Source organism: Echeneis naucrates, chromosome 14, assembly GCF_900963305.1.
Source record: "Echeneis naucrates chromosome 14, fEcheNa1.1, whole genome shotgun sequence".
Taxonomy (NCBI): domain Eukaryota; kingdom Metazoa; phylum Chordata; class Actinopteri; order Carangiformes; family Echeneidae; genus Echeneis; species Echeneis naucrates.
The window spans coordinates 17047600-17335957 of record NC_042524.1 but is presented as its reverse complement, the minus strand read 5'-3'; the positions used below and the strand labels follow the sequence as shown (position 1 = coordinate 17335957).

Below are 288358 nucleotides of genomic sequence, written 5' to 3'. Positions count from 1 at the left end.
GTAGTATATGTACAGAGAGAGAGAACGAGTGGAAGGACAAAAGCAGTGTCATTATCTGAATATCAGTCCCCGAGCCTGTTTGGACAGGCAGGATTTGCATGTCGGGTTTTCAGCCGGAGCCCCTGGGCAGGGTGGGGTAGAGTGGGGTGGGGCCGGTGGAAATAGTCATCTTCATGGTGTTCTGGGTGTGGCTGCTTTGGGAACAGGACTTCTCTCAACAGGGGTTTCTCAGCACAGGTCACACAACTGATCTCAGGACATAAAATCAAGCTGCCTCCATACACACACACACACTTCACTATTTGATTAGTGATTTTTTGGAAGACAAGCAAAATAATGTAATGAATTCTATTTTTCTTTTTCCAAAGCTACAACCCAAATTTATATCAAACATGTAGCATATTATTTCTTTCCCCATATAAATAGAAAAATGAGACACATTATTCATCACGTTTCACACCATTATGGTTTACTTATACTGGCCCAAAAAAAAAAAAAAAAAAAAAAAAAAAAAAAAAAAAAAAAAAAAACACATTTTAAGATGTAAGGGTGCTGCATTAAAATACAGCTTCAAGTAGCCACAAGAGCACAAGTGTAGATATAATTCACAACTTGCAACAGAGGATTAATGTGGAATTTGAAACGGAGCTGATGTCAGTATGGAGAGAGCAAATCAGTAATGTGATAACCGTTTGGATGTGAAACACTAGACGAAGGAATCATAGTTGCGATGGACTCAGTATCCTCCTTGTCCTTCTTTCTCGGCTGACATGTGAGATTCTTTGGAGGCCTGTGGGTCAACACTGGCCCAGTGTGGGCCAGACTTATCACATAATGAACACAACACCGTTCCTCTTTTTAAGAGACTTTATTTATAGTAAAAGCAGAAAAAACATTACATACATGTTTAAAATACCGCAGTTACAGACACCTATCTATCTAGACAAGAAATGCAGACTCTTATTTAAATGCAGAAATATAAACAGAATTTCTAGACAAACGTGCACACACATTCAGACAGGCATGCCAAAAGGGGGCTCCCTTATGGAACAGGACATCCTGAAACTGCCAAGAAAAACACTCTCAAAGCCAGCGAGCCATTCCACTGTTATCCAGTGATTTTGCTTTTATGACCAGGGAAAAAAAAAAAAAAAGTTTTAGACTTTTGCTCTATTCTAGAAAAAAAAAAAATAAATCTAAAATAAAACTCAGGCTTTGCGGCAAAAGTATCCACTGGTCAAGCAAGGATTTTCAGCTTTGTATAATTACCAATTTGTGGCCCTTAGAAAAACACCCCCTCAAGAGAGTTGTTCCAATAAAATGCAGCCTCCTACAAAATAGTGTGTATTGAGCAACAGAAGAAAGTTCTGACTAGAAAAGAGGGAAGTGTAAAGGGGAAGGGGAGAGCTTCTCGAGCACTGTGTGTACCATACCTAGGACTGGGTGTCACAATGTGATGTGTTGAAATAAGGTGTGTACTGTCTGGATTCTCTGGAAATTCAAGAGGACAGAGCCAACACACACACACACACACACACACACACAGAAGTACACTATTGACATCACTACATCTGCATTTGCAAACATGTGAAAACACAGTTCCCCACATGAAACCACATAAAAACCCTCACAGACGTCAGCATGGAGGAAATTAACAATAGACCCATGTCTCCGACGTTGCACAAGTGGTTGGGATAAAAGGGAAGTGACATCGCAGCACACACCTCTAAATGGGAACTGATGCTAACTGAGACAATGACAGTAACAGAAGGAGGACAAAACAGGATGCTGGTCAGATGAAAGAGCCCGAAATGTCAGACAGCCTACAGACTGTTGTCGCCTTGCAATCTTAACAGCCAACACCAGTCTGATAAGCTATCTGACAGGCCGAGAGAGTGACGGACATGCCTGAGACATATGCATGTACAGAAATGACAATGAAAAAAGAGGGGAAAAAATAAATAAATCCTAAGCCTACTTACCGTGGCAGGAGAAAATAGGAGATGTGAGTGTTCTGACTAGAGCTGGTGCGAAGAGCAGGGTTCAGCTCGCTCAACAGTACCCCTCTGTTTTGAATCTACTCGAGTGATTCGTCTCCTGGCTCCATGACTAGGGCAGTGCAACGAGTTCATTTGAAGGTTCAGCTGAGGTAACGGCACAGACGCTTTTCACTGTGCGCTTGAGGGGTTTTTTTTCCCCCTCCTGCTTGTGCCTGCTCTAGCGCCCACTGCGCTCAGTCCAGCGTAGCACAGCAGCGGTACAGAGAGAGAGAAGAAAATAGCACATTTCACTGGCAATTATGGGAAAAAAAAAAAAAAAAAAAAAAAAAAAAAAAGAGAGGGTACTGCATATATTGAGAGCCAGCTGACTTTATCCAACGAACAAAAAAATTAACACTGATCATGTAAAATGCCCAGTTTTGCTTTAGAGGCTGCCTGTGTAGTGTCAAACACAAGCCTTCTTTCCTCAAAAAAGGATTTAAAAAAAACAAAAAAACAAAAAACAAATCTCAGTGGACAAGGGAAGATAAAGAAAAAGACTTACCCCCAGACAGACTGCTCTAAGTTCAAGTGAGCAGCTACGATCTGCTGCACTAAGACTTTCAGCAAGACTTCTGGTCTATTAGTGGAGAACAATCTACTCTAATCCATAAAAGATAAAAGCGAGAGCAACAAATGTAGCAGCCACGCAAACACAACGTACTATCTACGTCTCGCTCTCCCACCCCCCCACACAGAGTCATAGATCTGATTCAGTATATGGCTGCATCTGGTAAAGTAGCTCTAGCCTGACTCATGTGCTCTCTTCCTGGAAGCAGAACAATAAGGGCAGACAAAGGGACCGGCAGGGTGATTCATGGCCGACTTATCATTTCTCATCCTGAACTACCTAAAGCAGCTTTACGACACACAATGACTTAGTACTCTACGATATGTAAAAATGAGGTGACTCTGAAGAGGACGTGATTAATTACAGTCCATTTACTTGTCCTATCTAAACACAACCCAATACAACTTAAACAGAATTTCTTTTTTCTAAACTTGCAAAAAAAAAAAAAAAAAAAAAAAAAAAAAAGGGTTATTGATCAAATAACCGCTTAATTAAAAGTAACCATCTAGCTTATTCAAATAAAGTGAATTCAAGTGACTCTATGGGGATGTAAGACTTGGAGGCTCTTCTAGAGGGACCCACAGTGTAGCTTAAGGCCTCACTGAAGAGAATTATTGCCAGCAGTTTCTCGTCACATGCTCTGGACCTGCTAAATGCACCAACTGCAATTAAACACCACAACAGCTTACACACACATACTCATATACAACCCAACGAGCACCTACCTTACACAGAATAATCGCGGAAATTACTACCAAATGCAAAGCCTTAAAAATCAAGTAAACTGAAGTCCAAGCTTGATATCAACATCTTGCTACAATAACAGGAAAGAAACCAGATGGGGGCTGATATTTTGCTTCAGATAATGGTGGGGTATCAACCAAAGCTGCAGAGCAGGAATCAAGAAAGGAGTGGTGGGAGCTTCTGAAGTTGATGCTTTGCCGTGCTCACGGGCTGGCCCTCAGTCTGTCTTGTCCTCTGAGTGCTTCTCCTGCTGCTTGCGCTTGGCGTAGCTCTGGGCCATGGAGTTGATAATGGAGCAGACAAAGAAGCATACCATGATGACCACAACCTTCTCAAAGAGCCACGACAGCCAGATCTCCTCCTGCCAGGAACCACAGAGAACAGAGAGAGGAGAAGAGCTTGGTCAGAAAACTGAGGTCCGCCCCCCAACAACCCCCCCTTTCACCCAACACCCTACTCCCCTTCTGCTTCTGATGCTGTAGGCTAGGTGGGGATCCAGCTCCATGTGCTGGACAGATAGAGATCAGGGGTAATAAAACACGCGGCAGCCCCCACCATCCTCCCTCCTAACGCCCCCACTGACCCCAGCCTGCAGTCTGCCTCCACCAAGTTAAATTGGCTTGCTTCTCTCCTGTAACTGCAGGAGTCTCAAGTTACAAGAAAAAAGGAACATTGTTCTAGAAATGCCTTAATCTGTCCTTGTGCAACTCAAAGTCTATCTTTTTTTCCCCCTTCTCCTCCTGGTAAGGGCATAAAAAAGAAACATTGCTTTCAATGAATTGCTTCAAGGAAGGGAGAGAAAGAGGGAGTGAGAAACGGAGACGAGCAAGAAAAGCTTTAAAAGAGAAATAGGCTACAGCTACAACTGGCTCTTTTTGTTCTAGACAGGGGGATTTTGATGGATTGTCACTGGCGGGGGGGGGGGGAGGCCCCCGCCCCGGTCTACAGTCAGTGCTGGGTTCAGGCGGAGCACTGAGTGCAAGTGTGTGTGTGTGAGACACACACAGGGGAGTGACTACATTCACACACACACACACTCCCAATTGGTAAGAAGGAGCATGAGTCAGCACGCCCCGTGCTACAGTAGTACAGTTCAATACAGCGAGCAAAGCCAGACCCCACACTGGCCCCTCTCCTCCTCCTCCCTTCTTTCTCCTCCCTCCTTTCAGCCCGCCCAGAGCAGCACTAACCTACACTGTCACTGGCCCCAAACAAGCCGCTGTAACCTAATGTATCACTACAGGTTATAGTAAAATCTACAACATCAACACTACTCCTGTAAACAGTACATCACATTTTTTAAAAAATAAACAAAACTGATTAAAATTCTGAATAAGAGGAAAAGGGAAAGAAACATGCACATGAGTGAAAATGGTCAGTGGCATAAAAGAAGGCTCAGATAAAAAGAAACAGAAAAAAGTGGAGGGAGAAGGAATGAAAGAAGCAAAAGTGAGGGGGTGGGGGGGGGGCCACATTCTTTACTTGGCGCGCACACGTGAATGAATAGAGGCTGTGAGCTGGGGGCTGAGGCCCCTGTACTTACAGTTGGGATCCCCTCTCCGGCACGATGGTGCAGCTTGGCCTTCTGGGCCTCCAAGTACTCCCTGAAGGGCTTCTGCAGTGCCGCACCCAGCAGTGGAACAGCTCTGTCTCCACCAACACACGCAGAGGGTGGGGTGGGGGGAAGGAGGGAAAGAGGGTGGGAGAGAAGAAGAGAGAAAAAGAAAGGAGGGGGGAGTGGTGGGGGTAGGGGGTTGGGGATGGGGGGGGGGGGTGGGGGGTGGAGGAAGAACGGTAAAGGGAGGGGTGAGGGTGGTGGGGGGCACAAATCACGTCACATCATTGTTACTCACCAGCCCAAGGGCAGCAACAAAGGGAGGCATGCTGTCCTATCTCCTGTACTGTGTCGGTCTCCCCTGCTTCCTCTCTCCAAGAAGAGAGAAAGACGGAGAGAGCAACGAGTGCAATCCCTTCACTGTTCACCCCCACAAACACACACACACACACAAACAGAAAAAAAAGTACAGACTGTACCACAGCCACAGAAAATACTGCTGCTCAAAAAAAAAAAATAAATAAATAAATAAATAAAAAGCCAAAAGAAAAAAAAACATTTAAAAAAATAAAAGAATAAAAACAGAAATAAAGTTGGCTAGTCCTCATACAACAGCCGCTGCATCAGTAGTCACCCACATTCTCCCGCTCTGCTCTGCGCTCCTCTCTCACACACATACTCGGCTTCCTCGGGCTCCCTCTCACACATACACATACACACACGTCGGTGAACTCGTTCAACTCCCCTGCAGTGCCTCCTCTGCCGCTGCAGCGAGGAGAAATGAATGACTTCTCAGAACTCTCACATTTATCACAGGCGGTTCCTGTAAGAACTGGTTTCAGCCAATTAATGAGGAAGTGAGTCGTACCCAAGCTGTGTCATCACTGGCTGAGACCTGGGGGGGAAGGCCCACAGGGGGAGGGTGCTCCTGTAAGACGGCCCATATTAGGAAACCCTTTAAAAGATTTAGCCACCAACTACAAGCGCACTACTGACCCCCCCACCCCCAACACACACACACACACATAAAAAAAAAAAAAAAAACATGCAGGGAGACAGAAGAATACAGAGCCCTAGAATAGCGAATCAGTGGCCCATCCCTGGGCTGGAGTTAGTGATTAATCACTAAACAAATACATACTAAAGACCTTCACTTATTCTCTTTGTGGCTATAGATAGTAATTACTCCACCTGAGCTATTGTTTCATAGCTCTACATGCTCCACTTTTACGTCCTTTGTTCGTGTAGGGGAGGCATCATCAAAGCTCTGAGACACATCAGAGATTTCAGAGCAGGTTTGCGTGGGCAGCCGTGTCAAATATGGTTGAGCTTAGAGTTGATAACTTTCTCTGAAGAAGGAAAGTCATTTCCGTCCCTCCCCACCTCCACACACGCTCACAGATACATGTGCACACACCTATGTTGTGATGAGAAAAAAAAAAAAACTGATTGTGTTAAATGATTAAGTTTACACGGAAGCCTTAACTAATAATTAACTTTCTACCAAGTACTGATATCTTATATGTGAAAAGCTGACAGGAAGTCTGGCGAACGGATCATGCTTCATATTACACAACAGAAAATGGTTAGAGACATACAATCGAAAATCAAGCTAGGATTGGGTTTTTGAGTGTGTTTTTTTTGGAGGGAAACAAAGCCTCTACTTTTCCCATCCCCCACTTCAGATAAATTCCTCATCTCCACACCTCAGAAAACTTACCCGACTCATCTAAAAACAAATAACCTGGATGAAAAAGCCAAATTTGCATATGAGAAGAAATATTAGAAAACTCTTCAGAAAGATGCTAGTGCTGTGAACAAAAGTAAAAAGGCAAGAACAAAGAGAGAGGGAAACTGTTTTCAGAAATGGCGGGCAAATCATCTCCTACACGATGAGCAATACTGAGTCATGAGCCTGGGTAAATCCACCAACAAAGAGGCTCAAGCTAGCAGTCTAAAACACATTTTTAATGTCTCACAGTCAGGACTGGCTCGTGGTCTTTCCATTAAAAAAACTGTTGATTTTGTGCTTTTTGGGATTATATTTTCACTTTCTGCAGAACATGTTGTGACACTGTTGGATTTGAAAATTTCTACTGTAAGTGTGTTTATAATTTCAGTTCCTGTGTTGAACATCTTTCTGTGTGAATGAGAGAAGATTGTATTTCTCAGACTGATATTAAACTCTCTGTTAGCTGGAGTTAAATGAGATATTTGTGAAACTTGTGCATGCGTTATAGATCAGTGATAGATCGTGAAATGTTGTAGAGAAAGCTGAATGTTTTCAGCCAAAGTTTGGAAATTTAAAACAGTATTTTCTGAGTTGAGCTTGTACGGATGCAACAGGTAGAAGGTACAATTTTTAACAACCATAAGATATAATTTGACAAACAAGTCTGAACTATTTACTCAGCAGCTACTGAACAAACTTTAACAACTGGTTTGTTAAAATCCTCTCAGTGAAACTGAAAAAAAAAAAAAAAACCCTCCTTATTGTTTTCTTTTTTTCCATGAGTGAGTCTCTGAATCTCTATGGCCTTGACAAACAGACAAATAAATCGGTTCATTCTTTTCACAAGAGCCTGGATATTCTTGCCAAATTTCTATATAAACTATGAAGTCTTCAGTGAACATGCCTCAATTTATGGACAGCACAATTCAATAAAAAAAATCCCCACAGTAGAGAACAGTAGAGAACAACTAACATGCATTTTAGTTGTAATTCTTCAATTTAATTTCAATGTATGAAATGCAGCTACGGTTCATGATAAAAAAAAAATTGAGTTGGTAGATTCATGTCTAATTTTATTTATTCAGTCAAAACAGCTATAGCAGAAATTTTTCAAAAGTAATGCTCAGCTCATGGTTTACAGTTTTCTCTTAATGTGACAACAAAAGAGAAAAATTACTGAAAGAGCTTTGCATCAATTAAAATCAAGAAGTCTTTGCTTGATAACCTTTTTTTTTATGTGGGTTTTGTCCTAAAATATAAACAAACAGAATATATTTATATTTAAGCATAAAAAGCATTGCAGTTATTCTGAACACATATATAAAACGTGATCCTTATCAATTTTCCTCTTAAGGGAAAAAAAAATTGGGATAGTTAAAAAGGATAATAATAACAATACTGAAAAGTCTTAAAATGGAGGTGGTTTTACAGCCATAAAACCCTGCATGTGTGGATTCTACTTTACAACTTTATAGCAGTTGTTCTCCAATTGATTAAATTACTTCCAGAACTTGAGCAAAAAGTTGAGGGGCTTCACTTACTTGGGTTATAAAAATGATTCCCACTATATATATGTGACTAATTATCCACACTGTAAGTATATTTTATATAACTGCAGGTATTTGTGGGCTTCTAAATATGAAGAGTAAATGCGCTGCTCCATTAGATGATAAGCTGAATCAAGTGAGGTTAAAAAAAATATCTAATGTTACAGAGAAAAAGCAAACTTCTTAAACATTTATTATATGCAACAAAGACTTTTTTATTTCCTAATTTGGGAGCTGTAATTCATAGATTTACATGAAATATTGTAACAAACGTAATAAAAAAATCAATTTGCAGAAATGTCCCACATGACTGACTGTAAGTGAGATGTGTGACGATCAACTCAGTAGCTCAAACAGCTGAGTTTAATTTTATAGTTGAAGCAGGTAAGAACAATAAATGAGTTCAAACTAAACAGAGAGCAGACAGAAAGGTGTATCATCAATATGTTCTTTCTTCAGCACCATATGCCAGAATAAATTTTAAGAATCCAAACAGAGTGTGATCAATATTTTAGAGCATGAGCAGCTCCCATCCAGGGATAGAGGAGAAACCACTGCCCTACAACAACATCATTTTTTCCATCTTTTCAAACAAACCTCAGCCTAGTCCTTCAGTGCATCATAAAAGTATGATCGAAGCAAAAGAGTTTGACAATTTTTATCAGTCAGTTAAGTCAAATTTAACAGTGCTACCTGAAAGAGGACAAAATTAATTTTAGATTTGATGCATCCAACCAAACAGGCACAATTTCATTATGTGCCCACATGTTTTATGGTTTTAAGCCAACTCCACATTTTTATAATATGTAGAAGGCAGTACATTCTGTATTTGCATGCAATTGCATATGAGCTACAGATTACAAGTGCAAATTAGCCTCCCTTTAGATTTGCAGGTTTAAAAAAAAAACAAAACATGTCATATGAAACAACAGAAACAATTGTAGTTTTGGTGGTAAACCTGTGATCATTCCAGATTTGAATGCAAAAAACTATAGTTTTATCAGAATCAGAAATATGTCCTACTACTACCTCCAATTAAATTACAACAACCTGTATTTGATACAGTGGCCTGTCTCTGCCCTGTTAATAAAAAACAAAAAAAAAAAAATCAGATGATCAATAATCAAATGTGGAGGAGATGAGCTGTAACCTAACAATAAGATATGGAGGGAAAATCCCCACATCTCTCAGCTTCCTGCAGCCTGATTACTGCTGTGGAGGGTTAATTTGTGAGCGCCATCATAGCCTCTCATTTTTTAATGAACTATCATTTCCTGCTGCTGTTCGCGCCATGTGGAGCATGTTTAGGCGTCTTGAGTTCGTTTTCATGAAAACTAAATTCCACAGGCCCTGAGTCAGAGGTGACCTTCGACCTGTCTGCCCCTACTCACGGCTGCCACCTTCAATGGCACTTCAAAACACAATCAGTGAATTTTTGTGTGCTCCCAAAGATCTGTCACTTCTTGTTCTTATATTACAATGAAATGTTACATAGGCACAGACACACACACACACCCTGACGTTCCAGGCAGGGGATGATACTGAAAAAGGGCTCACATGACAGCCAAATCCTGGCCAGGTCCAACGGGTTACGACATCACCACAACAACTGGCTTAGGCAATCACTAGCATTACCCAATGCTCCACAGGGCCACAGTTCACACCCAACACAACAGTAAAGACGCTGCAAGACACACACTGTGGTTAGGCAGCCCTCTGGCCTGAGGTCCTGAAACTCTGACCCCGACACTGTCTCTGTGCAAAACACTAACAATCTGACTCCTTTTTTTTTATCCACCACGGGTTTGATAAAATACTACTGATCCATTGATTTAATGAAGTGTTGGAATATTGAGATAATGGAATTATGGGAGGAGGAGTGTGTTTCATGTTACTGTAAGAACAAGTTTGATTCACGTGCAAATGTTGTAAGGTAATCTGTATTTGCCTCTGTGTGTGTGTGTGTGTGTGTGTTTTCCTCCTCCAGTTCATCCGGGCTTTTTCTCAGTGACTTCACCACTAAAGCATGGAGCCCACTCCTCGACGGAGATCCCCCTGCCCAGGGTGTTTATCACATCCCTGCTTCACCGCCGTCTGTGTCAGCCAGTACATACACATACGCACACATGTACACAGGCTTGGGCACATGCTATTCTCTTGGGTGCCTGCAGTGCTGCCAGGAAATCAAGGGGCACCAATTATAGCAGTCTATTATTCCTCTCACTTAGCAGACAGCCACATAAAACAGCCCTCCAACCCTTTTGACCCCCCCAGGTTAAGGTCAGCATGCCCACACAGACCCTTTTGGTCTGGTTGTGGAGGTGTGCGCAGTTGCTGGGTCACTGGGTAACCAGGCCTGGACCCGTCCAATGGTGAGAAAGAGTTGCTCAGTGAGTCAGAGATGAGTGGAAATACACCCAGACTTGAAGAGTGGCAGCGACAGACAGGCTGGAAATAGAAGAGGTGGTAGAGGGAGAGAAGAAACTGGCTAAGTATTGCAGGTTATGCAGACTCGCCAATCTTCCTGTGAAGTCATGTTTAGGGCTGTATTGCATCTTTGTTGACACCATTTCCTGTGGGCCATCTATTAAATTAACACGGTGATAATTCTATATCTTCTATATCTTCAAACTGTATATAAAATGGCAAGTTTTAAGTGTTTCAGAAAACAGAAGCATAAAATAATGGTCAAACAAACAAAGGCAGAAACAAACTAGATGTGTCGGCACATCACATAAGAATTTTGAAACTTGATTGTCCTATAAATATAATGCATGTCATATGTTCAACACAAAAGGTTCAACAATAGGCATGAAAGTAAAGAGGATGTTGAAGGACTGTATGGCATCTATATGGCTCAGCTACACCATGAGAAGTTGTAACCACATGGGTTACAATGTACCCATGAAAAGCCACAGGATGCTGTGTGTGTGTGTGTGTGTGTGTGTTTTCCGTTTCAACTTTGCCATATAAAGATCTACTCTACCTGTTGTATAAGTGACTGTTTAGAAAAAAAAAAAAATAACACACACACACACACACACACCCAGGGGAACTGTAAAGACCGACAGTAAGTTCAGTTAAATCTGTTTTTGGAACAAGCTTTAGAAGCGAAAGAAAGTCATTATACAGCAAAATGGCCAATGGACGGTAGTGTTCTGATTTAATATGTGAACAGTTGTACATATAGACTGTCATCCGTTACATATTGTAGAGTTTGTGGTTGGGATACACTGAAGGCGGACAAGTGAAAGTTTTTGGTGACTGGATGACAATATGCAGTGGATATTGTCTATTGTGGACAAAGTACAGTAGATATAGAAAGTATTCAGACCCCCTTAAAATTTTCTCTCTTACATTGCAGCCTTTTTCTGAAAAAAAATTTATTTGATTTTTGAGTGGAAGTGATTTTTTCCTCATTAATGTACACACAGCACCCCATTTGGACAGAACACAGAAAAGTAGAAATTTTCGCAAATTTATTGAACAAAAAAAACTTAAATATAACATGGCCATAAGCATTCAGACACGTTGCTCAGTATTGAGTAGAAGCAGCCTTTTGAGCTAATACAGCTCTGGATCTTCTCGGAATGATGCACCTGGATTTGAGGACCCCCTGCCATTCCATCTTGCTGATCCTCTCCAGTTCTGTCAGGTTGAATGGTGAACGCTGGTGGACAGCCATTTTCAGGTCTCTCCAGAGATGCTCAGTTGGGTTTAAGTCAGGGCTCTGGCTGTGCTTTCAAGAACAGACATGGAGCTGTTCTGAAGCCGCGTCTTGGTTATTTTAGCTGTGTGCTTAGGGTCATTGTCTTGTTGAAAGGTGAACCTTCGGCCCAGTCTGAGGTCCTGAGCACTCTGGAAAAGGTTTTCGTCCAGGATATCACTGTACTTGGCTGTATTCATCTTTCCTTCAACAGCAAGCAGTGGTCCTGTCCCTGCAGCTGAAAAACACCCCACCACCACCATGCTTCACTGTTGGGATTGTATTGGGCAAGCGATGAGTAACGTCTGCTTATCTCCACAATTACCACTGAGAATTATGGCCAGAAAGTTCAGTCTTGGTCACATCAGACCAGAGAGTCTTGTTTCTCATAATCTGTGAGTCCTTCATGTGCCTTTTGGTGTGTTTTGGTAAACTTTCATGTGGCTTGCACTGAGGAGAGGCTTCCGTCGGGCCACGCTGCCATAAAGCCCCGACTGGTGGAGGGCTGCAGTGATGGACTCGGAGGCTACTGTGCTCTTAGGAACCTCAAGTGCAGCTGGAATTTTTTCGTAACCTTGGCCAGATCTGTGCCTTGCCACAGTTCTTTCTCTGAGCTCTTCAGGCAGTTCCATTATGATTCTCATTTGCTCTGACATGCAATGTGAGCTGGAAGGTGTTTGCCTTTCCTAATCAAGTCCAATCGATTTAATTAAACACAGCCGGACTCTAATGAAGGTGTAGAACCCTCTCAAAGATGATCAGAAAAAATGGACAGCAGCTGAGTTAAATATACGAGTGTCACAGCAAAGTGTCTGAATACTTACAGCCATGTGATATTTCAGTTTTTGTTCTTTAATGACTGAAAAAATGTCTACATTTCAGTGTTCTTCTTTCAAAATGGGGTGCTGTGCTGTGTTTTTCCACATTAATGTACTTAATGAGGAAAAAAGTCTACTTAAGTGATTTTAGCAAATGGCTGCAATGTTACAAAAAATTTAAGGGGGTCTGAATACTTTTCGTACCCACTATACAAAAAGAGAACTAAGTATTACATTATTTCCAAATAAAGCAATGATGGTCTGAATGTGATTTTAAATTCCTGCTGGAAACTCAATGAAGAAATCTTGAATTTTGACAAAATAAATAACAAGCTAATGATTTATGTGTCTCGGATAAAACAAATAAAGCATATCCTCCTCATAATTACAGTGCATGGCTGCTCTTGTCTTCAGGATGAGGTGTGTTTACTGCAGAGATTATCTAAAACAACTCTCTTCACTACCTCCGCCTGCTTTAAAACTTCTGTTGTGAAACAGGCCAGTGATGGACAGTGTGTTTTGACTGAGGTGTTGCGGGGCCAGGGCGGGCAGGGACAGTGGTCCGGATGGCTGCCCGGCTGCCATGTGAGTCAGTGCCTGGCTGGAGATGACTCTTGCAGAACACACATACAGACACACAATCTCATGACAACTGATGGTATTACGCCGCACATTATGATGTTCATGGGGTTTACAAAACAATACACTACAGTGGATGACGATGATTAAGACCTTGAGATCACATTGTGGTCCCCTGATAAATGAGCTGCTCTATAAATGAATCAATGGAGTACTGTTTCCTAAAACAACATGCAACATGCCAGTTGCCAGCCTGATGAATAAATACATTAGTAATTTCATAGCTTTGGACTGAGCGTGTGTAGGAATTACTTGATGAGTGAGCAATATGTGGAGCAGCAGACTGGGGCCGAAAACAAATGAATCAGGGATGAATAAAGCAAGTCCTGGGATACACACTGTGCCTGAGAGGAGCATAATATGACACCGGACCTGGAACACACATCTGACCTCTCCCTCTCTTTGTGTCGTTCTCTATCTCCCACACGCACACAGACACACTTACTCATCAAAGCTACTATTACATTCACATCTTTGTGCAACCCTTCACTGAGGGACTCAGTGTCCCATTAGACACAAAAATAGACCTTTAGCACACAATCTGCACAATAAGTCTTCTTGAGTGACTGAATATTATTGTAAATGGCGGTGGTAAGAGCTTTAGGCTCAGAGTCAAACCTCTTTCTACTGTTACTGCCCCTGTATTTCTGTCAGAGCTTGGGGGCCAAAGTAATCAGAATGGAAGTGAGGGAGATGAGAAAATGGACGCCCCACAGAGCCTCGCATTAAACTTAACGACGTCGTATAAAAAGAGAGCGGGCTGCGACCTGCCTCACCATCCCTCATCACCACTATCTTGCCCTGTTTGCCTGTGGTCCCATCACCCGAAGTAAGGGTGTCTGACTGCATGTGGGCTGGAAGACGGTCAGACAAGTTGTGGAAGGCCTGATCAATGCCATCTTTGTGAGGATGTGTTTCAGGTGACCAGGGCACCCAGTGACTAAAAAAAAATACTCCCTTCCTGAAAATTGGGTTTACGGGAAGATTTTGCTCACACAATCTAAAGAGGACTATTTATAGAAACTGTGCGGGACCATGGCAGAAATAGTTAAAGAAATACATTGACATTTAAAATGTTTTGTCAGTTGACTATTCTTCAATGAGAAGGCAGTCTTCTCATTGAAGAATAGTCAGCAGTTCACTTAATTTGTACCAGCAAATATTTATTGATGAAGAAAATTCTGTTCTTCCCCAAACTGACTTTACTGAGGCGTATGATGTGATGTAGAAGAAAACATCCCCTCTCTGACTGTCTGTAAGAACTCAACAATTACCTTCAGCCCAGACAACCTCACATCTAGAATGAGACAAATCTAGTTTCTGTATGAGCTTTTCTGGGGGGTCTGTTTAAGACAAGTAAAATTCAATGGAAACAAGCTGTAACACTTCCTCCTCCAACTGCAGTCATTTTTAGTTATTTAACACGCACATGAATAACTGTACCAACACCAAGAATAGCTTGATTTGCATCGTCTTACTTGAGTCCTTTAAGAATTTATGTTATTATTTTGGTAACCTTGAGATAAACAAGCAAAAGCAAAATAGATAAATTAAATAACATCTAAAACTGTATGTATATATTTGTGTGTGTAACATGAAAGTGTCACTGTCTTCCTCAGAAAAAGGGCTTTATCTTAAAAACTTTTTTGTTTCTGCTAACTCGCTTTGCACCCAGTATTATTTTGTGGGCATGGACATGCATCTAAAAGCAGGCGAAACAGTATCAACGCAGAGTAATTAGAAAGTCTCTGTTGAATGATTTATGCCCACGTGAAAGACAGCTTCAGTGGGCTAGACTTAGGTAAAACATGAGTCAATTGCCAAACTATTACAGTGCATGTAAATGACGACTGTAATCTGTAAGTTACAGTATCATGCAGTCAGCAACTCATACAACCCCCAGCTGCCGTGTCCTGACCTGTGACTCTCCACCAGCCTCCCTCTGAGCAGGGGCCACCTGCTGTGATCCTCTAATGCAAGCAGCCTTGTGCTGCAGGAACAGCCATCTGCAAGCCCATTGTGCTGGTAATGGACTCCCACCTTGGAGATGGACTCACATGGAAATGGGTGCATTCTCATGAAGATGTGCTGGGGCCATGGGGGGGGGTGCTTTTTTGGTACACCAGTTCCTACTGTATAACCTTTTCAAGTTTTAACTCTTCCTCTGCATCTCAATCGCTTTCCCTACAAGAGCACAACAATGATAAGTCCTCTCTTGACACGCGAGTCTGAGGGATTTGTTAACGTCAATACAAGACATGGAGAGCGGCTGACTCAATCAAGATGATAGATTATTGAACAGTCATTTAAAACTGCTGCAATGTGCTAAATGAAACTGTGATAGTATCGCTCTCTTCTCACTTTCTCTCTTTGCCACATTCTCACAAACACAACATAATCGTAAGCTGCCAAACACTTTGTCCTTTCTCAGACCCCCACAAGAAACTAAACCCAGTCTCAACGGAAACACACCAGGGTCCTAAAGATGGTGAATCACCAAGGCTTAAACACCCAAGTGGCCCACAACTGTTCTTATAATTAGGGAGGACTTCTATTTTTCCCTGTTCACATATCACATACAAATATTTGCTGAATCAAAGTAATTCAGCCTATTTACAGCAACTCACAGCAGATCAAACAAGCAGACAGGAGGCTCAGCCTGCAAGTCAATCACAGGAAGGCTTTTTGCTCCGCTGGCTGATTTGAGGTGTTCCTGCTGTATATCACCACCTCACTGGCCAACAAAGCCCAGCTGAGATAAGACAGAGGAGGACAGGGAGAACTGGGCACAGAGAAAGATGAAGCTGCTGTCCCAGCACTTATATCGAGCGTAGCAGGATTGGTTTGACTATTCTCTGAAGTATTTCCATGGTTGCTAAGCTCATTTGGGCATTAAATTTAAGGGAGATTGAGGGAAGAAAATCTGCATGCAGTGGGAAAAATCAGTACATTAGTAAGAGAATTTTATCTACAAATAAATAGAGCTAAAAACAACTATGGACATTAGAAAGCGCACAACACAGAAAGCTTGTTGGGCCATTTATGTCCTTTACAAAGTCTTAGACAATTAAAATCTGTCAATATAATTACATAGGAACACCACATAGGGATACTGAAAAGTGTCCAGTAAAATGTAGTTCATTCATTCAGTAAAGAAGGTGGCTAAGTGCTTTTTAAATTACTCCACAAATCTGGAAAAATAAGTGCAAGTCATGAGTCGCTAATAAATATCCGAGATCAATTTTTAAATATTTTGTGGGTTGCCCAACATGTACATGGCCATAAATGTTACCAAAATAGAAGCACATTTTCAAAAAATTTAAATTTCTTTTTTAGTTAAATCTAAAAACTCGTTTTTAAACAATGAGAAGTAAGTAGATCTTTTTTGAAGACAAAATTATTATTTTCAAGCAAAATAAGCAGTAACAGAAACGGTATGTGAAAAGTTGCAAAAGTTTTCTCCAGACTTCAATAATGACTGTCCACACACGGTCTTGAAGAGGAGACATCTGTACATTAGTCACAGGATGTTGGAAACTTATCAAGTCTGATCCGACACACAGCTCCATCCGAAATGGTTATCAGTCCTTGTTATCAGCCCAAAAGCCATCTGAAGGGGGCTTTATTGTGACTTTATGGCAGTTCAAAGCAAAACTATCTTTATTATTACTATCCTACCAGTACTGACAGATGGTTACAGATTTAACCTTTAATACTTTGCATGGCAAAAAAAGAAGTCTACAGCAGAATCTGTTTCCAAAATATGTAGGAGAGTAATTCATTAAGTTAGAAACGCCTGATACATCATTCGTTTTTGTCCCAAATGTAAAGTAATTTTTAAGAGTTTGAAAAGTGAAGAGCACCTTACTTGAATGAAATACTGTCAGGCAAACTTGGTTTTCCACTGGACATTTTTTGGGGGTGTTTCAAAGGAAATATCAGATGGTTATAAATGTATGATGGAAATTTTAAATCACTGAAGTTCAAGCTGTGCAGAAATATGATCAACTGCATCTTCCCTACATTTTATTTCCAGCTAATTAAGAAAAGAAACAAAACTCTGCAGTTGCTCATTTTTGCTAACAGAAGTGATGAAAATGGCTGTAGACAGTTTAAAAGCCTCGTGATGGTTGAGCCTCAGATCCAAACCTCTGCTGTGAAAATTAACTTTATTAACACACTGTTTTCCATTTGTCATTCATAGAAAAACTGCTTACCCCATTTAAGCTGTTGGTTACCATTTTAAAACTAATAGAAATCTTCCTCCATGTTTTGAAATACGACAATTGACTTAATTAATAACACATAATACAACATGACAATATCCAGGTGCACTATTTTTAGTGCTGCATGCACATTTTAAAGTGCTGTTTTGCAAAACATACTACTTTTTTGATAAAACTCATTGAGGAATATTAATCAAATGTAGACCCAACTGCTGCACTGCACTGACAGTGGCACTGCAGCATCCTGCTGATACCCCAAGTCTAAGTATTTTAATCTCTGATCTCATCAAAGCAAAGAGGCACCACGCACAAACCCAGAAACAGATACAGACACGGACACACACGTACAGTTTTTATCCCCAAAAGCATGTGTTTTCACTATTATTGAAACTTCAGGTCTGGTCTTTTTTCAGAAAGGTCAAAGTACGTCACGTCAATCAGGGGATTTACAGGTGTTTGTCTTGTCATGAACAAAAAGCATCTTTTTCTGAGGAAGCTGCGATAGACTCTTAGAGGAAAATGTTTTTATATATTTTGTCAGAAAAATTCAATATTATTGACATTTTATAATAATGAACAAATTGTATGAATAAAATTGAAAATGTATTGAAGTATTTGGAGATTTGATTGGCTTCAGTCAAGGTTCAAGTTCCGTGAGGCATTAAACTGTGAGAACTTCTGCATTGTTTGCCTGTGTGTGTGTGTGTATGCCAAACTGCTCACCTGCAGTAAAAAAAAGCAGGAAATGAATTGTGTAGTGTATTATTATGTCATTCCAGGATGAAATCACCAAGGCCAAAGTCCAACGGTTACTTTAGTCACCCACAAAGACAAATACTATGCTCTCATTTACAGAGAATAATCTTGAGACAGGCAGGCAAAACACATTCAGTCTAAATATTAAAATTCCACAACAAACACACAATTTGTATCCTTATTTTATCATCAAGCAGAAACATTTAGTTCAAAACTAACTTTCATCATCGTAGCAAAAACTGCAGAAAATTAGAAAAAGAAGTACGGATGCTATAAAAGGATGAGAGTGAAAAACAAATCAGTCTTTACCATTCAAAAACAATCACCAAACATCTTCTGCAGACATAACTCTAATATTGTTTTAGGAATCTGTTTATGCAGCGACAACAAACAGGAACTTCACTAAAAACTGTTTCAAGTTTTTATAACTTCATTGGAAAAGAAAAGCAAATCAAGTTTTCATTACAATTCCAACAAATATTTCGAGATTTATTGAAAAAATAATTTGTTCGAGGGAAGTCTTTCAATAGTCCTGAAGCAGAGTTCAGTGTGTGTGTGCGCGCATGCGTGCGCGTGCCCACATGCAAGACTTAACATTATGCGTGAGACTTGACTTTTGACGGGTTGAAAATGTGTGCATTTATTTTCCAGCACCTGTGTAGTTGTGTCTGCCTGTGTCTAAAGGGTTAAAAACAAAAGGCTGTTAACCATTCATAAGGTGAACTGTGATTGATAGTGAGAGTCAGTAAGGCACAGAGAATCAAAGGTGAGAAGGTGGAAGGCCTCAGTGAGGAAGGAAGCTGACGGTTGATAAGTTGTAATGAGGGAAACTTCCTTTAGAGAGGAAGTGAGTGGTGAGTCAAACTGAAACCTGTCAATAACCAATGATCTATTGCTTTGACACTCCAGTTCAATGAACAGTGACTGGAAGAGGAGACAGGACCTCTGCTACTTAACACACACACACACACACACACACACACACACACTAACACACAACAAGAGGAAAAATGTAATATAGCTATATATAAAATATATGTTCTATGTATATCTTATACATTTTGTGAAAATGCTTGAGCTGTTTAAGCTTCATTGACTTCAATTGCAACACATTTTAATTTGTGGATATAAGTAGTGGAAGCTATTGTGTATAAAAGTTCAAATGCAGAGAAAAGAGCAAAAGCAGCTTATTTCATCTTTCAATTTTTCAGACTTCATTTTAGAAATTGAGCAAAAGTACAAAAAGACAACAAGGCAAGGAAGGGAGCTGATGCAATCTCATTGCCTGATTTCAGCAAGTGTGTGTCTGTGTTTGCGTATGTGAGAGTGAGACACAATGAGAGTGTATGAGTGTATATGTCTCAATGCACGTGTGTATGTGTGTTATAAATGGCACTAACATGCAGGTGTGTTGAGGGCAGTCCCCCCCCCCCCCCCCCCCCCCTCCACCCCAAGCATCTAGCCTTTATTCTGAGAAGCCTCTCGAATGTATGTATGTTTGTATTCTTGATTAATGAGGCATCTTACTTTAAAAGGTTTTACTAGTTTTAATATTTCCAAATCGGGTCTCTGTCTGTTGGCTTCATAAAAAAACTACACCTGAGTGGCTATAGCTCGACCTCCAAACATAATGACACAAAATAAGTTCGAATCAGCAAGAAGTTAGAATAAGCAAGAATCTCAACCAGAAACTCAACTCATCTCAAACTTGACTTTTCTTCCCTCCCAAGAGGCTCCACACACATAAAACCTAGTATGGGTGAGAGGCCTGACACCTGAAAGGGCCTATTTTATCAAAAAGATAAAAGGTTGCATCACAGAGATCAAACCACAGGAACCTAGAAGCAGCCCTCTCTTTTGGTTTTTGCTCCCTATGAGATCAGGTATGGAGGTAATGACCGACTATGGCCGTTCATCATCAAGAGATAAAACAGAGGAGAGGAGGTTTCTGTGATAGACAAGAGTTCATCCTGTCCTGAGCAGCAGCCAGAACATGTTCATGCCCATCGTCATCCAACAGAAAAATCCAGGCCATTAATCACCATGCCGGCTCTTAAGCAGAGTAAGGAGCCAAAAGGGTAAGAAATGTGACAGACTTTTGTTTTCAGGTCCCCACAAACTATCCCAAACAGAATAAAGAAATCTTCCAAAATCAGCACGCTTAATTCAAATCAGTCCTCCAATTCTGTGTGACCTTCATCACAGTCATCAAGAAGAGGAGGAGGAGGCAGATATCACACAATGGAGCATGAATTATTTGAATATCCTGTGACCACTCAAATGGTCCCTCAACTGTCAAATTCTGTTCCATGTGTGATAGCTACACACCCTGCAAGGTACTTTTTTTACTGAGCAAACACACACACACACACACACACACACACACACACACACGGTGAGCTTTACTCACCCAATGAAGGAGACCATCTGCTCCACAATGTGCCTGCTGAAGGTGACGATCACAAACAGTTTCTGTATGACAAAGAAACACACAGAGAAAGATCGAGTCAGTTTCTGAGCCATGAGGTCAATGCAGGGGTGCAGAACAAGGCAGCGTGTGCATCATAGTTTGATCACCAATTCCCTAACTCCCCTTCACTAACATTCACACACACACACACACACACACACACCCTTCCCATCATGTTTAAAGCCCATAGTTTGCATCACCAGCGTGGTTTGGCCTTAAAGAAACCATGAAGACGCCCTTTTGTCATGGAGAGCGCAAAATAAAAGGCCTGTGTTTTATGACACATGACCAACAAAGTACACCAAGAAAGCAGATCATACTGACTGTCATACGAAGCATGTGTGTATCTCTGAATGTGTTGAGAATGGATGGGTAGACAATGGAGCAATCAAAAGAGATGTGTCACTGATTCATGGGGGGTTCTTGTCTGGTCTGATTCCTGCTTACTCACCAGGCCAGAGAAGACAAGCAGGCGACTGGCAGACATTCGGGCTCATATCAGCCCTGTGTCCTCCAGCACAGGAGCAGGAAGAAGCACCCGCTAGCTGACCTGATATTTCAAGATCCTCCGCTTGCCCTTTGAGTTGTTGTAAGCTACTGTATTCTTATAAACAAACATGTGCTTTGGTCACTAAAAATGTGGTTTCATCCAGTAACATCTAGGTTGCCATTAGAAAGGCGAAACCCAACAGAGCTTTTGGCGGGTCCATCATTACAAACTCATGTTGTGCAGAAAAGGATTGTTCAAACCCACAGAACCTAATTTTAAATTCTAGCCCAGATCCAAAGGTTTCCAAAGATACTAAATATATACTGCCCAATTACAGGGAAAAGTGTATAAAATGATATACAAGATATCTAGAATTTTCCATTTTGTGTGATGAAGGAGCCATAAAAATATCATCTTAGTTTTAAACATTTCACTCATTGCAAATATGTAGCTTCAATTAGGTGCTGAAGGCCCATGCACAACATTTTCATTTTATGTGGACATAAGCTGGACTGCAGGTGGTTAAATGTTTCACATTACACTGTGTTGAAATTATTTTACATTTTACATTACATCCATCCAGTCCAATTATTTATTCTTTATATTACTCAGGCTTTCAAGTTGCAAATTCTGCAAAAGATGCAGACAGAAACTGCACTGACTGTATTTTAGTCACAGGTTTATAAGAAATTTCACTTTGAAACAACTTTCTCATTAAATACAGAAACAATCTGTACACTCAACGTGAAACAATAGTAAACAATTGCAGATAGAATAAATATAACACCAATGCCCGTAACCTCCCTTTTGAATGGTCTACAACAGATAAAACTGCCCCTGGATGCACTAATGTCAATATTAATTTAATTAAAATGTTGACAGGACCCTTTGATCAGTGCTTTGTTACAGAGTTCATTGCAGGGTCATGTAACAGGTCATCAGTGCATTGTTGTTTGGTTGTTTTAATTTGGGTGGGTGTAAATCCTTTGGATGAGACTGGGGTTTAAACCGAATGAATGACGGAGTTGCAGTCAAAATGTCACGGAAATAAATCTCTAAAATAAACTGACATCTGCAACAATAAAAAAAGACTGACATTTGCTATTGCACTATTTTAGCGCCTCATGCAAAATTAATATGAGGCAGTGCAGCAAGTAAATCCCCCCATGGCAACTTTAACATGAGCTTTACAGATAAGTTTGGAGAAATGCACTTAAATAATGTTTTATGCACCCTCATATCCTCAGCAGACACCGATCTGTCATCCCACACAGAGGAGAAGGGACAGTGAGAGGGCCAGCATAGCAACGCTGACTAAGATGCTGGGAAACTAATAGTGACACCATCTTGACTCGCTCATTTCAACTTACTGTTAGTGCCGATAAGAGCTACGCAAATCCCAGTCAGAGGTAAACACAATCACAAAGGAGAAGCATTAGATCAGGTCTCAGTGATTCACAGTGATGGAGCACTTATTACAGTGGTTTATTACGTGACATTCTCGGAGGGATTGAACAGTAAAATGGAAGTGAGACCATCTACCTTTAAATATGGTGTTTTTCACAGCTCTGACCATCCATAAATAAAAGTGTCAAAGGATTAATAACAGTAAAAAATTATCACATTTCACTTGCGATATCAAAGTCCACTTTCTCTACCATGCCTCACAGCTCCCCCGTCCTCAGCAAAAACACCTATCTCAGAGGCCTGAAATGTGCCTTTCCATCCATCATCCTCAGATGACCTGCGGCGTCACAAAGCAGCTGATGTTAAACCATTCAGCAGCACGGATTCAGAGGCAAAGCCCAAAGCGTAAAGGCCGGAAGCAGTGTAGAATAAAACTGGTGAGAACACACCTGACGCACAGGTACAAACCCAGATCAAAAACAAGCTTTGAAGCATTGAGACTGCTCCGAATTTTACGCCCACACACACACAAACCCACGCATCACAAGCCTCAAAATCCCCTTTTGTTCTTCCTTGGCCCATGAGGAAGAACGTCACCTGCTCCCCACTGCACTTTCTTCTCATACTTCTTGTTTGCTACTCATACACTGTAAACTACCAAGTCATTTGCATCAAAAACAAAACCTGATTTTAAGAAAAATTCAACTGAGCAGCTTCAGGAGTGGCTGGGGGCTCCCAGACATGCTGGAGAGTCGGGTGAAATCTTTCTTTCCGTGAGACAAAGAGGGAAACACCACTGTCTGTGGGGGCCCCTGGGAACCTTTAGTGTAATCTAGTCCTGTGTGTGTGATTGTGTCTGCCATGCCTCCCAACACCACCCCCGCTAAACTTCCCTCCAAATATCCCCCATCTCTTCTTCTCCCTTTCTCCATCACCTCCCACAGACCATGTTTATCTGCTTTAGCTCGCACTGACTTGGATAACCTCCACCCCCTTTTTTTTTTTTTTTTTTTTTTTTGAGTGTGCTTCAGGACAATGCATTTAACGTATGATAAAAAGTGAGGCTGAGTGGAAAAAAATGCTTAGCTTTTAACCCTTCCTCTCTGGCAAATTGAGCAAACGCCAACTTTTGCTTAGAAAACAGAAAGTTGAGCCCCTGACGGTAATCACAGACATACTGCAAATTCCTGGACGCAAATTGAGGATTTTCCAGGATTAGAAGAAACGTTTGTGATGCCAGGTCTCTTAACAGCAGTTTCTTATTTAGGGGTTAGGATGAATCTGTTACTTTCCCATATATTCTCACTCTGCTGTCATCTGACCAGTTTACTGTACAATGCACTGGGACTGCTGCAGCTGCAGTCACAAAATGGTTGACTCCCTCTACTATGCTTGCACAAAATGGCCTCCTTGCTACCAGCTGAGTACAGTACAGAGATGTCGTGCATGAGTGTAATTCATAATTTAACACACTTCTCCTTTTGAACAACATTAAAGTTGTATTTAAAATCTCAAACTCAGAGACCAATAAATTTGTCTCTTTCTCTGCAGTATGAAGAAAACATAAAAAGAAAAATTCTACAAAAGCAGTGGGTGTCTACCGCTGTTTTACCAATGTGAGGAGAAACTTTATTTTAAGTCATAATTTAGTAAGTCAAAAGCCTTGGCATTATTTATATGGCTTTATAAAATTGAACTGCAGCTTACCTGAATGTGCATTTTAATAACTGCTTTCCCAATCAGTGTTGCGCCAAAAAATGTCCAGAATGGAACCAGAAAATGTCCACATGTTATTCCTGCCAGGTCAAACAGAGGATTTGGTATCTGTTGAAATCAATATAGGCAATTAGACTTGATATCACGTAAATGCAATTGCAGAAATTGCAACAAATCACAGAGAAAATCTAATTATGTGAAACAAGCCTGTAGAGTATTTTATTCTCTGTATTCATCCTAAACTGTATTTTACCCATCCACATAAACAGGTGTACCAACAGATGGTTACTAATAATGCTGATGAGAATGCAAGATACTTTTGAAATGTGTATTTCATAATTTACAGATTTTATGGTTCATATTTCACAACTAACATTTTAGTTGTTTTTGGGTCTCTAACAACTCCATATAGAGTTTGGTCTCGAAGTGCTCAATGTAAAATGTCTTGATGTAACTTTGTTATGATTTGGCACTATATATATACATGTGATTTGATTTCGTTTTTGTCTTTGAAGTATGTATAACATAAATGTGGACAAATCAAAGTGATTCCAATGTATAAACAGGGCAATAAAATATTTTACAGAAAAAAATAAAATACTGATTGATTTGATTTTACTTACAGAAGCACAGGCTAAAATCCCAAAGAATCCAACCTTCTCAATGAGTTTCTGCACTGCTACTTTTGATCTGGTGGCAAAATCCTGAAATAGGGGAGAGAATGTGTGATTTGAACGTGTTACTGTTTGGAATATGTTGATGGATTCATGTTTCATCATATAAACTGTACATACAATGTGGATAAAGCTTTATTCATACAATAAATTGTGAAATTTGAATACTTTATTTTAATTAATGTTGCTAATTGTAAAGTTTCTCCAAGATTGATAGCATTTTAGTAATATAAATATTGGATTGTGTCTGGCAGTTTAAGTGTTTAAAATAATAATTATTGGTCAGTGGATATGATTAATGAATCACAATAAATGTTTTGTACACTTCACACCAATAAAATAAAAAAGTTATATTGATTGGCTTCAATTATTCATTGAAGGAATGACACATTTTAAAAAGGAAAATTTTGATCAAATATTTGCTTCAGTGTTTTAGGAGGAAGAGGGAAAATCACAGAGATGTGTGAAATAAATGTGTGTAGCAAGCTGCAATGTTGATTTAGAGTGGGTTTTAATAAACACTTTCAAAAGCCACATTGAAACAATTAAAGACTTTTGGAAAGAATCTCGATTTGGCACATCTGAATTAAAAGTTCTGCTTTTAGGTTTTCGCCATCATCTCTGAATGTGAAATGCTTCAGATTATTTGCTGATTTCTACCTGTGCACTGACTTTAAATCTTTCCATTTTATTTCTAAAAACACAGTAGCATTCAAATCAAACGAAAAATGGGGTGACAAACCATTTTTTTTCTGTTCTTCTTTCTAAATGAGTTTAAAGGAGTAACATCTGCAACGGCAGGATCTTTTAACCTCCTGTGCATGTGCCCTTCACAAAAAGTTTCATTCAGCTTCTGAATAAGGCAGCAGATGACAAACCAAAAACTGAGACCCTCAGAAACAAGATGAAGAGGAAAAGCAACATCTTAAAGCTAGAAAAGAAATAGATTTTAATGGATTATGCATCAGAGTAATTCTCCCTAAGTAAACCTTAGAATATGTGTTTCTAAAACTATGCAAGCTTTGCTTCTTGGTTTTTTATGTTAAAAATATGTAAAACTCAATATGAGAGCACAATTATATACATTTTTTGAAGTTTATTAATTTCAATTCATCCACATCTTCAAAATTGAATGTGAAATGTTTGTGTGATGAAGAACACTTGGTGGGGAAAAGAGTGTGACTTTCCCTTTATCACAAGAAAACATAAACTGTGCTGAAAGGACAAACTTCCTGAGTGAAATGCATTTACTTAAATGTGTCAATTAAGGATTTTAATCTAAATCAAGCCAAATTAATAATCATTCTTGCCACATAAAAATTTGTAAGTTCAGACCAGAGAAGCCACATATTCACCTGCCACACATTCAACAAGAAATTCAATATTTCTCTTGAAATATGCAGCTTCATTCTAGTAGAATTATAAACTAGTTTTAACATGTTTGGACTTTTGCTCTAATGTCAGCTAAAGTTAAGTCCATTGTCACTTGGAATGTGAGAACAAGACAACAGACTTTGGTCATTCCAGTGACTCATAAATTCTTACTTTTTCTGCTGGTGTTGCCCTAACCCTCTTGACAGCTCAACAAAAGCCTCTTTTCACTGGAATGACATAGATTTTTCCCCAATATACCTTTTCTGGGAAAAGGAGCTGCAATCTGTTTGGATTTTTACTTCAAATTGTTCTGGGAACAGAGTAGGAATGCAAAGGAAACCCCTGATCCAGGACCTTGCGTATTTTCTGACTCAAGATTTAGGTAAATTGTGAAATGGCTGTTTTCATTTTATACTATACTTATACCTTTGTTGATATTTTCTGCGAAGAAATTCTGTGATTATGGGCTCATATAGATTAAAAGTAATAGCAATAAAATACAAAGAACATTTCATCACTTTTTTTTTTTATTATTTCTAGGCCTCAACATCTTAATAACTTGGTCTTTCCGTAGCAGAGAGTTTCTACATTACAGTCAAAAACTCAATTTATTGTTTATTATTATTTCTACATTTGCCTGTTATGGCACTTTTGTAGTGAAAATAAATAATAATCAAAATAATAAAAATATAATTCTTTCTATGGTAAGATTGCCCATTTTTAGGATCAAAAGTTCTCAATATATATTTAAACTTAAATGTATAAACCATAAACCTTTTTTATCACGTCATACATCATTATCATGCTAACCTTAACCCTACTCTATTAGACAGTTTCTTAATTAATATTTTGTTGAGTTAAGCCTGGAAAGTCTACCTAGAGTATTTTTACACAAAAATAAGACATTTAAGTGCTTTAATTTAATTGCTGTATATATTTTATGAATATTACAGCTTGCAATTTCTAGATGAAATTATACTTATTGATTATCAAAATGTTTATAATTTAAAACTATTCCTTTATATCTTTCAGGATAAACTTCAGACTCACTGCATATCTGCAACCAAATTATTTAAATGAAAAAAGAAAAATGCTTGAAACATTAATAATTGCAACTACTATATTGCAAATAGATGCCGAAAGCATTTTCTCCAAAGTGAGATATTTAAAGAAAATACACACACGTTTCATTGTGAACTGTTCTTAAGTCAATTTATCACACTGCCTATCTGAAATCAATTTAGCAATATCTTGGTGATTTTTATGTGGTAAGATGTTTGCAAAATGGACCAATATCATTTTAGAATGAAATTCTGAAATAGTTAGCAGTCAGTGTATCATCTTTAATTGTTAAACATATATAGTGAATTGTGAAACAAATATTTTAATGAATGCTACACATGAAAGCATCCTAACCCTAACCCTAACCTAAACAAATACAAAATCAACTGCCAAAGACTCTACAGAAAAAGAAATAAACATTAGTTTCATGTGAAAATACAAGAAAAAGGAGTTCTACTTCTAAAAAAAAAGTGAAGGCCTCGGTTTCAAAAACATCACATTAATTTAAAAAAAATGAGGTGCAGCAGGGGGCTGGCAATTCATGATCATACCTAATATGGTCAACAAAACCAGTACAGTGCTGATGACATTCTTTACGGGGTGCAACACAGTGGACAGGAAATTTGAGAGACATGGGAGGTCGCCTAATAAGGTGGTGGTGGGGGGAGCGAAGGGACACAGAATCTGATTGGTTCATGATTTGAATTTCTGCCTCCCCTCATATCCAATCATGAAGGTTTCTTCTTGGCCAAGCCTGTAGATTTAATTCTAGCTTGTCCCAATGCATGCATATGTGTGTGTGTGTGTGTGTGTGTGAGTTGCTCAGCTGGTGGGAGACAGGGAAGGAAGGAATGTGTATGGCTAGTTTACAGCTGAACCGCTGAGGACTGTGTCTGGGCTGGGGACACCTGACAACCACTGGTATTGTAGCACAGAGAGAACCCTGCAGAACCAATCAGCGCCATGGAGACAGCCTGTGAATCCCCGTCATTTTCTGACACCGTGACACATGCATTGTTTACATTAGGTGCTGTAGTTAAGCTTTTGGCTCATGCAGTGAGAGTGAGCATGAAAATATCGCCGCAGTGTGAACAAAGGGTCCCTGAGGAGGTGAGGGGCGGGTGTAAAAGGGTGTGTGTATATGTGTGCGTGTGACCGTGTGTGTATGTGAACTTGTGACACTGTGATTTACTATAGTTGAACTATGTACTTGGACTCTCTCGTCTGCATTTCTGGACTGGGGAAGCGTCTATCTTGGATGGCTGGGGTTCAGACATCCAGACTCTGTTGTTGGCAGCTTATGGAAAATCACCATCTTTGCCAGGCAGCTTGCCAAGGGCTGCCTGCTGCCTCCCCAACCCCCACCCCTCCTCCAACCCCATCACCACTGGCCTGTAGGGCTGGGCTTAGCAGCAATTACATTTGGTAAGATCTTGTCAAGGGTGCAGTGTCATTAAAACCATGGGGTTTTGGTTCCAGGTTTGGCTGTTAGGCACAGATGCTTTGCTCAGCAGTCTGCACACTCACCCCACATGGAGCCAACATTTGATCTGTTACAGATCCGAATTTTTCTCATCTCATATAATTACAATAGCTTATTGAATTCCTCAGTTGAATGAGCAAATCAAAAGTGCTCTTCAGAAACCACATTTTATCAGTTATATCCCTAATCTGTTGGCAGCATGGTGGCAAAACGCTTGTTGCTGCACAACAAGAAGGTTGCGGGTTTGGTTCCAGGCCTGGGGCCTTTCTGTGTGGAGTTTGTGTGTTCTCTCCATGTCTGCGTGGGTTTCCTCCCACCGTCCAAAGACATCATGTTTGGCTTAATTAGTGACTAAACTGTCTGTAGGTCTGAGTGTGAGTGTGAGTGGTTGTTGGTCTCTGTCTGTCTCTGTGTGTTGGCCCTGTGATGGACTGGTGACCTGTCCAGGGTGTACAACGCCCTCAGCCAGAGTGAGCTGGGATTGTTTCCAGCACCCCCTGTGACCCGGAAACGGACAAACGGTAGAAGATGAATGAATGATCTCTAATTTGTACATCATGCTCCCACTTCTCTTTCATCAACTAGTGCTACTTTTTTTTGCCAATATTAATGAACCCGTTAGAAAATTAAGAGTTTTGGAGATAAAATTACACATTAATCAAGGATACAAGGAATGTTTCATATCTGGTTTGAGCCACAGTAGCATGCTTTCGATGAATTTATGCAATAAAAAGGCAACGAATTGAAGAAAAGATGAAATTCTTATTAAGTAAATGGTCAAAGAAGACTCTTACTCTGCAAGTACAAGGACATGTGCTGCATTGAAATTTGTGAGGATTGAGCAGAGGGAGCTCCACATATAACATGATTGTCTGAATAACTGTGGTTACAGTTGCCAGGTGATGAACAGTTATTAGAAAAATCCTCAGGGGAAAAACCTGAGAAGACGGTTTTTTGAACTTGTTACAGCAACCCCAAAACATTAACAGTTTATTTATTTTAAACACCACCATTACTTTATCACAGTTTCTGCTGATACACTCAATATTTCAATTTCAACATGACATTTTTCATAACGTTTTTCTTTGCCAATTTGTTGTCTAAATGTGATATCTATTTCTTTTGGTTTCAATGATTTTTCATTGTTAAAAGATGGCAAAGGAAACACTTTGTCATTGATGGGGCACAGAGTTCAAACAGACAAAAAGTAGGCAGAGACAAGGCACCCTGCTCCATGTGGAAAAAAGTGTCAGACAAGGAAAAATCTATGCATAGCCTATACACAAGTCAACACCCACGCACATTTTTTCTCTCCCTCTCTCTGTTTTCTTTTTTTCTCAATGAAAGTCTTTCACACAGAAGACACACATCTCTGGAGCGGCCTTGAGCCCCCCGACATGAAGACGGCTAAAGTTCATCTCATTAACTCCTGACAAGCCCGCGCCTGCGCCTGCTCTCTCTGACACAAGAAGTGAAGTGATTAAGGACTCCTGACGCAATCAAAGCCACAGTCCCCTTTCAAAAAAGAAAAAAGGAAGAAGAGGAAGAAAAAAAAAAAAAAAAAAGACGAGCTACGCATTCAATCTATCTGGAGACACACAAAAACACACACACATGCACAGACAAAAAAAATGCACCCCTGAGTCCACGTTGACAAATTCTTTAACAAGCTGTGGTTAAAGGGAAGCTGGTTTTACTCTGACTCACCCCCCTCCTTTCAAACAGTTTACTGGAAATAAAGAGGGAGGAGGAGGGAGGGGGCACTTTCAGAGAAGTCACGTGACAAGGCCGGGCAAACCACAGCACAGAGAGCCTTTGAGTGCAGTAGGCCAGGGGGGAAGGCAGGCATACGCCCAGCGCAGATGGCCCTGATTTGAGTTACAGGAGATATGATCCTGGGAGTTGGCAATCAAGAATTCACAGCCTGTTAACCCTTTCCGTTACAAGCGGAAGTTACAAGCAGCCATGGACTTGATCCATGCAGGATGCTTTGAGGCAGTCTGTCGATACTGAGGCTTCCTCTCCAGCACACCAAGTGCTTTCGTACTGAGCTAAAGATTTAAGAGGGGAAAAAAAGCTGATGTTCATGACATCAGCGTCTGGAGCCGTTAGAAAAAGCATGACTTCATTATTCTTGAATAGCTCTGTTGAATGAATGAGAAAAAAAAAAAAAAAAAAAAAAAAAAAAAAAAAAAAACCCAGAGTGCTCTGCTGCTGTGCATCACGTGCACTTGTGGCAGGAAGTTGGCACGTGCAGGCTGAGAGAAATACCACTGGGTTTAAGTCAAACTGGTGGCACCTACAAACCTCTGTGACTTGAGTGAAGAGGTCCTAGTCAGCATCTTAATCCAGCTCCGGTGATACAGGGTGGAGAGAGTGAGTGTGTGTGGGGGTGGGGCAGTTGAATGGAGGGTGTGTGTGTGTGTGTGTGTGGGGGGGGGGGGGGGGTTCACATCCTTGATGACAAAATTTAACCACTTCCTGTCTAAACACAATGATCCCCCGATAGCAGTTTCTCACATCCAATCCCAATGTAGTCTGTTCCCACTTTGAAGAACTACTATTGACTTTCAGCTTTCAATCAAAAACTCAGACACAATTCCAAAGCAGATGACTGCCTCCGTGTCCATCTTAAAAGGTGTAAAAAGGATAAAATGTGGAAGCGTGAAAATCAGAGAAGTGTTGCAGGATCTCCTTGAGTAAAAAAAACGGATCCTGAGAACATCCAAGTGATGGTAAAAGCTCTGACAAGAGAAGAAATGTTTCCATATGTGGCAGGTCCTCTCTGTTGCAAGCAACCTGCCTCCAGATGCTGTCCAATCACACAAGCGCACATTACATACATACACATGGCTGCCAGATATCATCAGAGAGAGTGAGCGAGAGAGCGCAGTGGGAGACAACACAGTGCGTGAGAAAGAATAAGAACATAGAAAGAGAGGGACAGAAAAAGTAACAATGTCAAAGAGAGAGAGACTAAGGCTGCATTCTGAGACAGCAGCACACAGCGTCACTTCGAATCTCCCCTCACACGGATGTGAGACAAACAGACGATGCTCCTCCTGCGTAACATAGTTAATTTGTTTGGGAATAGACACGCAGGACTCCCCAGTGCTGAGACGATTGTTTAAACAAAACCTCCTCATCCCCAGGCTGCCCGCTTGTCTTGCTCTTCAACCGTCTCTGTGCTTTTCTTGCAGTTTCGGGGGGAAGCGCAACTTTATCAGTAAGTGATGTCAGAGTTCCACGCTCAAACATGTGGGCCGAGCGCCAAAGCTACGATTCGTGCCAACCTATCCAGCTGTCCGTAGCATGACCAAGAGCAGACCTTTCACAGGGCGCTTGGTCCCTGTCCTCTGTTAAACAGTAGCACAGAGTTGCCTGCACACTTTCTTGTGACTTCCTTGATTTCATTACAGTTTTGGCGTCTAAAAAGGTTACTTCAGTTTGTGTGCTTGACGCTGAACTATGCTGATCATGAGGTAAAGAGGTTGAGGCAGTAGTTCCCTTTAAAAGATCAGTTCTGAACAACATACCGCCAGGGAAAAATTAATCATTTATGAAATATGTGCTTGAAACAATAATGAAATTACTTAATTAAAGCTAATTTCATTTACATTATGTTTCAGTCACTCTATACTAAAGAGATAGAGAAAAAGCAGGTTGTGTGTGTGTGTGTGTGTGTGTGTGCATGTGTTTTGTGACTCTGTGGCATAACCAAACACAAAACATCCGTTGCATCCAAAAAATACTAGTTGACTGTTTGTTGTAATGAGAAATTTCCCTCACAATGACCTGGGTGCCTCTGAAAACCTTTTTTGCGTTAAATCTCTTACATTTACACACCCCTCTTTGTGTTGTATTAATTTCCAACAATTTGTTAAATGCTAGCCACAGTGAGGGCTTTCAGAAACTTTGTTTTCAGCATTGTAGTGAGATAATACTTACCAACACGGCTTTAGGGTTTGATGTGGACAGAGATTTTTCTAAGACCATAAGAGGAAAACCCCTGTTTTGCTAAATACCTGTTAACATGCAGCACAGGAATTTATTTATGGGCTTAAGTGAGAGAGAAGAGAGGGAAAAAACTAGTGCCTGGTTAATCACTGACTACCCCTGGGAGATAATACCAGTGAAAGTGAAACACGTTTGAGCAACTTTCATGCATTCTTGAAAATTTTAGGTGACCCCGTGTATCCCAAAAGGAATCCCCACAGTGGACCACGGACCCCTGTTTGAGCACCACTGATTTAGTATGACAATCAGTTCAGGTATTTCCAAAGTTCCATAAAACTGACATTTAAACAAACATGAGAAATCCTGCTTGAAAATATTTCCACATGCATTCCTTTAAAATTAGAAGTCTTTATATATTTATCTATTATTTAACATGTTTATCATGAAGCCTGATGTTGTGACAGCACGTGATAAAAAAGTGACCCCACTTAAAATCTTGTGAAACAAATCCATTTAGTAACAACTAGTGCCAGCAACAAAAGAAAATGCTCTTTGTTTTATATTTTACTCATCATGGTTGTTTTTGTTATTAAAAAAAAACAAAAAACAAAAAAACAGAACTGCAGCCTCATTAGATATATAGCTATACAACTATTCTTCCCATTTAATTTCAGGCAGCATGCATACTGTAAACAAAAAGAGACATCCCTTTGAATCACTCTGGAACCATCCCATTATCTGGAATACTTGGATAGAAACATAATTATTTGCTTATCTTCTGATAGTGTCAGATATTGTTTATTTGTAAATACAAGACTAAGTGAGCTTGTCGTAAAGTTGAAATCCATTTATGGATGCAGTTGCTTTACTGCACTTGACCTGTCTGACTGTTTGAACCACACTGTTGGAGAGAAAAAGACATTCCCAAGGATGAAGACTGTGTCAGGTCAGACAGTCCTGATAAAAAGCCTCCACACAACCACACACATATTTCCACTCAATCCCTTCTCCATTCATAATATCAGCAGGATGGAAAAATAAATATTTACAATGAGCTATGAAGTATTGCTGAAACATTTGCAGGGGTATTGGACAGTGAATGTCAATGTGAAGAGCCGGAAATGGCAGAAACATTTTACTCAAGTGCACCATTGCTGCTCTCTTAGTCATTATATTGTGAAAGTACCTGATTCCTGATAAACTGAGGTGGCGCTTGGTGACGCACACGCACCGCACTCTTACACTCACACGCAGATTTAACTTCGGGCATTGCAATGGTTAATTTAGGAGACGGAGGGTTAGGGTCAATGAAGATGATGCAAGGAATAGTGTGTCACCTGTGAGGACTGATTCTGGTCCCGCATATCCTCAAACTTCTGGTAATCTTCGTCATCAGTATCAGTACCAGAGAGCTGTGCAGCCCGGGCCATGAAGTACGGAGGAAGCTCTCCTATAGCAGTGCCTGCACCCTGTCCTCACAGAAACACAGACATACATAGATACATACACACACACACACACACAAGACATTAATTATTGCTGCTCAGCTGCTGGTGTTTGCAGCACTCCCTGATGTGATGTGCTTCTGGAAAACATTTTGACAAAACAGGTCACATTTTTGTACTGTCACAGTAAAAATCTGAACTTTACACAACTTCAGGGCAGAGAGCCTGAGGTTTTTTTTTATTAAGTTGTATTTACATGTTATGGTTGATTGTATGACTTTAAAATGTTTAAAAAAATCTTTTTTTAAAATTAGGCCAATTAATATAATATGCATGTTGTTATGGTGCCTGTGGGGTTAATGCAAAAAAATATCATTATCTACTAGCCAAAGCTTCTTGCACTGCTTGATGTCTGGAATTGTGTGATCAGCATGCTTAATGGGAATAAAACAGAAAGGATTCATAAGAACAAAAATCCCTCTGATTATTAAACTATCACGAACACATAAAACACAGAGCGGAATAAGGTGAAAAACCAGATGTCACATCTAAACAGCATATCAACACGCTGCACTGCTAACTGCTCTGGTCCAATTGTGTTTGAGACATGTGGAATCCAGCGTTTCTGGAATATTTCAGAAGTCCTAACAAGCCCAGGGAGGTCGAAAAGAACCAAGATGTCAATATCTAACAGCTAAAAGGAGCCTGTGCCCATAAAGAACTGGAGCCCGTGTGATTGAGGGGGGCTTAACGGGAAAAAAGCGGAAGTGATTTGAGGGAAATAAATCCTCAGTACTTGGTCGGTTCACCAAGTTCATTCTGCCAAAACATGAGGACGGAGAGGGAGTAGGGAGAGGAGGGGTGAAGCTTACAGACTTAATTAACACAATGAAAACAGCCGCCAAGAAATTCTGTGTTTTTGGAGTTGCTCACAGCTCATTACTTTAATGTTTCCAGGCACAGGGGGAGAGCAGGGGTGCAAGGGGATGAGAGAAGATCCTGAGGATGTAGTTAGTGCAAGTAACAATTACAAATGACATATGAATGATTTCGAGCCCAAACACATCCTACAATGTGCAGACAGCATGAAAAACTTACATACTGAAATTCAGTGGTCTAGGTGGAACACACACCGAATCATAGCTTCAATCTCCCTCTCAGAAGAACGTAACTAACTAATCACAGCCACATTATTTGCATGTAGCTGAATGGTTGAGCCAGAAGATGATTAGTGGGTAGTTAGCAACCATGGCAGCGACAACAAGCCCAAACAATCATTCTCAGGAGGCGGTGCTATCCCAAAACCTGGCAGACTGCATCTTTAATCTGAACACCCTCTTCTCTTGTTAACACTGCTGTCTTTGATGAAATCTGCCAGTTTTTTCTCATAATGGAGACGTGCCTTAATCTCCCTGGCAGCTGCTCCATTCAATAGATCTGCCTCTGTTTGTGAGCCTGCATGTGCCTCTGTGTGTGTGTGTGCGGGTGTGTGTGCGTGTGTCTGAGTGTGTGCATGTGTGCATGTGTGCGTACGCATTTGTGTTGATGGTTGAGGGCAGTGAAATGCGTCCACCTGCACAGTGGTGCTGTTTGAAGTGGAGCACTTTAGGGAGCGGCAGTAGTGGACAAAGAGGTTTCAAGAGGTAACAGAAAGACACAAAGAGTGAGGAGGAGAGAGAAAGGAAAGAGGAGGAGAAGAAGCGTTAGTGGTAGTGTTAGTAAGTGGGAGGGGGATGTCATGTCCCATCACCAGTGGGAGGCTGGTAGAAGGAGGGGGAACACTGGCAGGAGTGCTTTGAAATCATGGACGCAACAGGTGTTTCAAACTGCAGAGCTGCCAAGCCGAGGCCGAGGCCATGCCAGGCTGGGGTTACAGAGGTGTAACGGTGACTGGGTGGTGTGGCGTCCAAGGGGATTAGGTGGCGCACACACCCACCAGTAAACACAGACTCTCATATCACACCTCAGCGCATGGTACTGCTGCTGGTAGGGGTTCAGGGTGTCTCACATAAAATTTGATTCCGGTCAATCAAGCATATGGACCGCATGCCCAAATACACACACATAGACATAAGACAGGGTGTATCTTTATATCAGCATTATTATATTATATTAACATCATTATATAAGGGTTGGAAAGTGAGGATGACACAACCCCGTACTGCAAAGTAATAGTCTTTAGATATGGAATGAATAACCATAATAATTGTTATTTACTGAAGAGTATGTTTAATGTTCAGTGACTGAATGTCCATGACAGGCCCGTAGTCAGTATAGTTGTACACATGTGTGTAATTTATAATCAAATAAATCAAACTTTGAAAGTTTTTATCATGTGTGTAGGTTTCCAGTTTTAAATTTCTGCATGAGCAGAGCAGAGCAGAACGTGTGTAGTGTTAATGTATTACAAACAATAAGGAAGCTTGGAGGCCAATTGCAGCACAGAGTGGAGGTTGAGGAAAGCCTGCCTTGTTCCTGTAAAGTCGCTGGCAATAAAGAAGAAGCTGGGGCTCTGTGCTTCCCCCTCACCTCAGCACCTTCCACATTGCACAGAACAGGGAAACTGATAACAAAGACTGATAAAACGCATATTATGCAGCAGGAACCAAGTTCTCTTTTCTCACTGTTAAGCAGTTCAACCTGTACACATTAAGAGATAATGCAGTTAGAAATAAGTCCATTATCGAGCAGATAGAAAGCTGTGCCACGTCCTTGTATGTCTTGCATTTGTGTGTAAAAGTAGCACAAGCAAATGTCAGTAGTTTCACGGTAACTCTGGGGTGTGTGAGTCAGTCATTTGTAAACCTGCAGATCCCCTGTGTAAGTTTAGCAAGATCTTTTGAAGGGTGTTCTTTGAGGAAGAGTTAAATAGAAATTAAGATATTATGAGGTAAAAAAGGCTGTGATGAACTGGCGACTTGTCCAGGGTGACTCCGCCCTCGCCCAGTGTGAGCTGGGATTGGCTCCAGCAGCCCCCCCGTGACCCGGAAACAGATAAGCAGTTGAAGATAAATGAATGAATAAATGAATGAATTAAGTAAAAAGCACCACACTTGAAAGCAGTCAAAATATTTCTAATCTGATTGTGAAGAAAAGACTGTTGGTCAAAAATATTTCATGTTTCTCAGCAGCCACAAGGCTGGTTAGATGTGTGAAACCACAAACACTAAATTGGGGAAATTCATAGTAAGGAGCTGGGGGTTTCCGAGCACGAGTTATCAATGAATATGTTCCTCACAGTGTGAATGCAAATGGGTAGTTACTTCAACAATAAAGGCTTAAGCTGGAAGTACTGCTTAGAGGTAGAGGTACTTCAAAAAAAAAATACTGAGCGTGGTATTGTCAGGCACCTGTTATCAAATGAGCTGAAAGAACTAGGCTGTTCACATGTCAGAGGCAGATCTAAAAGATTTCATGTCAAATGTTAACAGACAAACAGTCCACAGGTATTTTCAAGTATTCACCTTTTCGCTGTTCTCTTACCAAACCGTAAATTGCATTTTAATGATGAAAAAACGTCTTTAGTCCAGTTTGTGGACCATTTAAAATCCTTGGCATGTACGGTTTGACCCTGCCCTTGGGAAACCAGGTCTCTAAAAGCCTTCAATTTTGGTAATTTTCATGTTTCTACCACCCTCTGTCTAATGACACCTTTCAAAACCCACTGCATAAATTCAAAAATGCATGGTGGTTAATCTGAAAACACGAATGTTTTTCTTAGCTCCTAAGAAACTGGAATTTGGGAGATATGAGGGTTTCACCTGACAGCAACAATATTTCAAAGACTACACTCTGAATACTGGTCAAAGTTGTGGCCAGTCTCCAAGGTCGTGGAAAAATGTGACCAAAAGTGAACCTTATGAAACACTGAGAAATGCTTGAATCCTTTAGTTGCCAGTTCTTCATCTGTTCCAGTCTACAAGAGGCACAACAGCCACTCACCCACATACAAGCTTCCAGGCGGACTTTTGAGATGATGGTCCAGAGAGAGATGCTTCCCTGGAGGGTTGCTGACCCCACCTCTGTGGCCTCCATGCCTACTTGCTCAGCATCTGAGCCTTGTTCTGGCGCTTTGTGCTGGGGACAGACTATTTGGTCTGGATAGGGAGGCTCGGGGAAATCCACCGAGCCACATTCATATGCTGCCAGGGTCACCGATGCTATGTGTGGTCCCTGTGCCACAGAGAGAGAGAAAGAGACAGAGTGGTGCAGAGGGAAAGATAAAAGATAAAAATAAATTTGTGATAATTGGTGTGGGAGTGAGTCTACCTGTGGTTTTGAGTCAGACAAAGAACCCCTCTTTATTAGCATAAGGACAAAGTGAAAGTAGTGAGTCAAACACTGAATGACAACATGAAGATAGTTAAAAATGGGCCAATATATAGACATTGCAATGTGACAGTGTCATACAGTTTTTCACTTCTAGCATAAAGAGTGAAGGTGCCATCTGCTTCCTGCATGAGTTAAATCAGAGAAACAGAGAAACATCAACCTGAGATTAGCCGGCACCTTACACAAAGGGCTTAACATTCTGTTTCAAAACCTACAGGAAAATCCAAGAGTCATCAGATAGAAAAAAAAAAAAAATGTCCCCAGTTGGAAACGATCAAAGACAGAAGCCAAAGCTGGGGCACAATAACCATTTGGTGTACGCATAACCCACACCAAACATGCATGGCCCCACATCTGCTCAGCCAAATACAAATAAACAACAAAAATGGTAAGTTGGTAAGAAGCATGGAGTGTTCCATTAACAAGTCTCCTCATTACTTTCAGGTGACAGAAACACGCATTCAACTATAGCCGCTTTCTTACTGGAGCATGTACGTGTCCACACAAGAGCCACACAATAATAATCAAGAACAGAGCAGCAGAAGAAGGAGAAGTGGGTTCTTAATTCATACTTGCTCAAGATAAAATGTATTCATGTTTGACTGTTCTTCCTGCAAGAATGAGACATTAGCATACTTGAGGACCCAGTTTCTTTGATAGGGTCTGGTTTGGTTTACATATCTGGGATTTGTTTATTTACTCATTTCAATTAAGCTTCCAGTGAGAAAACAGAAAAATCAAAGGACGGAAGAGGTGAGGGTTGGATTTCTGGTCAGCCATCTTTTCACTCTTGACTCTTCAAACCCTTAGAAGTCATCCCAATATCCACAATGCAGCTGCGTAGAGAGACTCAGAGGGCCATACATACTCTAAAGTGAACTCAACTACACAGAAACGCCAAAATGAACCTATCAAGAGTGGAAATCTCCATTTCCACACGCTGCTCACATTTTGAAATAAAAAGCTTTTGTCATAAAAAATTGCCTTTCTCTATAATTGCACCTTTATTACTTTAAACATAAGCACTTGAAGTTTCCACTGCTCTGTGACTTTGGGGTTTATCATTAAATAGCTGAAGTTCATTGAACACACCCCTTTTGTTGGATTATTTCCTATGACACACCTGTTTTGAGGAGTAATATAATTTCCTTTTTAGGTCACTGCAATGAAGGCTGAAATGTGAGTGTTGGATTGCTGACCAGAACAAGGTGCAAAACAGAGAACAATTCATGTGAAAACTTCTACAGGGCACAAGGAGACTACTTGTAAAAATGGCTGTTGGTTGTTTTACCCTGGCTCATTGTGACAGTGAAATTGATAACATCTTCTGAGAACACAGTGCTGGATTGAGCTTTATACTGAACAGGATCCAGTCAGGAAGACAGGGTCACATAACTTTGCATTTCCTCTGGAAGCACATATGCTACATACTGAACAATAATCTAGATGTTTCTGAAATGACAGATATAATTAAACAAGTCAATAACACTTGTGTGACGCCTGTAAATAAAGGCAGGTCCCTGGAGAAGGTTGCTGTGAGCAGGCCGTGTGTACTTTCATGCGTATGTTTGTGTAGGAAGGGTGCTCCCAGTGACGCACGGGGGCAGTTTGGCATTACGCAATGTTCCGCCAAAGCAATCTGGCAAACCTGGGGTGGGGCTGGAACTTCCGGAGCTATATGGGACAAGGCAGGATAGGACAGGATGGGACGTGGGAGGGCAGGACAGTGGCGTGTGAGGCAACAGGAAACAGCCATGCCTTCTCAGTGCACTCCCTTTAGTTGATACACAGTCGTTTCTATTCACAAAGACTCATAAAAGAGGGCGCATTAATACCTCCATTCAGAAAGCACCTACAAGACTGACATCGAAAATGTCTGATGCTCATCCGCTTGTTTTTTTTTTTTACAAAGGTAAAAGACAAAGAGGAAAATCTTTAGTGACCCAAAACAAGAAGTCAAGAAACTTCCAGCATTGACCCAGTCAGACTGGGTTCCTCTGCTTCATATCCTCCCCACTGACTGTCTAGTCACACACACACACACACACACACTTCATGTACGCAGACACACTTCTGAAGCAGAGGGCTTGTATGGCCAAAAAGGACTACATTCTTCTTGCTCACACTTTCCAGCGCTATCTCAGGTAATGTGTGTTTACCAAACACACACAGACGGTGTGCCAACAGAGAGCATTGCGTGACTCCCTGTGCCTGCTCTCTTGCTGTCTAATGCTGTGTCACCGCTTCTCAACTTACACAAAAGCCCAATGCTCTCAGGTTGGCCAGGTGACTCACCATTCATCTGCAGCTCACCCTACCACATCCAGGTAGCTCGATCCACCTCATTCTGTTACTGACTTTGTTTGCAACCCACAGAGAGACATAGACACACAAAAACACATTCATCTCCTTGAATGATAGAGTTGGCAATTAATGACAGAAAAAAAAATACTGGATATGCAGGGAGGAAGCTTTTTTTCTCCTGAAGGAGCCTTGCTCCAGCATATACACTGTTTACTGTAAACATAATAGTGGTGAAATAACTATTCTACCTCCTCTAACTACTCCGAGAACTTCCTAATACTCAAATACATGTCTGTGCTCACACAAAGCTGCTCTCTCTGACCCCATGGGATCTACAATGGAGGCAGCATTGTTGGCATTCCTGTGGCGATCAGCACAAACCAACGCTCGGCCTCCAAAGTGAGTGGGATTCCCTCTCCTGGGTATGAGCACACCCACAAATACTGAGGAGGAACACAGTTTGGATCTGTTAATGAAGTACGTCTGTAGGTGTGCGTCTGTGGCAAAAAAAACTGCTTCCAGCCAGAGTAACATATCAAAATGTGAGATGTTTAAAGGAGTCATCCAGAAAACTTAAGCTGAGTAAAACTCTCATTTGTATCCTTTCGCACAAGACCATCTTCTCAATGGGAGCTGGGCTGGTTTTGACATAACTTGTCCTGATCGGTGAAAGTAATTCCATCCAGACTTTTTATGTTAACTGTCTGGTCCTAGGTCCTTTTATCTTGAAGTAGATTTTTGGCTTTTTCAAGTGATCAGCTGCTTTTCTTTCACTCAAACGTTCTTTATATTTATTCGTTCTGACATCTCTTTTTTTCTAATTTGATACATGTCAATACCAACATACTAAATAGGCCTTTTTACAACCAATACAACCAGAGGAGAAAAAAAAAAATTAACATCAACAGAAGAGCATGGGTTTATCAAACAACCTGTGTTAATGGAAGTCACAGGTTAATCCTGTTATTTGCTTATTTTTATGAGAAACCACATCCTGCAATGATGCGATGGCTAAAATGCTGACCAGAATGATGAGTTACATTATCAAGGACCATTTTTCAAAGTTCCCAGATGATCCCAGATGAGCGGAGTATAACCACCCTCTGGAATATGAGAGAAATATTAGAGAAAGTTTTTTTATGAATGCATCCCCACCTTCCTTGTGTCATGGACAACACAGGAGACATGACGCACTTTCCTACCACTGGTTTCACGTTTTTCTGCCATTCTTTTCTTTCAAGGTTTAGTTTATTTACAATAAAACTCCAAAGGGCACTCAACATACTCCAGTTAACCTCGCAGTCTTAAATGATGAAGGGGAACTGATTTTTGACGTGTAGTAAATTCTTCCTTAACCACTATTGCAGACAACTGGCAGAGACTGGCCACAACCATGGCAGGAGCTAACGCACATGACCAGAAAGCAGTTTCCTCTCAGTACTGTAACAAGAACAAAGTGTGCATCAGCATGCCCACTGAAGGAGGATGTGAAAGCTGCTGCTGCGTGGAGCCAGTGACACACACTGTCCACCACTTTCTCAAGTCCACAGGATACACCCTCATTGCTACAGTGGTCCTCCAATTTTGAACATTCGACATATAAACAATATGTTCTATTGTGTATCTGACTCCCTGTGTCACAGAGACAGATTTGTAATAGTTCAGCGGGTACACACACATTCACAGAATAATGTGACAGTTTAAACCTGATGACTCAAATTGTCATGCAGCTTATAAAAGGAGTGGCCTTTTTACATCTTAGATTATACAATAACTACTGGTTTATTGGCAATGGAGTGACTGCACTCATGGTGAAATTTCATCATGAATCACATGATCACATATCAAAAACCAGTACATCACCATGAGCAACCAGAAGCACGTGAAAGTCATGTGAGTGTGAGTGCGGCAGTCTCTTGGCTATAAATAGTTTTTATGTTATCAATAAATAAAACCGACTGAATTAAATCCCTGAATGCTTTCCAAAATCAAATCTAGCAAACTAAGATACATTTAAAATCTGAAAAAAATCAAAGTGATAGAGATTGAAAAGGGTATCTATACCATCCCTGGTTTATGTTCTTTTTAAATGTGAGACCCTCGCTAATGCAGTCTATAATGATACCAGCCACCAGTTACAGCATGGATGCCTCTTGTTAATTTATGGCAGCAAATATAGTTGCTTCCAAATCCCCAAGCCAGGCATTAATGGGTGACCATAAACTGACCAGTTCTCAGCGGCCACAACCACAGGACGGTACAGTCATTAACAGGTCGCTGCGGTTGTCAAGGGCCATTTAAACACATTAGACACGGTCCGGCTAGCATAACCTGCTAACCACTTCTTACAGTGGGAAACTGTTGGAGGCAAAATAGGACAAACATTGGACGTTACTTCTTGATGAAGAAACCCAGGTCAAGATATCAGAGGGGGGCAAGACAACACTTGATGGGTGCCAGTGATGGCGCACAGACAGAGGCGGGGTTGTGTAGAAGTGGGTGGCACGCATGCACACACACACACACACACACACACACACGAAGACAGTGAGATGGTGGAGGTTAGAGGGGCTGGTCCCAGTGATTTATCCATGTGGTTGCACCATATGACCAAATGTTCAGGAGCCTCTCCCTGACTGGCAGACAGACCCACTCACTTCGACCCCCACCTGAGCAATGGCTCATACACTTGAAAGAAAATGCCTTTATTTCAATCTTAAGTATTTGATGCTATTTTTCTATTAGCTATATTTCTGCAAACCTCAACATAGAAAATACTGCCCCACGGAAAATACCTTTTCAAAATTATGTTTTTGTATCTAAAAACACAACAACATACATGAAAACCAGTTTACTGTGTTTAATCTATAGTAGCATAAAACAATTATTGTGGATAAAACATATCTCATAATATGGATGACCATGAGTATTTAAAAAAAAATAAATCAATTATTTTGCTGTGCGTTATCACAATTTGAGAAGGAACAATTTGATCAAAGTCAATTCATCGAAAGTAATTAATCAACTTTTTTAAATTTTACAAATAATAATAATATATGGGAATCATTTTTGAATGACGTTTTGTGTTTTTCTCAAGAAAAAGTCAAATATTCTCTGGTTACAGCTTTCCTGAACTTGCTGTTATGAAATTAAATAGCTTTGGGTTTAAGTTGGCCTGTCAATATCACATTAAACTTTTTGGCTTTGTGATTTTTTTTTTTTAGAATCTTAGATTAGAATAATTATCTCAGAGGGTAAAAGGAAATTATGGTTTGCTTCTTCTTATTATTATTACTACGCTGCATCTATTTCTGTCCTAATGACTTGTATCAAAATTCACCACATAGACATTCTGACTCTATATACAAAACAGCACCGTGACATCACAGGTGTCAATATGAAGCTCAGTGTCCTAATGTGTCAGATACTGTCTTAATGTAACGATCGTAATAAAAAAGAAATTCCATTTTTTTCCTCCCACATAGGACCTGAACACTTCAGTTCAGACCAAACACCTGTATGTTCTTCTTTCATTTTTATTCCTATTGTGTATTCTGATTCTGTGTATTCCTGAGAGGGGGTTATTCATTCACTTTCTGATTTATAGTTAGTTTTATTTTGAAAGAAAATTATTTTTGATTGCTCTTGACAGTATTTTTTGATTTGTGGTGTGACAAAAGAGTCTAGATCTAGTCAAAATCTATTCTCTTGCATGTCCATGAAATGAAACAGTAATTTTGAACCTCACGGTTCAAATTTCTGTTCTGGAAAGACACGTGAAAAAATTGCGCATACTTAAATTACTATATTTTAATATTTAAAGGTGGCAAAAAATTAAATGCCAGTCATCGAATGAAGAGACATGGCTGGATTTGTGGTTTCATTGATGTCTTGTCGTAAAAGGACTGAGTGGCCTTTATTGAAGAGTTTCATCACAAAGAACACTTCAATAAACCTGAGCACTTGCAGTGTGCCAGCAGTGCTCTGGTTGGGTCTGGTCAGGTTTGGCTTGTTGTGGAAGTGTTGTTGGTGCTGTTCCAGACGGACTGCACACTGGGCTCACATTGGTACAGGATTTGCTTCCTGTAGGCACTCAGTGTGAATGTTTGCATGCGTGGGTGTGTGTGTGTGTGTGTGTGTGTGTCTTTCTGCGCAAATAGTTATTGTTCTTGGTATTAACAGGACTCCAGGGCTTCCAAGACACAGACAGACGCATGCCTTAGATGGCTGAGGTGTGACAGTTAAGATTGAAAAGCCAATAGGAACACTACTCACACACACACACAAAGCTCCCATTTACACAGCTCTCTGGTATTCATCATTGAAGGAGTTTGGTGAAGATGAATAAGTCACAAGACATTTGGGCAGATCTATGTCTCCAGCTGTATGAGGAAGAAAATGAATTACTTAAAGATCTTGAATGAAACCAATTGTGCTACTTGTTCTTTTCACAAAGGAAAGGAAAAGCTTTTTTGTTGCATTACACGTTTAAACACAAAGTTGGCAACTCCCCTCATAGTGAGTGACAGCTCTATAACTTATCACTGTAAAATCCTAAAACAACATATAGACGCTTTATGATGTGTAAGTAATACTGCCTGTTCAGCAGTGGCAGGATCAAATCTGAGTGCTAAAATCCTTACACACTATCTAGATGTAGTTAAAAATGAATGGCTTCAAATTGAATTTAAGAGGTGTTGAAGCTAAAGCAAGAGATCTGTTACTGCCAGCAAGTGGTGAGGCAAGGGTAGCTTTTCAAAGAACCACTGAACTTGATCCTGATGTGTCACTCATGTTCCGGGTAGAATATATGCAAAGTATCAACTCTCACCCGAACAGAGGAACGATTATACTCTGCTGAGTCACATTTGACACAAAGAGCATGCATAGTGAAAAAGAAATTCTGAATCAGTATCGAGGCATCAGATTCAACACTTTGTGAGCCGACCATTAGCTTTGTTAGCTGATGTAAGAAACAAAAACAAAACGAAAGAAAGAAATGCAGAAATGATAGGTGGAAAATTTTGGTCAGGTTATAAAGACCAGCAGGGGTACGTTAGTCACAACTCAAACAAAGCAGCAAGTTTCTGTCTACCTGAACGCAAAGGTATACAATTGTAGCGTCAGGTGAGCGTGGGTTAGAGGTGTGACACACACAACCATTGTCCAATAGCCTGACATGCTTTGGCCAAATTCCCCTCACGCACATGTTCTTGTCAAACTGTGAATGTGTGCGCAGACTGCATTTAACTGTACAACAACATCTAAGTGGCAAAACTTGAAGGAGCTGAGCAGTGGTGTGTTTGAGCTGTGATAGTAACAGCAGTATAGGGACAGTGTATGGAAGCCACACTCTCAGACCTGCTCAGCCCTTACAGCAATAGTTGGTGCTAATTAAAGCTGTGCTCCTGGTAATTGCCAACAGCCAAAATGTAATTTTAGGGGGTTTGCTGAGGAAAATCTGTATATTCTACACAAACCTCTGCTGCAACCTATAATTTGGGAATCCTAAAAGAAACTGAATATAGAAAACTACAGAATGTTCCTTTATTTAGATGAGCCACTGGTTTACTTTTTGAAAAACACGAGAGTGTAAATCATGAGTCATAAACCCACCAGGATCCCATAGGATCGGTATTGTCTTTCCCCCCAGTGCCTGCTGACATTTATGTTCCCAGGAAGACATAACATGTACACCTCTCACTCATAAAACAGCTCAAAGCTAAGAGGGAGATTAAAAAAAAAAAAAAAAAAGACTACCCTAGTTGCTATTATGTAAACAGCAACGTGCGCGGCTTCAATTATAATGACTTTAATTCTTTGTTGCTGTTGATTTAACGTTGAGCACAACAATTTTCATGCTGCCCATAATGACTTAATGGCAACAGCCATTACTGAAAGTAATTTAATGGTGAATGACTCAGATGAGCTCTCTTCTAAAATATTTACAGCATTCCCAAGCTTTCAAAAGTCACATTCATTGCTAAACCCTTCCCGGTTAAGAGAGGACTTACGGAGGGCAGCGACACTAGTTGTCATTAGAAAACAAATGCTTCAAAACTTAAGTGGGGATAAAAGCCAGTCCTGCTTATATTTGTGATCCTCACAATTATTGTGGTGGCAACATGTGCAGGTGCAGGAATCTCAGCATGCTCACGTGTGCACTGATCCTTGCCTCCACAACCTCTGCTGAAATGAGATCTCTCCACTGTTCCTGCGTGATTTTATTGTTTTCATGGCCTGTATTGTAAGCATCCACCCACTACCTCCTCCCTCAGAGCAGCTGGATAAAACACACTTGATGGTGTGCCAAGAAGTGCGCTTTTTTCCTCTCTACGCCTGAGTTGCAGGGTTTTATCTTTCTCCATTCATCAGTCCTGCCCATGTACAATGATCTCCCGCAGGCTCAGCAGGATACAAACATAGAGAGGAGGCTCAGGGCAGCAATTGCCGATGTCAGGGAACAGGAGAGTGGCCACTTCTGCTCTGGTTTCTTTGACTTGGGTGTTGAGCTTGTTACTGGCTCCGCAACACCCTCTCCTGGTGTGTTTGCAGTACTATGGCAATGTTTATTTCTTCCCACCAATATGGGTGGGCGATATGTGCTGTTAATATGTCGTGTGGCTATTTATTTATACCAAAACATCTATTAGCAGTGAACGGTTCTTATGTCAGCTTCACAGAGGTTAACCGGAAACCTTGTATTTAACAGTTTCTAAGTCAACAGTGCTGGCAGAGAAAGTTGCAGCAACACACTCAAAGTAAGTGGATCAATAAAAATTATTTGCTTCAAAGAAAGAGTTAATTCCTTTCAGGACTTCAGAGAAAGGACCGATACACGATGACAGCTGGGAAGGTTGGGGAAGTCACATGACATCACAGTCACATGTTATGTCATGTGAAAATAGCACTGCAGAGGAGCTTTGTGGTTATTAGACCTGCTAGGATTCATGCCTTTCCTCAAGGATGTGGGAACTACCAAAGAACCACTGATGTAATCTATTTGATTTAGTTGTATGATTCACTGTGTGCTACTCTTTAAGAATAACATATCTTGTGGTTTCTGCTTGATTTTTCATCTCTTTACTAACTGTAAAAAGATGCTGAAATATTTTGTGGCGTGTCAAACAACAGTTTTGTAAAGCCATAAAACGTCAAAGCTTTCAGTTTTCCTGTGTTTTCCAGAGCTCCATTTTCAGTTGCAGCTTTTAATATAATGCACATAAAACATGGCATTAACATTCAGCATTATTCCTGGTTCATCAACATCTTGAGACCACTGGTACCATCTACTGACTGTTGATGGATATGACCAGGGTAACCTTCTCACTGACGATTGATTGAATCAGTTACCTTCAAGCTATTTGTTACAGACTGGCTTATTCACTATTCAAAGTACATTTGATTGTAATAGACAATGGCTTAGTGTATTTTAAGCTCCAAGTTTAAATAGTGTATTTGTTATTTATCCATCCATCCATCCATTTTCATCCGTTTATCCGAGGTTGCAGGGATAGCAACTTCAGCAGGGAGCCCCAGACTTTCCTTTCCCCGTCCACATCCACCAGCTCTGACTGAGGTATCCTGAGGCCTTCCCAGGCCAGAACGGAGATATAATCTCTCCACCTGGAGGAGGCATCTTTGCCAGATGCCCAAACCACCTCAACTGGCTCTTCTCAATGCAAAGGAGCAATGGCTCCACTCTGAGCTCCTCTCAGATGACCGAGCTTCTCACCCTATTCCTAAGGGAGAAGCCAGCCACCCTTCTGAGGACGGTAATTTTGGTTGCTTGTGCCCGCAATCTCGTTCTTTCGGTCATGATCCAGTTCTCATTACGAAAAGTTACCCTCATGTGAGGGTAGGAACGAAGATTGACCTGAAGTTTGAGCGGTGCAATACAGCAACTGCAGTATAACTCCAGCTGCTCCGATTCTCCAGCCAATCTCACGCTCCAAAGTGCCCCCACTCGTGAACAAGACCCCGGGGTACTTAAACTCCTTCACTTGGGGCAAAACTCTTTCCCAACCCGGAGTGGACAGTCCATCAGTTTCCTGCTGAGAACCATTGATTTGGAGGTGCTGAGCCTCATCCCAGCCGCTTCGCACTCAGCTGCGAACCTGTCCAGTGAGAGCTGAAGGTCACAGATCGATGGTGCCAACAGCACCACATCGTCTGCAAAAAGCAGCAATATTTTGACATCAGTTATTTATTATTCTTTTCCACAACAATGTATTTGTCTTTGGCTTTGTCCAAATTGCAGTGCAATGGATTTAGGTCATAGAGCTCATATCCTTATATCGGAAAATCTGCAAAATATGTCTAAGTTGTCTAACTGTGTCTATGTCTAAATCTAAACTATAATCACTTGGAGTAACTGAGAAGTGATTTTGGTAAAAATAAATAAATAAATAATAATAAAAATTACTCAAACAAACAAAAAACTAGATAGATAGATTGTAATGATGGGACAACAGAAGCACATTTCAGTCCATGTTCCTCACTGGGAGCAGTTGAAGAACTGAATGACGACTTTTTCAGTCTGTCTGTGGAGGACGACAGTGACAACAGCTTGTCACTGAAGGAGCTCCTCTACCTGGAGAAGGTGCTGTGCGGAGGGTGGTGTCTAGGATGGACCGGACCCTGGTCAGAGTTCTCCGCTCTGCAACAGATGTCTGCGTGTGCAGTTCTGCACCAACTACAGAGCCAGCCTTCTGTACGATAACTATTTCCATTAAACTCTATTGATTGTTTAAGCTTCGCTCTCTGGAAAGTTTGCAAAGGTGAAAATGAAAACTTTAGACTGGATGAGATGCTACACAATTAAAGTTCATTGCAGAATTTCCTTGAGCTGCTGTATCTCTTGTGGTGTTTTTTCCAAATGTTGATGTGGGTGTAAAGGTCTACTTCTGTATTCATTTCTGGCATACCATTAAGTCTTATGGACAGGAAGCAAACCAGTGCCAGAAAGGATAAACTGAACTGGTTACAGTTCTACATTTGTGGGGACATCTTCACAAGTGTTCTGAACTTGTTTGACCCAGTTATAATCACGGACCCAGGCCTAGTTCCTGAAACCAGGACATGTCTGCTGGCCCTCTCTGGACTTCACTTACCACAGAAATTCTAACTTTTTTAATGTCAGAAAACAGAAATATCATGTCAGGATGCAGAGATCTACAAAGCTATGAATCCCGATGGCTTCTTTAAACACTGCTTCTACCGAAAAGATGTGTAATTATAATTTTCTGAGGCTGGTTTTGTGCTTCTAACTTGTGGTTTAGGCTTTCATTTGAAGAGGGGAAACAGATACTAAATTAGTAAGGGTTCTTTACAGAAACGAATATGGTTAGCCTAATAATTTAGGCCAATATCAGGGCGCCCTGGTGGCCTAATGGTTAAGCCGGAAACAAATAACCACAACATCAATAGTTTGACTCCTGGCTGAAGAACTATTGTTCCATGGGCCTTTGCTCTCCTCATCTTCCTTGTCTACTTGTTCTCTGACTATTGGAAAAGGCACAAATGTAAAAAATAAATGCTGAAAGAAGCAAAAAAAAAAAGAAAAAAAAAAGTTTATCTTTTCTCAACCCATTTAAGACACTGATCTTCAAAGTAATGAAAAATCCTCAGTTGCCATAGGCATATTTAAAATAGGTGTCATAGAGAACAAATGAAACTCTGAATCTGTGAATCAACAGGTTCACGTTTGTCAGTCTGTACATTCTTACATTGATGAAATATTTGTGCAACTGTCTTATAGTTTGAGTACATTTCCATCATACAAGACATCCATTTGATGGGAATAACTGTTTGTAATTTGCCACAGGAGAATATATAAAAAACTTTCAAACACACAAATATATAATCTATCAGTGCAAGAAATCCAAAAATATGTCCAGCAGTATCGGCTTTTAAAAACCAATATCAGTCTAATGCAATGAAAAATGCAGGACAGCAGCTCCAGGAAGGAGCACTAAGTTCTGTCATGAACCCAATGACACCGAAGCCTGCAACAGCAGCCACATTCACTAGATGGCGACACCCTACTTCAAACCTTCTGGAAAAGTGAGCTGGGCCACTCAAGGGAGAGTAAAAAGAAACTCTCGAATTACATTTTGGAGCACCGGAGTTTGGCTTTTTAAAAACAGCAGAATGGAGGACATGCACTACTAAGCTTCCAGTTCAGCTCCACCGGGCAAGGGCACACAAGTGCAACGGCAGACTCTCCGATGACAGATGGAGTTGGAGAGAGCAGAGAAGACAAGCAGATGTTTGGAGACCCTGATCTGATCAGCAGTAGAGACCCAACACCTCCTCGCACTCATAACTAAGCAAACACACTGCGAGACACGGAGACTTAAAAACAGACAGACACACACAAACAGAAGGAAAGAGGAGGGGAAACTTAAGGGGCAAGCTAAAGGGGACTGCGAGCAAGGGACAGACATAAAAAGGAGAGTGAGTAAGGGGAGGGAGCGTAAGAGAAAGTGAGAGTGAGCAACACAGTGGGGAGTAGGAGAGCAGGGAGAAAGAAAAGAGAAAGAACTCAGAAAGGGGGAGGGAGAGTGTTTTTATCCTCATGTGCACCCAGTCAGCGGGGTCAGTGAGTGCGATTGTCCCTGGACTGCCTGTCAAAACAGTGTGGCTACCACAGTGTCTATTCATCTCCGCCCCGCTCTGAAATGCAAGCGCACACAAACCCATAGGCTAACAAAATCATGTATGCATGTGCAAACGCACAAGGAGGTTCCCAAAGCTTTTAATAATACTCTTACTAATGCCTTAGCGACAACCCAACAACAGCATCAACACAGCCTTTTCAGACCTGCGTCACTGCACCACCACCATCTTCCACTGCCTTTGAGTTTCACTTCTGTCATAAACAAGCGCAGGCAAGTGAAAAACTGCAGGTGAGAAAGTGGAGGGTAACTTGTTGTAAAGGAAGACAAAATGTTGTCTTACCAGGTAAAGGAGGAAGGTGTGCAGACCGGTGCCAAGACCCACCGAGGAGAGGATGCCCAGGCCAACCCAGTAGGCGCACCACAGCGTCTTCTTCTCCATGTAACGCACATGCTGCAGGGGCCAGAGAGAGGGACGGTCAGCCACATGGTAGAGACACATGCACGGAGTGTGAGGAAAACAAGAAATGCATTTGGGGAGGGGGGGGTGGGGTGGGGGGTGAAGGGCACAGAGAGAAGAGGGGAGGGACAGAGGCACAGTGAGAGAAGGTAAGAGAGTGAAAGTGTGCAATACCGAGGGCACTTTAGAGGGTGGGAGAGGGCAAGTGAGTGGTAGAGAATGAGAGTGAGAGAGAGAGAGACCTTTACAGACAGAGGTTGTTGTTGCGTTTAGAGGACAGAGCCGTAGGGTAGGAGTATTCAGCACACTGTCAGAAGAACAGCACCATTATTCTTTTTGGTAGAAGCCAGCTCTTACACAACTACTTAAGTAAGACAAGCCAAGATCCCTCCATCACCCTCTCTATGTTCCTCTTCCTCCCATCCATCTGCCACTATCACTCCATCTATCACTCCATTTACTCGAGCCATTGCAGGTTGTTTTCAGGAGGAAGCATGGAGTGTGTAGATTACAGGAAGAAGCCAGGAGACTGGTGGGTGGAGGGGACTGACGAGAGGGCGGTGAAGTGGGGGGGGCTCTGAGTGAAAACTCAGAAAACAAATACAGCTCGGACTGCCGCTGTACTTGCTGGCAGAGGGTGGGGAAGTGCATTGCCAGTCACGGCCGATTTGTTACATGCAATTACTCTGGACGGATTACACAACTCCAGAGTCTCTGTGTATAGTATGGCATTGCCGGTTTCAAAATACTACAGTTAATGACAGGAAAAAGTGGAAGATAGCAAGGGAAAGGATTTTCATTGGATCTATAGCACTCACTCGCTGTAGTAGTGTGCTCAATGGACATGATATTGGCCACACTTACAAAAGCACACGCTTGATGCTCAAGCAGTTATCCTCTCAGGGGCACTCTTATGTTCTTGCAATATGAATCTCAATATCTGTGCTGAAGTGGGACAACATATAACTATGCATAAATAAATGGACTACTGCATATATCGACTTCAGAGTAAACACTTGGTTAAGTGTCTTGCTAAGGGACATTTGTTCCCTTTTTTTAAGTTATAGTAGCAAAAAAGTTTTAACAAACCCTATAACCTGTACTCCATGATTAACTCGGACTTTATGACAATTTCTTTTTTACATCAACATCGAATAGTTCAGTGTTCACTGCCTTCTCACAGTTGATGCCAAATTAGGACTGAAGGTACCTGCCACTTATATATTATGATATGCTAGGAAAAATATCCATACTCTAGAATCACCTTTTGGTGTGTTCCGTCAACAAAGTAGGCAATGGAGAGGAGGATAAGCAGGATCAGCAGGCCAAACACAGTCTGTTTTTGCTGCCAGATCCTGGGTAAAGGAGAAATAGAAAATGAAGGTGGAAATGATGGATGCAAGTGTGAGAAGCCAAAGGTGAAGAGGATACACTGAGTCAAAGAGTTATCATTAAAGCATGATAGCGCAAAATATTAGAGAAAGGAACGCATGCAGTTTTTTAGCTCTACTTCCGAGGAGACTGAACTTGATTTTCATTTCTGGTTTAGGGGAGACAGAGACATCTGCTGGAAGTGAATCAAGCACGTTTACACAGTTTATGATTGATGATTAAAAAGCACTTAATCACTGATGATAGAGAGTGTGGTTTATGTACAAGCTTGTATTGAGAGATTATGGATTCTGATTTATGACCAACAGTTTACACACTTCAAGACATTTTAATTATCCTGATGTCCTGTACAGTAAACACAAGCTTTTTTTTTTATTTTCACACTGTTGGTATTCATAATAATTTCAGTTTTATACAGTTTTTACCACAGCATAATTAAAATGAAAGTGTATTTGACTCGTCCGTCCGTTCTTCTACCGGTTTTAACATTTCCCAGTTGCAGGTGGTGCTGGAGCCAATCCCAGCTCACTTTGAGCAAAAGCAGGGTACACCCTGGACAGGCCACCAGTCCATCACAGGGCCAACACACAGAGACAGACAGAGACAAATAACCACTCACGCTCACATTCAGACAGTTTAGTCTTTGGACGGTGGGAGGAAACCGGAGTACCCGGAGGAAACCCACGCACGGGGACATGGGGAGAACTATTTAATTCATATTTATTTGATAAAATTGCTACTTACAAAAAAATTAACTTTAATATAACTATAACATTGTACCTTTTTTCTGCTATACTTGCACTTTTTTCTATGATACTAATAGAAGGCCCCTCTTAAAAGCACAGGTATCCTTTACCAGCAGGGCTTTGTTGCCTGTTGTACCCCTGCCAGTGTTGTCTAACAAAAATAATAATATTAATAATAACAACTGCAGCATATTTTTCATATTTATTGTAAGTTTTGACATAGTAAGAAGTAGTACTTTGCACTTCCTCTCTCATTTGTCAGTCATGCAAGAAAAGGTCAACTACAAAATTATAGCTTTCGACCATAGCGTGGTAAAACTCAGGTAAATACAAAAGGTGATCATTAGAGCTGGAATGTGCTGAGCAGTCAAACTCAGACTATAAGCTGCTGTAATACTTCAAGTGAAGTGTTTCCTCAACACTTGACTGCTCTGTAGCTTGCTGGATTAGTTCAGTAAAGACAGCTGTGTGTGGGCCATGCTGGGGGTGTGGCTGAGGATAGTGACTGCACGGCTGTGACATCACAAAGGCACAGAAATCTTCCCATCACGTTTACAGGCAGATTTGTCGAAAGAATGATGTTGTCTGCCTTTAACTTTATTTAACATTATTCGTAATAAATTAAACATACTCTCTACAAGATGTGACCTTTAACTTTGTTCGTTAGATGTTCTACTTGTTAATGCTAAAGTTAGCTAGAAAAAAAATAAATGTGTAAATGACATGTAGCCGTTAGCGTCCAGCGCAGTTAGCCGCTAGTGAAACCAACGCGTTTTTCTCCCCCCAGTAGCCGACTCACCTGTGTGCTGAGCTGCCTCTGTCTGAAGGGGACCTGATATACAATGACGGAATCAACCGGATGAACTGCCACCATAAAGTCCCAGGACTGTGGCGTGGTCAGCGGCCAGGGTCAGGGTTATAGTTAGCTCCGGTTAAGCCTCATGGCAGAGGACTAGTCGGGGTTAGGGGGAGAGGGAAGTTCAGCCTCAGGTCAGCCGGTGACCACAGCAGGTGCGGCTCCTGGGTGGAGTAACTTTAAAGGCCCTCACACTAAATGATAGCTGTGGCGGAGAGCATGGCCGCCGCACGGAGCTTTGTGTTGCCCTGAGGACTCCCAGTACACATGCAGTGAATTACTAACCACCCCGTCCACATTCAGCTGCACGCTGAGCCGTGGTGTGCTTGTATGTGTCCTTCTGCAGCATTTACTACACCATGTGTTTTGAATGTTGGTGAACAGCAGCTTCCCTCAGTCAGAACACTGCTCATGGTGCTTGCGGCTCACCACATCCTCTTGTAGTTTAGAAAATAAACACGTTGTCCTCACACACTTAACCACAAAGGCCTCCCTGGGAGTACATTCTGACCCTCTTTTGGGCTCTCAGTGTCAACAATGATTACTAGGTGTGTAAAAGACGTGTGCAGTGTGGGGAATTTGGCATTCAGGCAAACCCTGACATGGTCTGGTCTGATGTCTGTTGTTTTGATGGTGAGGTAACATCGGTCTGTGACATGGAAAGACCTTCAGCACCGTAAAGTCAGGTTGCAGAGTTATGAGGAAAAAATGATCCTGTGATCTATCTTTTTTTTTCCCCTGTGCATTCTTGATTTTGAGGCCGCTGACTGAAGACTAAACAATGATAGAGGAAGGCCTCTGGGACGATAGCACAGAGAAGGTCACCTCCTGTCTGGTGTTTTGTGTCTCTGTGTGGTTTAAATTACAATGCTGGCTTTTTTTTTTTTTCCACTGCCATCATGTGTTCTTGTTGCCTGGCACACACCTTTAAAAATTAAAGTAACACCACTAAAGAATGCCCTTTCCACTGTCTGCACTGCAGTGTTCACACATGAATAAAATCATCTTTTATTCGCTGCTTTGTGTAATTTCATTTTATAGGGTTCTCAACTATGAGCACATTGTGCTCAGAGTTGCTTTTCCCCCTAGTATTAATCATTCACAGAATGAACTAAAATCTTCTCCAGTGCAGTTCTGCAGAGTTGAAGCAGTGTTTCTGGGGGAGGACGCCTCCAACCTTGGCCTCACCTCCAAATCCACTGTCGAAGAGTGATGAGCAGCTCCAGAGTGAAGTAGTGGAATGTAAGTAGAGGTTTCTTCCATAACACCAGGGTTTCCCGCTCCTCTCTGTCCCTCTGCTTTCTCTCATCCCCAAAGAGCTCTGGGTCTAGCCACACAGTGTGAATATTACAAGTACACCCATAAATAAGCACACAAGGAGTTGACACTTAAAAGTCAAGTAATTACTGCAGCTTCTTAATCTTTACAGAGAAATGTGCGTGTTTTACCTCTCAGCTCTCCATTTGGCTGCTCCTTGACACCAAGACGCCTCTGAATTAGTTCCCCTTCAGCGCCGTTGTCTGCCATCTTGTTCACCAGCAAGTAGTCCTGCTGAGAAAAGAGAGGGGCCTCCAGTGTGGTATCATATACACCGTATAGTTCCAAATCTAAACCTGATGTGAGCCAACAGCAAACACAAAGTCACATGCAACAATGTACAACTACCCCAGACATTCTCCACACACAGACATGTCTGGATAGACTCCCACACACCTGCTGACCAGCCAGTGTTCTCCTGCTCCTGCAGATTGCTCGTAACCCAATCAGGTCTGTACATGACCCAATGAGCACTTTGATTAGTATTGGTGCTGACACTGGGAACACATTGAGTCCATAATGTTTCTGTTCCGGCACTCAATTTTAAGCCCACCTGCACAAAGTATCAAGACTGACGTGAATAAATTATTTGATAGAGTGTATGACAACATTTAGCTCTTTGTTGCTCCATCACTTTTAACTCAAAGGAGATTCACACATGCTTAAAGCCATAAGAGCACTGAGTGTCTCACTACACAGCTTCAGGTCTCTTAGGAATCTGTCAGTGAGCAGTGAGATGGGGAGTCTGCCACAGAGGTATGCAGCCCACCATCTGGTGGAATTGTCAAAATCTCTCTCACACACACACACATGCACACAAACACAGTCGAGGCTTAATCCATTTATCCTGTGCCCTATGTCTGGGCCTCTGGCTCCTGTTTCCATGCGTTAACACTCCCTATGGCTGTCAGGTTACCAACACTGCAGCACTGATATTACTGTAAGCTACGCTGAACGTTGAACGTTTCCCTAAAAACCCTAAAAAATATAAATTTAACACCCTGAGTTTTGTGAGGAAAACACTTTTTCTGGTCTTTTAATCTTTTTGTATTGTCACAGGCCTGAAAAGATATAAAATCACTGTGCACGTCCAGCAGGTTTAGTTGTCCCGTCCTAACATATATTTGGAGCTGTGAGTACATTGCAGTTTGATTTGTGCAACTGAATGTTCACAGGGAGAAAAATCACACACACACACACACACACACACACACACAAAAAGAAACTTCTCAGGCAATTAGACTGCTAGGAATTTGGAGAGCTCCTCTTTGCCTCAAGGAACCATAAACAAAAGCTTTTCATCAGAGACTTTAAACCATGAGCATACACTAGAGGTTCTTTATCATTTCTTCATGCACAATAGTATTTAATACAACCTATCATTTCTTCTCTTGCACAGAGTAGAACAATGAAGCCCCACAATGAAGGCTTAACAAAGTGTGTCAGTGTGCAATATCCTGTTAGCAACACAAAATATATAAATTCAAGCCAAGCAACTTACCTCAGCAAGCGTCTGCTTTATTCTATAAAACAATTTGTTTTGTTTTGAATTACTTTTCAATGCATTATTCATAAGAAATGCACAGGAAACGGTTTTACAACAACACTGATGCTTGTGTGAGACACAGTAGCACAGCACTGCTCCAGCACTTGATTGCGCAATCATTTCAACCAAAACAACCGCGACCTGTTGAGTAACTCTAGTGCAAGGGACAGTGAGAAACTCAACAAGGAGCACGTACACTTTAGGATGAGAAAGTTAATGAGCTGTAATCTGCTTCCACCTTTTAAACCGAGATAGACACGCTGTACTGCAGGAGGAAAAATGACACGTTCACAATGTAAAAGGCTGTAATGTCAATGTCATTTAATCATTTCAACACTTCAAGCAGAGAGAGCAAACTCACCGTTCAGCTGATGTGGTATCCTCAAAAATGAGCACTGGACTCAAATAAATTCTGTAGCTGAGCCCCAGTGGCAATGTGGGGCAAAAGAACGCTACCCATGAACTGCATCATAACTTGAGTACAGGGTGTGGTGATGGAGGGGGCCAGTGAGGGATGAAGAACTGATACAGGGTTGCCGGGGGAGGGGAGAGAGCAGACTGACGGAAGAGAGACACAGAAAGATAGAAAGAGAGAGCAACTTCATCGTTTGTCTGGTAAAACCTCCAGAGAGCCAGTCTAATTAAAGGTCTATAAATAAATGGATCTCTTTCCTGGAGCGCACTTCTAACACTTCTCAGTTCTCAGAAGGTTTCACAGAGAGTGAATGAGTGGCATTTGGGCAAAGAGAGCCCAGCTATGTCCCAACACCCCGGGACATAACTTTTTTCAGGTCATAACTAGAGACAGAAGACCTAAATGGTATCTCTATGTTTGAGTTTCAGCATCACCTTGTTTACCAGAGAGAAAAGAACTTTGTAGCACTTTGTTCTCCAGGTCAATGTGTTCCCACTCATACAAGTTGTTTCCAGTGGCCATGAACACATCGCCTAGGTTTTTGAGTCACTCTCTCCTGGGGCCTTACAAGGAAGGTACGGTAGGAGTACATTTCAAAAGAAGAAGGTTCTGCAGTCTTATTTACATGGTCATAGCGAGGACAGTGTATATACTCCACATTTAATATCTAAACATGGATGATATTTGTGTCAAGCACAGGCTGTGGCAGCTGCAGAAGCCTTAGCACTGAAGCCAGATCAGTTACTTCCTGCAAGGTCCCGACCTGTAATATTGCTGAGAAGTCACATTGCTGAGGTCTTTTAGTTCATGTAAGTGAAACACAGCCTGGTCTAGAACACAGAAATGTGCATGAAGGCAGGAGAGCGAGAGAAATTCATTCTGACAACACTGCCAAATAGTTTGGGAACAGTCAGAATCAGCATCAGAAATACTTGATTAATCCACAGAGGGAAATTCTAGCAAGTTCAGACAACATCTTTGCTCTGCCCCAGTTATCAGAAATATACATTCATTGAACAATAATGTTGGCCTCTAAAATGACAATATTTTGCGTAAAATGTCCACCATAACCACAGCTCATCAGGCCTTCAGAGCAGAATCTACCTGAAAAATAAGCTTGCATTTAAAGTGGTTTGCTTTCAGCTTGCAACCTTGAAAAAGGTGAGCTAAGAACACAGGCGAATCTCTACATTCCAATTTATACCAACAATGGAGGATGTAATGTGGACGTAATCCCAGCACACACCTCCAGAAAGGTAGAGCAAACAATAAATCGAAATATCCCAGTGTTGAATATTCATGAGAATTATAGAATTCGTTCATATTTTCTGGTAGTAAAACCAAAGTTACATATTCATTGATAAAATTGTAAATTGTCTCTTTACAATAGTATGCTAACATGAAATTACTGTGCATAAGCACAACACTATGACTGTCCCTCGACATAAATCTAGTTGTCAGATTTTATTTTGTGTTTGTGCAAACATGTTATTGTAGCTGCTCAGAATGATTGTATGTACTTAGTATGCAGTGATAGTGTACAGTGGTATGTGTGTGTGTGTTCCTCTGCTCCTTGCTGATCCTGGTGACTGTAATAACACAATGTTGAATCATGTCTCATTATAAAGACAATCAGTGGATTCATGTCAGTGGAAAACATTGTTTTTATTGAAGTAGATATCTGAAATGGATCAAATTGGGTTAAACAGGCATTCAGGGGAAGAAAATAATACCATGCTGGGCTCACACTTCGTAGATGTTCTTTGACATAGATGTTAAAGAGGTAATTGATGGCAGATATCGAGTTTGTATCTCAGCAAGAATTATGGATTATTTACTTCTCAGTCTTGAGAAAGATGTAACAAAGACAGAAAGAAAGATTATGCAAAGATGAATGTATTGTTGTGTATACAGCAAAACAGAGGAGCTCAGGAGGAGACTCTGTCAGGTTAGCACTGGATACGGTCAGGAGAGGGAGCTCCATGACTACATGTTCAAACGCAGACAGACACTTGAAGAGCTCATAAAGGAAACAGCAGTTGAGAATACGTTCCACAGCAGGGAAATGAAAGAGTATGAAACCAAAGCAACTTTATATCAATCCTCCCCTGTCTTTGTCATCAGAGCAAAAAGCAACAGTAAAATTACAAAGTCTGCATTTAATAAGATAGAAATAAATAAATGAGTTACTCACATAAAAAGGTGTATATTCTCAAAATAAAGTTCTGGCAACAGATAGCAGATATAAGAAAAATGTGGGAGGAGGAGGAGGAGGATGTGGAAACTCTGCGCCAGAACTTCTTTCTGAAAAGGAAAACATCGTTAAGTGCCAACTGATTTACATCAGGAAGGTGAGTGACATACCTCCTCTTCTTCCTCCAGATTTATTCAAAACAAATTAAAATATGACAAATGTAATATTATAATATAGCGACATTCTAATCGAATACGTCCCTTTAACTGAATGTAGGCACAAGCTCGGGACTGGTGGCGAACAGCATATGTAGAGCAGAAGTACAACCTTCACCAGCATAGTGAATCACACCAGATTGTAAAATTCCTACCAAACAGTAAACTTTTGCTGAGCTTTTGGTTGCCTTTGTTTTCTGCAGGAGAAAGCAAAGCAGAAGCTGAAGGAGACCTCTGACTCCACCACATGCTAATTATTACCTCCTCTCTAGCTCTCTCTCTCTCTCTCTCTCTCTCGGTTATGGGGTTCTGCTTCCCTGTTTGTGTGAGTGTGTGCGCCTGTGTGTGTGTGTGTAGGTTGAGTCTTGGCTGCTGTTTCCTGATAGGCTTTAAATGGCACGCCTAACCACCAAGATGGCCTCCCCACCCTTCTCACTGTAGCTCAGCCAGCTTCCTTTGTGTCCTGTGTGCTCTTCTGTGAATTTGTTAAGAGCCTATGTCTTTTCTATGTTGTTGTATGTTACAGCAGCAGTAGGGGTGAGAAACCCTTTCATTTTCTAATCTTGTTTTGGCCTGTTTTTCAAATGTGAGGAGGTTTGGTATCTGTATTTTTTTTGTTTGTTTATTTTGTTTCTTTTAGTTGAGGTAAGTCCAGGGCTTGGTTTGTTGTTTGGGTCACACTCACACCCGGGGATAATAAAATCTACTTCTGACAGTTGAGCTTTGTCGTGCTGGCTATGTTGATTCAGACATTGAGAGAGGTGGGCAGCTAGCCCTATGTTACATCTGCGCCCCCCCCTACACCCTGGGGTGTAACACTCTCTCACCATTTTACAGCCAAACTTTGCTCTTTAAAATAATTATGACACATTTATTGGATGACTACATACCAAAGTAGCTGACAGAATCCTTGTGGAAAACACAAATTTCCCAGAATCCTCCTGGAAGAGCTAATTTTCAGCTGGGCAGACTTTCTGTGGAAGACGAACATCAGGAAGAAATTAAAGATCTTAACTCTAACCCTACAGACAGCTGAACAGATATATGAGGTAGAATGCAGTCCTACACATAACATCACACAGTAATGAAATTATACTCCTCTATACAGCGCTCTGTCCAAGCAGCGCATTCATAGGGACAGTAGTTGTTTAGCAGCTGGAGGAGCTTCAATAACGATAAAATGATGGCGACATTAGAGTATTTACTGATAAGTTTATGAAATATTTAACATGAATATCTTGGAAAGTGTCTTTCACTTCTAGCATCACATGAAAATTTGAATCTTTTAATGATTCAGGTGTGTGTGTGTGCTCATCAAACAGCACTGTAGCTTCCTGATGTTTCAACTTGCTTAGACAGGAACAGAGAGGACTTCAGGAGGCACTGAACTGCAAACACAAGGGGCAGACTTCCTAATTATTGTGTGCTAGTTTTTGCTATTCATGATGGTAGACCGGTGCCATCATTATAAAGCAAATGACACTGTGACGCATTGCAGCTGTTAATGTCAGTGTAGTTTCTCAGACCATCAGACCAGCTATAATGAGCACATATTTCCCAGTCTGTCTGATATTTGATTTGACAGAGCTGCACTGAATTTCCAAAACAAGTCCAAGACAACATGAGAACAAAGACAGTCCGAGAACAGTACTAAATACAAAATGTCACATTTTTATTGTTGACACACAAATAGGTACACTTGTTAGCATTCTAGCAGAGAGTTAGAGGACTGATGCCATGTTTGTGTTTGCTAATGAATATAGCTGTATACAAAGACTGCAAACAAAGTTCCTATGAACCACATTTTGTCCTACCATGACAATATCCACAGCTAAAGTTTTTTTCATTTACCTCACTGCTGGAAAGAGTAATTTTCTCAAAATCTCAACAAGAATTCCTTGAAATTGCCTCCCCAGAAAAGGTAGACCCACAATAAGGCTATTTGCTGAGGCTTGTGTTGCTGTTGTAGGGGGAGAAAAAGTACGAATGTGAGAGGTAACTGAAGACTAAAAAGTACGTCTGTTTCATAAGTCACAAAAAAAATTAACAGATAACTTTTGTTCTCCTTGACTATCAAATGTGCGTTTAGCTGGTGTCAGTGTTGTGCCAAGGCCCTGTGGAAAGGAGTACAGGTAGTGGGTGTCATCCCCATCTGTGTGTTAAATGAAACCTATTTGCACTTCTGTGATCTTGTACTTAATTAAATTAAAGTAAGTGAACTCAGCTGATGTTAAAGTCTCTTCACCTTCCGTCTGAAAGGTGAGAGGTGAGGGTGACTGGCGGGGACTCCCAGGGATTTACGGACCTGAAGGCCGAGTGGATCAATGCATCACATGCGACCTCAAGATATCAACACCTCAACCTCACCACACCTGAGCACTTTCTTAAATTGCCTCTTGGGGAAAAACAAAGTTTGTTGAATTTAAAAGGTTAAATTCCTGGGACTCGCCAATAGACTGGGTAACCCTAACCCTTATAACATCATAAAGAAAACTGAAGAGAGTCTAATTACAATGTCAGTGCATCTATCCAAAGACCATTATGAAGGTCCAACGTGAAGGTGGGTGTGGTCCATTAGTACTTTTAATAATGAAGTACTCACTACACAATGAAATGGCAAGTTCTACATTAACTTGTTCTGCTGTTGGGAATTTGGGAAACAAAATTTATTTAGATAGTTATAGTTATTACAACAAATATTTCCGTCAATGTGTTATACAACCGTATTTAAGTTTACATTTAAATGAGTAGTGCTTTATTCCTTTTAAAGTCGCCTTATTGTGACGTCATTGTTGAGAGCCCACTAAAAAGTGGAGTGTAAGACATTCGTGTCGCCGGACCGACGAGGAGACTAGCAGGTAGGAGATGAGACAGCTACTCTTGTCCTTCGTGTTGACACAGAGTGGCCATGAAACTTATCCGCGCAAGCCTATTTGTTGGTGAAGTGTTATTTTCTGGACTGAAGTGGTGTTTTTGGGGAGTCCTGCTTGTAGCCGGGAAGCTAACTTAGCCGCGCCACTTTGACTTTAAAAGTTTTTTAGCTTGTTAGCTTGTGAGTCGTAACTCAGTCAGGTGTATAGAAACGGTCAGACCAAGAGATTTTTGGAGACGCACTCATTTCGGCAAAGTCCGTGCTGTTTGGCTGTGAGGTCCCGGGGACAGAGTGGCTTTTCAGAAGCTTCCATAAATGAAACCTGAAGCCGTTCTGATACGGAAGGGAAGATACAATTTAACGCCTATGTTTCCATGACAACTGGGGGCGCTAGTAGCCGAAAGCTGCTGAACAGTTACTCAATGGACCGTATTTTGTTAGTTCTTACACGCTTTTACTCTCCGCTGTTTAAATATAATCATAGGTGCACTGTGCTTTTTGCAGGGGAAACATGAATTTGCTGTATGGACAGTTGAGCCTGGGTGTGGCAGCAGGACTGGGCTGTGGCCTCCTCCTGGGCTGGCATCTTCGGGGACGCCTCTGCCCGGCATCCAAAGGCCATAAGGAGGCAATAGAGAACAGTACCGGCGAGGCCAGTGTGATGGGAGAAGGAGGAGAATTCAAAATGATTTTAGTGGTCCGTAATGACCTGAAGATGGGGAAAGGAAAGGTCGCTGCCCAGTGCTCCCATGCTGCTGTTGCAGCTTACAAGCAGGTCCAACGCAGGAACCCAGAGCTTCTCAAGCAGTGGGAGTACTGCGGCCAGCCCAAGGTGGTGGTGAAGGCTCCTGATGAGAGCACCCTGATTGATCTGCTGGGCCATGCCAAAGAAATAGGACTTCCTGTTAGCCTGATCCAGGACTCAGGAAGGACTCAAATTGCACCTGGATCTCGTACTGTGCTGGGTATTGGTCCAGGCCCGGCTGATGTGATTGATAGTGTTTCTGGAGACTTGAAGCTCTACTAGAGTTGTAGATGTACTTGCCTACATACATACATATATCTCAGTTAAATCCACCCCTCAACATAAACTAACCCAAGCTACCATGAGTTTCTATTTTTATAGAACGAATGACCCAAGTACATGAAACAACTACTTCTCTTTACTTTAGGAGTTTCAATGCCATTCATTATGAATTAGTGTATAAATCAGATGAAAGGGAACTGATGAAACATGTCTGTGAAACAAACTGTCAAATATAGAGAAATACACTTAATGTCTGTCGTATTCAAAACTAATTACTGCTAAATTATGAGTTATTTTCTACTGAAATCATTTTGTTATATCAAATTAGTGAATCATTTAAGTGTTTAGTTCCTGGGAATAAAGTGGAGGCAGTGACCACTCAGATGTAACATGAGTCTGTCGTGCAAAAATAGAATTGCTTCGATCTGATAAATACTGTGATCTATTTTTTTTTCCCATGAAACTATGAAGTATCTTATTTGTCCTGGTTTCCAATGTAACACAATTGTATTAAATCCGACTGGACTTTTTATTGTTGTGCTTTACTCTAAGCAAACTCTGTGTGCCATCAGGGGGTGCTGCTGCCTCATCATCACTACATTGGTGATAAAGTAATAGAATCTTACACTATAAATCAGAGTACAGCTTCAAAAACCACAGAATCGGCTCTGAGGCTTGATCTGAATGACATGTAATCTGATCCCAACTGTTAATTGAGTGGCTTTCAGGTAGAGCAGAATAAGCAGCATGATTGAAGGATGAGGTCCTTAAAACTTGTGGGAGTGAAACCACAGAAGTGGTTTTCAGATATGGTCAGTCTGATTGCACTCCATCTCCCCTTCACTTTAACTGAAAGCTATACAAAATCCATTATACATTTCCTGTTGTTTGTCTGGCTCTGATAGACTCACCATGGTTACATTGTGTTTGGAAATTGAGAAGTCATTTTGTGGGTGTGACCACACTGCACTGTACAGTTTTACACTGAACTACAAACCTGATTGCTCTGCTCATAATTTATTCACATTTCAGAATAATTTCTGATAATGTGTGGTAAATTCATTAGATGCAAAGCAAAAGACGCACATCTAAGACACAACCACACTTTTCTGACAAACAAGAAGCCTTTATTGTTAAGTGGAAAACACAACTGCTGTTTCATTCATTATGATCCTGATTATGCACAATCAAGTATCTTAAGTGCACAATTTAAATCTAAGGTAATTTAGATAAGAATATAAGTCCAAAGGAGTTAATGATTGATTTCTTGTATACACACTAACCTTTGATAAAAACCTCAAATTACCACAAGTCTGATGCTGTTTCTGAACTGAGTGGAAATGTGAAATGAAAAGGTTAAAGGCAACCCTCAAAAGGACACGAGGAGGATCCAGTGAAAAATCTCTCCTGCACACTCCACTTCAGTAACCTAAAAAGACGACCAGAGGAAACAAACCACAGAATGAAGAGGGTGGGATGTTTGTCAAACACAAGCATGTCTGCAGTCCCTCCTGAGGCAAAATGGTCCCATGTTAGAGCGGTAATTAAAGCACATGGCAATGTCATCTGACTGCAGATTTATTTGGGGAGTCCTGCATAGGCCTTGATGGAAAGAATAATTTTCCTGAAAATCGTATGTAAAATACTCTTGGATATTCTTCAAGAAATAGCCCTGAAGCGTGTGTGAGGACTGGGCAGGTACAACGTAGTGTTTCAGGATTGTGGTCATGGAAGCGGCAGTCTCATGTTCAAATATAGAAGAACATTGTAGCAGTTTGTGTCTGAATATACAATAATTAAATGCATTTTACAGTTGGACAGAAGAAGCTGCTCACACATCAAAAGGAAGAGGTTCTACATTAATTTCTTCTCACTACAGAGTGCAAATCAGATGCTTCACAACAGACCTTTTTTTTTTATATTGAGAAGAGGACTAGCTCTTCCCACAAGCCCCCCATTGTACTTATTCCATTTCCCATTCAAATAAAATAGAAGAAAAATTTATCTAGTCAACACGGAATGTGAGAAAATTAATCTGTGTGATTCAATCTTTTTCTTTGACAACAGAAATAAAACTGAGTCCTTCATGACAGTTTAAAAAAAAAGGGGAAAACTGTAAAAAAAAAAAAAAAGAAAGTTTGTGGGTATTATCCCAAGCTCCTTGTAGAGGGCAGAGACTAAAGGTCTGGTGAAGGACTGTGGGAGATGGATGGATGGTAGCTCCAGCCTACACGTGGAGAGAAGGGCGAGGGACTTTACATGCCGTAGCCAAAGCCTGGCTGAGCTGCTGGCTGACCATATCCTGCAGGTGCCTGGTAGCCGTAGCCATAAGGCTGCTGAGGAGCCACAGGTACACTGGGGCCCGCTGTCAGCATTAGCTGGGGTGTGCCTGCAAGGCAGACACAGAAACTCAGGTCACTGGTGATTTCGACTGGAGCCTGCACTGATGGAAAACACTTGGTGCTTTCTTGTCTCAGCTAAACTTTAACCCATGACCTGTTGATGAAACTCCCTGATATGTGCTACCTTCACTTTCTTTCTCTGAAACATGAATGCTTGGTTGGTGTATGTTTTCCTGCTGCCCCTTTCGGGTCCCCCCCCCCCCCCAAATAGAATATCTTATGAGAAAATGAATAAACCTATCATTCTAAATTGAACTTTCAAACATATGTTCTGTCATAGCAACAACACAGTTAGTATATTTATATACTTACTAGCAGTAATGTATTATCCAGTAACGTCTGTTTTCATATATGTTGTTGCTCAGTGTGTCACTTGCTAGAATTATATTCATTTAAAGGAATCTGATGGTTCTATGATTATAGTTTTTTTTATTACTCAACTAACCAATGTCATGATCCAAACTGAAAATGGACTTCTGCATATAAAATATTATCTGTATCCTGATTATGAATAATGAGTCCATATTATAAAGTTTGGATGGAACAAAAGTAATGTGGCTACTCATGTGATTTGCTCACATTGGTGAGGAAAAGATATGTTCGGTTAAAAAAGTGGAAAATCGGGATATGTATGAGTCAGCAGAGTTTGGGCATGATTGGTGAACATACAAGAACCAGAAACTGATTGCAGGACTTCACTTCATTTAACACTTCATAGATGATACCTAAAAATGCTTTGTTAAACTTTACCACTCATCCATATTTCATGTTACGGAGAAATACTAACAAGTGTTTATGATTTATAACATGAACAAAGAAATGATCCTACTCATAAACCAGGAGAGAACTAGTACATGATAGCTTCTGAGATCTTACAGTAAGTTTCCGCTCATTGTTTTGCTGTCTGGCCCTTAATGGTTCACAGCAGCAAATTTACAATTTCATGAGTCAAATACTTTCCTTTCAAACCAAAAACAAAGTTAAAAGGAAAGGAAAACACTAATATAACTGTGTATTTAAACTATTTATTTTAGTTTGTCAGCAGGATCCCTGGATAACCATAGGGGTCAAGAAGTGTCATGTGTCAGAAGTCTTCTGATATTTGGATTTGATTACAGTTAGAGAAGACACTGATGTGAACAGAGACTTACCATAGACAATAGGTTGCGTTTCTGTTGCTTGTTCCTCCTCTTTCCTTAGGGACTCTGAGGTTTCTAGTTTATCTACCTGCAAGGCAAATACAGAAGACAATTTAGAATGAATCCACAACATAGCAAGTAAAAACAAACCCAAAAAAGAAAATAAATCAATAAATAAAAAAGATTCCAGTACAGTATACAGTACAGTTTACTAGTCTGTGAGAGATAGTAGGCTGCAGATATGAACTGATTTTGCTCAGACACAGATTAAAAGGACTGATTCAGAATCATTTAATGAAACTTTTCAAATGTAGCACACAAATTGCACAGCAATCCCTATTGTACTGAATAGTAGTAATAATGCTCAAATCCTTTCTTGTTCCTATAACAGCTATGATAAATAAAAGGACACAGAAGAAAGAAGGAGGAGATGAACTCTAACGAATGTATTTTGGTAGGACTGCCTGGGTGGCCTGCCAGGAAGTAACAATGGAAGTAGTGAATTCTTTAAAGAATTTTTAGAGTAGATACACATCCAACCCTGAGGAAGAAGCAGCAGCAGCTGGATTCTGATTGTTTAGAGATACATTTAAGAGACATTCAGTAGTGTACTTTCAAATTAAGAGTAGCTATTTCATTTTTAGTCCTCTGCACACAGTTCCAACAAGCTGAAGCATCTTTGTCCCATGCGTAGGTGTTACACTGACCGCAGCACTGAGATGCAGTTTAGGGGGAAGAAAAGGAGGGAGGACGAGGATGGTTGCCGGCGAGTCAGACCAGGTGCACCCTACAGTTCATTGCACACTAGAATAAGCCAGGTACAAAGAACAGGCTGCAGCTACATATCAGCGATACATGTTTAAACACATGCTTGTGCCAGTAACAAGCTAGTAATTCAAAACACATCAACCATGTTGTTCAGTGGCACTAACTGGAAGGAAATGCACTTTTAAGTGAATTAATAAAAAATGTTTTACTTGTTGAAGTGGTCAACAACATCTCATTTTTATTTAGTCAGAATAAAAAAAGAATCGTTATTCGGGTTCATCAGTTAAGTGCATTTTCTTCAACAAACCCAATGGATATAAACAGTATATTATGGAGCTGCTTTGTCAACACGCAAAGTGAGTTGCAAAACAAATAAAAAAATGCTGTGCTTGCTGATGTGATTTTTTTTTTACAGAATTATTGAGTATCATCTTTTTTTGCACTCCTGATGAAGCATTTGTAAAATGTATTACTATCTCATCCTGAGGCCAAATTGACATGCATGTTTTTAAAATAAAGATATTCAGGGGCTCCGAAAGAGGTACCATGTTAGGTCATCTTGCCAAATAATTTACAGCCATTCATAGTTTTTCTGAGTATCTGTTAGTTGAAAAATAATATATAAAGTGTTAAGTAAAAAAATCTCCAGTCCCCGATTATTGCAGCAGATTCTACAGTTCTTTATGGAGACTGTAGTTATCGGGCAACATTGTAGATCTGCAAAGTGTCAGTCTGAGAGATGTCTCAGTGACTGTGTCGAAATGAGAATGTAATGGGTGGTAAAGCTTAAACCATGCACACTCAAGGCTGCAGTCTTCTGAGCTAAATAGTCTGAGATTAAAAACAGAGCTTTTAACTTTCACCTGTTCCTTAACTGCATCAACCTGAAAGAGAAGAAGTGCAGCATAGAAGAAAATAATGTGAAATATTTTTCCATTAATAAAACACTCTAATGGAGGAATACGAAATTAAGTTGGTTAACAGAAAGCAGCAGAAAAGGTTCAGAGTGTGTTGAATTCTAACGGAACTGTGGCTTTAAAGAATGTAGGTGGCCCACCTTGCTAAGGTACTCCCTCATGACCTGAATGAAGTATGGCATAGAAAAGTCCATGATGTTGTGCCTCCAGGCAGTCTCCAGCACCACATCAGGCCGCAACAGGTCATAGCAGGTGAACAGGCAGGCGGCAAAGCACTCTTTCTTGTTTTCCTGTAAGAACCAGGACAGCAGCTCCTCTGCCAGCTCTGTGTCCTTGGACTCTGATGCATACTGCATGGCGTCCTGCAGAGGACAGAGAAAGGTTTAGGAATGAAATCTGTCAAATGAAACGGTTTGTCTGAGACTCAGCCATTAATTTTTGTCCTCTGTGGTGGACATTAGCTTTTGTTTGATTCCTCTAATAATTTCAGACGCACCTCTCTGCATTTTTGAATGTTTTATGTTAGACATCAATGATGTCTCGTTGTCCACTGCAGTGCATGTGTTATAACATTTTAATAAACTTAAGTTTAAAAATATTTTTTCTTTGAAATGTGTTCTCTACCACCTCCACACTTAATTTATCCTCAAAAAGTAAAAATTAAAACACCTTTTTCCCCCATGAGTCTCAGGAAGATACTGACAAAGGAGGTCATGGTGAATGAACCATTCTTTGAAAGTTTGAAAAGCACCTTATAGAGCTTATCTTTCTTGCAGAGCTCCACACTCTGTTTCCAGCGGTTGTTGCCCTTGAAGAGGTAGGCAGCAATCCTCCTAAACTCAATCAGCTCATGCTTCTCCAAGCGCTGGGCCAGTGAGATGTTGTCGAAGTTGTCGTAGGCATCTATTGATGTCCTCAGTGCCTAACACGAGGGTCATATAAATGATATAAAATAAGGATATTTCTGACACAAACGATTCAACAAAATACAACATTGCTATTAAAGTGCCTCACCTGGTAGTCTTCCTCCGTGATGAAGAGGTTGTTAAGTGCTTCATTGACTGATTTGTTGTTGTGGTTCTGTACTGAACGCAGGTAGGGTTTTACAAGAGGCAGCTGTTTAACCTGTGAACATAAATGAACAATTATTATTGCAATCCTAGAAAAAAAAATTCCACTATTCCTCTGCCTTATTATCAATGATTGAAGTGTACCTTGCTGAAGAAGTTGACAGCACGGGAATGGTCCAGTCTGGGAGAAAGCACTATGAGCAAATCATTCAGTAACAATGGCTTAAACTCCAGATAGAACTGGATGGCTTTGTAGTACAGCTCCACGTTGGCCACCTACAACAGGAAGGAAAAATACCTTAAATAATGATTGAAGATGGATAAAACACTGGATCAGAAAAAAAAAAACTACAGTACAAAATATGCTAATGTATAATGTATACATTATACATATATCATATAGTTTAGAACATCATGTAAGTGTACCTTGGTGATAATGTCTTTGAACTGTCCTTCTTTCCAAGCATCTGTGGGGTGGTTCATCATGGTGATGATGGCGTTGTCATACTCCTCATACTTGTCATACAAGAAGACCAGTTCTCCCCACAAGTGAGCCTGCTCTGCTGCTCTCAGGACCTTTGGGATGTTGACTCTCGACCAGAATAGCTCCAGATGCTCCCTCATCTTCTGAGGTTTGAACTTGGAGTAAAGGATGGCCAGCTCTGTGAACATCCCCATGTGAGCACGTTCCAAGCCCAGGGCGGCCTCCAGCATGGTGATAAGCTCCTCGAAGTAACCACGGTCCTGAAGGGCAAGAGGGAGGGTTTGCATTAATGTGCATCCATATATGTAGACTAATTTGGTACACAGTTGAGCACAAAATACTTTCAATTCCCTCTTACTTGGTAGTAGTTGATCAACTCCTCCAGCTCATCGGCATGTACCACAATGTGGAGACCGCACATCTGCGCCAGTCTGAACTCCTTTCCATCCACGCAGGCAAAGCACACCTCTTTCCAGGTGCGGGTGCTGTTTGCCTTGCGAGCCCCATCCACAGCAGCCTGGTACTCCCCAAGGTGCACCAGAGTTGAGGCTAGACGACCAAAGTTGGAGACGTTGTTGTATAGCAGTTTCGCAGCCTCATACATTTTCTCATCGTAGCACCGGTCACCGACCTACAGAACAGATTCAACAAAGACATGTTTCATTTTGTTGACCTGACATCTGATTCACAGCAGGCTGTTTGAGAGTTGGGCTAACCTGCTGAATGTGAGCGTTGTTGGGCCCATTGATGAACTCTTCCAGCTCTGCCAGGCGATTGGTTTTGGCCAAGGCAAAGATGAGCTCTGTTTCCACATAGGACTCACGGGCCTTCTTACGAGCCATCTGGAGAAATTTGACCAAGTCTTCCCAGTTACCTGAAACAATGGACATGGACATCAGTGAGGTTGTTACTGTCTCCTTTTCCTAGCTGTGCTATTCTGCCTTGATTGCACTTTATGCTGGCGGTATATGCTTTAAAAAAAAAAAAAAAAAAAAAAAAAAAAAAATTCTGCTGCACTTGCTGCCACTGTCAGCGAATACTCCGACAAAAGTGAAACAACAAGCTTCTCATTACAGGTGAGGTGGTAAGTATTGACTGCCAGTGAAGTAGCAAACAAGTGACACACTCTAAAACCCTGCCTTCTCAATGATCAATCATAAAAATTCAGGTTTTATTCTTCCTACCATGGTTTCACAAGTTTTGCAAATCCACAAGGATCGTGTGCTTAGCAGTTAAAAGAAAAACAACAGTCTGAATATGGTTTTGCATGAGCCCAAAAATTTCTTACCACTCTTATCAGCAGCCTGCACCACCTCCATGTATGCAGAGGGGTCATCAGCTTTGATGTAGGAATCTATGGCCTCCTTTACCAGGCCCTTCTGTAGCTGAGCCTTAGCCAGCTGGCTCCATACAGCTGGTTCATTGCAGCGTTCAGCAAATTCATAGGCCCGGTCCAGGTTGCCAATATGTTCAATCAGCACCTAGGGAAATTGAAAAAATAAAAAAACAAACTCAACACCTCTGAAACAATATTCCAGTATTAGAGTAGCTGTCTGAGAGCTAAAAACTGACCTGCACTGCAGAGGTGTTGACGTCAAACTTCTTAAAGATGGCAAAGGCCTCTTCAAAGAGCTCATTGCTGATAGCAATGTTAGCGATATCAGGAGCATCATAGTTGTCTAGCCTGCTAATATACTCCATCACACGAGTACGGTCAGCTTTGATGGCTGTCAGGATCAGCAGATTCTGCAGATTTCTGTAAGAAAGAAGACAGACACTCAACCCACTTGAACTTTGAAAATTGTTTTTGAAACAGTTCTGCACAGGAATAAAAATACACTGTGTTACAGCTGTAACAAAGTAATACCTGTGTTCACTGAAGACAGAGTTATCCAATACAATCTTTTCCAGCAGCTCAATGAGCTCATTGGGCAAATCTGCAGTCATGAAGGCCTTAACTGTGACGGAAACCTCTTCTGGGTCCTGGGTTTCTGACAGTGCTGTCTGTACCACCTGAGAACAGATACAAAACAAAGAAGAAGTTTGGAAAACAGCAAGGCACCAGAACTGAACAACATTGAAGAACATTAAATTTGCCTCTATGTTCCTCACCTGGTCTATCAGTGGTCGCCTGTAGGGGTTGCTCTCAAGCAGCACGCTAGCCCAGAGCTCAGGGTCTTTGCGCCGAACCAAGTAGCGAGACAAGCTCTTGAACAGGGAGTTCTCATTACAGACCTGATGTGCAAAGGAGAAAGATGACAACAGAATATTAAGTTGAATGCAGTACATTCATGAAAGCAAACTGGTCTGAAACATTTGGATAAATAGTAAGAGGCAAGTGAGTACAAAAATTCTTTCTCACATTGATCAGCTCCTGGTCACACTGTCCTCTCTCATAGGCCACACAGGCCAGATGGGGATCTCTCTTCTCACAGTACTTTCCCACCACACGGCTGTCATAATATGGGTTCTCCCTAAGGAAGCGTTCAGGGTTATTGTTGCTGTCGATGTAGATCTTGGCCAAGGCATTATGGGTGGCGGGCTCCTCGCAACCTTCATGGATACGTGACTCCAGCCAAGGCAGTAGCAGCTTCAGTCTGCAAGATGGGGATATTAAAGGATGAAAATCAGGTCCTACTTGGTGCACCAGACAGACATTCTCTGCTTTGCAATTAGTTATACTTTGAACTTCAACTTTAAAAACTCTCAAAGAACTGGCACATTATGATGGAATAGGTCAGCACCTGTTCCTCTTTTCTACTTCAGCGACCAGTTCATCAGTGGAAAACTGCCCCCTGACAACCAGGATAAGGCTCTTGATGACATCCTCTGAGCAGTCCACGTCCAAGAGTCCACCAACCACAACAGGCAGACGGCTAGGATTTACCTGAGACACAAATAATCAATCTTTAGCCTTTGTCTGCAATATAACATGCAATGAAAGACATTTGAATGCTTTTTAACTGAATCTTACTTTCTGAACATAGATTTCAATGTACTTCTGGAGGTTGTTGCGGTACAGGTAGAGGACCAGGTCATGGACAAAGTCAAATCGGTCACAGACAATGATGAGCGGCAGCTGGTCAGTGAGCTTGGCTTCCTGTTTGTCACACAGAGCAGAGGGAGAGCAACTCCAGTCAGCAAGATATTTTGACCATCATCAAAACAGACATAGGGTGATTTTCTTTAACCCCTGCACTTAGAAGAATACATTTATGTTTGTTGTGGAGTGTTCAATGTGTAGTATGATTGGATACAAGACCTTTTCAGAATCACTGAAAATGGAATTTGGGATGGCATTTTCCTGCTAGAGTATCTAAAATTTACATAAAGCAACATCAGGGGGACGGAAAGAAAACAAAAGGGTTAGCAATACAACAAATGGACGCCATGTGTTTTCACGAGCTAGAGGATGGTTAGCTTCGGAATTAGTGTGCCTCGCATTACAGTCAGAAAGCGGACGTATGCCAAAGTAGCTTTCGCACTTGTTGACAGGCAGAAAGTGACAAATTGCCAAGGTATCATGAGGCAGCATTGACTACTTGTTCTCTGTACACAATGCATCACTGGCGTGCTTCTGCCATCCTCAGTTATTCTCCGTCACTCCTCAGGAGTGACAAATTGGGATTGTGCACTTTGTCAATACCGCTCAAGAACATGCTGCATGGACTTGAGGTCATATTACAGGACTACATACTAAACACAAAGAGACACTTCTTGAATGTCTTTAACGTCCTCAAACATGGAGTACAGCACCTGGACTTCAACACTTTAACCACAGTCAAGAGCATAGATAGCTACAGAAAGACCCGTAATGTATAGAAACTTGAATGTAGTTGGGAAAGAAGCAATGGAAGGACCAGACAAAGGAAGCAAAAGGCTGTCAGTAACCAGTTCTGCTTTTCCTGCAGGTATACCTTAAGAAAGTTCTTGACGCGCTCAGGGTCATAGCAGTTGCTTTCTCGACAGATCCTCTCCACCTCTTTGATCTGGCCTGTTTTGCAGGCGGCCTGAATGTATTTAAAGTGAACCTCAGGGTCTTGACTGAAGTTCACAATGGAACCCAAGAAGTAGAACAGACCTAAAAGACAAAGAAAGTTATATATGAATACAGCATGAATACCTACAGCTCGACCATTATGACAGCATTCAATCAACTAATACTATCCTGAGGAAAAAAAAGTCTAAATGGAGCAACCTAAGCCCAGCTCTGACTCGAGTTTGTCTCTTGCCAATTTGTCTTAATTAACCTTCATGTGCCATTATTTCAGTAATGGTAAAGGAACTGCACTAATTCAGCTCCAGGACATTCGGCACAATCAATTGATTGTACTGTTTTTTTTTCTCTGACCTACTTGTCTAATAGATAGATAGGACAGATTTTGCCAAGTATGTGGGCCAGAGGGAATGGCTGAAACTGAGACAAATCTAATGTTTACTGTGAATACAGAATTATTCAGGTGAATCGGGCCATTTTACTAACATATTTACTTCATGTAAATTAAGGCTTGTTTTAGCTACTCTTTTTAAACACTACTGGTGCCTATGAACAAGCCAATATTTGTTTTGTAGCCACATAGATTATTTTGTAATTACAAATAAAATATTGAAATTTTAAAACATCTGCCATGATTAAATTTCAGATCTCACCCTCAAAGCTCTTGAAGGACTCAAAGAGCTCAGTAAGTGCCTGTGTGGTGAGTTGCTCATGATACTTGGAAGCCACTTGGACGCAGATCTGCAGGTTCTGGCGGATGTTTGCTGACAACATGGCCCGGAGGCACTCAAGAGAGTCTTCCACTGACAGTGAGCCAAAGAAGTTCACCAGCCACTGAAAAAGCAAGAGGTAATGTAAGTTTTTGTGACTGGTTGTATAACATGTAGTTACTGAAGTTTCTGCAGTAGCGTTACTGACAAATTACCCTCAGTTGGTAGCTTTAACCTACCTCTGGGTTGAGGAGGTGTGTGTGAACCACAGCCCGCTTGATGTCATACAGGTCAGTGTAGTGCTCCAGTGCCCTTTGTAGGAGTCCAGCCTTCTCACACAGTTGGGCAATGTGTGCGCGATCATAGTTGGTGAACATTTGGTTGCCCAGAATCGCGTCAGCTACCTGCACCGATGACATGAAGCAATCATAGAGTTAGAAGAAAACAGTTTCCAGCTTCATGAATAATCAAATTCCTTTTAGTAAAATGTGTGCACATGGGTCCACCTGTGGAGCATGCATAAGGTTCATTTCAAGCAGGCGGGTCTGCAGAGGTCCCTCTGATGGTCTGTTGTTCTTCAAAGCATCCAGGAGGAATGAAGTACACTGCTGGATCAGGTTGTACTCCATGAATACATCTACAATCTGGAAAAATAGAGATACGTTGTTACATGATTCAGTAGAGGAAGAGAGAACATGTTAGTGTAATTGTTACAACCATTGAATGTTAAGATGAAAGTACTAGAGGACTTTAACTATTAACCCCCCCCAAAAAAAGACAGCACGATAGTGTAATAGAATTCTGCACTTCTAGAAGGATTAAACTTGATACCCAAGAACACTACACACTTCCCTTAAAGCTTGAAACTGTGTTGAATACAACACATTTCCTCTTCCTTCAACAATTGAGCACGGCCTCTGATGCAAGGCGTTTTATTCTTAAAATTCCTGTTACCTCTCAGTACAGAACTTTAGGCAGTAAGGAAAGCTGTGTCAGCAGTTGAGATTTGCAGTGCAGAGAGTTTGCAGTCAGAGGAAGCAAAGCAGGAGCTGGATTTCCTCCATACTACAGGATAGGCCCACAGATAGTGGTGCATCATGTGACTCAGTCAAACACTTTGAGGAAGGTTTAGGGTCGATCTATGAACTACAGACTTGAAATGCACAAGGTCACAAAGATGATCTTTATTTAAAAACAGTCAGATCTCACTAAAACCTCAAAATCTGTCCAGCCCACATGGTTCTATTTTTGAGTTTCTACAACACTGATCTTAATCCATATGAAAGTGTCGTACAAGAAATGTACAAATGCTTTTAATAAGTCATAAAAATGTCCACTAGAAACCCATCTTCCCTTCCTCTGACCTGTGTAATGTCAGCCAAAGGTTCTTCATCCTGGACCAGCATCTGGGCAAACTGTAGGCCTTGTTCTGGGTTGATTCGCATCACATTCCTCAGCAGAAATATCCAGTCTGGGGTGTAACCCACCTGGAGAGGAAAAAAATTTATATAAAATAAAAATTAATTAATGGAAATAATTAGCACAACTTAAACATCAATTATTGTCTCAGCCAGTAGACATACCTTCTTGGCATACAGGACAATCTTGGGAAACTGACCAGTCTCTGCAAAGCACTGAATGACCTTATTGGGGACGTTGGCCCTGAGGTATACACTGAGAGCCAAGGTGGGATCCACTGCCTTCACCAAGTCACCCAGTTCTTCCGAGCACTCCAGCTGAAATGAATGACAAAAACCATTAGCATGAGAACCAATTCAGGATTTTTTGTGGAAAATTTGACTGTTCACAAATTTATGTATATACTATGGTTTCTATATTGTATCTATACAGGTTACTTTTAATGTGTGGGAAACATTTATAATCAAAGAAAATGCACAGGCATATAATTATATTCAAATGTACTATATTCTGAATATAAGCTAAAAATTTAATTTGTATGAAATCATAGTCCCAATCTATGGCACTTTTCATATATAAAAGCAACACAAAATGCCTCACAGAGAAACTGCTTACATAACAATGATCCACATGATCCAAGATAATAGAAATGTGTAAACAAATGGCCTGCTCAGGAAAAAAGCCTTCCTGTGAGTGAAGGTTGAGATTGCGCTCCGCAATACCTTGTCTTCCTTCAGCCACTTCTCCAGAAGCTGCTTTCGTCCCTGCTGGAGGACAGGTCTGCATAGCTCCAGAGACTCAAACTTGTTGAGCTGGCCCTGGTCCAGCAGAATACCAAAGTACTGCAGCAAAGGGGAGGTCTGGCCAGGTTGAGTTGGAACACTCTGGAAGCGACGGATGGTGTCTGGGGTACGCAAGATGCCCTGAGGGAGAGGACAACTGAAGGTAAGAACAGATCTAGACAATTGATAAAACACATGATGAAATCCAACACAACCACATTTATCTTGAACAACATTTTTATACAGGCAATTTGCCGCTGATTAACCCTGTAAGTACCTTTGGTGCATTGGCAGCCACTTTGGCAGCCTCTGAGTAGTTGCCAGCAGCAAACAGGTTGTTGAACTTGCGGGCGAAAAGCTCTTCAGCACCAGCAAGGTTGTTGCGAACAGCTAAGCGGAGGGCCAGATCTGGATTCTGCAGTACATTGGTGATGTAGGGAATGATGTTTTCCTCTTCCACACACACCGACAGCACCTGCATAACAAGAAAGTACAGAGAACAGTTTAGACAGTTAAGGGTACAATGGTACAAAACACAGTGCCAGATTTTATCCTTTAACTTTAAATAGGGCTATATTTGCTTATAGTCATGTACGTACACTACCACAATTTCCTATTCATTTGAATTAGAATGTGTGTCCATACTTTTGACTAGTAGTGTATACATTTCAAGGCAATCTGTCAGAGTCCAGTAAGTGATAGAGCAGAGTAGTGTGCCCCATACCAGTCACACCACTTTCACATCTGTTGACGTGTGCTTTTATCATTTATGCAATATCTGGTCAATGTTTTACCCACAGCCCCATAGTGAGTCAAACTGGGTGTGAAATAATGAATGATCCATTTGATTTGAACACAACTTAAGATACATCTAGATCACATTGACATTAATTAACACCTTCCTGATTCACATTCTGTGGCAGAGATTAGCAAGGGGGGGAAGGGCTGAAGGAGAAAGACAGCCAGTGTTGCTCCTCTACAAATAAGCCCAGCAGGTCAGTACCCCAGCTTTTAACATGGGTGAATAGACCTCATTCTTCTTGCCACTTGCTTACTATAATGTTGGTGGACAAATTAGAGTCATTTGTAATAGCAAATAGACATACATAAAAGTAGTAGTCAAAATAAGTCCCTGTCAAGATGTTCTATTTAGTGCCTATCCGTTGTGGACACAGAGGATGTACTATCAGAGATGAAAAGGCAGAGATTAAGTTCAGAGATGATTACAAACATAGGAATGTTTAAAACAAGCAAAGCCTGGATACTGACCTAAGCCTTTTTCCTTCAAATGGCAGATTAAAGAATCCCTCTGATCATTTGGGTTAGTAATTAACAAAAGGAACTGCTATAAACATTCAACCAAATCCTTCAATTACTAATGCTATCAAATAATAATAATATCCAATTTAAATACATTGATGAGAGCCTGATGGGGGAAAAAAAAAAACAGTCAAAATGCTAGCATAGCTGTGTAAGGGAGCACTAAGCAACAGATGACACATGAGCGGCAGTATCAAGTCATACACTAGCACAGACACAAACACACAGTAGTACAATTTCAGGGCAGACATCACAGGTCACTGTCATGTTGATGTCTTAGATAAGGTGGAGTTTTCACCGGATGGGAGGACCAGCACCAAGAGGATCGAGGGCCCCAGGCTGTGCTTCTCACATCACATCATGTGCTAATAGGTGGTGGTCCCACCCCACACTTGGTAAATCGCCCTGTCTCATTCTTTTCCCTCCTCTGTCCCTCTCTGGTTTGTCTGCAGCTATCATCATAATGTGTCATTGTGAGGCTATGCCTAGCGCGCGCGCGCACACACACATACACACAACGAAGTCAAAGTTAAACCATCAGAGAACCTAATGCTCAGAATAATAAAAAAAAAAAAAAAAAAAAAAAAAAAAGGGCACTACCTAGTCCATAGCTCTCAATAGAAAATTTAGAGGGGTTCAATAGAGATTGAAACATTTAAGAACAAACCAGCCAATCACTTGTCTTTGCTTTTCTAAGAGACCTTTGTGTTTAAATACATATTGTAGAAAATGTCTTCATGTCAATTCACAGCTTTAAAATCAACGTTTTGCAAGCAACTATGGAGTATGGTTTGACGGCATAGCAACAGCACAACACAGTGGTTAGCCACCATTTAGTCCTGTATAAAAATCTATCAACTTCATTCTGATTGCAGCTGAGTTACAAAATGGATTATCTTTCAAAAGGTTTTAATTTCAAAACAATTGTTTACATTTACCTTCAACCTAAGAACTGTGATAAGTATCAAAGCGACAATTTGACAAAAATGTATTTATCATTCCTCACTGTATATTCTAGCTAACCAGCAATGACCTAAAAGACAAATGGTTGTGGTGACCTATATTTTTATATTTTATATTTATCACATTAAAAATATTGTTTGTCACCAACCTACTTGACTGTAGGGACCAAGGGGATTAGACAGTGGTTTATTTTTTTGTCAGATTACTGTCTGTGTGTACGTGTTTCTGTGCACACAGACATATGTAATTTACTAGCATGAGTGAGATCGCCTCTGCCTCAGATCAGCTTTCCTCTCTTCCCTTAATAATTCATGTGGTGTGTGGCCTGGCTGGAACATTATTCATCAGCTAGCTGGATCCAGTTCTCCTCTCTGGTTCAGCGATACAAAAGCGGTGAAACACAACCTTCTCTCCACCCTCTGTGTGTAACACTACACTTTGGATTATTTTGATGCATACTGCCAAAGTCTGGGTTATCCTGATGATGAAATATAAACAAGGAGATTACCCCATACTGGATCTGATGTTTGATGCTGTGCTTGTCTACATTCAATAACACATCAGATCTGTTGAACATGTGATTGCAGATGACATAAGATGTAAATAATCAAGATGTGTTTGTGTTGTGACAGGTTTTAAAGAATATTTGGTTTCATCAATAAAAAAATTCTACTTTAGCATTAAGGAGACTGAGCAGCCATGCAGATTAACATAATTTCCCTGAGCACATAGGGTGAACGCTGTTTCACATTTTTACCTGTCCCTTCCTGTTGACCCCAATGATGCCGGAGGTTGCTTCATGTGGAGCTGTGACAAAGATGGTTTCTCCACTGATGCGGTTCATGTAGATGCAGGTGCCTGTCTCCAGATCATACAGGTGGATGTAGCCATATTTGGTAATGAGAAAAACCACATCTTGCTTTGAGCTTATCTGTCAAGAATGAAAACATTTTTGCAGAATAGATAAGATTTGCTGTAATTGTTAATGTAAAGAGAAAAGAGGCCTCTTCATAGAGACATTGAATAATTGAAAGGCAATTAGTGTTCTTCAGAAGCTACAAATCAAAGTAAATGAATACAATGCTGGCTGTTTCGTAAGGGAACACTTTTGCTGTCCTGTGAAAACGTTGTTCAGATGCCAGACTTAATGCGTATTATCTACATGCTTTTTGTAGATTTTATGAAAGGTAGTTTATTATCCATCTGAGCCAGGTTTTCAGTTATGAAAACTTGCCTGCATAGCCACAGGGAAGTCATTCTGTGCTTCTGGAGGGAAGAACACATCTACTGCTTTCTTTGGAAATGGCTGGTTGCCAGTTGGCGGGGTACCCACTTCAATGATGTGCAACTGTGTGAAAGACAAAACATTATCAAAAAAAAAATAACACAGGAGGGTTTTCCTATGATTATACTAATATTCACTTCATTCCTATTATGTGATCACCATTGTTACCTTTCCTCCAGCTTGGCCTCTGACAGCAAAGCAAAACAAAGTTGATTCCTCAGAATTACCCTCCATCTTGAACTGTGCAAAGCTGGCAGCATGGCCTTCGATGGGCTGAGAAACTTTTCTGTCAACAGAATAGAGCTGCATGGCCCCCACCACTCGATTTTGCTAAAAAAATGTAGAATATGCAAAAAATAATTGGTTAACCAATGGTAAAGGTTGAGAATTCAAACAAGTTACTTCCTGTGTTAGATGACGTTTTCAATGTTGCAGTCCTAAATAGTTACCCTTTAGTGTTGTGCAATCTCATGCACAGATGTGTATATGTAGATATGATACACTCAAACCACAATTTCTTCACTGACAAACGCTGCAATAAGTTCAGTGTGGTTTTTCCACACACACACACACACACACACACACACACACACACACACACACACACACACACACACACACACACACACACACACACACACACACACACACACACACACACACACACACACACACACACACTTAACTTTTCGCTTTTCACTGTCCTAAAAACCTCACAACTGGAATGTCTTTGGAACTAAACTGCCCACCATGGGCAGCAAATTACCTGGGCTGAGATGCCAATGAGCAGGAGCCATTTCTGCTTGGCGTCAGTGCGATAGTTGATGATCTGGCAGCCAGCCAGGCTTGAGTGGCGGTCAAAGACTTTCACAGGCTGTGAGTCACCCTCCATGCTCCAGTGGTAGACAGCATTGTCAGTCACCAGTGCAACTGTGTTAAGAGAGATCCACTTCCAGAAGGTAACATCGTCGGTCATGGTGTGCGCCTTCATTTTGCTCTTCATCTCGATGTTGAAGATCTGAAGAGTTTTGGCGGCTAGAGGGAGGGAGAAATGGGACAGGAGCCAGGCCCCAGAAAACGGTTACAATTTCTAACAGGATGTCTACAAAGACACACACACACAAAGATTGAAAGGACAAGCAAACTTTAATAGAAAAGGGAGATTCAAATTTGTAAAATTGGTCATGGCACAGAGGTCATCAGGCAACGCCACCATGACTGATAGATAGGGGATGCCATACATGCTGTAGTCGGAAATTGTATTATATGAAGTGTGGTGAGTCCTGCACAGAAAATTACAAGCAAATAAAATTTTGACCTCCGAAGAGGCTACACAAAAGGGTCAAAGCATAAATTATGCATACTTCTAAGCAAAATAATTCCTTCTATTCTAAATTTGAGACGTGCATTTTGAATTTACAGGTCAATAAAAACGCTTAACTGTTGAGTTGTCTAAGGCTAGACTCATGTTGAATTATAGGTAAATATGGGTGTGGAAAGTTATTTTCAATGTGTATTAACTTAATAAACAATACAGTCAGCAAAACAGAGAGAGAAGGTTGAAGTTGCTACTTCTCCTCTGTGAGTGAGAATGACTAAATACATACGCACCTCTTTCTAAGCACAATTCATGATGCATTTAAAAAAAAAAAAAAAAAAAAAAAAACCTATCGCCAAACTGCCTTGCAACTTTTTTTAAGAGCTTTCATAGGTGTACTCAGTATGTGGCTTGTGTTGTTATATCCGACTACGTGGCCCACCCCATCATATGAACAGCCTTCAAAGAGAGAAACAAAGCAGACAGAGACAAGAAACAAACAACTCACAAAAAAGGCCAACACATCTGCATCTGGGCCAAATAGTCAAACAGTTAAACATACATTTAGACGCACAATTAAGGGAGACTTTTAGACAAGTGTCACAGAAAAAGTTTCCATTAATGATTATGGTTGATTATCTACAATTGGAAGATGAATATGTATTGTGAGGTCTGGATAACAGACCAGAGACTAAATGAAAAAATTCACTCACCTGCATGTTTTTTTTTTTTCTGTCATTAGTTAGGGTTAATTTAGTGAGCTAAAGCCTTATTATGAAGCAGTGTGACTTCCTTGTTTGTTCATTATTCAATACTCGTCAACACAGTGAGAAAAAGCAAAGACCAATGCGTTAGCACAACCGTCACGATCATTTTGCCATCAATGAGCCATAGAATCAGAGAATAAGCAGTGTGGTAAATGGTCCACTTGCAGCAGCAGCCAAAATTTAAAGAGCAAGCAAAGGGGTTTTAATTGAAAATGATCCACTGTTGGAGGTGTGTGCGCACAATGTGTCCATCCTTCAGACGAGGTTACATGGAAAGGCTTGATACTGTGTCACATGAAAAGCTCGGCAGAGAATCATCGTAATGGTTGACTGAGCAGGGTAGACAGTGTGGTGGAAAGTGGGAGGAAGGGTCTACACTGGCCGAACACTGCATTAGTGAGACAGGTACTACAACTTTACCCAACAACAACATGAAGCTTTCTACAGCTATACCAGTTAAGTTGAGCCACCTGTTCCTCATCACACTGATGAAAAGTCCCACTATTTATCTTTGCTGTAATGATCTGGGAAATGCCTACTGTGAAAGTGCACAGTTTTTAAATCAGGAAGCCTTTTCTGTGATGTCCTAGGACTTTGAAGTGTAGGGATGAAAGTCCCTTTTGGTTACCAATGTAAACTGAAAGCAAAGAACTGGGTGTGTTAGCTGTGTAACATTTTACTAGGTAGCTTGGTGCGCAGTATTACAGCTACAATAATGCTCACTCTTGCTCAGGTCCGTTTTTTCTGCAATAAACCAGAACTAATAGAAACTAGTTTAGACAATTTATAGCTCCCCTTTTTGTACCAATGACACCACTGTGACGTACCACAAAAATGTTGTGTTGCCCATTATTGCACTCCACAACTAACACTGAAAATCCTTAAAACTACCAAATGTTCTTAAGCAGCACATACACAGAACACACATGCAGCCTAACGAGGTTTACACAGCAATAAAAGTTAAAATAGATGAGATCAACCATGCGGTACTACAAATGCCCTAAGGATGAGCTTAATTAGTTAATGCAATAAAATAGCTTTAAAAGAAAACTTGCAGGACCTAAAAAGACTTTGATGTCCACTCACGAGACAAACTAGGACCACAGGGATACAGATTGGCCAAAATTTCTAAGACACAACTTGTTTGGCTTATAAAACGTAATTTTAATAGTTGGAAAGGGGCAAGCCTGAGAACTGAAAACACAGATGGATGCATCAGGGTGTTCAGCTCTTGGATCAGTGCTCCTCAACCTCCTCTTAATGGTGATAAAATTCAAACCCAATTCCAAACTTTCACACCCTGACAATTAAGCTTCACAGGTTACTCTTCTTAACCCTTATCCAGTTCCCATTCGGAATATAATTAATGCTGCTATCAGATGCCAGCAGCCACACAACTTGCAAGTCAGCACGATAGGTCTCTAGTACTAAGAGCAGAAGGTAATCATAGGAAGAGAGAACCATGAGAAGACAAGTTTCAAATCATTTTAGGCAATAAAAATGACAGACAGCTGGAAATCAAGTGAAACAAAAGGTTTGGGTAATTGCAAATTGACAGATGGAAAATGACAAGGATTTCAAAATGGAAATTGAGAAGATGGGAATTAAAATGAAATTTATTTTTTACTCACAGTATTACCACATGTAAAATGGTTTCTAAATCACTTGTACGAATAATAAAAATGATGGATGCCAGCAAGCTATAAGGCTGTGAAAGCTAAATCCTGTTTACAAAGAAATATTTCCAATGACCTAGATGCGGAAAAAAAATCCCCCAAATGATCCAGAAATTTGTTGAACATATGTATATACAAAAACTAGGCCGATATATTACAGACTTTATTAGTATTGTTCCAAAACCTTTTAGGTATCAACTTAAAAGGTTTTGGTACAATTTAAATGGTCTTTGTATTGTGTGGTACCTTTTGCTTAGTACCAAACAGTGAAAAAATTTCACTCAATGTAGTTTGTAAGCAGAAAAGTAGATTTCTACAGTAGAAGGTAATACTAAATGGGATAATTTTATAAGTTTCAAATTTGTCTGTAAATACTGTCTTGAAAACAGGATTTTACTTCGCCAGCAAAGTAGTTAAAGTTCAACTCACCGTCTGCAAACAGATAAGAAAGCAGTAAAGTAAAAAACAAAACAAAACAAACAAAACAAAAAACAAAGAACATAGAAAAGACAAAAACAAAAACAACAAAAAAGTCAAAGCAATCATGGATGCTGAACAAAAAGAATAAAAATATGCTATTTGAATATTTACAGGACAGATGTTTGGGAAAAACATACACACTGACCAGTAAAAACGTCTTAATACTGGAAAACTAAAATAGCTGGATGTGTATGAACATAAATAGATGACAATATTTTGAAATACTTATAAATATTAAATGGAAACTGCTGTTATACTAAACAAACTTAAGAACTGAATGCTTCAGACCCCTTACATGGGTTTAGTTAAAACATATCACTGAAGTAATATCATGTTGTTGGTAAAGCCTACACTGATTTCAAGAAAAACAGCTGCTGTAGTGCCAATACACTACCATACCTTTAAGTGCAATGACCTTGCTGGCTGGATTCATTATGGCGCTGTCAGCTGAGATGGGCCTGCGGATAGGTGTATTGGGGTCTGCCATGTCAATGATCACCACCTGCGTCTGCTCGCCCACCTTCTCCCGGACACAGATGAACTTGTCTGACTCCATGGTGAGGGTGCTGAAGCCTATGTTGGCAGGGTTGATGCCTAAGTTTTGGAGCTTTGAGAAAAAGGGAAAAAACTAATTAAACCATTTTTTTAAATTGATGAGATAATTCATAACAGTATTCATTTGTGATCTTAATCCCCTTTTAGATGGGCTTGCCGGAAGACTGAACTCCAGGCACATTTTGCAGAGCAATGAAAAAAAGTAAAATTACATAAATTGTCCAATGATGGCAAAACAATAGTTCCCCAACAGGAAGGCTGCTCATCTGCTTCGCGCTACCACAGCCAGCCAATGAGGTCACCATGCCTGACACCAAGCAGCTCTTTGCACACATGGAGCTCGTCACAACATTTGGAGAATTGGGCTGGGTGGAGAGCTCATCCAGTGCCAATTTCTCAAGGCAAAAGCGGAAACTATTGCACAAGGCTTTAGTCACATTGAAGTCTGACTACCAGAAACATATCTGATCTGACTTCTTTCAACACACTGCATTTGGATTAGATAATATTTGGCACTGATGCTGAACTGTATTAGGACAATTTTGACACCTGTACTGACATCACATGCTCTTGATTTTGCTAAGCAAATGAGATGAAACACTAATTTCAATTCTAAGGCACACAACAATAAACCAGCTAAAGTATCCTTGAGTTCAGCAGTGCTACCCAAGTTTCTAAGACTTGATAGTATCATTGCAGACCAAACAATTTAATACAGGAAACGTAGAAAAAGGTTTAACTTACGTGAAAAGGCTGAAACTGTTAGTGAACAGATTTTCAGCAGATAATGCTGGCAAACTCTGCATCCCAACTTACAGCCAAGGCACACACAGTCTTATACACTGGCTGCCACAAAGGAGTCGCAAGACTTTGATACAAAAACAAACCATTGTGCATAGAATGCTAATATTTCACAAAATACAAATGGTAGAGAAACAGTTCCCCTTTTTGCTAATCAATGGAAAATGACATAGCCTGAAGGAAATGAAAGTACCACAAACATTACCCATAGACTGCGTAATGCTGTCGTAACTCAACCTCTACTTTTCCCATTAGTAATACAACACAGTTGTACAAATGTATGTATCGTGGTACCTTCATTTCTAAATGTCAAGTGTAGTTTTGGATCTCTTCTTATGCTTGCCAGAAAGCGCAAAAACTGATCTATATTTGGTGGTGAACGTAGTGCAGCATAAATGTCTACCATAGGACACGGTAGACACGTCTATGGCATGTCTAATCTTTTCTATCACTTAAAGACACAGCATGAAGAACAGTACAGAGAAGGCGTTAAAATGCGACACAAATTTGGCGAAAAGAAAACTAATTGAAATGTGCATTACTTGAAAACTCATTGCACCACCAGATATTTTGAAGGGAGTTTGTCCCTTTATTATTTGTATTTTATTTATTTATTTTTAGCGTGTTTTTTGTTGTCATTTCATATAAATTGTGTGTTTTATAAATAAAAGGAGAAAAGATAATAGAAATTGCCATTCATTTCATGTATGTATGTATATATAAATAATTTTAAGAAAAAAAATACTTTATTGGGATATAAAATTACCTATATTGGGATATAAATTTGAAGCGTAGAAATTATAAAAGCTTGAGCCACTGTCAGCGATTTGCCACAGCTGAGTCCTAATCAGCAAACACCAACTACAGTTCCAGGAACTGCTCAGTGAAAAGGGAATACCTTTTATCAATGGCAGGACACACCCTCCATCCAGAACTGCCACACCCACATTTTTCCAACAGTAAGTAAACTGGTCTTCTCTCAATGACACAGTAATAAATGACCTTACAGAACAAGTAATACTACCAGCTAAGGCAAAAACTGAAAACTGATCTGTAGCAAGCTTTTACCACTGTTACATTTTTACTGCTACAAAGGGTGACATCATACAGTTATTGGCATTGTTCAGTATGGAAGCCTTGTTTACTGAGGCAACATTTATTCAAGCATCAAACACAGGGACCGCAGAGATTACACTTTCGACCCTGAATACACGCGTTTTCAGTAATAACTGCTAATAGTTTACTTTTGAAGAACAAAAGCTACTGTCTTTCTTGAAATAAACAAAGCCAAGGGCATTTTTCTTTCTTTTCTATATCACAAGACCCTGTGCTGTGGTTCTGAGATCTATGAGTAATGTCGTTGACTGACTTTCTTTAAATTAACTAATATTTGGGAACCAGACTAAGACATTTCTAAGCAGGCTATAGTTTATTAGAAAATATTTTTGGACTATTGTGACACATTATACACAGAGTTACATATCAAGAAATCTCTCAACTATCTGTCATCTATTTTGGGACCAGCAGGAAGTCCTTTCATTCACAATGAAATGCATTTGTAACACAGGAAAGAACAGCACAGCGTAATCACAGTACATTACCTTTGTCTCTTAAAATAAACCAGTACTAAACTACAACACACAGAGGTTTCACTGCTGGAAGATAGACCATACCAGGATCTGGTCTGTCAGACTTGTTTTCTCTGGAAACTTTTTGCTTTAACACTGCTATGGGCCAATGCTGCTGTGACATCAATGATCAGGAATTTGGATGAAAGCAGGTAAAACCAGTGGAACTACAACCAGGGTAGAAACCCATTTAGTCGTTTAGTCTGGCCTTAGTGTGGCATAGTGTTATTATGTTTAGACAAGTAGTACAAGCTTTGATGGGCACATTCTAGCCTAAACCCTGTCAAATTATCAAAAGCTAATTACAACCAGGTTAATTTAATTGAATTGCTAGTTTAAAGAAAGAGTGCAATAACAAAAACAGAACAAAAACCACAGTCAAAAGGAATAACAGAATCACCTGTAGGTTTCCAACACCAGCTAATGAGAGCAATGGCAGCAATAAATCACCAGCAAGAGAAACAGTGACTCACATTTACACCATGCATTACCATCGTCAGTCTGCTAGCATATCACTGACTCCTTGTTCCACTTCATTCTATCCTTACTAAAACTTTCAATTTCAATAACATTATGTTTATGTCTAGTCAGGAATAATTTTTGCACTAGAGGGAGCGAGCGAACGGTTTATGTGCATATGCCTCACTGAAACCTCTTAGCTTAATCTTCATAAATAAGAGCCCTGGGATTTTATGTGAGTAAAGTAGTCATCTGTTGCTGCCTGACTGACTGATATAAATGCAGTAAATTATCAATAAAACATCCAGTTAACATGACGATATTTTACCTGTTGCAAGAATGATTTGCCAAGTGTCTGATGACGACTGTCCTACCTAACACTTTTCAACAACATGCTAATAATCTTTATCAAAAATACAAAACTTCCTAAGTTACATAGCTCTCAGTTGTAATGATGCAGCTGGTGAATATGACAAACAGCACACACAGCACTTTTCTTTGCCAGCAGAAAAAGTATGATTGCAAAGTATGCAAAGACGCAGACAGTCCTACTATAGATCGAATAATTGTCCAACTGTCATGTTACATCTAACTATGCTCCCTGGTGGCTGAATTGTCAAGTGCTAATTCTTCAATGCAAAAATATGCAACAATCAATTATTTAACCATCTTTGTGTTTTTCTTCTACATGTGGACCTTTGAATGCTTCTCTGGAACTCCTCCAATATTATCAGACCTGGCTGCCAAAATCATTAATTTCTTTTTTGTTCAACTCTTGCTCTATACAAATAACTGATACATCGTGCAGCTCTCGGGAGGACTGGGCTAATCCCTAGTCATTCTATGAATTTACTAAGCTTTTGGTAAGGAAATTTGTGTTGATGGTTTCTATGAAATTTTGCAAGCACAATGAGTTAGCAGGCAGATTTGATTTACTCTTAATGACCTAAAGGGAATCCCGGCTGTTGATTTAACCTGAATGCTCTTCCTTCAAAGGAAAGCAGCATCTTGCTCAGCAAAAAAAAAAAAAAAAAAGAAAGCTGTATGTGTCCCACACATGTAAAGTTCAAGGCAGGGCAGGGAAGGATATGAGATGTAATGTGCTGAGGCTTGCAGCACTTCATTGCAGTGCTGCACAACAGGAAACCAGGGACCCATTGTCTACTAGGACTGAAACAACAAGCTTGCCCATTGCTGCCTCCTCCACTACCATGTGACAAAGGCAAGGGACATGTGACCAGCCCACGGGTGAGGAGCAAGAGGGTTGCCTTTACTGATAGTGATAGTGAAAAAAGAGGGAAGAACTGCATGGTTTTCTGAAGCCCATCCATCCCCACTCCAAGCCATTTTTGCTGAGGTAGTTTTGGGAACACAATTTCCTTTTTCTCCCAAAAGCATGCTTTCTCTTATATTTAGACAGTGCTGCAGAATGTCAAGTGTTCAGCAGGTCTATATCCTCACCGCCCTGTCACGAGATTTTAGCTGGTTACTTTTTAGAACAGTTCAAAGTGTAACACGTAAACCTTGAAAGGTGATATTTAAAGAGCATGACACAATAAACTAATGCCCTTACCACAAGGCAAATAGCATCAATCTAAGGGGTTTCTGTGAAAATCAGACATTTACTACATTTACTCAATACCCAAGCAATATTAAGCTAATACAATACCGCAAACATTTAATTTAAACCTAGCAGCAACCTTTATGTGAAAAAACATGTCAGATAATGGCTTTTTTTTTTCTTTTTCTCACAACTACACAACTTCAGGATGATGTTATATATTTTGTGACTGATGCCTTTAACATGTACTATATATATATTACGCATTTAACAAAAAAGGTTATTGATGCTGTTTTGTATTAACTTTAGCTGAGAGTTCACTTTTGACATGTTTTGAAAACATGACGGTTTACTGTGTACACTTGCAAAACTTGTGTATGCACACGGAAACTAAATAATTACATGTTTTAACATGTAATTAGAGAATTTTGTGTACAAATACTTTTTACAATTAATTTGCTATTTGCTAAGCCAAATGTTATGCTCTCCCCTTCTAAAATCACCAACTGAGTTCTGGTAAGAAAATCTGACTGGTCAAAACCGCAAACAAAATATAAGTGCAAGGGAAGTAGTTGTCAAGAGTGTGAACTTTGTTATATCAACAGAACAGACTTTGAACATTTTCAGTTTACCTGTTAAACTATGTGTAGAACTATACCGAAATAGATCCCATAATCAAAGTCTTCACGATGCCAAAGCCTACCCCCGTTGAGCAAAGTGGGGTGCAGCACAAACTGGGTGCTTTGATGGGTGAGAAAAGATTTTAAATGCTAAGATAGTTGGATTTTACTTGAGACCTGAGCAATTAAAAGTTTTTTAACTCTGGTTTGCACAACACTATATAAATGGATGATATATAAAGATGCAAGCTATGCAAATTGACCGGATGACAGACAACTGCAGAGGTTGAGGGAAAGTAAAGGTGAGAGAGCTGAAATCGAAATAACTGTGGGCACTGTACATTAGCTCTCTACACTAGGGACAGAGAAGTCACAGTCCTGAAGAAAATGCCAATGTGATAATTATCTGTAATAACACTAAATTATCACCCTGTTCTACATACTGGTTTGTGGGCAACCAAATTATATACAAACCATGAAAGAGGGGATTTGCTATGATGATGTTTTAACATTACTGTCTCATGAGACCTACTTAACATTGACTTCCCTGATTTCATTTATGCGTTCGGAGCAAATGAGAGACTCAGTATACACTAGTCACACACTGGTTGTGTGAATCAATTGTAGTGTCCTTTAATTGTATCAGGATTGCACAGAGGCCTCGGGAAACCTGAAATGTTCACACTGTTGCTGAAATTATATGGATCTATTGGAATAAAGTTTCTTGTTATTGTTAAAGCATAAATATAATTACAAGCATGAAGAGGTGGCAGCTGTATATAAGCCCTCATTGCTGGGCCTGTATATTACTGTGTACAATCGTAAAAACATGAGAAACCAGGAACTTGTAGGTTCATGTGACTGGTGTAATAAGAAACTGACTTCCTTTCCGTTGCATGGGAGCCCATTTGAAGAGCCATGCTGTTATTCTCCTCACAATAAACCAATCAGAAATAAGCCAACATATAAAATGTAAATATTCTTCCTGGGCTAAATGTAACATAATGTCACAATGTGTCTATGATAGGTTATATTAGCAATCTTTCATTCTGCACAATCAAGTGATGTATGATGTGAAACATGTATGAAACAGCATATGCAGGTCATGCATTAGTGATAGTTGCTGGATATCTTTTGGGAATAGTTTAGTCGCACCAAATGACCTTGGGATGTGTCAATGACACAAATCAGGGAAAGCTTACTTCAGTCACAGCTTGAGTGTTTGTATCACTGAACTACAGTGCAGTACTGTGAGTAAATGAAACAAATTGCAAGAAACAATTGTATTATGAAGAAAAAGTGTGTAAAATTAAAGCATATTGGGGTGGGGGGCACATGCAGCATATTAAGTATAAATGGCAAGAAGACTACTTGAGATTCCAAATTAAGTGTTCTGGTTCCTTGAACACAATCAATCTTCCTTCAAAAGCTCAGTCAGTATCCTTTCATTCCAAAATGGTGTGTCACGAAACGCTTACACAGACCTTTTCCTCAGCTAATGTAAAATATTAGTACAAATTTTAATGCTAAATAAGCACTGTAATTCAGCACCTCTGTAGCGCTCTCCTTTCTCTCCCTCTTATGCAATCGAGGTCTCAAAGAAGTCACAAATCATTTGAAAAATAATTTAATTGTTATTGTTTGCACAAAAGGCCTCTGTCATTTTACAATCTTTTAAAGATGAACTCATCAAATTCTTTCAAATAAACCAGGATAAATACAACAGTGTTGTGAAGTGTTGTGATTTTTTTGATTCATGCCGAAGGACTGGGCAAATTTAACACCACACCTTGCCATTTCAGTTGTACCTGTAAATAGAGGCCTGGATTATAATATCTATACTACTTTACTGTCACTGAGATCAGGGGTGCTGACCTTGACCTCTTTTGAAGAATCAGTATGAAAACAGTTATAATTACTAAGTGCTCAATAGAGCCTCTTAGAAATGAGAGAACACAAGTGGAACATTGAATATAAATCAGATCACAAGTACATTCTCTACAGTTAAGGCCCAAAGACACCTGTCTCATTATGCTATGAGAGACAAAGCCCTTTCTGGTCAGGCTAGAAAACAGAGTGAATAAACAAATTATTTTCTTCAAGCTAAAACCAGCAGATCCGATTTCTAATTTGGAGCTTGAATGAAACACCAAGTAGATGATTTATTCATGATAACTTCAAAGCCAACACTCCAGAATCCAAAAGCATGTTCCACCTCCTAAACCAGAAGCGCTTGCTTTTTAATTGGGGTTATAGTAAAGGTGTGGCCATTTAAACCCAGAGGCAAGCATAATTAAAAGGTGCATAGCGCAGGGCTGTGTAGTGACAGAAACACCTGTTAGCCTGGTGGCACCAAAGTCTGCGATAGCTCTTTCTCTGCTACCACTTCGAAAGGTAGAGACAGCAGAATCGGGAATGAATAGAAGCAGAAGTCATTCTCAGTAAACGTTTGAGCCTCAGCCAACTTTAGCCAGGTCATTCAACATAGGTAGTTGGAGAGCTGTCTTGACAAGAAAACACACCACATGACCATTTGTACAACGTACCAACGTGATAGACCTCAGGGGTCGAATAAATCACTTTCAATGCGATCGGGCGATACATACTGAAAAGCATGTCGACGCCATATAAATCATTTCCCTTGAAAAGTTTAAATCTTTAAATTTTTATTAGATATCAAGTTGCTTTGCAATGGACACCGATCCCTAATATTAGATTAAAATGATGCCAATACAGAATAGTACATGATAATCACTACATATTTCATGCATGTTTGTTGTAACTACCAGTCTTATGGCAGCGTTGACCATTTGAACTGTGGCAGTATCTACTCCGAGAAAAGGAGTACTTCACCGAGAATGTGTTCACTGTCGATATAATCAACATTTTAAGATTGCGTTTGGTTAACAATGCACTGAGTACAAGCCGACTACATATCTGTTTATCTATATATTGGTGGCGTATTGTAGACTTCGTCATTTAAATAATGAACAAGGGTGGCTAGTCAAAGTGCTAGCAAAGAAAGCTAGATGCTAACTAAGATAAACGTCATCCACCCAGCCAAGCTAGTTAGCATAGCTCGCTAAAGCTAACTTAGCTTGTTGGACTTTACAAAGTCTCTGGAACCACTTAGAATCTCGTAGCCGTCGCGACTGAAAGTCAAACTTTACATAAAAATGTAACAATTCATTCATCCAAATACCTGCAGGTGCTCCTGAAAGCGAATAGGCAGGATCTGAGCCATGGCGGTTCCTCTCTCACTCTCCTCCGGTGTCTTTTACTGCTAACAAACTACGGCTTCTTCTCTCAGATCCTAGCCGGACAGCCAGGGAGCCTCTAGTCTAAAGTCCAAATTAATTAATTAGAAGCCTTGTTTTTAACGTGTTGTCGCCCTGATGTTACTTTGTATTCGTCCCTTGACTGTTTACTTGCGGGGTTCCCCTAGCTAACCGCTGGCTGCCACTACACCGACTCCCTAGACCTGCAATGGCGGTGGAGGTTGGTCAGCAGAGAAAACATCCCGGAAATGGAAGTGCCCACAATCAGGCGGATGGATACGGTGTCACTTTTTGGAGGAAAAAAAAAGTATATCGTGTCGTGCATAGTAATCGTTTATTTTGGCAAGATTTGCGACGTTCAGTGTTAAGTTTGAAATACCAAGCAGCGACGAGAGACTTCAATATCAAACTACATGGGAACAAACGTGAAAGTGGGACTACTTCTTTCTATTCGCCCTTTGATTTTTGCCACATCATTCGTATTTGTAAATGAACGTCATTCCTACGCATTGTACACTTGTTCTTCTTAGCCAATTAGATCACGCGCAGCCAAAGGCGGAAATTCAACTTTTGGTGAATTCGACAGGGATTTTTTTGCTTGTTTGTTTTGTTTTGTTTACATTCATTGTATCAGATTCAATTTATTATCCTCGGAGATGCGTTGGTGTTATGACATGATCAAAACTGTCCTCGATTTATTTGCTTTTTAACACACACTGAGCGTAAATATGTCAAATATTCATAATTCTCCACTTTAAAAGGATGATCTTTCTCTTAGGCTGATGGCCTGGATATGCGCCGTTGTTATGTCAATGATAGGCCTTTTCAGTGTACATCAATCAGCGCATGGCACAAAGTGTAATGGTAATGGTTTTTATTACTAAGTGATCCTTCTTATACAGTTTTGTTTTTCAAAATGCACAAATAAATGTCTGTTCACGTGACAAGATAATTAAAAAAAAATATTTTAAGGTATAGAAAAATGAAATATTTTTGCTGTCAGTGCATGCTTTGGCCAGGATAATGCAATATCTGTAGGGTGGAGTATGCAAACCAGTGATCATTTCCCTTTTTTACATCCACAATTTCTGTTGGCAGAGGATGTAAACTTATTGCCCAATGTAAAACTGGATGCTAGGAATGCAATCCCTTGAATGAAGTGACCTTTTAGCAGAAATCTTGTTCTGCTGAGGCAGCGGTTGTGGCTTTTGAAAAAGCGGTCACAGTAATAGTAGGCCTACACAGTATGTAAATTCTTGGGAGTGTTTAGTGGGAAGCAAAAGGACTTCTTATCTTGTTAGAGACATTCTGCCTCTCATCCAAAAGGCTTCTTCAGTTCTGAGGGTCTGTGTTTCATCCAGAGTTGGTGGGGGCAAGCACCCAACATGAGGACCTGATTGAAGATACCCACATGGGCGTCATGAGAGTCCTTCAGGTCACATGGGCCCAGGTGTGTGTGAGGGTTAAACTGCCTGGGGAGGGTTCACAAGACAGCATTGTAGGTTGCAGACAAATGGTCCACCACCTCTGTTTAGAGAAGGTTTCTCTAAGTTGATGCAGAAGGGCTCTTTTACTCCTCTTTCAAACCATCTGTCTTCTCTGTCCACAACATGGAGATTGGAGTCCCCAAAAGAGTGGCCTTTCTCCTTAAGATGCAGATGTACGGTCCCGTCCTGTCCTGATGAGGTGGCTCTCCTATGTTGTTCCAATGTGTCCGTGGGGGGGCTGTTTGGTTTCCCCTATATACTGCAGAGGTCAGAACACTCCTCTGTGCATTGAACTACATGTCTCGGGGTTTTTCCTTGGGCTGGACCAGTCTTTGTAAATTTTGTGTTTTTGGAAGATCCTGCAGAATTTTTACAGTAGACCTGCCACATATGGGATGACAACATTCTTCCATTTTTGCCTCTCTGCCTCAGGTGTTTCCTGTGGGCGCCTTTTGGACGAATTGACAATGGTCCACTTTGGGTAGCCACATGCCTGGAGCGTTGTCGTGATGTGTCAATTCCTTCTGTTTTCCATTTGTGCTTGAGGGAACCTTCTGGCCCGGTCTTGTAGTGTAGGATTGCCCCCAGTTTGTGGTGGGAGTCAAACAAGAGGTACTGGCCTGACTAAGACGAATACACCATTGTCTGCAACCTGCAATGCTGTCTTGGGAACACTCCCCAGGCGGTTTAACCCTCACACACACCTGGGGTCATGTGACCTTAACGACTCTCATGACACCGAGGTTCCTTTAATCACACCCTCATTTTGGTGATTGCCCCCACCCACTCTGGGTTAAACGCAGACCCTGAGAACTGAAGAAGCCTTTTAGACGAGAGACAAATTGTTTTCAAACAAGATAAGTCGATTTGCTTCCCACTAAGCATTCCAAGACTAAGATGACCTGGATGACTTGGACAGTATGTCAATTGTACATTAAGGTGCTCAGAGAATACAGTGAAATCCTTAAACATAGAACACTTAAAGAATGTAGAAAATAAACCCCCATTTAATAATAATTTATAGTCACATGACACAATTATTATCAATTTCCATATTATGTGGAATACAAAAAGTACAACTGCAAACAAGAATTCAGTTTGAATATTTGTATGCACACTGTATTATTTAATGAATAATAACAAAGAAATGTATGCCATGCCAGCCAAATGACTGGCTGGGATCAGTTCAGAAACTCTAGGCAGCAATATGTGAACACAGACACGAAAATGCATTCCACATTTACCAGGGATTCAATACCAGTCTCTAATTTCTAGTGGAGATGAGCCAATATCATAATATCATAGGACTACAATTCATTAACAGACCACAAATCAATTAGTTTCATAAATGAAATGTTCCTAAACTGGGTGAATCATGATGTTGGTTTTGTTAGTTTTCTTATTTCTTTGGTACCATAGTTATGCCTTTTCACAGAAGCCATGAACATTGGAGGAGTTCTACAATAATGTAACATCTGATGTGTGATCCAAAAGGATCTGTTGGCTAAACTGTTAAAAACAAAAAAAGAAAAAAAAGGGAAGAAGAATATCACAAATGTACTCTTTTTTAAATCTTTGTCTTTTCAGATAGATTAAATCCCTAACCAAATTGCAAGCTTTGCACTCCACTGGAATGAATTAGAATTTGAATGATTTTCTGTTTGGGATGACAGAGAATAACATTTAGACATTTAGAGTTTCATTTCCCAGCTGGGTCCCAGTTTCATAGAACAACATGGATACTCATTATGTGGACAAACCTGGACCAAACCAACTATGCAATTTGTTTACTGATCTATATATTCAGAGGCAGACGCTGTAGTGCCCCTGAATGGACCATTCACGCTGCTGTTGCCATGGATTCACTGACCAAGGAAACAGGATCCACAGACACTCACAGTGAAGCCATGTGTGTCATGAAAAAAGACTGGCCTTCGGACTCTGCAAGGATGCCACACAGGCCAGTGATGCCAGGTGAATTTAGCTTCTGGCTCCATGCATACTGAGGGGCAGCGGTCTTGTCTTATCAACTCTCCAACATAAAATGTGCCTATCTCCCTTTACATTTAGTCCTTGTTTGCTGCTCAGTGAAGAGTCAAGTGAGGCCAACTGAAGAACAGCCATACTTGGACTTGAAATGCTTACACAAAGTAAGGATTTTTGACCGCAAGTACACTCCAGTGCTTTGGCAAGGAATGAGGCACAGATGTGAGCTCTGTGTCTTCCTGTGGCTGGGAGGATCCCATCAGGGATGACTGAGAGGGACTGACACTTGGATCCGGAAGATTGAAAAGTCCAATAGAAGCCACATTGCCTCCTCTACTATTCCCCTTTCTTTCTCTCCAGATCACTCTCTTTGCTTTCAAAGGCAGATATTGGGATAGTGTAACCCAACGAGCATATGGTATACAAATAAACCCTTTGTTTGCTCTCTTTCTGTCCATCAGTTTGGCAGGTTAAAATTCAATACATTCAGTACATCGAAATTAAACCGTTACTTGTTAAACTGTAGTCCACCCTGTTCAATATATGATGTATATATATATGTATATGATGTATATATGATGCTGTAAAAGATCATCCAGAGTCACTGTATTGCCATATATTTTTCCAGTGACAAGCAGCATACACTAACCTTTGAACACCAGCTGAGGTGAAGTTACTAATTGACTGTATGAGGGCCTTTGACCCCTTTGAGCAGGAAGAAGAAGAGTTAGTCACAAGTCTCACACACCAATATAAGGAGCAGAATACTTTCAAAGTCATAATTTAATCTTAAATCAAAGGTTTTATTTTAGTCCTCTTGCTGTCTTTGCATTTTGACTGAAGGCAAATGGCTGCTGACCAGATTCAATGATTTATTGTTTACACAGTAAATTATAGATAAGATAATAAAAATGTATAGGAAATTATTCACTTATCATAAATACAAAAATATGATCCCATGACCACTGTGTTTGGAATTATATATATATATATATATATATATGTATATTATATTTTAATAAAACATTTTATTTTATAAAAAAGCAGTGAAACTGTTTTCAGTGTACTTATTTGGATTTTGTTGCCATCTAGTGGACTGATGCTAAGACACCTCAGAAATTTAGTTACAGTGTGTTGTGTGATTTTCATGTTCAAATGAATGTTACCATAATCAAAAGTTTTGTAACAGTTCAGAAGATCTGTGCATTGTGTCTGTCAGGCCTGCTTCCCTTCCCAATACAATTTCAAAGCAAAAGTTTAATAAATCACTGCCCGTCAGCTGAAATTAATATTGTTCATTTACTCATTTACTCTAAGACTGTGGATATTATCCTCCATCTCTTTCCATCCCAGCCAATATGCACAAAAGGAATGTTCATAGTGAGTTCGACCTCTTCCGCTGTGCATATTGCTACAAGAATATTGTTTGAAGACAGACTTAAAAATCTGATATTTAAAAAGTAAAAAATATAAAAAAAAATATCCTTTAAGATTTCTAGCACTTGTTACTCCTTTCTAGATTTACGTGCTAAAATCATGTTGTTTTATAGAGAGTAAAAAAACAATGTCAAAGGCTCTAAAATAGAAACAGCAGAAACGTATTCATATTCCCCACAGTGCAATATTTATCACCCCCTGTTATCCCCCTACAGACAAATCTCTTAGCTTCCTTTTTTGTTTGGTGTTTTTTTTTACCAAATCCATCCAATCCATTTCCCTTTATCCTTTACACCTCCCAAACTTAACCAGACGTGGATGTAGACGCACACATGAACACGTAGGCACTGGCGGTGGTGGGATAATAACTGGGCGGAAACCTCAAAGGGTGGGGTTATTAGTGATATTTATCGCGGTTCAACATAAACATGCAGATAAATCGTTGGTGGGGGTTGTAGGGTTTTATGCACACGCAAAAGCAATTCTTCTGGATAAATCTGGAGCTAATTTGGACACTGAAGATGCTATAAATCATCAAGTCATCCCGAGGAATATGAGCTGGATGTTGAAGGTTGACATTTCGAAACATTTTTTAAAAGAGAAAACACAATCAACATATCAGAAAAGTAGGGTGATGTTAGAAAAATATGAACACTATCAATATCCTCTCCCAGAGAGGATATTATTTTCTTTCAGGTAAAACAGACGTGAGAGTTAATAATGTGAATCATTTCTCCTGTCTCCCTCTCACCATGTGCATCAGCACTTTTCCAGCTGAAAAGTGAATCACTGCTCGGGTGTTCGCAGTTAGAATGAAGGTCTCTTCGTGCAATGTGGCACCAAGCTTTGTCCTTGAAACTAACATTTACTTTTGGGTGTGAGTCCGTTAACTGTTAACAGATCTGCTGTTGTATGTTATCTGTTCTTTCTGCTTTAAGCGTCTTCTCAACATCACAGAAAAAGAGGTAGTAGGATATAATACAAATTAAAATAGAAATTATTAATAAGCATACATGGATAATTGCAATTATTTCTAGCTAAAAGATGCAAGAAAGTCTTTCACAGGGCCAGAACAGTGGGAACACATTTTGCAAATTTTTTTTTTTTTTTACATTACACAGGTATACTTTTCACACACAAATTAAACATTAATCGTGGTGTCCCCACTTGTTGGGAGGAGTCTGTCTGTTGTCAGAATAAATTCTTGGACGTAAAGGACTCCCTCTGTTTGTCAACTGCTGACCTGATGGGAAAAAGAGACAACATGAGATCAAGTACAGGTACTGGCTTTAAATCTTTTGCACTATTTCATATAAAAGTTTGTTTTTCCAGCTATTTCATATGAGCTATCTCATTCATCAATGTTGTTCTTTTAGCCAGCAGATTTGATAGTGATTCTAATTCTGTTCTTTTAATATTTTGTATTCCCAGTTTCTACTTTGTGTTTTGCTGTTCTTTGTACACTCATACTCCTAATGAAAACAGATTTTAAGTTGTGCTTTCTCTGGTTGAACACTTTTTACTAACTGACTGCATTGTGCTCCCAAATGTTGATTAAAAAGTACACCTTTAAATTGCAATCATCATCAGACCCAGTTGAGTGTACTTGATTTTTCTTTGTGTGCTTCTGCAGGACCACTACGAGAAGGTTTATGGTTTATGGTAGGCAAGAACAAACAGTCATCCATTAGCTGCACTGTAGTCCCTGTGGTATGAGATATTGAGGAGAGGAGGCTGCTCAGCACATAGATGTAATGTGAGAGATGGGCTTTATGCGTGGGGAGGGAGTTTGTTGTTGAACACTGTGGTTTCTGTGATTTGTGTCATCACAACCTTTTGTGACATTGTGTCAGAGGAACCAGGACTTGCTGTTCATGACATGATGAACCACATGAATCAACAAAGTTGCAGATTAAAGGATAGCAAAGGTTTAGACATTTTCAGTGATTCTAATTCAGTGATTCTAATTTCAGTGATTCTAATTGCTACGACAGTTATCCAAGCATCAGATGTAAATTTTTTGATCATTGTACAACCTTTATTGTTTTTTTATTTGGTCTTTTATAGCAATGCCTTTATGAGAATTATGTGAAGAAACAAACGTAACAACAGGTACAGGCTGTAACTAAACATAACATTATGCAATCTCAGTGAGAGGTGCAGATTAGTTCCACGGGTCCACTGCAGTAACAGCAAACGCAGTTTTTCTGGAAACATTTCTGGTGGAATGCTGCTGGAATATTAACCTGTTCCTGGAATGAGTAACATTTAGAACAAAGTGCCTTTACAGCACAGCTGAGATATATTAATGATGACATAAGAACAATGCTTAAGAGATAAGTAAGGCCATCAAAGTCAGTGCAGTGATAAATGAAGGGGCCTCAGTAAAGTATTGAAATTCTCATGGTTCAGAGCTGAAAAAATAAAACAAAACAAAACAAAACTACGGTCCCTTCTCTGGAGATCAGAGATGCTGTTTTTGCCTTTGTATGAAAATACCACATACATTTTGTGACCCTCTCTGTGTTAACCTCATCTATCACTCAGCCTTTTCTCAATTCTGATAAATAATAAAATTCAGTTTTGCTGCCCAAAGCAGACTCACAGACAGATTTTCATTTATGCAAAAATTATGCTTGTGTGAGTTACAGTTTGAAAGCCAGTTCCTGACTAATAGTTTAGAGTCTTCATCTGTAATATTTTCAGCAGATGTGAGCAGTTTCAATGTTTAGTGTTCCCTTCCCTCTTAGAGTCCAAAGACTAAAAGTTGTCACAAGTCATGCCCTGTTTTATGGTGCGTCTGCCCATCGTAATAGTCAGCACATGTATCCAAGGCTCATACACCAATCTCACTGTTTAGCTGGCACATCTCAGTTTAGTGGACAGAACCACTCAGATACTCACAGAGTATCTGACACGGTAAGTTAAAATTAATATGTCTTGCTATGATTATTGTCTATAGTTTATGTTGTAGATTGAATATTGAGATGTGAACAGTATTACATTGAGATGTTGCATGCGTAGGAATGTGTTTGTACGTATGTATGCTTCTAAAGCCATTCACTTTATATAATTTATGTCTTTAAGGTTTGGTGGAAATCAAAAGGTTAACAGAGTAAGTCTCCTTTTCATCTAATTGTTGGCATCAAATTGACAGATGGAAATCCTCTCATATAGTGTTCGTGTCTTCCCAAATCGATATGATATTAATGTTCATGTAGTATTTGAAAGGAATTTGAGAAGTTATGTATGACTTTGGTAACATGCCATTCAGAGAGTAATAATCTCTAAACTCCAGGGGCACAGGATAAAGCTTACTATCTAATTTTTCTTGACATGATATGGCCAGTTGTGCAATTATTTTGCATAAAACATTGAAATTAGTTTGTAATTAATGCAATTAAACAATTAATTTAATTGAAATTGACAAAAACTAGTTTGGCCTTAATTGTAAGTGGTCCCCTACAAAGAATTAACAATGATTTGTAACATTGTATGTTTTTTTTTTGGAACATTTCAATGGTTTATTAGTTGAGATTCAACAATTCAGCTGTTCACCTGGTTCACTAATTGTTAGTAAAATATTTGTATATTCATGAGACATGGGACATGAGATTACTCAACAAACTGGTAATATAGTACAAATATTCTTTCTTTGGATAGATTGACTATCCATAGAAAGAAAGAAATTACTTTTCTTTGCCTAGTTACTTCGCCCTAAGCCCCTAAACCTTTTCCCTTTCTCTACCTTTGCAGGAAATTCACATTTAACCCTAAAGAGGGAATAGACAACCCAGTCATGGTCTTCACAGACGATACAGGTATGACTTCTTATTACATTTTGTGTATCCAAAAAGTTGTCTCAGTGTAATAGCACTTTTATGCTTTTCTATCTCCTCCTGCTCAGACTCAACACCTAGGCCACGCCTGTGCGTGCTCAAACGAGAGGAAGGAGAGTCCTATGGTTTTCGTTTGCGTGTGGAGGGGGGTGGGCAAGGTCACATAATCAGAAGGGTGGTGTCAGGGGGAGTGGCAGGGTGCAGTGGCCTTCAAGATGGAGATAGGCTTCTGGAAGTCAACAACTGTTATGTTGATGACGTTCCTCACCCTGAGGTAAGATGAGCTTTTTCCATGATTAAAAGTTCTGACATCTCTCAGAGGGACTAATGGGATTCTTACTGGAACCACCGTGTTTCCCTTTTAATAAATAAGGTGGCCAGAAAGATAAGGCTAAGTGGACACCAGTTATGCTTATTAGTGTTGAATGGGACAGCGTACGAGCAGGCAGTGTCGCAAAGCCAAGACCTCCGAGATCTGATCAGACTACACAGAGGTGAGAGATGTAAACCACCCAGATTCTGCCATATCACCAGGGATCCTGTCTCAGGCCTGGGCATCAGCTTCACACCCATGGAAGGTAATGCTTCTCCTTGTAATCACAACATTACAAAGATTAGTTCAACCCACCTTGAGTTGGAGTCTTGGCAGCATTTATCAAATCAAATCAAATCAAATCAGATTTATTTGTATAGCGCCAAATCATAACAAAGATTTATCGCCACTGCCATGATAAACATTTATCAGTTGCTCCTCCTTATTATCTGCTCTGTAGGAGAGAAAGGTCGCTTCTCTGTGAACCTGGTGACAGGAGGTGCGGCCGAAAAGGCAGGGGTGTGTAAGGGAGACCGCCTGATATGGATAAATGGAGTCACAGTGTCTGACCTCACACACTTAGCACTTAGCAGGATGGTACATACTAAACCTATTTTTATCCCATTTTTTAAAAGTCACATGTTTCTTTTGCAGAATTGATCTAAAAATTATTATTTTGAAAACATACCCCAGAACAGGAACAAGCTTTATATCCAGCCTTGTCTAATAATAACAATAATTATTATTTTGATCTAGATGAAAAAATGTGGTAATCACATCACCATCCTGGTGATTGATAGTGAGAGTGAAAAGAATTACATACGACTGAAGTGTCCAATCCTTCCCACCATGGCTGTTCCACATAACCTGCCACACAGGGCCAGAAAACTTCACCTGGTTTCTGGGCCTGAGGGCTACGGCTTCGTTCTTCGGCTGGAAAAGACACCATCAGGACGAACAGGTAAGAGACAAGAAGAGTGCAAAGCTTGCAAGCCTTGGGAGTGTTTACACGTTTTAAATATATTTCTGTATCTTTTGACATCATAGTTCATATTCTGCGTGAGATGGACAAAGGTGGTCCAGCGGAAAGAGCAGGTATGGAGGATGGCGAGCTGCTGCTGGAGGTCAATGGAGAGTCCATGGAGACACTTAAGCACGAAGAGGTTGCAGACAGAGTGCAGCAGAGTAAACCAGAAGTTTCCTTCACCACCATCACGTACCAGGGGTTTGAGTTTTACACCCAGGTGAGCAGCATGCAGATTATACAGAGTATGACGCAATCGAGACGAGATAACAAGGTAAAATGTTCTGAAATATCAATGCATATGTACTAAGAGCGTAACAATTCTGAAACCAAGGCCAAAATTTTCATATAAACATTCATGATCTCATGAAGTGATAGATGGAAGCCCCCACAAAATACCATCCCCAATCCCCTGCCCCCTCCAGCCTGTTGAACTCCTATTACGGTGTCAATGTCACAAAACTCATTTGTTCATAGTTAACACTCCTACATGTGTATATGATGAAATCATTTTCTTTGAAGATAAGGCACACACTATTTTGTATATATATTACAGTGAATTATTAATGAAATTGAAAATTAACTGTTTGCAGATTGTGCTACTCTGACAGAGTGGGAGGGGTTGAAATCGCCTTATTTGTTTATTTAATTTTTTTTTTTTTTTTGCATTTTTATTTGCAAAAAAAAAAAAAGAGAGAAGAAAAGGAAATTGAGTCATTTTACCTAAATACATAACATTCTGCCTAATTCATTGCCATTTGACTGTATGCTTGTGTGTGTGTGTGAGGATCAATGGAAAGTCATTGGTTTGAATCCCAGTTACTTTAGCGTCCAAGCTGTGTCCTTGGGCAGGGTACTAAACCCCAAATTGTAAGCAAATAATCACTGGTGTGAGTGTGTATGTGTAAATGGTCATAAGAGTGAGTGACTGAGTGATCATGCCTGTGGTACAAGTTTAATGAAACAAGATAGAAAGCTGCTATCAGCTGCAGCTCCTCTGAATGTAATTCTCATACAGAGGTTTTGTTTCTGTCTTTTGTTTCTGCAGTTAGGTCTATCACCTCTGCTCTTCTGCGAGGATGATGCAGCTGAGAAAGAAAAGGAGAGCAGTGTCTCTGAGCCAGTACAAAAGGAAATGGGCAACTCATGCCAGGCTAGACTCTGTTCTCTCCAAAAAGGTCCTTTGGGCTTTGGATTCAATCTGGGTTGTGTTCCACAGAGTCCTGGAACTTTCATCAGCCAGGTGGGTCAACCAAAACCCAAGAACAGTCGTGGATTTAATTTACTTATGCAAATCATTGGCTAATTTGGCTTTCTCTCTTGAAGGTAGCATTAGGTAGCTCAGGCCAGAGTGCAGGACTTCTTGTGGGTGATGTTGTGGTGGAAGTTAACGGACAAAATGTGGAGAAGAAATATCTGGAAGACGTGATTATGCTTGTGAAGGAAGGAGGACATTTTCTTTCGCTGTTAGTCATGGATAAGACCAACTACAATAAGATGAAGGAAACTGAGAGACCAACCACAGATGAGGTAAAAAAAAAAAAAATTCTCTGCTACATAATCTACACATGCCTCACTTTAACACTTTAATGATGACTGCTATACTTATCATTTTGTTTAATTTCTGTCTCAGCAGGGGGACAACTATGAAATTTCATGTTTGTGAGCAACAAAGCAAAGATATTATTTTGCCCCATGTGTTCACTGAGGAGACTTAAAAATCAAGTTGAACAAGAAATTCCAAATATTGTATTTATTGGCAAATCTGTTGTTGTGGTTTCAAAAAGAAATTAATCAACTGTAGAAACCACAAAGACATTTTGTAACAACTCTTTGTCTATGGTATAGAAATAGACACCTTATTGAGCACTTAGTATAGAAATGTCACATATGAACCAAGTCAAATAAAATGCAAAATATATAAATTACTTGTTTAGTGTGAGTGTGATCTCCATAAACTACAACGCTTACTGTACTGAAATGATGAGAAAAAATGGGATGTGTGTGAACAGAAAACTGGTGGAAGGTGGCCTGTCTGTGTAAAATAAAACAAATCTTGCACTTGGTTGATTATTGCAGTGATTAGAAACAACTTTTCTTTCTCTTCTGTCAACATCTTTTCTGTAATTTTACCCTTGTCTTTGAAAATTCACCCTCAGTTTGCTCTGTGGAACTCCCAAGAATGATCTGGCCCATTTCATAAAATACAGAGCTATAAGAGAGCCAAAGCAAGAAGAGACAAGACAAGTTTCCTCTGAACACTTATGAAACTTGGATGTGCACAAAAATACCAATATTTATCAGGAGTTCTGAAGCCACAGCTTTTTTTTATTCATTTATCTTAGGTATAATTGAGCATGACATCATATGGAAGTGGCGAGATCTTTGTTGAGATGTGTTCTGCTGCCACCTGGGGGCATGCAGCCTCTCAGACCTCAGATGAAAGAAAACTGCTGTGCTTTTGTATCCTGTGCTTGGAAAGTTTGAACCTGAATGCATATTCAAATTAAAAGCCTATTAAAATGTCACTCAAAAACCCACTAACAGGTTCACATCGCTGCTCATCATTGCTATCACTTATCTGTAGATTATCCAATGGCATCTCTCCCTCCATAATAAAGAAAGAAAGAAAGAAAAAATAAACAAAGAAACAAGCAAAAAAATTGTGAAAGTAAGTAAGTAAAAAAAAATCTAATAGTTCTGGAAAAGTACACTATCTAATCAGCTGCAAACTGTTGAATTCTGTGATTGACCTGTAACACTGAAATACTGGAAATGCCCAATGCTCTGCTGCACTTAATCATGGCAGTTAAGTTCACTCCATTTTGTGTAGAAACACTTCCTGATTGTGGTTGGGATGAAATAATTAAATATATATGTAGAAGTAAGTTTCTTCCATTTTATTTCAGCATTCAGGTGAAATTATCATTTCCACCACACCACATGAATGTACTTTTTAAAGAAAATTAGAAATGAAGTTTGCATTTTCAGAATATTTAATGAAATCTCATACACAAACGTGACTAGATGCATAGAATTAACATATTTTCAGGATAGTTAATAATACTTTTCCATGGTTAAAATGAATATCTGCTTTAACTGTTTCACTTAAGCCTTTCAATCACTTTCTTATTTATGTATTTTTTTATACAATAAAAAAAAACATTATTGAAAGAATATTGCTACTGTGTTATTATTTTTGGATTATTATTTAAAAATATGTGTTGGGGCCGCTCTTGCGCTCCTTTTTTTTTTTTGCATTTGTGCATACCACAGACTCCATTAGCTTACAGTTTGGCAGTTTTTATTACTTTGTGATAAAACAGTCATTCTGCCATGAACAGTAAATTTGCATTCTAATGTATTCTACAGAGGCATGTGTCCCTGTCCTTGGTTGTAGGTTTAACAATCGAGAATGGTTGTTTTTTGCAAATCTAAAAAATTGTAGCATCTGGTTGTTCTATTTTAAATTTCTGATGTAGTGTTCTCATTGATTCGACAAGGAAATGATTTTGCATTCTTTTCATGTTCTTTGTAACTGCCTCCTTCTTTCCTTTTGTTGTCATATTGTCATCTCATTCCAGAAAGGTTGTTACCTGTGAAAATACTGTGTTGTGAAACAGAAGAATCCTTCTGCATCACACCTCATTTTGCTTTGAGCCTTGGTGAACCAAAAATATGAATTTTCTTCTTAAGTCTAGCAAATCTTTTCTTGTGTTTCTCCATCTTCTTTAGGACATTTTCATGCTTTGCCTTAGTTGCATAAAGTTCCTGACAGCCCTTTCCCCTTGACGCCACCTTTTTCCTGCCTCTTATGTTGGCCGTAGTTTGTAGGTGTAGACAGGTGAAATGTTTGAGGTGGTGGAGCTGGAGTGAGGAGTTGCAAGGCAAAATATATTCAGCGTCATCCACATTATCTTCTGGTGATTGTGATGGCATTTGTCAAGCCATAAAACACTCTATGACAGCTTTTTTTTAAATTTATTTATAAACCTGGTATTTGATTGGATCAAATTTAACTCTTCTTTGTATTCTTTTGAACTCTCTACTGTGGTCTTTCTCACCATCTTAGAAACCAAGGTTAACCAAAAATATTGGATTTTAACAAATCTATGTCTGCATGAATTAGCTAATCAAAAGTTCTATTTAACAGTTTAACTGTGCATGTTTGTAATGACATATGCCAAATGAAATGCAATTGTAACACAAGTATTATCATTTCCATCACAGTATATCTTATTTTAAAAAAGTGATGGAAATGCCTGTTGTGGAAAAGACATTTTGTCACTTTTTCAAAAGATCTGCTGATATAGTGTGCTATATAGTGTGATAGAAATGAAGGGGACCCTAAGGGACAGATGCTATTTATGAAAATATACATAAATACAAAAAATATTGGTATTATAATTAATTTAAATTATGTTATTATATATTAAAAACACATCATAATTTTTATAGCTCCCTTTGGTATAAAATAAATGTGAGCAAAAAAAGAAAAAAGGAAAAATATGTTTTTGTCTCCTTGTGTGCCAGGGAATAAAATCACCACAGCTGAAGAATCACATTTATAATGTTTCGCAGCACTGACCAGAGAGACCGAGGCTAGCAGACTGTTTCTGTACAGGCATTTATGCGGTCAGCTGTAGAGGGGGTCCTTCCACTGGAGGTGACATTCAGTCGGCTAGCAGGAGCGGGGGATCGGTTAGCATCGACAAGCTCCTCATCATGGCACAGGCCGTGCAGAAACTGGTAGCTAAAGTACCCACCCTGGTTGGCGGTAAGTCCCCTTGTGTTGTTATAATATCACATAATGTGTCCAATAACAGCAAACTGAGTTGCGGGTGATGCCATCTTTATTGACAATAGCTCGGCCGCCGCTGTCAGTCAGCAGCACCGCGATCCAACCTGGCTTTAATGTCAGCTAATAAAAAAAAACAAAAAAAAAAAAACAAAAAACAAAACGACACTAAGATTACATGTAGCTCCGCGTTCATCGCTATCCAGCTGTAGTGTTGTGTAGCTAGCCAGCAACAGCGGGTGGTATAGTTTGAGTACCTGAAAATACAGCTTAGCGGCTAACGCTATCAGCTTGCATGAAGGGATCACTGGTGCAAGTTGAAGGCTAAAGAAAGCTAAAGAAACGTCACATACACGCAGTCATTGTGTTTTTCTGTCCCAGCCGCTGTCACCTACTCCAAACCTCGGCTCGCAACATTCTGGCACTATGCCCGCGTTGAACTTGTCCCTCCTTCCCCTGCTGAGATCCCCAAGGCCATCGAGGGAGCCACAAACCTGGTCAAAGCTTTCCAAAAGGGACGTCTCGGTCAGACCACAGTCAAGGTGCGTGCTTTATTACCACAAGCACTACATAATCGGTCATTTGGTTTGTAATACATAGACACCACATCCTCCAATGGCGGAATGGTGAATCACAGAAGAAACCCCAATACAAGATGAAAAAGATCAGTTTATATGTCTGATTAAAAATAAAAGCAGAGAGTTCATTATGCTGTAGAGGAAAGATTCTTGAACTCTGTATTACTCTGAATGTTTGACACTAACTGGTAATGATGTTTCTTTTCAAATGTAATTGTCTGTTATCTTTAAAGTTAAGAACTTAAGAAAAAAAAATGTCACTTTCAAAATAACCCACATCACTGGCATTAAGTTACATTTTGGCCATGCAAATAGTTGTGGTGACTGCTGCTGCCACACTGATGTTTGGATTTTTGGTGTTTCAAGAATTGCATATGGGGAAAATAATTTCCAGAAACTGCTTTGTCCACACAAACACCTCACAGAGAATACTTTTCCTTTTAATACCTAGGTTAAAAAAAAAAAAAAAATTAAAACAACAACTTCAGAGGGTGTCATGTAATAAATACTGCGTGTTGTCTTCAGCCAGTGTTCATGAACAATCGTTCAAAATAAGACATTATTAATGTGATTAAATAGTCTTATTGTCAAAATAAAGATGTGAAACATCCTAAAACTGAATCAGTCCTTACACAAAACAAAGTAGCGTAAATGAATCTATTTGAGTGTCTGCTAAAGTAAATTGTTGAATCAATGCTTTTTTTTTTTTTTAAATTGATAATTTTCTCAATAGGGAAATCAAATCAGACTTTTTGTTTCCCTGCAGGAAGCTTTCAGAAATGGACTGGTGGCCACTGAAGTGCTGATGTGGTTCTACATTGGAGAGTGCATTGGCAAAGGAGGCATCATTGGCTACAACGTTTAAATTATGGACTGTCTTTTTTTTTTTTTTTTCTTTTGAGCATTGTATGCTCAACTTCCTGCAAGAATCTTAGGAACCAATAAACTGATGTCTATTCTTAAAAAGAAATGAGTTGCAACTGGATTCTGGTCATTTTTCAGTCTCAGTGTCTTGTCACTGTGCATGAAGTGTAACTATCAGTACCATCATTCATATGACCTAGAACAGCTGTGCTTTTCCTGTTATGATTAAAAAAAAAAAAGGTCTGTAGGTTAACGGTGTACTTTATGGATCTCCATGCACATCTAAAGATTAATCATATTCCTGTGGAAAACATGCATAAACTGATGTTGGTATTGTAAACTTGACTTGCGCTCACTGCTCACTGATAACTGCACAAGGTAAATGCACATGGCAAGCTGCATTTAGATCTGAGCTACTGTTCAGTGTATGGATTATAATAGAATTTTACCACTGATCAGTAGATCTATGCAGGAAATTCTGGATCATAAATTTGCACTGTATCCACACACGAAGCTACAATTGGATTAGAACAGTGACTGGGAAGTCTATTTCAACCAGCGGAGGGAGCCGTGAGTATTGTCTGTTCAAATAGTCTTAAAGTTCAGGTCAAATTCACAGTGATTCACTATGATTCTATCGGACATGTACCAGTTTAATGATTTTACCAACTATTCCCTTTATCTTCGGTTATCTCTGTTTAAACTTGTATCTTTGGGACTTACTAAACTGAAAAAAATAAATAAATAATACTAATATTGCACTTATCCTTATTTATATTCGTATCAAATTAGTAATAACTAAACAAGATGTTTTCTCAGAATAAAAAATGTATTTAGTCCTTAATTTAAAGACATGAAAAAAAAAAAAAAAATCCCCAAAACAGTGATCTCCACTCATTTAGCTCTTTATTTTGAACTAACAATGAATTATTTTGTTAGAAAAGTATTTTCTGGATAACAGTTATATTCTGTTCAGCCTTTATATAAGTAAATATACATAAAATTAAATAAGTGTTAGTTAATGTGACAAAAAAAGACAAGCAAGTGATATGACTGTATAATTTCACATGACAAAATGAAATAACAGCAAAATATTCACAATGTAATATCTGTTAATGTGCTAATATGAATGTTACTGTAATATGTAAGAGTGTCATATATTTTAATTTCCTCATGCAACACTGGGCAACCGTGTAATGACCTTTCATAAGAAGATGGACCCCAGGATATTTCAGGGTGCATTCATTATGTCGCAAAATGTGTCCCAAAATATAAAATTATAGTAGTTGTAACACTTCTCTTCATATTTTACTTGTGTGATTATACAATTTTTATGTGTTTCATATGCTGAAAACTACCATGAAAATGTGAGTTTACAAAAGAATGCAGAACATGCACATACATGTGTGATGTGCAGCGTTCACAAAGGGATATATATATATTGTAATTTCTCCAAACAAAAGTAAAACTTTTTTAGCAGTAAGTAGACTTAATTTATGTGGTTTGGTACAGTTTTAAAAAATAAATGCCAAAAGCACCACTGTATAGTATAAGAAACCAATGCAAGCTGCCTTTAGACTTAACATGGCAGCTGACACATTGATGATCACTTGATGTTGCAGATCTTGACTGAGGTTCCAACTCCAAAGCCTGGATAGAGAGGCTCAACAAATGTGGTCTCAAACCTGTGCAGGAGTGTCATGGTGTTGCTTATGCTGTAAAAGGCCAGCACACCTGCACTGTGGTCCAGGTACACTCCTATCCTGGGTGAGTGGGGGCCGTTGACCGTTTTGTCTACGCGATTGTGCCAAGCAGAGTAACCTGAGTCAGAACAGAGGAGACTCCAGGATTTGTCATTGTAGCCCAGGAGGCACAGTGAGCCTTTGCCCTTTCGGCTGATGCTCCTGTAGGCCACTCCGATGGAGAACTCCCCGTTCCATTCAATCTCCCAGTAAAAGCGGCCTCCAGAGAGGGACTCTCGGCACAGCACCTGGGCAAAGCTGTCGAATCGCTCAGGGGTGTCTCCATAGGGCTGCAGGTCCCTGGTGCGGATGACTTTTCTGTTGTTTTCAGAGATGAACAGCTCTTTATAGGCTGTGCTGGGGTCTAATTTCAGCTGGCAAAAGTCTATGGAATAAAGTATGAGAGCATTTTTATACCATTTTAGAACGATTTTTATATCATTTGTTAAGAGTTTATTTCTTGTAAATATACCAGTTAACTTACATTTCACAAAATCTGCTCTGGTCTTTGGCTCTGGAGGAGGACTGTTGTTCACTACAATTTCTTTTCCTGCCAAAGATAAAATACCATGTCAGGTCACGACAAACTGCAAACACCCACACAAATGCCTGTAATTCTTTTGCTTGTTTGTTTTTGCGAGATATGTAACAGAGGAATCAATGAGGAAAATGAGTCACCTGAGGCCAAATGTGCTATCAGCACATGCAATAATTCATTCATTCATTCTACCTCTTAAGGACAATTTAGCATCACCGGTTAACCTTAACATGCATGTGTTTGGACGGTGGGAGGAAACCCACGCAGGGACGGGGAGAACAGAAAGGCTCTAGGCAAACCGTATCCGTGACCTTCCAATTGTGAGGCAACAGCGCTAACCACTATGCCGCTGTGCTGCCACCAGCTAATAATTAAACTCTCATATAGCTATAGGATGTGAATGTGCTCACCTCTGCTCCTCCTGTCCAATGTTCGGATTTCTGTAGTGTAGACTGGTACCTCATTCACTGTAAGACATAGTATTATAATTAATCAGTCTTGTTTTTGTTTTTCTGGCCGTTGTTTTGTTTTTTACTTAGTTTGCCTAAATAGGAAGTTTTTGCTGCAGAGCTCAGACCTGACTTGGAGATCTTAAGCAGCTCCTCTCTGCCGAACTCCTCAAGACGTTCCTTAATCTCAGCCACAGCTTTCCTTACTGCCCCGAAGGAAAAGTCAGGGTTCACTGTCACTTTGGGTATGATGCCATCGTCGTTGGGAGTGCAGAGGTAGTTGAAATTCTGATGTGGAAAGAATGATGGATTTACATCAACATGAACTATCAATGTTTAACAGTAGAAGAAGTTTGTTGATCTATTCATGTCATACATCTTCATACATATCCTCTGCATGCATGACACTTTGCGTTCATAAACACTGTGGACGATAAATCAAAGTGCTGCTTCTGACACTTCTTCATTAGTTTGTATACAGAGGACTTTGGCCTTTAGAGCGCCACCATGTACGTGGATAGCTTGTTATTTCACAAGATGTCACATGAAAGCCACACCCACATGTACTTCAGTGTGAGATCCTGACTGACGTTTGGCCTAAACCTGAATAAATGTGCATAGTGATATTTGATCAAAGCACCCTTTTATTTTCGCCATAAAGAAAACAACTCTAGGTTTATCTCTTCTTAGGCGGTTGCTCTAGAAGTGTATATTACCTGCAGGAAATGTATGTGGTCCTCTGTGCTGTAAAGCTGCTTGAGCCCCGTTTCCTTTTTCTTCAGTTCATCAATCTCTTGTTCCAGTCGCTCGATCAAAGCCTCAGCCTGGTTGAAAGCGGCCTTCTCGTTGATACCTATCAGCTTGGTCACCTCTGACCTCATCCTCTCGATGGAGCGGATCATGTCCTCAAACATCTTCTGGCTCTCCACCATGGCCCTCTGGGCTGAGTTCTGTACAGAACAAACAGGAGAGTGAGTCCTTGACAGAAGCAGCTACCTCTACAGTGCTGCACGATGAGCTACACAGACATTTTTATAGTGGGACACACTTTATTATCAATAGTGTGTGCTTACCTTGAGTGAATCCACTGCAGTCTTCAGTTCCTCCAGCTCCTTCATCCTCTCCTGACATTTTTGTTTAATCTCAGCTTGGGAGATTCCCAGTAGTTTCTGCAGAAGACAAACAGAAGTATTAGACATCCATCTATTTATTATGTTTTCCTACACAGATTCCTTTGCCAAGTTAAGCTTTCCTCTTTGAATTTATCAAACAGAGTTACAATTTTTGATCATCCAGTCGCATTAAATCATAATTACAATATGCTAATTTATTGTATGGAGATATAAAGCCCAATATTTACTGGCTTGGTAAAAACATTCTTTCTCATCAAGGGATATCAGGAGAAGCCCTTGGGCATGTCTAATAAACCTTACTCAAAGAATCTTCTTAATACCGCAAGCTTTTATCTCGCAGGGAGAAGGGGGAAAAATCCGTTATGGAATTCAGGCCATGTCAGGAATGTGAATCTACCGCTGCCTGACTTTTGAAGAGATGTTTCAAGGTGCACACAGCACTGACATGCAGAATAGAGGGCTTCTAATTCAGCTTTTAAGCCCACCAACCCATTCTTCAAGATAAGCTTGAGGAATGTGGGGAATCTAGGGGGGTGAGTGAACACGAGAGGGGGGAGGGGAGTAAAAGGGAGATGGAGTGAGATGTGTGAGAATAAGGTTGTAAATCTTGCGGTGAGAGAAACCAGACTCCCTGTGTTGTAAAGAACAGTAGGATGAATTATTATTTCATCATGCCCTAAAAATCCTTTAGCCTGTATTTCTGGCTGCCGTAAAAACACTCCTCATAATTTGTCATGTGTAACAACTATAATTGCACAGAATAGATTGTTACCTGTGTTTCATTGTTTCACAAGTTGCGTGGCTGGTGTGTCTGTTGAATGTGCATTGCCTTGACATTTTGATATGCAACACTGACGGGACTCATGAGGTGTCGAAGGCCATTACTCCCTGACATTCCAGTATCATTACAGGCCCACTCCCACAGGTGGGAACCAGCAGCAGGAGGAAGCCTGCAGTTTCTGTGTATCTATCCCACAGCTGGAACGTCACATTCTGTGAAAAGTAGCTTTCATAGGCGATAACTGTAAGACACTCCCCCAACCTCCACACAGCTAATCGGAGAGCTAGATTTGTTTTGGCGGTGAATGCCTGCCAGGCTACCCGATAGCATTGGTGAAATGGGTCAAAGTCCAAGCGCCAGTTGTAGTGCAGGGACAGGAATTGGGCAAAACACCCTGTTTGCTTAAACTCATGTTCCTTCAACTCCAACATGAAGTCACACTTTCATTCTCAGAGGAGCTGACTAAGAGATTGTTCTAACATGAAAATACAATGCCTGTGCTTTTGAGTGTTTATTTTAGGTCAACAGAAGGATTCCTTACCTGTTTCTCGCCCCTCTCTGCCTCAGCAGAAACAATGTCGTGGCCCCTGTGTTCACTGACTGTGCAGATAGCACAGATACACATGTGATCTGTCCGACAGAAGAGCTCCAGGGACTTCTGGTGCTGCGGGCAGATTTTCCTGTCCAGGTTTCCAAGCTCATCCACCAGCTTGTGCCGTTTGAATGTGGCTGATTCATAGTGAGGCTTCAGGTGCTTCTCGCAGTAGGATGCCAGACAGTTCAGGCAGGACTTCACAGCTTTTAATTTCTTCCCTGTACAGAAGTCACAGGGGACATCATTTGGCCCAGCGTAGACATTCCCCTGGGACATGTTGAGGTTGAGGCTCAGACCGCTCTTCTTGATCTTCTCAGCCACCATGCTCAGAGTGGCATTGGGCCGCAGCACAGGCCTCTGGGTGAATGTGATCTTACACTGGGGACAAATGTAAATCCCTGTGTAGTCAGCCTCGTTCCAATAGCCACTGATACAGTCCATACAGAAACTGTGGCCGCAAGGTATAGCCACAGGATCCCTCAGGAGGTTCAGACATAGGGAGCAGTTGAAGTAATCTGGAGAAGTGTGATCAGCCATTGTGATGGTCTCAAAACACACTCAGACCTGTGGAAACAGACAAAAACAGAGAGAATTCCAGAAGCAGATAGAGATTTTGTCGACAGTGCCCGGGAGCCCGCCCTCAAGAGTTTGGCGCGGCCTGCCAGAGACAGGACCTACTTGTATTTCTGAATTCCAGAGGTTATTGATTGAAAGCAGACAAGGCCCTCCCCCTGTGCTGTGAGTATATCGAGCCCTGCCTAGTTTAGATAAGCAGGTTGAGCAAGGAGGGAGAGGGAGAAAGAGAGTGAGGGTAAGAGGGCGGGCTGACAGGAGATGAGAAAGAGGGAGAGAGGGCGAAAGAGCGAGAGAGAGCAGACTGAAAGAAAACTGAATGAAATGTGAAAAGCAAAAGAAGTCAAAACTAATGTGAAAAACACATTTCCATTTTCAATGCTGCTTCCTTTCTTATTGAATTTCTCTCGTGGCTCATCTGTGGATGTATTGCACACACACTTCTCGGCAGCTGTATTTCCACCTATTGTTGTCAGACAGAATTGCCATTGTCCTAAACCGGTTATAGTCTGAAAACATCAGTGTGGCCTAAGGTACTGCAGGAATTTAAGGGACCACCCAATAAACAAATAGAGACACTGAGTTCCAGCAAAACTTCTGAGTGATTTCAAACATCTCTTCTTCTGTTACCAAAAACTTGTGTCAAGGTTTAACTTGCTGTAGGTGATTTGTCCAAGAGCAGGTAGAATGGTGAGTTTATGACTTATGGTGTTTGCATAGTGACCAGTCAAACCAGCCAGGCCACTTATAAAAACCAATTTGTATATGTCGAAATGCATGTGTTTGTGCAGCAGCGCAAAAAAAAAAAAAAAAATCGTCCTGGACCACAGAGCAGAAGCACACTTGAGCATGTACACATGCTCCTACGCTACATGCATGCCAGCTCCAGGTGTGTCCTTAGAAGGGGTGTATGACGTACTTGTATGTGTGGTTCATCACAAGTCATGATTCATTTTTGTCAATATTTTCATCATCGCGCAAACTGTTCAGTGTTTTAATCAACGAAAAAAAAACACTACTCATTAGCATTCCATTAGCCCTCGCCTATTGTTTCCACCAAAACTACTGGCCTATTTACAGCCTATTGCTCAGGATTATTCAAAATCCCAAGTGTAACGGGAGACTCGAGTGAAAAGAAAGATTTCTGTTGTACTTTGCATTTCCTGTGAGAATGGGAATCATGTTTGAGAAAGACAAGCATTCATTTCAGATTGTAAAAACTACACCTCCACCTTCAGTTCATATCTTGTCCTGCTTCATCCTCTTGGTAGTTTCACCTCTCCATATTCGGTCAGGTTTCTGATAAGCCAGTTTTTCCTTCCTTCCTCTGGAGTAAAGGGAGCGCTCTGCGCTTACAGATTAACTACCCGCCAGTTTGAGAAGACTGCTGCAGAAGGTACTTCTCACACAAGACAGAAAAATGACGATTTTACACTGCACGTTTGTTTAAAAATGCCCGGAGTGAAAACCAACATCAGGCTAGATAATGTTTGGATACAGGACACTTTAATGAGATTTAATAACGCAAATCCGCCACAGAGTAGCCTGTCTGTTTCAGGTCCCAGTGTCTTTTGATGTAGCAGACAGAAACTCTGCAGTCATCTATAGCTGAGCCCAAGCTCAAGGTGAAAGGGCAACCTTCATTAAGGTGCAGTGGGTGTGTTTCTGCACAGCAAGTGCAGGAGAGCACAAATAGCTATTTCATCAAAGGAAATAAGGACCCTACTTCACTGAGTGCGACCAATAAAAACAGGAAGACACAATATTCAAATGTCCAGGGAAAACAGTGGACACATTTGTTGATACCAGGCAAACAAAGGTGAAGAGTTCTTTGACGCAGGTCAGGTGTGAGTCTACCACTTGAAGCATTGCTGTTGTCACAATAACAAAAGAGTAGTCATAATAGTAGTGGTATTTTTAAGTTAAGATGCCAATTATATGCAGATTTAGATATAAAAAGCAGCTTGGTTAGATTCTGAGTATGCATACTTTGTATAAGATAGTTATTTTTCCTCAAAGTGGAGTTGTATGTCTGACACACTCAAACTGAAACTTGTTTATGGTAACAATAATAACAATAATCATGTTGTTTACTTGTTAATTTACTTTCCTAATTCTGTCAGTGTGAAACTGAAGGATAAAGGAATTTTCAAGTAGGCGCAAAAATCAAGCTGAAACAGGCTGCCTGGTCCTTCTCTCCAATAAAAATTCTATATTTTTGTTTTATGGAAGCAAAGTCCATCTTAAAGCCAGACTATAGATACAGAAGCAATCAGGACGATAAAACAGAATACAAAATCACTAAGTCTCACAAGGCAATAAAAACAATTGTATATACAACATTTTAAGCGTTTGCTGAAGAGCCATTTGAATGTTCATGTTTTATTAAGAATTTGGTTTTCAACTTCAGGTGCATAAAAGTCATTAACATTAGAGAGTGATTCAACTCACCCATGTCTCCTGTAACTGATGTTTTCTTGCAGTATCTCTCTGCGTCAATATATACTTGGGGTCAGACTCATTGAATGAACATGCAAAGAGGTGCAATCCAAATTAAAATTAATAAAAGATAAAAAATTATAAAATAATAGTAATAAAAATAATAAAAAAGTAATTCCTGCAAATGTGTTGTATTAATGTTTGATGTGCAATTAAGATTAGAAGAATGTGGTCTTTTTAAATTCAGGCACATTCTTTAAAATCAATCTCTTCTTCATAAAAACAAAGGTTGTTGAAATATATATATACATAATCAATGTTTTTTGAATTCCTCGTCATCCTATGCTTATCCAGTGGCAGTCGACCTCTCATCTCTTGGAGTACTGCCCCAGTCATGGGAAATTTTTGTCAAATAAGATGCTACATTTAGTCTTGCATGTCAGCTGGAGTTACTGTTGTTGACGGACAACAGACCCTATAATGCCTGGCACTCTGTTTGGGCCTTGCTGGCTTGAGCACAATGGAATCTTTTAAGCAAGCTTTCTCAGCCCTCCTGTTATCTGGGCTATCAAGCATAGTTGCATTCCTATCTCTGTTTCAGTGCGCCTGAAACTCCCTCTTGGCTGGGAGGTGTGTTCACTGTAAGATGAAATACATAGCATGCGGTTTTCAACAAAGAAGATGAATGAATCTTATATTTGCTGGAGTTTGGTGGAGTAAATGTTCATATTTGGACAGTGTAACAGTAGCTTGTACCAAAATGACAATATCAGTGTTGCCACCAGGTGTCCCATCGGTCTATGACGACGTCATTGGTGATGAAATGCAAAATAACAAAAGTTGATAATTAACTGGTTACAGGTCAGGTGAAGGTGATACTCTAACTGGCTCAAGAAGTTCCAACCCGCTGAAACTGGCCAAAACAGCAGGTACCATCATCATGCTGAGTCTGAATAGCAAGAGACCACAGTTGATCACCAGAGAAAGACTTACTGTTATTATTTCTGCACTATTAGTCACAGAACGCAAAATAATCTCAAGTACAGTCAGTCTGTACTATGACTTGGGTGGGTATCATCACACATCCAAAGAAAACAGCCTGTCACCAGGAAATCTGTAACGCTCAGCAATTAGAGTGCATTCAACAGTATTGTGTGACACCTGTGGTTCCTCCATATTATAGAATATTCTCCATATACAGAAGTCTTGTGATCTTTGAAAATGACCTATTTTTAAGATTCAGATACTATAAGCTTTATTTTCACCTTATTCCTGTACAAAAATGTTAAAATCCTGAAAGCCTGTGTACATGTTTCTATGAATTAAATGCAAAAGTAAATAATAAAAAAAACATATATACTTTTGCCTTCAAGTCCAAACCTTTTCTCTGTGATCACACATTTCATTCATTCTCCTTACATTTGGAACAGACGGAAGTATTCACTGTGTACTTTATTTGCCCCACCCTTGTTTTACTGGTTTCGGCTTAACCAGTTTAGCTTCCCTGTTTACTCTATATAACTCGCACCTGAGGGAGCTGTGTGAACACTGCCACTGTGCTGTGCAGCGATTCACTGACTGTCTTCACAGAACATTCTCTTTTTCTGAGGGAACAACAGCATTGAATTGTCCTCATGGCATCTGACCAGGATGATTGTCACCTGTGTAAGGAATATCTCAGGGATCCCGTGTCCATCCCATGTGGCCACAGCTTCTGCTCCATATGCCTGAAAACATACTGGGACCATGCTGACCACACGGGCACTTACCTCTGCCCGCAGTGCAGAGTCTCCTACAACAAGAGACCAACACCAAGACGCATGGGAGGCTCCCGGCACTCCACCATCCACCGCACCACTGAATCTCATCCTCCTGCACCCCCGTCCCCAGACTACAACTACGCAGGACCCCAGGATGTAGGTTGTGACATCTGTGTCGGGAAGAAGCACAAAGCTGTGAAGAGCTGCCTGATGTGTCTGGCCTCCTATTGCGAGAAGCACCTTAAGCCTCACTATGAGTCAGCCACTTTTAAAAGGCACAAACTGGTGGATGAAATTGGCCACTTGGACAGGCAGATCTGTCCCCAGCATCAGAAGGGTCTGGAGCTGTTCTGTCGCACTGACCAGATGTGCATCTGCGTGCTGTGTACGGTCAAAGAACACAAAGGTCACGACATGGTGTCTGCTGAGCAGGAGAGGGCTGAAGAGCAGGTCAGTAACGTTTTACTTTGAGCGGCAACACAGGTTTTGAAGACTGCCATTTACTTAGCTACTGGTAAACTACGGAGTGCTAAACTATGTACATTGTTATATCCATAATGATATCCATACCCATAAACATTTTGTTGTTTGTGAATCCATGGCAGCAATTATTTGAATCGTGGTTCATTGCACAGGTAAAACAGTGGCAAGTAATGCGTAAGACACAATACAAGAAATGCGCTATGAGGCAAAAACTTCAAGCTTTTCATGAGACTGAAATGTAGCTGCTCGGTTGCACAATTTTTACTAGACTTGTGGAGCACACTGTTTTTATGACAACTAAATGAAAATTTAGGGCCGCCTTGATTGGACGATTTAGTGTAAATGAATTTGCGTCTTGTTCTCTCAATAGCAACGGCTTGGCGCCACCCAGGCTGAGATCCAGGAGAAGATTCATGACCGACTCAAGCAGATGGAAGAGCTGAAGCAAGCAGTGGACTCACTCAAGGTTTGTGCTGCCGTCATCAAACAATCAGATAAGATCAAACCAGGCACTGCAGATAAAATTGAAAGTTAAATCAACTACCAACACAGAAAACATTCATTCGCGGAGGGGTAACCACAACTTCCCTCAGTGTGTTAGTAAAATCAGTGTGACTAACACTTGATTTATCACATACCTCCATGTTTATTGTGCAGAGCTCAGCGCAGAGAGCGCTGCAGGAATGTGAGAAGATGTTCAGCGACATGATGCGCTCCATTGAGAGAATGCAGCAAGAGATGTCTAAGTTGATCTCATCCAACAAAAGAGCTGCACTTAACAATGCAGAGGGCCACATGGAGCGTCTGAACCATGAGATCGCAGACCTGAAGAGGAGGGACAGTGAGATCACCCAGCTGTCCCGCACTGAGGACCATATCCACTTCATCCAGGTGACTGACAAGTGATTGCACAGCAACATCAATATATGTTCAAGTAGATATAGCTCCAGGCTCAATGCCACCAACCAACATCCATTTTATGATCCCCTTATTTGATCAGTGGAGTCTACCAAGCATGCAGTTGTGTTCAACGCTAGACAGGTCACAAGTTTATTAAAAAGACAGACCATAAATATGTCTATAAGCATCTCACCCGATTCTGTATGCCTCAGCTTTTGCTTAGTTCACTGGATATTTCAACTAAATATATCAGTGAAATATACCAGTGAACTACTAACTGGTTAGGTGATGTCTGCTGTAAGGTTAAAGTAGAGGCTAGTTTAAAATATACAGCATGTAATGCTTTGGTCTATTTCCTCCATAGAGCTACCAGACGCTGATAGCCCAGACAGAGGCTGAAGAGCTGCCCACAGTCAGCGTCAACCCCTACTTTACCTTCGGCTCAGTGACTAAGGCCGTCTCTGAGATGAAGCAGCACTTGAATGAATTCAGCAATGATGAGCTGGTTAAAGTAGCCAAGACAGGTGAGTGTGATGCTTGTTTTTCAATGTGGGGGTTTGATGTTATTTAAATCTGATGGTATTACACTCTGAATATGTTATGAGCTTATATATATTACTCCTGTTACCATGTTAAATCATTCATTCATTTTTTTTTCTTTTTTTGCAGTAAATAAAATGACCTTCTGTCAACTGGATGAATCCAACAAGAGACGCTCAGTGAAAAGTGAGTCAGCCGAAAAAACAAACAAACAAACAAACAAAACAAAACAAAAACACAAAACTAAAAAAACAAAAAACAAAAAGCCAACTACAACTTTTTCTGGATAACAAAGTAATGCAGTAATAATATTAATATTAAGAACTAATCTTATACTAACTAATCTACCGAGCCAGCATAGCTACAGTATTATAGAGATTATAAGAACCTCACCTTAAATTTTAGCCTCACTTGACCAGGGGGGGAAGTCAAATAGATTTACAGTTTCCTTTGTACTCAGTAGACTTTGTGTTTCCTGTTTGATGTTTGGACAGGGCTGAAGCACGATATTAGTGTGAGGTCACTTGGTTGCTATGTAATTAAATGTTTACTTTGACTAAGTTCATATTAATTCACACAGAAATCCAGTTGCATGGTCAGTGATAGAGCAAATAAACTTCACCATTGGTGTCACTTTGAGTTAATATAATAAAAAAGTTAACACTAGCTACACTGTACCAACCTTCGTTGTGAGTCATGAAAAAAATCAAATGGATAACATATATTGCACAGTAATCTTGATACATTTTCTGTAATTACTAATTGTCTATATCATTAACTGATTTGTGTACATTCCTTCTACAGGCGATGAAGCTGCCATGTACAAGTCAATGCCAGTGCAGGAACCTCAGTACAGGGAGGATTTCCTGAAATGTGAGTCTCAGCTTCTCTGATACTGTTCTGCAGTGATATAGCTCGCTACTCTCCTTGCTCATTTCAACGATTCAGGAATATTAGCTGCTGATGAGATTTTCTGTCAGGTCCTGTGGCTGACCACAAACTCTGATTTAGTACAATGTTGGCACAGACTGGGATTGACTCATTCTAAAAAATATCACAGTTTTGATTTTATTTTTCATCGCTGATACTTATGCCTTACTCCTTTATCACTGATATATGTATTTACATACACACACAGACCACTCAGACCCGAAGACCCTATTATTATTGTGAACAAGTCGTGAACAAATCAGTCGCTGAGAATATACGGCAGAAAGGCCCATTCGTGAATGAATCTGAGCCTCTGGACCAGGGAAAAAGGAACAAATGACTCACTGAGATGACTTGTTACTCCTGAGTCATCCAAAAACTTTGTCCAAAATGAACAAAGTGTTCACAAATGACACATCACTAGTTCCAACTCAAAATCAGTGTTGATTCCTCTGGCATTCCAGATAATAGGCCGGGCACTTCTAGCCGAGGCCGTCGGGTGTCCCACCAGCTGTGACCTGCAGACAGCAGGCAGGTGACATTTTAACCCTGGGTTTATCCAGATTTCTGTGTACAGCCAGAGGGTCTCCGTCTTTTTCTTCTACGTGTTATGGCAGAAGCTAGTTAAAAATCTAACATTCTACTAACCTCTTACAAGCTTATATCTGGTGGTGCAGAGGTGAAGGGTCCATATGGGACAAGACTTCTTGTTGTAAAGTAAATGTTTATAATCTTCCGTCCTTTCTTAGATGCTTGTCAACTGACTCTGGACTCGAACACAGCCTACAGACAGCTCTACTTGTCTCGAGGGAACAGGAAAGCTGCTCTTAAGAGAGACCCTCAGTCCTACAGTGATAACCCTGCCAGATTTGATTCTCTGCCCCAGGTCCTCTGTAGAGAGCACCTTTCTGGAGGTGCTTACTACTGGGAGGTTGACTGGAGTGGGGAGGGTGCAGCCATTGGAGTCACCTACAAAGGCATCAAGCGAATAGGCTATGGAGACAACTGCCGCATCGGCTACAACCGCAAGTCTTGGAGCCTGTTTTGCTCTGATTCCAGCTACTCAGCCCGCCACAACAAGGACCAGATAGATATCAACCTTCCCTATTCCTCCCGTATAGGGGTGTTTCTAGACTATGATGGGGGTACCCTCTCTTTCTACACAGTAGGGGACACCATGTCTCTCATCCATCGCTTCAAGGCCTCTTTTAGTGAACCAGTCTATCCAGGCTTCTGGGTTTGGTATGAGTCAGCCATCACCATCATCCAGCTGTGATTAAATGACAAACTTCCAAATATCAATGCACAAGTGTCATAAAATGAATGTATGGATGTACAAAATGACTCTGCTCTGAGATGACATGCCATTCTAATGGATATTATTCTTCATTAAACGATACAAATTTTCTTTTTAAATCAGTATATATAAAAGGACGTTTTTTGTGAATATTCTGTAAATCAATATGAATTGAACTTATGCTAAGGTGTATAAAGGGAATGAGCATTTAAATTATTTTAAGAAATGAAGACTTGATTGAAATATATTATGTGATCATTTATACAAACTATGATCCAGCTCTTTTTTCAATAAACATGTTTTTTTAAATCAATAAACATTTTATAACAAGCATGAACTGTATTATATTATCAATTAACTTTCAAGTTTCTCTACCCTCAGCCAGCATAACAAAACCACTGTAAAAGTGAAATGGAAGAAAGAAAATAGTTTTCCTTCATTCCAGAATTCATTCACTAAGTCCAGCACATTTAACAAGATAAAAACTCAAATTCAAGGCTTTTTAAAAGGGACAGCCTCTCTGGGACAACTGTATAGTCCATTTCACTGGACGAGTATTACTCACATTGCCAATATCAAATGTAGATAAAATAACAACAATGACTTTGCATAACTGGCTCTTTTGGTTTTGCCTGAGAGTGAGAGGTTAAGAGTGGTACAAAAGAATGTGAGACGTGGCAGAGAGCTCTTGAATGAACACAGGTGAAACTCATCTTGAGTTTCAATTGTTTCAGTTGTATCTATATCTGACAGTAAAGATCTTTATCATCTAGTTAGTCATTCAAAGTCTAGATTCAGACAGACAAAATAAATTATGTAACACTCAAGCTATTTACTTTACACATGCACCTGTAAAACTGGCCCAGTTGCTCATTGTAGTAGAAGCATTTCCTCTTTGCTGGGAAGTATTTTTAAAACTTGCTATTGACAAAACATTGGTTTTATTTAAATACAGGCCAAAACCTTTGCTGTTGTGAAACACCACAACTGCTTACAATGCAAACAGAGGCTTTTGTGAGTACCTTGGTTTAGTATGGTCCTGCTGTGATCTTTGAGCTATGCAGGTTTAGATTGTGGAATCCTAAAAGTGGGCCCTCGAGGAAAAACGACGAAAACAACGAAAAATATTATATAGTGGATATGAAAACCTCCTGCAGCATCCTTTGTTCATTCATTGTTGCATTGTTGTTCATTGCTATTCTCTAAAATTACTCTTTTCAGGGATGGGTTTTTTTTTTAATCCAATTAAACAAACAAATCTCCACTTTCATGTATTTGAGGCAATTTGTGTCCGATTGTAGCTGTTGCTTTACATGAATACATTAAAATGTTATACATATCGTCTTTCTGGATTATTTGATGCTTATGCATAAAAACTCGTGACAAGTATTGTATAGATTGGATTCTTAACCATGTAAAATAACTCATGGGCCTTGCTACCTCTAGTGGAGGAGTGTATGCGGTGCTTACCAGGTCTGTCCCTAGGCAGTCCATCCACCTTACTGATGAGAAAGCTTCGCTGTCTTTCTGCTGGAGATACAGAAAAGTGAATATTAGACCGACCGACACATATAAGGCACAAAGAGTCTCCATGAGGCTGCTTGTCTCATTTTCCTGTGGCTGAGGTCTTACAATGATAGACCAAACTCTTTCAAAAGAGAATTGGTCACTTTAAATAGCATTACTGATTACCACCTTGTGTTTTTATCGCATGCGTTTTTACAATTTTAATAGTTTAAAGTGGATGTACGTCCCATATCCGTCATTTTATATCACTAAGCTAAAAGAAAACATAGTAAGAGACGGTTTTTACACCGTTTTCAGTTTCCAGTCAATTCAATTAAAAAACAAGAGACAAGGTAAAGTGTATAACAAGTTAACAAACTAAACGTTTTAACCTCATTCCCCTCGTGATTTGACCTGTATTTAAATCCGTACCTCTCCTCTCTGTTAGCGCCATGTCTGCAGAGGGCGTCAGCCTCAAAGCTTGCACATTGAAAAAGAAAGAGCTGGTTTCTCGTCGGACACATTTACCCTGCGCACCATCAGAAGAGGCGCCGCATTTTCACATTTTCAGAAGTGTGGCTACACAGGTGAGTGTGTATTTCGCACGATAAACCTGATAAATATTATACAAAACGGCCATTTAATGCATTTAAATCGCTGTATCCGAAGCGCAAGGCAATTCCCTTCTACTTTCTTCAGCGTAACATTTTCATCCGGATGTAACAGCGATTACAAAAGGAGAATGAATGGAGCTAGCTGGTTTGCTAACATAACATAAGCTAGCATTAGCATTACGTTTGGATGAACGAACGCGATGGAGAAGGCAGAGTTTTGTCTTTCGCATGTAATTTTAACTCAAATGAAGTTTTACCGACATCTTAGCCTCGTTTTTTTTTTATCAGACCAATTATTAGAAACAAACAAACGGCATTACAAACAAACAGCTACAGTTAGTTGGCTAACATAGCAAAGGGGTCACTTTTTTGTTGAGGCGTCCGTTGGGACTGTCACTATGACAACCAACCCGGACACAGCACAGTCTAACAGTGAATTCATTTATTTAATTTTAATAATAATAATAATAACAACACATTTATTCAGCCTCTTCATCGTTAAGTAATGTAATATTAGTTTTTGGATTCGGTTTCAGCCCTGATGTTATTTTAAATATCGTACAACGCAGGCATCAACACACACAAGACCCCAAGTATGGATGAAAGCAGCCCTGTTCCAGCAGTAAACCTATAATGTTCCAATATATATATGATAATGAGTGACAAATGTGTTTGTGTTAGACAGTCCAGAGACCCTCGGAAACCTGTACAGGATGTTGATGTGGATTAACCATGTATTATAAATTACATAACAAATTGGTTTAATGGTAAAGTCTGTTCATATGACAGATGCACTTTGCCAGTATATTAAGTATTCCATATTTAAAGGTCTAACAATAGCAAAGGAGAGTTGAAGAGCTGGGAGAAGTACCTGTGAATTTTCATTTTGTTTGCACATTAACAGATTTGTGTGTTTTCTTATTTTATTTATTTATTTTAAGTCGAAATGGCGACTCCAAAGGTTCCAGAGGTTCGTGATATTATGCGGATTGAGAGAATTGGTAAGAATCCATATTTACACTGATAGTTGAGCTTTTAATGAATGCAAATAGTTGATTACTCTTAAAAATAACTGTTTGTAGATGCAAGGACTGCCTTGACTTGCTCTTCTGACCAGGATTAAAATTAACGCTTTGAAGTTTATCTTGTGTCTAGGTGCACATTCTCACATCCGTGGGCTTGGGTTGGATGATGCCTTGGAGCCAAGACAGGTATAATTGTATCATGCCATCTTAATTTAAGGTCTTTGGTGACATTATATAAACGTATTTTTTAACCAGTACACATATTGTAAATTCCAAGACCTTACCAAACTACACTGAGTGATGTACACATGTGCATTATTATGTTTTGGTCTCAATTATACTTGTTCCTACTCACCTGCAGGTCTCTCAGGGGATGGTTGGACAGCTGGCCTCCCGTCGGGCAGCAGGGGTCATCCTTGAAATGATCAAAGATGGCCACATCGCTGGCAGAGCAGTACTGATTGCTGGCCAACCTGGCACAGGAAAGACAGCCATTGCTATGGGTAAGAGCCACACAGGAGGCTCTTTTGAACACAATGCCTTTTTTTTTATCATCCTCCCCTAGACATGAAATTATTGTTTAACATTGTTTAACCTTGTTGTAACTGGCCTTGTTATTTATGGCAATGCAACACTCTTTTGAAAACTTTTCTTTTTGTGCAGGCATTGCTCAGTCTCTTGGTGCTGATACACCCTTCACAGCATTGGCTGGTAGTGAGATCTTCTCTCTGGAGATGAGTAAGACTGAAGCACTCAGCCAGGCTTTTAGGAAAGCTATTGGAGTGAGGATCAAGTGAGTGTGCAAACACATTAATTGTGCCCTCTAATTCTGATTACTTGTCAATAATTTGCAGCTCACTGTGGGTTTTTTTTTGTTTGTTTGTTTGTTTTGTTTTTTTACAGAGAAGAGACAGAGATAATTGAAGGAGAGGTGGTAGAGATCCAGATTGATCGACCAGCCACTGGGACGGTACGCTGCTGTTGGTTGTGTTCTTTGTAAAAAATGTAAATTAATAAATTACATACATTTCCTGCTTGGCACTATTTAAAATCCATTGCCATCTATCAGGGTGCCAAGGTCGGAAAGTTGACTCTTAAGACCACTGAGATGGAGACAATATATGACTTGGGCAACAAGATGATTGACAGTCTCAGTAAAGAGAAAGTACAAGCAGGGTAATGTGATCTTTCTTTCATGGATCCTTAAACGAGCTGTTACCTGTATGTGTTTGAAAGTTTCATAATATCGGGTCTGCACAGCGTTATGTGACTGAAACAATATTTCTCTGTTGTCTTGCAGAGATGTTATTACTATTGACAAAGCCACTGGAAAGATCAGCAAGCTGGGCCGCTCCTTTACCAGAGCCAGAGACTATGATGCCATGGGAGCTCAGGTATGCTGTCACATTAACGAAACAAGGCCACTGCAATTTTACAGCAGTTTCCAAATTAGTTATGTTCAGGTTAAAATGTGAAATTTAATGTGCATAGTGGTATTGATAGAATTTCATCCAGCTCTTTTTACAGGAATTAAAAACCCCATTAGCTAATGCATGTGTAAAACTATTTAAGAAATAATACTATATTTGTTGAACAGTGGATAATTTAATGCCACATTATTTAAAAACTGAAATGTATCTTTTTACCTCTGTATATAGACACAGTTTGTGCAGTGTCCAGAGGGTGAGCTGCAGAAGAGGAAAGAGGTGGTCCACACTGTGTCCCTCCATGAGATCGACGTCATCAACAGCCGTACACAAGGCTTCCTGGCTCTCTTCTCTGGAGACACCGGAGAGATCAAGTCTGAAGTCCGTGAGCAGATTAATGCTAAAGTCTGTGAGTGGAGGGAAGAGGGCAAGGCAGAGATCATTCCAGGGGTAGGTTCAACAGTGGTGTGTGCATTGGTTTTTATATGCCTATTCTGTGTGATTGCCTTGCCTGAATTTCCATGTGTGTGGCTGTAGGTCTTATTTATTGATGAGGTCCATATGCTGGACATGGAGTGCTTTTCCTTCCTGAACCGTGCCCTGGAGAGTGACCTGTCTCCAGTTCTTATCATGGCCACAAACAGAGGCATCACTCGGTACTGTTTCTGCCAACCTTCCCATGCTGTCTAATTATTTGTGTAATTTATTATGCTTCGGGAGGAACTAGTACATAGTTTCAATTGTACTTTGGCAATTCAGATTTTTCAGAACTTGTATATCTGCTACTGTAAAATATTGTCTTTATTTTAAAATTGTTAAGTAACAAAAAGACACAAATGTAATATACTTTGAGAAAACATGAAATAATGTTGGTTCTGAGCTTTTACTTCTAACTCTAAATCCCTGTACTTTTGTGTCTCAGTATCCGTGGCACAAACTATCAGAGCCCTCATGGCATCCCTATCGACCTGCTAGACCGCTTGCTCATCATCGCCACCTCCCCTTACACTGAAAAAGAAACAAGACAGATCCTTAAGATCCGGTGAGAATATTTAATATTCATCCATCAGCAAACTTTGTTGCTTTCTCCCCAAAGCACAAGAAATGAAAGGGCTGCATGTTTTTGATTTCAGGTGTGAAGAAGAAGATGTAGAGCTGAGTGAGGAGGCTCACACCGTTCTGACTCGCATTGGCATGGAGACTTCTCTTCGTTATGCCATCCAGCTGATCAGCACTGCAGGACTGGTGTGTCGCAAACGGAAGGTTAGCTCAGTCTGAATAAGATTTTATTTAGTTTTCTCTGCTTTAATTAACCCTAACCCTTATCAGGATGGTTTCTAGCCATTAGCTTTAGCTCATCTGTGTGTTTTCTTCTAAAGGGCACAGAAGTTCAGGTGGAGGACATTAAAAGGGTTTATTCTCTGTTCCTGGATGAGGCCAGATCCTCTCAATACATGAAGGAGTATCAGGATTCCTTCCTCTTCAATGAAACACGTGAGTTTGCAGTTTATCTTCTGTCTTTCTATTAAATTAAGTCCAACAAAGCATCAAAAAGCTGAACCAGCAGGGTCACCAGCTGTAATCTGCTACACTCATTAGATAAATTCAGTTACAGTTTTCTCACGTTCACTAAAACTGGTCTGAACTGAACTGATATCGTAATGATTAGTTTGAGCAAAGAAGAGAATAAAACAAGGAAAAACACAAAATAAAACTCAAAATAGGGTCTTTTCATAAGAAACATGAACATATAATGTAGTACATAAAACAAAATGTATTTGTTTCTACATTTCAGAAACAGCTACGATGGACACCTCGTAATGAAGATGCCTGTAGTTTTTATGTTGTTGATCAGCTCTGTGGTTGGAGGCAAGTCAGAACAGGTTTCTATATAAATTTGAATTCAGCTTCGAATCACACCTAAGATGGGAAATAGACTTTAAATGTGTGAATATCCTACAAGTTGTTTCTCTGTTCAACTCAAATATTGTTTGAATTCAAATTTATTTACTGATATTTGGCTTAATTCTGAATTTTGCGCAATTCTGTTCATCACTGAGGCCTTGTGGCAGGAATATCCATTCCTTCATTGTTCTTTCAGTTTTTTTGCTCACTTACCTTTACAAGGGTTTATTTGTATGAAAAATATTAAACATGCTTTTATAAGCAATCTCTTATTGTCCTCTTACTCCAAATTTTACATAATTTTAGATTATTTAACATAAATGAACCATGACTGGCCAAACTAGTCTCAGTCAGTTGAGGTCCAGACTCTTAAGGCTGTTGTTAAGTGATTACCATTAGTATGGCCTTGACTATCATAGAGAAGAAACCCATTTTGATCATAACATAGGTAATCAGTTAATCTAAAAAATGTTTTGTTTTTATGTTATTTATATTTCATGAGATAATACATTCATTGTTAACCTGTAATTTAATCTTTGCAGTCCAAACAGTAAATCACATTTAACAAAAAGGTATGTAAATTAGTTGCATCCAATCCTTTTTTACTCTTCGTACACTTCTCCTTACCAACATGCATCTTAACACACCGGCCATGTAAACAGTGCCAATGCAGAAAAACTGCATTCACGTCTCTGGATCATCATTTGAAGAACAGCAAGCTAAAAAATCCCTCATATTCAATTACACAAAAAGAATGGCATCTTTTTCTTACATGAGTTCCTAATTTACCTTATGGCTTAGGAACGAGACAGGAATTAAATCAGAAATGCTGCAATATGTTCTTAAACTAAACAAGTATGCACTGCCGTGTGTATCTTACACACGTTCTGATACCCACAGATGTAAATACACAGTGCAGCCTGTCAACTTTTTGTTCTCATTCCCTTTATGGATTCTTCGGAAATACACCTGTAAAAATAACATCTGCAGCCTGATCCGTCTGTCACAATCTCCTGCAGACACATGGGGGTGGCAGCCAAGAGAGACATCTGGTCCTGTGGACGGGGGCCATTAACTTCTCAAGTGTTTTTTGTTTTTTTAAGACATAGATCCAGAAAATCGCCTTATTTACAGCTACATTTTTTTTCCAAGTGTAAATATAACATCTTAAAATGACATGTTAGTGAGCAGAGCTGAGATATGAAAGATTTGTTCACTGAAAGCATCTTTTTTAAAGATCAACCATTAATTTATCCCACACAGGCAGCTGTTGTCCTGGCTGTAGAGAGTTGGTCTAAATGAGCGAGAGAAATGTATCTCATAAGTCTATACATGGAACAAAGGAAATAAGGACTATGTCAGACTTTTTACATTTTTACCACCAGATGGAGCCCAAAGATTTCTTTAGACATCACCTCTGTAAACAATGTGAAATACAGACAATACAGAGGTTTTTAACAGGAAAGTCAATGGCATTGCTCACAGCCTAAAAATATCTGGTTGCGCCTCTTAATTCATTAAAGCTTTCTTCCTGCTTGTTCACACTTCAATCTCACACCCAGTCTGATAAACTGCAGGTTTTAGTATACGCACACACATGCACACTATGGAACACATTTTCTCACCACTTAGATGCTTTGAATTGCATCTCATCGCAACCTTTTTTTTTTTTTTTTTTGTGGTGTTATGGGCTTATTATAGGAGTACATTTTATATTATGGATTCCAAATGGCACACAACATATGTTGATTTCATTATAATGTTGGTCACGTACCATTCTTCATCAGGTAGATAATTGAATCAGCTTCTGGATCTGCAATAATAAAAAGCTTCATCACATTTAGTTGCCATCAGTAAATGTACTTGCAAAGACGCCGGTCTGTTAAAATCAGAGAACCTGCCGCAGTAAAGCAACGTCTTACTCCTAGACATGAACGCTACCCCACAATCCACTGATCAGACTCTCTCTTTCAAAACTAATTAGAGTAGATCAATCAATTCTGCCTGCACAGAGTAAGAGTCGTGCAGACTCTCCTGTGTAGAAATTCATATTTTATATTTAATGCTGGTGGGAGACTGCGTGGATTACTCTGCTGCCTACATCCAATAAATCCCCCTCAGTCCCACAAGGCTTCTGTTGCCTGCTGCTTACTGCATCACATTGATTCACTAGTCAGACTAAACCTGAGATTAACTTCATGAAAGTGTGGTTGTCTGTGTGCAGCATCGAGTGTGTGTGCCTATGTGAGACAGAAGGAGAGACTGTCTTGGAATTAGTCCACCCTTTTTTTTTTTTTTTTTTTTTTTCAGTATTTACAGCCGCAACTCTCCAACTGTCATTTGATGTGTGTTAAAATATAGAAACCTTAATCAGACTGCAGAGGTGGTGACCTACGCAGAATTCCATCATCTTTCCTGTATGTACTGTTTATTTGAATAAACTGGACCTGAAGATATCCTTCTCTTCAGTATCAATGCTACTCCGAAGCATTGTTTGCAAATAACGTTCAACTCAACTCAAACCCTGTGAGTGAGTTCTCTTGGACTGGTTCCCACTCCTTGTCTACACGCCACTGTCCACTGGCTGCAGAGCTGCACAGCATGTTAACATATTGTGACATTTCGCCTGCTGCACAGATTTGGGTACCCTTTCTCTCCACCACAGTCTGGCCAAGCCAGCATCTTGCAAACTGAACCCACTGCCCCTCCATCTCCTTATAGACACATCTGTTATCACCAGCCAATGTAACCCAATAGGTGAGACAGGAAAAAAAAAAACAAAAAACAAAGGCCCTTTTCAAAAAGAGACAGTTTGATGACTTCCACCTGGCTGACAGTGACAGGCAGGAAAGCTTTTTACACTATTGACTGTGTCAGAGTTCACTGGACATTCTTATAGTTTAGCGTGGCATTCAGTTTGAATGTCATTAGCTAAATGTGTCCATATTACAGCCAATTCCATCAGTCAAGAAATGAATTGATTCGTTGATCAATTGGATTGATCTGAGACAGGATTAGAAAATAAATTCACCTGTCAAATTGGATTTTACCGACTAATTTCACCTGCTGGAAGCACAAAAATCCAAACTCTAGAATCAAACATGCTGCTAAAAGCCACAGGATCTGAAAAGCCTTCACCTCATCCAATATTCATTTTTACTGAAGCAACGTTAGAACAAAAATTCAACCTAATTACCACGGCTACAAAGCAATTTACAATGTTTTAATTCACTATTGCACATACCCAAATACACATTTAGTCATCTATTGCTTAGCTTATATGATCGAGAATTTGTGTTTGTGCTGGTTCATGTCTATTTTCTTTATCAGTCTGGGCTTTTGTACAACTTAGAGGAGCTTTGAGTCTTAACATGAGTCATCTAGGATAAGTATTGATGTGCACATATGTATATGTGAATATTAAGCTTTGTTGGTTGGAAAAAAAAAAAAAAAAGGTCACAATCAACACATATATGTGTAGTCTGTTTCCACCCGTGTCTGTTTACTACTGTCTTGGCACATTTTCTAATGTCATGTTCCTTGAATAGGATTTGAGAATTTGAAGTACTATTCGGAATGTGAGACTCATGAATGAACAGAATTGGAGTCCATTTCCTGAGGTTTCCAAGAAAAAATAAATCTCCATCCTCCCTCTGTCTTGCTGCCATATGTTGAAAGGGAGAACTGTGGTGGAATGAGAGAATGAGGTCATTTGGAGTGCATCACATGTGCGTTCCTATAGGGTAGTGCATGTGTATATTTTTTGATGTCAGAGACCAGAATTAGGGAAAAGAATAATGATGAATCAGTTTGATGCAAAGCAAACTAAAGGATAATTTGAGAAGAAAATAGTGATTGAATATGAATATAATGCACAAGGAGGAAGAAATTTACATGATTATTTCATTTGATAGTTTTTAGACTGTACCATCAATTTTGCACGCACAGATGAAAATCTGCATTTTATTAATTTTTGGCCATTGTTCTAAGGGATTAGTGTTAACAATAAGTAACTGCATGCATCAGTATCCCAGGTCACCTGCCATCAATGAATAATCTATCAGGCCCATTTATCACTCTTTCAAAGACGTTCATTCATTTGTTAACGGGTCTGTGCTCTTGAAGTGAAGGACCTATGGAAGGGAAACAGGGTTGGTTGGCACACACACACACACACACACACATTTAATATTAATTGCAATGTGATGCAATCCTGGACTTTAATGAAGAGTAACAAAACAAAGCAGTATTGTGGATTTTATTAATTTATGTTTAATAATGAATGATGCTGAAATGGATGCACTTTGAGTGGAAGTGTGCATCTAAAACAGTTTTCATTCTAATGTGTCCTAATGAATATTATTTTGCACCATTGTACGTGCGGTCAGCAGTTAGTGCATAGCCGTGTATGACCTGAAGGCGTATTTGCTATGCATATATGGTTATATGTTATATGTATACCATGGAACCTGCTCGTCTGCTTCATTCACATAGAGCTGTTGCCATTCACGAACTCAGCCTGCTTGCTGCACTCTGCCTTCAAGTCATTCACAAAGCTGCTTCACTGTCTGTCACGTGTGCTACACAGGAATACCAATGCTACCGTGCATATGTGGACACGTGCATAAATAGCCTGTAGATGATTTTCTGAATCAGTTTATGCTGCAGTAGAAGAAGTAATTCTGTAATTCAAGCAGAAATATGGAAGTATGCGAGCTAAAAACAGTAACTAAAGCCAAGCGGCATCATTCACTCTTCGCCACGTTCAGCACATGCGCATGCTTAATTCAGAAACCTCTGGTATTCATAACTCAGTTGCTGCATCCATGACACTGAGCCCACTGCGGCACACAACAAGCACAGTTGCGGCAACACTACTCTGTCAATTTGCATTACATCCTTGTTAGTAATGGAAATCAAATGAACCCCTCATTGGAACGGAGACCTCAGTCTGAAAATGCCTGAAGGCTTGATGTGATATGAGGAGTGATCGTTACAACTGGCTGCAGGGTAATGACGTCTTCTGCTTCTGTGGCTCCAGTGACAGCAGGCTTGACCATTTCTTGCCATTTACATCTTCTTGAGTCATTTTTGTTGGTTCCTTCATTGACGTTGCTCAGCCCACCATGAAGCACATCTCTTATTCATTCCACATGGGCAGACAGCAAAGACGAAGAGGACATGTCATGCTTCCTCTGGAACATGTGTCAGCTTCTTTAATGGCACAGTAAGGCATGCAGAGATGTGCATTAATACAGACTCTGACAGCTTATGGTCAGTTGATTCCTCAGGCCTGAACATCCATCGACAAATGGAGAGTGGGGTTGCTGCACTTCGTGAGAGGAGGAGTAGGAGAATCAGCTGTTGGTTGGTCACTGAGAAAACAAATCTAGCCCTCTCCTGTAAAACCATTTTTACTCCTTATTTTTCTTTCATGGGGTTACTTTCTGGTTTGCGGCCTACATGCAAAATATAGAATGACATCAAAATATATTTTTAAAACATTAAAATTACAAACACTATTGCCAAGTAAATAGATGTTTACTCTAAAGAGCAGCTATTGGACAACCTCTGTTCTCCCACTAAACACATGCTTATTAAGCTCAATGGTGAAAATAAGAACAAATTCACTTTAACTGCTTTAAATGGCAGCACGGCAGCATAGTGGTTAGTGCTGTTTCCCCACACTAAGAAGGTCACAGGTTCAGTTCCCGGCCCGGGGTCTTTCTGTGCGGAGTTGGCATGTTCTCCCTGTTTATGTTAACTGGTGACTCTAAATTGTCCGTAGGTGTGGGTGGTTATTGGTTTCTGTCTGTTGGCCCTGTGATGGACTGGTGACCTGTCCAGGGTTCACCCTGCTCTGTGAGCTGGGATTGGCTCCAGCGTCCGTGCGACCCGGAAACAGACACAGACTCTTCTCTTCTCTCCTGTATTTTCAGAGGTGATGCTGCAGTTACTCAGTGTTTCACTTCATTGTGTCTTGTACTGGCAGTGGGTGAAAACAGGAGCATGCCCCTGCCTCAAGTAAACCTCTAATGGAGCAGAGAGCTATTTCTGCCTTTTTTTTTCCCTCAATTGCACAACAAGCCTGCAGAATCATTTATTGTTCATTTTTCTGTGTGATTCCTTTTAATCCTATTTTGAATCTTGTTAGGCGAAAGAAATGTGTGCAATGAGAGGATGACTGAGTCTGTGTGTGCTTTTGTCTTCACACAGTCAGCTTTGCATTAAAGTCATTTGTTTTTATTTTATTTCCGTGAAAGACAGAAGCGCTCTGAATGGTTCACTCTGAAAGAATGAATTCCTCCTTAAATGGCTTTAAATCTCTTTGCAGAATGGAACATCCAGTGGAAAATAGGTCCTGGATCTCATATTCACATACATTTGACACTATTTCACGTCAAATGAGTCTGGGAACATCACAAATGGTGCAAATGGAGACTTCCACCACACTAGCGTCGGTGAAGCTTACTCTGTTTCCAAACTGTGAGGGAGTTTGGAAAAGTGAGTTAGGTGCTGACAAATAGAGGTGAGAGATTCACAGTGGAGGTGTGATTCATGTGTTCTCCCACAGACAGCCTATTCTAGTTTTGTGCCATCTCTGCTTTTGCCCAATCTGACCTCTGTTTTCGCTGTGCTGGTAACTCTGCATTAATCATCAGGTCCATCTAATTATGCAAATGTCTGCCTGTAGCAAAGCTTTTTTTTTTTTTAACAGCGCTCTGAGAATGCAGACACTCCTAAAGTAATGTGGCAGCAAGCGCTTCCGTCTGAAATCCCTCATTCATTAAATGAGGGATTTCAAGCTGGCATATAATCAAGACGAAACATATACACCAAATAAATGACACTTCTGCCTGAACCAGTTGAAGTGCGAGTCATGTTTCTTCACAGATTGTTATTTTAAAACTTCACTATGTAGAGTCACAGCAAAATTAAATATGATTGAGGTTCTCACCGCAACATGAACCTATTGTGTTCTGACTTTATAATAAGATTCTGCCAACATGACTTTTGTGTTTGATTTATGTTAGCAGCTGTTTTGGGCCTTTAATTTAAGCTTGTTGATACTCTTTGCCCGTGAAGGACAGCATGTATAAAACAGCGCAGGCTATTTTTAATCACTTGGCGTGGAGTTTACAGAGTTTGAAGGTTTCCTTGCCATAAAACTGCTCATCGTACCAGCAGCCAATGGAAACTGTTGGTTTTCTGTGCAACGCTTTATGTTGTACTCCACAATAAACAGTGCAAATATCACAAGATACATGATGTACAAACACAGATATAGCTGCAAATAAAAATACCCAGCATGGAAAACAGCAAGAAATACAATCAATGAGAGGGCTGTAATTTTTGTTTTCTCATTATTAACCTGGCATTCAAAAATAATGTAGCCCATATGTTCAGTTACATGAATTGTACCAGACTGCATGTGACACTGTTACTCACTTTGTTTATACTTTATGTGACATATGATACACTGACTTCAGACACACAACTGATCATCACATTATCTCACCTGCTCTTTTCTTACTGTACACTCAGATACCTAGAGGTATACTACTCTTAACTTGCACATAGTAAATAGTTACACAGTTACACAGAAAGTCTTTTACAGTCATGAAATGTGTGTGTGTGTGTGTGAGGACATTTAAAGAATATTGTTATTTTCCAGTGTAACAAAACAACGAGGGCACTGTGGTCCCAAATGCATGTTAACATAGAAGGCTAAAACAATGCTGCTTTTAAACCCAGCACAAGCAAACATTTTGCCATACCCACTGGTGACTATTTTTCTGCCGAAGTTTACCCTGTGAATTGTACAAAGTTTGCCCTCTGTGAATTTAAGTGGCAAAGTGCAAATGGAAATTCCAGTGCTTGCTAGAATGGTTCCCCTTTTCCTGTCGACGCCCCAGTGTTTCCTGCCTGCTGCATGACTAGGTGTGTTGACTTTTAGATTGCACCATCTGACTTTGGGGTACGTATTGGTCTGACTGTGGGAAAGGGTGTTGGTTTCGCTGGGTCATCGACCAACCAAACCGTAATTCTTCACTTTGAGCCTCCTCTGGCAACTTTATAATCTTCCCTTCTTCAAACTGAAGAGGTGTTGGATAGAGGGATTTGTTTAAAATGTTGCTCTGCCTAATTAAAGGCCTCGCAGCCAACGTTTCAAGTCTTCTTTTGTCCAAATGCAATGTATACTTAGACCCTGTGTTTGTGCTTCCCTGTCATACTGCATCCATCAGTGCTATTACCTGCCATGTTAGTTAACTGCCCTTTTTCATCAGCACACAGGGAGCCTTCAGCTTAAAACGTCCTCACTTCCCGTGAAGGCAAACATTATGCTGTTTTTTTTTTTTTTTTTTTTTCTCCACTGCATCCACAGCATGTATGTCATGTCTGTGATGTGTCAGTGCATCTGTAAACCACTCTGGAGACTGTGAGATTACTCTACAAATGGAGCCTCACAGAGGCCTGCCTGACTGCACCTGAAGAATATAGTGGTTCATTCACGGACTGCGGCCTTCTTGCTCTCTCTGTGACAAAAATCAAGTCTTTGTGAGCCTCTGCGACGATGAAGAGAGGAAAAAACAGCCTCTTAAGTTCGCAAAAGTGGTGTTTATTTCAAAATGTAATAGTTTCTGCATTATTGCAAAACCTTTGACCCGACTCGTCCATGTTTACCCTCACTGTGATGGAGGGGATCATATTACTCAGTTCTGACTTAAATTGTACAAACTTCTGTTTAATTACTGAGAAGTAAGGAAAAAATCATTTATATTTGTGCCAATAGCAGTCATTTGTGAGCATGGTATTTAGCACATAAGGGACAGAGTAAACATTTTTACAAGCAAACAAGAAAAGTGTTAATTAGTTCATTTGAACTCAGGTGAAGTGCATCGCCACACATGACACATGAATACCCATCACAAATTTGTGCGATTAATGTACAAATTGTAAGAATTTACTACCCAGGATATGAAGTTTATTGTAAAGATTTTAAAGATATATAATTCATAATGAATTATTTACCAGCATCTATATTAGCTGCTTTCAGCTCTCTGTTCAGTTGCTGAACGAAACCCATTATATTCACTACAGCTACTTATGTGGACTTTAAATGTTCGTTACTATGTTTTGCGTCCTAATTTTTGTGGTGCTGCTTAGGAGGTAGAGCAGGTCATCCCAGTGGGTTGGTGTTTCGATCCCACTCTGTATGTGCAGGCACCTTCAGGCAAGATACTGACTCTAAATTTCCTCTGGTGTGTGTGTGTGTGTGGGAGAGAGGTAGTAATGTGTTGTGCATAAAGAAGCATTGAATGAACCAAGTGTATAGCCCACTCATTTCATTGTTTGCCGCAACCCTCTCATCATCTTTGAATATGCTGACTCGTCAAATTAAACAAGTAATCCTTATTGTTCATCTCATTGTCACCATTCAGCAACCAACAGAGCAGAAATCCTTATTGTTTCATGTATTTCTTTATTTCTTACCCTGTAAGTGTTAAATATAAATAAATAAATTATCATATCATAAACTAGCTAGACACTGCGTTGTTCCTCACTGTGCACATATTTAACACTTTATTCACACACATACACATCCCGATTCAAATTTGTGTGGTAGAACCAGTTACAGTAGAAAGTGAACAGGTGTCATAGTAAGATTCATTCAAAATATGACTTATTAATAATTAGGAACATCTAAGTTAGCCTGATTTTCATCAGTCCTTCAGCCACGCAAAGTCTTACTTATGTAATACATATAATACAAAAAAAAAAAAAGTTGGAACAGTGGCAATATAATGTGGAGAAATAAAATTTAAATCAGAATAAAAAAATCATTCAACCAATTATATGAAACATATAAAACAAAAAACAAACAAACAAAAACAAAAAAAAAGAGTAAAAGAAAAAGAAAAATCAGACCAACAAACCGACTCCTGGATAGTGTAGTTAAAAAGGGATGTTTTCGATTTGGATTTAAAGGTGATAGTGTTAGTGCCACACCTTTATGTGAATACTGCTGGCTTGGCAGAGAGCTGGGGAATAACCAGGCAGCCTGTTCCAGCTGACCTGAGGGAAGTAAGTCTGGGAGATTTTGATGCATTAAATTATGATTGGCCTTGAAAACTACTAGTCAAAAATCAACTGTAAAATTTACTGGAAGCCCAAATAAAAACTTTCAGTACAGGGGATCAGAATGGGGATCCTTTTAGCAGATTCGACTCCCAAGCCTGCTGATGCTTTTCTACACTGCAGAAACTGGAAATGACCTCAACACTCAGCTAATATTATAAAACTGTGGTGTCAATTTATAAGGAATTAACATCACAAATCCCTCATAATATCACTTAGGGATGTAAATAATGACAAATTATAGTGTCTGGTTTATAGGCGTCACAGACATACACAGTATTTGGTGCGTAGTGGAACACAGCTAAATCTAAGGCTCATAACACTGAAGACATGTCTGTGATGGGAAAAGTACTTTTTGTATTTAACACTGGAAAAAGCTCCATGTTAACATCACCTAAGATAGATGAGGGGAAAATAATTAAGTGAGAGATCATTTCTCAGTGAAGGCCCTAAACCTTGGATGTTGAATCATTTGCACACAATGGATGCTTGACAGAGGGAAGGGAAGCAGAGATGACACTGTGGTATGAAGTGATTAAATAGGTTTATTTGATTTACAGACATGTACATTTTCTATCAACCCCCAGAAGGAGAATCACAGTTCAGTTCTACAATAATATGCTTTCATTTCACTGACATCTCTCTGTATGGACTTGCTCTAAAAATAAAAATTATCTCTGTTTTTCTGCTCAACATCAGAAATAGGTTTCTTTATACACAATTCTTGTATGACAAGAAATAGCATATTCTCAAAGCATCACCTAAGTGATCATTAACATAGAATTATTCGATAAAATGGACCGATACTCCTAAAGGATTGGTGCTAAAACAAATTTTTGGCAAAGTGAAACGCAGTTCGCGACCCAACTGGCCAGAGCCGACATTCCTTCTGATGGTAGATGACAGCACTTACTGTGAGCATGAAGTGACAGACCTCTGTGGTAGAGCCTGCGTATTTGATGTTTGGCTATGGTTCAAATAAATCCCTGAACGATAAGTGTGCAAAATGGTTTGATCAGTTGTTTTTGTTTTTGTTTTTTTTTTTTAAGAAAGAAAAACATACACAAGAGCTACAAAAATGAATGCAATCAATATTGCACCCTGACAATGACACACACATGTTGCCTTATAACCATCACATTGCAGTTCTGTTTGTATATAGGAATATGTAAGCAATGTCCATTTCATGATCACAGTAAACAAGATGAATCCTACTGATATAGAAAGGTATTGTGTTGCTTCATTGTGGCACAAAAAGATGAATAAACATGTATTTCTAAACCCAAATACGTACAACAAAATGTGGTATACTCAAAACTTAAACTTCCCTTTATAGATTATTCTTCATAACAAACAAATAAATACATTGCATCCAAGCCATCATTTACAATATATTAAAGTTGCTGCATAATATAGCTTCATATATATATATATGTATCTATATATATATCTATTGTAGTTAGTAGAAAAACTCATTTGGAAACATTAAAAAACAAAAAGAAAACTGTAAAAGGAAGGTAAGAAGCTCAGTTCATTAAGAAGATGTAGGTGTGTAAACACGTAAGGTTGGACAGAATCACATTCAAAGAGCTCCACACAGTTGGAGAGAAGCTAAAGCTAATGATCTGGCAACAAGGACACAGCCCACACAACACCCCACACACAGCCAGTGAGTCACGCTCGCACATCGCTGCTACAAGAACCACCTCAATGACTCCCTTTATTCCTTCACTGAGGTCCATCCGTCCCTCTCCTCCTCCTGCCTATTCTTATAGGTCTGCAGAGTGCTTTCTTTCTTCCCTTCATGTACAACTTTTTCAAACCGTGACTGCATTGGTGTCTTCAAGGTTTTGGTACAAGTGTATCCAACAGGTCATGTATCACAACAGGGTAGTTTCTAATGAATTTTTCATTCAGAAAGCAGCTGTGGTCTTTCTCTCTGATCTCGGTGGGATTGCCTCAATTTTCACGTAATTGTAGATAATATACTGTAATTTATTCGTTGAGTGATAAAATCTAATCCAGTCTATTGTTGATTTCTGTTTCCTACGCACATCTCTGTGTCAATTTGTTGGCCAGGAATCTCAGGGCCCTCTGTTTTTCAGCTCCTGTAGAGACATCTGAGGGCACAGTCCATTTTCAAAGGGAGATTCCTTCCTTATCCATTATCAGCGATAAGAAGCCGCCATCAGTCTAACCTGGGCCTGAAGAATTTCCTGTTCCTGTCTGGGATTTTGATTTCCCTCACTAATATACTGATGAGTGCAACTTCAGTTGCTCAGAAAGCTTCTTTCAACTAATCACGGAAAGGGATATCTAAAATAGCAAAGGGGAAAATGTCTCTGTTCACAATGGCTGTTATTGTAACCAGAATGGGCCAGACTGGAATCCATCATTAAAAGTGACTCTGTCTCTGTGTGGGTGTTGTGTCCAGAAATTCAAAACCAACCATCAGAAAGTTACCCCATTAATGGGAAACCCAGCTTACTGATAAGGCAGTGTGGATAAAAAAAAAATGGTTGGCTTGCATGAAAAAGAAAAAAAATAAAACTAAAAATAAAAATATTGCTTCTCATTTCAACAAAAACACAGATGTTACTCTGTAAAAGCCAAAGGAATAGCATTTCAATTACTTTTGGGAATAGCATGTACAATGTAAATGATAGCATATAAAAATCCAGTGTCTGCTTAAAACAGCCAAGATTGCTTCGTCATCCATACGAAACAATCCCAGACTGTGACCTCCAGTTAGAAATCAAACATCACACAAAGAAAAATAGAAAAAAAGTCACAAGGGACCTTGTGAAAAATAATGTGCAGATATTTCTCATCTCTGTCATGCTCAGTGGCACTGTCAACACGGATTTAAGTGCTAAAAGTTAGAAATAAGAACACATAAGACGGCGGAGGTGAAGAGATGGGGTGGGGGGGGGGGGGGGGGCAAAGGAAACAGTTGATGGGAAAGCTCCAGGTTTGAAGGCTTATTCACTGACCATTTAACGGTAACATTTTTTGGCTCTTGTCTGACAGCTTTTGTTTACATGCACAGCAATATTTGGATCAATTATGAGAATAGTGCTTGAATCAGTCTGCGTTGTTAACACTGTGACAAAGATGGGCGGAGTGACCCCAGGCACATTAGTCCCATCATTGGGTGCTTGTTTGAGCAGATAAGCCACACTTTGAAAAATATACCCCTGCAGAGCATTTTAACATGTTGCATCATTTGCTCCATATATGTTACATTTTACAGCTGCTGTCCATTTGGGGTTGAAAGCCCGGACAGAATTATTTGTGGAAAATTTGCATGGGAGCAGCACAGACATCAGAGGAGTGTTTGTGACTGCAGATGGTTAGTGCAAACAGCTCAGTCAAACAAATTTCTGAGACAAAAGCCGAATTAAAGTGTGCACGTATGTATGGACAGTCATGAGGGTTGTTTGTGGTCAGTGCAAAGTCAAGGAATGTAGTGACAATATGGCACTTGGTGCAGATTGACAGCTAATGTAACAAACAGACAAATAAACAGGGACAGACCGTTGGACAGACAGGCAGACAGACAGGGCAGGTTCATGATCAGCATTCAGTAGTATGGCATCAGGAGTCAGAAGGGATCATGGGGGATTCCCCCCCCCCCCCACGTCCTCCCTGGAAGGTTCAGTGGATCCTCAGAGAGACAGAGGTGAGGAGAACACCAGCTGTCGGTCTGGAGGAAATGTGCGCTCTCACCAGCCTGTGATTTAGAGGCAGTTCAAGAGGGGGCAAGACGCTCCCTTGTTCCAGTTCTGAGCAGCCTCCATAAGCATGTAAAAGAGCAGCGGGAGCCAGGAGGAAGTGGATGATGGTGATAATAGATGAGATGGGTGCGGTTTAAATGAAGTGAATCAGCTGCCCTCACTTTTTCATCTTTTTCACCCTTGTTGAGTTTGGTTACTCCTTCAGACGGCTCCTCGTTTGGTTGTCACCTAAGAGCGGAGGGAAAGAGAGGAGGAGGAAACAGAGCAGTTAGAATCTGGACTCACTACAGGACATTCTCATGTAATTAATGTTGAGGTCAAAAGCTCCTGGGCCATCTGTTAGGACCTTCCTGATAACGCCTGCTCACCATGACTACCCTGTGACCTAAATATTCTCCGGTAAACAGCATACCAACACAACAGTTTAATACTCACCCCCCCTAATCTGTACCCCAGCAAAATATAAACCACAGCAACACACAGCCAACGTAGCAGAGACTGGGGTTTGACTTATTATATTTAGGTTATTAGGTTTACGCCCTATATGGTCCTATATTTTACTAGGAGTTAATTGTTAAAATATCCTCTAGTAATGTGGTGATGTTAAAGCGTGTTAGGGATGCGAGATGTTTTTAAATCTTAACTCAAGTAGTTAAGTGGAAGAGCAGAGATGAAAAATATTCCATTACAAGCTGAAGTGAAGTCTCTTATCATATCTCAGATAATTTATCAGCACGTAATTGCATGATGCATTTTAATGTTGTAAATTAGTTAAGCTCATTGGATACTGACTATGTTGATTTCATAAAAAAAAAAAAAAAAAATTCAAATTAAAAAAATCCGATAATTTTAAAATGTCATGTAACTGTTCACTTGCCTTGCACTCGCTCGCACATAATTTCAGATTGTTTATTCAAGTATGTCTTTTACAGTCAAGCACGCATAAGCAAAGCTCATGTGGCACCATAGGGAAAACCATAGAGCAGCTGGAGGTTAGAGCATCAAGCGTTTGTGGTACCATGCCTGTGATTTCTACAGACTGGGTGAGAGCGACGGGGGACGTCCTGCTGTTTGTTGTCGGCTGTCATCACTGCACTCCACTACACAAGCTGCCACTGCTGCTACAATAGGATTAGTGAAGGGGGCTTTGCGCTGCAATGTTAGGATCTACTGTAAGTGTGTTGGGCTCCCTGAAGCACAGACACGTAGAGACCCACAGCTGCTTTATACTAACAAGGGTAATTAGCTCAAACAGGAAGATTAGCGGATTTCAAACATTGTGTTTCTGATTGCATGATCTATTTTGTCTCAATCAGTAGTGTCAGTTGTTGCTTCGGTTAAAATGAGTAAAATGACATTGTGACATAGAAATAATTAGAGTTGTGAATGCTTTGATATGTGCAAGATTGGACTGACTCCTTGCAGATTTCCTGCAACTGGGCCGGAGATTTTTGGTTCCTTCAGAAGAGGGGAAGCGTGACTGTTCTGGCATGTAAGCAAGCTCTAATCAAACCAAGTTGTAGTGGCTTTTGGCTGGAGGGATACAAATCGCGGGCAGCCCGCATTACTGGAGATCTGTGTGGCTTCACATTAGAGGACAGAGGGAGAAAGCAGTGAATGCGCCCATAAATGAGAGCAGAGATGTGTCAAACAGAGAGCTGTGCTGTAAGCTGTGTGTGTCTGTGTGTGGTTACTGCCCTGCCCGGCACCATGAACCCACTGTGCACTGTTGCCTGAGGACTGAGCTTTTTGCTGAATGATAAGAGAGCGGAGAAGGAAAATATGTGCCTGCAGCTGTATAAACACTTTTAACAGTTAAGGTTTGGACTGCAGTGACTAAATCAGAGTTTTGCCACATGACATAAATTTCCTCCCTGAATACTACGGGATTGTGGTTACTGAGTAAATGAGTGTGAAGCTCTGCTGTCGGATCTCACGCTGATCTTTTGATAGCCCCTGAGTTTTGGATGTCGAGCGGTGCGGTGTGAATCTGGTCAGCAGAGCCTGTGTTTCTCCTGCAGAAGTTAATTGGATCTCAGTGTATCTGAGCTCTGCCTTGGATTGCATCACCAAAGATTAATAACTTGTGATATATAACAGTTTAGGGGATTATTGCTTCTCATTTATTCAGTGGCTGTGTGTGTTTTCGCTGCTCCCCCTAAATTGCTCTTCTTCACTGCCACTGCTTGTCAGTAAACAATTGAAATATTCCCTTTAATCTACTATTCTTTGACAACAGCATTGCATATCAAATCCTATATGTTTCCTTGTGATTCTCTTTGAGTAGTTTGCCACAGCTGCACGTCGTACCTTTGGGTCCAGTGCACAGCGTAAATGTGGAGGGTTTGTCATTTGAGAGTGGGTGAACTGTGAACTCTATTGATCTGTGAGCGAGGCTCGAGGGAGGAAATATTTCTTGTGGCTGACTGGATAATCTTTCAAAAGTAATTTGTTGAATGTCCCTTACCCATGAGCTGCACAGCTCCTACATTAGAATAGGAATGATCAGTTCGCAAGCACATTCAACTCTGACCTCATGAAGTTCTAATCATCTATAATTAGCCCCTTCTGACAGCAGCTTTAACTGCTGTGTGCCACAGAGAACTGAAGAAACCCCGAGGCTGAGAGAAAGACTGTCTCTGAAACCTGATATGTGTGGCAGCCATGTGGGAATCTTTCATGTCACTTGTCATTAGCTGAATAAATTTATATATATATATAATCTAGCAATTGCGCAAGAGACAACGAATGTCCTATTGCCCCTTTCATAAATAAACCCACGTGTACTGCTACTGCTGGCCCCCGTTTATAAAACCAGGCTTCCCAGCTCAGTGGAAGAGATGTGTCAGACAGAATCACGTCTAGAGATTCTTTGTTTTCTTTCTGCTTTTTGGTGGTGAGGTACAGACAACGGGCAGACCCTTCTTGCAGTACCATGCTTATAGGTGACCCCTTTACTCTCTGCTCGTGGAAGGCCCCCTCACCCACCTGGTGCCTCTCACTGGGCAACTGGAAAAGCATAATCTTTTGTCTGGAGCTTACATTACACAGCCCTCAGCCCCAGGACCTACAGCTGCAGGTGCGGCCTGTCCACAGAACTTTGTATCCTGTGGCTGCCCAGGCCCTGTAAGTCAGGCCTGGAACACCACCACACCAATACTTACATTTGATTTATGTCAGAATACTGTATGCAAATAAATATAAACCCAGACAAGACGCCCATGATTAAAAAGAGGTATGACCTTGGCCTTTTGGCTAAATATGATAACCTTTACAAAAAATGTTTCCCTATGCTTCTAATCAGCAAGTCAGACTTTAATCTTGTTATTCTTTATTCTTTACAGTAGGCCCCCATTGTTAACTGTGCAACTCAATCTGGGCTGCTGCCAATTATTGTCTTTTTTCCCCTTAGTTAATAAACAGACATTTGACGAGACATGTTGCTCCATGTGTGTGTGTTTGATAAAACAAGGAAGGAGGAAAGGCACCTCAGGTTTTGATAAGATGCAAGATAATTGGTCAAATAATCACCGCTCCAAGAATGCCCAAACACTCCAAGAATACAACCGAACAGGGTATGGATCAATGATCAATCATTTGTGTTCATCACTTGCAGTATCAAACTGAAAAACTGGAGAGCCTCCAAACAAAGTGTGTATTAACTCGAGCAACTCTTTTCTGTGACTCCTAAAGGAGGGGCTCCACATGATGGCACCCGCATAATGAAGAACCTGCTAATAGAACTACTCATGTAAAAAAAAAAATAGTGTGAAGCTTCTTTAAGGGAAGAGGCAATTTACCTGGTTATACCCTGACTGAGGATGATGGTCGTGAGAGCTGGTTCAACCTGAGGAGACAAGAATAGCTATATGAATAAAAGACACACAAAAACTTTTAGATGGTTCTTTTAAAAGCACTCCACTTCTTTTTATGTGCAATCTTTCTTTTTTCATCACACACCGAGTCGCTTTTTCTCTGTCAGTTTCATCGCTATGATTTCTAATACTCCAGGCTGCAAAGCTCAGCCTGCCTTGACCCGCACTGGATCTGTGCAGTGGTGGCGGCAGATGAGACAGTCCTGCTCTCACACATCGCTAAGTGTAAATGTGGAGTTGGTGAATATGTGGGGAGGCAGCATGCACAGAACCTGAGCTATTAATGGCAACCCTGCAGCCAAAAAAAGCTAACAACTTAGAAATAATAAAGCACTCTTTAAGGCTGAAAATAGACAAGCGCGCTCCAGTGAGTAACTCATTCAGCTCTGTGCCTGTTATAAATAGAGCTGAGTATCTGAGGACACACTTGCGACGAGAAAAAAAAAAAAAAAAAGCAGCGAAATACACTGTAAAGTCAGACAGAATCTATAAATTGGGGGCTTTATAGCGTGCATGCAGTCTATATAAATCACAGCCATGGAACGACGCCGGTTGTACAAAAGTGTAGATGTTGTCATCTTTCTTGGTCCCTGAGGAGCTGTTTGCAGCTTGTTACATAAAAGCTACTGCTGTATAAGTTAGATTTTTTTTGGGGATGTTCAGAACAAATCTGTACAGTTCTGTGAAGGCCTTTGGTGGACTCTGTGGAGCACGTTACGGTATGTTTGCTGTGAGCATAAATCTGGATGCCATCCAACAAGCTGGTACGCTGGCAAAGGTGGGCACAGACAATTTACAGGCTTTTCAACTACATAAAATCATAATATGTATAAAAACATGTTTGTGAAAGTGTAATGAACTTAACTGAAGATGTTTCTTTTTTTTTTTATTTACTACTACTTTACTAACTGGTTGACATTTTTAGTGTAAGTTTTGTGGTTTTGCGGTTTTCTCTTGGCTTATGATGAACTGACTATGATTATGAATATGAATAACTGGACAAACTCAGCTCCTTTGGAATATTATAAAATGACATTTTAATGATTAATAAAGCTCCTAATCGGGTCATACATCTCAAGTTATCTGTTCATAGAGGCTGTATAAACTTTGAAATTTCTAAAACTCAAATGTCGACCTCCAAAAATCTCCATTGAGGACCATGTCTGTTAAAAGGGAGCCATAGGAATGACCGTGCCGTGACTTTATCTTTTTTTTTTTTTTAACTCAATCTGCTGCTCCATTAGCTTTACCCTACAGCATGTGGAGTGAAAGTCAAGGGGTTGTGGTTTGAGTGAACAGCCATCTGCCCTCACTGAAATAATGAGGTAGAATAGCTTAAACCACACATTAAACCACAAATTCTTATCTATTAGTGGCACAGTGATAAGAGTGTGACTTTTTTGTTGTTGTTATTATTTTGGATTTCTTCCTTTTTCCCTCAAGACTAGACCAAACAGAGGCCACAAAACAGCTTACTGGTGGCTGCCATAAAGATGCTCCTCTGCAAAGAGGCTTTTGATATTTAATATTAATATTACACTGAAGAAATATTAATGGCTGGGTTGTCAGTCCAACACTAACATTATCTGATGCCATTTTTGATGCCATCTTTTGTTTTTATAATTAAATATAAACACTCTATCTGCAATCTCTTTCATCGCTGCTTTTGCAGGGGTTTTGGCGTGGGAATGGCCAGCTACCAACTCCACAGGGTGAATAAAAAGTGACTGTAGACAGACGTCAGACATCAAACTACCATCCTGCCTAAAAGCGTCCCTCATCTTCAACAGGAAGGAAGTCATTTCTGAGAGCGCCGGCACCAGGGGAGCAAGTCCATGCGATAAAAAAGTAGGAAAAAATAGTCTGAAAGAAACAAGAAGTCATGTCTCACCCTCTGAAAGAGGATGAGTGAGTTTGTTTTAGCCTTTTAAGGCCATGACAAGCCACAGTGCACTCTGTGTTCACGTCTTGGTGTTTGAAAGAGGAAAATATGAAAGCTTAAATAAGAGGGGCGGTAGCTAGTAAAAGTCTATGTAAGCACACTAACAAATTGATGGCTAGAACAGCTTGTGTCAGCTCTTGAGCACTTTTAGCTGACTGGGACTTTCTATTGGCTCTGTGTCTTACAGGGTTGGCACCACTGTTGGCATCGCTGTGCAGTTCCCCTTTGACATGTGTCACACCCCTGAATCAGGCTAAAGGTGCACGTGTGACCCTGCATGCTCATACTGCAGCTGCTTCTTCAGCTTCTTGCACAGAGTTGGTGTGTTTGGACTCAGAGTTAGTGGAGTCAACTCAAGCAGTTATTCAATATTTAAGAATGAATGACTAGAAAAATAAATGAAATAATGACTAGTTATTGAAACAATGTCTGAGTCACTTACTGTTTCTCAGCCTTCTCTCTGTCGTCCAGGAAAAACAGCGCAGTTGCCAAGAAAAACATGCCCCCCAGGACGATGATAAAGGGACAGAGCATGAGGGCATAGCCCAAACTAAGGAACCGCCACAGTGCTGACGTTGCGTAGCTTTGCTGGAGAGCATCGGAGATCTGCACTCAGGCACGCACAAATACACAATGACAGACACACACCAAACCAGACACAGACACACAATCACAGAAAAAAAGGAAGAGAAATTTTACTCACACTAATCATCGAGCAAAAGTTCTTAAAATATGACACATGACACTAAGGTGGTCCCATCCTCACAATAAGCACTTTACCAGAGTAAGTCCTGCACGTTTCATCATAGCAACAGATAAAAGTGACACAGGGCATAACGTAGAACACTACGTTTTTGTCATAAGCCTGGCAGGATTTCATAGCTAATAGCTCATATTGCTGTCGAAGGCTGAAGTAACGCATTCTGTCATGTGTGGCACTGAGGAAAACAACAGCTGGAGAACAGTGGGTGCGACGTGATAATTTCTGCCCCCTCCGTATCACCCAAAAGGCAGCTCACAAACAGACATAGATCACCGCATGAAGATGGTGATGGAGAGGAGGCTGCTTTTAGCAGATTGTGTGGTGGTATGAGCAGCAGGAGGGGGGGGGGGGGGGGGTGCTTCTTGTCCATGTGTGAGTGAAAGTCTGAGTGGTCACCCTGGCTGAAGCACATTGATTACATGTTAGCATCAGCAGAATGAGATTGTTTACGGGCAGCAGTGGAGAACTGCTGACAGGGGGATGGTAGGTGGAGTGTGTGTGCGAACAGTGCGAGTTCACATGTGCATATGTAAAGTGTGTGGTTATCATGGTGTGAGGCAAAATCTGGTATACATCCAGCATCAGTGTGTTACCAGAGGGTAATTCATCAGGTACATTAAATTGACTGGAAATTGCATAGAACAGCTTTCGCTAAAAATATAACACAAACTACTGCAATTCTCATTATCGAGGTGGAGGGCATTTCTCGAGAGATCACAGAGATTGTTCGCAGTGTTCTCCCACCACCCGCTCTGCCTGTGGCCATGTCCTAACTATGCGGCATACGGGGGATCCATGATGGTTTGTTTTTTTTCAGGGGGGAGTCTCATTACAAGTGCCTGGTCTCCGTGCTTATGGAGATGCTGGCTCAAGCTCGGGAGAATTTCAGGTGCACTAAAGAATTTTGTGAAAAACCAGGAAGTGGCAGATGTGTGACATTTGGGCACCAGTATCTGTAGGCCTCCCCGCCAAAGAGCAACTACGGTGTACTGGAAAACCACATTGGTTTGTGGAGTTGGGTATATCAGCTGTAGGTCTGTTTAGTGTGCAACCCAACTGTGAAGCAAAAGGACTGACTCATTCGTTCGCTCACTCTCTCCTGTGGTTGCTTAGCAATAACCAATGGTCTGTTTTTCTTGAGATTCTCCACTTTGCTCATTCGCAGGATTTGTGCCAATCTGCTTGTGTGACTGTATCTGCCCTCGCTCTGACTGCGTCACGACTAGTCCATTGCACCCATGTGCTAAACCTCAGTTCAGGAACTGTGGCAGTTTGTGGATGAGTGAGAAACCCCCGGACATGGCGTGTGTTACTCAGAGAGGGAGCCTGGAGGCTGGATGGAGAGCACTGGGGTGACTGGGTAACTGTGGGGCCGTGTCTGGGTAATGCAGGTTGGCAATGATGTGTGTTTGTCTGCAAGCTAAATTTTTGCTGCCATTTGGAGCTTGGACCACAACAATGGTCTTATATAGCTTCAATTAATGTAGAACTTTTTATGATTTACTTGAATGATTAGCAGATCTATTTATTTATTTATTTTTGATGGCCAAGAAAACTCTGTTAACTCACAGTGATTACCTCGAATTGTGCTTTTTTTGTCCAACTTACAGTTCAAAACCAAAAAGACATTAAACACGTAATGATTTAAAGGAAAAGCAAAGATTCTCACAGTTGAGGAAGTCCTGAATCCTGATTTTGTTTTGTCATTGATAGAACTATTTAATTGAGCAAAATTAAAGTCATATGGTCTTTGAAGGCTCTATGTCTGAACAAGTGACAATAGGCGGTTTGTACAATATGAAATGACTCTGCGTTTTATTTGATCTGTAGAAACAATACATCGGTCTTTGAGGCTGATTCCAAGAATTCTGATTTTTTTCAATGCCAGTTTTGTTGAGTCTTTTCAGTACTTGGCGATAAAAGCTCCTTTTATCGAGCTTTTACAAGTGTTTAAAATTTAGCATTTAGGAGAAAAAAAAAGAAAAAACACACTTTTAATGCAGCTCTACAAACAGTTGCGTCTGTTGCCTGACTGTCAGGAACCAACAGAGGCTCCAGAGGATCAGTTGGATTCACTAATCAAAGACTTAAACTGCCTTTGTGAATGACCAAGACTGTGCGCCACAGGCATTTTCTCCTAGAGATTAACTGGTGCCAGGAAAAGATAATGAAAACATGAGGATATGATGTAAGTTATTATACGCTGAATGGATATTGTGTTACCGCAGCATATGTGGTGTGTATGCAAATGATTCTGTTCCACTTCCCTCTGAAAGCTCAGATGTGACGCACAATGTGTTTACCTCCATGAAGGTACTATTTAACTTCATAAATGTTCATTCGCTCTTTGGAACGAGAAGAATGCAGCTTGACAGTCGGAGGTGAATCCAGTTTTGCACACCATTGAACAGCAGGCAGCACTTGTGTTCGGGATGTTATTCTCCGGGTGTATGTGTGAACTTGGGAGGGTGGAGGGGGTTTGACTTTGACCTTGAGAGGCCTAGTGTCCCAGTAAGCCCCACTCTCTACCAACCAATCAAATACAGTAACGCCGGTCTCCTGGGAGCCATGAGATTTACTAGAAAACACCACTCACAGCCTGAAGAGCAGCGGTGAAATCCCAATTCTGTTCACCAGGCCTCCTGAGACGTGTGCTAAAAGCTCCGGTACCTCAGCTGCACTGGCCCACTTAAAACAAGAGCTGAACTGCTATCTGGATGCATCATGGCAGTATGAATGATTCTGTTACAGACAGGCTGAAGCTATGTGTTCTAGCTGTGATTGACGACCTGAGGTAAATCCTTAACACACGACCAAACAAATAATTTTGGACGTAGTCTTACCAGGCCTATCAGGTACGGACTTCCTGCGTCACCTAGGAGATGGGAGGTGAAGCTCTGAAAGGCGACTGCTGTTGCTCTCCGAGTGGGAATAACAACAAACTGCAGGAAGAGACAAAAAGATAGAGGGTGAAATATGGTGGAAAGTAATGAAGGCAGGGGTGGAAGGAAGCACTCGGCTTCATTAAAACAACTGCAGTCATCTGTCTCTGTCTATCTGGACACACCTCTCACTTTGCCTCAAAGCTAATTATAAATTAAAGAGTTGCTAAAGCCCCACTTCACTGGATATTTCAGTTGACTCAACCTCCTGTTTTTACCTTTGAACACTGAAATACACGAGTGTGAGGGCTCATCTGCCATTTGCATTCCTGAGTGGTGTATGAATCTCTGATCATCTCTAGTCATCGTCAGCTCCACCCAAACACATTTCACAACTGCACACCATTTCAAATTGGATCACTGGCGTGCCACATTGTTTGTTTGAAGCGTTTCCAGTGACCAATAAAGGAGTGCAGGTTCTCAGTACCTACCATCAAAATGTCTGCTGTTATTGCCCAGTTCAGGAAAAGCAATGTCTCCCCTATAAAGATGCAAACCTAAAAAAGGAAGAAAAAAATTACACATTTTAGTGTTGCTGATTAAGATCAACCAATTTCTGCTTCACAAAAGACTGCAAACTGGACAAAAAGGCCAAAAGAGGAGGTTTCAGATATTGCTCCCATGTGTGGGAATACACGCTGAATAAAAGTGCTCCGGCTGTGGTACTTTAAAAACATGTTATTATGCTGTGGCCCAATTATATGTGGATGTGCAGGCCTTAATTTTGGTTCACTGGGCCGAGTTTGGAGCCTAAGAACTGGAAAACTGCACGGGATGATAAGGATTGTTTGTTTGTTCTTGTTACAGCTGTATCTTCAACGTGGAAACATTATAACACTTCCTACATTTAGAGCCATCTGCAGGATTTAAAATGAATACTGCTTCCTAGGTGGAGCAGAAAATGCTAATTTTAAATAACATAGTTATAGTCGACATACATACATACATACATAGCCTGTATTTACACAGGCTGGGAGCAGCTGCTACTTGTGTTTGGATACTTTCTCAAAATCAGACCGAAAGGCCTTTGGTTGCAGTGGAACCCGATGTATTTGTATTGACTGATTTTGTTTGGCACATCTTAACATGCCTGGTCGATGTCTGTTTCCTGCCAGGATAACCCTTCTGCCAGTGTGCCAGACCTGCAGTACGTTGCAGAAGGCTACAGAAGGAGTCTGACACCAGAGATGTAGACAGATCTGTGCTGAGAGCTGTGAACCAGATACTGTGACCGACATGTTGCCTCTTAGGGGGCCGAAGCCCAGCCTTTCACTATGATTAGCCGCGTGTTGACGAGACAACAGCTGCAAGGAGTCAATCGGCCTCGATGGAGCAGCGCCGACTGTTACGACCGCGTCACACCTTATAATATAACACATCTGTCAGCTCTTTGCAGTGAAACTTGAGTTGATCACTTACAACTGCTGCTGTATAGATGATTCAATATCGTACAGGAGGGCAGCCTGAGAAGATGTGCAGTGATATGTTGGATGTTCCAGTTGCCATTTCCCAGTCTGGGATAAATAAAGTATCTATCTATCTATCTAAAAGGCCATTCTTCACTTTTTTCTAATATCCTCTACACTAATCTGAGAGAAAATCCTGGGTAAGATATAAAATATTTCCCTGCATCAATCATAATCTTTACCCTAAGAAGGACGTAATTGGCTGAGTCATATTTATCATGAATTTAGATATTTCTTGGCTACAATATCAATGTCAGCCAGGGTCACATATTTAGGATATGGAAACCTGTTTTGTTATACTCCCTTACAACTGGGGGAAATACTGTCTATCTTTCCCAGGTTTCCATCATCGGCAGACTTGTTGAGAGTCAGTTCCTATTCCTTTGTCTCTGATAAGAGTGAGAAATTTGTGCTTGCTGAGTCCAGCAGCTCCGACTTCATTGTTTCAGGGCAGTGATTGTAAAGTTGCGCCCTTTCCTGCTTTACAGGGCAATCAGCCACACAAAGCATTGCATTTGTGCATCTGTGCATTAGGCGGAGACTCTCAACTTTTTGCCCGAGGTATGAACCTCAACTACCTGCAGCAGCTCCTGAGGCCAGCTCAATTCACCCAGCAGTTCAATTGTTCATTATGGAACAGTGCTTACTCACTGCCTCTGGGCCTGGGAGGAGATGGCATCCAGATTGAAACATTAACCTCGTAAGCAAAGTCTTCTTTCGTCAGGTTGATGACCAGATTTCCCCTTTTAATTTTCAGACCCTGAAGCTCATCCAGAATTTGCATGCTAACATCTACCTTTGTCAGGGAGATATTTCAGTTTGGACACTTGTTAATTCTTGGAAGAAGGAAGTTAATCTCTACTCTCTGCATGGTTTGAAAAGGAGGTAGCTTCCTCTGGAGACACAATATGCACATATACAACAGTAACAGGAAATGAGTCTTACATAAGCTCCTACAATGCTCTTCTTAGCCACCACAAAGATGAGGCAGATGAATATGGCCGAGCCCAGCATGCTGACAGCACATACGAGTGGGTCTGCTCGCTCTGTCTTTTGGCGACATAGGCGTGTGGTGGCTGCCCCGATGACCACGCCTAACAGCCCTGTCACACATGTGATCACCCCAAAGATGATACTGATTTGGAGAGCAGAGAGCAGAGGAAATAATGTTTTGTTTTTTTTTTTTTTTGTTTTGTTTTTTTTTTGCATTCAACCACAAAGAACAGTCCTGGCAATTATGCATTGTTAAATATAAAGGATGCAACAGTGAAACCATATAGCATGCAGCAACAAAAACAAAATTCATCCTGTTTTCATACACAAAGTATACTGGTATGTTTCTCTTTAACTGGGTTCAGTTAGCGTTAATGAAACAGACCAGGGCAGTGACTTCAAAGCCTGAGCTCCATGTTTGGCTTCTCACCTGTCTGTGCTACTGCAGATTTCTTGTGTACAGGGTTCGGCCGTCTTTTGCACCACCTGGGCTCTTGCCAGGTACAGAGGGATCCACATGCCAAACGCACCTGTGGCAAAAGACACCGCCGCCGACGCAAAGGAGGAGAACACATAGCTCCGGCTAGAGTGAAGAAACACACACACACAGAAAATGAAAGAGTAGCTTAACGTGGCTTAATGATAATGAAAAATAAACATGCCATTGTTATGTGTAAAGCAATTTCATGACACCTGGAAGTTCACAGTAAAGCAGTACTGCAGAATGCTGCTAGGTGAATGACACTTATTCATGTCTTGTGTTGACATTTAAATGCCTCTTGGTGTGACTGTAGTCTAACCATGAATGAATTTACATGAATAAAAGTGGGTGTGCAATCACTATAGCGATCACTGGTCAGCTGACAAACAGGGCAATCTCCAAAACCTGGTGTGTCCCTGAAGCAGAGCCCAGAACTTACTTCTTAGCAAGTGCCTTCATGTCACAGAACCAGGAGGTGCGGGTCTTGATGCGTCCTCCCATCTGGTCGGCACTGCCTCTCTTCGGCTCAGGCACAAAAAGCAGGATCAGAGTTCCTGCTGTGATCCCTAAAACTGGGGACACCTAGTGGGACAAGAGAGATACATGAGGCTTCAGACCATGCTGACTCATTATACTGACTGTATACTCAGACTGGGGAGTGGTTTTGGGGGAGGTGGAGGGGGGGGGGGGGGGGGGGTTGCTGGACAAAGAACAGTGTGTGTGTACAATCTGAATGGATAGCCACTGTGTCTGCGGATACATCTGACATCCTATACAAGCTCTCTGAAGCTGAGAACATTCTCCCACAGTTTACCCTCTTGCCACTGTGTGTGTTCATGTGTGTGGACTTGTCTGTGTACTTGTCTGAGTGTGTATACAAGACTCAAAGAGAGTTGTCAGGCTTTGAGTGCTGCCCTATGAGCCCCACACCAAGGTGAAAGTGCCCATCTGCTAATACACTCACTATCAGCTTTTCTTTTTTGGGTTAGGAGGCGGCATGTTTGTGCATGTGTGTGTTTATGTATGCATACAAAGACAAAAGGCAGGATGGGATATGTGGGAGAGCATTTGTTTGAGTATACAAATTGTGCACAAAAGAAAAAAAAAAAAACAGCTTAAACTGCGGTGGAAATGCATCATATCGTATTCTGTAGCACATAAAGGCCAAGCTAAATTCACAAGCACCGTGGTGCTGAGAAACCTGGGTGTGTAATTGTGTTTTTGCAAGATATATTCCTCAGGTTTCTTCATTTGAGGGCGCCTGATAGCTCATAACGTAGTTCAAAATGCAGCTTGATACAGTGGGTTTGGTCTCAGAGGTGTGAGGATCACTGATCATTTCCTTCCTTCTCCAGTCGTGTTCTGTCTGTGTCGACCCACATGTAGATCTGAATCTCATAATGTGCTTTTATAGAGGGGTAGAGGCGCTCATCCCACTGAAGAGGTAAATACATATTAGCTTTTTTTTCTGAACGACCTGTTCTCTTATCTCTCTTCATAATTCTTCAACATGAAAGCGGGAGCCTGTGATTGACCTTGACTCCCACAGGGACTATTAGATACTTGCTGTATGGATGGCTGGCAATCTAACAAATTAGCTGCTGCCCTCTCCTGCTCTTCATTTCTATGAATCTCCTTGATCCTTGTTATCCTTCGCTTTTTTCAGGAAGGTAGCTGGAACATGGAGGGAAAAAACAACTGCATGTCCTGCAGTGTTTTTTCCTTAAAGCAGGATATGCCGGCACAGAACCTGTTTCATGTCTTGGAATGTGCTTTCCTCTGCATGCCACATGGGTGATTAATTGGCTTTGAGATTGTTTTATTGGAATGTCATTGTAACTGGTTTGGAACAGACAGCCCCGCTCTTTGTTTTTTGTTTTTTTTTTTTTAATGTCTGACCAAGGCTAGAAGAAATGTACTTCCTGTTTCCTATAAGCCAGCAACCTGTCATTCTCAGGAATCTCCATCCATCATGGCACGCTGACGGAATGTTTAATGCCTTCCTGTGAATGTCATTCAGTTCATAAGAAGAGGCAGGTCATAATATGTTTCAGGGAATTTAAAGGCTGACCCTGAACTCAGCAGTTCGTGGGGGGTCCTGTTATGGCGTTCACTGGTTCTTCCCATATAGTGTTGTTTGGCTCTAAATGTTTTGTCTCGAGTTCTCAGTAGAATTGCTTTAAAAAAGGAAGTGCAATGACAACAGTGATTTATGTGCTTGATTTAACACCTGCGCCCTGCGGTACACGTGTGCGTGCTACTGTTTTTCCCTTGAGGCAATACCCTGCGATGGTGGCATGCCTTAGTCCTTTTTGATAAATTCATTCCTCTTGAGAGTCAAAATTAGCCCTTAATTAAAACAGACCCAGCTTAATGGTTTTGCTCACCTACGGGGGAATTTTGCAAATCAGTAAATAGTAAATAGTAAAACAGTAAAGCAAATGTGCTTGTGCTGGGCTCGAGCTTGGTGTCTTCTACAGTACACCTTGTGGGTGGGGTATGAAAACACTTTGCTCTGTTTCATGAATTTCCTGCAGTGAAAAAGTGACTATAGCCAGCTTACCCACTGATAGCAATCCCGTTATGATCTCAGTGGGTGGGGCGTGATGAAAATGTACGTGTTTCCAACAAGTAAGACAGAAAATGCGATCAGCCTTGATAGATATAGAAATCCACTCCACACTGAGTGAGTTTTATTCCCATGCTTTTAGAGATGGTTCTGCTGAACACTGGAGGCTGAGCTGATGCTGATGTTGATGTATATGTGAGTTGTTCACCCTTCAGCTCTTTCTCTTCTGTCACATCCCAGCAATGTCAGGGCCTGAACCGCCTGTTCAGCCATGCATGTCCCCTGGTGTTCCTTCCCCCACTCCCCCTGTGATTCCATGACAAGCCCTACCAATCTTTTCATTTCATCTGTCTTTGTGTGTTTGTGGGTATATGGACCTTGCCGGGTGTGTATGCACGGTGCTGGATGATGATGCTCTTACCCGCAATGCCCAGTGCCAGTCTCCTGCAGCCTCCTTGGCGCTGGAGCCCAAAATGTAGCCCAACCCACTGTAGAGAAACACAAAAACTGGGTATGAGAGGGATAAAAAAAAAACAAAAAAACATTTACATTAGACTGAACCAGATTATATCTTAAGCATATGAGTCAGTTTCCTCATTAAGCCGTCGTTTCCATCATCCAAGCCTGAGCCTGCATAACACACATCCTGCTTGTGTTCTGATTAAAGCCGTCTAGAGCGTTTGGTGACTTGACATAGAGAGCTTTTCATACTGTCACTGATCAAAACTCCAGTTCCAGTAGTAGTAGCTCTATTTGCCGACGTGTGATTTGTGAGTGTATCAACAAAATGCAGGTGAAAAGTTACAGATCATGAGCCAACAGAGTGCAGCACCAACGCGGTCGTCCGGACAAAGGCTATGTGCTGCCACAGGGTAATTAAATTTCACAGTGTTTTAGTGCCTTTAAAGGGTGTGTTTTGTATCACCGAGGAAAACAGAAAGGAAAAGCTTTGAGGGAAATGTTGCTTGATCACATCAGATCAGATAAAGGTCCTCCTATGCTGCGATAAGCCTCTGCTGCTAGATAGCATCAGCGTTTAAAGGACAAAGAGAATTTGAATAGTAAACTGAATGTATGAGTGGTTTTAAATGACAGTTGGGTATGTGGACATTACCTTCCAAACAGAAATGCATTAGCAAGTAAGGAGCTGGTTATTCATTGCCAGTGATTAGCATCACCACTAATAAAGCCACATATCCATGGGCTGGGATTATACACAGTCTGATGAAGGTGTTGAAAAGTCATCAAATTTTAGCAGTTCTGCATATAAATCAAAGTTTGACTTTGACTATGACTTCAGAAGGGTATTTAATTCTAACAATTAATTAAATGTAATATTACTAGGCTCGGATATTTTTCTGAAAGAAATGTAAAATGTCCTCACTTTTTATCACTTCAGCACGTTGTGTAAACCATGGACTGTGAGCCATTTTTGGTTAGCAGCTGTTTCTGTTTTTATTGGGTTAAAAATAAGTTTGACTGGTATTTTCACTTAAAAAGAGCAAAATCAAAACCAGACACCTGACTGTAAATACAGTGTAATGTTTCATACCGTCAACACAGTTATGTATATTTGGAGATATTCCTTCCAAGTAGCCCTGACACAACACCTAACACACTTTGTGCAGATTTTACCGTTAATTTGTCACGGTGTAGCTTTTTCAGCAGCCTCTTCGCTGCAATTAGTCAGTAACAGCCACTGAGGCGCTGTGATTTTTGAACCTGCTGGTCTGTCTGTGCAGGCTCTCTGGCTTTGAGATGCTGGATCTGCTTTCCATTACAGTAGCAGATTGGAGCGGGAGATTAATGATCAATACAAATGATGGGACTTTGGAGCGAGGTCTTATCAGTGTTGACGGCTAAAGGGCCAAAACATGTTGAACTGGTTTTATGCACACATGCATCTACACACTCGATGAAGGAAACAGTCCACATTTCCATGATTAGTTCTCCAAAAATAACACCGCAGTATAAACAGGCCCAGACAGCATATGACATTTCCACTGAGTGACTAACAGCTAATCTTATCAGAGTCCACACAGAGAGTGTTTGGAAAGTTCAACACCAACAATAAAACTTGGGGATGAAAAATACGCTCACATCAAATGCTGGCATCACACGGTGCTGTCTGTGGGGCCAAGTTAAAAAACTGGATAACAAATAAAAAAGGCAAAAAAAAGAAAGAAAAAAAAAGAAAAAGAAACAAGAGCAAGAGAATCCATCTCCTGTGAATCTGGTCTAATTCCTGAGGTCATTTCCTGGAAATGGTCACAACAACCTCAGTGGAGACAAACAAGTGTGAGGCTGGATAGGATGTTTGACTGCACTTTACCGAGGCCCACTCCTTCACCTACTATTGTCTGTGTTGCTGGGCAGTTTACTGTGACCCAAACATTTTGGCTGCACATAACAAAACCACTCAGAGGGCAGTTTGCCTTTCCTTTTTTCATCTGTGTCCAAACACAAACTACACTGCAAAACCTATTACCACCCATCACTGTATTTTGTTGTGCAACAACATATTTTGAGCGGTATGCAATAATGAATAATTGCACATATCTAATATCATGTTTACAGCATTCAAGACATTGCAGCACATTTGTCTTTTCTTTTGCAACTTCACGTGAGTGAGTCTGTGTGCAGGAGCTGGAAAAGCAGCGCAGCACACAGCTGCTCAGGCGCATTCTGCTGAGCATTGTATATCACTAAAAACCTCAAGTGGCTGCTGCGCCGCATCCACTGGTACATTCATCTTTTATTACTTGGCTTTGTTTGTTTTCTCCCTTTGGCCCTTTTTCGGATTGAATGAACTGAAAAGGCTGGAGATTTAAGCTTAATAATGCCTCCTGCTTCAACATCCCCATGCCACATCTCCAAAAAGCCTGCAACCCCCCTTTAAGCTTCACACAACCAATTGTTAGTTCTGCTTTTCTTTTTGCTGAGAGGACTGAGTTCTTTGTGTAGGTGCTTGAAAAAAGAGCCAGACAGGAGTGAGCCTGACCTTCACTATGTGAGGGTAATTCCAATCATCTAAGATATTGCCCTTGATTCCTTTGCACCTTTAGATTTGAACAGCTATAATTTCAAATTCATTGACAGCATTTAATGGAACAGATCATATCATCTTATTGTTCCTTCATGTGCATTTCAAGAACTGTTCTTACCTTCCCAAGGGGATGGCCAAGTAGAAGACAGACAGCATCATTGTGCGGCTGTTATTAGTGAACAGGTCTCCTATGATGGTGGGAGAGATGGAGGAGTAGCTGGACTCACCAATGCCCACCAGTCCCCTGGAGAGCACAAACAGCCAGTAATACTGCAAAGATGGAAAGAGAAAGAGACAAGGGCAAATAAATATAAAAGTTTTATCATCAGTATCCCTGGAGAAACTTTCTATGAGAGGAGAATATAAATCAAAATGTCACTTTAAATTTTCTTCATTTTCATTATGAATAATTTCTATTGGGTAAAAAGTACTTGGTTGAAGTTTGTCTGCGAATCTCTAAATCAGTCCACGTCATGTGACAATTATACATTTCCATCTATAGCCAAGGTTTTTACATTTACGGTCCCATAGGTGCTGAACCACTCCTGATACAGCACAGGTAATCAGAGCTGAACACAGAATACCAAGCCTGAGATATTGAGGGAGCCCAGAGGCACAAAATTGGTGAAAGTTATTTTGATTTCAGAGTGAAATCAGCATCACATCAGCATGGAAGATCTTAATGCAGCTGATCTTATTCTGCCATATTAAATTACCACGGTGCTGCGTCTTCGATTATGTGCATTTAATTCATAAACACAAAAGATAAACACTTAAAAGGCCTTTTATGGGAGGATGAAAACTAGCAGGGGCACCTGTGTAGGAAGCTGGATTGTCAACAGTTTCCATGGCAACAACAGCTCACTGCGTACTATTATGTCTGCTTTTGAGGCTCCAAAGAAAATGTGGTTTTCCTGCACACCCACACACTGGAATGATCCATATAATGGACACTAAGTGGACAGTCTCATTAGCAAAATTAGGTGGACATAAAAGTTATTAGTCAGCAAAATGACACAAAAGGTCCTGAATCGATTTGCACTGAATTTAGTGGAGGCCAGGGGAAGAACCCATTAACTTTTGGGGCAGATCCAGATAATTTATTATAAATTATCGTTTATTTCTATGGAGTCTGGTGCATGTTGTTTGAAAGTTGAGTGGCTTTCTAGTTAATTTTGAAATAAACGTACATGTGATCTAATTGTCTGCGTGTGTGCGTGCGTGTGTGTGAGTGATAAGGTTGCATTGTGTGCGGTTTGCCAGCTGTGAAAAGAGATTAATGAAAGAGGTGTAGGTAGGCAGGCTGAGCTGAGGCGGTGACCCTAGAGCTGACCAGAGCTATTAGCCAACACTCGAGGCCTCATGCTGGTCGATGGGACAACATGTTATAAGGTCACACACAGCCATTAAATATCCTCTGGAGGCTACACACAAACTACACACACTCCAAAAGGGGCTGGTGCTCTGGTTTGAAAAATATTTAAATCACTACTGATCCCACCTGAGCTTTCACTGCTTTATATCTTTGTCACAAAGATTTGTTTTCTTCTTTGAATGGACCCACCATTTAATGGGCTCATGACCAGCTCTTATTGTTTGCGTTGCCACCAGACTTGGGAACGAAACGAAAGCAGCAGTAACAACAATAAAAAGGCTCCAAGAAACTATTGGCATGGAAGTGCCACGAAAATGAGGTTTAGGAACTTAAGGAGCAGATCGAAGACTGTAAAGCAATAAAAACAGATTAAGGAGATTTAAGAAAATCTACTTCTACTTCAAACAGCAGCTCTGTCAGGCTGTACAGGCGTAGAAGTGCTCTGAGATAAACACAACTATCAGCATGCTCACTATGACAAGCACGACATGCTGATGTGTGTCTTTTAAAGAGAACAGAAACAGAAACATTCTCCCTCAATGCAGAGAAATGGCATCTATCCAACAGGACGTAGATGGTTTGACACTAATGCGGTAATCTGCACACTGAATTTGTTATTCAGAATTTTTGTGAAATGTTCATTCACTCACTGAGTTTTTCTTTAGTGGTTCTTCACTTACCCTCATTGTTAAATAAATCAAAACTAAATTCTATCATATGGACAAAGGAGGGATAACCTTCTCAAATGAACACAGGGGGATCTCTAATGGTTAAATCTATCTCAGTCCGTTTGGTGATGACAGGAGCTCCCAACCTCTAATGATTTCACATGAGGAAGTAAAGGCTGAACCTGTACCTTGTACCTATGACATACTGTACAGCAGCCAGGCCTTGTAACAACAATGGTAGCAATTACTCCTTTTTCACCCTCTTCATATTTATCAGACAAGGAATGAAATGACTCATGCTTTTTCTTGGATGAATTTCTCAGTAGCAATAAAGGATAAAATTATGCATTTTATCAAAAAGGCGTAGGCTTTTTAGCAGGAATTTATTCTGCTTTTTGACTTACATTGTTGCTAATGTATTTCATCTTCCGTGTTACCAACAAGTTATCATTTAATGACAGTAATCTATTGTGCTCATGCAGAAAAAAGGATGATGTTTAACTTTATGAGGATGGTAAGGTTCTCTTACATAAGATCTGAATTCTACGTCTGCTGAAAATATTTCCTAAATGCCCCAGAGTGTTAAATGCATCATGGTAAAACTGGGGTTAGTTGTAAGTGGTTATTAACATTTCATTACATGTCTTCAGTTTCATCTGTCATGTGCTGTAGTGATATTACATAAGAGCCATCTTCTCTCATCTCATCCGATTGGCACACCCAGAAACATCTCTGGAGGGTGGAGGAGGAATGAGGAATGTGGGTGCTGAGGACCGTGCTCCATCTCATCTTCAGCAGTGAGTGGCTTATGTGCCATTTATCAGCGTGGACAAAGCCCTTAATTTAATCTGTGCCATAAGGGGAAATGAATGTATTGCTGTTCAGGCAAATAGCTGCCATCGTGGCCTCTATCACATGAATCTATAGGGCGTTTCAGCCAAACGACAACTTCTTGAGACCATCAACGTCTCTGAGCTGTCATTCCCTTGCATAGCTCTGGGCTGGAGGGCCTCAGCAGTAAACAGGCTAACTCAGAGCAGCGCTGCTCAGCAGACATGCCATGTGCTCGATAAATAGAACTAAGTAGCTTTCATGCCACATAACCCTGCCAGTCAGGAAACGTCCAATTGTCAGTTTGTTAGATTTTTATTATGACTATCCATCAAGACTGTACAACAGGGCCTGTCTCACACACCCACACACACCACAGAGCCTTTTACGGTAATGTGATGGCTACTCTCAGTAGGATACACCTCCTCCACGCCCACACCCCGAGGAATAATGCTATTGTTTTAGGCATCTTGTGCTGCCCAGCACACACAAGCTTTTTGAGGTATAAAATCTAAATCCACTTGTCTAGGGGCAGGGAAACACCAGGCTTATCTTCCAAGACATTGTCACTGAGACAACTCTGAGGCGTGGTCCTTCATTAGCTGGTAGTAGCCGGTGAGAAGAGAAGAACAAACAGAGGAGTAGGCCCAAGAATTTCCTCACAGACTAAGTGAGTGTGTGACTTAACAAGCATGTCATTTTATTTCACTGGTCTTAACATCAAGCATATCCACATTGTAACAGAATAATTAGCTCATCAGTGAAGGGTGTAATCACAGACAGTGCAGCTTATTATAATAACGCCAGAGTGCTCAAGCTTAAATTCCTCCAGTGTTTCTATCCAGACTGTGTGCAATGTCTTACCTCTTTGCTGATGAAGGAGCTCGACAAAGTAACAATGGACCAGAAGAAAATGCCACAGCTCAGGATGACCTTTCTGTTGAAGCGGTCGCCCAGGTAACCAAAGATGGGAGCTGCAACCATGAAGCTGCAGATGAATACTGTGGAGGGAAAACGAGACGGAGGACAATTTTATAAGTGACAGAAAATGAAAATAGATATGTGTAACTTTTCACATTTAAAGTCATTGCATTTTGTAGTAAATACTTTGACTGCACTGACCCAAATAGTTCACCTGCCTGCTACAAGGAACCTCACAGAAGAATTATGCATTATGTTTTTTATAGGATCCAATATGTGGAGAGAAGGGGTGATGGATAAAACAAATGTAGTGCCCTGTAGTTGGGAGTACTGTTATAAAAAGTAAGGTGCAGTATTTTCAGTACAATAGAGATTAAATGGGACCTATTACGGTAATTTCCATTCTCATTTCGTATCATCCAGTAGAGAAGCTGTCACAGTTCCAATAAGTTATTTATCATTTAGTACTGCCTTTTATTCAACCCTTCAGACTGAAATAGGCAATATTAGCTCCAGGCTAATTAGCACCTTATACTCCTCAGTCCTTAATCCAAAACCTGCCAAGGGGCAGCATACAGCTTCTCTGATCTCCAGCCCTCCCTCTGCTGAATGTAAACTATAAATCTATTTAGTGAAAAATGAACCCAATAACTGCAGTTCTTCAAATAGCCACTTGGTTCCAATAGTGAGCCCTGAAATTCTGCCAAGATGGCCACAGTGGAGCAGCTCGCTGAGTTTTAAACTTACTAGGTCCATTATCACTTATAGTCTTTTGTAACATAACATATTGCCAAATCCATCAAAAAGTTCGAGCCCTAGTGTGAACCAGAACATGCAAGACTGCAGCAGGATGAGTCTGTTACGCCCCTCATCTACTCATTGTTTGAAATAATAGTGGATTTAATCTAAAACAGCTCATATATACACATATTTCTCTAGTTGTCCATATGGAAAATTCACTAAAATCAGTAAACCCCTACATGGCAAAACCTGAACGCTCAGCTATTTGTATGCCGGATGACATTAAACACATATTACAGTACTAATGTGGACTGTTGTGGGCATTTACTCTTTTTATTTAAAATTTGGGGCACATTTGTTGTGCATTAAGTACATCTGATATTATAACATACAGTAGATCCCATATATGAGGAAAAAATGAGGACTAGAATAGTAATAGGAGCCCTTTAAAAGAGACAGAAAAAAGAAGGGGGGCATACGGCTACCTTATGTTCTGATTAAAAATAATGAAAAAAATTGTGGGGCAAACATGTCAGGACATGATGTAGTATTGCTGGATTTACAATTAAACTAATTACACTACTTCATACAAGACAATTAATAGAATACATCACACACCCACCCATGCTGATTCTTTCATATCTATTCTGGGGAAAAGATTGTAGTGGCTGTAGCCATGAATTATTCTTCCATCTTAGTATCTTAGAGCTGAACTTATGTCCCTGACAAAGGAGATGAAGTGCTTTAAAATGTGTTCCCCTAATTGTCTCACTGCCTGCTGGACAGCTCTGAACTGTTCTCAGGGTTTTTAGTCAATATTAATGAGGAGGGTGAAACAAAACAGGCCTGAATTTTTAATGTTCTCAAACTGAGTTTTGTGTCTTTGCAGAGGAGAAAGGGCAGCGACGTGACTCCTGACAGGGAGCTGGGGAGGCAGGCTGGAGTGTTTTGACATATCATCAGCATAAACATACATCGGAGGAAAGTTAGTGAGGGAGAAAAGAGAGGAGGGGTGTGTTATATAAGACAGCCCCACTGCTGCTGAGGCCAAGGGACAGAAATCAGATTACAATACAATTGTATTCCTTTAACATGTCACATGGCATGACAAAACAAAAAAAGGTCCTTTAATAACCTATTTTAAGAAACATTGCCTTTAAATAGAACAAAAATAATAATTTTCTCAAATCTTGACAGATGACAGAACAACAGAATTACACAGGGAAATGAGTATCAGGTGTTGGTGCATGTCCAAGGGGATTATAATGAAGCTTTAACTATCATTAATAACGTGCACATAAAAGGATGTAAGCCTGCAGTTTGTTCTGAGAGGATTTCAAATGAAAGCAATCACGTTTGTAAATTTAGTCACGCCACATTGTTTGGAAATGCAATCATTCATTCATTCATTCATCTTCAACCACTTTTTTGTTGGAGGGGCGGGGGTACACCCTGGACAGTTTGCCAGTCCATCGCAGGGCCAACACACAGAGACAGAGACCAACAACCACTCACACTCACACTCAGACCTACAGACAATTTAGAGTCACCAGTTAACCCAAACATGATGTCTTTGGATGGTCGGAGGAAACCCACACAGACACAGAGAGAACACGCAAACTCAGAAAGGCCCCAGGCCCCCAGTCATATTATATCGATATGTGAATCCACTTAAACTGAAACTATAGTTTAAAATCCCAACTTCACTTCAGTGTAGTTATATTAGCAGTTTTAGCAGATTTTTTTTTAATAACACCCAGTTACAGGTATCTCCCAATGTTACCTCACTGTGTTATTTTGACAAAAAAAAAAAAAAAAAAAAAAATCCCATTTCACGAAATCGTGTGAAAATGTGATTTGCGATTTTATTTAAATCTAATGTCCATTTCTATTAATGCGTCAGTCAGTTCGGGGTTTCAGTGTTGCTGGAATTACCTCGGTGGTTTGTTGCTATCTCAGCCTCAGAAAATCTCTCCCACTCTGTAGTATGTCTGTGTCTGCAGTCTCCATCACCATCATCACTATATTTATGTTGCTAAGTGCTGCAGAATTATCGTGTAATGCTAAATGGCCGATGACTGTTCACTGCAGGTATACAGTAGCTCTCCAAAGGGTGTCTCCAAGTCACCCTGCACCCTGTCACCCTGTATGTACACACACACACACACACACCATACATGCAGAGAGCAGGGGATGTTCTGCAGTGCGTCCTGCAGATAAGATACAGCCACTCACCACCAACTGGTCCACCTTGATTTTAAAGATAATCCCTCTCTCTGTTAGCAGTTGACTGTTGGTAAAAGTGTGGTAGGAAACCTCACACCATTAACTGGCCCATTATATTTTCAAGCGATTAGCAGACCACACATTTCTTTCTGTTTTCTGTGATTTGTTGAAGTGTTATTTTCTTACGGCTCATTCACATTCATTTAGCAAAATTCCCCATCTGAAGGTCTAATAAAGGATTATTATGTTATTTTAGCTTAAAGTTCTGTTTTAGTTTTGCTGCTTTCTAAGCAAGGGGAAAAGATCCTGACACATATCCATGGATTTGCATGCTTGATGTGAGTTTAACTTTGAGAAGAGGCCCTCTTTGGGAGAACTAGATAAGTCAAGCGAATCAAATGTTTATGTCACTATTTTAAGTTATTATCCCACGAAAGCGTACACATTCATTTGGACCAACAGAGTGAAACACAAGAGCAAGGGTGTGGTGACACAGATAAACATTTTCCCAGGAAGCTTTGAATTCTAATGAAGCAATGTGACAGCAGCTTACTGCCAAACAGCAGTCGCAAAGAGATAAATGTTTCACATCATAGGTTGTCAGGTTGTTTATTTATGCCAAAAGCAAGGACACCGTTCCACTCTCCACATTGTGTCTTATCAGTTGGCCCTGTCCACAACGTCAGGCTCAAAAATGATGTGGCTCTATAGAAAGGTCTTCTGGTTGTAATCGACCTGATATATTAAGCATTATTTGAAATGATGATGTCTTCAACAACTTACAAGAATAAGACACCGCAAACAAAAGAAGACTCAACATGAAAGTAGAATAGATTCAAAAGCACATTGTGTTGTTTCCATTCTACAATAACCAACAGAAATGCTGCATTGTGATGTCATGGAGTGAATGTTATGATAGATGTATCACAATGCTGTGGACATGGCATGAGGATAATTTGCATGATATAAAACACATGCTGTCACTGATTCTCACTGATAAGTGATAAGTAAGATTTATAATGGTTCATCTGCTCCCAGGAAATGCCCTGTCACTACAAACACTGACTGTAAAAACTACCCCACTGTTCTCCTGTCAGTCCAGAAAATCTACAAAGGCCCAAGTGAAGACATCTGTCATACTTGGAAACAAAGCTTTCCTCCCTTTGGTATCGCTCATTTTGAGAGATCTGGTGTCTTTGCTTTAAAAAAAAAACAAAAAACCTAACATGTTCGGTTTGCTAAGTGCAGTCCGTTGAATCTTCTGTGTACTGCAAACCAAATGAAAATGGACTTATTGACAGGAAGAATGTGTTCAAATGTGTTTGAAGACATTGCAGGAAGGACAAACAAGCCATGGGTCAGAATAAGTATTCACAGGTGCTCGGTCACACCCAAAATTCTCAGTACAATGAGAACCACAGGTCTGAATAGGAAGCGCTCTTTATTCATAAGTCATTCCGCAGAGGGCTTGTTGAATTTTGTGGTTTGAAAGACCAAAATCTTTGAACAGGTAGCTGGAAAGGTGTGTTTGACAGTAAATTACCATAAAATGCTGCCTGTCTTCACAGGTCACATTCCTGCATTGACCACTATTGTTTCTCTGTTTATTCTTGTTTATGTAGTGGAACACAAAAAGGCTGCATGACTGTGTGATTTCCACAGAGCCATCAGAGATAAGACCTGGCCAATCGCCAAAGATGGAAATCTTTAATAAATTAAGTGCATATGTAAGAGGAAAGTCCAGCAGCAAGGGCCCGGTGTCTGGAGTACACCACAGATGTCGACTGTGGGTGGTTTCACTGGAGTCCAAAGGGAGGAAAGGTTTTCAAAACCTCTTTTATATGACAATAGTAAGCTTTGACTAGTTATTCCGACCTCAACTAGCTTTTACAAAACGGTGCATTTTCAAGAGAAAATGAGAAGCAAAATTAACTTTCATTATGGACACCTCAGCTTGACATGACTTAAGGCACACAGAAACAGAATAAATGGACAGAAAAGTGAATTTTTTTTCTCCTTTGTTGATAAATAAGGTGAAACCTGAACAGATTTCTTTCTGCTAATTACAGTATTTAGTGTTGGTGTGTGTAATTACGACGGCTGCAAATGACAATGGTAGCACTGCCTAGCCAACTATCTCTGAGGGATGTGGGTTACACAACAAGCCCAATAGTATCAGGTCTGCCTGACATCCTGCTTTTATCATTGGGCTTGTGTGACATATTCCTCGTTATTTACTTCACAAACATTGGCTCCCTTCTTTCATTGTTTACCTCCTCTTCAGTAATTATCAGTTCTGCACCAGCGACTTGCGTTCAGAAAGTTGGTGCAGTCAATTCATGGCAAGGACATTGGTGAATAAATGACTGTGTGAGATTGTTTTGTAATTTGAAGCTTCTTTAGAGTAAATGGATTAATCATTATTCCTTCTTATCTATTTCATTCCGTCTCGCTGGCTCTGGCTCGTCTCTTGAACTTGCTGCAGTTCTGACAGAATACATGACTGAACTGAGTTTTTCTCCACAAAGGCAACAATGACTCCCAATATCAGTCATATACAGTATGTTTCTCAGGTGGGAGTGTCAAACCTGCTCTGATGCCTTCTTCTTTGAATTCCAAATAAGATGCTGTGCATGCTTCTCACAGTTAGTCAAAGAACCAGTTACATCAATTACCTCAGTCATAAGACATTCCATACAAACACTGACAGTGTGAGAAGTCTAAAAGCAGACACAGTAACAGGTATACTGGAGACTAGGGATATCAGGAAGCGTTGCATTACTGGCACGGCGTAATAGTGGTTAGTGCTGTTGCCCCACAACAAGAAGGTTGGGGGTCTGGTTCCTGCCCTGGGGCCTTTCTGTGCAGAGTTTGCATGTTCTCCCTGTGTCAGTGTGGGTTTCCTCCCACAGTTCAAAGACACCATGTTTGGGTTAACTGGTGACTCTAAATTGATCGTAGGTGTGAGTGTGATTGGTTGTTGGTCCTGTGATGGACTGGTGACCTGTCCAGAGTGACCCCCCCCCCCCCCGCTTGGGATTGGCACGATGTAGCAGCCGATGGCCTGACCCACTGCTGAATTACAGGAACCAATTGCTTGTGGATATTTGAAACTGTCTTATTGACTAAGGATTTTAAATTATCAAGAAGCTTTTCATTCCACAGCCACGTGATCATCTATCTTAATTAATCACCACCATCATCATTTACTATCTTTCACCATCAGGGGAACGCTATGAATCAGTTAACACTTCATGGAAAACGTCTGATGGTGAATCTGTACCACAGCCTTTAATGTGTAACAGGTTGTATTGTGATAAATGGTTGCTTTCGGTGAGGGTACTGGTTCTGTAGAGCCTGTAGGAAGAAACGACTATCAAAAATAGAATACTATTACATGAAACTGCATCTCCATGGGCAGACCCCACTGAACAAACAAACATGTGCACACAAAGATGAACGCATTCACTTCTCCTTCACCTGCCACACAGCCGGAGACTAGAAACACCCTGGAAATCCAGTCCTTGCTTTGATTGGCCAGCAGAACAATACCCTGGGGCTGATTCACTCCCTGTGATTCAACGCATCTATGAATAGAGCATCAGACACATGTATGTTGAGTGTGTGTGTGTGTGTGATTGATATTCACGGACCCTGTTCGATTACATTTCCCTATGAAATACCAGTTTTCCCTGAAGAGAACACCTGTGAAGCTCAGCATCCGGCTGCGGGATACCAAATGCCCAGAAGCCCATTTCAACCTTTTTTTCCAAACAAAAAGACATTCAGACACTTTTGTGGTTGCTAATGGGAAAACTCAGTGACAGTGAATAGACAGTGATTTTGATTGAAAAGTGGGAATGCAGAGAAACAAATAAAGTAGGAGTCACACCCCTCCAAATGCAGATGTGCTCAGAAACTGTTCTGCTGCTTTCTACAGCTCATTTAAATTCCTTCTTCTGACATCAGACTTTAAAACTAAGTGTGGTTTGTTGTGGATTGAAGTGGTCCCACTTGGAAATTGTCACAAAAAGCAATACGTTTTTTATGCGTAAAAGAAAGTGAGAGCCATTGAGCTCTCAGGGATGTTTTTTTTTTTTTTGTTTTTTTTTTGCAGGTTATTGAAAATGACATCATCACCCACATGAGATGCAAACCAGTATGATAAAGTCATAAACTACATCATTGTTGTTCTACTGAAAGTCACATCTCATCTCATCTCTAAAACCTTCCTAGTCTTTGCAGGTGTGTGCTGTGGGTATTTCCCTCTTGCAGAGAAGGGGACACCGGCCCAAAGGATTCATCTGTCAGTCAGCTGCAGGGGACAGAATTAGAGGAACAGGAGAAGCACGTCCTATCTGCAGGTCTGCACATGTCTGCGGGCTGGGCGTTGGCCTTCAGTGCCATTTACTGCACAGCAAGTGTGTCACTTTGACCTGCTTACAGTGGACAAGGTGTCTAGGTGTTAATACTCATCGCCCAATAAACACGCTGCACCCACTTCTATAAATACAATTTCCATCTTCAGTGTCTGTTGATTATGATCCACCTTTGTGTCCTGCCCTTATCTACTTGCTGGAACTGGAGGTTTGAATGATGAGCACACTATGGCTGAGTAACATCTGTTAGTCAATAAAAACAGCTTCATAAATCTCTCAGTCTGGGGAGTCCTAAAGTCTCCACTATCACATGGATTTTATTTAGATGTTAATGAGTTGCCATTGACAACCTTAGCCATCAAAGGCTTCAAATAGCTTTAGAAACAACAAGCAATACACTGCGTTACTGGGTGGAGCCCTACAGTCTCACATTATTTATGATTTTGCTGCCATGATCGTTTTGGAGACACAGAGTTGTCACCAGGATGGTGTTTCCTGGACCTGAATGATGATACAGCTGTCGTTTAAATATCTGATTGTCATTACCATTAAGGTTTGGAGAGCACTGGCATTGTTGTTGGAAAACAACAGGTAACCCAACCCTGCATACCACTGTCATGGATGTCATCACACACTGAATAAGACAGGCACTGTGGTTATATGTCACCTAGAAGAAAAGCCACGCAGTCTATGATCACACACCAAATGAATGAATTCCATCTTCTGTGTGTTTGGATGAGATGCTGGCTGACAGAATCTTGACAATGCCTGACAATAAAAGAATTTCTGGTGATTGTGATATATCAGGGCCTGATGTCTTTAAAGAAACCACAGGTGTCCTGATTTTAGATGATCTTTCGCAGTTATGTTCACGCAAGAATCCACCTGGAAGTTTCCACTGAGACGCATTGGCAGAATGCTTCAATGATCCAGGATGAGACCGGAACAGCCTAATAACACAGTAACAACAGATGCAAAAACACTAGTGTCGGATTTCTTTCATCAGGTATATAGTGATTTAAATCTTTCTGTTGCAACGCTCCAAATTCTTGTGTATTTCATGTGACATTATGGTATTACCTTTGACAGTTAATTAGAATAATGTAAGTTTGCAATAATGGCACAGTAATAGCATGGCAATTTTACCACTGAATTGTGACTGTGGAGACTCTGAATCATGCATTCGTTTGCCCTGAGGAGTGCACTGTCCCCTGTGTATTATATTTAACACAAGCCTAAATGTAATGCTGTTTACTGGAGTTCTGTGCTTGTTCCTTTGTATCCATATGGAACACAATTACTCACACCGGCCTCACTCTACTTGCTGTGAAAATCCGATGAAATATGAATACCAGAAAATCAACGTTCATTACAACAGAGATAAGACGTTACATTTTATGATCGTGAGTTTGGAATAGCTGACTGAAAACAGATGACACAATTAGTCAGAGGGGAAGAAAGAAATTGTCTTCCCGGAAATCATAAAGGACCAATCAAAGGTAGTCAGTGCAATGCGTTGTGTTTGTACCATGTGCATGGTGCCAGTGGGTGTGGCACTTTGTTTCTACCGCTAATGATTAGCAAGACTGCCTTGGGAGGGTGCAACACATAGCTATTGTTTCAGTACGACACTAAAGCCAACCACTGCGTCTTACCGAAACTGAGACTTTCTCATACATCACATTTCTGCCTTCTGGATTCCCCTTCATGTGGCGCCTCAAACATTTCTACATTCCTCACATTTCTGATCCCCACTAATTCTCGAAGAAACGCATCCGCTCAGACTTCACCAGTGTTGGATTACCAGTGAATTGGCCGCAGTATGATAAATGCCACATGCAGCCTGGGAAATACCCATGCAGCCCTCCCCTTCTCGTCTCTTTCTGTCAAACTCAGCATCTAATTCCTGCGGAGGCTGCCACCAACTGCTAGCTTGTGCCAGCTTAAACCTCTTTTACTTTACTTGATCGTTTAGCTTCTCTGAGGGCCGATTGCTTGTCACTGCGGCTGCAGCAGATCTCTTACTTCTACCTGCTCAGTGTGAGGGCTGCAGCTGGGGAGAATTACACGCTGCTGCAAATGCGAAACCGGGCTGAGAGGAGTGCCTGGGAACATCATCTTTTTAACATTACCAGCACATACCATAAGCAAACACATATGGTAAGAATAAAGAGAGGTGCTCATTTTTTAACAGTAGTGAGATGTGCATTCCTTCATCTGCACATGCAATCCAGGCTGCAGCATGGATAAAAACATGCAGTTGTTTTACCCAGGGATACTCTCTGGTCGATAATGACATAGCACTGAGCTGAGATCCAGCAGCAGATGGAGGGGAGATTTTTCTTTGCTGTCATTTTCCTGCAGTAACTACACAAGAAGCGGACTTCATTCCAAGCTCCGGTTGAAATTTCAGAGGACGCAAATTGTGTTTGCATTCTTGTTTGTTTCCTTTTTCACTGGGATTAATGGGTAATGAAAACCAGCAGTGACACACACACTTACAGTACATATAGATTTCCTGTTACTCACACTAAATGAGCCAGCAGCATATCTTTGACCTTGACAATGGTAAGGAATGTATGTTTGACAAGACGGGGTGTGGAGCGTGAGTGTGTTTCTAATTGATCTGTTGATGTCATTTAGGCCTTAAAGAGTTCAGCAGCCTCTGGTGGCGTCAGGTCATCAATCATTGTTCATCCTCTGTTTCTACAAGAAGCCGTAAATATCACTGAAAATCTTGTCATAAAGGGTGGGTCCCTCCCAGTTTGCCTAAAAAGGCCTATTTTTAAACCTCTTTCACAACACCCTACCACTCCCTGCTCTGTGCTGTTTCCCTGGTCCTTAAAAATGAGGAGTGAACAGCGATCTCTGAGGACATTTACATGAAAAAGGGCTTGACAGCATGCTTGTTTAATTGGCCATAAAATCCCGATTGGATCAGCGGTCACTCTGCAGCAGTGCTATTGGTTTGTTGACAGGAAGTGAGAGGGCCAAAAGCAAAGAGAAGGGTGCCGCCAATCATCACCAGACAGCTGCCCTCCTCCGAGACATGGCCTATAAAAAATATCCTGAGATGGGGACACACACACACAGGCACGCACTGTGATGTTGATGCATCATCAGGTCATTGGTTTATTCTTGTCGCAGCAGGAGAGGGGCTGCTGAACACCATTGCAATGCAAGTATTTGGACTGAGGAATCAATAGTAGAGAAGATTAGACCTTGCTGCCGTGCATGACCAGAGGTAGGAAGACACAAAAGGTTCGTTCTTCTCCCTCCTTTTCCCTTCATCTAAATCCTATGAGGTTCCAACTGGAGTGACAACAAGGCAACAACAGCTGCTGCTGATAGAGACAGGGAGGACGTACCAAGGGATGCCAATGACGGCTAGAGACAAAATAAGAGCAGCTGTGAGTGGCTAAAACAGCTGATCAAGCACTGATAACTCAACTTCAGACTGCGTAAAAATCTTGGGCCTCCATTCAACAGTGAGAAATTCTGATTTACACTGACCATAAACCTTTACACTTAGCTGCATTTCTAAGCGAGCAAATTACAGCTTCCTGACAGCCTGAGCCACAACGCATAATAATAAGCCCTCAGTGGCAGAAACCTAGCTTCTGCTCATACATTGCTGACTTCTAAGCCTGATGTACCGGCGGAGCTCAAGCTGTAACACAGAGCACCTGTGGCCTCATTCTTCACAGCTCACATACTGGCTGAATGGTAGACTGACACCATGTTAAGACTGGTGCAATGCCAGTTGCTGTGTGTGTGTGTGTGTGTGTGTGTGTGTGTGTGTGTGTGCGTGTGCGCCTGCATGTGCTGGTGTCGTGTTTCAGACAAGGTGGGCAGCCACACACAGAACAGGGCACAGACAGTCTGTGAGCTGTTTTGAGCACTGGCTCCTTATTAAGCACCAACGTACATCCAGCCTGGCTGGCCCCAATAACTCCGCTTCCATTCTAAACCAGTGGAGGGAAATTACCATGCCAGCTCCCAGTATGAGAGATAATTCAGCTGATTAATACTTTTTTTTTTTTTCCTATTTCGCCTCAAAGAACTTAAGTACACGTTAACAGGAGGAGAAGGCCTTCTCTCAGATTTCTCAGTCTGGTTCACAAAGGGCCTCAAAAGTCCCCCCAACCAAAGGTAATACCATCCAGGTGAACCCCCTCTCCCTTTCCTCTCCTCCATTAACCTTTTCTACCCCTCAAGCCCCTGGGACATGCCTTGTTTGCAGCTGCGTGTGAGTGTCACTCACTTCAGATAGCCGCGGCCTGCGGGCTATTCTCAGTGGGAGAGCTGAGCTCAGGTTGTCCCGCTGCATTGACAGGTCTGCTGATCACAGGTGAGACCATCTCCGCTTGCTGATAGACGGACTTGGACAGCTCCAGGCTCAAACAGCATACCTTTAGCCTAACCTGACTGACAGCTATGAGCACCTCATCCTCTCACACAGACAGCTGAGACCTCAGGTCCCACACCAGGAGTGGTGCACATGCATAACAGAAATGAGCACATACCTCACGTCAATTTGTGTCGTGTAAGCTTTTTTTTTTTCTTTAATGGCTGGTCTTGCCAAATAGGAGAAATAGCTGGTGCTGCGGAGGCTGACCTTACCACAGCGTATTTTCCATGTGCTGTTCTTTACGATGTAAACACTGCAGCAACTCAAAAGGCATGGAGCTTACCAAGTCATTCTGTCACGTGAGTGTCTGTGGAAGGATGCCTCATTTTTCTGTCAGTTGGGTGAGCTTATTTTGCTTTTTCTTGTATTATTTTGCATTAACATCCTAAATCAAGCTGGGGAAATAGCATATCAAATAAAATTTGATTTTCATTTGTAAAATCAAATGAGTGAATTAAAATTGCAATATAAAAATCGGATTGCAAGCTCAGCAGGTCCAAAGGGCTCCTCATGCTCAGTAAGGCCAGTATTCCCGAAAAGCAAACAACTTGTCAGTAGGGTGTAGACATGGCATATATCATTCCAGTAGTTCTGATCAGGAGCCAAAGAAAAGGGCAAAAACATTTCTTCTTGTTTTTTTTCCAAACCGAACCAGATTAGAGTTCAAAAAGTGAATGACTCAGGCTCATGTTTGTTCGACAACTTGGATCCTGCAGTGTGCGGTCAGTGTTTTTTGAAAGCATGAGGGTGACCTGGCAGCAAAGCGAGCGAGAGAGAGAAAGAGAGAAAGCCTCAGCACACACAACACTCACTGCTTATAAAACACCTACGTGGGCAGTTCGCATTCCCAGGTGCACAAAAGCTGCTTGGCCAGAGAGAGCGAGGCAGGACAGAAGGCAGAGCCGGCCTGGCGTGCAGGTGCTCACAGAGGCAGGGATTGTTCCCTCTGGAGACGGAAACAGGGGGTTTTGGTGCACACTGTAAACATATACGTGCACACACTGACACTTTCCCTTCCAGCACCCTGATTGCATCAACCCCCTAACTTTTCCTTCACATCTAGGTTCCCTGTTCATGCCCACCAGCTCTCACACCTCCAGGCTCAGACACCCGGCATTCCTCATGTCAGTGTAAGAAAGAGGTCGCCTGGAGATCAGGGGCCAAGTGGAGTCTGAACCATGACAAGCCAAGACAGGCCAAGGAAAACTAAAGACAACGCGGCCTGCCTTTAGTCCGACCGGCTGGGTGCCTCTCTGAGACCTGTGAATGGAGACGGTGCAGAGGGCAAATCAGCTACACATGCCACTCCAATAACACTGAGCGTGAATGTTTAAGTGTGTCGGTCTAGCAGTGTGGAAAATCCAAATAATGAGCCAGTACAATCTCAATTAAGAGTGAAACTCAATTCACAGTTTCCTGTTCCTTGTTGGGATTTCATACTAATCACCTGGAAATGTGTGTATTTTTTGCAAATGCAGTCCCTGTGCTAATAATGCCCTTTACTCACATGCCTTACTAAACATTACCAGTGCGTGAAAGCAGCAGATGAAGAGGGATGATGTGGTTTAGTGCTTTCAAACACATATCTCATTTCATTTATTAAAGCTTTTGAATCAGAAAAATCATAAATCCCCCCAAAAATAAATAAAGAAGGTATATGAAAACAAAGGGAGAAGCCAAAGATGCCAGTTGCCAGTAAAACATAGATTCTCCATACCAGTGACGGGGTGGAAATGGTAAAATGGCTTATTCACTGAAAAGTCAACAGAAATTACAACACTGATGCCTTTTTCCTGGGAGATATTTTTGTCATCAACACACCCTTGAGCTCAAGAGTCCGTCTAAGAACATCAAGTGATGGACGAAACACTGAGCTCTATTCTTTCCCCCTCAAACTCAAACCTGCCTGCCCTGCCCTCAATGGCACTTTGTGTACATGTTTTAGGTGTTTGAATGAGTTTGAGGCACACACAGAGAGAAGACTGGGCCCAGTCCACCAATAGGAGGGCTTTGCATGGTATCTCCCTAAAAGGTGAATTCATTAGGGTACAGCGCAGAGCAGGAAACCACGCCCAAAGTTCTCAGACGCTCCTGGTACAGGCATCCAGACTGCCCCGCTGCCGCCACTACCACTGCTGCCTGCTGTGTGAATGCACTGCTCCGAAAACACCATCAATAGATGGTCAGATACTTTGATTCTAACAAAATCTAACCAGCTTCAATTTACATATATCTTAGGAATTATACAAACTACAATCAGATGTCCACTTTCAGTGGCTCTGAGTTCACTTCAAATTACTGTAGCATTTCAAAGGGAGTTGCAAATAAACTTTAAAACTAAAAACAAGTAGTGCCATATCTTGTCATATGAAAAGGCTCCCACTGATTTATCCAAATTGATGCTCAAGTCCTCAGAATCAGCTGTTACTGACTGACGCATCGCCACCTGAGGCAACCTCTCAGATAGAAACAGCTTTCTGAAACTGTCTTCATGCAGGAAGTCAGACCCCTTTTACTTATAGGAATTAGACTTTGGAGAGTGGAGCCCAATTTTTCATGTTTTCCCCTGAGAATACCTGACCTGTTTTCTATTTAAATCCAACATGACAGCATGCAAAGGAGAAAGATTAGAGTTATAAGTGAATAGTTTGCGGGTTGATTATGTAAATTGCTCGATAATATGCAGCATTTCTATCTGTTAATGGTTCTGTCAATATCTCTGTCACAGAAAACTTCAATTTCAGTGATTCGACATCAAACCGTCAGTGCCGCATGATGACCGTTCCCCTCACCACACGAGGAATGGGATTAGCTGCTGAGCCAACATTTTTAACATCTGTAATTACGGGATTAAAGGACTTACCTGTTTGCAACAGGCCGATTCCACTGTCTGATACATTGTAATGCCGCTGAATGTCAAGTACAACACCTGTGAAGGGGAGGAGAGGGACACATATTAATAGGTATAGTCACAGCTATCAAAACAATCAGCTCTCTTCGAGTTATGCTTTCTTTAATTCTGGCTCTATGGTGTTTTCTTGTGTCTTGAGATCACAGTAGTTTTGATGGAAACACAGTTCTCAAGGGTTCATTCACTTAACATCCCTCAGGAGCAATATAACAGCCCCGATAAGTACTCTCTTGGCTAGAGTTCAGTGCTAAACTTTAGAACGGCTGCAAAGATTTCACTGTGGTGGTGTTACACTGTATAAGAACAATCTCTACTGTTAAATTACACTTTCTGTTAAACACACAAAAAAAAACCTCATAACACACACAAACACACACGTTCCCCAGCACTAGCTCATGTAAACATCCCCAGGGAGCAGCTGCAGCACAGTGACCAGCGGTGATTTTGGCTTTGCCAGTCAACACCATCTGTGTTAGTATATCTGGTGGTTCTCAACAGTGACACAGACAAGAAACCACAAGCTCTCTCGTTTCTGTCTTCATCCAGCTACTCTACCCTCCAGAGGAAAATCGCATACAGTGCATTACTGAAGTGCATGGCACTTGGTGCCAGAGAAAGGACAGGGAACACGCATGAACGGCTGAGCATTGCCCAAGACATAGGATAAACTTTTTTAACACAGCAGGGGATCGACAAGATCAGAAGGTGACGAATAAGAGGAAGCCCTTTTTATGCTTTAAACATAATTAAACAGGAGCAACAAGTCTCATCAGGCCCTGGGATGGACTGGCAACTTGTCCAGGGTGGACCCCGCCCTCGCCCAATGTGAGCTGTGATTGGCTCCAACAGCCCCCACAACCTGGAAATGGATAAACAGTAGAAGAGGAATGAATGAATGAACGAACAAATCTACGAACAAATCATATGAGTTCAGTTCCTCTTGAGATCAGAAGCTTGGAGAAGTTTAAAGTCTTATTTTCCGATTGAAAAGGAAAGAAATTAATCCCTAAGTATCTGCGAGATCCCTGCAGCCAAGATGCAGTATGGTGAGCTTGGTGGTGCTGTTTGACTCTATGAGACTGAGGCTGGTCCTTGGAAATTGCAACATAGGTCATGAAAATGGAACAGCAGCGTGACTAACATTTTAAAAAGCTGTCTGCCGCTCTCCTCTGAGCCCAGCACACCCCTGCAGCTGAACGCAACCTGACCTCCAGATTGCACCTCTGCAACTTGCAGAGCTAAGTCATGCATAATGTCTATGGAGAATGATGAGGAAGATCTCAGCCAAAAAAACGATTAAGTAGACCTTTAAAGAATCTGTGTTGTTGAATCTGCCAACTTCTGCATTGGCGTCACTTGTCTGTTTGTCCTGAAGGAGAAAGAGCAGTTCAAGGGCAGGTGCGGGTTGAGTGACAGGGCGGAAAGACATGTCATATTCCCATTTATCTGAGTCAAACCACCTGCTCGCATCATTCAGCATTCCTGGTCAGCCTCTAACCCTAACCCTTACTCTTTTACTTTCTTTTGCTTTCACAACAACCTGGCTTTGTCTAGTGATCATCCAGTCTCGATGAAACCAGTCACCAACATCATTACAAAGAATTCCCCATAACAGTGCTCTCCCAAAACACTTTTCTCGGCTTTAATATTTGGTAACTGTATTTCATTGTTTGGCTTATTTCATGCCACATCTTCCCTCATATACCTTGAATTATTTGTCCAAAAGCAGTTGATCTGCCACCTCCTAGTCACACACTGACATCAGGTTGTCATCCCTGCAAGGCCATGGCAGACAGGTTGGCTGATAGAGACACCAACCCACCCCCCCACCAAAGTCACGCCCATTGACCACCATCCTACCTTTCAATCAGCCCGTTTAACAGTGTACTGCACAACTGCAGCTGCACATGAATTGTCTCGGAAGAAATGCATATGCACACACACACACACACACACACAAACATAAATCTGTTGGGAGGGGGATTCCTATGCCAGATGGTGGAGCGTCCCTCCTGGGCAGACTCTGAGCCCCACCCGTCTCCACTTACCACACGATTAGCAGACAATTAATAATGGTAGAGTTAGCAAAATGGCATTAACTGTAAGATTAAGGAAAGAAAATGGTGGGTGTTATCTTGTCGTTTAACCCGACCATCAAAGTACTGTATAAGCAGTTAATGAAATAAAAATAATGGTATGGTAATAATCATTACACTCTTTATTCCAGTTTCTATTGAAATAACGCTGGGAGTCAAAAACCAGCTGTGTATATTGTAGAGACTGAAGTGCAATGAGGTGTAATGATTTCTGTTAATCTGTGAGGGATTACAGGAATCATAACCAGCAGGTTCGTGTTTTGGTATCATAGCTATTATCTCTACATTCCATAAAGCCTTTTCACGATGGGAAATAAAGCTGTGTCATTTTCATTTCTCTCCCAACACTTCCTTTTCCTCTTACCTTTTTTATTTCAGGCATCAGATGCTTCTAGCTAATGAAATGACCATGTCTTAAATATAGAGAGATTCAGTGACTTATCAGACGGTGCACCGCCACAGCCCCCACCCCAGCTGGCAGTGCCCAATTCAGTTGCCATGGCAATGCCGCATGTGTACTCAAAAATATAAAGGTCAAGAGACCACAAAGGAAGACATCTCGCCGAACGGCCTTTTTCTAACCCTCATCGCAGCCAGATCCAGTGTTTCTGATTCTGCAACAGTCATCTCTCTTATTGCAGGTATTAAGATGATCCTAAATCACGCAGGTGATTATATGATCCCAATACCTTGTGTGACACCATAGCAACAGCGAAGAGTGATATCTTACACGATAGCTATGTCGCCACTGCCATTGTTACTACATGGCATACAGCCCTTGCAGATCCATTTAATTGAACAGCGTTAATGAGTTTCTCAAGTGTCAGGCCCCCGGTGATTCTGTGCGAATTTGAGCACAATGCCAAATGAGAAGCATGGCAGGAATGTGGCTTTTCCTGACAGGACACAACAATAACACCACATACTCTATGCTCATTTAAGGTAACAGCACTTACAGAGCAATGCACACTGACAGCTTCCTGGTAGGCCACTCCCTCCCTCATGTACTCTCCACTCCCCTGGTTTGGCTTTGCACAACAACCAAACAAAACAAAATATTTTGAACCAGCCTTGGGGAAATATTTCGATATTTAGTCAAGAGTTTAGATGTTTATCTAATATTCTCACTTCAGTTGCCCTTTTGCCTTTGGGTACGTTTATTAACAGACCTGTTTTGTGATGTGCAGTAGCACAGTCCAGACCATTTTCCTGACTTTATTGTGATGCTGGACTGTGCGTGCTATTTGGCCGCAGTTGCTCACTGCCGTCAAAACACAGAGTTGACACAGACAGCTGACACTTATTCCACCCTCTCATAAAGTCCGCCTTTATGACCACTTTTTTCAGCTGGGCTTGAGAAGAAATGACTCAAATTGGTGAACGTTAACAGACCACAAACGCTACATTTAGAGCGGTGAATGGTGAATGATCATTCTCCAATATGAATAGTAGTTTCTTTCAGTCTTTGCTGTTTCCATTATTAGGCTACCACTTTGCTCGTTTACTGTATGAACCCAGATGTAAAGCTCATTTTTTGGCCCTACATCATCACACATTACAAATATGAAATATTTCCAAACTGGATATATCACCACATGGGTAATTTGCTTCAGATACTGAAGGTGAATGGTGAGTGTTCATTCGCCTCAAGTTTTCAACAGCATGAGAGTATAATTGATTTAAATGAGGATACTCCATGATGCATTTGTTCAGCTTCCATGCAGTGACGCACACTGCCAGCATTGCACCCCTGAGCTAACCATATTCACACACACACACAAAAACACACCCCATATAATCACACACAGAAACAAACATAGAAACCCATCGACTTGGAGAGGACAGATTTCATATCAAATCCCCAACAGAGACCCATGGATCTCCGGCCCCTCCAGTTCTATTTCTGCTCAGAGAAACTAGGCTAAGGGGAAGAAAGAATAGCAGCTGAATGCAACAGTGATGGGTTCTGGAGACAGACACAGACTCTAAGGCAGAGGTGCGAAGAACTAGGTGGTGGCTACATCAGCTCACAGCGCTGGATTGCATTTGCAAAGCATATGTTTCCATTGTTTATATATATATATATATATGTATATGTGTGTGTGTGTGTGTGTGTGTGTGTTCCCCTTTTCTCTGGTTTCAAAATATGTGTCAGGGAGGGAGCGAGTCAATAGAGGGAAGTCATTCAGAGTGTGGCAGGCAGTGGTGAGCCGCTCTGCTGATGTGGCCAGATCATTCCACTTCAGTCCTGCAAACAGGGTGATTCCTTTTCACATCTCACCCCCATCAATATTAATAGTCAGAAAGAAAGAAGAGGAAGGGAGGGTTGCTTTCGTTACGAATCACTGAATGTGTGATTAATTAGAAGATACAGTGCAGTGAGAGCAGCAGTAGCACACAGAAGTGGCAAACTGGGCTGTAGAGCGGCTCAGACTGCAGCAGGGAGAAAGGTGACCACAAATATGCCCGACTGTGGCCGGCGGGCTCCTGACCGACTGCTCTCCTCCCTTGCAATGTGGCCGCAGTGGGCGGGGGAGAGCTTTTTCCATTCTACTTCCTTTCACTGCCACACAGAGAGAAAACGTGCTGCAGATGTATAGTGCAGTTGCATGCACAGGGAGGCTGCAGGAGGAAGAGCCCCTGCAAGAGGTGGATTCCCCAATAAAATCAGCAATAGGTGCGGAGCGTGACTGAACTAGAAAGTTCAACTCCTGCTTCTTCATTGGTGCCAAGTCAAAGCCACAACCTCAACCAAAACCATTTGGACGGCAAACTGTGTGAGAGAAATGGTGAGATTCTACTGACAGGCTCAGAGTCTCCTTTGTGGGTGCGAGAAAAACAGTTACCCATCTGAGAGCTGAGTCTTGTTGACTAAGACACCCTGTGGAGTTTTTGAGTACTTTGTTTTTGAACTGGGACATTGTTCTTTTCTGTACGTCCAAGTAGACGCTCTAAATGCACATCCGTTCAAGATCATTTACACTCTGCAGTTGGTTCACACTGATGTACAGCTGGAGGCTGGCAAGCAGACATGAATCCAAATAATCAGCAGATGCTTAAAGGGGAAGGAAATTTACTCAACATTTGTTGACAGGAAAACTCAACAGGGCACAAAGAAAAGCAGCTACTGTCACCACTAAAGTAGATCCAGTTCTGGATGATTGGCGATTATAATTACGGGTTTAGGCTGCTTGTTGAGGATATCATACACATTTTTTTTCCTTTTTTAAAATAATAATTTGTCTTCAGAGACTGTAGCAACAGTTATTTTGGCATTTAAATAGTTTATATTTTTCCTGCAAACTAGTGTCCGTAACTGACAATAAAGCTGCAGTTAAACACAGTGGAGTAGCACGGAAGCATAGCAGTTCGCGCTGTTGCCTCACAACAAGAAGGTCGTGGGTTTGGTTCCCGGCCTGGGGCCTTTCTGTGTGGAGTTTGCATGTTCTCCCTGTGCCTGTGTGGGTTTCCCCCCACCGCCCAAAGACATCATGTTTGGGTTAACCGGTGACTCTAAATTGTCTGTAGGTCTGAGTGTGAGCGGTTGTTGGTCTCTGTCTCTGTGTGTTGGCCCTGTGATGGACTGGTGACCTGTCCAGTGAGTACCCCACCCTCACCCAGTGTGAGCTGGGAATGGAACCAGCACCCCTGGCGACCCGGAAACGGATAAACGGTAGATGATGAATGAATAAAACAGTGTTTTCATTCATTTCATGGAAACTGTGTTGGCACAGTTTGGTTTCTGATAACAAGTAACAAAAAAGGAGTGAAAAGATGTATGTTGAAATATACTGAGCACAAGTGTGCATTCACGGTAGAGCACTTTGCAATAGGAAGTGTTACAATTACAAATTTATGGGAAGGAAGATAAAATTATTGTTAGCATGCCAACAGTCCAGAGTTTGAAAGTTGTCGTTGTTGGACAAAGTAGGATGGTGTGGTGTTTTAGTGCCTGATAAAGCTTTATCTGATGGATGTGTTATTCAAACTGCACTCATCTGCTCACATACATTTCTCCATTTCTGTGACTTTCACTAACGCATTTTATAGGATGTAGTTGAGTAGCAAAAGTCTAACTTAGACTTGCGCTTTCAGTTCATCTTCTTTTTGCATTTTTAAAGGTCTACCTAGGTCTATTTTAAAGAGAAACGTCTTGCTTTTTGTTACATTTTGTTGATGTTGTGAATAATACAGCCCGTCTATCAGAGGAGATTCATTAGAAATCTAGTGAGTGTGTGCGGACGAATATGCTATTACTCCAATGTAATTCAACCACTTTCAACCACCGACAGATTTCACTCTTAGCGACAACCAAACTTCAATTAACTCTAATGAAAAGGTCTGTAGCTTGTCCAGCCTTACTACTTTGATTAAAAGGATTTTTTTCATTTAATTATCTTTCACTAATCAAAAGCCTGAATTCAGCTGGAAGGCCACGATGCTTTAGTCTCAGCCAGTACGTGCTAAATATTTGATGCTGGCGGACAGGATGCATAGTGAAGCATAAAGGGGCCAGACTTAACCTTGCTCATCAATAATGCACCCAGGTGGTAGCCCACTTGTTCATATGAGATAATTCATTAGATGTATGGAGAAAGGATGCAGTGAGTCGAAGGTATTTCAGATCAGATGAGACTGTTACTGCCTGGGGATCTCCGTGAGCTGCACTCGCTCACACTAGCAAGTGCTGCATTTGAACCTCACCTGTTATCATGCATGGTCCTTGAATGTGCACATACAATTTTCAAAAGAATCCATGCTAACCAATGCAAATCAGAGCCAGAGAGAGATTTAAAGGGTGTACATACGGAGTTGCCTAATGAGAGCATAGACATTTAAATAAGCACACATAAAATACTGAAAGGTTTATACCATTGAAACATCATCTCATAATAATCACGAAAACAAGAACAATCCAGAATGATATTATACCTTTTATAATATAAATAATGACACATGTGCAGCCTGAAATATCACCTTGGAAGCAGCAGTTGAGGAGCAGGATGAAATAATGAGCTTAAGTTGTCAGACAGTTGAGATGTCAACCACAGGGCCACACACCAGCAATCACACATACACTGATGCGGCTGCGCTCAGCACGACACAGCAGTGTTAACCGTCTGATTTTAACCTGTTAACATCCTAACATTTGCCTATTAGCATGACAGTACAAATTTAGCACATGAGTCAGTCATCAGCGTCACACGCGAACAGCATCAACACCCATACACGCACAATGCCACGCTCCCTAACAAAAACATTTGTTATGTCAACATTAGGACAAAAGGCAGGTAAGAGTTTGCCTACATTACTGCGTGTAAGTGGATGCGTGGGTGTTCATACCCAAACAGGGAGCCAACAGTAATCCCAGTGCTTTTTACATAACAGTGGTGAGGATTACAGTCATTATGTATTGTTTTTAAATGAGATTTAATTTCTCATCTCTCAGTTCCTCCTTTGGTTTCGCTGTGGTTTTAAGAGGATGAGATGAATCCACTATAGAAGGCAGTTTCATTCTTATCATGAACTGTACACCAACACCAGCTTTGTTAGATGAGTTTGTTTAATGATATTTATACAAGAATTGTGAAATTGCTGGCAGATAAAGGATAATTCTATAAAATGCTGCTGACTACTTGATACTTTACCCATCTGCTTTTAAAAATAGAAGATATAAATCTCTGTGCTCTGTCTCTGACACCTGACTCATCTATTTTACTTGACTTCCCCTTGATTCAGCCGCAGTTTTAGCCCTGATGCATAATGATGAGCAGTCAAAATGACTGAATACACCTCAGCACTTTTTTTGCATAAAGACAAGTACATAATGACCCCAAGCCCATGGTAAAAATATGACTTTTATTTTCAGCTCAATTTAACAACAAACATCTACAGCGAAGCAAATCTGCACAATTACACTGCTTATGCTCCGTAACCTGAAGAATTCAAGCCAATATCTATGGCTCCTCTTTTCGGGCTCATCAACGTTTTAGGGTTTTAACAATACATTATTTTGGCAGGAGTTTGTTTAAATTGATTGACTATTTTCACTCTTTTGTGAAAATGACAAAAAGGTCAGTATCTTTTAGATCCTGTACTTCAGTAGCTGACCTAATGCGATGTCTCTGCCACTCCTGTCCGGTATAACTGGCTAATTAATGCTATAATGACTCCTTCCTGGAGCTTGTAGGCGGATACTTTTTCAAGGTCAAGGTGAGCTCTCCACATCTACACACACTGCCCATGATGTGCAAAAGCAACCAGCCAATGCCACTCCCATGCTGTGTCTTCACAATGATCTTTACACACTGATTTTTAACATAGTACATACTCAGTTATGGGGATAAAGTTTTTTTGCATACTGAAAAGAAAGATTTATTGTTATTTTTAATGAGATTATAACTGTGAGCTCATTCCCAATAATGTCAAGTCCTCCAACTTAAAAGATCATACAGTGTTGCTTGCGTGTATCATGGGAGGTAGTGTTTTGTTTCTATGGTAACATTAACAACCCTGCCCAGGTTCTTGATTGTTTGCTTACTACTTGGTTAGGAAATAATCATAGTTTGAGTTTACACAAGAACTTTCTTAACATTAGAGGACATTTGTTGCTTTGATTGCAATAGTAAACATGCATCTACGGTTGTGGAGGTCAGGCATAAAATTGTTAAGATTAAACATATAGATGTATAAAGTAGCTGCTGAAAATGATCAACAGATGACCTAAACATCCTTCTATCTCTGCCTCCTAATTTGGACTTTGCTGCAATTTATACAATTTCATGTGACCTCGTGATAATTAGTTATTATTAAAAAAAAAAAAACATTGCACATTACAGTACAATTACAGTAAAACATAGCTATGGGTTGTAATAAAATGACTTAGAGGATTTGTCAGTCATCAGTTGTGACTGTGAGGTGAGTTTAAGTTGTTTGTGTTGGAAAACAAGCCAAAGCATTTTATGTTTCTCTGTAACTTCCTCCACATACCAGGCTTGTTTCATTAAAATCTAAAGCATAGTACACAACTTCAGGGCAATTGTCAGTATAGTTCAACAATGCATTGTTGAACTATACTGACAATTATGCATGAGCTTTGTTTTGTTGTGCTGCCAAGACACTACCATCAACGCTCTGAATGGTAACATGGCCAACTAAAGTTGGCTGCAATTTTGTCCTGAACATCACTCAGCTAAACTACCATAGAATTTTATGCCACAACTACCACTTTCAGAAACCCATTCTGCCAAATTGTACAATGCTACATGGCCAGTGTTATAAATAAATGAGATCAAAATGTGATCTTTTTGAAGTGGTGTGGTGACAGGCTGCCTGCAGAGTTATGTATTTAACCATTGAACAGTAAACTTTTGGGGTGCAGAGGAACCAAAAGAATGTCGTAATCATCCACCTAATCCTTCTGGAATATAAAAAACACCTAAACTGCCCCTGTCATCATCTCGTAAACAAATTTTCACACACTAGAGAAATAAAAAACACAAGTGCAGCGTTTTTTGTTGTTGTTGTTTGGTTTTTTTGCCTACTAATCAAACAACTACCAAAATTCCCTGAGGACTGCAATGATGGGGGAAAATAATTTGATGCAGCCAGTCTGTTGCCCAACCTGACACAAATGCTTACATGTGTTTTTCTTTACCTCTAACCCAGGGTATAACAGAAAGACTTGACAAGGATCAGCACCCTCATTCAACCTCAGCCCTTCCCACAAACGCAGCAATGCATACGCCAAACACAGTAATGAAAATCCAGCTACAATCTCATCCAACACGACAGATACCCCCAAATCGGATCAAAAAGGGAGATGAGGAAATATCTGAGCTAAAGCACAAGCACACAGAAGATCTTATCCAGGTCTGGATTGATGGATATAAAATATTGGCTAGTCCTTCTGCCAAGCTCCACTAGTTACTCAATCAGAGGCAAAGCTTTTTCAAATAAAGGGGTGCTGTAAATAAGCACTCTGAACATTAGTTCAGCAGCTGTGGGAGCTTCCAGGAGCTTCCAGGTAATATTGCTGCGAGGTGCAGGTCTGCTTTCACAACCGCTGGGTTTAACTTGTGCTGCAAGATGGTCAATATTAGTTTCCAAACCTCTCAAGAGCTACTTGTTAATGTGTCAAAGAAAATCCAATTTCTTTGTGTCCTAGGACATTGCAGTTTCATCACTTGTAACAAATTCCAAGCTTCTGTTGTGTTGATCAATATCAAACTCCAGGTGTTCTTCACAAGGAAACAAAATAGATTGTATTTTCCCCTATTCCAATTTCTTTATGGCATGTCGGTGGTCTCAGCTAAAGCCTCAAGCTCAGGTGTGTGTGTCGAAATGGGTTTGTGTTGCTGAGTGTTTGGGGAGGCTGGAGGAAAGGGAAATTTACAGTGTAGTCTAAGCAGTGAAAAGGTCAGTTGTCTGACTAAAAAAAAGGTTACATGGTTTATATTGTTCTGCCATGGACGTATCAAGTATTGTTTTCTCAGTGTTAGAAAATTGCATGTTCTTATAAACTCCACAACACTGCTGCTCCATCCTTTTCTGGCTAATATTTGCTGTGATTATTGGAGGGAATGTAGGGAGTCAAGAATTTGTTTCCTATCACATATTTGCAAGCAGGGATGAACTGTTATCTGACAGCGTGTCAAACACACCAAAGCACTCAGCACATCTCATATCTCCTTCCATTCTGAAATTGTGTTGATCACCAGACAAATTTGAGCTCTTTCTTCAGGTAAACACTCTAATCTTCATAGATAGTGAGACCGAAAGGGAGTGGCACTGTTTTAACATTTAGGATGGGTGTTTGGAAAGGGTTGGAGAGAGATTGGGAGAATCCCTGTGTTTCTGCTTATGACTGAACTGAATTGAGCAGATATAAGGTTTGTCTCAGGGCTGTAAATCTAAAGCTACCTAACTCCACAAATGCCCTCCCATCATGTCCTTATGTCCATAAAAACCTAGTTAAAAACATGTGGCAATATTTTACTCCATATGGCCCAAGTGGTAGTTTACTGTCGACCTGGAGTCCATGGGTGAGCTGTGGGCCACATTTTTGTTTTTAAAAATATAAATAAAATACGTATATTGTTTAAATATTTTGTTGAAATATTGTACACGTTATGATGATTGTCATGCAATATTGGATTTACAAGGAGTTCAATATTGTATCATTTCCAAGGAGATTTATGCATTCCTAAATATAACATGACGTGATATCTGATAAGATGATACCCTGAATCATAATGAATCTGAAAATATATCATGTATTTGGATTTTGTTGACTCCAGGAGTGCCCCTATTGCTGAAAGTGGATTTTTAAAGTACCTCAGATGCCTCCATGAGCTGTGCACTGCTGCAGCGCCCAGTCAGGGCGCTGTTGATTCTGAGCGACCCAGTCCGTTTAGACGTTAGCTAAATAACTAACATGGTTTTGTTTTCAGAACAGCAGTGTACCTGTCCTTTTCACGTCACACTGTAACTTTGCTGCATGTCTGTCCCTGTCCACGCACGATTTGAAAACTTCTGCTCTATGACAGTACTGAGTAAAAATACACCTTCCAGAATGCTACACATTGAATGGCTTCATAGCTGTGATGAGTGATATAGGATGCAAGGTTGGGGTTATGCCAAAATAACAGCTGTAGGTGGGGGAAGAGTCAAAGAGCTGCCCCCGAGTGACCAACAGCAGAGTCATGAAACGGGGCGTTCATAGCTGGAGGGTCACAGGGTGAAAGCTGCTGTGAGGGAAGTGTGTCTACTCCATGGTAAAATCTGGAGTAGCCACATGAAAGGGTCTGCACTGGCAGAGGAAGAAGCTCTGTCTAATTCCATCGGTTACTATTACAGACGTCGGCTAAATCAGAGCCTAAAGAACACACAGACTGTTTTCTCACAGCAGCAGGAATGGCACGCAAGGATATAGACATAAAAAGATTAGTGGGATATCTGTGGGAAACCAGTCTGGAAAAGTCCACTTGGAAGGATGTCATGTAATTGTTAAAGAATCTGCTTTAACATCTGGTGAACAGTGTCAACATTTTGCTGTCAACGGTGTTTTTGGAAAATGCTGAAAATTCGTAAAAAGAAAAAGTGCAGAAGTGACAAGGTTGTCCTTCAAAAACATGTGGATTCTTATTATACAGTACAATTTGTCTAATTCAAAACAGCTCGACATTAGATGGAAAAAGCATGAGAAGAAAGAGGCAGCAACCCTGTAAAGTAAATTACTAGAGGCCCCTCCATGTTTTTTATGCCTGTGCTGTTGTTTGGGGACCTTTAATGTGAGCGCTATAAAACAAGAGAGGGTGAAACAACCAACAGCTAAACCCCAAAGCAGCTTGAGCGCTGGCCCACACTGCTGTCTGACGTAGTCTGCTGTAACAATTCATGTAACTAAGAAGCTCTGCTCGATGCGATTATATCAGAAACTACAAAATTGTCTATACTTGGATTGTCGCACAGCAGTATCATTAATTAACTGTGTAATCGTAATTTATTTTTAAATTTACCCGAATAGGCAACTACACTGTCCTCACTTCTCAGTGGAACTGAAAGTGCTCCACATTCTTCCAAACCAGAAAGAGTTGTTTTAGTGACAAACGATAGGTGAATGTACAGAGGACAGAAAATGAGTGAAGGCTTCACCCTGTCGTTGTTTTTAGGGGAAATTCTAAAGCAGAACAGTGCCCTCAGGTCAATGTGGACTGTGATAATGAGTAGCCACAAAGGAGCTGGACAAAGCTAGCAGAAATTAATCTGCATGGCCTCTTGGACGGGATGGATTGCTACATCTTTATGACTAGGTGACAAAGAGCTTGCCTAAAGAGGATTATTAGCACACGGTCATCTGTGTCTATAAGTAAGATGCTAAAAGTTCACATGCAAGGGCCTCACACTTGTCCAATGGGATGTGGCCCTGTTTTGGGGTATTCCTGGAATGACAGCTTGACTGAGACAACTCATCTTGCAGAGGCTTAAATCTGCAGCTCCCAAGCATTTCTGCTGAGCACAGATTAGGCTGCAGTCAGCACCCCACGAGTTGTGCCTTTGCTGCCTGAGAAGGGGGTGACACCGGGTGCACCCAGGGGGGTGAGTGGCGCTAACACAGATGAGGGTTTACTTACCTACCAAGCAAATAACTTTAAGTGCTGAGTGTCTGCCTCGTGTATCCTCGTATTCTCTGAAAAACTCTTAATCCCCTCTATTTTGATAAACTGTGAGGGAGCTTGGACTGTCTGCTGTGGGACTACAGAGGCACCAACACCAGGATTTAAGGTTCCAAAGCCACCTCAAATTAAATTAAATGCAGTGGTCCTGTAAATCTCAGAGCACTTGTGCACTCTAAAAAGCAAAAGGAATATAAGTGGCTGTGGGTTAAATTGCTGCTTCCAAAGGCCAGACAAAAGTGATCCAGCCAGAGCATTGTAATTCATACAGCTGCACCTTCCTCCACTCCAATCTCATATAGTCGAATCTCCATCTCATTTTTCTGATTGCTGCTAATCTGAAATGCAACGGACTCAAATCCAGTTCGCTGCTGACTTCTGTTATTCATACAATCCTTCTCTTCAGCACCCATTTAACTCAATCACAGCGGTCTCATCTGAACCTGTTCACACTTGGATTTAGTCTCTATGTGTGCATGGCAAAAGCCAGATCAGTGTGTGTCAGTTCCACAACACAAGAAATGTGGAAACTGGACAAATTTGAATGGAACTGGTTGTAACACTTCAATGATCTCTATTTCTGAACACATCAGTCAAATACATAAAAAATGCATTTGGAAAGGGAGGGAAAGATGGGTTTAGAAATGGTATTAACTTGCTTACATCGCAGTCAGCTTCATTGCTGGCCTGAAAAGCAACTCAGTATTATTACATTGCATTTTATTTTTCTGCTTTGTGATTCAAATGAGCCAAAATTGTGTTTATTTGTCATTAAGTCTATGAAGTTTTAATGAGACCTTAAACGTGCCCCTCTATGTGCAGCGGTTTAAGCCTCATATAATTATTTGGTTTTGAGCTGCCCCCCCCTCACAAAGCAGTGGGATTAAATATTCAAGTCTTGTTTAAAACATATTGGCAGTAAAACAATTGAAATCAGAACAAAACAACCTCCCATAAAAAACGCGATTGTGATCTTGGTCTTCTTTTGTGGTTCTTACCATCATCTTGGATAAGTCAAGTGTTGGACCCATAAAGTGCAGTTTTTGTGTGCTACAGTTTTGTCCGTGTGTGTGTTTGTCTGTTTGTGTGCCAACACCTCTTCCATGGGAGATTAAACAGATAGATCCAAGTCTTTCACACAGCTGATGTGCACTGCTGGGTGCAATTTTCCCATCATTGTTGTGGAGCAGAATAGCTCTGGTGTCAGGAATGGTCACTCTCTGTCTCTGTGACAATGCTTTAGTGATCTGCACACACTACAGTAATGACTGTTGGTACAAAGACCTTTTCACGTCGGTTGGGGGACCAGCAACTCTCGGGCTCAGCGCCGTCTGCATTCTGCGTTCACTTTCCTCTGACAGCCTGCCACTGCAGCAGCCGGCCCCTCCCCTCACAACTCCTCTCTCTCATTCAGCCCGCCTTGAAATGGTGGGAACAGGCTTTTCTAACGTGCGTGCGCACTTGCTGTGGGGGTGCGCTCATGCTTGCTTAATTGACATTAAAATCTCTGAGTTTGGGTACCTGCTACTGAAAGGGTTTCAATAAAAAGTAAAAAGCAGAGTGGAGCCAAGACAGAACAGAGCGAGAGAGCTGAGAGGAGCTTGAGTCCAGATGGTATGTGAGGAAGAAGGAGCTGGTAATGGGAAGTAAACAAGGGTCTTCATTTTAGTTTGAACAATAAACTCAGAAATTGCATTTGTAAATGACAACATTTAGGCCATATTACTATTAATTACCAAATTAAAAATGACAATTTCAATGGCTCTAACAGCACAATATTGATTTTATATTCACATACCATACAGCTTTGGAGCAGAATAAACACACTTGGAGAAGATACTGTGTGCTACCGACGCAGATGCTGCAGCTGCCAACACATAATTACTGCTGCAATGATGCTCACACAGCAGAAGAGGAGAGAAAGTGTTAAAGAGAGATGGAGGGAGATGAGGGGAGGGAGAACGGCAGATCACCTTGTTCTGTATGTGGTAGTTTTGTTAGATGCACATGGTTGCCGGTACTCATCATTCTGTGTGACCATCTGACACACATGTTGGCCATTCATAATGTAAAAGGGTCCGGTAGTGCTCAGATGGCAGGGCAGGGATCGCACTGCATGCCCTGAGTGCAGCGTCTCCCCGCGAGGCTTAGCCCAGGCTTCCGCACCCGTACCACTCCTCAGGCCCCCCAGCCCATCATCGTCCTCCCTATTTCCACATTCCCCTCACTTCATTTCAGGCCGTTTTCCCCTCCTGTGGCAGCACAGCAGGTGCATGGACGTCCAGCAGCACCAAAGTTAACAGCTTCACAGAGGACTTTGTCCTTTGCAGTTCATTAGCTATTGTCAAAAGCAGAGGCAGATTATGGAAACAGAGTCATGATGGAGAGGACTGGGGAGGGATCGAGTTGCTTTTGAGCCCCCCTTAATGAGGGGTTTCCTCTGATCAAAGCACGAGGAGGTGTACTCAGACAGGAGTACAAATCGCTGCTTTGCAGGGATACCGACTCAGCTATGATTGAGGGCGAGGACGTCGCGTTTATCTGCGGAGACAGAGTGCTTCTTGATGACGCTGGAGATTAGATATGCCACTGTACATCAACACATTCTCGCTGTGGCTGTAGGTCAAGCAGCCACTGTAATCATTCATGGCTTCCTTCCTGTGTAGTTCGACTACAAAAAGTTGACAGACTGGACTCGGAGCCTTCAGGATAAAGCGCTGCAGACATGTGCCTCTTCACTCTACATCGTTCTGTTTGTATTAGCCACTCCATTTTGCCAGAGGCTATGGACAGAGATTACATCATTTCTCTGATATACCAGTCCAAGAAATATTAGATTATCAGATAATTAGGCAAGAAATAACGGACAATGAAATCACAATCAAGATTTTCAGGTTGACCTCTCTTACGTGACTGCATGATGTACATCAGTGAGTGCATCAATATAAACTTTGACTTTAACCAGGAAAGCACGTTTTGTATGGAGGAACCTGTAGACAGGAGCACACTTCCCTGCATTCTCCACGCTGCAGCAATATTTTTAACCCATTCAGTGCCACAATCCAAGGTCCCTAGATCATGCTGAAATCCACAATGTACTGGCCAATATAACGGTCTAATACAGCAGATCTTTCATTTGCTTCCAGCATGCACTAATTTGAACCTAATTTGAACAAATATACAAATGACATACTTCTTGCTTTAAAATTAATCACATCAATAAACTTCAATCAAATAAAATTATTAAGGCACATACCTACAAAGGAACATGATGCAAGTTTAATTATGAATGTTATCACTTAAATCAACTCTTTTAACACCTTATCAAGAATCGATCTTTTGCACTTCAATATATGCTCTTTATCTGTATCTCCTGACCTTTGTTTTAACACTTGCAGGCCAGTTATCCATCTAAGATCCAATCAGTTAATGTATCAGCTCCGTAAGGATTGCTCTTTCCACGTTGGGAAAAAAAGCCCACTTTGAACAGCACATGCTCTCAGGTCGGAGCTGCAGCGAGGAAATGCGGACACTTGAGGAGGACAGACGGCACATGCGCTCCCGGCAGCATCACCTCGACCTGCCGCGCGCAGCGCAGGCGAGAGATGCTGGACTCTCCCAGAAACAGCGAAGATCTAATGACTGATGCGCTCCCTCCGTCCCCATCTCCATCTCTCCCAGCCTGCAGTGGCTGAAGCTGCTCCGTCAAAGGAGCCCACACACGCAGCGGAAGCGTACGGGCGAGTCAGTGGATGGAGCGCGGATCGCTCCAGTTGATCAATCGCTAATTATCCACCAGCTAAATACCTTCCTGAGTGATAGTGAGGGCGTGAAGGCTGTCGTTTTGATTAAATCACAGCAGCCAAGCATCTAGCAGCCCTGAGGAGGAGCAGGCTGGCCACTGGCCATTGTTCTGCCCGCCTCAGCTGAGGTGAGCTGCTCCAAACACCGAGGCAGCTCAGGCAATTAGTTCATCTCCAATCAGTCCGGCGGATACAAGCTGCTGCTCCCTCACACGAACACACACACACACACACACACACACACAACACGATCCCCTAAAAGATCTAATAGAAAGGAAAAAATCTGCTCTCTTACCGGCTACTGTGTATCTGTCCATGTAATTCAGGATGTTGCCAAAACTGAGGATCCCGGCGGCAGCAGCCGGTGAGCGGCATCTGAGCAGCGCGGCTCGGAATTTCTGGCCAGGTTTGCAGGGGTGGAGGTCCGGGTTGGATTTCAGTCCGGGACTCATGCTGCCCGACAGCGTGCGCACCTCATCCGAACTGCTGCAGCCTTCAATCTCGCATCCATCGCTCTCCACGCACATCTTCGGGCACGAAAGATCCAGCGCAAAAAAAAAAAAAAAAAAAAAAAAAAAAGAAGAAAAAGGAAAACGCCAAGAGAGAGTGAAAGAGAAAGATTGAGAAGGCTGAGCGGAGTAGATCAGACTGAGCGGCGGGTCTGTCTGTGATTTGAGCAGGCTTCAGTCGCAGTGAAACAGCTGTCCTGAGTGTGGGAGCGCAGGAGCCGCTCTTGTCGGGAACATATTTCAGTGGCAGTGTGAGGTGGCGGACGGGCTGAGCGCTCCGTGGCTTTTTTCTAAGGACTGAGCGCTACAATACGGGGTGGGTGTGGCCTACCCCCGCAGGCTCCTCCCCCTCAGCCCGCAGCGAATGATGGAGCCGCACCTGATACTCTGCCGCAGATGCCGGGGAACTGCAACCGGAGTGCGGTTGGAAAAACCTCCGTGTTATTTCTAAGGAACTGACGGTGGCGGGATAGGGGTGGGTGGGTGCGACTTTATTCTTTTGTGCTTTTATTTATTTCATTTTAATAGCATTCATCCTCGTCTATCATATTTATAAGCGAGGAATGACCGCTGACTGACATATAGTACTATTATTACTACTGAATTATCATTGGCTAAGACATGTAGGTCACTAAAGTGTGTTGCAGGGACACATTTAGAAAGGACAGGAAGCTGCTCTCCTCTGGTGTGCTCTTATTTTTTAAAGGGGTCTTAAACTTGTATATATTTCTCTCCCCTTAAATTTGGAGAGTTAAAACGTTTAATAGATAGATGTAAACATCCTGCCATGCAGACAGTCAGTGCTATTACAATCACAGACTGACTTCATAAAAAATTTTATGTTGCTGAAGATGCTGCATCATGAGAAAACAACTAGCTCGGCCGTGTTTCATATCAGAGAGCTTCTTGTAGTTGGTTGTTCCCTTCAGGTGGGAGAGAAGTGCCTTTAAAATAAAATGTCACTGTGTTCACACTGATCTCTGGCAGAGGAGTGATTGAGATGTTATGAAATGCGCAATATAGACCCTAAAGAAACAAATTCCACAACCCCTGCTTTAAGACTAAGGCAAATTAGAACTGGACCCCCTCTTTGATGATTGACTGTGGGTCAAGGTCCGCATGGCCTCAAACCCAGAAGAAGTTTTATTTTCATGCGCCCCGAAATCCCACTGAGCTTGACATGTGATGGCAGAAGTCATCACATTTAATCAGACATGTCAGATAACAATTCAAGGATAAAATCATTCTGAATAATCAAACTGTGCAACTAAAATAAAAAATAAAACAACAATAAGACCAACAATGATAAAAATTAGACAGCATTTTTTGTTACATTTGTTACATCATACATGTTGATATTTATCTCATTATTTCTGAGGTTAGTGAAAATATAGAAAATAGGATCATTAGACTGCTTTTAGAAATAATAACTAATAACATCCAACCTTCCGTGGTCTTCAACATCTGGCTTCAACATAGAAAAAAGTCATTTCAGAGTTCTACCTTTAACTACATCATTGACTACCTGTGGAATTAGAGCTTCTCATCCTCTGAACTGATTGAGTTTCCTGCAATCCACATAACAAGATCTTTCCAGAAAAAACAGCAACCGTGATCCACCAAGACACTGACTTTTCAATCTGACCCAGTTCTCACTGTTTTGCTCAAAATATATATATATATTTTGTCTGTGAGCCACAAAGTCAACAATTTATCAGTCACATTTGGTTGAAACATTTTTTTCTGCTTAGAAATTGAGGAGAGAAGAGCTGGATGAATTTCACTGTCCGGCATGTTTGTCTGTGGTTTTTCTGGTGGTTACAGAATAAACCCAGGGGGGAAAAAAAAAAATCATCCGGTTCGGTTAAGAAAAAATGAACACAAAAGCAACTGGCAGAGTTCTGACAGTTTCAACAACCACTGTCCACTGTCCTCAACAACAAACCACTGTCCTCGTGCCCATTGCAGTCAATGGCAGGAAGACACAGAACGCCTGAAATAACTGCAAGGACATTCTTCGTTGCTGATCTCATTCAAAATTTGAATATCGCTTGACTCCCTTCATTCATGCTACTGGAAGATTGTTGGGCTTTAACTAACTACAAGAAAAAATCATCAAGAGAAGCCCAAATAAGGTTACAATCTCCTGTGATGCATTTTATTATTTTCGAACATTTCTGACCATTTTCATTTATCACTTTTCTTTGCGATAGGCTTCAAATCCAAGTAATAACGGTAGCAGTGGAATTGTGAGAGGACGAAGAGCCTAGAGAAGGAAAATGGCCTGTTTCTGTGCCATCTGGGTTGTGTCAGAAACAAGGTGAATTATCACCAGCTAATTGTTAGATTTGTTCATTGGGTGCATTACTGACTGACATTATGTCACAGAAAGTGTAAAGGGAGTTTTATTTGTCTGCACCGTGGCAGACTGATGGCGCTGATGATTTAATGTGAGTACAGAATTTAGTGTTTGAAATAAGGGTGTGGGGAGGGAGCTGTCCAGACAAGTTTAGCCAGGGGGGACACTGGCCAACGGACTCTTTTCCTGATGAACTGTGCCGCCCACATCCTGGTGAGGGTTTTATTCGACCACAGTAAAACATAGGCATACAGAGATTAAATCAATATTTGTGTCTTTGTTTGGACCAGTGAAGGACTAAACGAAGTCTATTGGGAGGTAGATAGAGAAGATGAAGGAGGCTGAATCCTGGCATGTGCTGGGGGTCGGGGGTGGAGGGGCGGGCTGGGCGCCTGTTCGGCTCTGCTCTGCAGGCATTCAGTAAGGGTGTAAGAGATGAGGTTTGATTACATTTAACTGACCAGTATTGTTGTCAAGACACTTCTGCTGGTAAAACCTGAAGGGTTTGAGGCTTTTGTTTTGCAATTCTACTATCAAATCTATTATCCACTTGCATCCCATTGACTATGATGTCTGAAACCCCCATTTGAATCTGGAAACGAACAGAGACCGACAGGGTCTGTAAAAAAAAAATAAATAAATAAATAAAATCAAGTGATACAACGGGATAAGGGACAAAACCAACTAAAAAAAAGTATTAAAATTAGATAGATTTCTAACATTGGAGTGAAATTCTGAAATAAGGCAAGTATAAATAAAAAATAATGCTTAGCTCACTTTTGGTTTTCAAGAAGCTGGTCTTTAAGCAAAACATTTTTGTTGTTGTTTTCTTTCATCTGAAGGGTGACTCATAATGATGAGAGTGTAGATTAGGCATAGATAGCTTCTGCCTAAGCCTGTTCAGTCACTACATTATACACAGACTAATGACATTAACTAGGCTGTTTGCATATATAGTATTAAGTATGATGAATTCCTAAAATTTTAAATACAATACTCCTGAGAAAAGCTTTTGTGAGGCTGCAGACTGACCTACAGGATAAGAGGATGCAGGAAAAGAGAAGAGGGCGAAGGCAGGCACTGGTCTGATGTGGAGGGCTGAGGAGGGAGCCCTAGTAAACAGCTTTTCCTGTCTCCCTCTCCGGAGCCCCCACCTCCCCTCCTCTTTCTTTGGGATGTGTTTGATATGCTGCTCATGTCAGTGGGATCCTTCATGTTTTTCATGTGGCAGAGTGGCTTGGTGGACCTGGACCTATCTCTGGCATTATTCTACTATGTGGCCTGGAGCCACTGAGTCACTGCCCCAGCTTTCCTTCCTGTGTCAGCTGGGGGCCAGGCCTGCACTGCAGGATGGGAGATAACCTGCTAATCGCTGAGCCCAATGCCAACAGGACGATAATGCTGACGTGTTGTACGTTTTACATGTGTCTGCCAGTAAAGTTTAAATGTCCCCCTGACGCATGTCTATCAGCTGTCCCTCTTCAAGTCTCCACCTCTTTTGACAGTGTTCAAGATGTTCCTGGTGGTTTTGTGTCAATAAAGCAATAAAAATCATAATCAACAAACAAGAGGCAATGAATTAAACATTTCAGGTCAGAGGTGTGACGTTAGCTCTCTTATTCAATAAGTCCAGGCAGTCAAATGAGTGCAAAATGGTTTCTGCTTTGCATTTTACAAATGCAGAGGACCTGGAAATACTTCCTACAATACTGCTATACAACATTTATAGTTCATCCATAAATTGCACACACAGCTCATTGATGAGGACAACCTGTTGAGGATGTACCCCACCCTTGCCCAAAACGCTGGCTGGGATTGGCTCCAGCAACCCGCACAACCTGGAAATGGAAAAGTGGTAGAAGATGGATGGATGGATGGATGATGATGAGGATTTTGTCATGTGATTGCTGATGGCTTTTCATGCATACAGTACAGACCAAATGTTTGGACACACCTTCTCATTCAAATGAATAGGAAAGTGTGTCCAAACGTTTGTCCTGTGCTACATGTGCATCTCTTCTGTTCTATTTACATTTTTACCCTGTTACGTAAAATAAATATGAAAAATATTCAGGAGTTAAAGTAATCAAGGAAACTTTCAATTGCAGTAATAACAACAGTGTGTCTTCCATTGTTTCTTTGATCAGCAATGTTTACATCCAGCTAAATCAACACATTTCCTTTTCCTCTGCTAAGGACCAGGTGTTCCAGTTTCCCTCAGTACTCTATGTGCCATTTCTTAAAGATCCCCCTGGTTTTGCTCAGTCAAAGAAAAAACAACCAGTTCTATACTATTCTTGTATATGAAGCCAATTTTGATAAAATTTTGTATCTTTTCTAATTCTGATTTGTCTTCTTTTGTTTCAGTATATGATGGCCTTAAAGTCACTGTTTTTTTTTTTTTTTGTTGTTTTTTGTCCTTAAAAAGAAGCTGTGGTTTGACCATTTTAATAACATTCATCATATAGACTGAAACCAGCCTGAATGAGGCATCTGAAGTAGTTCCAGTCCTAATCAAAACAAACATTTTAAATTCTAAAACTCATCCTCCTGTACTGTAGTCTCATTTGTATTTTATCATTACACCACATTATATATTCAGTTGTGTGGCCTCTATTTCAGTCCAGTCTATTCCAATTGATTATCACAAGGGAAGTGTCTCGTAAAGTGATGTTTGATCCAGGTGATGAATTCCTACAATTGGTAGAAATGGTTGACTCAGGCAATGAAGCCTCCAACCAGACTCATTTCACACAGGCCATAAAATAGAGGAGGCCTTGTTCAGTGATACTGACAGCATTAGCATAGCCTATCTTGAAATGGACTGATAGCAAAATGTCACATTGCTGAAGTATTTGCATGTGCCCTAACATGAGATCATCTAAAGACTGGGCTGCTCTTATCTACACGTTTTACACGTGTGGCCACATTGAGAGCACGCTGCCTTCAGTGATATGCAGCGACACTGGACCACCCTACATCCATTCTCTTCATACACATTTGTTTTTGGAGCCGGAGCCGGAGCCGTCTCGGCTTTGGTCAGTCTTGAGGTGTGGGTTCTGCCATCCTGACCTTTTCTCGTACGCTGAGACCTCCTGACCTCTGCACTGTCTGTGCTTGACAGTGGCTTGCAGGACCAACCTCTCACTCCCCCCTCCCACTGTGCACTTTTCCAAACTCAAGCAACAGACCGTCTGGTGCAGGAGCAGCTGAGGATTTGAATAGATCTGGGCTGATGTCTCTGCTTCATGGAAGTCATGGGGGGGAGCAGCAGGAGGCAGGCAGAGAGCAACTAAATATAGGGTCCAGGAGCATCTTTTATCTGCTCATTTTATTATTTATTTGACAGCTCCATCCAAGCTGGTCTGCTTGGTACTGGGTCATCAGTCTCAGTTGATCTGTCTGAAGTAAAATCTGCTCTGACTACACTGTCTGCCTTGATATTACCATGTTGATCATTTGTTGGAGTAATTTCTTCCCAACTGCATTCTTCATGCAACTGAAAGATTCACATCTGACTTTAGCTAATTGGAGAAATTTGAGCTACTATGTGGCTGAGTTTTACTTGCAGATCTTCCTGGTTGCTCATATTTATAGGCTGCATGGTTCTTTGTAATTACCCCATTGCCATAGCTGTGTCTGTGAATCAGCTCTCTCCAGCCCAGTGGCCAGAAAGCCTCTGAAACAGGAATGCTAAATACATAGGACCAGAATGTGCATATGCCATTATAGCACAAACCACAGATTTGGCTGCTTTTTTTTTCCCACTGTCTTGTTTTATTTCCAGTGACATCAGATCGTTTAACTGCAACTGGCTTTGTTACATTTAGAATCACCAAACAACTGTGATAATTAAAGCGAGCAATTTATGAAATCTTCTATTTGGGCAACTCTGTGTGAATAATCACACCCAACAGTCCAATCAACACATTTCATTTGTGCTTTGTCAAAACCATACAGAGCTGTGCATTATGTAGAAATGACTCTAAAAACTATGCCGGCATATATATAATGTACATTGGCTTTTTTTGGTTACATTTTTAGATGCTCCTCTATTTGGTTTTTAATGGTACGACAGAAATGCAGATTTGCCCATCCTAGCTGAGGTGTAAAGCCAAGAAGGCCCCATTCCATGTAATTGGCCAAATAAGGGTCATCACAGAGAGCAGAGCAGGCGCTTCCTCTGCATGACGTAATGCAACTACAGAAGTTTGTTGGTGATAAGGACAGCATCACACCCACAAATGTACTCTGACTACTTATCAATTTTGTGCAGCGGATCTCTAATAGCTCAAACCTGACTTCCCTCACAGTCAATGTGTGTCATACACATGAGCCTGAGTCATTAATGATATCAAATCAGTGTTCTTATTATGGACTAGTCCCATGTTGCGTATTATTACATGTGAGCACGTCGGAAAAACACTGCTGTTTTCACAACCAAAAATGTTTGCAATCCCAGTGTAAACACTGAATGTATCCGCTCTCCCCCTGGCTCCCTCATTGATCGGTCTGGGCAATTTATTAGCCATTGTGACAGTTTCCTGTGCAGCCAGGGTCGACGGGGGAAACGGAGAGCTATGCAGATAAAGTGCTCAGAAACATGGTGCACAATGCCTATTGTCTTTTAATTGCAGGTTGAACCGTTACCTCCAAAATGTTTTCCACATACCTTTGCTTGTGCGTGTGTGCTTGCTTGTTGTTTCACATACGTGCCTTGCGTCCCAGTCTATTCCCTCAGCATACTGAGTAACCACATAACTTCTGGAAAATTACAACCTAAGGCTGAGATGTTCAAAAACAAAAGGAAGTACCAGTGAACTCCGTAATAGAGCAATGAGAGCAATGATGGCATAAACAATGGCTCAGTGTCCTTGGAATGGAGCTTTCATCTATGTGTCAATATCAAATTCAGTCAACAGCGTCAGCACTTGTGAAATATTTTGACAGAAATGTGAGAAGTCAGCTAATTGATTCTGCTTCAGGATTTCACTTCGGTCTTTGCGGCAGTTATTGTGATCAGTCAATGATACGATGACATTGCAGCCCAATTAATGCATGACCTTGTACCTGAGAGTGACAAGGGCAATGACCTTTGACCTCCCTGCGAGGTTTACTCCACCAGAAAACAATGGGAACACGCAATGAAATGCAGCTGTTAGGATTTGCCAGGAGATGTTAGACACTTTTGCAACAGCTTAGCGAACAGTTCAGACATTGATTGATAAGCTGCCGTCATAGCAGGTTATGTGAATATGACATGTTTGCCTGGTCTGTGATGGTCTTTGACAAGAGCAGCCAGGCTTAAGATGATGAATGTAACCACCTATCATGTTCCATGAACTCAGCAAGGGTCACAGACTCCAACTCAGTTTAGGGTTCAGTGAATATCACGAGTAAACACTCAAATGGGGAAAATGTCAAAGGTTGAACATGCCACCACATCACATACTGTCTGAGGCAGCCATGTCAGTTTCATGAGGAGACTCTCCAACATCTGACACTGATGGTTAATGAATTATACACAAGGTTACTGGTGCAAAAGTAAAAAACTGCAAACTTTGAGTCAGTGCTGTGCTCAAGTTTCAATCCCCTCAGCAAATACCAGTGATGGCATTTCTGACAGTGATGCAGCTGTGCCATCTTGTGGATACTTTGAATAAAACACACAAATAGAATCGATAGACTTGTTTTGTTTAATGACCATTTGAGGATAAAATGCAGTCAGAGCTTTGAGACACATTTTCAGTGTAGCAACACTTGAAGAGGAGGTGAGCACAGATGTATGATATATTTTCAGAAATATATGTAATAAATTAAGAGATTGAAGTCCTAGATGCTCAAATCCATACTGTGCAAATGTAGACCAGCCTGGAGCCCCTCTGGTCCTTATTATGAGGCAGCAGCTGCAAGCATGATTGCCAGGTGGGACATTCATAGATGGAGTAGCTAATCTGACAATCCAAAATGTTGATCCTTGGGCAAATTCAGCATATTCTTCCTGAGTTGACGAGCTTGACTGAACTGGAAAGAGCTGCAGCCCAAATTGGCCGCATGTGCATCTACTGACGTCAGCAAATTCAAGAGAGTCATTAAGAAAAGAAAAACAAGTTGACCACGGTCACGCCGGACTGAACTCAGCCATTTTGAAACTCTGGTGTCAGCACAGTATTTCTCTTAAGGCAAGGCTGTTAGGCTGCTTTACAGAAAGGTTTCCTAAACATGATGCTTTATGATTTTACTGAGCAAATGCACCTGTGTAGTATCATTACCTTTGGGGTAAATGGATGAGTCAGCTCATTTTCTGTTTCTTTCTAAAAATTTACTGGCAAATCAACAAAAACAACAACAACAAAGCACTACACTAAACACATTCCAAACACTGTAAGCATCAACTTTTCAAGTAAGCTGCCCGGTGCCCCCGAAGGAGAGGTAATGCTGTTATACAGTTATACTGTAATAGCTGTGTGAAGTGTGAGCTTTTTTTCCTTCTTTAAGCACTGTAAAGATATCAGAGTTTTGGCATTAACTTTTCACTTGTTTTCCCTGAGTTTTTGAAATGTGTAAAAAAAAAAAATAATTTTTTAAAAGACAGCTTTCTCTGGATCTGACTTTGTGGCTGTGAAATGATAAAAAAAGGATCCTTCTGGGTCATCTCAAACACCTTCTCTTCAAACCAGTGCTTTTTATCTGAACTTCAAACATGTACACTTACAAACATATGATAACTGCACGGTTGCTTTTGTCCAGATTTATTTATTACTCTTGTCCAGCGCCATGGGTGGTTCAGGTGCAGGAAGTTGCTGTGGCGGAGCACCATCTGACACACACACACACACATACAAACACATTAGAATGACATGTAAATTGAAAGATTTGTTACACGCACACACAGGGATGTGCAGGATCAGAGGAGTGTTGTTGGTGCAGGCCTCATATGTCATTTAGCAGTCTGACAAAATGGAGAGAAAGAGGTCAGAAAGACAATGTTGCCTTTATCATATTCCATCCATCTCCTGCACTGAGTTGCCAGAAAACTAGACAGGCAGTGTGCTGTTTGGGTATGTGGGCAGACAAGGGGAATTTGCTCCTAACTGCATTAGGAGGATAGCCATCATGTAGTAAAGTGAGATGAACAGAGAGCTGTTCTTCAGGAGCACTGTGTACCACTGAGCTTGACAAACAACCTGAACAGAGAAGACTTAATCATGCACTTGTGTGTCATTCATACAGAAATTCTCTACCGGAACAATTCGTTTTGCTGCTTTTTTTTTTTTTTTTGCTATTCATGTGAGAATAAAAGAACTGTAACTAACCATTTCCAGTTTGTTCAGTTAGTTGCTGCACTGCCTTCCTGTCTTCACTGATGTAGCGGGAACTCATTAAGAAAAACACCCCACCCAGGATTCCCACACATGGGCAGATCAGGAGGCTGTACTTCAGGCTTTGGAAGCTCCACTCGTGGGTTTCAGGTTTAGTTTTGCGTATAGCATCAGAGATCTACAGAGGAAAACAGGAGTGGTGGTCAATTATACACAGACATAGCAGCTTGCAGAAGCATTATCAATTAATCAGTACAACGGCGGATGAATGAGCTAAAGTGGGACTATTTCTTACCATTCCTATTAAGTAAGGACTGATAGCATCACCCAGGAGATGACCGAATGTAATCTGGAGGGCCTCGGCTGTGGCCCTTCTGGTAGGTATAACAACATACTGAGGTAAAATGTAATAAAATCACCTGTCAGCTTCAGTTTTCAACAGACTTACACTTTTATTTGTGAAATTGAAACTTTTCATTTAAACATTTCAACTCACCAGCAGTATGTCTGCGATGACAGCCCAGTTCAGTGACAGCAGTAATTCCCCAAAGAAAATGAAAACCTGAAATGTGACAATAAAGACCCCTGGTAAACAAATGATTCATAAATCAAATGAAATATTGATTCTACCTTTTTGACATCATGAACTGTTCTTGTTAAAACAAATTGGTGCTGAGGGACACATCCAGACCAGATGACACGGCTGTTACAGTTGAAGTGTTTTAGAGTTCTAGTGAATCATGACAGATTTTAAAATTTAATTCAGTGGGAAAATGTTTCTGGTTCAGTGTTTTGTGCTGGTGAAATTAATTACCGATGCCGCTGCTCTTCTGTAAGAAATTCAAGATGTCTACAATCGTGTGGTTTCTTCACAGTCATGATCAAAGTGCAGTCTTGGTAGGTTTAAGCAATGAACAATAGGCATGTAGATGATTGCATTACAGTGTTAAGGGATGACTCTCTAGATAAGAAGATACCAACAAACATACATAACTGGCAGCAATGCTTTCTGATGCCACAAATATGGTGATGAAGAGACATGGGACTGATCCCAGCATGCCTGTTGCACAGATGAGTGGGTCTCCATTTGGCACCTTGTTTCGTAACCACCTGGATAAACCACTGCCAAGACTTGCTCCCACAATGCCCGTCACCACAGTCACAGCACCAAAGATATAACTGTACAAGCAGCAGAGGCAAACAGCGTCGGTCAAACTCCGTTGTAAGCTTGACAGAAATCAGTTAAATATTGGTTGATTAAGGTCAAAGGTCACACTGCACCTGTCTGTTGGGTCACAGGGCGCTTTGATACAAGGCGGGCGGATTCCCTGAGTAACCTGAGCTCTGGACAGAAACGTAGGCATCCAGAAAGCCAGGGCTCCGGTCAGGAAGGCCAAAGCTGTCACTCCAAGGGAGGACCAAACATAACTTTTGCTAGGATCATAGTAACACAAGAGTATTAGTAAATATGAGGCAGAAAAAACTAATTGTAGTACATTGTAGTACATTAGTACATTTTAGAGACTAGTGCAAAGTTCTGCAGTATTCGTTCTAATTAATATTCTCTATAGAGCCTCTTTCACAGTAACTTTCCTTATAGTATATATGTAATATATTTTGGAAAGTGTCAAATCTTGACGCTATTGCATAGTTTGTCCACCAGAGAGCATCAGGAAGTTTATTTTTTACATGACCGTGTCCTCATCAATACTCATCCTGTTCATAGTCCTTCAATAACCAAATTTCAGAGCCAGAAATTTTTATTTTTGTTGTGCTCTAAAAAAAAAATTACTACAAGCTTATGAGCTGTTGAATCTGCTCATTCAAAATCTGTAGGCAGATGGTATTGGCTAGAATATAAGATAAATCCAGGATTATTTTCCATGTCTTACATTTTCAGAATGTACTTGACATCCTCCTTGTAAGAGCTCCTCCCAGTAACTCCCTCGCCATGGGTCTCTGCAGCACCTCTGGTTGGGTTAGGGCATAAGAAAGCCAACAAGAAAAGTCCAACTAGACCCAGGATGGGAGTGACCTTATAACACAGAAATACATTAACATGTGCATCATTTTAGCAGTGCTATTACAGATTGAAATATTCTTACCCTGAGAGCCCAGTGCCAGTCCCCGGTGAGTTTTGCACAACCTGCCCCCACTATGTATCCAAGACCACTGAAAAGACAATGAATTTTTAAACTGTCCTTGTAAATAGTAAACAATAAACTCTATCAGTGGCAAAGGTAAATAAAGAACCAGTTTACACATTGACTTTACTTTGTACTGTATAAATAAACATGATTTGGAGGTAAATCATCTTACACTGTCTTGACATATTTTAACTGAAATAACATCACATAAAATAAATGGTTCTTTTTGCAGCTACGTGCTGTAGCTCATGTTGTCAGGTTTAAGTGCTGTAGCTTCACACCAACCACATCCTCAAACAATCAATGTTTTCAACAGCCTTCTAAACATTAACCAACTAGAAAAACTGGTGCTTGGTATTTGGCAAGTTTTCATTAAACCTACAGACACAAACTAAAGTTTGTTGCTAACCTTCCAACCGGAATAAAGATATAGAAGACACAGATCATGATGCTGCGTTGGCCACCAGTAAAGAGGTCACCGATAATGGTGGGGGCAATAGTGGAATAAGCAGCCTCTCCAACCCCGACCAGCGCTCGCAACAGCACCAGAAGCCAGAAACTCTGAAGACAGAAAGAAAGATTTCCCTCTGGCTCAGTTACAAATAAGGAACCACAGGTTTTTCACTTCATTCACTTCACTTCAAGAGAAACTGTTTAAAGTAAAAGAATTTCTCTTCTGACTTTATGTTGTGGTGCGTGCTGCTAGACACTAAACAAATTAACAGCATTATTTGACATCTCTTTGGATGACTTATATAAAACACCTATAGATATGAGCTTTGCCTGTTTGGAGCTGTGAGGTTAAGCTTCCTGACCTGCACCTCTGTAATACTCATTGCACTGAACACACGTCATTCGTTCATTGCAAGTTGAGGACTGACTGCAAGATGATATTGTAGAGTAAAAGGAAGCAGAGGTAATAGCAACAGGAAGTAACAGCATTTCTTCTTATGCATAATAGGTGTATGTGAACACATCTTCAGTTCAGTACAGCTCACTTACTGACTCAGTCACAAGAGAGCTGCCGGCTGCAGTCACTAGCCACACATTCAAACCAGCAATTATGATGTATTTCCGGTTATAGCGATCCCCAAGGTAACCAAAGAGAGGGGCCAAAAGCAGGAAACTGAAGATGAACACTGGAGATGCAAGAACAAAAATCAGTCAAATCTAATCATTTACAGTGAATGAAAAGAACTCGCTCAGAAAACTGCTACAAGAATATGTACCGTGAAGGCACCAATATTAAAGCAAATATTTTGCTCATTCAGAAAGAAAACGTGTCACACACATCTTGCAATATCTAACACTGCTCTCCTGTTCACATGCAGAATGTGTGGCATGATTTACTCTTGAGCTATGCATTTTCCAAGGAGAGAGGAACATTAACAGTATGTGAGCTTTCTGTCAAAGAGATTGGTGTGTGCGTGTGTGTGTCCCTTTTAAGGAGATGCATCATTTCACCTGTTTGTAGGAGTCCAGCTGTGCTGTCATGTATATTAAAGAATCTCTGAATGTTGGAGAGGACACCTGAATGACAATTAAAAAAAAAAAAAAAAAAAATATATATATATATATATACATATGAATATATATATGTATGTGTGTGTAAACAAGCCGCAACAAGTGCTTGTTGACAGTAAATATTGCCATGCACACACAAGAGCTCATCTAACTTGCTATTGTGTAGCGTTCCATGTAGTTGAGCAAGTTGATGTAGCAAAGGACAGCAATGGCTACGTAGGCCCGTTTCTGTGATATAGCTGGCCTCTCCACTGTCAAGGGTGCAAGTGATGCAAGGCTGTTTGCATATGAGCCGTAGTTCAGTCCAGAGCTAGAGCTCAGACTCCATCGAGGTGTTGGCCTGTCCTGAGGGGACGTCGCTGATTCCTCTGGCCTCATGGTGAACAGAACTTTCTTCCCCTGGAAACTGAGCATATGACATATTTTTAGATAAATTATTTACCCTTTGCACTCTCGCCAATATTATAATGCTGCCTTGTGAATACGGTTTTTGGAAAGAAGCATTATTAGAAAACTCAATTAAGCTGAATGAAAGAAATAAATCCTAATTTACACTGGGAGGAGGAAATGCCTTTTTTGTGGATACAAAGACCATCTCCTCTTTAAACGGAAGCTCAATCACATCACTGAACAAAAAGTGGTTGTGTCTGTCCTGCTGTGCATTTAGAAGAAGAAACATCTTTTATTGTCATAGTGCACACACAACAAAATTAAATTTAAACCCTGAGATACGTATATATATATAAGTGGGCTGGCACCTCTCCAGTCCACATTCCACATTTCATTGTCTGGGCTGGGATGTGAACCGGTTCCCAAGCCAAGTCCCAACCCACTGCTCATTCATCAGCATAATGTAATATGGTGATGCATCTCCTAAGTGTTGCTTTTGAAGTCCTTTGCTCCACAAGTAATGTATTTGGACGGAAAGTTTTGAAACATTTTGAGACACTTTAGAAATGGTCTGTATGTCAAAAAAGGTAGTTATGCAACAGTGTAATAACACATTGTTGCAACTATGTCAAAATTGACAAAAAAGAAAGAGCAGTTTCAAACTATTTTTCAGTTATTTCACAGTTCAGACAAAACTGGTTTTTAAACTAAACTTTTAATAAATTGCTTGATGATAATCAAAGGTGTTCCAAGCTCATTTGATGTTTTAGGAAATTAGTCAGGGCTCTGCACAGAAAATGTTCGCACCGATTAAACAGCAACTGAAAAAAGCATGACAAGAAATGTAAAAGGCACAAAACAGGAAACAAAGCCTTCAAGCAGATACTTTCTAAATGTTGTGTTCTGCTTTTGTGCAGCACTGACTTGATGCATATAATATCTTTTCTCAGAACATAAAATAGAACACAGTTACACAATTAAAGCTTTGGCTGAAAGATCCCAAGAACATTTTTCCCACACACTGACCATATCAAAGAGATTTAACAGCCTCCAGAAAATGAAATTTAGATGAAAAAGACTCCCTCTACATACTTGTTGATGATATATTTTTTGTGATGCCTTCTCAGTTAATTCCACATTTCCAATTTTTAGATGATGGTGTGTTGCTCAGTTGCTCTGAGGACTAATGTAGGAGCCTAAGCTCTAACATACCAAAAGACATACTAAGTTAGCAAAGGGTCCAGCCCACTCTGGGTTGGTCCTATATTAACACAGATCTCCATTGTGATGCAATGCAGCAAACAAGCCAAATGCATTTTAGACTTTCTCTTATTTTTATCTGTTTCATTCTTTATGTGAGATAACAGGTCTTCATGTATAACTTTCTATAGCTTTTAGAACATATGATATACAGTAGAAGGATAAACGTTGGTGCACCTTATGCGTAAAATAGCCTGGGGCCAATACTTTTTAAAATGTTTGTATTCGAATAAGAAGAACGCTCCCTAAAACATATCCAAATGGCCCGAGGATGGGAAGGTTTAAGGTAAGCCCTCAGATAACCAAGAAAACACTTCTGTCAGTGTCTGTCAGTGCTTTGCTGTTGGTAGTTTATCTATCTTCTGCCTCATATTGCTTAAACCAAGTGCATAAATAAGGTAAGTATCAGTCAGGAAAATATTTAGTTTTCAATTTGAACAGAACAGATGATGAAGTGATCATAACTCATTTCCTTTTATTTATTTATATTGTTTTATCCTTTACAATGTGAAATAAATGCCTCTATCTTCAGGGAAAAATTACCCTCCAAAATGGGTATGCTACCATGGGGCTCTCTTGGTGGCTTTCTGTAAGAGCAACAAGCCTATGTCAACAAAAACAACAATGTTGAGGTGGTTAACCTCTCTTGGTAACCTGTGCAGTCATACTCAATGATTTGTATCTGTGAAGTTCGCAGCCAGTTAAAAAGCTGTTTAGCCTCACAAGACCAATCAGGAAAGACTGCAATAAACTGGCTCACCAGCTACAAGTATAATCACTAGTATAATCACAAACCCAGCTCACCCTGGACAGGTCGCCAGTCCATCACAGGGCCAACACACAGAAACAGACAGAGACCAACAACCACTCACACTCAGACCTACAGACAAATTTGAGTTACCAGTTAACCCAAACATGATGTCTTTGGACGGTGGAAGGAAACCAGAGTACTCAAATATATATTATTTTTAAGTTACAGCAGGATTAATAACATGAAACTTTAAGAGAGAATACATTTTTTGTGTTTTAATTTTATAGTATTATGTTTTGTTTGTTGTATTTTTGTGTATTAGCAGTTGTAGATGCATTGCTGGTCATACTAAGTGCAAAAAATTTGTCATCACTCTTGTCAATTGCTGCCATCTGGTGTCTAGTAGACAGTTTACAGTATACAGTCAACTGTTTTGATCTGATAAACGTAATAGCCCATTGATACTGAATAGAACCAATAGTTAGCAAAGTACATATGCTAATGAAATACATATTGCATTAGCATATGTACTTTGGTATATATGCTATGTTTTGTTTTAAATACATAGTTGACCTGATAAATAGGGAGTAGGAAACTAAAACCAGGAGATAATAATGACCACTGACAATTGAAAACAGCAAATTAAAGGAAAGAAAAAGTTCTAAATGAATGTTCGCCAACACTGAAAATATATTTCACAAGTAAGAGGCTTTCTTCATTTTATTTATTTGTTTTGTAAAGGGGACATGATTATTTGCCCCTGTGATGGACTGGTGACCTGTCCAGGGTGACCCCGCCCTCTCCCGTTGTGAGCTGGGATTGGCTCCAGCATCCCCCTCGTCCCGGAAACGGATAAGCGGTTGAAGATGAATTAATAAATGAATAAATGAATTAGTTATTTCAGAGTATAATGAAAGCTGCAGTTAAAAGTATGTCCAGACGGCGGCAGCAAGTCGCCCAAAAGGAAACACGATGCTGTAGAAGCCAAAAGAAGAAGAAACAGCAGCAGTGGCAGGAGACGGCGACGGAGAAGAAGAATGAAGAGAATGCAAAACGGAAAATAGAGGGGACGGAGTTCTGTTTGGTGAACGTGAAATTAACGCTTTTACCTCGAACTATTGCCATCGAACATAGCTGCAATTGATTCGGTAAACTATGACAGAGCCCCAGTCAGCGCTGTTACTCAGGAGACAGCTAGCAGGTAAATAAACCGTGGTGTTAACTGACGCTGGCTGCCAGGCTAACGTAGAGCCCTGCCGTTAGCTGTGATTCAAATGATGGAGCTGGCGCAAACTGTTTTCTTGAATCTTCCACACTAACGTGAAGGTCCCATGAAGATTAAACTGCGTGGAGGAAATAGCAGTAGATGCCCTCCAACGCATTCCTTGATTGATAAGTGAACCCATCCAGTGCACTGTGAGATCAATTCACTTAGTCGTTTGTTTGGACTTAGGGGACTGATTTCAGTTGAAAGCCGCTGTCAGAGGTCCCACCGACTTTCCAGTGTTGGGTTAGCTAAGAGCAGTTAGCCTAACCTTAGCCCCTGGCTGTCTCGACTGACTCGATGTGTTTACATACATTTCAACCAAGGTAACAAGCGGCGCTTTGTCTTTTTTCTATGATGTGGTTATGAGTAATGCCAGTAAAACGGTGACAATCACATTTTTTTTTCAAATACTTCAAAGTGACGAATGACTAAGTGACCAATTTTCTCATGCTAACCACAGGGAATTGTTCACATATGTAGCCAACTCGCTAAACTGTATGCTAACCTTAGCTGCTGTCACTGTTAGCAATAACACACCAAGCTAACAAGCTAACGTTAATCTCGCATTACCTCTATTTGCTATTTTCGCGGAGTCAGCTGCGATTTAAATTTAGCAACGCTAATATAGCCTTCTTCCAAAATACAGCTGAGTGGAGCAGCCAGTGTGTAAGGTTTTGTGTTACATAGCAGGCTTTGGTTAAGATTGTAAAATCTATATGTAAACTGTCTGAGACATGATGCGATTTTTAGTAGTTTTGATGCCAGATATTTTTAAGTGTGTTTAATATTTCACTTTTTTCTCTTCCATGCTTGGACCTGAGGCTGCGAATTTAAATTTTAAGTGACAGATATTGCTGTCATTGTGTGTGTGTGGCTGGGTGGTGGTGGTGGGGGGGTATAACACCTAAATTTCCTGGCATTGCCTATAGCATTTGTGTTGACAAAGCTACACATAATTACCTCAAATTGGACCTCCAGCTGTGTAACAGAAGCAACTTAGTGGCTCTTCGTAAACATGCAGAAAGACAAAAGTTACTTTCCCAACAAAGGATAGTAAACATCTTGAGAGCAGCCAGTGTACCTTTGCCAAGGCTGATCAATAAACTATTGTTTCCGTGTTTATAATCTTTTTGAATCAGACCTGTGTCAAGGTACACAGTGATAACAATGCAGTATATGGAGTGGTGTGTTTTTTATTTTGCAAGAATTTTGCACTTGATATGTGCATGGAATTTTAAGCATAACTTACATTCACTGATATGGTACATATCAAACGAGACTGTTCAGAGTTGCAAAGCACAATATCTCAAGTGTGATGTGGGGAATGTTAGTTTAGACTATTTTATAGGGTTTGATTTCAGCAACATGCTTATTCTAAGTCAAACTCCAAGCAAGCCCTCTTAAGATGAGGGTAATGTTGTCAACTCGGCTGTCTTGAATAAATCAACCTGTTTAATGCTGTGGCAACAGTAATATAAGCTTATGGCAATTTAACTTTCCTTGACATTTGCTTTCGTTCCTAGAGCTGAACAAGAACCCAGTGGAGGGATTCTCAGCAGGCCTGATTGAGGATAATGATCTCTACAGATGGGAAGTCCTAATCATTGGTCCTCCAGACACACTGTAGTAAGTCGTTCACTTTATGTCTGTAAGGAATATAGTAGGAGATATGTTACTATTTTTTTTTAACTATCTCATTAACACATGCTTTAGATGTTTTGAAGCGTGAACATACTTGCCTATTATATATTCATTTTTCTCTTTTGATCTTTTTTTATTCACAGTGAAGGTGGTGTGTTTAAAGCTCATCTGACATTTCCCAAAGATTACCCTCTCAGGCCACCTAAAATGAAATTTATCACAGATATTTGGCACCCTAATGGTAGGTTCATGTGTACCACACTGTTGGTGATATTTACTTTGGTCTGTAGTGAGCCCAGTTATAGGAAGTGAAAGTTCCATCTAGGCATGGACAGTGCAGATATTTTAACAGTGCTACCAGTGCATTTACTGTAAACCTTATCTATATGTTTGTGATGGGTTTTTGTAACCATCCCCAGTTACACCTTTCAAATATCCCCAAAGAAATGTTGTTGATTGTAAGATGTAGCAATATTTACGTTGTAAGAAAAAGCAATAATTAATTGTAATTCGTTCAGTACGTTAATTCCATAGTCTTTATGAAAAACAGCAAACTCAGCAGTGCCTGGCTCAGACAATAATGAAATATGGTCTAGAAAGGACCGAAATTTTTTAACTTCTAAAAAATTCAGTTGATGCAGCAAAAATTAACAGAAAAATACACCACTGTCACTTTGGAAAAAACTGAGTAGCTCTAGCCTAGATATAGATTATATTTTTGGTACTGTTCCCCTGTTCATGTATTACAAGTCATGTTTTATAATAAGTTAACCTTCGTATCCATTCAATTTTGTATATGTTGGTCGTTAATTATTATTTAAGCAAGTGTGATTACTTTGCAAGGAAGAATGAAGAGGAATAAGAAAATCAGGCACAAACCAGGCACAAAACTATCCAAAATAGGCACAGGCGTGTAACTGCTAAAGGTGCATCAGCTAAATGTAGGCTCAGAGTGAAGATAGGCTCTGTTTATAATCAATATCATGAAGCAGTTTGATAATAAACTGACTACATGACATAACTGAGCATGAGAAGCAAACATTAACATACATCAGTAGCATTTTCTGAGTTATTGAATTCCTTATGTTGTAGTTTTTTTTTATTATTATAATTTATTTATTATTATTATTATTTTATTTATTTTTTTTTTTTTCAGTTGACAAGAATGGCGATGTATGTATTTCTATTTTGCACGAGCCTGGAGAGGACAAGTATGGCTATGAGAAACCAGAAGAACGCTGGCTGCCTATCCATACAGTGGAAACGATTATGATTAGTGTTATCTCTATGCTGGCAGACCCAAATGGTGACTCCCCAGCCAATGTGGATGCTGCAGTAAGTTTTCTTTTTTTTTTTTTTTTTTTTTAAGTAATTAGAAATGGCATTTGCGCAAACTTATGCACACATTTTGGCTATAAAATTCAGGAATCTGCTGGTTTATGTTTTTTGATGCCATCAAATTATAAATGTCATTCAATTAAGGTTGTAATGCTTGTCAATGTAATGTAATGTAAATATGTATTTATTGGTGAAATACAATACATTAGGAAGATGTAGAACCTAAATTGACCTTACCTGTTTTTCTCTGCAGAAAGAATGGCGAGAGGACAGACATGGAGCTTTTAAAAGGAAAGTTGCCCGGTGTGTACGAAAAAGCCAAGAGACTGCATTTGAGTGATATTTAGCAAGGGTCTAGCTTCATGTTTTCAGGGTAAGTATTCTTTCACCCTTTAAAAAGCCATACATTTTTTAATCAGAGCTAACTTAAACTGTAAGAGAAATTGCATCAAGAAAGTTTAAGTAAAAATGTGTTTTAGTTTAAATGTAAACAGCACTCTACTACTTGAAGGTTCTACTCTTTGCTTTTTGTTTACTGCAATTGTTAAAAACCATGCTGAGCAGTTCAGTGGCTGCAAACTTTGTTTTTATTATATTCTATTGCACTAAATGAAATGTCTTTTGGTTAAACTATCCTCAATCATAAAAATTATGGACACAACCCAAGTTTAAAAACTTTCATGAATGTAAAATTATTGTAAATCAGTTTGACTAAACTGCATTAGGGACCCTTCAGGCAATTCCTTTCTTTATGTTTTGAGCTGTCATGGAAAATTAAGAAGCCAGAAACCACAATTATCACATAGCTTCTATTAATCAAGGTGAATGTGATTAGATCTGGCTTGGATGTTGCTCCCTAATTTTGCCTTTTTCTTTCTGACTGATCATATTACAATTACCATACAAGTTAATGTTATGAGTTAGTCTTCCTAACATTTTTGTCTATTCTGTGCTTTTCCACAGGTCTCCAATTGAAAATCAACATGGCACTGTTTTCTGCACTCTTCCACCCGCCAGGCTTGTCCTTTATTTTGGCAGGAACAGACTGGCTACAGTAGGCTGCAATAGAATATAACAGTGACTACCAAGGCTGACAGAAAACTGCCGAGCAAGTGCCAACTTAAAAAAAAACAACAACAAAAAAAACAAACAACAACTCACAAACAAACCCAGAAGATGATAAAACATTTTCAAGTCTATGAACTGCTTCAACATTCAGGAAGATATTGTAAAGACATGTACATAGCACAGACTAAACCGGATAATATATAAGCACTCTTTCCATCCATCAAGACATGTAGACCAAATGGATAGCGCTGGTACTGATAGATTTATTTTTGTCCACTTTCCCTCTCTCAATTCCAGCATGCATTAGTTCTCTTCAGATTGTTTTATCAGGATGTCTTAAATAGAGAATTGTGATGCTGTTGGAGGAATGCCACCTGTGAAGAGCTTGACTGATTCAAATGAGACTTGAACGATGATGGATAAAGTGTTTTCTTTATTAGAACACAAAGCTGTTGTCCCAGGTTCTTCAACACTTCCCCCCACCCAACCCCCAAACATTACCATCATTCTCAATTGACACGAGAAAGTTAACATACCCTTAATTTTGTGCATGCTAAATTTCTTTTTTCTTTCTTTCTTTTTTTTTTTTTTTTTTTTTTCAAAAGTGCCTCCTAATAAAATGCTTGGCCACTTCACCCTGCATTGAAAATGTGTTTGAAAAATTTTGAAAAAAGATTAAAAAAAAAAAAAAATGTGTATGAATTTGCTTGATTGCCAGTACAAAGGGAATCTGTATCATTACATAATTGGTAACAATTTGGTGTAGCAATAACTCAGTAAGTGTACATGTGTTAATTTTTGATATCCTGATACAATTTGAGGTCCTCCAGTATTCTGTTATTTTAGCTGCCTCTCTTTCCCTTGTCTGTTGTCCTCAGTAGAAATTGTTATGCATGCTTTATCTTAATTTTTCTTTTCTCTTGGTTTGTTTTTGCTGAATGTTTCTGGGATTATGTTTGAGTGTTTGTGTATACAGTATGTGTGCCCATTTTGTTTTGTCAAGCTCTGCCCCTATCCACCATCTCATGATTACCCTACTCACTGAACTATTGCAGTTTTGCCTAATGTACAAAGACAAAATACTGATGTATATTTTTCATGTTATGAAACCTGTTACCTGTAGTGAGTTCTTCTAAAATATTATTTTTTTTTTTCAATATTTACTTGTGTATTTAATTAAGGTGTGTTTGGGCACAACATGAATAGCATACTGCTCATGCTTACAACAACAGGAACCTTTCATTGACACAAATGTTAGAAAATTAACTTTTTACAAAATTCATGAGTTTCAATTTTAATATCTCTATCAGTCTCTTTCAGATAGGTCACATATCAAAGTATTTTTTGACATGGTGATATCTGTGTGACTTGTTGAAAATTAGGATTGTACCAAGAATATGTAACTTCCTATTTTCCCTCATCGCTATCATTTACCAAATTGTTGATTAACAGATTTTGATTTCCTTCTGGGTTGGAGCCACGAAAACAGTCTGTGATGTAAAGCAGCAAAGCCAAATTATGCTGCCCCTTCTAACCATTCTTGCGTCTCCTCAAGATGCTGTCAACAAAGGTAAAATCATTTTAGAACTTAAATGTGACACAGATGGAATCCCCTGGGTTTTTATATATATATATATTTTTTTTTTTTTTTCCGTCTCTTAAAGTGAATACTATTCAGTGCTCCAAGACAGTACAAAATAAAAAATACATTTGCAAGGTAAAACAAAATATGGCAAAAATACTTGGAGCCACAATAACAAGTAACATCTTAATAAGTGAAAACAATGCTTTGGATATATGTGCAGTCTCTTAACAACTTCAAATTGTGGTTTATCCACCTTATCCACAAAATGCACAAGAAGAATATTAACCTACTAGCTCTGCAACTGTCAAGACTTCTGTACTGTACACATACTGTGCTCCTGTATGATTTGTTTTCTTTGGACAAGAATAAGTGGCCTCCATCAGAATACACTGATCATAAAGTTCTTCATCTGAAATTTTCAATCACCAGAGATCTTCAATGAAGATGAGGTGAGTAAGATGTGTCTCGTTATTAACGGGTCGACCTTTGTATTTATCGTTTTTGTTGCATTATGGACATAGGGGTATAAGTTGAATTCATGCCAGCCGTGTCCACTCCTAATGTTTGACTTTGCCTAGCACATTAGTACTTAAATCTTTGAAGAGTCGACAAGGGGCACTCCTTGTATCGCCTGCTGTCTCGTCAGTAGAGACGATCCTCCATATTGTCCCACTAAAATAAACCTAATGTGTTGTCTCCCAGAATTTCGGTTTTAAATAAGTTTACAAAGAAAACTCAACAGGTCACATTTTTTTCTTTGGAATAAGCAATTATTGATTAATGGACTTTGAACTAAGCCAGATGATTAAATTATTCTCAATATTAGAGTTAATTCACTGCTAAAAGAACAGCATTCCGCGCTCGATCGTGTGATTGACTGACTGTGACAGTGGCTTTGAACGCCGCACCAGTCCAGCCGCCTTTCGCCTGCCTCTTCGTCATATCGCGATAGAGACCATCGGGCCACGGAGCTAACGCTGAGCAACATGGCGGAAGGTATGAGATTGGTTTTTTTAACCGTTAGGTGCACTCCTATTCATGGCCCTATGCTTGTTGACCTGTCAGACTGAATCGACGGATATCTTGACACTGTGATGAAGCGAACACTGTCTGTAGTTGGGGATAGGAAGCAGTACGACAGCAGTACTCTGTGAGCAGCTCCGCCGTTAGCTACCGTTGTTGTTGCTAGCTGAATTTCAGACCCAAGAGTTAGCCGAGGGCAAGAGATGGTGTTTGTGGGTTAGACTGTTATTTTCAAGATTGCCTGTTTGCTACGCAAGAAAAAAACTTCATGTTAATTTACGGAATTCGCAGATAATGTTGATATATTGGTCTAGGTAAATGTCACCGTTGTAATTGCCATCAAACGGTCAACAGAAGCTCGTTAAACGTCGCCTAGTCGTTCGTTAACAGCAAAATGTACTGCCAAAGATGGTCATTTAGGGAATAATAATGGACAGGAAGCTTCTCGGGACAGAGATGGTGGCTCTCCCTGTCCGGTATCATCGGCAGCACTTGGCATAAGCGCTATGGCAAATGGCACCACCTATATTTGGCTCCGGTTTAAGGGAACGTCTGCTGTTGTGTTCCTACTTTTGGGAAATCTGCTTATCAACTTGGATCAACACTTCAGCCTGTGGTATTAGTGTGTGTGTGTGTGTGTGTGATTGCTCCGTTTTCAACACAGGTACATTTGTTTGTACACGTTAAATGACTGTCTGAGCCTGCACTTAAATTAAAGAAAGGTTCAAGAAAAGTAATGGCTTCTTTTATATTTACAAGCCCTGGAAATTGGTGTTTTACAATGTCTGAAAGAGACTAAATCATGTTCATAAAGTTGACCACAATTCTATAAATTGATAAATTGTGTTGATGGGGTATTATTGCTATCATATGGTGGTCTTAGGATATTTTTTTTTTAAGTTTGATATATTGAAATGACCTGATGGTCTTAAGCTTCTACCCCAGCATTCCACCCTTCCTGTGTTTAGTGGATCAGGTGGTCTTCAGAGACACCCATTTGTGTTCCACATGACCAGTAGCTGTGCCACTAACGGTTTACAAGGGTAGACAAAGTAAGGTGCAGTCTCAGCATTCTTGCTTCACTAAAACGTAACTGTTTTATAAAGGAAGGAAATGGGCCTCAGTTAAACTCTGTGGACTTTTGGCTGAGACATGAATCAGTATTGTTACACAAAGATCTGCAGAAAGTGTATTTCAGCTAAAACAGAGTTAAGCCCCCCTGCTCCCCTTCAAAAAAAAAACAAACAAAAAAACTAATAAAATGAAAAAATCCTTGCCAGTTTTTCAGATTCAGAAATTTTAGCGGTTTATGCACAGAGAATGCTGAAAATATTTTGTTTCCGTTCAACTTTGGTCACAGGAGAACATGCCTTTAACAAGAAAGCCAATGATACTAAAATCAATAATATTCCACCGCTATCATTTTAGTTGCAAATCTTACTCAAAAGCTTTCTGGTTTCCTTCCTTCCTTCCTTCTTTTTTCCTGTTATATGACCACTCCCGTAAAAGTCATCTTTAAGCAGCAGTAATGTTTACTTGATATACATTATGGAAAACAAATTGTGTAAAATCGATCTCAAACCCTGGCTCTTAAATGCACTTTGGGCCACCCCTTCAAGAGTAGTTATAATTCCAGGTCTAACCTGAAGTGGCTCTTTCTGTGTTTCTTGTTTTTTTCCACCCTCTGTCTCCTTTACCTTGATGTGGATCAGAGGAGGTGGCCAAGCTGCAGAAGCACCTGGCCCTGCTCAGGCAGGAGTATGTGAAGATGCAGCAGAAGCTGGTTGACACAGAAAGGCGCTGTGCAGTGCTTGCTGCTCAGTCATCTGGTCAGGGCTCCTCAACCCCTGCAGCCGCAGACACCTTCATTAGCCGTCTGCTTGACATTGTGGCTGACCTCTACCAGCAGGAACAGTATAGGTGAGGATTTTGGCTGGAGGGAATTGGTTTGGCCTTTTCCTTTTTTTAATCTTGCACTCATGCATAAGTTGTCCACATTGTATGTTGTTTGATACAAGCTTTATTGAATGCCTAGACTTTATATGATGAATATGTTCTGAGAGATGAATGTGCTGATTTTTGCAGTGATCTGAAAGTGAAAGTTGCAGGAGAGAAGCTCTATGCCCATAAGTTTGTGTTGGCTGCTCGCAGTGATGTCTGGAGTCTGGCCAATCTGGCTTCCACCTCTGAACTGGACCTCTCTGGTGAGCAATGATCATGTGACATCACTGTGTTAAAGGAGCAACATAAATTATACTGAAAATCCACTCATTATTTACTCATCAATCATTTTGTCAACATGCTTGGGTTAATGGATGATGACTGTAGAATTCACCCCAAAGTAAATATTCAAAGTTCAGAATTGCACATAGCTTTGCTCTGGGTAGGTTATGGATGTCATTTCAAATTTTCTATGAGGCAGTTCAGTAAGGTGTGGAAAATGACTGTGAGAAAGATTAATGACATTTATGGTAAATGCTTCATGCTAATCATTTTCTTTCAGTTATGACAGGTTAGTAATTGATTGTCCTATAAATCCCTGACTTTATCATTTGATTAATTCCCAGATTGCAAACCTGAAGTTGCCATGGCAATGTTGCGCTGGACATACACTGATGAGCTGGAGCTAAGTGAAGATGATGTCTTTCTAATTGACCTGATGAAGCTGGCCAACCGCTTCCAGCTTCAACTGCTCAGAGAGAGGTCAACATAAGTACATTGCATTTTTGTCTGGACGCTACAATTTGTCCTTAATTTCTGTTAATGGCAGAATAATTGTCACATAGCATTTTGGCGCGAAGCATGTGGTTTAATGGACTGAAGGTGATCTTTCTCTAATGGGACAGATGTGAAAAAGGTGTGATGTCCTCTGTGAATGTGAGAAATTGCATCCGCTTTTATCAGACAGCTGAGGAACTAAATGCCACCACGCTGATGAACTACTGTGGTGAAATTATAGCAAGTCACTGGGTGAGTACCTTCAAGACTGTGAATACGCAATGTCAAATCGGCACCTTAGGGCCGTTTTTGTGTGTTTTTTCTTATGCATGTGGATGAATACAGTGTTTATTTTCATTGATGTTTTATGTGAGTTAAGTCTCTGCTCTTTATTATATGGTCATGTTCTTATTGTCCAGTTAGTCATCAGGCATTAACATAAGTTTGCCACTTTTAACAAGGTCTGGTTAAAGGTGGCAAACTTATTTTAGTGTTTTTCTGATGGTAAATAACTTTGGTTGAGTGATGCGTTGTTTCGTCAGTGTTTATTACATCACTGTTTACGATACAATAAATACAAAGAATCTATAACTTGGCAGTTCTCAAGGTTATCTTTATGACTTAAGTGTCTTTAAAAAAAACGAAACAAAAAAAAAAAACCTGTCGGCTGTTACCGACAGGTTAACACCACCAATTATTTCCGTGTGTATCGGTTGTTTTGTTTATGAAAGTGAAAAATTATCCAACTTTACGTTCTTTTATCTTTACATTCATACAGAGGCTTCTGTCTGTAGACAGTGGGTGATATTTGTTAATGTTTTCCATCATGAGCCTGCTCCGATATTTGACACTTATGTTTTTCTGGTCTCTTTTAGGACGATCTAAGGAAAGAAGATTTTAGCACGATGAGTGCCCAACTTCTGTACAAGATGATCAAATCTAAAACAGAGTACCCTCTCCACAAAGCCATCAAAGTTGAGCGGGAAGATGTGGTCTTTCTCTATCTCATTGAGATGGACTCGCAGGTCAGTTCACCACAGAATCCTTTTGTAAATTGTTTCCCAACTAGTTTTTTAGAGTAGATTAAATGTTTTGTGTATTCTATAAACATCTTTTATGTTCTGTTTTTGAAGTTATCTCTTGTTTTCAGCTACCTGGCAAGCTCAATGAGCTAGACAACAATGGTGACCTGGCCCTTGACCTAGCACTTTCTCGTAAATTGGAAAGCATTGCCACCACTCTGGTTAACAATAAAGCTGATGTTGACATGGTGGACCAGAGTGGCTGGAGCCTCCTGCATAAGGCCATCCAAAGAGGTCTGCAGTTTTAATGCAACACTTAATGTCACCATGTTTGTTTCTTGTAAAGGTTTTGGCTCTACTATCAGCGTTAAATTTTACCTCCCAAGACAACCACTTGATGAAATTACTCAATCAATGATTTTCTCTGCACACTTTCTTTTACCAGGTGATGAATTTGCCTCCATCTTCCTGATTCGGCACTCAGCTCAGGTGAATGCAGCCACAGTGGGCGCTGTGGAAACGCCACTTCACCTGGTCTGTTCTTTCAGCCCCAAGAAACACTCTGTGGAAGTGATGAGCGGTATGGCACGAATAGCAGAGGCTCTGCTTAAGACTGGAGCCAACCCCAACATGCAGAACAGTAAGGGCAGGTAGGTCATGGCTGCAGACCTCTTAGAGTAGGGCCTTCGATGAAACACTTTGAAGAAACTGTGGCCAATTAACTCGAAGTATGATGGTGCTTCCTATTTTTATTTTGTTTTTAGAACTCCGTTGCATGAAGCTGTGGCATCAGGGAATGATCCAGTGTTCAGCCAGCTATTACAGTGCAAGCAGTGAGTTACATTCTGCCTTCTACTGGAATACTGAGCTTTTGGAGGGTCGCAAACTTTGCTTGGTGACATAAATGACAACAACAATGTGCAATTCCTTCACAAGTGGACAATTTTTTTTATACCTTTTGAGAAGACCAATGCCCGAGGCTTTGCAGTTTTAGTTCGACTGGGTGTCTTTCTGTTACATTGTTGTACACAATATCAACGTAAGGCTTGAAAAGATTTCTCCATATTTGATATAAACGTTGATGGAACGTAGGGGTGAATTGATGTCATTTTTGTGGTCAAAGGTCTCTGTGACCTCAAAACTCATTTTTGACGTCTTGAATGTTGTAATACAAGAATACCTTCAGGGAATTTATAGAAAATTTTGCACAAACATTTACTTGATTGTGATCTGATTCTGTGGTCGCGGCCATGGTCATTGTGGCCACAAAATATTGTTTGGCCATGAATGCTTATGCTAATGGCCACAGCTATATGCTATAACTCAGGAGCAGGGGTGGCGGGGGATTACGCCCATAATTCCTGCAGTTTGACTCATTGGAATAGTCATACAACTGTGGCAGTAATTGTAGTTCTATTATATGCACTTAAATAGAACAAACCTAAACAAGATGACAAATGTAGCAAATATAATAGACCAAATTATTTTAAAATCTAGAGTTTATAACCCAATTAATTGAAAATGTAAATTAATCATGAACCCAACCCTTCAGTTTGGTGCAATCTGTCCATCTGTTTAGGCTGGACCTGGAACTAAAGGATCACGAGGGCAGCACAGCTCTGTGGCTGGCCTTGCAATATATTACTGTGTCTTCAGACCTCTCGGTAAACCCGTTTGAGGATGAGGCACCGGTAGTGAATGGGACCTCATTTGATGAGAATAGCTTTGCAGCGCAACTTATCCAGAGAGGAAGCAACCCTGATGCTCCTGACACTACCACAGGTGCTTTATAAAAATCTAATTACATAATCACTATATAAATGTAATGTTTCTTGTGACTTTAACACATTTTCCTTTCCTGTTCATTTGCCTTCTTTTTCTTTTCTGTAGGAAACTGCCTCATGCAGAGAGCAGCTCGGGCAGGCAATGAGGCTGCTGCTCTCTTCTTAGCTACACACGGAGCAAAGGTCAACCATGTCAACAAATTGGTGGGTCAGAATATTAAGCCAAACAGTTTGATTCCAATGTACATTGTGCAGATAGCATGTCTTAACAGTTAAAAATTCTGACCTTTGGAAGACAGTGTCCGCAGGCTAGACAGTGTAATTGTCAAAGTTTTATCAAATTTGGGCACGCAGTATCAATATCAAGTTATTTCAAAGACAGCTAGAGAAAATAACAAGTAAGATTTGTTCTCAAACCCAGAATGTATTCACTGGTTAAGAAAAAAAGTAGGCTCAAAGATTTGCATTGTACTCTTCCTCTTCTTTATTGGGAATAATTTATTTTTATTTTTTTAACAGGTATGGCATCAGTGTATCTGCAGCATACACTAGATTGTGCTCAAAAACCATGAATTGGAATATTTATCTAATGTGTGCATACTTTGAAATGCACTGCCTAAAATCACAATGAAACCATGTCTTGCCACTAAGAGAATTCTTCCTCTCTCAGGGGGAGAGTCCGCTTCATACAGCGTGTCGCTCTGGACTGGCAAGCCTGACCGCAGAACTACTTCAGCAGGGGGCTAACCCAAACCTACAGACTCAAAAGGCTCTGTCGGATGACACCCTTGGTGTGGCTATGCAGACCCCTCTACACATGGCGATTGCTCACAACCACCCAGATGTGGTCTCTGTCATCCTTGAGCAAAAAGGTCAGTTCGTGTTTTGAGAATGCGATACATTTGAATGCCTGTAACAAAGTTGTATAAATGGTGTACGAAGCCATTTCTGCTGTCCCAAAATGGATTCACTAAATTCTGCCTTGATCTATTGCAGCCAATGCACTCCATGCCACCAACAACTTCCAGATCATTCCAGACTTTAGTCTAAAAGACTCAATAGATCAGACTGTGCTTGGCTTGGCTCTCTGGACAGGTATACAGCTCTTCATATAGTGATATAAATATTTGCATGAAGGTCTCTGCATTTGATTTATAACGTGTTTAATTTGGCTCTGTCAGGTATGCACACTATAGCAGCCCAGCTGCTGGGCTCGGGGGCTTCTATCAATGACACCATGTCCAATGGACAAACCCTACTTCATATGGCCATCCAGAGACAGGACAGCAAGAGTGCCCTCTTCCTTCTCGAGCATCAGGCAGACATCAATGTTCGGTAATGCTTGTGTCCCAAACAGTTTTAGAGCATCAAGAAGGATTCTTTTTAGAATTTTATGTTATTATGTTACGTTTTATGTTGTCCATTAGTCAGTAGGCAGTAAAAGATAACTGTAAATACAGTAGGACAAATACAAGACTATTTCCTCAACTAGAACTAAACTGGGGTTGTTGGTTCCTGCATTATGATGCCTCTGTCTTTTGTTATTACATTATTTGCACTGGGTTTTTTTGACATTTGAGCACTGTGGTATAACATAACACAAGCTTAAGTGGGACAAAAATACCAGAGGTTTGGGGAAAGTGTGTATATTTATTTATGTGGCTGGAAATGGCATTATAATAGTTATAGTTATAAAAGTTATTTTCGTTAATCATTTAAGCAATTTGCCAGTATCAGGGTTAAAAAATAGTCTTTCTTCTTTCCATGATTCTTCTTGACTTTGGGTCTATCTTTCTCCCGCTCCAAGGACCCAAGAGGGACAAACAGCACTACAGTTAGCCATCAGTAACCAGCTTCCACTGGTCGTAGATGCCATTTGCACAAGAGGAGCTGATATGTCTGTGGTGAATGACAAAGGAGACCCTCCACTGTGGTTGGCTCTTGAGAATGGCCTGGAAGATATTGCGTCTACACTAGTGAGACAAATTTACGTGCTACCAATTTAGAGACGATATTACGAGTATTGCTGTGGTTGTTAATGCATCAGCCAAAATGTGATATAAACAAACACCTGAGTTTATGTCAGCAATACCTAATCTGTATTGAGGCCTTGTTACATGTATCATACAAATTTTATAATTTTCATCTGGCAAATACTGTGACTACTTAGGTCCGCCATGGCTGTGATGCAACCTGTTGGAGCACAGGGCCCTCTGGCTGCCAACAGACCCTCCTGCACAGAGCTGTTGATGAGAATAATGAGGTCTCAGCTTGCTTCCTCATCCGCAGGTCAGGCAGTGTTTTTTGCCATTATGGTTTAGGAAATGTAATTCAAGCTCTGGATTTATTTGCAGAGACTGCCTATTTTGGATATAGGCAAATCATTATGCTAAGATTTTAAGAAACATATTGATTGAACTGTAATCAAACTAAAACTACCTATCTCTCTGTCTGTAAGCTTGATGTACTCTTGTATCTAGGCATCTTGCATTCTGAACTTACATTCTGCCTAATATGTCTACAGTGGGTGTGATGTGAATAGTCCCAGGCAGCCAGGCCCTAATGGGGAAGGAGATGAAGAAGCCCGAGATGGACAAACACCCCTCCACCTTGCTAGTAGTTGGGGATTGGAGGAGGTGGTGCAGTGCCTTTTAGAGTTTGGAGCTAATGTTAATGCACAGGTCAGTTCTATCAAATCAGAGAGTAGTGAGTTTTATACTGTTACATACTGGTTCTCACTGTTTAATCTGTCAATTTATCAGGATGCAGAGGGCAGAGCTCCCATCCACGCTGCCATTAGCAGCCAACACAACGTCATTATTCAACTCCTCATTTCCCATCCAGACATTCGTCTCAACATTCGCGACCGTCAAGGAATGACCCCCTTTGCATGTGCCATGACACACAAGAACAACAAAGCAGCAGAGGCTATCCTCAAAAGGGAACCAGGGGCTGCAGAACAGGTAGCACTAATGCAAATAAAGTTTGCATTCCTCTTCAGGATATCTGTTGCATTAGCAAAACATATTACAGTTACAGTTTTAATATCTCAAGGTCTCAAACATCTGCTTCTTTCCAGGTGGACAACAAAGGACGTAATTTTCTTCATGTGGCTGTGCAAAATTCAGACATTGAAAGCGTCCTGTTTCTCATTAGTGTCCAAGCTAATGTTAACTCCAGGGTTCAAGATGCCGCCAAACTCACCCCCCTCCACCTGGCTGTACAGGCTGCATCTGAAATCATTGTTCGCAACCTGGTAGATATTTGTTGCTCTGCTGCATTTACTATTCAAACCAGTTAAAGTGCTAATGAAAGAGGACATGTGATACTTTTTTTTTATTTTCCATATTTCTGCCACCAGCTACTTGCTGGAGCCAAAGTCAATGAGCTGACCAAACACAGGCAGACAGCACTACATCTTGCTGCCCAACAGGACCTGGCCACTATTTGTTCTGTGTTGTTGGAGAATGGAGTTGATTTTGCTGCTGAGGATGAAAATGGGAACAATGGTATTTCACATCATTTATCTTTTATGTTGTTTGTGATTAAAGACTCTTCTATGAAAGAGATGGCCCACAAATTGACGAAAAACAGAAATGGAACCAATGAGTCAATTCACCTTCCAAATATCAAAATTCAGCTTTTCCAGATAATCAGAGCAGAATATTTCAAAAGACAAAACAGGAAAATGGTAAATCCAAAAAGCTGAGGGGAAGAATGTAGGAACTGTGCATTTAATGAATTTTATGAACCGTGACTACAGGAATAGATCTTTGGAAGTGTTGAGGGTTTTGTCAAGGTAGTACAGTCGTGCATAGCTTCTCTTAATGGAAACAGAAAAATATGCTTCCTTGACTTGACAAGGTTGATATTGTTATTTAGAAGGTTCTTAAAGGTACTGGGCTATGTCATTTTTTCTTGTTTTTCTTTCTTAAATTCTTTGGATTTACCCATAGTTATTGTTTTTGATAATACTGATTGCTTTCAGCCTCTCATTAGGCATTACTCTGTAATCATTGTTGTGTAATTGTAGCCACCAATATCCTTGTGATTAACCTGTGGTTTGCCCCTGTTGTTGCTGCTATTTACCCAGCTCTGCATCTGGCTGTGATGCAAGGTCGCCTTAACAATGTCAGAGCCCTTCTCACAGAATCCAACATTGATGCCGAGGCCTTTAATCTCAGGTACACTCACTTTTTTTGCAGTCAGTCCTTCGCTAATGAGCAAAGTAATGAAACATTAAATTTACCTTTGGGAAATGAGCTTCAATCAAACTCTGCTTAACTGAATTAATTGCAGAAAATTTGATTAGAGGAAGAAAACTAGAGCATAATTAATTCAGACATTGGGAGTTTTTCAAACATAGCAACAAGTGGAATGTCTAAATGTAAAAAAAGACCTTCTGTAGACTATGCTGTCAACTTGTGTCTCTCCTTTTTATGTTATGTCTTTTCAGGGGTCAATCACCGATGCACGTACTAGGACATTATGGGAAAGAGAATGCTGCTGCCATTTTTGAGTTGTTTCTGGAGTGCATGCCTCAATACCCTTTGGACAAACCTGATAATGAGGGAAATACAGGTACTATGTCTTGCTTAGATATTTCTGTTGTTAACCCTAACCCTACAATGGCCCTGAGAACTCAGTATACAGCAACATAAGAAAACACATCCAAATAGCCAAAACACGAACAAATTCAGAAAGGCCAACCGAATACATGAATGCGCTCCAAGTAGCATAGCCAACAATAACAGTGTTATCACTGGACACAAAAAAAGTAATGGGCCTGGCTGGTATGCACTTGGATTGATGTATAAAAATTAATTCATAGAATACATCTGAACCTGCTCAATGCTTTTAATGTTAAAACTGACAGATCTCTCAGTTACTGTAGTTAATAGTATACACACCAGGAGTACCCTTGAGATAAATTGATTATAATGCTTGTATTTTATTGTAGTTTTGCTGCTGGCCTACATGAAAGGAAATGCAAACCTCTGTCGTGCCATCGTGAGGGCTGGAGCTCGACTGGGCATCAATAATAATCAGGGCATCAATATTTTTAACTACCAAGTTGCAACTAAACAGTTACTCTTCCGCCTTCTAGGTAAGTTTTTAAACTTAACTGTGTATCAGGTTCACCACAGGAATCCATTCCACTAGCAGGCACACATTTCGGGATAAACTCTGATCTGGGTGTTTGTTGTCAATAATGATAACTTGGCTGATATTTTTTATTTCCTTTGTTTAGATATGCTGTCCAAAGAGCCCCCTTGGTGTGATGGGTCCAACTGCTATGAATGTGCTGCCAAGTTTGGCGTTACAACAAGGAAACATCACTGGTTAGTGCTACAGCTTTGATGTTTACACCAAATATTTTATATATTTCACTCTTTTTAATCTGTCATTATAATTAACACTGTCTCCTCCTTGACTGTTAATTTTAGCCGCCACTGTGGGCGCCTGTTGTGCCACAAGTGCTCTATAAAGGAGATACCCATCATCAAGTTCGACTTGAACAAGCCAGTGAGGGTGTGTGACATCTGCTTTGATGTGCTAACTCTGGGTGGGGTATCATAATGTGTATGCCTGGACACCATTCATCCTCCGACACTGGCCATACCAGGCCCATTTTGGCAAAGTTATTCAGGCATACCAGGAGAAGGGAAATGAGTAGCAGGACATAATGAGATTTTTCGAACAGTTGTGGACCCCATCGCCTTTATACTATTCCAGTCTCTGAAAAAACTATTAATGTTCTAGAGGGACATTTCTAATAGAAAGTGAAACATTGTCTTTTTGTTTCTGTTTTGATAAAAAAAATATGTTTAAGTGGATATAAGTAGCTCTTCAGCTTGGTGATGACTTGACCAAGTTTATTAATCAATTTCCTAGTGTAATTAATGTTGTCAACTGATGAGCTCTTATCAAAAGCAGGTAACTGCAAAACACAGGTATGTCAGTTCAATGAGAAACACACAAGTGATCAAATCACTTTTAAAGGTGTCTTTCCTCTTCTCTGTTGGGATATTTCGCCATCAGCAGCCTTTATGCTACGTGACCTGCCCAAAGACAAATATTCACTACAGCAAAATACTACAAAATGTTAATTCATATAAAAACTGAAGCTGCTGTTAATGGAGAAAAGTAAACGTATAAAATGCCCTAGATTGCTATAGCTCCAAGAACTAGGAACTTTATTTACATAGAATTATCAGCATGTTCTATGTCAACTGTCACCCCAATTCTGTATTGACTGGACAAGGTGGGACAGGCAAAGAGGAAAGGTAAAGATATTGAGGGCTTTTTTTTTTTTTTGAGAATCCTTTCCAAAGGAGATCCAATTTATTTAGTTATCTTCAGAATTGTCACAGTTATATTGTATTACTTTACCATTACAGATGATAGATTACCATGATTGGTTCATAGTCATGTGATTGCCGCTGCCAAATTAAATGAAAACACTGTTTAACATGACATATTGGAAAATGCGACCTTAGAAAGCCCATTTTATCACATCAATTTCAATGTGGTGCCCAAAACAATCCTCCTCATCAGTTACAGAAATACCTATTATGCCTATGCATGTCAATTAATTTGTAGCTTTGTCATGTTCATATTCAGTAATAATGTCTGAAAAGCAGCCACCAAATATTACATTCCATTTGTGACCAGGAGGTCCTCGTATGAAGTTGTAATCATTGTCCCATGATGTTGCCTCAAGTCAATGTCTTGACCGATCACATTTAACGCTTCTTGATTTCAAAGCCTAACCGGTGCACTTTATCAAGATCATATGACATTTTCGATCAATGGGGGAGAATGTGCTGGGTGGCCAGGTAGTGGGGCCTCTTTAAGTATTGTTAAATTGTACAGATAAATGTGTGATATTTTTGACCACTACAACTGTTTTGTACTTTAATGCAGTTTGTGCTTGTCATTGTGACAAACCTAAATCTTGCCTCTGTTAATCTTTTATGCACATTGTTTAATCTTTTATGCACATTGTATTGTATCTGTATGCTCAGATATCTAGCCTGTCTCTTTCTTCCTGGTGTATCCTTTTAGAGAAAGGGAGAACGACTTTACATAAAGGTCACCAAAAATCAATGCGCTGAGATTTCTTCATTCCCTTCATTGTTAAAATAGTGTTCTGCTGAGTTTTATGCTGGCAAACGGCAAGTCTGAATAGGTCCATCTTGCTGGGCTGGCCAAGAGACTGTTACTCTAGAACAGAGCATGAGTCAGCATGTGGTGGGCAGCCTTCATATTTCTGCAGGTTTGGGTCTTCTGCTGCTGCAGATGGGTCTTCAACACAGACACAACGTACACCACTGGATCCTGGAGAGAAGAGCTTCCGTGGAACACCATTCCAGTCTCTTACCACTCCACCACTGTTGGGGGGAGGGGAGAAGAAATTGGTCCTCTGGTGTGAGATATTCTTTATTACAGGTATGAATCACAACGTTATCATACGTCTTGTTATGCAGAAGAATTCTATACCTCCTTGTTGAGCACCAGACTCTTCCTCCACTGGTGGCGCTCCACTCTGAGTTGCAGGCTGGGAAGTGAACCATCTCAGCCTCAGACTGGGCCTTGATTTGCTGGCCCTCTGCTAGTAATGCTTCTACCTGCAACAAAGCCTCTGTTGGCTGCCCAGTCTCACTGTAGAAACGGCCCACAACCAAACCTGAAATTCATGAATTTCTTTTTCATACTGAACATGATCAATGTCAGCTTCTTGAGAATAAAGTCAGGTGTTATTTTTTTAAACAATACACATCCACCAAAGGCCAAACAGGATGTGGATCTGCAGCTTAACTGCCCAGGTGTCCATTTGAAAATTCACCTTGTGACAGATGTTGAGAAAATGCAAGAATGCATACCTGTCAATCTAAAAACAAAAAATAAGGTCTTTAAACAGCCATAAAAGTTGTTATCCTGAAGGACTGGGGATGAAAACAACCAATTGTGCCTCATTTTGCCTTTAAACCAAACTACTTATATTTTCATACAAATCAATATATGAACACTTTGCTGATTGATCAAAATAGGATGGAGAAATGTCATCTTTGGCTAGCTATTTGCAGAGAAAGGAACATCTATTGAATGAAATATATTACATCAGAAATTAAAATCATGTTCAATTAAAAGTCATGGTGATAAGCAATTCTACATAATTTAGGAAACAAAATGTATGAAGGTGATTTTGCAATATCCATCTTTTGAGCTGCTGCTGGGGGCTGGCGTCACCAGTGTTCGGGCCCCAAATCCAAACATTAACCAGATGGAGTCGTCAATGTAAGTGGTGGCTAACGTAGGAAATCTTTGAAAAGTTGAACCTAATGAGATCGACATGCTCGAAAAGAAACTAATGAAATATTTGTGTGCCTTCTGATTAAAACGGGTGGCGGGCAGACATTACACACCTACGGCCTGATAGTCCCTCTGATAGAAGGCCAGCCAGTCGTACAGGGCCACCACCTGCAGGGGGGACAGACTGGACACATCATCTGTCACACCGCTCTCTGAGAAGTCTCCAGTGATGAAGGCGAGTGAGGCGTCTTTCCCTGAAGGAGACAGACACGCTGTTTGTTTTTTTTTTTTTTTTGTACACTAGAAAAATAACGCTCTAAAGCTGCTCTTATCATAGCAGAGTCTGGCTTTCTGTTTTTGGGGTGGTATTCTATATGGCAATTCGTTAACCCATTTAAGCACTGAAGCCAAGATGGACACCGTAGGAAAAACCTGAGATTCACCTGCCATGACATGATAGGCACCACCGGGTCCGTAGTGCTTGTGCCCCTTGTGCACATCAAAAACCCGGCCCATGACGGCCAGGTACAGACCCTTGCTGCCTTCCTGGCCATCGTACTGGGATAACTCCTGCCGGCTCAGGAGCCGCTCGGCGGTGGTCCGGTTTGATTCATTTCCAAATATAACGGACCAGTCGCGAGGAATCAACAACACCGCCAACGACACAGACAAAAGCGCCACTAAAACATAGCTGAGCATATTTATCGTTCGCTCCTGTGGGTATTTTCAAATATTTACATAATTTCACCGAGGGGGACAAAAAAAAAAACCAACACACACACCGCAGGCGCTTCCGTGAGCGGAAACACGACTACGCATGCGCACAGGATGGTCGAGGCGAGTTGACGTACGGTACGTCAATGCGGTAGTAGTGAACGGCAGACTTCTGTCTGTAGGTGAGCATAGGAGAGGTCTGGACGGCACAACCGTCTCTAAACCGACTCTCGGCGGGCCACAGAGATTTCCGGGGCGCCCTAAGTCGGTGAGAACAACATGGGGAACGCAGAGAGCGGCTGCGGAGGAGGCAGCGGCGACGAAGAAGACATAGAAACGGAAAGCCCTGGCTTCGCGGAAGACAGTCCGGCCTCTGCGGCCACTGGCGGCGGCGGCGTCGGAGGCTCTGGCTCTGGGAGAAGCGGAAGGGGATCGAACAATCTGCCCGTGCCCGCCGGCGGACCACCGAGCCCCGGGATTCTCTTAGAGCAAGTGAAACTGAGAGAAGCGGCCGCTCGGATTAGCGACTCGGAGGTCGCCATTCACGAGTCTGTCCTGGCCGGGAACGAGGGTGTCCTGGTGCGGTGGCTGGAGGACCGGCGAAACCGGGGAGAGGAGTCTGTCAATGTGGAGCAATTTTGTGAGATCCTGGAGAGCAGAGACGCGCCCAGAGATGAGTGTGAAGAGGTATAACACACAGCAAAGCGTGCCCATGACTGATGGCATCCATGATTTGAAATGTATGTCCTCAGACTGAGGGCAGTGAGGGTGGAACAGCTGATAGCTGTCTTCCTGCCCATTTATGATGAGTGAAATATCATTGGCCATGAGAGAGACATGTCGTATCATCTGTTTTTTTTTTTTTTTATAATCTTAAGAGTGAGCAATTAAACCAAGGAAATGAACTCTCATGTAAGCTTTGGCTGCCAGAGAATTGTCCCTGGCATTTCACCACTGACCCTTTGAACAGAACACGCTGCTTATTGCCCGTTGGCCGACATTTGTTGTTTAACCAGTACTTGCCACTGGGTGAATGAATGTATAGGCTATTCTGCCTTGAGCTTTGTGTGACTAGACATGGAATGCCATTGCTATGGTTTAAAAACCACACTCTGCATTGGCTCTTTCAATGATGAGTATTCACGTGAAGATCTACTACCTGACTTTCCCATGTACAGAGATGACAGAATGGCAGAAAGTATATATAACTTGATAATAACTATAGAGTTTGAGCATAAGTAAACAAGTTGTTGATTCGTTTCACTAAGAGTTATGTCCTGTATATTTCTTGTGATTGTGTGCATAAGTGATTGTGTTAGCATATACAATGTAACAATGTGTACTGTCTTTGTCCCCGGTCTCAGGCTTTTGGACAATTCGATGCAGAGGGGGATGGGGTGGTGGACGTAGAGAGCATGCTGACAGCTCTGAAAAACTCCAATGGAGCTAATCTACAGGGAGAGCTGAGTCATGTGATAAGACAGCTACAGGCATGCTCCTTAACCCCAGGTTTGAGATTTGATTTGTTTACTGGGACGAATAAGCCCAGGTATTTGAATAGGTATGGGCCACATTCCAAACGTTACTCTCTCTTTTCTTGAAATGTTACGTCCACAGGTTTTGTTGATATATTCTCCAAGACCAAAGACAGGTTAGGGGCACATGCCTCTAAGATCCTGAAGTTCTTACACAGGAATCGTATCCCGAGTAGTGCCATCCCTTTCCCTATTTTAGAGGGCTACAACAGTATTTGCACCATGAGGTCTAGTGTGGTCCAGGACTTCTTGGAATTCCTTTTACAGAAGGAGAAAGGTGAATACAAAAAAGTTTGGCAATTGCTTGATAATTGGTGAACATTCTCCTTTATATCTTATATGTAATCAGTTAGTACACACTAGAGACATACAACCTTGAGACAGTTGTACTAATTTGGGTACATGTTTATATTTATTTATTTTTTTTAGATTTAGACATCCAGTACAGGGCAGAACTGGACCGTGACCCAGAGGTGGACAAAGTCAAGGTGGTCACACAGTGCTACAGTACAATAGAAGCTTCATCCAATGTTTCTGACATTTATAAGATGACAAATGGGGAAACTACATCTTTCTGGCAGTCAGACGGTAGTGCACGGTCGCATTGGATAAGGTAATATGTGATCGAGACACCTTATTGTCACACATGCTTTATCTCTGATCAGTGGAAGTTTTGGTGCATATGGATCGAAACTCTTTCTTTTTTTTTCCCAGATTGAAAATGAAACCAGATGTAGTTTTGAGACGGCTGGCCATTGCTGTGGCCTCTAACGACCACAGCTACATGCCTCAGCTGGTTTCAGTTGCTGTGGGAAAAAACCGCCGTTCCTTGCAGGAGATCAGAGATATCCGTATCCCCAGTAATGTGACAGGCTACGTAGCTCTCTTAGAGAATGCCAATATCACACACCCATGTGAGTCAACACCTGTCAAACTGTCAACTCATTTGTGTTCACTACTCTTGGGCTTTTGTGTTCCTTTATTGATGTTAATTAGCTCCACTCCAGTGAAGACAACTTTAACTTCATAGATGGTCGAATGACTAAATGCCCCAATTGTGTTTTGTTTTTTGCAGTTTTTTTAGGTCTGAAAGGAGTATCTGTAATGCCATCTACATTTTTGTCTTATTAAGTTGGCAAGGCACACAGAAATATTCAGTTTTTTTCTTGGCGATGTGAATGACTGATGAAAACTTAAAAGTGAGAAGCTACAGTCAGACAAACTTGAACAAGTTCAGTACAAAATCAGCAATATATAGTAATCTGGTAGTTTGCAGCAGTAACTACAGGCTGAATCAGTCAGTTTGGGTTTTGTAAATAGCAATGTTTAGTGCTTTAAATGACTACATACATTACCATGAGACAACTGAATTTTGCTTTACTGCAGTCTTCCTGGCGATCTTAGTCCACATCTATTTTACATCCTTTTGATCTGTGAAGATGAATTTTTGTATAATTTTTTTTGTATTCCATCAGTCTGCTCACTGCATTATCTTCTCAACACAACACAGACATCCAAATTAACATTAAGCGGTGCTTGAGCGATGGATGTGACACACGGATTCATGGCTTGAAGACTCTTGGTTATCAGATTACCAAGAGTAAAGAAGTGTCTGTTTCGGATGCTTCAGCCATCTGGTACCTGTCTCTCCTCACCTCTTTGGTCACTGCTTCCATGGAGACTAACCCTGCACTGGCTCAGACTGTCCTTCAGAGCACACAGTAAGACACAATACTTGCTTTTTCATATTTATGTTTTATAGAAGAAGGTGAAACATTCTTTAAGCAATATGATCTTATTCCAAAAAGTTAAATGCATTGTCAGTCAGTGTTTTTTTTGTTTGTTTTTGTTTTTGTGTGTGTGTGTTCTCCTAGAAAAGCCTTACGCCATATGCCACCATTGTCCCTAACACCGTCGTCTACAGAATTCCCCAAGTTCTTTTCTCTGAACATCCTGGAGGAGGTGGATGGATTTCTGCTCAGGATAGCAGAGTAATGACCTGCAGGGATTACATCAGCACATTGACCCATCACTGCCACACGGGCTCATAATTGCTGACATCATCATGATGAAATCAGACTGGAATCAGAGTATTGATTATGTGTGGTGATGACACACTCTATCTGATTTACTGTAAATCCTTCAGGGATGTTCAGCATCTTCATCGATAGCAAATCACAAGCAATACTCTCATCAGTCAGTTACTCATCAAATAATCATACATTATTTGCTGTTACTGATGTATTTTGCAGAAATACATCTAAAACTATTTGTAGTGTGATGAGTCACGATGAGTTTGGACATGATTTCGACCGAATGTAGGATTAATATGGAGTTGAGTGTTAATATTTTTGAACCAGTTCATGTTTTTCCCCTAAATTTAGAATGTGGAGAAGGTGATCGATTGTTCGATGAATACATTTTACCAATAATCATAATCAACCCAGTGGTACGCTGGGCATGAAAGTACTGTGTCACGTTTTGGAGAAAAATGCAAACAAATCCTTTAAGATGCGATTATGACCATAATAGATGACCATGATAGATATTTACTTATTGTCAGTCTGAAATAGATATATACATACATATTTATTTGATATATTGAAGTGCTCCCAAACCTAACTTGGTTTCTTTGCTCCTGTGAAGTTGCTGTGTGAGTCCTGATGCAGAACTAACCCTCCTGGCCTTCGCTCTGGCCAGAGGCAGTGTGGCTAAAGTGCTCCAGGCCCTGTCCTGCATCAGCGAACATTTGGAGGCAGAGTACAAGGCCTCCTCCCTCATCGTATCTATGGCCTCCGTTAGGCTGCGACTACTCTATCGCAATGGTAATGTGACCAACCTTCCTTTACTCTCACTCACACAAAGACATTTGAAACCATAGACCTTGGAGTGAAAGTGCTTGGCAGACAAGATGCACCCATCAGTAAACTGTTAATTCTGTTCCAAAGTTGCAGTTCAGTGAGTTGATCATAGCCTCTAGGTATAGAAATAAAATATGAAACTGAGGGTGATCAAATGATGTTGTGATTTAAAACGAAGTAGTATCACAGAATGACTGATGCTGCTTTGCAGGGAAACCTCTTCAGCTGCATTTGCAGGCCTGTGATGTAAAGAGTAAAGAGGAGAAATCAGGACCAGAGAACCTGCTCACAGAGTCATCCACTGGAGATGGTACAATTGAGTCCACTGACAAATTACCTGCAGTTTAGGTATAGCATGAACATGACCCTACATCTACAAGAATCTACAAGTTTTTTTTTTCTATAGGTTTTCTCACTGAGAGTGGCAAAAAGAAAGCCAGTGTGATCCTGTCAACAGAGGATCAGAGCAATTTCCAGGTCACTCAGATGAAAATCAAAGTGAGTATCTGTATGATTTCACTGATTCTGTGATAACACTGACAGTAATAGAAGATTACTGTACATAACCTTTTCTCTCTGGTTTGTGTGATAAGGTGCGAAAAGGAGCCATTGGAGCAAAATGTGGCTTGGTGTTTGCTTACAAGGAAGAAGACCCTTTTGATGCAGAGAAACATTTCAAAAGGTTCAAAAAGTATGACATGTGGGACTACAAAGACTACAAAGAGTTCGTACAAGACAAGTAAGGACCTATCAGTCACTGTTTGAGATGTATAACAATGTATGCGTCTCACTAATAATTTAGGTCAGTGTGCTTTTGTGTTTATGATCATAATATGTAAATTTCAATTTTGACAAACTTCTGATCAATGAAGACGGCGAGAATTGGCAAGCCATATGCGGCTTCATATGTTATTCTGAACTCTGTAACACTTAAACTGTTCAGTAGAAGAAGATTGCAGAAGACAGTAGATTCCCTGTGTTGTGGCTAACCCTCAGTGCTGTGGGGTCTGCCTGAGTAGTTTATATGAATGGTTGACACACCACTCTGTCACCTGACCTGCAGTGTGAGGATTCCAGCAGAGTCCGAGGATGAGCCCATTGGCTGGTTTGAGCTCGAGGAGGACTGGAACGATGTGGAGATCAAACTGCAACAGTGTCGTGTTGCAAAGGTACATTCTGCCTCCAGTGAAAACTGCAACATTTATACTTAGCCCTCTTAAATCATTGAAACTTATTTGTTTAACATTTGTCTTTTGTATCTTAGCCCTCATGCAGATACTCTTTAAAAAATAAGGCATAGATTAATATATAATCAGGCAAACTTATTTAATTAAAAAAATTAAGTTGTGTTGATTTACTAACCTAACCCTAACCCTATTTTTTGCTTTTTAAACAAAAACCCAAGAAAAACTAAACCCACAAATCTATTGATCCTAACAAATATGATCTATGTCCAAATACAACCATGGTATATCTTATCAGTAACACACTATTGCACAGGGTGGCATGTCACATCTTTTACCATAAACATGAATAAATCTGCAGAACAAAGTAGTTCTCAACAAAGGCCTCATTCGCCCCTATCTGAGTAAAGTTTGCTAAAAAACTGAAGTCCCCAGTTGCCTTAGGTAATGATTTAACCCCTTTGAATAATACTGTCACACACTTGTGAAGTTTTTAAAGGACTCCATCTTTGCTAAGAACCTCTGTTCCTTTGTCTTCCCAGTTCCTGATGGTGAAATTCCTCTGCACCAGACAGGACTCTGCAGAGCGCCTTGGTGTGCAGTCCATCAGCTTCAGTGGCTACCTGAGCCCTGGAGCAGAGAGGTTGGCAGACCTGGATGACCTTAGTCCGGAGGCAGAGAGAGTTGACCGTGATGCTGTCACTGGTCTATGTCTACTTAACAAGACACTTTTCTTTATTCAGCAGCTTACCCGAGACATGGTAACTTCTGAATCCTTCATGAAGCTATTACAGCATGTACAACACTTATGTATAATTAACATTAGTAGAAGACAGTTTGTTGATTAGAGTAAATACCATTAAATATGATTGTTCTATAGCTGAAAATCCTGGAACATTTTATGCTATTTGATTAATTCTGCAATCTGGTTTCCTCCCACCGTCCAAAGACACGCATGTCTAGGTTAACTGGTGGCTCTAAATTGTCCACAGGTCTGAATGTGTGTTCTCCCAGTAATACAGCAAATAAAATTGCAACAAAAATAGCACACAATGCATTTACAGCATCCTTTAAAATTGTATTTTGAAAATATCAATTGATCTAATATGAAGGGCAGCACGGCGGCATAGTAGTTAGTGCTGTTGCCCCATAATAAGAAGGTCACAGGTTCGGTTCCCAGGCCTGGGGCTTTTCTGTGCAGAGTTTGCATGTTCTCCCCGTGCCTGTGTGGGTACTCCAAAGACATCATGTTTGGGTTAATTTGTGACTCTAAATTATCCGTAGGTTTGAGTGTGAGTGGTTGTTGGTCTCTGTGTGTCTCTGTGTGTTGGCCCTGTGATGGACTGGCGACCTCTCCAGGGTGTAGACCACCCTTGCCCAGAGTGAGCTGAGTTTGGCTCCAGCACCCTGCGACCCGGAAACAAGTAGTAGTGAGGGTGGTAGAAGATGGATGACTGAATTAATTCTGCACTACCATGCAATATTCGTGGGAAATTTTCTGAATAATTTAATGGGACCAGGAGACAAAAGGGAAACATTTGTTAAACATTTTTCCCTATTTAAAATTACCTCACATCAAACAACAGCAGACACTAAGATAAAGATCAAGTAGAAGCATTCTCTTATTGATGGAAACAAAAAAGAAACTTTACCACTTAACAATCCACGTTGGAAAGTGTCTTTACTTTAATCTTCTACCAAAAGTAGTATAAGTAGTTAGTTGCCTAAAAAAAAATTAGGTAACTAACTGTTTATCTTTACTTTAAATATGTTAACTTTCACCATATTGATAAAATTTTTGGTGATGTCTGTTCACTTGAAAGCCATTGCAATATATCCTTAACAGTAATCCTGTGCTCCAGTGGATTAATGAATGCTTCATACATATGATAGAGCACTTCCTGTTATATTGTTGAGCACAGTTTTCTTTCTGTTTCTCTAGGATGCCTCGCAGTTCAAGCAGAAATACCTTCTGGACTTTGGTGGCCTCAACCTAACCCTCTTCTGGGATTTCTACAGTAAACTCAGGCAGATGTAAGTCAGAGTATTGTGAGCCCATACAGAATGTCAAAATAAGTACCATTTTGAGTAATTATGCTCAGTAGTAACGTTAGTCAGCAGAAAATACGAACATGTGCAGGTCTTACGTGTACTAATGCATGTCTTTGTCTCAGTGCGGGAGAGGAGGTGTTGAAGAGCAGAGTTCTGCTGCTCCAGTTGATGCAGAACTGTTTCCCCATGCTGCCCAACCCACTGGAGTCCCAGGGCCCAGAGGAGAACAAAGGAACAGATGATGGACCCGCAGCAGCAGCTTGTCAATCCACATTCAACAGTGGAGAGCCACTAAATGGCTCTGTCAGGGCAGTGTGGGAACTCTACTCGCACCTTTGCCACAGTAAGAACCTGTCAGCTTTCATTCATCTGGGATATGTAGAGAGTATTTGGTTTAAATGTTGAATTTCTCTGTGAGACTTCAAGAGCCATTGGACAGTAGAAGTGTTAAAGATTGATTTGTGTGAAACGCATGTGGTGATAATATTTCTCATGTTTGCGTTTTAGTTGTGGATGGTCAAGAGGGCGAAACATTAGTGGAAAAAGCTTTGCACAAAGAAGCAGTCAAAGCCATTCTCAATGGAGCTGTTGTTTTCTTCCCCGATAAACATGTCAGACGAGCCAAACTCTTCCACATGATGGTAAGTTTCTAAAAAAAACAATAATAACAGTGATAATAAATGTATGATGATAATAATGATGATGACAAAATATTGTTTCCCTCCAGAAAAATATCACAGAAGAGGTTCAGCCAGAGTCAGTAAAGGTGACATTTGAATCACTCTGTAACTACTTCAGGTAAGTTGACTGTAGCTCTATGGAGACATCATGGCATTCCCACACACACATCGCAATGGATCAGTAATAAGTGTGTTTCCTCACTGCAGTGACCAGGATCCCAGTGGCCTTCTCCTGCTCCCACCTAAAGGAGCTCCCTCTGACTTTGACGTCAGCCCCATACTGTCAGTCATGGAGACGCTGCTGCTGGTGGCAACAAGAGAGGTGGGACCTCTGTGATCTTAATTGTATCATCTGTCATTTACGTTTTATCAGCTGCCCAACTGCTGTGTTGAGGTCTCAGTATGAAATTTTTCGATATATTTTTCCAAGGTTTATCCTTGCTCAACATGTCTTTCAGTGTGAAGTCATGATGGTGAATGAGAGTAGTGGCGCCAGCAGGACGGTGTTGCTGTCTTTGTTCTGGGCACTGCAGGGTAGTCTTCTCTCCTGGTGCTACCTGCAGCTCAAAGCAGGATCTTCCACAGCTGTTGCCATGGAGCTGGCAAGAGACATCCTGCTAAAATGTGAGATACAATGACAATATTGCATTACTGACGTTCTTACTTGTTCTTGTTCTTATTTTCATGGTCAAACTCACATTTGGACAATGGGATAAGGGGATGAAAACTTTATATACATGTTTTGTTTCTATTTTCTCCTGCCATAGATGTGGACCAGTTCTTGGGAAACGTCAAAACCATTCTTAGCTCCCTGCTGGAGAGATACACTGGTGCAGAAATCACAGACAAGCTAGGCAGCTCCATCCTTGCCACAGTTTTTAGACAACTGGTAATACAATTGTGATTTTTTTTTTTTTTTTTATTGCTCTCTTGACCATTTGTAAATATGACCACACTGAATGAATGGGATTCATATTTATTCTGGTTTTGGCAGATGATTTTCCTGCTGGAGTTGTGCTGTTTGGACATTCCTCACAGTGTGTTGCTGAAGAGTTTCTCCTCTCTAGTCATGCTACTCAAAAGTCTGTCCAGTGACACTGGAGACATCTTTTCTAAGGTTAGTCCACTTTGACACTTTTGTGCTTGGCTTTATACTGCATATGATCCCAGAGTGGAGAGGCTAATGAGCAGCCCGGTATTCAGGACGTGGAGTACCACGCCTTGTTACAGCAACACTACTGTAACAAGGCGTGGTGCAAGTACTCAGCTCTTTAACATACAGTATCATTACAAGTAAAGACCCTACAGTAAAAACAGAACTCAGATAAAACTCTTGATTATTATTATTTGGAAATGTAAAAGAAATGGCACATAACAGAAATGTCATTTGCAACTGTAATAATAAAGACAGACAGTCCAAAACCAAGACTTTGGTATGTAGCTCATTACAGGGTTATTATTACTAATATATTAAATTTTAGGTAGTTTGTCATTGTTTTTCCTGATAGACCTGGAGATATTTTGAAATATTACATGTATTTGTCTCATATTTTTTAAAAAGTTTATAAAATTTTTTATCATCAGAGAAACATGTATGGCTGTCAGGTCAGTGTAGTGTAGTAAAAGCACAATGTTTTCTCTCGAAACAATAGCGGAGTAGAAGTATAAGAAGCATAATGTTGGAGGTGCTTAAGTGACGTGCCTAACTTTAAGTAAAGTCACAGAGTAAATGCATTTGGTCAATTTTTGGCACTAATAGCAGATATTATGTACACACCACCTCACTGTTAGGTGGATCAGGAGAGCTGGCACCAGCCCCAGCAGCCAGTGGTGCTGAGGACCTGGAACTTGGAGTCCCCTCACAACTATGAGAACAGCCGCCATGAGACCAGCATCTTTGCCTGCCCCGGTGCCACCTCCTTTGAGGTGGAATTTGATGAACGATGTGAGACAGAAAAAAGGTATGTAAAATTTTTACATTTTTTTTTATACTGAGTGAAGTGTTTACTTACCTAACCCCAATGTTTTTGATATTCACAGATATGACTACCTAGAATTTACAGATTCTAGAGGTGGCAAGGTCCGCTATGATATGAAAGTTGGAACTGAAAAATGGCCAAAGGTAGGATGGACGACTGAATGAGCTACACATGAAAAGCTCTTTTTGCTTAATTTCTTGTCCCATCTGTTTTTGTTTGCTCTTTCAGAAAGTGACGTTTGATGCTGGCCCTCAGCTACAGTTCCTCTTCCATTCTGACAGTAGTAATAATGAATGGGGTTACAAATTCACTGTGACGGCCTTGGGTCTGCCAGACATTACCATTTCTTGGATGTCAGACTTGCAACTGCTTGTTGCTCGTCTGATGGGTCGTCTTGCATCTCGAACTCTGGCACTTAAATCCCCCTATGGTAAAGCTGTTTTCCAAAACCTTTCATCAAAAAAAAAAAAAGCCTTTGTTCAATAGAATTTCTTATTGTGTACATTTGCTGTCTTTTCCAGAGACACGCACAGTTAAGGAGCTTCCATCAGGGAAAGTGTCCCATGTTCAGTCTTCACCGTTATGGAAACCCATCTTGCGACACGGTTTGTGTGAAACAAGGGAGATGAATCAGACTAAAACACTCTCAGACCAGGTATTGTCAATCCCTGTTTATCCAGTTACAATTCAAAAGATTCCCTCATTGTGTTGCCTGATCATCTCGTGCAGTAAATGTTGATAAATTGCCTTGTTGTCTTTCTGTGTGATAGACGAACACATGGTCTCTTGATGAGCTAATGAGCTTCCTGGAGGACTTTGCCCGTTGGAACCCTTCACAAGAGCTGACAGACAGTACAACAGAACTGATGAGGAAACTCATGCAGTCCTGCAGAAAGCAGACAGTGAGGAACGATATAGCTGCTGGGCCAAAGACAGACCAAGCTGTGAATGCCATTTGGGCCACCATGGTTTACCACACACCACCACTTAGCCATGCTCTGAAGACCTATGGTAGTGCTCGGCTGTGATCAGGAATCAGATAGCTAAGCTGTTGTTGATTAAGTTAGTTGACTGACTCTTTTTTTTTTTTTTTTTTTCCCTCTTCCTTCTATTTTTCTCTGTAAATGAGTAGTCAATCAGGACTGCAAAGCTTGTCTAAGCGAGGAGTTTGTACAGGTCTACGCACTAGCTGATAGCATCAGAACGTGGATGGTGAGTGCGGTTGGCGGGATTCATTATTCTGTGGGAAACCTATTACCGAGTTTATATATGATAATGTTATCGGAATATTATCCTGATGATATTTTTACTTCTGGCCAGCTGGAGATGAAACAGAGATACCTAGTTGGAAAAATGAATGTTCCTGATGAGAAAGAAGGGGTACCTGATGAGGTTACTATGGAGACATTAGGTAAGGACTCTAGAAAGCCACTTTACTTTTTTTGACTCAGCTTTATTCAGGTTATCATTTTTTAAAATTAATTAATTAATTAATTTATTTATTTTGCTGACTTCTGTTGTTTTGCTTCTCCATAGCTGAGATGTGTATTGAGAAGAGCCTCTTGCTGTTCAGATTTGCCCCTTGTGGAGTAAAGGGCCAGGCCAATGACTCTTTCAAACCTACAGAGGGCAGCAGTGCTCCACTTCTCCGCTCAAGTTCGATTTCAGAAGGGGACTTCCAGGCCAGTCCTTCTATGGGACCTCAGACTGCAGGAGCTGAGGAGGGTATCGATGCCACGGGAGGACAAAACAAGTCCCCTCATGCTCAAACTCAAAACCCATCTTCTTGTGGACAAAGCAGACGAGGCCACAGAGGCTCGACAGAAAGCCTCTCATCCCAGCCAGGCGAACCAGCCTCGCCCTCTGCCTTCCCCCGTAAACCCCCATTCAGTCGGGCACGCCTACGCCTCCTGTCCTGTCGATCTATAGAAGAGCCCCGCATGGCACCCTCTATCAAAGATCGCTACCCAATTCTCAAACACATCCTAAACTTTATAAGGGATCAGGCTCTCACGACAGCAAGGTTACTAACCTCCATTTTTCTGTTTTGCATTTTGAATTTATGCAGTTTGCACCATACAGGTGAAGTAATCAGATCTTTCGTCCTGTAGTATTCTGCAGACCCTGTCCCTGAACAAAGCTCAGGCTCTGAGTGTGTGCAAGGTCCTGGAGATGGTTCAGCAGTGTTTGCACTCCCTCGGAAAGCCACACCTCTTTCAAGCACCCTGCATCCTGTTTCTACAGGAGCTTCTGGCATGCCAGAAAGACTTTACCAGGTATTTCTGTTGCATTTAGATTCAGTGCTACAGTCAGTGTTACCTCCTGTACGGTAATATTTCAGCTTGGGCAGGAATGACTACATTTTGCATAGTGTACTATTTTGCAATAACAATACAGACCTGTTTCTGAGATGCTAAAAAGGCAGGGATCATAATTAGGCTTGATTGGATTGATTTGACTTCCACTCTTAAGAGAATGGTTAAGCATTGAGGTTCAAGTATCAGTTTGACATTCAACAACACGAACATCTTGACAAGGAAATAGATATGGAGCGGATACACAACTTTGCAGTTATAGTTCACGGAGGACTGTCCTGTGCTTTGTCTTGTTCAGTTACTTCTCTCAGTTGTCAGACAGCGGACAGAAGCTTGGGGTGGAGGTGAGGCATTCCTACCATCAGCTGGTACTCATGCTTGTAGAGGCAGTACAAGGCTTCAACAGCCTCACAGAGAAGTAAGCTTTCCACCATGTTCACTCTCAACTTCAAACACAGAAACTAAAAATCCACTGCAGCAGCATGTAGAGTAATTAAAAGTGTGTGTCTGTGGGTGTGCAGTGTTGTAACCTGACCTTGTCATTATTCTTCAGAGCCCTGTTACCAGCCCTGTCATGTGTGCAGACTTGCTTGTTGCACCTTATAGATATGAACTGGGAAGTACATGACCTTCCTCTCTTCCTGAATATCAAGCTTCCTGACCTTCTCCTCAGCATGTCCCAGGAGAACATAAGTGTTCATGACATAGCAATCAGGTAATATCAGACTAATGATAAAATTGCTGAAGAAAAAGGCTATTTTGACAAGATGTTAAACATTGTCACAGCCTTTAATGTTTCAGAGAAATTATTGATTCTAGCTGTGGTTTAAATTTATTTTCAGTCAATGGACAGAGGAAGATGAAATTGCCGACTACAAGAAGAACCAGGAGTGGATGGATGAGTGTATGGATGGGATGTTTGAGAAGTGGTATGACAAAATCGAGGAGGAGGAGTCCACTGAGGACAGGAGAAAGGTACTGTAGATCGCTGTGCATGAAAGGCATAGAAGTGCAATCATTAGTAGACAAGGAATATTGTCTGAACACAAATGGCTCAGTGTTTAACCAAGTGCTTCTTTTCTCTGTTTTCTTTCTTGTTCATCCCAGTAATGCAGGAAATATAATAGCAAGTACAGTTTGTTTATAATGTTGTGTAAGGTAAAATGTACCTGGTCTTCTCCACAGATGCACATGTTCATTGCCCGTTATTGTGACCTGCTCAATGTGGTCATATCTTGCGATGGCTGCGAGAGGATGGCACCTTGGCACCGCTACCGATGTCTCCAGTGCATGGACATGGACCTCTGCAAGACCTGCTTCCTCAGTGAGCTCACACTGTCCACCTCACTGTTCACAGTCACCTAGGATACTCTGTTACCTCAGAGTTGTGGCAAACAGGGTAACTACGTTAAAAAATTCAATGAAATATTCATCACTGACTGTCTCACTTTGGATGTGTATTTTTAATTAGGTGGAGCCAAGCCTGAAGGCCATGAGGACGACCATGAGATGGTAAACATGGAGTACGCCTGCGACCATTGCCAGGGCCTCATTGTAGGCAGCAGGATCAACTGCAACGTGTGTGAAGACTTTGACCTTTGCTTTGGTTGCTACAATGCTAAGAAGTATCCAGACAGGTGACCCATTTAAAGTTTTTCTGATGCCGTTAACAGATACTTATTTTTCCCATGGTTTATTGCCATAAGTTATTAAAGCAATTAATTTAAAAAAATCCAATCTTTAGCCATCTGCCCACCCATCGGATCACAGTGTACCCTATGGTGACCATACGTATTAGTGACCGTCATCGCTTGATCCAGCCCTACATCCACAACTATTCCTGGCTGCTTTTTGCTGCTTTGGCCCTGTACACATCAGAACTGAGCAGTGAGAAGCAGACAGAGGGGGAGCTGCTGGACAGCAATACTCTGCAAACACGCTGCTCACAACTCATTACTGATTGCTTGCTCAAGGGGCAGCCTGGAAAAGGTAAGTCCAAATCCCAATTTTATTTTTGTAGGAATACTTAAACAGCTAGCCTGGCTCAGGGTGCTGCCAACATAGTTAATTCATATATAGTATCCAAATTCCTCCACTGTCTATTTATGTTTTTCTCCATGTAGGTCTCCGTTCTTCAGCTTTGCTTGCTCTACTGTCCTCCAATGAATCCACTTCTGATAGTGAGCTGTGTCCAGTCTCTCCCGTGTCCTCTCAGGACCTCAGTACTGCCACTGACACCTCCTCGCTCCCTGGCAGTACAGCTGCGATCTGTTCCCCAACGTCACCCAGGGACAAGGTGAGAAATAAGAGTCATTTTATTGCAGATCAGAAGGTCATAGAAAAAACGGTTTGAAATATTTTATTTGATTCAAATATAGAGATGTGCTTGCAGTTTGATGGGTATTGTCACTCCTGGGCAAATGATGCATGTTGTTTGTTTTTGAAGTGACAAGTAGTAAACAGAAGTCCTGCAATAAATGGCCAAATGCTACTGTAATGTTATTATATGTTTTGTGAACTGCATCAGTAATTTATCATCACCGTGTTTAACCCCTACCACCGTAACACCCCTTTGGTAATGCAAAGGCTTGCAATGGCTGTTTGGAGCAGCTGAGACACTTTCTGTAATTGATTTAGGTTGTCAGCCACTCTTCCTGTAGATAATTTCTACAACCTTGACAGCATGTGTTTCTTGAAGTAGTTCATGGTGCATTATCTGCTTTTCAGCGTTGTCCTGTTTTTGAAGCTTGTCTATGTTCATTTTCAGTTTCTCGACTGACTGCAGAACAGTTGCACCCAGTTTTTACTGTAATACCAGGGAATCTATTTTTGTCTTTGTCTTTGCAACATGCTTTACAGACACTGATCCTTGCTATTAGGTCATAGGTTTGGTTTTCATCTGATGTCTTCATATTGAATGCTTTACAGAAAAGGGCAGCTACGCTCCTGTGACACTTTCCAGCAGCTCCTCAACATCACATTGTCTGGACATTTTGCTGTGCTTTTCTGCACAGCAGATATGTAGTTTTATTTGAATGCTTTCTCAGTCTCCTGGATCTTGTCTTAACTTGCACAGTTCCCCATATTGGTTGTCTCATAATGGAATATCAGACAGTGAAAATCTCGAACTGTAAGCACTTTGATATAATTTTATAGCCTCCCCTGCTACAAGCATCAGTTGGCTTCATTTTCAATGCTTTGTTTATTTCTTAGTTGAGTCAAAATTTATCAGCTCTAAATTCCTAATGAGGCAAATAAAGCCAATAAGTTAATGAAAGTGTGTGTGTGTGTTACGCTTGGAAAGGTTCCCAAAATTTGCAAAATATCAAATATATTTCATATATATCAAATATATATTTCCCCCCAGTTTTGACAAAGAATGACTTGTATTTAATTTGTTTGCTCTGCACAGTTTGTGTTGACTTATTTTCACTTCAAAAACGTTAGCATATAGTTATTTAACAAATCCAGAGCTAGTACTGTTGGACTTTCAATATACTCGGTTTTTATTATCACTTCACAGAGAAAACCATCAGGAAAGGAGAAAAAGGCAAAGGAGATAAGCTCTCCTCCACCAGAGGTGATGTCCCCCCCAGTTATAGGAGAGGGAGAGAAAAGGAACCTGGTTACTCAAGACACCCTGGATTCCCCCAGTCTCAGCCAAACACCATCCGTGTCCAGCGAGGACCCCCTGTCTCCTGTAGTCCGAGGTAAGTCCTGAAATTTCCTCCACCATTGTCATAGTTGTGGTTTTATTTTCCTTAGCTGACTTAATCAACCATGTATTGTTGTTTTTGTTTTTTTCCTTTTTAAAATGACTTTCAGCTTCAGAGTCTGGAGCTGCAACAGTCAACTCCCCATCAGACATTGTCAATGAGACAAATGAGAGGCTACCTCAGGTTCCACTGCAGGAGCATGTGTTTTCAGAGTGCTCCAGAGAGAGGATCCTTGGACTACTTGCAGCCATGTTGCCACCAGCCAAACCAGTAATGTCAAATCTAAGACCTGTTTTTAGACTCTGTGTAGGGTGACACACTGTACAACTTGAACAACTTGACATTTTAGAAAAACTAACCCTAACCCTAACTTGTGCTAAAAGTTGATGACAAGATAAATATTGCTTCCATCTGTGCATTAAATATGTGGCTATAGCCAGAGCCTGGTTAGATCACAATGGAAAATAGCTAACCAAGGTCTGCTGGCAGGTAACAAAAATTTCCTACCAGCACCTTTTAATCTCATTAGTGAACATGTATTCCATTTCCTAAAAACCGAGAGCAGTATGAGAGCAAGCTTTTGTTTTATGTGTGCCATGTAATTTAATCTTACTGTTCCTGTCTAAGAACTCGACCTAGACAATTGACACCCCTATAAAACTTATCTGGCTATTGGCTTTTGCTTCATATTTGATGGAGAAATATGAGTGCTATTAAGCTTCTGAAGTAACTCTCAGCAAGAAACGTTTCTCAAAATGTCCCAATATTCTATGTACGGCACATTAGTGACACATTTTAAAATCTATATTTGTTTGACTATTACAACGTAAACCACTGTTATTTTGTCTATACTCAATTATTGCATAACCAGCATACACACCTGTTCCTGAAATGTTGTGTTGTAAAATTTACACCATCTTCCTTTTATCCTCAGGGCATCACCCTGTCCTTGCCCAGTCTAAGGTCCATCCTACCCCAGCTGTTCAGGGCAGTCATTTCCAATGCTGGCTCTCTCAATGAAACCTATCACCTCACCTTGGGACTGCTGGGTCAGCTGCTACTCCGAATTCCCCCAGTGGAGGCTGATGCTGCCGTCACAGAAGCGGTAGCTGAAAAATATGAGCTACTGACACAAGGGGAGGCAGCAACTTCAGACATCGAGGGTTGGAGGACCATTCACATCCTTTTCAGCCTAGGGGCTGTCTGTTTAGACAGGTAAAACTAAGAGGACCTAGTAATGTCAGGGATTTTTCAGCAACACAGTTACTGATGTCAGTACTCTGAGGACAAGTCTGCACCTGTTGTTGTTTTTGGATTGGATAAAATCCAAAAAACTATGTTGTATGATTTCAGTTTTATTATCAACAACATTGTTGAAACAGCTGTGTGGGTTTTACTTTGTAAAAAATAATCTAATCAAATTTAATTATGTTTGATAAGTGCAGCATGTACTCCATCTTTTTACTATCTACAAATAGAGGACCTTTGGCACAGTTTGTCTTTTTTATCATCATTACATACTGTCTCTATTTACACCATGTAATAAGTGGAGTATTTAAAACTGGTAGTCAGTTTTTCCCCCATAGCTCAGCTCTTATTTCGAAATGTTTGTCCAAAGTCTCTCTTCCTCTCTTTTGCAGTCGTATTGGTTTGGATTGGGCATGCACCGTTGCAGATATTTTACACAGTCTGAATGTTTGCCCTGAGTGGAGCAGAGTCATTGCTGCCTTCACTGATCACTGCATACAGCAGCTGCCACAAACTCTCAAACGCACCAATCTCTTCACCCTGCTAGTGCTGGTGGGCTTCCCTGAGGTGGGTGGATCACATACTGCTGCATAGGGTTGTAGGACTGTTGTGTCTTTTTGAACCCTTCATGACTCCTTGTGTGCCTATCAGGTCCTGTGCGTGGGCACCCAGACAGTGTTTATTGACAATGCCAATGAACAGCACAACATGATCTTGCTCAAACACTTCACCGAAAAGAATCATGCTGCAGTGGTGGATGTCAAAACACGCAAGAGGAAAACAGGTTAGTGTAGAAGCAGCACAACAAACAAAACATTGCTAGGGTTAGGAAATACACTTGGAATTAACCCTGTGTCTGCACTTTTCTTTCTCATAGTGAAGGACTACCAGCTTATCCAGTCTCAGGATTCAACAACAGCCAGCCTCTCAGGGCAGGCAGAGGGCCAGGAATCCTCAAAGATGCTGCTTAGCCGCTACCTGACCAATTTCACCTCTATCATCAGCCACCTGCTGCAGACCAGTCAGGACAATGGCTCTCCTGATGCTGTGGAGGCTTCCTGGGTCCTGTCGTTGGCTCTTAAAGGCCTCTACAACACACTAAAGGTATTTGCCAAACTAAAAAAATCAGCATTAGTGGAGTGGTATTGTATTTCATTTCCACACCAAAATTGCACAAATCGATGGCATTACCTGAAATTGACCTATAAACACCTGTAGATAATATGCTGTACTCCAGAGGTAACTTCACCCAATCTTTTGTAGAAGCATGGGGTGGAGCAAGCTCAGGAGGCCATCCGGGAGTCAGGACTGACCCAGCTGCTAGTGAGGAAGTGCAGCAAGGGCACAGGCTTCAGCAAGCTTTGGTTGCTGCGAGATCTAGAGATCCTCTCCATCATGCTCTACTCCTCAAAGAGAGAAATCCACTCCATGACCCAAGATCCTGAGCGAGACCAAAGAGAGCAGGACAAGGAGCATGACTCAGACCATTCTAGCTGCGGTGCTGATGACACCGACATCAACAGGCCTGACCCCTTAGAGGGACTTGATGAGGAGACAAAGATTTGCTTCCAGGTAATGAGGGATCCTGTTCATAATATATTTAAAAAAATATACTATGAAAGTATAAGAATCTAAAATGTATTTTCACCAAAGATCACCCATGATGCCTTAAATGCCCCTCTGCCCATACTGCGGGCCATGTATGAGTTGCAGATGAAGAGAACTGACTCTTTCTTCCTTGAGGTGCAGAAAAGGTTGGTATAAACTTTCATATTGAAAAAATATTTTCAAAATCTATGGAATTTCTTTTATATGCTATATTTTATTTATATGTTCTGGAATTTTCTGCCTTTCAGATTTGATGGAGAAGAGATAAAAACAGATGAGACAATCCGCACTCTGGCTCAGAAGTGGAGGCCCACGAGGCGGCCTCGATCTGAGGAGAGGAACACAAAGGCCGTAGACACTGATATGATTGTGGTGTCTTGTGTGGTAAGTGTTTCGAGACATTTTTAAACAACAAACAATATATGTAGTTACATCTTTATATAGCTGTAAAGGAATGGCTGTTGGAACATTATTAATATACATTTTCTGTCTGTCTTCTTATATCGTTACCACCCTTCCACAGTCTAAACCAAGTCACTGTGAAAAGGCCACAGAGGAGTTCAACATAGTGGCTCAGAAGCTAATCACTAATTCAGAGAGTGATCTGCAGCTCAGCTATGCCAAACAGAGGCGAACCAAAAGCTCGGCTCTTTTGCACAAGGAACTGGATGTGCGCAGCAATCGCGCCGTTCGTCAGTACCTGGTGAAGGTCAACCAGGCCATCGCAACACTCTATACCCGCCATGTGTTGGCCTCACTGCTGGCTGACTGGCCGGCAGAGACTGCATTGAGTGAGGAGGCCCTGGAATTGAACGGTGCTTCACACATGGCCTACATCCTGGACATGTTAATGCAGCTGGAGGAGAGGCCACTCTGGGAGAAGGTAGGAAAAAGAGGAGCATGTTTATGTTGTCTCCCAATAGGTTAACTTGTTTGTCTGTGGAGGAAAGATGCACATCGTACACGTTAGAAAGGAGGATTAACAATGGTTATTATTCTGTCACAATCAGATTCTCCAGAGGGTGTTGAAGGGCTGCAGCCAGAGTATGCTGTGCAGTCTGTCTCTTACTGCTTGCCAGTTCATGGAAGAGCCAGGTATGGCTGTGCAGGTTAGGGAGTCAAAACATCCATATGACAACAACACCAACTTTCAGGTGGGTTATTCTTTTTTATCATTAGTGCAATTTTAATGTCCTCTCAATCATGTTTCCTCTGAAAAACAACATCTGACTTTGCTACAGAATCTATTTTCTAACTGCAAGGAGGAGGTTAGTTAACCAATGAAATTAGGTTTAGGGTTCTGTGAACCATTGTGTTTTTGTATCCTAACCTGTATCCTTTTTTTCAAAGAGTTTGAAGACTTTTTGTCCATCTTTTCTGTTTGCAGGATAAAGTTCACATTCCAGGAGCCATCTACCTTTCAGTGAAGTTTGACTCCCGTTGCTACACAGAGGAAGGTTGTGATGAGCTCATGATGTCCAGCAGCGGTGATTTTCTCCAGGATGTCCATAATTTCAGTGGCTCCCCACTGAAATGGTCTGATTTTGAAATTCCCGGTGAGGAAATTTTTAAAGTCAGTTTCCAGACCTTTATTTGCCCTGAGGCAATAAAAACAACAATAAATGAACAATAACAATGAAAAATCAAACAAAGTGAAACACGTTGATTCTCCTCAACAGAGTTGAGCAGTGAGTTGGCCGTGTTTATGAGAATTTATGTCTGTTTTGGCTAATAGTTGACTAATAGTAATACTTTCAAATGGAAACCAATAGTACTTCTATTTTTTAAAGTCACCCATTCCTCTTCAGCTGTAAGCGTATGCGTGTACATATGTGTACACTTTTGACATAGTTTACATCACATTAACCAATGGTTTTTTTCAGGTGATACCCTGTACTACAGATTTATGTCAGACATGAGCAACACGGAGTGGGGCTACAAGTTCACAGTCACAGGAGTCCACAGAGGACGTTTCCAGACAGGTACTGTTTCAGTGACTCAGCAAGCTCGGAGAAAAATATAGATTATCTTAAAAACAAATTCTTCAGTGTATCAGGTTGTAATTTTCTCAACATCTACTGTTCATCTTTATCCAGGGTTTGAGATACTGAAGCAAATGTTAGCTGATGAACAAGTACTCTCTCACCTGCCACTGGCTGACATATGGGAGTGGCAGGTGGGCGTTGCCTGTCGCCAGACTGGGAACCAGCGTCTAAAAGCAATTCACTTGTTGCTCCGCCTCCTGCAGTGTGAATCCCAGACGTAAGCCAAGCCTCATTCATATGCTGACATATTTTTTCTTTTAATTATTTGTCTCCAGACTTATGTTGTCAGAGTTCAAAGTATAATTCATTCCTTAGGCATCAGGCCCATCCACCTCATCCTAGGTAAGCTTAATTTGGCTAAGAAGAACCATTTTTACTTCAGCAGTGTGTTTACCCTAGATGTACAGGATTGCTTCTCCACACAGGGTTTGCATAAACGCTTTCACTCATCCCTCACGTAGTTCCGTAGACCTGGTAGTAGTAGTCACCATGGAAATGAGGTAAAGGATGTGTTTAGGAATTAGCATATGTACACAATTGTTTTAACGCTGCCTGGTAAACAGTGACATCATTACAAGACACAAGAGAAGGTTAAGCTCACACAGGCAACAAAGGACTTCATTAGGGATGGAATCCAAAAATTACTGCATCTTCATGTCATCTCGACTTAAGCTTCGCTTATGTATTACAGCTGTGCAGAAAGATTAGAATCGAAGGCTGTTTTCACATCTTACGACATGTTTCTGGTTGCTTTAACTTGAGTTTGAGATGTGAATACATGAGCAGGATATTTTTACATTCATACAGTTCACACGTGTTGTGTGGAAATTTAAAACCTTTATTACAGTTTTCAACAATTCAACAGTACTACATTTTGAGTCTTGTTTGTGTTTTCCAATTGTTGGATGGTGCTAATTAACGACATCATCCAGAGAGTACCTCTGTGTAAATACAGTTAGTGTTTAAATTCACAATCTAGATAGATGGCATAGTGATTATCTTATGTCCACTAGCCATTCTTGAAGACTGATCAGATGTCCCAAGATTGATGTATGATCATTTCAGGGTTCATTTTTCACTTAGCTTGTTGTCCCACTCTGCCTGTGTCCATGTTTATCCATCGGACTATTGTTTGTTTGCACTGCAGAGCCTGTGAGCTGATGCTGCTACGACCTCTGTGGCAGCTATTTATGTCTATGGAAAACACCCTGAGCCAGGACCCCACCGGTGTAACTGTGCTGCTGCCTCTTCACAGAGCCCTTACAGAACTTTTCTTCATTGCAGAAGCTCGTGCTATTGTGAGTGATGCAACACACACACACACTAATTGATATGTGTACATATAGAGTCAAAAAATGTTGCAGGCTTGCATTTGTGACATTTAGGGTATTTGTTATGTTGTGATGGTGAAATTTTAAATTTAAATAGTTTAGTTTAAATTTTAAGTTTTAGTTAGATTTTTCAATTTAACCTGTTCACATTCTTCTTATGTCTTGGTGTAAGCATATATTTGATTGAAATAATGAGTGTCTTTGTGAGATGAGCATGTTTTTCTTGAACCCACCTGTTCTGTGCTGGGCTCAAGGCCAAAGCCCGGCCCTGCCATCTGCCAGACAGCGCAGTGTCACACTGACTCCCTGCAGACTGCCTGCGAGAAGAAGTGATGCTATCCATTTTGTGACGCATATGGGCAGTTTCTCTCTCCGTTGTCATGAATTATTAATTAATCGATGTCTCAAGGATTATGAGCACGTCGTCAGCTCGGAGTTTCCCATCTGTGAATGCATTTGAATCAGACAGTCCCAGAAAAGCTTCATCTTTCCTGCTCTCTTCAGGTCTGGTCGGTGAGGCCTGAGGCTGTTTCTCTCACAATGAAATTACATCAGTTCACAATGGATTCTGTGCTACCATCTGCACCCACTGAATGTTGTTGTGTGTCAGAATCAGATCCTCAGGTGGTGCAGGACATGATCAAACACTAGGGGGCAGTAGTAGTACTCAGCAGTGTGTGCTGCAGTGCTCAGTAGCCTTCAAGAAATATGGTCAAGTTGGTTTGAGAATTTTGGTTTTGAAAAAACCAAACACCTGCTACCTCATGCAGCATCCGTCACAGTAAGTGGTGGCTGGTGGTAACTCGGTTCAGGATATGGTTTAAAGTCCGACAAGACATTATAAAAAGTAGCTGTCAGCTGAGCCTGGGTAAAGGCAGCAAATGTGAATCCCAATTGAGTTGCACAGGCAGCTCTGCACCATCTACACTGAAATTATATATATATATAGAGAGAGACTGGTCCCAGTGTTCAAATAATGCCCCAGGAATTCTTTACATCTGAATTCACTCAGAGAAAAGAGGCAGATCTGCTCAACATATAGAAGGGAAAAATCACTCAGTGAAGCCGCAACGTAAAACCCCACTTTCACTAAGAATTGCTGCTTGACCAACAACACAGAGCACCCCCCCACCACCACCACCACCAAAAAAAATTATTTGTTTGGACTGTAGCCCTCTTTTCATGTTGGCGTATTAACTTAACTGCATTGATGACATCCTGTATAGTTAAGTTCAGCAGCTCCATGTTGACAATATTGTAGAATCACGAGAGGCTTATGAGTGTCTGGGCGTATTATATGAAGTCTGAGCCTAGAAGCAGCTAAAGTGTTCAGTGGCCATAGCTGTTTACATACCGCACATCGGTTCCTATTCTTCATATGCAGATGGAGATCGCGACCATGTCCACTGAGATTCAGTGAACTCTCTACCCCAGGAAGTGAAAGTTATATTTAGGAAGCAATGGTATAACATGCACTACTGACTGTACAAATCGTACTAGGATGTTCCCAAGCATAAACATTCGGGGTGCCACGAGATGGATGGCGGACCGGGGCTCTGGACTATGTCTCCAGCTCTGTAAATGCTCCATTTGGCCGGTCTCAGTCCATTTAGCTTCTATGTGGTCTTATCTGTGTTCCCCAAGTCCTTGTGCTTATGTAACCCGAAGTACATCTCTCCCATAGGGCTCCAGTTTGTTTATAATTTTGAATGACTTTTCCAACATTCCACAGTCCAATTTGATGCTGAGATGGAGATGAAGACCAGCAAGGGAACCAGGCCTCATTTAGAACTGAATTCATCCCTTATGTAACCTCTAAGGCTAGCTGCTCTCGGGAAGTTCTTTCTATTCATGACAGTTATCCGGCCTGTCAGCTTATGTATGTTTCTTAGCAAGATGCATGCCTAGCTGCAGAAGGAGGAGCAACCATTACCAACCTTTGATGTGTTTCGCAGGCACAGGATATCCTCCAGGAGTATCTATTAGCCATGACCACTGACGAACAGCTACTCAATCACACTGCGAGGGTAAGACTTTTACTCTTATTTTATTTTATTTTTTTCTTCTACTGACAACCTTAAGTCAAAGTCCTCCCTGCAGCCAGGCTCCCACAGGTCATCCTTGATGTATTTAGTTTTTATTTGCTGCCTGACGTATAACGACAGCTCCAAGAAATTGTGAGCCCACTGAAACGCTCTGATATTATGCAACTCTCTTTCTTAACCACGCAGTCCAATTGATTGAATTGACAGTCAGCTTTCGACTGGAGTCTCTTTTGCAAGTGAATCACCAAGCTTTTGACATCCAGCAGATCCCTCAAAACCCCCCTCCCCTTGTTTTGAATGTGTGTGGGCAGCATCAGGACTAATGTATTTGGTAATTACAGTCCATTAGCATTTGTGGCGTTGCGAGTCACAGCTCTGTCCTGTGGACGCTGTCACACAGCAAAGGAGCCAGAGGGCAGTTAATAGGAGCAGAGGATGGGGGGGTGGTGAAAAAACATTGTGGGTGGTTCTGTTGAACAGTTACCTAACACCTGTCAGGTTGAAAACAAAACCATAGGTGGCCTGGCAGTAATCATAAGTATAATGATAACACTGATGTACTGTCCAATATTAAATTATGTAGGTTCAAATGATTCAGAAAATGTTCCGAAGCTGTCCAAAGCAAGATTTTTATTTTATTTATTTATTTATTTATACTTTGATTTGTTTTGTTTTTTTTTGAAGGCTACACATCCTTCAGTGGTCTGTTATGCATTTGATGACTTTATTATACCAGAACTCAAATTGCATAGCATTGAGAGGATCGTATTTATTTCCCTTCCTCCTAGCTTTTATTTTTCCTGTTTTACACTCAGTTAAACCTGGAGAATAGTGTAAGGTTCCTGTTTGCATCTGTGAAGCTCACTGAACCAGCTGAGCATGTTATCTGCTGAATCAGTGAGTGTCAGGCCTTAGGTTGAAAGGTGCTGTAGCTCTAAGCACCACAGACAGTTTACCATTAGTGGAGTAGTAAAGACAAAGAAGCTGCCGTTGTCAGTTCAGTTGTCAGCCTTGTCGCCTGCCTTAGCAGGCAGCTGTTTTCTCTTCTTGTAAAATCACTCTGCAACCTGTTCAGACTAGCTGTTTGTTTTCAAAAGTAATGTGATACTTGGGACTCAATTGTCTGTAAATTTTGTCATCGCTTTGTCAGTGACGTTGCCTAAATCAACCAGCATATTGTATTGGTTTAGCAGCTGTATCTAATTCAGTACTTCAATTGAATAATTCAGTTTTGTGTCATGTAACATTTTCATATTTGTTGTGTACACATGGTGTATACTTTGTTCTGGGTGAAAAGGTCAGAGAACCATCACTGGGCATGAGGATTCTTCTTCTGCGCTCCACAGTAAAATGTCGATATTTATCTTGAAGCAAAGCTTTGATTAAGAATTTGATTTTCAGCTGGTCAGTAGTATTCTATTTTGTGTTTTATACTAAATTATTGGACAGGGGGGTGAGAAAAGGACTAAATGAGTGATCTCAGCAACTGATCATCGTTACCCAGGGAAGAAAACAAATGTGCTGAAATGCACTACCATTTGTTGAGCATTTGGTTATGAAATCATTTTGAGGAGACCACAGAAGGTCTTGCACCATTTAGTCATCACCACTCAACAGCAGAGATGAAAAGTTTCTCACATCTCATCGCCCCATAATCTCACACTGCTGGAGTTTCTCTCCCCTGTACCTATTCTTCTCAATTGCATTCACATATTAATATAACTTTTTTTTTTTTATTGTCACTATACAGGCTCTGAAGAACATCGCTGCCATCAGCCTGGCTATCAATTACTCCAATAAATCTACCAAGCTCCTCAACATGTCCCCCTGAGAGATTTGCAGTGAGAGGGCAACCAGAAGGGGACACATCCTGACTCAGCTAGTTCACTTTGAACGAGGAACAGAGGGGTGAGAGAGAATGGAGAAAAACCTCTGTGATAGCCGAGTGTTTGCCTTCTACCAGGACCCCGCCTCTTCCTCCATGCTAGTAACTCACTGAAATATTGGTGTGAGAAGTCTTGAGCTGTGAGGGTCAGGGGACTCACAGAGCACTTTCCACACATATTCACAATCCTTTTGCCTTAGGTATTTCCAGTATATCAGCATGTGCATTCACTGGAACAGGAACAATTGTGGGATCGATTATTTTTTTTTTACTTTGTTTTTTTTTTTTTACTTGAAAATGCCGTGCTAAAGGACATGAGGCGTGCCAAATTTGTGACCTTCAAGGGGAAGTGTATTCCTTTTTTCCCTGCCTTTTTGTCCCTCCTTAGACGGCAGCCACTTTTTCGTAGCTGATCATGGTTAAAACAGGTCACCTTGGCACATTGCGTGTCTCAGTGGACATGTAGAGCATCCTAAAAATACTGTCCAGGACAGTGGAGTCTCATTAGTCACCACAGGGAGAACGCACTGACCTACTAGCTCATTCCACTCCTTCCTTCCCTTCCTCTCTTCTTTTATCTAGCCTTCCTTTCCTCCCACTCACCCTCACACTTTTTCTTCTCTGACAACAGAAGCAGATGATGGTATTTTTTTTTAGAAGAAGTAAGATCCTAAACATATCTGTTCTGAAGCCCCAAATCCAAACTAATGGACAGGATAAAGCTGATACTCATACAGCCATAATATTTGAATTGGATGAAAATTAACATTGTAGATGAGGGAGAGATGTGACAACGTACTCTTGAAATGTATTCACTTATTTTCAATATTTTCACCACATGAATAGTAAATGAATGAAAGCGGAAAAGTAATTACATTACAAAAAGTTACTAAATTTCTTTAAAGGCCTATACAGTTTTATCCAGAGATTTACCTACTGTCATTTTTTATCTAAAGTGCAATTTGGTTGATGTGGGTCCCAATTTTCTTCACAGCAGCAAAAGCAAAAGTGAGTCATAACTCAGTCTGTCACACATCATGTCACCTGCATTGTGTATCGTAATGAATGCAAAAAACACAAACATTTCAGACTCCCACTAATTCACAAAGCAGTCACATCACTTATATAACTGTCATTGTGAAGAATTGAAGCCGATACACTGATAAACTAAAAGTGTGATTATGAAATAGGTACTTAATTCACTGACATGTCTGATAATTGGTTAGCTGGGAGCTTTGGGTTTTAAATACTGAATTACCTCATCTTTTGTAATGACGCATAATCAGTGTGGCCCTTCCTTTGATGTTCAGTGTGACCTTCAGTCACGCCACATTAACTCCATGATTTCTAAAGGTGAACTCCACCTGTAGCTGCATACATGTCAGTCTCATGTGCTTTCACACCGATGGAAGCATCATGTTTGTTGAGAAATCATCAGTATCAAAGAAGTGAGCAGATGGAGTTTTTGTCTTCTAATCATTACTTTAATAAGAGATGAAGCGATTCTTTTAGATGTAGGAGGGCGTGGTGGTTTTATACCAAAGAAACCAATCATTGTGAGGCATGAGTCATCTTTAAGAGCTCCTTTTCTGTTTGTCACATATCAGACAGCTGCCCTGTGAGGAGCTGGAGCAGAGGAAACTTTAAGAAATTGTTCTTTTCTTTTCTTTTTTTAAATAATTTTCTTACTTTCTTATTTACTTTTATTTTTCAACTGGTTCCTTGAAGGACCGCAGGAGAGCTTGGTGGTTTTGTTTACGCAAACATCAGCTGCAGTGAGGAGAGAGAAAGCGATACATGGCCTCCCTTTGGCTTCTACGACGCCTCACCTATCTACAACGTGCCTATGGTTAAAAAAAAAAAATGAAGCAATCATAATTTAACTCATGTTAGTGGAATACTTATTAATTATATTTTAAAATAGAAATATATTGTTTAATTTGAAGTTTTTTGTAACTTTTTACTTTTAATGTTGGTTTCTTTTTGCGAGGATGCTTGATATTTGAGGCTGACTAATTTGAATGTACATATTTGTGAATATTAATTGCACAAGAGAAAGACTTTGATATTTACCCCAAATATAAACTGTAATGGGCACTAACAGATGGACACTTTGATTCTGATTTTGTATGCATGGCACATTGAAGGTAAAGGTTAAAGGTAAAAAAAGGTTCTGCTTGAGTTGAAATGTGATTCATTTCTAATAAAAAATCGAAATCATTTGAAAATTATTTTTGCTCTCATTTTCTATTAGTGTAGGCTTCATGGAAAATTTCTGCTGCAGGAAGAAAAACTGTGTTGACCACTCAGTCAACACTGACTAGAGCCCACACAGTTGTTCCCAGCATCAGATCACTGACAAATGCATCGTTCAATCCAGCTCCTACCTTCAACAAGACAACAAGCATCTCCTACAGTCGTCCTCAAATATTTCATCAAACTGCTCTCTGACACTTCAAATTCAGTTTTTCTGTCCATACAGAACAGTGGCGTCCCATTTTAACTCATTGGCCCGTCAGCGTTTGTTCTGCCTCGCTGCCTCCTCTCTCTCCTCTGCCTGCAAGCTGGAGGGACAGCAGTGATGATGGGAGTGATGATCACTGGGGTGATAATGACATCAAATGGAGGAAATATTCAATAAAACTCCAGATGATTCAGTGTCCCTCTGCCTCACCAAAGCCCCCACACCAGAGTGAGTCAGCTCTGCTGCCCCCTTCCCTTCCCTCCTCCTGCTTTTCGCTCCGCTCTCCCAGTGCTGTCATTTACCCAAGGTGAAAAGAACCAGCAGTGAAGACAGCCAGAAAACAAATGGCTCCTAATAGACATTATGCTATTAGAATATGAGATCTGTGATTTTGGCTAGAGTTACATTGTTTTTTTTTTTTGTTTTGTGTTTTTTTAAATAGGCTTAAATTCATACAGTTTTCTTGAATCTGTGGGCGTGATCTAGCCCGAGTGAAGGACATAAATCCCCCAATATGATCAATACGTCAACAGATACATCTTCAATCTACCAAGTGATTGAAAATACTTATTTTTTTGTAACATCAGTAAAAAAAGGCCAAGTGTTGTATCTTTAAAGTGATAATTTAGGTGACAACACTGCAAACTTCAGCATCTTATTTTTAATCATGGAGTATTATAATCACATTGGATTAAAATGGAATTAAAACTGGATGTAATATGGAAATTTCTATGAGTTACATTTTATTTATCTTATTAGGTCAGATATGCAAAGGACAAATATATAAAGAACTTGACCACTGGAAATTAATATCACTTCCATCCCGGTCTCCATTGACCGTTTAAAGAAGAAAGCACCTCTTCACTGTCATGAAATGGGTTCATTTCGTTTTCCAGCTTGTTTCATGAGCCCATATGAACAACAGCAGCATGATGCCACAGAACTCATTTGCTGTTCATGATCATCTCCCTCAGCTGTTTACACTTATGAATCACTAACCACCACCACAAATGTTTTCCAAAATGTTGCCTTCAGCGGTGACACAGCACCCTCCTACACATCCTTACATTTATATTCTGCCCCCATTTTGTCTCACATAATTTTCCTGTTAGATCATCCAGATAAATTAGGTAACTGCAATGTGACAGCCATTTTCAAGGTCAGCTGAGGGACATGTTGTCCATGCGAATCACTCTCATGCTGTGGTTCACCCCCCGTGGAGGGATCTCATTGGCATACAGTCAAAATGCCTTCTGATATGTGGCCAGTTGTTTATTGTGATTGCCTTGTTTTTCTCTTTGTTAAATCATCTGAGTGGGACTGACTGATCATGTCTTAGATCTGTCTCCCCTGTGGCCCTTTCTGGACCTCCTCTTGTCGATGCAACTTGCACCTTTCACTCCCTGACGCCGCTGATGAAACTGCTGCCGTGCTGGAGGAAAGTCCACCTCTACCTTGTCATAATGAGACCTACTTCCACTCACACTCCTGGGACAGGAGGCCAGTGTGGGTCACCTCTCGTGAGGCTCAGGGATAATTGGGTAGTTTAAACAATCCAGTGAGAATAAGATGCCCCCAAAAGACTGCACCCAAATTTAGCAGCCCTGCACATGCTATTGTCTGATAGCTCTGGGAGAGAGAGGAGCTTGCTGTTTTTGATCTAATTTCTTGCCTGCCTCCTATCTGGGTTAGAGGTGGGCTCCAGGAGACGGTGGACTATAAAGGATTGCTGGGGCTCTCAACATGGCAGCCGCAGCACAGAACCTGTTAACCAATGTGGATCATTAGGAGGAGGGCTCTATACAACCAAGAGGAAATAGTGGCTTTAATGGGGATGATGGCACATGGACCGCTCTGGAGTCAAATGCAATCTGTGTGTTTATTCCTGACTCAGACACACCAGTGGTCACTTACAGCTAAATGGGTTTGAGGACAGGCTGACCAACTGACTCTGGGTCAGGGCCAGGATTCTAGACAGCTGCCTACTGATATTTGACTTCCAATGATATCTTTTAAACAAATAATTCATATATTAGATATAACAGCATCTAACTAGAATTTGACTCCATTTTCGAATTTGACATTTTAAACCATCCAGTTTTGTAAATCAGGTGAGTTTAACCAGGTGAAAAAGATTCATGTTCATCATTCATCCATCTTCTACCGTTTATCTGTTTCCAGGTCAAAGGGGTCGCTGGGTGAGGGCGGGGTACACCCTGGACAGGTCACCAGTCCATCACAGGGCTAAAACACAGACAAACAGAGACCAACAACCACTCACACTCAGACAGTTTAGAGTCACCAGTTAACCCAAGCATGATGTCTTTGGACGGTGGGAGGAAACTGGAATACCCAGAAGAAACCCACACAGGCGCAAGGAGAACATGCAAACCCCACACAGAAAGGCCCCAGGCCGGGAGCCAAACCCAGGACCCTCTTACTGTGGGTCACCAGCACTAACCACTATGCCGCTGTGCTACCCCATGGTCATGTACTGGAAGCAAAAAGCATTGACCTGGGTGTGTGGCTGCATGCAAGTGATTGGCTGCCGCATGTCGGCTGTTCGCCTCACCGCAGGGCATAAGCCAGTATGGTAGAGCATGAATGGAACAGCTGGTGCCAGTCAACTAATGAAGGCAAGAAGAAGAATGAGATGTAGAAATTAGGATTTCCACTTTGCTGATTTGATCGCATTCATTTTATTTCAAGATTCATTGCCATTGGTCATGAACTTCTTCAAGTTATTCAACAAAGTTAGAAAGTGATTCTTGCTTTTGTTGCTCTAATGGTTTTTGAATGTTAACCATCAACAGAAACATACCTGCGTCGAGGCTGAGCTTACAGTGGTGGTCCCTATTGCTAAAAGCCGTCGGTTTCTTCAGTGATTTCAGTTTGAAGATGCAGTGTCAGAGATGTTAGAGATTTGTTCACGCATGTACTGAGAAACACTAGACGGAGACCTTAAGCTATGTCCATACAAGACATCTCACAGAGCACCAACCTGTGGACAGAGGAACCAGGGAGCAGTCCCCTCCCAGACTGGACTGTGTCTTCTATATTTCGGGTAAAGGGTATCACAGGTGAACGTGGCCAGGCCTCTTCGCAGTTTTTCCTCAGATAAGGAATTATTTCTTAAAATGTGGGCTGCCGGAGCTTCTTTGTTGTCGGTGACCCCAAAAAACGTAATTTTGACATCAAAGTACATCTATTATTTGCTTTCTTATTTAGAGTTAGCTTAGCTTGGCATTCAGACTGCAAACGGGGCGATAAATAGCCTGGCAGTTCCAGGAAAAAAGCTCATTTCTTACACATTACACTTCAGCTTTGTCTACATGAAAACTGACGTGAAAAAAACAAACACTGTGTTGTGAGAGAGCTTCTTTTAGTGCTGGCACATTTTCTGTTCCCAGTTTTACAGTGTGAGATGAAACTAGCTGTGGGTTTGCCGGTGGGCAGGTTATCTTACCCTGACAGAACCAGACCCGCTGATTCACCCTGTAACTGGCCTCTGTGTTCATGAAGCTCAGCTAACTGCATCCTTGCTGCAGCTTGATCATTTGATGCAACACTGAGAGGAGAGTCTTAGCCAAATAAATGTCTTTCATGTTTCTGACAGCGCATGACTGTCCAACCCCACAGCTCAGGTGTACAAGGTGTGTAATGTGTGAGATCACTCACTGCTCCATATATCGTGTGGTCTAGGGCATTTGCCAATTTGTGCTGCCATCAAATGTGGAGTGAACAGTTTTTTTTTATACAGTCGACCCACTGTATCCCATAATGACTCATGAAAAGTAGTGTATAACCAACAGTCAGTATCAATCAATCCGCGATCCAGGGCAACAGGGCTAAGCCCCAATGCTCACTAACCAAGCAATATATATCCCATCATGCATTGTCACTGAAAGACAGAGAAACAGCTCAGAGAAAAAAAATTGTTCAGTGTTTTACTGACGAGTTCACTGTACAACCTTCTACATCCATATCTGTCAGGGATGAGGAGGGATTCAAACACGACCTGTTTTTACAACCATAACCATGGTGGCAAAGGTCCATCTTTTCCTAAACCTTACCATGGCCTTTTTCTGCCTGTATCTAACCAGGCCACGGTCGTTCCATGAACTTACGCCATGTTTATGACCGTTACCGTGACAGCAAATGCCTGGTAAACTAATGGAGCATGGGAACTGTCCCAGAGTCAGAAGCAGCTGATCATTCAGCTTGGTGGACTTGTTGGACAGATCAGGGTAGGGTTTTTTTTCTTTATCTTGCCAGCACGACCAAATGTAATTTAACTCTTGTACAGTTTGCTGATTCTTTCTCCAGTTACAGCAGGAGAAGAATCGGTGACTCTTCGGCTGGCCCTCACTAGCTTTACCCTTTGTTTTTCACATAAACACCAGCCAGGGCTGAGCTCATATGTGCTGCATCCTACTTTCTGGTGGAGAGCATCTCGACGCTTGTAACAGGAGAATCAAGGATGAAGAGAGAAGCAGAGCTCTGGATAATGTGCCGTCAGCTGTGGGGTCTCTTTACTCCTCTCTTCGCTGCTCATCCGTGACACATGAGGCCCACTTGTTATGATGCCATTTCTTGTGGGAGGCAGTCAGGTGCAGAGAGATGGCTGAAAGCTGGCAGAGAATCATAAACCCTCCAGTGCCTGTTGTGTGTCTCCACACTGTGGAGGCAGCTGTCCGCACCAGGTGAACCCACCAGCCTGTGCGCCTGAAGGACAACAGCGTTTCTCCCTCATCTCTTTTTGTGTTTTGTCATGCCGCCCCCTTTCTCTTGTCTTCTTTTCTTTTCATCCTTTGCCTTTATTCTGTCACTCTGACCAGCTCAACAATAGCAAACAAGTCCAACATTAGTTTTTGTCAGTGTGCTGTAAAATATTTAACGTATTGATCCTGAAGCTTTAAATATACAACCTGCTTAACCAGTAATAAAAAAAATATGTGGCATAGAGTTATTTTAGGCCATTTTAGACCAAACTATTATGTTCATCTAAACCATTTCAATACTAATCAGCTTGTTTGTTAAATTGTCTAAATCCACCTTTCAAGACACAGATTTGTTGAACTTTTGAATTAAAACAGGCTGAAATATAACAGTTTGTCAGTTATGGACAGAGAGATTTGAGCAGTTACAGTGGAAAGCATATCTGTTTAATCCCAGCATATGCATGACATTATGGCAGAACAAGTATTTCCATTTTCACATGTAATGGCACATTTTTACAGTGCAGGACTAAAACGTCTTTACATTCAGTCTGTGATTACTGCAAAGTGAGCGGGTATACGTACTTCCTCCACCCCTGCAAATACTAAAACCTAGCAGTGCAAACACAAGGACGCTGCTCACGTGCACACTGTGTACCTCCGTGAATCCAAAGAGATGCTCCTGGTAAAGGTCGTGTTCAAGCTCTGCCTCCTGCTGGGAGAAATTTGTTTAACTGAACTCGGGGGGCTGACAGGATACTACTTATTCCAAAACCCCGCAGACTGGGGTTTATTAAGGTGACAGATAGAAAGCGATGAAGAAGGGGTGGCGAGTAAAAAGAAACAGAGAGGACATTACGCAGCAGACATTCCACACCACCGTTCTGCAAGGTTGCAGCTGTTACACTGTTTGAATTTAAACCCACACACATTCACACATACAAAAAAACACTGCAAGATTTTAACAGTCAGCTGCCTAATTCCTCTTTGCAGGGACATAGAGCCACACCGCGGTGGTGGGAGCAACGGCAATCAAACGTATGACCCAAGCCATGTGACAACTCAACCTTTGTTTCAGTTGCTTCGCGGTTTACTCTAGATTACTGAATGAGGCCTTGCCTTGGTCTGCATACATCTTAAAGAAAAAACACCGCACAAGTCAGAGCCCATGTCAGGATGAGAAATTTGTCATTCACCTGCTGCATTGACTTATTTTAGCTCAGGTGTTTTTAGTTTGAACAGAAAGGTCAGACCCATCTATCTAAAATGTTTACACACATCCAGTTCATACATATGTATATCTCTGCTGCCTGAAATGTGAACTCATGAAGCTCACCCGTTCCACATCCACTTGTCCTGCATTTAGGTCACAGTTTGATGCACAGAAATGTGCTGCAGTGGTCTACTTGTAACTCTATCATTAACTTGTAGCCCTGCTGCACAGTGTGATGTTCTTAAGTGTTCACTGTACTAGAACTCATTCAGGTTGAATGGCAACGGTCCAGTAGAGACGTGGCCATGAAAGATGATATTTTAATTCCCTAATTTTTATAACGCTCTCCTGGCTTGGTATCCTTCCCCACCAAGTGACCTTGACAGACAAAGACGCCTCAGCATAAATGAACAGGAGGTGTTTAATAGTTAATGGACATCTCTATTATTACTTGTACTTGGAGCACCAAAGCCTCTGTCGATGGGTCTGTGTGCCAGGTTACTGTATGTGCATGTCCAAAAAAGGTCAGGGTTTTTTTTTTTTGGTTTTTTTTTTTTGCTAGGAAGGAAACCATTTTGTTTACAGATGACCAAAGGAAAAGGTCTTTAATAATTGTTACTCTAATGGTTGAAAATTGTAGGAAACTTCACTGTCAGCAGGAATGACTCTGGAAAAAAGATCATTAAAAAACTGAAAGGAAAAATAACCCTGGATGATCATGTCTTTGGGATTTCCTTTTTCCAAAGTGTCACCTTTTACTGCTGAGAGAGCAAGGAAGGCACAGAGAGAGCAAGAGCGCCAGAGCGCAATTGTACTTGCACTTTAGTAAGCAGCTTTCTGGCTATCTGTCAAAGGCAGCTGGTTTGTCATTGCATTGAAGAGTTGCGTGTCTCAGCCACCTGTGTGAGAGCCTGCACATAAACGAAACATTTTCCATTACCCACTCTGTAATGGAGTCCAGGAATAAGAAGTGCAGATGGGGAACCTCCTTTTAAATCCTCTGAACATCTTTCAAGTATCTATTCCCTCTAGATGTCCTGCATCACCACCACATCAAATGGGTGCAGCCTGTTTTTCACCAAGCGCTAATGTGGAGAGTTTATGCCTGATTGCAGGGGTGGCCTTGTGCCAAGAAGGCTGCTTCTAAGACAATTTTACTTCAATAGCTTTGCTTCATCTGATGGCTAATCATATAATGAAAGCACTGCACATGTTATTACCATCTAAATTAGAGTCTGATACTTCTAATCTCTTCGTTGTGCCAGTTGGAGATAACAGGATAGCAGAGACGGGTTTTCATGAGTTTGCATAATAGGAACAAAATTAAATATGTTTCTGGAAGTGTATCAGAATTTGGTGAAAAGGGCAAATCCAAACATTGTCACCCACAGGTGTCTGCAATGTGACCCAGAATGAAAATTACGCTTGGCATTTATTTTATCAACTTTAGTACTTCCTTGATCCTCTTCAGACTGGATCGTTGTTTTGTTGTTGTTTTTTTTTTGCAGGGGGGTGTTGTTGTTTTTTTTTTTGTGTGCTAATACGATGACTTTTATTTTTTTTTTTTTACCTTCTTATGTAATCACCATGATGTGCACACTAACAGTGTGTGACACAGAAACCAGCCTCAGTCTCTATTATCTCAGCCTTGTTTGCATGCAGTGTCCATCCCTGCTTGCCATCGTTTGTTAAGCAAATATTATACATGCCTCAGGTTGACCAGCCTTCAACTAATGTCCTACAAACTGCTGCTTTTCACACAGCCCACATCAGCAAATAGGTTTATTCTTCTTTCCCATTGTTGGCACAAAATTCAATAGGAAACAATTTCACTTTCAAATTTAGTGTGTTAGTGTTCTCCATATAAAGGCAACGAGTGCAGAGATGTCTTCACGTACTTGATCAACACAAAAGGCTAAAAACATTTATGGATCAAACAAACAAACACGTTTGTTCAAATTGCATGATGCAGGTCTTTTCATACATGCCTCCCTACCTAGAGGCTTGTATAACTTTGTCAATGTAGCTTGTGTACTTGAGACCTTGAACTGAGTCAAAACGTAAAGAATATGCAGATGCAGTTTTTTTTTTAGTTTAAGTTTAAGTGTGCAAATGAGACAGCAGTTGCCTCATTGACGTCAGCAACTGAAATGGTGTTCGGTGATAACACTTCAATGCAACTCTTAGAACTAACTAGCAAACTGATTTACTAATGTAAAAGTTGAGAGAAAGCGTTTTCTGCATTTCCACCCATAAAACAGATCAATGATAACATAACTCTAAGCCTCAAAGTCAGACAAATCAAATTGATAGAAACAAAATTTTGTTTCCAACACTGATACCAAAATAAATCTTCCAAAGCAAACCAACTCGTATGCAGAGATATTGCGGCGACTGCAAATTCAGTGAGTGACTGCTGAGATAGGTCTGTCCTGCTCAGGAGGAATTAATATAGTGTTGCAAATAAGGTTGGTGATGGAAACTGCAACTTTTGCCCCAAAGTGATGTTGATGCTCGATGTGCGTTATCATCTGCAAACTTCCACCGGTGAGCTGCTGGTGTATCCTGGATAAAACAGGCAAGGCAGGAATTTGAGTGCATGCAGATTTTGAATTTATACAGCACTGGAGCTATTGGTGACGAGAACACAGGGAGTACAGGGAGGAATTCCAGCCACAGCCCTCATGTCTGTCAAACTCTATTGGTAACGCAGGCTGCCAGTCTACCAAAGGGCCGACATATAGAGATCAAGCATTCACACTCACATTCAAGCCTCTGGGGAATTCAGTCTCCATTTTACCTAGGAAGGGGCTGAACCCAAGCAGGCAAAGGGAGAACTCAAATCTTTTTGCTGTGCCAATCTTTGTGCTGATCCCTGTGCCACGGTGTCATCATGTCATCGAGACAAAGCCACTGGTCACTGATTCCAGGACCCATTTACTCATCTAGTCCAGCTTAGAAAGCATGATTTGGCAGATTTTTGTAGCATAGATTGTGTTATAGACAGCAAAAGGATCTCATTACTGTCACCTGACTATGCTCACCTTTATTTAAGTTTAGATGTCCTCACCCTATCCTGTGTCGTGTTGTGCTGCACTTTACTGTACTGAGAAGGGTTTTGCATCTAGGCCATGTAGGCACACTGCTTTGTGCCGCATGTGTCTGAAACTGAGCTCTGTGCTGTATATTCAGGGCAGTGCTTTATTTAAAGACTGTAACGTGGGCAGCAGCAATTCTCAGGGGCTTGGTTGCTTCGCAGCACAGCTCTCATAGAGGTGATCAGACCTCCTACTAACTTTTAACACCTCAGCCCTTTTCTCCCCCAACTTTGTATCTGGCAAACTGGAGCTGGACAGCAGCTCTGTTCAGTGTGTAATGAAGCATAATGAGTGATAATGAAGGGAATGAGAGGGGTAAGAGAGAGAGGGGAACCCTGGAAACTATTTTGCAAACAAGCCCATTTGTAATGCATGTTCATGTGTTCAAGGTCAGTGACTTTGTGTTTCACTGGTTCTAAAAACATGCAGGTGTGCAAATGTGCATGTCATATGCTGCTTTACTTGTGAAAACAGGACAGCTTCATTTATTATGCACGTGGCGTTTTTTTTTTTTTTTTTTTTGTTTTGTTTGTTTGTTTTTCTGCAAGTGTGAAGAAGTCTGATTGATGAAGTCAATCAAAAAACTCTGTTTCAGTGGGTGACTGATTGGTTTGCAACAACAATAACGACTGTGATCACATCACCACCATCAGCACACCACATCACCGGAAGCAACAGTCAGCCTTGGAGGCCCACCACAGGAGTTCATCATATAATGGCAGGTGGTAACGTCTTCATGGATAAATTTTATTGGGGACCAAGCTCACCACAGGTCATGCATCCTTCCCCAGGCCCACGAGTTAAGACTGCTGCAGACGCAAAATGTAGCTCAGTGTTAGCGATAAAGAAAAGTATTTTCATGTATCAAGCGTGAAAGCCCCTGAAATGATTTGATTTAAACTTTTGAAAGTTTATCAAAAGAAGATGATAGATAGTTTTTCAGGGTCCCTATGAATTCCAAGTGGAGTCAAGTTCCACACATGTGAAGAAGAAAATACATGAGCTCTCAGTAATGCAGCACTCTGCATTGATTGGTTCTAAAATGTCAAACACACACAATACAAAACACAATTAGACACAAACAATTAAAATCTTCCATTTTTGTACTGAACACACCCATAAACTTTAACATTGATGGTGAAAAAAGTAAGTGGCCTTATTGATTTAATAACTGGCTGAACCTTTGGCAGCAATAACCTCAGACAAGCTTCTCTGGTGTCTGCAGATCAGTCCTGAACAATAGTGTGGTTGTTCAGGACTGATGTGACTGATCTAGAGGTTTAGGTCTTATTTCACTATGCTGTCTGCCAGATGGACTGCTAAATGTATCAGGTAATTCCAGCAGGAGTGGTGTGCACCTTCACATTACAAGACTGCAGGACACACTAACATGCTACATGTATGTGTGAGGTGGAAGGAAAACAAAATGCTGATCTGTCCTCTGAGTGTTAATCTGCTATCAGGAAAACAGGAAGCTTTGAGACGCCTTGTTGGTTGAGTTGAGTTTGGACAACTGCTCTGGTTGGCAGCTATGAATGGTTTCATCTACAAGTGCATACAGCTATGGCAAAGTCAGTCACTCAGTCATTCATTCCTCACCCATGCTCAGGTGATTTGCAAACACTATATACATTTGTATGCATGAGAAGTATTTATTTATGTAAACACTGTATTTTTTTTTTTAACTTGAAATCTTACCATATGTGCTGAAAAAAAATTCACACAAGGCGACCTTGGGTGACCCGAAAGGCGCCATATAAATCAAATGTATTAGAATCTTTCATAGGAGCATTATTTTTGTAAAATAAAAAAGGTAACACCAGTGACAAAAAGATGTAAATGCCAAGAAGCTGTCATTCATTCATCATATTCTACTGCTTTTCTGTTTCTGGGTTTCCGGGGGGCTGCTGGAACCAATCCCAGCTCACACTGGGCGGGTGTGGGGTCACCCTGGACCAGACAGATAGAGACGAACAACAACAACAGACCTATTGACTATTTAGAGTCGCCAGTTAAACCAAACATGATGTCTTTGGACGGTGCGAGGAAACCGGAGCACCCGGAGGAAACACACGTAAGCATGGGGAGAACAGAAAAGCCTGAACCTGTGACCTTCTTTTTGTGAAGCAACAGTGCTATGCTGTGCTAGGACCACTATGCCACCGTGCTGCCTCAAGAAGATCTAATTTTTGTATATTCATAGAGACAATGAGTTAAATAATAACATGTTGGAAAGAGAAATGAAGCTTAAAGGAAGGAGAAGGTGAGAGTTTGGTACAAACCTTGGCTTTCCTATTTGTGTGCCATTGTAAACGTGATTCATGCTGAACTCACTAAGTATCAGTTGAAAAGTCTGGATCATTTTGAGGAAACACACAATGGACCATTCCTCCTTACAGAACCACTTCAGCACAGCCAGATTCTTGAAGTGTCCAACACATTTCCCTTTTCACACTGTACCGTCTGAGCTTACTCAACAATCTAACATTCCCACCATGGCGCCCAGACACCATGCGCCATAATTTATGTACGGTAGACTCATGAAGAGAAACGTTAACCAGCTCCAATGTTTTCCTGACGAATACGTAAACTCTTTCAGATGACTTTGTGAACTGTGCGTCTTCAGGCAATTCAACAATTTGCTACTGCAACCACGGATCTGTTTGGCAGGATGTGCTGCACATTAGGAAATGCTGTTAATAGCAGACTGAGACTGGCATTCTGACCAGCACCCCCTGTATGGTTCCATTGATTGGACTCCAGGTTTAATAACTCCTGAATCCCATTAGCTCGTGTTAATGTCTTCAGCCAAAGGGTTTCCATACTTTTTTCAGCCAACACAGTGAATGTTAAAATGATGCATTGAGTTTGTGCAGCATGTGCACAGCATTTGTCCAGTTCAGTATTCAAATAGTATGGCTATGAAAGACACTCAAAGTACAAAAGCAGCTCCTGTGACTGTGTAAAGCTGTTAGAAGAGCCTACAGTTTACAGTATCGCACATACACTTAGCTGTTTACCACACAGGTATCAATGCAGAATGTGAGAAAATGTAATGTATGAGAATAAGAATAGATTGGATAGAATAGAAAGATGCTAACTAGAGTCCATGACGAGGTGACAACATAACTGTGAAAACACACCGAAAGAGTGAAACTAGTATAACTTGATAATGATAATAATAATAATATGTAAGGCGGATCCAAAAATAGACTTATGTTTCATGGATTCTTCTAATTTTTAGGAATTCAAGAGCAAGAGGAGGACGAATCTGCTGGAGACACCGGATGACTGTTAGATCTGCTGGTGAGTAATTTCTCCCCTAATCATGCTGCTGTTCGTCATGTTAACATTCTACGTCTGCAATGATTTGACAAGGTAGCTCGAGAACAAAGCTCAATCAGAAAAGGAACAGATAATACGCCTGTACAGGCTGTGATTTTCAATGTATATTTTTATGGGGTGAAATAAAGCTCGTCTATAAAGCTCCACCGATAAGTATAAAAGTGGGTTTCTGCTTGTTGTCGGAGCAGTAATACACACAGATAGATGGAAATTTGCACTTCTCATTTTAATTGCCTGTTTGTGCTGGAGATCATGATTTCAGTTACGCCTCTGCTGGTGCCTTTCCACTGTGTTGCTGTTCTCAGGAGTCGCTGGAGTCTCAGGAGTTTCTCCTCATATTTTCTGAACTGCGTTTTGCACTTTTCCAACTCCCTCAGTGAACACCATCACCTGACTTGAATCTGACAGCACACATAAAAAGAAACTCCATAAATAAAATTAAAAAGTCCTGGGTGGTTGGGCAAATAACCGACTGATGCGTGAGCAGAGACAGTGAAGTTGTGTTGCGAAGATGCCAGTGATGACCTTGCGGCTTGTTGCAATCTAACCCAGAGTGTCTATGTGAGATGTGGAAACATGAAACCTCCCGAGCACATTCACTGACAACGGGCTTTTCAGTGAAGGAGGAAACTTCTTGCTCACAGGAGCTAAACTTTTCAAACAAACAAACATAAAATTATATCTGCTCAGTTTCCTTCCTGAAAAACCTTGACTCTATCACAAACTTTTTTTTTTTTTCCACTGGTTAGTTATTTTCAGGAAATAAAACATGAGAAGGACATTATTATTCAAAAGCAGAAATTCTTTTCTTTTAATTTTTTAACATGTCTGGAGGCGATTTTAAAATATGGAAAGGTTTATGGCCTTTAGGATGGAGACAGACATGTCCATCTGTACTACAAGAAGAAGTGCCCTCATCAGGACCTTTGTCTTTCATTAGGGGTGCCATACAGATAAGAATGTGTTGGCTGAGCCGCTCTGAAAATCTATATCATCAGCCAATGTACAGATCATTTACTTGATGAGAAGTAGACACACCACAGCATAAAAATGCACTTTAAAAGTCATCCATTAAAAATGTTACTTCAATAAAATTTACTATGTATCAAAGCAAAGCCACTCATTCTGAAGCACATTACCACATTAGTGCTAATCTCCTGTTATTGTATTATTACAGTCTAAAAAGAATACATGTAGATTACCAATTTGTCACAGTGGAAACCTCCCCATAAGTCATTCAGAGTCCTGAATGCAATCAATGGGAATAATGTGATGAATTGTGAATTTTTCTATTACATACAATCGAACATTAAACTAAATTAAGGGCATTAAAATGCCTCCTGTATAATCACTGAATAGTGAGGAGAGAGTTTCTATATTTCATTTTTATACTGTAAGTTAAATATCAACTTGTGTATCATGAAATCGTCAAAAAATATCAAGGTAAATGTTTAGTATTTCAAAATGTTACTTGAAATTAGCTATTTTAATGCTCCCTCTGATAAGGAGGAGCAGGAGCAGACAGGAGGACCGTATAAAGACACAAAGCAGAAACAAGGCAAACTACAAGCGGTCCAGTTCTCGGCGTGCATCATGTCTCTGGTAAGAAAAGTTGTGGCTCTCAGTTTGGAATCTGCAGCCAACAGAAATGTGAGGACAGAAGTGCTGGATGTAATTTCATTTAATGGAAACCCACTGTATTAATAAATGTGTTAGTGCCTGACAGGGAATGAGATAGACAGATGGACGTGAGGTCAACAGTAACCCCCCCCAAAAAAACATCCACCTCCTCAGAGCTCGGCCAGAGTTTAGCTCAGCTCACAGCTTGTTAAGCTCACAGACTGTCTGCTCATCTCGTCCCACCCACAGACAAGATGCAGCCTCTCATCTTTCTTGTAGCTTGTGCGGCACTATGTTTTGTGCTGCATGCGCACACGCACACGCGCACACATAAAGTTCACACGGGCGCTTGTGGGTATGTTTGCTGCTTTTTCTCACATTTCATTTGTGAATTTCTTTACATAAGCAGTGGCTGCATGTTTATCCTCCTGCAGAGTCTCTCCTGATTGCTTCCTCACTGCATAAATCCCAAGTGACGTGTCATGAATGCCATTAATGTCTGATAACAGGACAATAAACAGTAACCCTCTCTCAGTTTCAGTCTTCCAGGGAGTCGGGCAGCAAGTCTGAGAGTCTGTGCATGTGTAGCGTTTATTTGAAGAGCCGGCCACACTTGGAGAAAGGCATGGAAAGTTCCCAGGACCTTAAATACAACATGATATAAGCATTTGGTTGGGTTTGTAGTTAGAGGGAAAAGGCCTCTAGCGAAATGAGGTGTCAGGTGGACTCTTTGGGATCTCACTGGCTTTTCCCACCCGACCAGTCGGACTATAAAAAGAGTGAGGCTTCCCAGAAGACACGCACTCCCTGAGGTATCAACATCCGCATGTCTAATCTCTGACCTCAATCAGAATCACTCTTCCTCTCTTCCTCTTGTCCCCTCTCCTGCATCTCCTTGAACCTGCCGCAAGGAGACAACAAGGTGTCAGTCAGAGAGTATGAAAACGGCAGTTACTGCGTCCACAGAGAGCAGATGAACCGCCCAGTGATATTATGACATGACAAATCATCAAGGTTAATTATAAGTACGAGTCTGATGGCGTGACAGCTCATTAAAGCAATGCAAGGCTTCACGCTCCACTCTGTGTCCCTACTTTGCTGCTGACGTCTAAAGGCCTCCACGAGGGGAAGCATGAGCAGACAGGCACCATCATGGAACAAAGCAGTTGCCAAACTCGCATGCAGTGGAGTGTCCGGCCAGAACAAGGCCACTGCGATGTGATTTAACTCTGCTGAGTGCAAAAAACAAGGTGAAAAAGATGAATGGAAAAGCACTTGATGTTATTGTTATGGTCTAAAAGGTTCTATTTTCTCATTTGGAAAGAATGGCAGCGCCGTGAATTGATGACTTTTTGATTTAGACCTGAATCAGTCTGGCAAAGTGTTTATGAAGTTAATGTCCTTGTCATCTTGAGTGGAGCAGCTCCAGGGAGCACTACATCATTGAACGGCAGAAGAATGTGTAATATACAGCAGTAACACTGGAACATGACAAAGTGATGAAAAATGTCTTTCTAAAGGAGAACTTGGATAGTAACAGTGAAGCAGTAGTTTAAGTACAGTGCAGTTTCACAGAAGAAAACATGGGAGAAGGAGCTGAGTGCCAAAGTAAAACATCTGCCGAGGTAAGTAACTTATATACTTTCATTGGATTCTGGAACGAGCACACACAATATCTCAATGAGATGGGTACAAAATGACTTCCAAAAAAGGTTACAGAGAAGTAAGAATAATGAATTTAAGATGCTGCTGATGAAATGAGACAAAAGAAGGAAAAGAGGCATTTATTTCATTAAACTGTCAAAGTGGCTCACTTTGGATATTAAGAAACCTAAAATGTGGCTCCTTGAATTTTTTAAATTTGTTTATTTTTTTTGTCATTCACAACATAAAGAACTAACCGTTGACTTGTCAGTGAGGTTTCCTCTCTGTCAATCATTTGATAGAGCCTCAGTGGCTTCCATGGGGTTTTTCTAAGTTACTGTACCAATGACTACTAGATAAACCAATTTCCACACACAGCTTTTCCTTTATTTTCTTTTTTTTCTGTAAATTGGAGTGCTTTAGATAAAATTTGACACTTTCAGGAGCACTCAAATAAACCATTTTCAACAGAATGCATTTTCTTCAGAAATTCACTGTATTGGATGTTAATGCTCACCCTCATGACATCATACATTAGTTTGTGAACTGTCATTTTGTGGCCTCAAGTTGTCTTTGCCTGTCTTTTGCCATTTTGGTATTTTGAAACCAGAAGAAGCCAGGTGTGACCGAGGAGAGGTCAGGGCGGATCGGACCTAATCTGATTGTCAGGCAGGTCACAGTATTGGTTCATCAACTATTTTTTTTACACTGGACCTTTACTCACAAAACATCATATTGTATTGAAGACCATAAAGTCACAAGGGAAAAAATTACTGAGCTAATAAGCTAATATGAAGTTGGACCACTACAACCACTGTAGTCACCCCTGATGGTCAATAAATACAATGGGGGTTTAGGAATTTTCAGCATTGGCTGGACTAGCTGCCCACCAGCCATCTACATTCAGTTTTATATACTGTCTATGGTTGGATGAATGTTTCTAGCCCAGTATTGATGTAAAATTATGTTCTGACCAGTCTCCAGACTCTGCAGTGGGTATTAGGCTGCGCTTCCATAAATCTGCTGGGCTCTCGACAGTTCTGCCCTAACACACCCCGATGCTGACTTTAAATCTTAGGCTCAGCCAAGCAAAGAGCACTGGGAGGCTTGACCTGGCTCTGCATGGGTCTACTTCAAGTCCCAGAAGGTTTGAATTGTTAGTGAATTGTCTGCCACATCTATATATGTGTATTTGACTCAAAAATCTTACCAGCCAATGGTATCAAAATTCATTTGTGAGTGACAGTAAACGTAATATGAGCAGCCACCCACAGGCTCAGCACATCTCTCTGTGGTAGCTTATCTTCTCATCCTTGCTGCCACCAACATGCTGTCTGACAACAACCAACAAACAACCTGTCAAGCTAACCAGCAAGCTGCCATCTAAACTGTTAGTTTGAATGTATTCATAAGCAGTCCCAGATTTTCACTGTCATTAATGCTTTATTGCTGTGCTTTATTTCAACATGATTCAGCAAACGTTTCCCCTTTGGAATATCGGTGTTTTGTTGGAAACTGGCTGAACGTCTCACTTCTTGTTTGCCACATAGTTCTAATGTGAGAGAGACCTGCTGTCATTTGGATTTGCATGTTTGTCCAGGAAGTCTTATTTTTGTTTATGTGGTTGTTGTGTGTGCATTAAAGGACAGCCCATTTACATCTGGACCCATTTAACCCGATACCTGCTGCCAAAATTACAGCTCAGGGGCCAAAAGATAGGCATTGGCATCATTTCTACATGCTGTAGATGTTCCTCACATTAAACGTGTAACATTTTAAGAAGGTTTTATCTTACAAAAAAAGTAATTCAGTAAACGTAAAAGTGCCTCAGTTCACTTCAGTCCAGATAATGCAATGAATGATCTGTACAGTTGGTTGTTGACTGTTACATCCACCTGCCTTCAAATGTTGCCCCTCCCCTTCCTGTTATTCTTCCCCTTACTGTAATACTCTCCAGACTGGCATCACAAAAACAGCTCTGAATTGTGCCTGAAGAGTCATCTGCTCCACTCTGTCTTTGCATGATGGTATTTTTTTTTAGTGTCAGCTATCTGTAATGAAGATGAGAAGATGAGATGGAGTGTATAAGTACTAAGCACAACAATCTGCTTCACGAACTTGCGAATGATTTACGTTAAAATCAACCACAGCTGCTCAAAAAAGCCACATATTTTCTCCTGGACTTGAAAAAAAAAAAAAAAAAAAATTCTCATGTATGAATGCTAACGTTGCTACACATCTGGTGGTAAATTAAAACATTCGCTGGATCAGTGTAAATGGTGGTAATATGTCCATTTGTGTTCACATCTCGTTCGCAGCAAAAATCTGTTCTTGAAGCATTCAAAGTTTGACATCAGAAGGCTGTTTTCACATTCATCTGCTGAAGGGAGAACGTCTCTCTGTGCTTGCTCTAAATCTCACGCTGACATCGACAAGCACAACTCCTTTCTACTGGGAATGGGCTTCTAATGAGGCCGGAGATTTAGCAGTTGATGAAGATTATTTGAATATTTATCGGTGAAGGATTAATGTTATTAAGAATTTCTTTTTCGACATTACATTTATAATTTATGGGAAAACATATTCAGAAACGGAAAAATGTACAAAGCTGAATATGTCAATGTTTTTTCTGAGGATCCTGAAGTAGAACAAGATGCATTCAAGCAATCAAGCTTGGAAGAAATATAATAAAACGTGCAGTCTTTTTAATTCTAAACCAGATCTAGGTTCTCACTATGTGAGCATCAAAGGTCACTCCACAGAGAACTGCTCATCGTCTGTATTCAGAAACCAGAAAACCAGCTGTCAGGACTTCTGAAACTTGTGATGTCCTAACAGTCACCACCTTTAGCCACACCCCCCCCTCCCCCAGGCCCTGCCCACCTCAACCCACCATCCAACTTGCAGGATTAGGTCTCTCTGAATGTTTACCTGAATTCAGAGGAGCCTCTCTTCAGCTTGGCGCGCTGACTGGTTGTTAGTGGCGCTCCAGACAGAATGAGAAGAGATATGTAAAAGTACTGAGACAGTTTTTGCGATATGAAAGCACAAAATATCAACATTGCAAACGTGTAAATTATCGGACCTTGAACAATGGGCCAGTATATTTCTGAATTATTTGCCAATAAATTAAGCACATTCTTCCACAAGAAAGTTTAATTAACTTTGGCCAAGAGTTTTAAAGAAATAATTCCAATGAGTTAAGATGACCTGTCTGCACCACTGAAATATCAGATCCAGGAGAACTCATCATGAAATCTGTCGCTCCTTGGATGGCACTGAAGCTGCTCCCTCGGTGAGTCTGCCCATAAAGCCCCGCTCTAGTGACAAGGAGGCAGGACTCAAACAGAGGAAGTGTGATTCTCTCGGCTCATTTGAATGAAGTTGCACACTTATTCTAAAAGGGGAAGTGTTGATAAACTGACGAGTTACTATATCAGCCCATCTGTTCTATCTGACAGCGTTTGTTATGTTGCATCTGACCATGAAAACTGACTCATCTCTGAGTACAAATTAAACAACACCCCTTTGCTTTCACTAGGGAGGGGAGTCCCTGTATCAAGGGTCTGAGCACTTTGCACACCAGCGCTTTTGTCACTGTCTGCATTGTGTTGTTACACTGTAGACTGATGAAAAGATGATGAATGGAAGAGATGCTGACACTGAGGAGCCATCTGTGCCTCATTAAGAACAATTGCAGGGAGGGGAGAGCCAGGTCACCATTGGACACGCCAAGCCACTAGCACACACAAACACACATTCACGCACAATGTGAAAGGAAACTGTCCCCTGGGATGCTGGATGAGCAATGACAACTTTGAGTGCAGAAGACTAATGAGAGTTGCTTCCTTGTTAGAAAGCTGGAACAGTACATGTCAGGAAATGTGTCAAAAGCCACTGGCTGCTGTCTTACAGGACAAAGTGTGTGTCATTTGCATCCTGTATAGGCTCATTAAAGGACCGCAGGGTGATGGTGCAGGCTAATGTTATGCCATTTGCTTTCATTGTATAATCTGACGCTGAAGGTAACAGAAACATATGTATGTCTATCTTTATATGATCTGTTTGTAACTGATATTTTCTTATTAAATGTAGATCAGCTGATTGTATGTAAAGTGAAGGTGATGAATGCACGCTCATAACTTATTATAAATTATACACACATATAGCTGTTGTGGTCTTTTGTCGGCAGCTTTCGGCTTATTCTTTTGGTTTTCAGATCTGTAGCTTTACTGGCTTCAATGGAAAGTCATTCTCATTGTGTTGTCAATTTAAAAAAATCCTCCGTTCACAAATTTGGCTTAAAAAAGTTTCCAGCCAAATGTAGCTCATATTTCATCCGTTTGCGATTTGGCTTGGCTCACTTTTTATTGACTTTTTTTTACAGTTTTGTTTTGTGCTTCTCTATAACAAGAAATCTCTTAAAACCCTTTTACACTAAAGTGAAGAAAGAAAGAACACTGAAAGAGGTGCCTGGGTGGCACATTTAGGGTCCAGGTGCAGAGAAAACCACCTTCGAGGGATCGGTGGTTAGAGCTCCCCATGTCCTCATTCATTTGGATATTACGTTATTGTTTTGTGCATCATCTGCTCCTCTCTGTCCTTCATCCCCACCACCCACCTCTTTACCAGCACAATGTCTTTTTCCCAGGTCACTGATTGGTAATTGGAGCTGTCTGACAGAGTGTGACAGCCTCCGTTTTTGTTGTGCTCAGTCCATTGTGGTTAGGAGAAGCATGTTTGTTGATAATTTACAGATGAACCCTTCTGGGAATGAGCGACCTAGCACTTGGTCCTTTAATGGCCCAGTCTGTCCTTGGTGATGTGATCAGTGTGGAGAAATGATTAGAACCAGTTCTGCAGTGTGGGTCCCCACATTGCAGAACTTTCAAGAATTATTATTTCTTTATTATTTTTGCATTTAAGGATGAGTTGGAAGGATGGAAGGATGAAATTCTTCAAAACAGCCCTGATTCAAACGATGATATTCTTCAAAGCATACAGACTCACTTGTGAATGTGTTCATTCTTACTTTCTCTGGATATTTATGCCACCAGCTGTAACGCCATGCCAAAGACCAAAGTTCAGAAACCATTGCACTTGTTGACAACATTTCCCAGTGGAGATAGTTGGCGTAGATCACCTATCAAACCACGCTAATGAAGCGGAGCTCAGAGTTGAAAGAAGTGGCCATTTGAGAGTGATTGGAACTGCTATAAATAGCATCGGCAGGCTGGGGCTTGAAAAGTGAATCCTGAACATGAAATGCAATCCGTCACTTGGACAGTGGGATAGCACCAACATTTATTAATCAGTGTTGTTTATTTCATTTAGCTGCTGCTTTTTAATCCATGCTGCTGTTGATTTGCAGCTCTGTAATTATCGGTTTGACACTGTATGGTGTTAGGGGGGTTTTTGGTTTTTTTTGCTTTTAGTTTAGACTGACTGAAAATCAGTTGCAATTCAGTGTTGA

The 288358-nt window shown here is 40.8% G+C and overlaps 14 protein-coding genes across 22 annotated transcripts; 8 read left to right on the top strand and 6 right to left on the bottom strand.

Moving 5' to 3' along the window:
- Positions 1–3099: 3099 nt before the first annotated feature.
- LOC115054218 (vacuole membrane protein 1-like) lies at positions 3100–58463 on the bottom strand. 3 transcript variants are annotated; one of them, XM_029519310.1, is made up of 12 exons: positions 58345–58463; positions 56569–56668; positions 56309–56447; positions 53391–53481; positions 52010–52120; positions 38354–38584; positions 34304–34435; positions 25040–25120; positions 24408–24524; positions 20744–20805; positions 4898–5000; positions 3100–3715 (listed from the first exon to the last, which is right to left on the bottom strand). In XM_029519310.1, exons 2-12 carry the CDS (start codon positions 56645–56647, stop codon positions 3572–3574), a joined length of 1290 nt encoding a protein of 429 aa, XP_029375170.1. In that variant the 5' UTR covers positions 56648–56668; positions 58345–58463; the 3' UTR covers positions 3100–3571. The 3 variants fall into 3 exon arrangements, with proteins under 3 accessions (XP_029375170.1, XP_029375172.1, XP_029375173.1); XM_029519312.1 differs by lacking the exons at positions 53391–53481; positions 58345–58463 and having other exon boundaries at positions 56569–56652; XM_029519313.1 differs by lacking the exons at positions 38354–38584; positions 53391–53481; positions 56309–56447; positions 56569–56668; positions 58345–58463 and having other exon boundaries at positions 52010–52157.
- A 5148-nt stretch (positions 58464–63611) lies between these two features.
- ptrh2 (peptidyl-tRNA hydrolase 2) lies at positions 63612–65230 on the top strand. The gene is made up of 2 exons (XM_029519537.1): positions 63612–63665; positions 64184–65230. Exon 2 carries the CDS (start codon positions 64191–64193, stop codon positions 64704–64706), a length of 516 nt encoding a protein of 171 aa, XP_029375397.1. The 5' UTR covers positions 63612–63665; positions 64184–64190; the 3' UTR covers positions 64707–65230.
- Positions 65231–65794: 564 nt separating this feature from the next.
- Positions 65795–95320, bottom strand: cltca (clathrin, heavy chain a (Hc)). 3 transcript variants are annotated; one of them, XM_029518605.1, is made up of 31 exons: positions 95030–95320; positions 86603–86810; positions 86153–86155; positions 82729–82997; positions 82131–82292; positions 81912–82025; positions 81435–81608; positions 78672–78869; positions 78335–78535; positions 77777–77929; positions 77558–77680; positions 76700–76837; positions 76433–76597; positions 76137–76317; positions 75404–75567; positions 74461–74586; positions 74231–74373; positions 73849–74083; positions 73599–73721; positions 73354–73499; positions 73059–73242; positions 72775–72967; positions 72203–72360; positions 71845–72117; positions 71429–71746; positions 71147–71278; positions 70947–71057; positions 70684–70854; positions 70073–70294; positions 68260–68335; positions 65795–67095 (listed from the first exon to the last, which is right to left on the bottom strand). In XM_029518605.1, exons 1-31 carry the CDS (start codon positions 95069–95071, stop codon positions 66962–66964), a joined length of 5040 nt encoding a protein of 1679 aa, XP_029374465.1. In that variant the 5' UTR covers positions 95072–95320; the 3' UTR covers positions 65795–66961. The 3 variants fall into 3 exon arrangements, with proteins under 3 accessions (XP_029374465.1, XP_029374464.1, XP_029374466.1); XM_029518604.1 differs by lacking the exon at positions 86153–86155 and having other exon boundaries at positions 86573–86810; XM_029518606.1 differs by lacking the exon at positions 86153–86155.
- Positions 95314–107377, top strand: nherf4b (NHERF family PDZ scaffold protein 4b). The gene is made up of 11 exons (XM_029519854.1): positions 95314–95325; positions 101649–101677; positions 103772–103836; positions 103923–104128; positions 104228–104432; positions 104628–104764; positions 104924–105128; positions 105215–105411; positions 106240–106434; positions 106518–106721; positions 107351–107377. Exons 1-11 carry the CDS (start codon positions 95314–95316, stop codon positions 107375–107377), a joined length of 1482 nt encoding a protein of 493 aa, XP_029375714.1.
- Positions 107378–109843: 2466 nt separating this feature from the next.
- Positions 109844–111674, top strand: atp5l (ATP synthase, H+ transporting, mitochondrial F0 complex, subunit g). Its single transcript, XM_029518689.1, has 3 exons — positions 109844–109968; positions 110371–110531; positions 111334–111674. The coding sequence occupies exons 1-3, from the start codon at positions 109917–109919 to the stop codon at positions 111430–111432; spliced, it is 312 nt and encodes a 103-aa protein (XP_029374549.1). The 5' UTR covers positions 109844–109916; the 3' UTR covers positions 111433–111674.
- A 644-nt stretch (positions 111675–112318) lies between these two features.
- On the bottom strand, positions 112319–117353 carry ftr82 (finTRIM family, member 82). 2 transcript variants are annotated; one of them, XM_029518687.1, is made up of 7 exons: positions 116616–117348; positions 115234–115329; positions 114877–115110; positions 114289–114448; positions 114122–114178; positions 113658–113723; positions 112319–113558 (listed from the first exon to the last, which is right to left on the bottom strand). In XM_029518687.1, exons 1-7 carry the CDS (start codon positions 117204–117206, stop codon positions 113038–113040), a joined length of 1725 nt encoding a protein of 574 aa, XP_029374547.1. In that variant the 5' UTR covers positions 117207–117348; the 3' UTR covers positions 112319–113037. The 2 variants fall into 2 exon arrangements, with proteins under 2 accessions (XP_029374547.1, XP_029374548.1); XM_029518688.1 differs by lacking the exon at positions 114122–114178 and having other exon boundaries at positions 116616–117353.
- A 3862-nt stretch (positions 117354–121215) lies between these two features.
- On the top strand, positions 121216–125924 carry ftr83 (finTRIM family, member 83). Of its 2 annotated transcripts, XM_029519834.1 has the most exons (8): positions 121216–121891; positions 122295–122390; positions 122582–122815; positions 123189–123348; positions 123494–123550; positions 124169–124237; positions 124759–124825; positions 125044–125177. In XM_029519834.1, the coding sequence occupies exons 1-7, from the start codon at positions 121316–121318 to the stop codon at positions 124809–124811; spliced, it is 1245 nt and encodes a 414-aa protein (XP_029375694.1). In that variant the 5' UTR covers positions 121216–121315; the 3' UTR covers positions 124812–124825; positions 125044–125177. The 2 variants fall into 2 exon arrangements, with proteins under 2 accessions (XP_029375694.1, XP_029375693.1); XM_029519833.1 differs by lacking the exon at positions 124759–124825 and having other exon boundaries at positions 125044–125924.
- A 1713-nt stretch (positions 125925–127637) lies between these two features.
- ruvbl2 (RuvB-like AAA ATPase 2) lies at positions 127638–132601 on the top strand. Its single transcript, XM_029519448.1, has 14 exons — positions 127638–127684; positions 128653–128712; positions 128867–128922; positions 129098–129239; positions 129400–129529; positions 129640–129706; positions 129806–129912; positions 130037–130130; positions 130395–130613; positions 130701–130819; positions 131086–131205; positions 131297–131426; positions 131543–131657; positions 131959–132601. Exons 2-14 carry the CDS (start codon positions 128658–128660, stop codon positions 131982–131984), a joined length of 1380 nt encoding a protein of 459 aa, XP_029375308.1. The 5' UTR covers positions 127638–127684; positions 128653–128657; the 3' UTR covers positions 131985–132601.
- Positions 132602–142735: 10134 nt separating this feature from the next.
- Positions 142736–200097, bottom strand: spns2 (SPNS lysolipid transporter 2, sphingosine-1-phosphate). The gene is made up of 13 exons (XM_029519753.1): positions 199857–200097; positions 182438–182503; positions 167761–167897; positions 164141–164292; positions 161398–161464; positions 158847–158989; positions 158357–158509; positions 157879–158068; positions 155899–155964; positions 155369–155467; positions 152205–152368; positions 149746–149792; positions 142736–146173 (listed from the first exon to the last, which is right to left on the bottom strand). The coding sequence occupies exons 1-12, from the start codon at positions 200086–200088 to the stop codon at positions 149750–149752; spliced, it is 1512 nt and encodes a 503-aa protein (XP_029375613.1). The 5' UTR covers positions 200089–200097; the 3' UTR covers positions 142736–146173; positions 149746–149749.
- Positions 200098–208117: 8020 nt separating this feature from the next.
- On the bottom strand, positions 208118–215032 carry spns3 (SPNS lysolipid transporter 3, sphingosine-1-phosphate (putative)). Of its 2 annotated transcripts, XM_029519148.1 has the most exons (13): positions 214905–215032; positions 213575–213828; positions 213363–213428; positions 212901–213037; positions 212308–212459; positions 211857–211923; positions 211644–211786; positions 211033–211185; positions 210741–210930; positions 210248–210313; positions 210047–210145; positions 209746–209929; positions 208118–209249 (listed from the first exon to the last, which is right to left on the bottom strand). In XM_029519148.1, exons 2-13 carry the CDS (start codon positions 213798–213800, stop codon positions 209182–209184), a joined length of 1551 nt encoding a protein of 516 aa, XP_029375008.1. In that variant the 5' UTR covers positions 213801–213828; positions 214905–215032; the 3' UTR covers positions 208118–209181. The 2 variants fall into 2 exon arrangements, with proteins under 2 accessions (XP_029375008.1, XP_029375009.1); XM_029519149.1 differs by lacking the exon at positions 208118–209249 and having other exon boundaries at positions 209787–209929; positions 210047–210125.
- Positions 215033–216822: 1790 nt separating this feature from the next.
- Positions 216823–222294, top strand: ube2g1a (ubiquitin-conjugating enzyme E2G 1a (UBC7 homolog, yeast)). The gene is made up of 6 exons (XM_029519064.1): positions 216823–217024; positions 218614–218716; positions 218875–218972; positions 219888–220066; positions 220323–220442; positions 221033–222294. The coding sequence occupies exons 1-5, from the start codon at positions 216979–216981 to the stop codon at positions 220407–220409; spliced, it is 513 nt and encodes a 170-aa protein (XP_029374924.1). The 5' UTR covers positions 216823–216978; the 3' UTR covers positions 220410–220442; positions 221033–222294.
- A 1386-nt stretch (positions 222295–223680) lies between these two features.
- ankfy1 (ankyrin repeat and FYVE domain containing 1) lies at positions 223681–236387 on the top strand. Its single transcript, XM_029519990.1, has 25 exons — positions 223681–223718; positions 225458–225665; positions 225831–225949; positions 226313–226448; positions 226592–226715; positions 227339–227488; positions 227614–227779; positions 227931–228135; positions 228250–228318; positions 229065–229267; positions 229376–229473; positions 229940–230141; positions 230266–230364; positions 230451–230604; positions 231077–231245; positions 231440–231558; positions 231794–231950; positions 232032–232232; positions 232349–232525; positions 232631–232778; positions 233363–233453; positions 233726–233850; positions 234230–234376; positions 234521–234611; positions 234717–236387. The coding sequence occupies exons 1-25, from the start codon at positions 223709–223711 to the stop codon at positions 234847–234849; spliced, it is 3501 nt and encodes a 1166-aa protein (XP_029375850.1). The 5' UTR covers positions 223681–223708; the 3' UTR covers positions 234850–236387.
- Positions 235610–238331, bottom strand: cyb5d2 (cytochrome b5 domain containing 2). Its single transcript, XM_029519991.1, has 4 exons — positions 238029–238331; positions 237699–237839; positions 236773–236959; positions 235610–236663 (listed from the first exon to the last, which is right to left on the bottom strand). The coding sequence occupies exons 1-4, from the start codon at positions 238282–238284 to the stop codon at positions 236492–236494; spliced, it is 756 nt and encodes a 251-aa protein (XP_029375851.1). The 5' UTR covers positions 238285–238331; the 3' UTR covers positions 235610–236491.
- Positions 238332–238467: 136 nt separating this feature from the next.
- On the top strand, positions 238468–266994 carry zzef1 (zinc finger, ZZ-type with EF hand domain 1). Of its 2 annotated transcripts, XR_003841548.1 has the most exons (55): positions 238468–238986; positions 239664–239808; positions 239917–240111; positions 240264–240447; positions 240549–240748; positions 241345–241555; positions 241709–241825; positions 242481–242659; positions 242907–243005; positions 243102–243193; positions 243289–243434; positions 243759–243864; positions 244422–244640; positions 245822–245913; positions 246054–246274; positions 246439–246572; positions 246659–246729; positions 246819–246933; positions 247070–247235; positions 247379–247500; positions 247606–247728; positions 248403–248572; positions 248652–248733; positions 248819–249020; positions 249112–249245; positions 249361–249601; positions 249723–249802; positions 249911–250001; positions 250127–250613; positions 250702–250866; positions 251204–251323; positions 251459–251620; positions 251748–251880; positions 252091–252229; positions 252377–252542; positions 252650–252894; positions 253029–253201; positions 254429–254615; positions 254731–254891; positions 255556–255836; positions 256262–256436; positions 256521–256653; positions 256747–256973; positions 257133–257441; positions 257523–257623; positions 257726–257861; positions 258001–258360; positions 258488–258631; positions 258865–259033; positions 259361–259459; positions 259574–259739; positions 260670–260820; positions 262809–262880; positions 264649–264806; positions 266512–266994. XR_003841548.1 is itself a non-coding variant. In XM_029518801.1 (54 exons), exons 1-54 carry the CDS (start codon positions 238579–238581, stop codon positions 264727–264729), a joined length of 9087 nt encoding a protein of 3028 aa, XP_029374661.1. In that variant the 5' UTR covers positions 238468–238578; the 3' UTR covers positions 264730–266994. The 2 variants fall into 2 exon arrangements, 1 of the variants encoding a protein (XP_029374661.1); XM_029518801.1 differs by having other exon boundaries at positions 264649–266994.
- The last annotated feature ends 21364 nt before the right edge of the window (positions 266995–288358 follow it).

Coding starts and splice junctions, on each gene's coding strand:
- zzef1 (XM_029518801.1), top strand. CDS start 238,579: ATGGGGAACGCAGAGAGCGGCTGCGGAGGAGGCAGCGGCGACGAAGAA. Junction 250,867..251,203: donor TGCCAGAAAGACTTTACCAG/GTATTTCTGTTG, acceptor TGTCTTGTTCAG/TTACTTCTCTCAGTTGTCAG. Junction 258,361..258,487: donor AGAGGCCACTCTGGGAGAAG/GTAGGAAAAAGA, acceptor TGTCACAATCAG/ATTCTCCAGAGGGTGTTGAA.
- ube2g1a (XM_029519064.1), top strand. CDS start 216,979: ATGACAGAGCCCCAGTCAGCGCTGTTACTCAGGAGACAGCTAGCAG. Junction 218,717..218,874: donor GGTCCTCCAGACACACTGTA/GTAAGTCGTTCA, acceptor TTTTATTCACAG/TGAAGGTGGTGTGTTTAAAG. Junction 220,067..220,322: donor CAGCCAATGTGGATGCTGCA/GTAAGTTTTCTT, acceptor TTTTCTCTGCAG/AAAGAATGGCGAGAGGACAG.
- nherf4b (XM_029519854.1), top strand. Junction 101,678..103,771: donor GAGAAGGTTTATGGTTTATG/GTAGGCAAGAAC, acceptor CTACCTTTGCAG/GAAATTCACATTTAACCCTA. Junction 104,433..104,627: donor CAGCTTCACACCCATGGAAG/GTAATGCTTCTC, acceptor TCTGCTCTGTAG/GAGAGAAAGGTCGCTTCTCT.
- LOC115054218 (XM_029519310.1), bottom strand. CDS start 56,647: ATGGCAGACAACGGCGCTGAAGGGGAACTAATTCAGAGGCGTCTTGGT. Junction 53,482..56,308: donor CTTCGACAGTGGATTTGGAG/GTGAGGCCAAGG, acceptor TCCTTTACCCAG/GATCTGGCAGCAAAAACAGA. Junction 52,121..53,390: donor TTGACGGAACACACCAAAAG/GTGATTCTAGAG, acceptor TGGCCCCTGCAG/CATGTGCGTTACATGGAGAA.
- spns2 (XM_029519753.1), bottom strand. CDS start 200,088: ATGTGCGTGGAGAGCGATGGATGCGAGATTGAAGGCTGCAGCAGTTCG. Junction 155,965..157,878: donor AGAGCATTGTAGGAGCTTAT/GTAAGACTCATT, acceptor TTCCTTTTTTAG/GTTTGCATCTTTATAGGGGA. Junction 152,369..155,368: donor GTCCGTACCTGATAGGCCTG/GTAAGACTACGT, acceptor GCCTGAGTGCAG/ATCTCCGATGCTCTCCAGCA.
- spns3 (XM_029519148.1), bottom strand. CDS start 213,800: ATGAGGCCAGAGGAATCAGCGACGTCCCCTCAGGACAGGCCAACACCT. Junction 213,038..213,362: donor AGCTGGACTCCTACAAACAG/GTGAAATGATGC, acceptor TTGCATCTCCAG/TGTTCATCTTCAGTTTCCTG. Junction 210,146..210,247: donor TCATCGCAGACATACTGCTG/GTGAGTTGAAAT, acceptor ATTTTACCTCAG/TATGTTGTTATACCTACCAG.
- cyb5d2 (XM_029519991.1), bottom strand. CDS start 238,284: ATGCTCAGCTATGTTTTAGTGGCGCTTTTGTCTGTGTCGTTGGCGGTG. Junction 237,840..238,028: donor TGCCTATCATGTCATGGCAG/GTGAATCTCAGG, acceptor TGTCTCCTTCAG/GGAAAGACGCCTCACTCGCC. Junction 236,664..236,772: donor GTCTGGTGCTCAACAAGGAG/GTATAGAATTCT, acceptor TCCCCCCAACAG/TGGTGGAGTGGTAAGAGACT.
- ftr83 (XM_029519833.1), top strand. CDS start 121,316: ATGGCATCTGACCAGGATGATTGTCACCTGTGTAAGGAATATCTCAGG. Junction 121,892..122,294: donor AGGAGAGGGCTGAAGAGCAG/GTCAGTAACGTT, acceptor TTCTCTCAATAG/CAACGGCTTGGCGCCACCCA. Junction 123,551..124,168: donor CAAGAGACGCTCAGTGAAAA/GTGAGTCAGCCG, acceptor TTCCTTCTACAG/GCGATGAAGCTGCCATGTAC.
- cltca (XM_029518604.1), bottom strand. CDS start 95,071: ATGGCTCAGATCCTGCCTATTCGCTTTCAGGAGCACCTGCAG. Junction 82,293..82,728: donor TCATTGGCATCTCAGCCCAG/GTAATTTGCTGC, acceptor ACATTTTTTTAG/CAAAATCGAGTGGTGGGGGC. Junction 71,058..71,146: donor CTGTCAACTTCTTCAGCAAG/GTACACTTCAAT, acceptor TTATGTTCACAG/GTTAAACAGCTGCCTCTTGT.
- ptrh2 (XM_029519537.1), top strand. CDS start 64,191: ATGAATTTGCTGTATGGACAGTTGAGCCTGGGTGTGGCAGCAGGACTG.
- ftr82 (XM_029518687.1), bottom strand. CDS start 117,206: ATGGCTGATCACACTTCTCCAGATTACTTCAACTGCTCCCTATGTCTG. Junction 115,330..116,615: donor CAGAGAGGGGCGAGAAACAG/GTAAGGAATCCT, acceptor TGTCTTCTGCAG/AAACTACTGGGAATCTCCCA. Junction 113,724..114,121: donor ATTGGACAGGAGGAGCAGAG/GTGAGCACATTC, acceptor TATCTTTGGCAG/GAAAAGAAATTGTAGTGAAC.
- ruvbl2 (XM_029519448.1), top strand. CDS start 128,658: ATGGCGACTCCAAAGGTTCCAGAGGTTCGTGATATTATGCGGATTGAG. Junction 128,713..128,866: donor TATGCGGATTGAGAGAATTG/GTAAGAATCCAT, acceptor TCTTGTGTCTAG/GTGCACATTCTCACATCCGT. Junction 129,707..129,805: donor ATCGACCAGCCACTGGGACG/GTACGCTGCTGT, acceptor GCCATCTATCAG/GGTGCCAAGGTCGGAAAGTT.
- ankfy1 (XM_029519990.1), top strand. Junction 233,851..234,229: donor TGATAATGAGGGAAATACAG/GTACTATGTCTT, acceptor ATTTTATTGTAG/TTTTGCTGCTGGCCTACATG. Junction 234,377..234,520: donor GTTACTCTTCCGCCTTCTAG/GTAAGTTTTTAA, acceptor TCCTTTGTTTAG/ATATGCTGTCCAAAGAGCCC.
- atp5l (XM_029518689.1), top strand. CDS start 109,917: ATGGCACAGGCCGTGCAGAAACTGGTAGCTAAAGTACCCACCCTGGTT. Junction 109,969..110,370: donor AGTACCCACCCTGGTTGGCG/GTAAGTCCCCTT, acceptor TTTCTGTCCCAG/CCGCTGTCACCTACTCCAAA. Junction 110,532..111,333: donor TCGGTCAGACCACAGTCAAG/GTGCGTGCTTTA, acceptor GTTTCCCTGCAG/GAAGCTTTCAGAAATGGACT.